Below are 264,271 nucleotides of genomic sequence, written 5' to 3'. Positions count from 1 at the left end.
GTGTACCAATGTACACATACACACATATACATATTAACATGTAACAATGTACACATACACACATACAATGTACAATTACACACATAGACATATTTCATGTGTATGTGTACCACATACACATGAAATATACAACATGTACTGTATAATTTTGTATATATAATTTTGTATAACTATATAAATCCCCATCAAAGGCATTAAGCATGACTTTAAGTTAACTGCCCATCTAGCTGTTCTGCATTACCACACCAGCTGCCTGTCTCGGAACACAGATATAGACAGTGGCCTGTAGAAGACAGCTATACTGCCATTGTTATGGTCAACTATGTCTACCATGTGTTTCCATCTCCTAAAACCACAAGTGATTTACAACCGCTTACATCATCTCATGTTTGGGTTTTTTCCATAAGACATCATCATGGCTATTTCACTGCAATGCCTTACAGGAATGTTTTAAATATTTTGATATATAGACTTGGTATTGTAGTCAGATTTTCACACTGACAAGTTTAAAAAAGGAAATTCATTTCAAAATGTCCAGTGGAACCTTTTCATAGTGCTACTTTTCATAAAGTGCTCAGGTCTGTTCAGTTGTAGGTTAATAACTATAAATAGTTTAAAATGAGGCGGCATGGTGGTGTAGTGGTTTGCACTATTGCCTTGCACCTCCAGGGTCCGGGTTTAATTCCCGGCCAGGCTCAAGCTGTGCATAGAGTTTGCATCTTCTCCCGGTGCTTGGTGGGTTTCCTCCCACGTTCTATAAACCTGCAGATCTGGCTAATTGGCGTTTCAAAATTGCCTGCTGTGTGTGTGTGAGTATATGTGTCTGTGCCCTGCGATGGATTGGCACTCTGTCCAGGGTGTACTCCGCCCCATGCCCTAAGTCTCCTGGAATAGGCATTAGGCCCCACAACCCTGAAGTAGAGTGAGTGAGGTTAAAGTGACTTTTCACATAATGGAGGGCAATAACACTATAACAGTACCACTTCCTGGTTCAGATTTCTCTCAAGGCAAACCTTCATGAGTTTGTTTTGTATAATATATATTTCAAAATTTCACATTTTTAATTACAGTGGAATCTTGAATTACGAGTATAATTCGTCCTGGAAGCGGGCTTCGTATTTTAAAACATTCGTAAACCAAATAGAATTTTCCCAATAATAAACTCAAATTATTATTCCATTTCTGCGTGCAGGCGCTCTGTATGTATGTGTGTGTGTAACTCTCAAGTAAGGCACCTCTCTCCCTTCTCGTCTTCCACAGTTCCCCTTCCTCCACTCTTTTTACACACATGTTTCTGTGTAGAGCAGAGAGAAAGTGTGTGTGTATCTGTGTGTTAGTGAAGGCGAAAGTAGTAGGGGTCTCTGTGTGCGTGTGTGACACAGACACACAGAGCAGTCTGAGACAGAAAGAGAAAATGGACCTTTAACCTCTCTAATAGAGACTTGCTTTTGCTTTACATGCGCACAGTACACACACACACATGCGGACACAAAATAAAATATGTTTTGCGCACACACATGGTCACAGTGTTATAGTAAACAGTACATGCGTGCTTGGATGTTTATTATACCAGTAAGGGACGCGCAGAAGCGATGATTACCTACAATTTTCGCAGCCAAAACTTGTTCTAAGTCAAAATTAATTTTAAAATCTTTGCTCGTCTTGCTGAACACTCGCAAACCACGTTACTCGCAATCCGAGGTTTCACTGTACTTTCCTGTTACCTGTTGTTTTCTTGCTTCAGCTTTGAGTCAGCAGTGTGTCCCTGTAGAGCCTTGAGTGGCAATGTAAAAGCAGGGTTTATATTTAGAAAGGTGACTGACACTAAGTGATGGTGATAATATACTGCCAAGAAGTTGGATTATTCACAAAGAATCAATGGGGGGGGGGGGGGGCGGGGTCATGCAATTTACAAGGTCCTGACGGATATACTGCAGGACAAAGACCCCGTCAATCTAGAAAGGGCATGTCACTTAAGCAGTCATGGAATTGCGTGGTGTTACATGCTCACAGTTTGGTTCACGGTTTTTATATCTTCAGGGCAGTCCTGGGATTATGTTGTTGGCAACCTGTGACACTAGCACCCTAGCTTAAAGAGTACTTTATTTATTGTGCTAAGAAAGCTTGCCATCCAAAGCCAAGCTGACTTTATGTAAATATTTTTTCATCATTTTTGTAAATTTCCATATAGTACTGTAGCTGCCAGACAAGCACTGCAGTATGAGTGAAAGTGCAGGTTTGTGTTTTGCTAGAACATTAATGTAAGTATTTGTTTTTCTTTCTTCAATTTCTTCACAACCTTGTTAACATCCCAGGTCGCAGAATTCATGAAATTCATTGGTGAAATTAGTCCTTTTGAACTTCATATAGTGTTTCTTGTGGTGACTTGATGGCTTGTGTAATAGCTTTCCTTTAAAGAAAAAAAACATAAAAACTAAGTGAGCCTTAATTAAAGCTCCAGGAATCTTTGACCTTGTGGAAACCCAAACAATGTAATTTAAACATTACAATTCTGTTGGTCATGCCATAGTAAAACGATAGGGTGAAGTCACACAATAGATTGAGACAGCTGGAAACATTGGGACCATCAAAAGGCCTCCGCCAAAATGCTGCCCCTTTAACCACTGATCTCTCCCTCTCCTCCTCCCTCACACTCACTCTTACAGTCCAAGCAACAGGCCCCCTCCCCACAGCTGTTATGTGATGACGGCACATTAATAGGAGACCACAGCCTAGCTAGAACTCTAAATAAACCTGCTGGAAGTTGGTGGCTTTCCGTCTATGCAGGGTTCTTTCCGATTGAGTGTGTTTTAGCAGTGCCAAAGCGGTTGTGTTCAAAATTTTGTCCCTGGACGTGATGCTTATCATGTATTCTCTGTTGTGTTGATATTCGATAATATTTACAACAATTACGAGTTGTATCAGTGAAAGTGGTCAGAAGCGGTAGGGTTATGACCATTAATATGATCATCAAGCAGATGGCGCGAGATTGGCAGCAGCTGGGTAGTAAATTGGACGTGTTGAAATTTGAGTCACTTTCACATAGAACCATGAGGGCTAGTGTAATGTAAGCTTCAAATGATGTTCAAATCCTGCTCTAAATAAAGATGCTTGCTCATACTGCAAATCAGTCTTGTTGATTTGTTTTCTAGCAGCAGATGCCAAAAGATGAAATTTGTGATGTTTGTGTTCTTGCTTGCATAAATCATGCAACATCCAAATGATAGCTGGTTGGTGGTGGTTCCATTCAAGTGTCAGACAAAGTGGTTCTTAATTTGGATGGCTCTTTGAGTTTCCACAGAGAAGGACAAGGAAAGATGACCACAGCAGTGTTCATACTAGTGTTTATTATCTATTTGCTTGTCTCTTAACTTCCACCTGGCTGTGAAGTTTTATGAGCGAGCCACCTGCTAGTTGTCTGCTATGGTTTTGCCAGCTTTCTAACTGGATATTTTTAGAACAGGATGTTTGTGTTCTGAACAGCACCACTGCATAACATTAATATTGTAGCACAACTTTCATGATGAATTTCAACTTAGATTAGAAATCCTAACTTTCATGATAGATCTCAACTCATTAAGAGGTTATGGCTTTGGAGAAATCTCTGATAAAATGTCTAATATAAACTGAAGCTTCTGTAGTAGAATAGTATCTTTTTGTTTGCTTTAGTGCTTTAATGTTTACAGATGAACTATTCTTCCAAATCTAGTCGATTTCATTTCAGTCCAGCACATTGTATGTTAAATCACAAAGCATTACCTACAAAAATTATACATCTGAAGTCATTTCAATGCCTGAAGGATAACTGAGCACTGAGCTGTAACGTTGCCTTGAGCATTGGAGAATTTGTCTTTTAAAATAGTTCAACAGTTTAGTAAGTCTAATAAAGATAGCTTAAAAATATGATGTGGAAATTTCCCACATGAGAAGGGCATTAAGGTTAATTGAAGCAAGCTAGGAAAGAAAACATAAGCTACGAGATGTTATTTTGAGAGCTTATGATTTTGGCTAGAGTTTTTTTTATATATCTTTTTAAATCTTTAAAAATTTATTTTGATTATTATTATTAATATTTAATATGACATAATGCATTTGATTTAGATGAAATGATGATAATTCCTTATTCTGACTCATTTCTGCATGAAAAAGCTGCAATGTTTTCACTTCATTAATGCCTGGAGGTTGTGGGAAAGCAAGGCGAAACTGTTAGCATTTTCAAATGGGCCAGCATGTAGTGTTTTCTCAGCTCCAGTATGACTCAATTTGACAATTCTATACAATGGCTCACTGAAGTCGCGTATATAACAAAAAAAATCTCATGTTCTGGATGGGATTGCCATGCACACACAAATTCACATTTAGTGTTTTACTGTAGTACGGATACCTGTAAGGTCAATATGTTTTTGGAAACTGTGGTGAAACCAGAGAACCCAGAGGAAACCCACATGGAGACTCTTCACACAGTTCAGGTTTGAACCATGGATTTCAAAGGCAAGAATACTGTACCCCTGTGTTATCAACACCAAATTTTATACTGTATGCAGCTGTTTATAAATATTATATAAATAATAGTCCAATACATTTCTGAACCTTTATCGTATATAATTTTTTCTTGACATTCTTGGACTTGGATAAAGTGTTTAAAAACAGATGTTTTTGGTTATCCTGTCCGCTCTCTTTTTTTTCTTTTTTCTTTCTTTCCTCTTTTTTCTGCTAACCTATTTTTTTTAGAGAAATAGTGCCATAACTAATATTTATTGAAAATCCAAGCCTTGAAATGACATGGGCATCCCAGCATTTGCAGCTGTTCGCCAAGTATGCAGTCAGAATTCCTTAAAATCCAAACATTCCATAAACATCACCTGTATGAACCCTATAATTGACTGAATAAAAAGTAAGTTAAAATCACATCTGATATCCAAATGATCTAACTGGACCATTTCAGTTACTCAGCATGCTAAAAACACTGTATATTGGATGCACCACATTTTTTTTTTGTTTGTTTGTTTGTTTGATATTTAACAACCTTTTACACGTCTTAAGTTCTTTAAAAGACATTTGGAAAGGAGACGAAGGAGCTGTGTGTAATAAAACATCATGTCCCGACCATATCACTCCGACATTCCTCTCTGAACAACGTGGGATAGTTGGATAAAAAGGCCTGGATGGTCACCAACCAGCCTCAGCTTGTGATATTGTTTAAACCTGATTAGTCATTGACATAAATTTAGTGAAGTGTACATCAACAGGAAATCTTGTTTATTTAAAACAGATGGGGGACAGACAACAGGGGCCCTAGGGACAAAAGCACACATACAGAATTCAACTGTCAACAAACATTGCCGGGATGTGCTGCAAATGCAAAACACAAGCAAAATTTAAAGCACATGCAAAAAGTAAAATGCTGCAAAACAACTTTGATTACGATTAAATAATTATAATTTCTTCTTCTGCAATCTTCTGACTCATTTAGTTGAGGTTGTGGGAAAGGAAGGCTAAACTGTTAGCATTGTCAAATGGGCCAGCATGTAGTGTTTTTTCACAGCTCCAGTATGACTCAATTTGACAATTCTATACAATGGCACACTGATTTACCGTAGTGTATATAACAACAACAACAACAACAACAAAACTCATGTTCTGGATGGGATTGCCATACCCACACAAATTTACATTTAGTGGCAAATTACTGTAGTATGGTCATCTGTGTATATGTTTTTGGATGGTGTGATGAAACCAGAGAGCCCACATGGAGACGCTGAGAACACTGAAAACTTCACACTGCAAAACCAAAAACACATACAAAAGTCAAAAATCAAATGCAAAAATAAAAATACAGCAAAAGAAAGTTGTTACACTGAAATTGCTCTGGGAAAGTATTAAGTGATGAGTGATACTTTATTACATTTATTACAGTTTTTGCTTGTGCTTTGTCTTATCTAATTTGTAGTATTTTTTAACAAGTTAGTTTTCTTTCAACTTCTTTCTGCTATATGTTGATTTATTTTCACTTTCTTCCGTTATCCAAAATTGCTTTTTTGAATATCTGTTGATAGTGGTGGGTGTGGGAACCAGTTAAAATGAATCCTGCTTAAAGAGACAGTACAGCAGTGGCTTTTAACCTTGGTCCTGGTTCTTAACCCTCTTGTCCTACACCTTTTGGTGTTTTCCGTGCTACAGTATGTCACTTAAATCAGTTGTGCTAGGAGCTAAGAAAACACTAAAATCTACAGGCCAGGGGTCCTTCAGGACAAGTGCTGAGAACTAGTGATGTTCTTTTTGAACGAGTCTTTAACGTGACTCAGAAGAACAAGTAGTCTTAGAGAGTAATTTGTTCATTTTCTACACGGCGAGCATGTGCAAAGCATCACGAAACCTCTGTAGGTTATGTACAAAAAAAATGAGTAGTTACCTTTGAGTCTTTTAGTCTGAATTGTTCGTTCTTTTGTCATGTGACTCACATAGATGCTTTGCAGTGCAGTACACAGGAAACAAAATTGAACGGTTCTTCTCACTGAGTCTTCTAGTCCTAGTCATTTGTTCATTTGTCACATGACATGTGCAATAGATTCAAAAGAAAGAACGACACAGACTAGAAGATATGAGAGGTGAGCCTATTTTGTTAATCATATGTCCTTAGGTGCATTGTAATATTTTCATTACTGGAACTATAGCCAAATTTGTGTATGTAGGGGGTCTGTTGGGGGTCTATTTATTGAAAATGTAACATTTAATTTTATTTCTAATCAAAATAACCAAATAAACTAAATGACTTAAAAAAAGATTATCTTCACTTTTAGAATTTTTGCAGAGGTGTAGTGGTTAACACTGTTGCCTTGCACCTCCATGGTCCAGATTCAATTTCCACCTCTGTGTGCATGGAGTTTGCATGTTCTACCTTGTTGTACATTCATACAGTATAACCAATGTCAGTATAACCAATGCCAGAAGATTTATTCTGTTTTCAGGTTTGTCCTGCAATACTTTATTACAAATAAACTGTGTTTGAAATACACACTGCAGTAACAAGGTTTCAAACTCAAGTCAGGAGGACCTCATAGTGTTTCTCACTGCCTGGAGAAATGCTGCCTCAGTGGTGTTATTAAGATGTACTTTTCTTTATTAATTATCTTTGACCTCATGTTTTAAGATCCTTGCTAATATAAACAGTATACATCTAGTTATTGGTGCCCTGGATGAAATGATACATATTCCAGAAGATGTCATTACAGCCCTTTCAAATCTAAGCAACCTCATACAGTGTCAGTGGATCAGACAAAAATAAATATTTGTTAATTGTTAAATATTATATTTAAATATAAATATAAAAAAGACTACAGTAAAATGCTGTACTCTGACAAGTTTTGCCAGCTGCTATGTAACGCTGGTGTTATTTTTTTGATTAATTAACTAATGTCACCTGTTGAAACAGTCTTTTATAATTATTGATAATTAACTCTAAGCTGCGTGAATGAACAAATTAAGAGCCATGATTTTTGATTCTTTACAATAAACCTAATTCTCCCACAAGACTCAAAGCTGTACTTATTACATTACTGGATAAATCAACATTTTTAACTAATCTCTTGAATGAATGAATGAATGAATGAATGAATAAAGTACATTTTTATCAACCACTCCTGATAAAACTGATACAACTTTCATTTGAAGCTATTCTTCAAATTAAAAACTAACTTACTGTCTTGATTTACAAACATGTAATGAGAGTGAAGTGTTTATAAAGATGATAAAGTGGTTAGCTGTGTTATTTTCAGCGAAGTTCATTAATGAAACATTATAAAATAAGTAATAACTTACACATGCATCCTTTTCTTGGTTTGAGTAAGTAAAACTTAACTTGTGTTGTAATTAACTTAGATTGCGCACAAAGTTAGTTACTTTTGTGCTGTGCTCGATAAGGGCTGTTATTGGTTAAATGGTGAGGTTGCATATGATTGGCTAAAGAGTATGAGTGCCCCACGTTGCTGCCAGCAAAGTCTCAAAAACACACACACACACACACACACACACAAACACAAATCCAGGGCGATTCACACAGGAAAGAAGATTTTTACATTCACAGTCTATGATACATTTGTGAATTTTAAACATTAAAAAATTTTGTACACAGTTGTACATTTGTGAATTGTGTTTTGCATTTGTGAAATGTATATAATGAATATATACTTATATTTTGTGCATGTAAGTTGTTTTTTTGTGAATATATATTTTTTCATGCACGTGAATTGGGTTTCACACAAGTAAATTGGTATACGCATGTGTGCATTGTTTCTTTTGTGTGAATTGTTAATGAGACTACTTTGCTTCCATAGAGGAGTGCTCATTTGACGTTTGTCCAGGAGATGATCTTTGTCAATCTCCTAAAGGAGTGTAAGCCAGAGAAGTGGCTTAAAGTGTGCACAACCTTAAGAAGACTGTCAACAAAGCTGATTCAAGAACATGGGAGAGAGCAGACAGCTTAAAAAATCAGCTACAACTGTTGCATTTTTAAAATCAAACCAGAAATAATGTCAGAAGAATCTTACCTGGAGAAAAAGAAATGGACCATTGCTCAGTGAATCAAAGGAAAGCAAAAATTTCATTTCATTTGCAAATGAAAAGGCCCTTTTTGAAAGGCCAGTGTGAAGTTTCCATGCTCATTAATTATTATTTTTTTTGACAAATAAGTTTTATTGAGAGACAAAGAGTTAAAGATGGATAAACACGCATAAATAGTTTGAGTCTTTTCCCATACAAACAATAAACAAAACGAAAAACAAAACGAAACAATAAAAAAAATTATATAACCAGACCTGTTTACTTGAAATGTAAAGTATGATGATAAAACATTAAAACATCACTTTAACAAATAATGCATTAGTCTGTAGAATTTTCACCAAGATAACAGAGAAAAGGATGCCAAATTTTGACGAACTGCTCCAGTTTGCCCTTCAAACAGTATCTAATTTGTTCCAAATGTAGAGTGTTAATCATTTCTCCAAGCCATAACTTGACTGTAGGAGCCTCCCTTTTCTTCCTGGACAATAATAGTAGCTTCTTGGTTGTAATTAAACTATATGCAAGCAGTTTGGGTTGTTCCCTTAATAACAGACACATATACTCAGAATGTCACATCATAATAAGTTCTGGGTCTACCTGTATTTGCACTCTAAACATTTCTAAAAGGACATCAGAAATTCCACTCCAGCATCTCTGTATCTTGGAGCAAAAAATAAAGCTATTTGACAAATCAGCATCTACAAAATTACATTTGTCACAAAGAGGTGAGACATTTTGAGACAGAATTCTATTCAGTTCCTTTTTTTAATAATGCAGTCTGGGAAGAATTTTAAACTAAATAAGGCAGTGTCTAGAATTGAAAGAATATTCGTTCATTCCTTTAAACTCTTCTGCCATGTTTAGAGATTTTCACTCCTAGTTCTTTCTCCCACTCTATATTATCTGATGAAGCTGTATAAACACGTATATAATTTCTAATCTGTAGAAATTTAAAGAAATGACTCTGATGGAGTTAATATTTCTGTTCAAGCTGACTAAATGATACCAGTATACCATTCATAAAAAGGTTTGATATATTACGTACACCCATTTCCTTTCATTGCTCAAAGGTCCCAGCTATCCAACCCAACAATAAAGACAAGGTAAAGGCCGCTATCAAAGCAATGCGGTCTTTAACACCAGTGCTTTGGGTTGATCATCTCTATACCATGCCACATAGAGGCAGTAATTTGTGCTAAAGGATGCCCTGACCAAGTAAGTGCATAAATGACCACAATCTTTTGAATTTTTAAATTCTAAATTCATTTTGTATTTATCTTTGTAAATATTCTAATACTGTGTGATGGATTTTTTTATTATCATGAACTCTCACTCTGATTAATTTTTTATACCGCTTTATCCTGTATACAGGGTCGCAAGGGGCCTGGACAAATCCCAGGGGATTTAGGGGGTACACCCTGGACAGGGCACCAATCCATCACAGGACAGACACTACGGGCAGTTTGGAAACACCAATTAGCCTAATCTGCATGTCTTTGGACTGTGGGGAGAAACCAGTGCACCAGGGGGAAATCCACCAAGCACAGAGAAAACGTGCACACAAACCCGAGGCAGGAATTGAACCCGGACCCTGGATGTACAAGGCAACAGTGCTAACCATTAAGCCATCATACCAGCATTTGAAATTGTGACTTTACAAGAGTTAAAATTAACTTTAAATTCAATTAAACTACAATATGTAAGTTTCATAAATTACTTTTTTCTTACTGTAATAACTCCAATAGTCAGGTGACAAAATCATTGAGGCACGCAAGGCTTATAGATCAGTTGTGTAAACCTGCCATGAAATACTGTAATGTTTCTGAATTATTAATATGACATTTTTACATTTAGTGTATATTTACAGCATTTGGCAGGTACTTACAGTATATCATGGGGAAACTTCCAAAAAGGTCCATCAAGAATGTCTTCAATCTAGTACAAATTAGTCAGGATCTAAAATATTAGCAAAAAAATCCTGTTACATAGCTGTTGGTAGAACTATGTGAGTACTGGGTCAAACAGGAACAACACAATTATGACCATAACAGACATTTTAATCCAATGCCTGCATATTTAGATATGTTAAAATGTCGGTTATGTACTGACTGGGTCAATGCGGTTATAAGGATCTGTTCCTTAGTTCATGTGTGCCTTATTGAATACTTCTTTCTTACCCCTGGAGGCAAGTTAAAAGGGCAAAAAAAACTCTTCTGCAACTAGTATTATTGACTGCTTATACTGTAGAGCAGGCTGAAGCTGAACACTGGGTCTATTCAAAGTAATAATTTTCTCTGGCATTAATTCTGGAATTGGTAAATGGTAAAAAAAAAAGAGATCACTCAGGTAAAAAAACTACAAATGAGGAGAACGTGTTTCTCTCTTCACTACACCAGCAGTGATAACTGTGCATGTTACTTCTGTTTAATCTTAACCTGTCCCATTTCACCATTAATGCACTTAATTCATTCCTCCATGGGTCATTTTTTACTAAACAGGGCCATTACTGTTTAGTAGGTGTGTGTGATTTTGTGTGTGTGTGTGTGTGTGTGTGTGTGTGTGTGTGTGTGTGTGTGTGTGTGTGTGTGCACAACAAGAAAACTGTTCTACATGCTATTTAGCATATGGCCCTTGTCTTAAAACCAAAAAAATTCTGTAGACTCCTTAAGCAACTGATAAGTTGTTAGAATTTTATTTTACATTTTGGCAAAAAACAACAGCCAGAGTGATGACATACAAGTAAAGTTTCATGCTAAGATGCTGAAATGTTAAGCATCTTATAACCTGACAGGATATAAAGATAAGGACTACCATATGAGATGTTGAACAAGAGCTCCAGCTAGAGTAGGTTTGAGGAAATTATTGTTTTCTGGTTAAGTAACTAAATGTGGTCATGAACAAAAAAACAGATGTGTTTGGGTAATTCTGCCAGATTAGGGTTTTGGGTATCTATGTGCTGTATCCAGTGAACAAATTAGAGGAGCTAAAAGAATTGACATTTCATCTGTTAAATAAGAGTGTCTTTAATGATGTGCAACTACATGAGATCTTCAAGTCAAACCAAGTTGTGAGATTTAATTTCTCATGAATTAAGACATGAGACTGATTAACATTACAAAAGACTTCAGGCATAGTACGATGATGAGACACTTAGTAGCAGTAAAACATTTGAAACGTTTTACAGAAGGCCCATGAATGATGATCCTAGCTGGGGTGGCTCCCAGCCCACTGCAGTCATTTACAGTACATGAAGATTAAAAGAGCGGAACACCTGATTTCTAAAAATTGAGTCGCCGCCAACTTGCAGAAAAGACACATCTGTCTGTGGGGAATGTACACACAATAATTTACAAACACCACTTGCACATTAAGGGAACTCGGCTAAGAGTTATTGCCACATCTTGATATAGTCTTGACTGCCCTCCAAGCCATTTCCACATGTTTGGGCCATCTACATGAGTTGCTTCATGTCCATAAAACATGAAGCTGGCAGTCCAATCCTGGTTCTACTGTAGTGAGGAAACTTTCTAGCGAAACACTGGGATAAGTTCATCAGTGTAGCAGGATATTATATACAGAAATAAAGAGAGTTTTTACTCTCATACCTGTTATTTCTTTTATTCTGTTCAATCAAAAGTCCCAGTCTAACGTTAATGTCCATAATATAAGCAAATCTGTATGAAACTCTATTATACTGTATTTGCAATTGGTTTGCAGGTTTTGTGTTTTTCTCTTTTTAAATGGAGAGTCAATATATCCACATAGTTGCATGCCACTCTTTTCCGTTCTGAGCATGTGCATGATTATGGTGGAATTTATACTTCCTCCTTCCTAAGAACAATACAAATATGTCCTTTGGCTATTTTACTCAAATGGATTCTAGAGCTGTTCCGTGCAATCCTACCCACTGCACTTCCATGCCATATGTTAGAAATGAGAAAATTATAGCTTCCATATTTGTCACTTTTAGTATCCCAAATATGCAAGCTATAATTTTCTCATTCTAACATAAGGCATGGAGGTGCAGTGGAAACGATTACACAGTGTCAGTGTCCCTCGTTAAAGCCTCCACTCCGGTTAGTTTATATAAGGAGTTTTGCAAATTATGAATGAATGAAAAATTGTAAATTGTGTTGAACACAATTTACCTTTAACTTTTTAGCTGTGAATTCTAAACTTAGTGTTGCATTTCTGCCTTACTGTACAACAGCAATTTAGAAATTAAATAGCTTATGCTTTAATTGCCACAAGTGACATCATCGCTTGATTAGCACAGTTGCATTGCACCTCCAGGACTTGGGGGTTGAATCTCCCCTTTGGTTTGTGTGCTCCTTGTGCTTTGTGGATTCTCTCTAGCTAGCCACTAAACCACTGTCCCGCCATATACAGTATACTCAGCTGTAATGACCCTGACATCTTTTTGTTCCTTAAGCAATACTAGCAAATGTAGGAAAAATGACTATTATGACCTTTTGTAATGCTCAGTGTTGGTTGTGCTTTCTGTCTTTTCCGTATGTGAAATGTTATCATTGGGTTCTAAAGATGTGCTGTTCTATGAAGAAGAAATGTTCAAGAGGAGAGGCCAAACTATGTTTGTAGTATGAAAAATCAGTTTCTGAATGCATAATCAATTGTGTAAAACATGTTTGAGGAATACCTTGTGAGGGATCAGTGTTGCATTCCTGCTTTGGACTCTGGGTTTCTGGGATAGGCAAAGAGTCCTCTGATCAGGATAAGCCAGTAAGTGAAAATGAGTGAGAGTAAAGTTTTGGGACATGCCCTATTCATGTCGATTACTCTATTTTACCACTAGGGTGGTTGGGTTGAATATTAATTTGAAGCTGAAGTGAATGTCCACCATGATTTGTTTTTGTTTCAACTTGATATAAAATTATACAGTAGCACTATTAAAAATAACAACATAACATTCGATGATTGCCTGGAAATTGTAACTTTAAACAACAATTAAAGGCAACAGCTCACTAGTAAAAATCTGTTTCCTGCATGGCTGTTGGCTGTTTTCCACTGTGTGCCATGTGGAGCATTTTAATCCACTAAGGAACAGCCTGTTTAGTAAACATGTTTATCTACTTGTCATGTCCTTAGTTACAGTTTGGCAGCACATCATATGATCAAAGTGCAATAACAGTTTGGCTTAAAGTAAATACTTAGCTCATTAAAAACTCATTAAATTAAAACCTGATTTCTCATTTATTGTACATATCTTAGTTTGGTCAAGAGGACTCTGCCTATACAACTGCATAGTGCCAAGAGGAGAGAAGCATCCCATACTTCCAGTGAAGTGTAATGTTAATCCTACAGCATACAACAATATTTTAGATAATTGTATACATCCAATTTTAAGGCACCTGTTTGGTGCCTGTGCACAAAGCAAGTCTGGTGTAAATGAACTCTAGTAACCTGAATGGAGTCTGATCTTATCTCCACTGTATACATTTAGAAGAATTCGAAAGCCAGACCTTCTCATCTAAAATCAATGCCACATAAATGTTATTTTGAGTCATTGGGCACAAATTTTCCATAGACATATTAATGCTCATGGTATATAATGTAATGTAATGTTTAATGAAATCATATAGACTTTTGATGTCAGGTCTACATATTGTAAGCCTCATAGTTTATGTACAGTTTTATACAATTTAGGTCAATTTCTTAATAATGCTGTATTTTATATAACTGGCTGTGGTTTTGTGCATCTAGAAGAAAGAATTTGAAATTCTATGTTCCATGTCTGAGGTTTGGTCTTAGTCTTCCTACCAGCATCACTTCATAATCTTTATGTCATGCATATTATGTTTTATTATCAATTGGATATCTGCTCTGAGGGTCTGTCTGGCTCTCGAGGTCTGTGTGGCATGAGATGTTAGTAGAAGCAGCCTTTGGCCAAAACCCACCCCAATGCCATCTCGAAGGAGAATTGCCAGGAACACCCTCCTTCTATTTTTATTTCCTGCCACAAAAATGATGACTGGTTAAGACCATTGGCTTAATCAGAGTTCTGGATGTTTCTTGGATAAAATATTAAGGTCAATGACCATTCATGAAAAATAAAATAAAAATGGTTTTAGTTTCTCAGGGAACTAAAGGAGCAGGTCTCATGCTATGGTGACACGAGCTGGTTTTATTTGTTTCAGATTCTCCAGTGGTTCTGCCTGGGATAGTATCTTTGTCTGAACACATGCACACGGTGGTTGGCTTTGCGAGACAACCAGCAGTGACTCACTGTGGTTTCTAACAGCATTCCTTTCATAAGCTCCTGAGTGAAAAAGCAATCTCATATATAAGATTAAGGGAAGGAGAAAGAGGGGAATAACACTGAGTCAAAATGTTTAATGCATGAAGTTTTAGGTTATTTAAGTGTGGGCCAAGAATGGTTAAATACATCTGTATCTTGTTATCTGTGACTTTAACAGTTGCAGATTGTTGATTTACCTTGAACATTAGTGAGCCTGCACTTTTGCTTTTTTATAGTTCATCTCTTGCTGTTTTACTTTACAGTGCCCAGCCAAAAAAAAAAGTCATGCACTGAGATCTTTTTGGCTGAGATCTTGTGTTAATGACAGGGGAGTCATACTACCTTCATAAAGTCTTCTCCAACACATCTAGAAGACTTAGTAGTATTGTTAATTAGTAGATACTCTACTTAGTAGAGTAGTGTTAAGGTCAGGAATCTCTGATGGCCAGTTCATGCATGAATACGATTCCGCATGCTCCAAGAACAACTCTTTCATTATCAGAGTCCTGGAAGATGCCATCAGGTCATCAGCTGACATAATGTAATTGACACAAAACCTTATAAATTGACCTAGACCTGATAAACTGAAGCAACCTCAGATTATAACACTGCCTCCAGACGCTTGTACAGAGGACACTATGCATTACAAATGCTTTGCTTCATGCACCTATAAATTTAATCTTAGCACCCACAAACACAGTAACAATAATAATAATAATATTAATAAAGTTAGTATCCCTCTTTTTATTTTATTTTTTTTGTGCATAAAAACATAATTTAAAAAAACATCTGATCATAGCATGTATCAGTATTAGGCAAATACAACCTCAGATGAACAACAACAACATAATTTTTTTTTTCATGGCATTATTTATTTAACCAAAATTAAGTAATAAAAATAAATGAAAGTGGGCAATAGTTATAGCTCCCACAGAATCCCACATATAAGTTGCAGCCAGGTGCTGCTAATCATCAACCCTTGATTAATTGATCATCGCAGATATACAGATCTCTATAAAAGCGGTTTGGCAGTATGCTGGTCTGAAGCATTCAGAACAAAGTTTTTTTCGACAGCACAATTAAAATTAAATGAAGACTGATTTGTTTGGAAGGGTTGTCAAGAGAAAGCCTCTCAAAAACTGAGGTTTGCAAAACTGCATCTGAACAAACCACAAGCTGTCTGGAACAATGTACTATGGACAATAAGACCAAAGTGGAGTTGTTTGGCCTTCAGGCCCAGTCCCATGTTTGGTAAAAATCAAACAGCATTTCAGCCGAAACACCTTATACACATGAACAAGCATGACAATAGAGAGGTAATGATTTGTGCTTGTTTTACAACCACAGGGCTTGAATTGGGTCATCCTGAAAGTTTGAATGGCCTAGTCAAAATCAAGACCTCAACCCAACTGAAATGCTACAGTATATGGTGAGATCTTAAGAGGGCTGTGCATAATCTGTTGCCCAAAAATCTCAATGAACTGAAGCAATGTTATAAAGAAGAACTGGCAAAAATCCTACAACAATGTAAGAGACTGAGAACTGGTACAAAAAAACTATTGCTTAAAGTGGCATTGTACACATTTTTGGGGTTCATTTAGTTACATAAATAGTGGCATGATGAAAAACATTGTGGTTGTTTGTCTGAGGTTGTATTTGCTTACTACTGAGCCCCGCTCTGATCATATGATTTTTATTGTTTTTACACAAACACCATAAAATTAAAAAGTGGTACTTTTGAACATGGCTGTAGAAATGTTCTAACTTTTACTATTAAACATGTTAAAGATGTTTTTAACTGCACTAATTGTTTAAGTGATCTCCTATCACAGTTTTCTATCATTTTTTTCTGACAACAATTCTTTCTTGAAATTGACATTCAGTTTTATCTTTCCAGGTTTTAACAATGCATCAGACAATTATTAATTCAATTTCAATAATTTCAGAAAACTCTTTAGTTTTCTTTTTTTTTTTTTTTTTGCTTGAGACAGGCCAATCATTTTTGTCTTCTGAAAACATCTTTTCCATTACCAACGGATACCTTTTCCAACATGGTTGTTTAAGAACTTTGAACTTACTCACTGCAACAATTAGACTTGAAATGCATTAATCACTGTAGTAATTCTTTAATCAAAGACTTTTAAGTAATTGATTATTTAAAACTAAATGGCATTTTCAAATTTAAATTTTATTTGTCACATACACAGTCATACACAGTACAATATGCAGTGAAATGCTTAGACAACTGCTCGTGATCTTAAAATAAAAGACTCTGAATAGGAAATAAATATAAAAAATAAAATAGGTCAATTCAACTAAGAAAGAATACAATTTAATATTAAATTAAAATAAAATAAATGTACAACAAAAATACACAATATAGAAAATATATGAAGAATATATGAAGATAGATTTATGGCATTTTTGTGTGGAATGAAGTTAGATATAAAAATAATGTAATAAAAAATGGTAATGTCCAGGGTTGTGCAATCCACATATTTAAAGTGTCTTGTGCATACAAATATGCTTAAAAGTGATTTATTCAAAGTGGCTTGTGATAGAGTGATTTAACTAATGACCACGAAGTGTAGTTGTGCAGTGGCCACTAGTGAAAACGAATGTCCAGAATGTCCAGAGTGTGTGTAAAAACCATATGTGTCGGTCAGTACTGTGTGGTGTACTGATTAAGAGACCGTATCGCCTGCGGGAAGAAGCTCCTCCTCAGTCTCTCTGTGTTGGGCTTCAGGGAGCGGAGTCGCTTCCCAGACCTCAACAGAGAGAACAGTCCATTTTTGGGATGGCTGAGGTCCTTCACGATCTTCCTGGCCTTGGTCCAGCACTGCCTGCTGTAGATCGAGTGCAGGTCAGGGAGCTTGGTGCGGATGGTGCTCAGCTGATCACACCACCCTCTGTAGAGGTTTCCAAACCAGGTTGTGATGTTTCTCATCAGGATGCTCTCTATGGTGCAGTAAAAGTTCCTAAGCACATGGTTGGGCAGTCTGAAGTCTCTCAAGCATCTGAGGTGGTAGAGACGCTGCCGGGCCTTTTTCACCACGGTATTGATGTGACAGGACCATGACAGGTCCTGCGTGATGTGAACACCGAGGTATTTGAAGCTCTCCAGTCTCTCCACTGAACGACAGTTGCGTCTGGTTACTCTCCTACTTTTTTAACCCATTTTTAAACCCCATTTTTTTTTTACTGTGCGGTACATAATTAGATGCGGTACAATAAGTTTTCACAGAAACAATGTTAAAAAAAAAGACTAAAAGAATTTGTTATTAGTTTAACTTTAAATTCTCTCCTTAACAGAAGGACAGCAAAACATTTTCTTGATGAGAGAAAGTGCAAGTCCATTGCAGGGCACTATGCACATTAACATGCTCACTCACACTTGAGGCTTTATAGCAATTTAGTACAGCTAATCTGCCTCTTGGCATGTGTCTGGAAGGTGAGAAGAAACAGGAGAACCCAGAGGAAACCCTTACAGACACAGGGAAAACATGCAAAACCTCATGCAGACAGTAACCTGAGCTCAGGATTGAGCCAGAGACCCAGGAGCTGTGAGGCTGTAATGCTATGCACTGTGTAACTGTACCACCTGCAAGCCATAATTACCCAAAAATAAGATAATGAAGGTGTAAATTTATAAGAGATAACAAAAATCCTGTCTACACATTGAGAAAATTGAAGATACAATAGCCTATGGCTTATATAAAGATATATAAACAGTATATTAGAAGTGTTTGGCTGTTCTTAAAAGAAATCTGGCCCAAATGAGCCTTGCTGTAATGGGACACCAAGACCATTAAGCCAAGGGCCAGTGAATAAAGTCGCACCCAAGAGTTAGTCACACTGACATAAATAACAGTCTGCAAAATGTGAATAGTGATAATTTTACACGCAAGCAGATGACCGATAGGAAAATCCAGGTTATTGAACAAAACTGGAATAGTAGGAACAGCTTGATAAACAAACATGATTTATTTAACACAATGGATGACCTTAAGGTAACTTTAAGGAACATGCATACAATAGCATTTAGTATATTTTAAAGATAGAGCTTGTGAGAATGCAATCAAATGCTCCTTCTCATGCTGACCCATAATCAAGTGAGCCATCTAAAACCACATAACCTTCTTTAAACTATAATTGGTAGTCTCAGTAAGGACATCACTATTTGGGAAAAACTGAGTTTGTGGGAGGCATGGGTGTGTTTTATGTTAGAAACCCATTCTACGATAAGCGTTCTCTGCTGGACCACCCTTCAGGCCTTCTCTCATTACGAGTGCTATGCTGGAACGCTAACTGTAAGCGAGACTGATAACAGCCTGCAATGCTGAGTGACAGTGCAACGAGAGGGCATTGGTGGATCAGGCACTAAATTTACCCATCACACAGGGGATTAAAATTGAGAGCCACCTGTGCAAAGAGCTCAGATGTGCTTGAAAGGTTACGTGTCTAGATCAGCAGGCTAGAGAGAGCATGTTCTTTTGATTTCAATTCACTTCAACAGCAGAGAACACTGTTTATTATATGTGCTACAGAGATTTTGCTTATAAGTGTTTTCAATTAAATAATAGATAACATATCCCTGCCAAGGGAATGAGCAACATGTTTATTTTGCAGCTTGTTAAGTTAGATTCTTATCTGGGGAGCAAAAAGCAGCTGCCCTCCTCACTCATTAATACTTTGCTTTTAGCATCTATTGCTCTCTGAGAGTTCCCTGGGGAGAGGAGCAGCTGTGAAACATGTCTTGCCTACAGGCACATACATCACTGTTCCAAGCACATGGCTTCTGTACAACAACACGCTATGAATACATCAAATACACAATTTCAATAATTATATGTCTTCGTGCTCAGTGGAAACAAGATCCATAGAAAACAGTTAATAAAGAGACACTTTCTTTTTCTGTCAGGCAAAACTTGAAGTTTGAAAAATGTTTTCGGGGCTTAGTAAATATAAATTTTTCATTTTAACACCTGTAGTATCTGACAATATGCATGACAATATCTCAGTATAACAGACTGGTTTACTAAGTGATATTGTAATGCAAAATGCAGTTTCTAAATAAAATAACCACACCTTATATTTGCTTACTTCAAAATGTAGTTTTATTTGTTTAAAGCCTACGCAAAGGAAGACTGATTGAAGATTTTTCTAAGCTTGACAGAGCAAGTTGCCTTGCCCTTGCTTTAGTGGACAGCCTTCTGCTGCAAAAAGAGAGATTATCCTGTATTCTACTAATGTACATTATTAAATACTAAATGCTATTAATATCTAACTGATTAAAAAAACATGCAACTAAATTACATTCTTAGGTCCCTGGGTTAAAAATCTCCATCTTGCATACATATTGTATGTAGAAACAGACTGCCATAAAGCCTATTATTATAAAAAAATGAAATTTATTTAAATACAATAGTTTACAATAGCAAATGCATGCACTACTTAAAATGAAAACATTATGCAGCTTCAATGGTTCATTAGCTCCAGAAGGAGGAGATGAATCATGTGGCAGTTGACACTGTTTTCAGTTTGTGACTGTGTGTTTGGCTTATTTTTTTTTCTTTTATTACCCTTGTAACCATTCCTTCAATGTGTAAAACTGATGCATGTGTTGGTGATGCAGCAAAGGAAAGGAAACAATCATAATTGAAAATGAAAGTGGAAATAATAAAGCAAATGAAAAGAGGTCATTAGTCATTAGAAAAGGTATTATCATGTACTGGATTACAATGTTTAATATATACGTATTTGGAAGTGTTTGTTGCATGCATGTTATGCATAGTAAAATTAAATGTATACCATATACTAAAACTAACATTCGACTAACTGACATTATATACAAACCCTTTCCCGATCAGCCCCAACATTAATACCAACTATACACCGGTAAACTGGTGACAGGATTATGGGCACCCAAGAACTCACCAAAAAAAGTCACTGTTGGCCACCATAGAAAGGCACTAGAGCACACAGTGCACCACAGCTCACACAGGGCCCAGCAGGCAAAGAGCGCAGTGCTGACAACCCAGCCTTGGTCCCAATCCAATCGAGCACCCATGAGACACGTTAAACAAACAAGTCAGCTCCACGGGGGGCTCACCCTGCAACCCGCAGCACCCAAAGAATCTGCTGCCACAGACCCCCATGATGAGGGGGCAGAGTTGCCCTTGTGGCATAGGGGGAACCAACATAATACTAGGCTTAATGTTTGGCTTTGTAATGTTATAGATGATCTGTGTATGGATATTTTTTCTACCTACCCACAAATTCAACTTAAAGACAGAACTTACAGAGAGATCTCTCATAACCTGGGGATTGCCTGTACTTTATACTTTCTGGACATCTTACCATCACACCCACAGTAAGCCTTCCCCATCTATTGCCTTAAATATTGAAGGGAAAATATAATAATTATCTTGAATGTCTTGCCAAGCTGTAGCATTAAGATTTCTTTTCACTGGGACTAAAAAAACTGAAACATGTTCCAGTATGACTATAATTTGGAGCCCAAAGTGCAGGAAGACCAGTGTTAGAGTACTTGGATTACCTTTGTGATGTAATGAGTAATCTAACGCGTTAGGTCCGCCATTTAAGTACTCAGTTATCATACAAAAATGCAATCCGTCATTCAGACAAATTTATGTAATTCGTGAGCCAGACAGCAGTTATTCCCAATCTGTTAGTGTGTGTGTGTATGGGGGGGGAGTGTGTGGGAGTGTGTGTGTGTGTGTGTGTGTGTGTGTAGGTCTTCCTTCAAGCCCTGCCCCTCCAGTAACCCACCCCCCTCTGTTATTTCTGCTGTTATACCTATCTCTATGCGGTTTGACTATTAGAGGACCGACCCACGGAAAGCTAATCACATCAAACCTAATCACAGTGTCAGGGGAATCATAATGAACCGTGTTACAGCCACCGCGCGAAACTGCGTAGGTGAGATAGGGGTATTAGTAGTTAACAGATTATGGGCCAAACTTCACTGAGTGATGAGGGTAGAATAATTATAAAAGTCTGGACTAAACAATATGCATGAAGAATCACAAAGGAGTTTTCATTTTCTGCAATGGAAGAGTACTCTAACTACTTACTTTTATCAGAAAGTAACACTGTAATGTAACTGATTACAAAATTACTGTTTTTAAAAAGTAATGTAATTAATTACTTTAAAAAGTAACGTCCCCCAACACTGAAGACATAGTATGTCAAAGAACTCAAAGTGGCCTGCACAGAACCCTAACCTCAACCCCACTGGACATCTTTGGATGTCTGTGATGGCTTTGAGCACAATAGGCAAGTCTCTGAGGCCACACTCCAAAATGTATTGGAAAGCCTTTTCAAAAGAGTGGAGCATACTGTATGATAACAGCAAAGTGAAAAGAAAAAGAAACAGAATGTTTGAACAAGTACATTTGAGTATGCAATTCAAGTGACCAAAGCTTTTGGCACCTTTTGTTAAACTGAGGAAAATCAACTGTCATTTTCATTTTATTTTAATCTGCAGCTAAATTGTTGGAAAATTAAATACCTATGCTTTGTACAGTACCATATAAGAGAGATGTAGCTTTTCAATTTCTAAACCACTCTCAATAAGGACATTCTTTAGATGTAAAGTAGCAATCATTAAAAAATGATTAGATACAGAAAATATACAGGGAAGGATCCTCCTTTATTCTTGGTTTAGTCAATTTCTGGAAATGGCTGCCTACTACAGTAGTTTTGGTATAAGCGGCTACCTGGTGACAAAATGAGCTAGTTATTGGAAAAACTACATTATTTTAAATATAGTTTAACTTCTGCCACTAAATATTGTTAAGCTAGCAGCTAGCCTCACTGTTTAAATCAGATTTTGTGATTCTTTTAAGATGACTTTGACTGCAACTGTTGTTTATTAAGTAGTAGGCCTATTAGGATTTTGTCCAAACTATGCACTTTTAACCTTCTTTGTGATTTTAACATCTCTTATTACACCTTCATTTAATTTTTTTTTGCAATTGAATAATTACTGTAATTGTTTGCTTTGAGTGGATAAACCCAAGCTATGCATACCACACAATACATTTTATGGCATTAACAGAAAAAAGGTTATAAACAACCAAAAGAGACAGTTTTAGAACTTTCCAACAAATGTTATGAGTTAAAATTTATATTATTTTTCTGTTGTACTCTGTTTTCTATGAATAGTGTACTATACTCATTTTTCATGCTAATTTGTTATCAGTATTTGTTTCAGTGATGTTGGCATGTGTTGTCGTTTCTGCTGACTTAAATTATGATCCAATCAAAGTCATAAACCATATAAATATAACTGCAATAGTGGAGAGTTCATTCAACTCACTACATTTCCAATCACTTGGGATTTTGTCACTCCAATTTTGTTTTATTAAATAAAAACATAACTTGAAGAAAAATACTCATAATGAATGTCAGTATCATAAGGCCTTTGAAGCAAAGACTGCACTTTAGCAGTAACTCCACCTCACACAGCTGCTTGGAGTAAGTTCCATGGAGAGCTTTTATGAGTATCCATCACTGCATTATATGAAGAGTCTATTTAGGTCTAGATAGTTGGCAAGGAGCTGGAAGTAGGGGATTAGAGACTAAAGTTAGCCAAGGCCAAAACAGAGCATGAACTGCAGTGATCACTGCTGTTTGCTCTTTTAAATGGAATGGCATTAGTTCTTTTACAGTATGATTAGAATTTAACTGGGTGTTACAATTCTTATTTAGTATTGCATTGAAGGTTCAGAAGAAGTGTAGTAGTGAACATTAAATCAGTGTGTGCGGTGCATAATGCTAAATTATCATAAAGCATGCCGAAGATCAAAATATATATTTTTTAGATGACTGAAAAGAGCTGTATTTGTTCTTTCTTAATCTTTTTCAGTTTTCAAACTTCCACATAGTAAGTTTTCTATATATTCAAATTCCCTAGACCACAAAGTGAAGCAACATGATCCACACAAGCAGTCAAGAAGAGACACAAGAACCTCAAACTTTTAACCTCAAACCTTAATGGTTCATGGATACTGACAGGGCTTTGTTCTTCCACTATTTGGCTACGTCTTAACACTGGCTTAACTACTGATTATTATCAATCATGCCAAAACAAACCCTTATCAGAGAAGCCCGCATTCTCAAAGTTTGAGTCAAAGCCCTTATTCTGAAATCATTTACACTGTGCAAATTAATGAATCACTGAGACTACATCAGTATTGCTCACCACAAACTTCCTGGTGCCATTTATATAAATCACATATGGACAGCTGGGCACTAAGCCAGGGGGACATTATACTTTATACTTCCATAATCTACCAAAAATTTTAACTAACTGTCCTATATTTTTTGTGCTCAATCTATATATCATTATTTTTGAAAATAAAATAAAAAAGTAGGTGAAATGCAGTTCCTTGCTTTAAGAAGGTAAATGTCTAGTGCAATGCTGATTAGCTGACATTATGTATAAAGTCATTCAAGAACTCTTTAATATTGTGAAATATGCATTGGCTGATGTGTCAGATTCAGCACAGCAGTTAGTGGCACATGCTGTATTTGACACAGAACTTTTTTGTTCTCAGATGATTAAACATGAGTCACACCCAGGAAACAAACAGATATTCTAAGACTAGACATGCCCTTGGGGTTTCTGAAGAATCTGCATCTAATGGCAAACTTTTCTGAAAAGCCAAGAAAGTTTTAGTCAGCTATCACACATAATGATTTTCATATGGCCTTCAGTTTGTTATGAGAAGCACAGTATGTAGAAAAACATATAAAATGCTCAATTGAATCTGGAGTGCTGTTTCCTGTACACTAAAACAACACTACGAAATGAAATCTAAATTTCACCTATATTATACTGTTGATTTAATACATTTTACTGAATGCAATTATCAAACTTAAGAACAAACGTCTACCCTTATTCTTTTTTGCCCATGGCAATGATGCAGTGTACCTGAATGAAGTTTGCTATGCTAATGCCTTTAGTCAACACTTGCGTTTGACGGTTCTAATAAAAGTCTGCTAACATCTTCTAGCCTGTGGCACCTTCTTAGGTTCCACTCACTATCCCGATCAGTATTGATACAAGCTGTTGTGGATGTTAAGGTCTGTAACATGGTAACATCTAGATGTTAGCAATACACTAAGAACAGCTGTGTCAAAAACTCATATTACCTTTTGAATCACAGAGGATAATATGAAGATGAAAAATGATTGCTATGCACCCATGTTTGCTTTTCAGTGGTATAGTTAGAAGATCCTCATGACCAGGGATTAACAGAATTTGATATATTTTTATCTTATTTAAATGTTAAATTCATTTAGATTTTTTTGAGTAGTAATACAAAACTAGTCACACATATTAATACATTTAACAGGTTACAAAAGAAAATTTATTAAAATTTGTTTGGGGGACAGCCATTTTGATCCAGTGTTATTGTCTCGTCGTAACTGATAAGCCAAATTTTGATTTATACTCCTCATGTTTGTACTCCTACACAGACCTTTTTATGTTTGCTGTTTGAAACAACTTTTCTGATGTCTGTGGGGATTCATCAGAAGGACAATCTTGTAATGCAATATCAGTATTTTGTGCTTACAGGAAAAAGGTGTCATGAATTCTGGGATCATGAAGGTGCACTTACAGCAACAAACAGTGGTTACTTGACACAAACTGCAATTTACTTAATCAGCGAAAAAGGGAACCTGAATTGCCTTCTCCTAATGTGCTGGAAAAAATTAACAAGTATAAATAATTTTGTAACCTAATTTGTATCAATGTGATGTACAGTCATGTGTAAAAGTCTTGTACCTCCTGTAGTTTGCATCTCCTCTTTTAATTTCATGTTTTTTTGTGTAAAAAAAAAGTTATTTATCTGTAGGTCTCAGTATTATACAAATACAACCTTTCTTTTGTACAGCTTTCTTAATGTCCACCACAGCATTTCAGTTGGGTTGAGGTCTACTATATTTTGACTAGGCCATTTCAATACCTCAATTATTTTAGTTTTTCAGCCATTCTGATGTAGATATACTGGTCTGCTTTTGATCATTGTCCTGCTGCATGACCTAATTTTAAACCTTAACAGTGGATATGAGGTGTTTCTGCTGAAATGCAAACATGAGACTAGACATTAAGGCTCCAAAATTGTTTGGAAATGTTTTTTAAACAATCAGATTATTCTCTATGTGTTTTTGGAAAAAATAATAGAATAGAATTAAAAGAGTGATACTAGCTTTTACACATGACCATAATCATATCTGACATTTGTCAAGAACTAACCGGGGTTGAACAGAAGATGTAGTTAGCAGTTAGCCCTTTGTAGAGTGGATGGTAAACCCAAACGCAGAAGTAGCATGAATAGGCAGGATAACCACGCGAGTTGTTTTAAGGACTCTCTCTGATAGAGAGCAAAGGAAAAACACAATTTAACCCGCGTCCTATTGACGCACACTTAATCAGGAAACATGGGCGAACTCAATGACTGAGCGATGTGCCACGCCATCTTGTCTCCTTTTATGCTTCCTGGTTCACGACCGTATTACTTCCGGGTCCTAGTGCCGGTCGATGACCAAGTGTGCATGACACTACCCGCCTGTCCATGACTGGCTACTGACCATAAGTGATGTAGTGAAGGGTTTTAGTTGAGATGTATGGAATATTGGATGGATCCGGAGTGCCGCAGGTAGCTGAAGCCGGTAGGTGACAGGGTTGATTCGTAGAGTGATGCGGTATGGGCCGATGAACCTGGGTAAAAGTTTCCATGATTCTGCGTGTAGACGTGGGTTTTTTGTTGATAGCCATACCTTGTCACCTACTTTGTACAACCATCCCAGAGGGTGTCGATGACGATGCTGGGCAATGTAATTGGTGTTGGTACGTTGGATGGCGGTGTGGGCCTGATCCCACAGCCGTCGACACCTACGGACCAACTTTTGGGCCAATGGTACGTCAATCTCTGGTTCTTGATGTTCGAACATCGGAGGTTGGAAACCATGGCATACCTCAAATGGTCTTAAGTTAGTGGCGGACGAAACGTGGAGGTTATGGGATAGTTCCGCCCATGCGAGGTAGCGGGCCTAGGAGCGCTGGCGATCGGCAACGAAACATCTCAGGTAGCATTCCAGCTGTTGGTTGGTCCGTTCCGTCTGACCATTAGTCTGGGGGTGGTATCTGGAGGACAGACTAGAGGTGGAATTGATCAGATGGCAGAAGGCCTTCCAGAACCGGGCGGTGAACTAGGGCCCCCTTTCAGAGACAATGTCTTTTGGGAACCCATGCAGGCGGACTACGTGTTCTAAGATCAGCTCAGCTGTGTTTCTGCTGATGGGAGTCCGGTGAGGGCCACCAGGTGCACTGCCTTGGAGAACCGGTCGACGATAGTCATTATGGTGTTCTTTCCTTTGGACGCCGGCAGGCCCGTGATGAAGTCTAGGTGAAGTGCGTCCAGGGCTGTTGAGGAGCAGGAAGTGGTTGGAGTTCTCCTGGAGTTGGTGGATTGATGTTCTTGGCCCTGGCGCACACTGGGCGTGTCTGGACGAACTCGTTGACATTCTTCATCATGGAGGGCCACCAGAAAGCACATCTGAATAATTGAAGGGTGCGACGGGTTCTGGGATGTCCTGCGATGGGTGAGGAGTGGCCCCACTGGATGACCTCTGATCTTACAGTCTTGGGTATCCCAGTGAAGCGGTGCTATGATTCGAGATGGTGGAGATGACAGCGTGGGGTCGGCACGGGGGACGCCTTTCTCATATTGTCGGGAGAGGGAGTCGGCCTTGGTGTTCCCGGGCAGTATGACAGATGGAAATCATACTGTTCAAAAGCTCACGGTACCCTACCCCATATCGCTGCTTAGTGGGGTCAAATTTCTTGGAGAAGAAGCTACAGGGGCTTCTGGTCTGGGCCTCACTGGGAGAAAACAGCGCCGGCGCCCACATCCGACCCGTCCACCTCCACAACGAACGGTTTGCTGGCATCTGGATGGAAAAGAATGTGGATGGTGAAATGACGGCAGAGTTCTCGAAAGGCGAAGATGGCGGCTGGATTGAGTTGGAAGGGATGAGATGATGGTCATGTCAGGATGGTTAAAGGTGCCGCAACTGTACTGTACTGATAGAAGTTTGCAAACCCGATAAACCGTTAAAGCTGCTTGAGGGTCTTGGGTAGGGGCCAATGATGCAACTTCTAGCTTCTGCGGGTCCATGGCCACACCCTGGGATAAGATAACAAAACCCAGGAAAGTGGTGGAATGCTTGTAAAAAGCATTTCTCCAACTTACAGTACAGTTGGTGGGCGAGCAATCTCTTGAGAACTGCCCAGACGTGTTAAATGTGTTCTTCGGTGGTTCGTGAATATATAAGAATATTATCTAAATAAACAAACACCCACCGGCCTAGCATGTCTCTCAGAACATCATTGATGAATTGTTGGAAGGCAGAGGGTGTGTTATAGGGTCCAAAGGGGATGACCAGGCTCTCATAATGTCAAGTGGGGGTGATCTTCCACTCTCCACTTCCACTCATCGCCCTCTCTGATGCGCACGTTGTACTGTAGGCGCTACGGAGGTCCCACTTTGTGAAAATGGTGGCACCAGAGAGGTCGTCCAAGGCTGAGTTGGTAAGTGGCAACGGGTGTCGCTTCTTAACAGTGATCTTGTTGAGCTCCCGACAGTTGACACATGAGCGAAGTTCGCCTCCTTTCTTCTTGTCAAGAACTAACCTGAGATGACCAGAAGACGTAGCTTTAGCGGTTAGCCCTTTGTAGCGTGAATGGTAAACCCAAACGCGGATGAAACACGAGTAGGCAGGATAATCACGCTTTTAGTCTAAGGACTCTCACAGATGGGGAGTAAGGGAAAGACACAATCTAACCCGCGTCCTATTAATACACACTCGATCAGGAATTGAAACCAAAAGGGTGAGTACTCACAGTTAGATGTAGGAATCCGACGTGGCATCGGCAAAACTCAATGACTGAGCGAGGTGCTATGGTTTGTTTACCTCTTTTATACTTCTTGGTTTGCGACCGCTTAACTTCCGGGTCCTAGTGCCGTTCGCGTTCCGAGTGTGCATGACAGTACCCCCCTGTCCAGGACCGTCTCCAGACGGTGGAGGATACCCTGTGACGGTAGTCCCGCATGAGCTCAGGATCGAGGATGAACCGTGCTGGGACCCAAGATCGCTCCTCGGGGCCGTAGCCCTCCCAATCGACCAGGTACTGGGTGCCCCTGCCCCGAGGTCGCGAATCGAGGATTCGTCGCACGATGTAAGCGGGACCGCCGTCAATGATTCGGGGAGGAGGAGCAGGGGGGGTGGGTGGAACCAGAGGTGAAGTGATGAAGGGTTTTAGCTGTGATGTATGGAAGACTGGGTGGATCCGGAGCGCCGCAGGCAGCTGGAGCCGGTAGGTGACAGGGTTAATCCGTAACGTGATGCGGTATGGTCCGATGAACCTTGGTGATAGTTTTCTTGATTCGGTGTGCAGATGGAGGTTTTTAGTTGATAACCATACCTTGTCACCTACGTGGTACAACCGTCCCGGCGGGTGTCGGCGGCGATGCTGGGCGACGTAGCTGGTGTTGGCTCGCTGGATGGCGCGATTCGCTTGATTCCATATCCGCCGACACCTACGGACCAACTGTTGGGCCGATGGTACGTCAACCTCCGGTTCTTGATGGTCGAACATGGGAGGATGGAAACCATGGCACACCTCAAATGGGCTTAGGTTGGTGGCTGAGGAGACGTGTAGGTTGTGGGACAGTTCGGCCCATTTGAGGTAGCGGGCCCAGGAGCGCTGGCGATCGGACACGAAACATCTCAGGTAGCTGTTGTTGGTTGGTCCGTTCCGTCTGACCATTAGTCTGGGGGTGGTAACCGGATGACAGACTACAGGTGGAATTGATCAGACGGCAGAAGGCCTTCCAGAACCGGGCTGTGAACTGGGGCCCTCTGTCCGAGACGATGTCCTTTGGGAACCCATGCAGTCGGACTACGTGTTCCAAAATCAATTCCGCGGTGTCTTTAGCTGATGGGAGTCCGGCTAGGGCCACCAGGTGCACGGCCTTGGAGAACCGATCAACGATGGTTAAAATGGTGTCCTTACCCTCTGAAACCGGCAGGCCCGTGATGAAATCCAGGGCGATGTGCGTCCAGGGCCGTCGAGGAACTGGGAGTGGTTGGAGTTCTCCTGGAGTTGGTTGGTTTGTGTCTTTTGCCCTGGCGCACACCGGGCACGCCTGAACGAACTCGAGGACGTCTCTCCTCAAGGAGGGCCACCAGAACGCTCGGTGAATAAATGATAGGGTTCGTCGCGCCCCAGAATGTCCGGCGATGGTGGACGAATGCCCCCATTGGAGAACCTCCGCTCGCAGCTGTTGGGGTACGTAGAGTCGTCCAGGCGGCACACCTGCCGGTTCGGTCTCCGCCGCCTGTGCCTGGCGGACCCTGGTCTCCAAATCCCAGTGGAGGGGTGCGAGGATTCGGGATGGGTGGATGACAGGCACGGGTTCCGCCCGGGGGAGATCGTCCTCATACTGGCGTGATAGGGCGTCGGCTTTGGTGTTCTTCGACCCCGGACGGTAAGAAAGATGGAAATTATATTGTTCGAAAAATAGTGCCCACCGTGCCTGTCGTGGATTGAGCTGCTTGAGGTTCTTGATGGTGATCAGGTTTTGGTGATCGGTCCAGACGATGAATGGCTCACTGGCGCCCTGGAGCCAGTGACGCCATTCCTCCAAAGCCCACTTTATGCCCAACAGCTCGCGGTCCCCTACCCCGTATCGCTGCTGAGTGGGGTCAAATTTTTTGGAGAAGAAACTGCAAGGGTGCAGTTTCTGGTCTGGACCTCGCTGGGAGAGAACCGCGCCGGCGCCCACATCCGACGCGTCCACCTCCACAACGAAGGGTTTATTGGCATCCGGATGAAGAAGAATCGGGGTGGTGGTGAAGCGATGACAGAGTTCCTTGAAGGCTGAGATGGCGGTAGGATTGAGCTGAAATGGGTGAGGTGAGGGCCTGGTCAATCGTGGTGGAGTGCTGGTGAAAAGCACATTTTTCCAGCTTGCAGTACAGTTGGTGAGCGAGCAATCTCTTTAAAACAGCACGTACGTGTTGGATATGTTCTTCCAGGTGGCGGGAGTAGATGAGGATGTCGTCCAGGTAGACGAACACCCATCGGCCCAGCATGTCTCGGAGGACATCATTTATGAATTGTTGGAAGGCCGAGGGTGCGTTGCAGAGTCCAAATGGTATGACCAGGCTCTCATAATGTCCGGTGGGTGTGATGAATGCCGTCTTCCACTCATCACCCTCTCTGATGCGCACCAAGTTGTAGGCGCTCCGGAGGTCCAACTTGGTGAATACGGTGGCACCAGAGAGGGCGTCCAGGGCTGAGTTGGTGAGTGGTAGTGGATGTCTGTTCTTAATGGTGATGTTGTTTAGCCCCCGATAGTCGACACATGGGCGAAGTTCGCCCCCTTACTTCTTGACGAAGAAGAACCCCGCGGCGGCAGGCGAGGTGGAGGGCCGGATGGTTCCCTGACGGAGGGCGTTGGTGACGTATTCCTCCATCGCCTGCGTCTCCGAGGTGGATAACGAATAGAGATGGCCGCGGGGAGGGACGGAGCCCGGCTGAAGTTCTATCGCCAGGTCGTAAGGGCGATGAGGCGGGAGATGGGTAGCTCATTTCTTACAAAAAACTTCAGCCAAGTCTCGATAGGCGATAGGGATGGCGTTGGTGTCGACGTCGGGGGCCTCGGACTCCCTGGAACACATCCCAGTCCGTGCCTGTAGGCAGAGTTCGGTGCAGGTCGGCCCCCACTGGAGAATCCGGTTCCGGGTCCACGAAATGATCGGGTCATGCTGTAACAGCCAGGAATAGCCGAGGATGATGGGCGGTGATGAGATGGTTGTAAGGTGGAATTGGATCTGCTCCTGGTGTTGGTCTATGGCGAGCGTGATGGGTTGGGTCTGATGGGTGATAGGGCTGGATGATAAGGGCCGATCATCGACCGAAGTGATTTTTACCGGCTGGGATAACGCCTCAGTCCTCACCCCCAAATCTTTGGCATAATTAGAGTCAATGAAGTTACCCGCGGCACCGGAGTCGATGAACGCAGCGCTTCGAACTCGTTTGTGGCCAATTTGGAGGTTTACCTGAACCGTGAAACGTGAGATGGTGGCGTCGATTGTGGAGGAGAGGTGGAGGGGGCCCGGTGAGTCTCTCCTTCCACTCACCGGGGCTGCGCGTTTCCCGGGCGAATCGGACAAATAGCTCGGTGGTGCGCCGCCGACCCACAGTAGGCACACAGCCCCTCTCGATACCGTCGTTCGCGTTCCGCCACGGTCAGGGAGGCGCGTCCTAATTGCATGGGTTCCCCGGCTCCGGTGTCAACCACGGCAGGAGGTGGAGATCCGACAGGTCCAGTAGGGGAGGTGGTGAGAGCAGTAGGTGGTTGTGGCGTGGTGTAGGAGAAGGTGGGTGCAGGCGGCAGGGTCCTAGGGGCTGGCTTCGGGCGAGAGAGGATGCGTTAATCGATACGGAGTGAGAGCTGGATCATCCCCTCCAAGGTAGCAGGAAGCTCTCACCCGGCGAACTCGTCTTTGATACGTGGAGCCAGTCCCTCGTAGAAGGATGTCCGGAGCGCGGCATCTCCCCAGTCGGTCTGCACAGCGAGGGTCCGGAACTCAGCAGCGTACCGGCTCACGGACGATCCTCCCTGCCGCAGATGGTAGAGCTTGGTGTCGGTCTCCACCTCGCCCGCTGGGTGTTCGAATGTGAGTCTGAGTTGGCGGGTGAACTCATTATATGAGTGCGCGGTGTCTGAATCCGCCCGGAGAACTGCCGTGGCCCACTCAGCTGCCTGCCCGGATAGCAACGAGACCAGAAGCGCGATGCGGAGCCGATCGGTGGAGTACCTGGTGGCATTGAACTCAAACACCAGATCAAGCGCTGTTAGAAACACATTACACTTCCCGTCCGTGCCGTCCCATTTATCCGGGAGTGCCAAAAATACATCAGAAGGAGGGGGGGGGGTGGTGCGGCGCCGCGGCCGGCGCGACAGGAGACCAGTTAGCCGCGCTATCCACAGCCGCCCGGAGATCTGCGTTCTCCCGCCGGAGCTCCGCGACCTCGCGGCGCAAGGCCGCGACGTCTTGGAGGTCCCGGCGCAGATTAGCGATCTCCCCGGTTAGCGTGTTGATGAGCTTGGCGTGCTGATCAACCACATCGCAGAGGTGCGCGTAATCCGCTCGGTTCACCGCGGAAGGCTCAGTCATTCTGTCAAGAACTAACCTGAGATGACCAGAAGACGTAGTTTTAGCGGTTAGCCCTTTGTAGCGTGAATGGTAAACCCAAACGCGGATGAAACACGAGTAGGCAGGATAATCACGCTTTTAGTCTAAGGACTATCACAGATGGGGAATAAGGGAAAGACACAATCTAACCCGCGTCCTATTAATACACACTCGATCAGGAATTGAAACCAAAAGGGTGAGTACTCACAGTTAGATGTAGGAATCCGACGTGGCATCGGCAAAACTCAATGACTGAGCGAGGTGCTATGGTTTGTTTACCTCTTTTATACTTCCTGGTTTGCGACCGCTTAACTTCCGGGTCCTAGTGCCGGTCGCGTTCCGAGTGTGCATGACACTTCTTCACAAAGAAAAACTCTGCGGCGGCCGGCGAGAAGGAGAGCCGGATGGTACCTTGGCGAAGAGCGCTGGAGATGTACTCCTTCATCGCAGGAGGTTGAGATCCGACAGGTCCGGTGGTGGCGGTGGTAAGGAGGTCGGGGGTCGAGGTGCTGTGTAGGAAAACATGGGCGGTGGCAGCAGGGTCTTTGGGCTGGCTTCAGGAAGTCTGCACAGCGAGAGTGCAGAAGTAGGCTGTGTAGCGGCTCACGGATAATCCTCCCTGCCATAGGTGGTACAGTTTTTCTCCACCTCACCCGCAGGGTGTTTAAATGTAAGTTTTAATTGGCGGGTAAATTCGTTATATGAATGGCCGGTATCTGAATCTGAACGAAAAACTGCCGTGACCCACTCAGCTGCCTGCCTGCATAGCAACAAAACGAGGAGAGCAATGCGCAACCGATCAGTGGAGTAAACTACACTTCCCGTCCGTACCATTCCATTTATCAGATGAAGAAAGAAAAACATTAGAAGGTGGGGGGGGGTGTGCGGTGCCGCGGCCGCTGCAACGGGAGGCCAGCAGGCCGAGCTAGCGACAGCCTAGCGGAGGGCCGCGTCCTCCTGCTAAAGCTCTGCCACCTCACGACGCAAGGCCGCAACGTCTTGGATGCTCCGGCGAAGAGTCGCAATCTCTCCGGTTAGCTGCTCGATTAGCTCGGCATGCCGGTTGACTACATCACAGAGGTGCAAGTGATCCGCTGGATTCACCGCTCTTGGCTCAGTCATTCAGTCAAGAACTAACCGGGGTTGAACAGAAGACAGAGCAGTTAACAGTTAGCCCTTTGTAGCCTGGATGGTAAACCCAAACGAGGAGGTAGCATGAGTAGGCAGGATAACCACGCGAGTTGTTTTAAGGACTCTCTATGATTGAGAGCAAGGTAAAAACACTATTTAACCCGGAAGTAAATCAGGAAGTAAACCCAAGAAAATAAGTACTCACGAAAATGCTGGTGAAGCGTCGGAAAGGACATGGGCGAACTTAATGACTGAGCGATGTGCCACGCCATCTTGTCTCCTCTTATGCTTCCTGGTTCGCAACCATATTACTTCCGGGTCCTAGTGCCGGTCGCTACCGAGTGTGCATGACAACATTTGCTTTTACAATAACATTTTATGACCTTGTGCAGGTCTAATAGTGCAATAATATTTCCATTATTAGACCACTCTGATAAGTCCTTTGAACAAGCAAGTGTAATGTGTAATTTGCACATAGGCATACACCCACATTCCTTTGATGAATAGATATCATACTAATATCAAAATGTCAAAATTGTTTGATAATTATAACATTAACATGTAATAACTAAAATCTGTTGCAACAAATAATACAAACATGAAATGATTCTTTACTATGTTAAAATACTGCATGTCCAAGGATTTATATTTTTTCTCTTAATGATATGTTCTCCAATAAAATCCCACTAGCAAAAAAAGACAGATTATGAAAAACATACTGCCAGCAATAATATGTGCCCACTGATGTCTCAACGTCTCAATAATATATGCCTACCAATGTAAATTTTTTGCATATCTAATTAAAGCTGAGGCTGTTAAATGAAATATAAGATCTTTCTACCTATCTATTTATTAAATATAAATACTGTGCAACTTAAGTTTTAGGAAGTGAATGTCTGTATATACTAGCACTATTTCCATTTTAAACCGCTTCATTTGTAAATTCAAAACTGACCCTGTGATGTAGGCATTCAAATTTGCATGATGTTCTTACACCGGTCTGTCATGAAGAAAAAAACTGTAATGATGTAAAATCCAGTTTAAGCAGTATTTAATACAACTGATAAAATACATAACCCATTGCTACACTCATGTACTTATCCCAGTGTTTCACTTGTGCTTGGATACCATCAAGGTAGAAGGATGCTGAAGGATCAAACTGTCTGTTACACTTTTGAAATGCTTCAACTAATTCATTTAATGGCCCATACATGTGTATGGGCCATCTTTCTATCTATCTAAAAATCACTGTGTAAATCACTTGGAGAGAGGACAGGACTGTACAGGTGATGTGGCAATAACTGTCAGCTGAGTTCCTTTAATGTACAATAGGTGTTCGTAATGGTTGTGTGTACACTTCCCAAAGACATGTGTCTCTTCCACAAGTTAATGTTAACTTTTGTTTTTCAGGGATCAGATGTCCCATTAGCTGACTGTTCATATGAAATGACTGTAGGGGGCTCCGAGTAACCCAAGCTGGGATGATCATTCATAGATGTATAGCATATAGACAAAATTTGGGTAGAAAAAAAATGTAGGTCCTCATACAAGGGACAACATATAAAAGCAATGGATTGCTGATTGCTGCAGTCTATGCCGCAGTGTACCTTAATCTGAGACAGAAGGAGTTTTATTGCAGATCTGTGTGCATGGAGTTCGTGTGCACACAGAGACGGGAATCGAGCCTGGCCAGAAATTGAACCCAGTGCTTGGTGGGTTTCCTCCGGGTACTCTGGTTTTCTCCTACAGTCCAAAGACCTGCCGATTAAGCTAATTGGCATTCCCAAATCACCAGTAGTGTGTGAATGAGTATGTGTGTGTGCCCTGCGATGGATTGGCACCCTGTTCAGGATGTCCCATGGCATAGGCTCCAGGCCCCCCCACGACCCTGAATACAGGATAAAGCGGTATAGACGATGAGTGAGTGAGTGTACTGTGCTGACATGTTTTTATTTATTAAAAAGATGTTACTTTTACCTTTATTTTTAAGCAATATAAATTTAACATTGTGTCAACAGCATTTTTTATTGTTGCTGAGGTTTAGAAAATTAATTCCATCTGGTAGGTGAATGTGTTAGTTAGACAAAGGTAAACAAAGGGGAGTAGAAATCACAGGTTCTTATAAAAAACAGAGTGTGGCACAACGGTGGCACAGTGGTCTCACACCACACACACATACTGTCTGCATACATCTATCTATCTATCTATCTATCTATCTATCTATCTATCTATCTATCTATCTATATATGTCCTTCTCAAAAAATTTGCATATTGTGATAAAGTTCATTATTTTCTGTAATGTACTGATAAACATTAGACTTTCATATATTTTAGATTCATTACACACAACTGAAATAGTTCAAGCCTTTTAATTGTTTTAATATTGATGATTTTGGCAAACAGCTCATGAAAACCCCAAATTCCTATCTAAAAAAATTAGCATATTTCATCCGACCAATAAAAGAAAAGTGTTTTTAATACAAAAAAAGTCAACCTTCAAATAATTATGTTCAGTTATGCACTCAATACTTGGTCGGGAATCCTTTGCAGAAATGACTGCTTCAATGTGGCGTGGCATAGAGGCAATCAGCGTTTTCTGCCACACTTTTTCCTTCCCACAGACTTCCCACTGAGGTGCCTTGATACAGCACTCTGGGAACAGCCTATTCGTTTAGAAATTTCTTTCTGTGTCTTACCCTCTTGCTTGAGGGTGTCAATGATGGCCTTCTGGACAGCAGTCAGGTCAGCAGTCTTACCCATGATTGCGGTTTTGAGTAATGAACCAGGCTTGGAGTTTTTAAAAGCCTCAGGAATCTTTTGTAGGTGTTTAATTAGGAGTTAAGGAGTTAATTAGTTGATTCAGATGATTAGGTTAGCTCGTTTAGAGAACCTTTTCATGATATGCAAGTTTTTTGAGATAGGCATTTTGGGTTTTCATGAGCTGTATGCCAAAATCATCAATATTAAAATAATTAAAAGGCTTGAACTACTTCAGTTGTGTGTAATGAATCTAAAATATATGAAAGTCTAATGTTTATCAGTACATTACAGAAAATAATGAACTTTATCACAATATGCTATTTTTTTGAGAAGGACCTGTGTGTGTGTGTGTGTGTGTGTGTATATATATATATATATATATATATATATATATATATATATATACACACACACACACAGTGAGGTCAATAAGTATTTAACATCCTGTGATTTTGCAAGTTCTCTTACTTAGAAATCATGGAGGGGTCTACAATTTTCAGCATAGATGCATTTCCACTGTGAGAGACAAAATCAAAAAAAAAATATCTGGAAATCCCATTGTATGATTTTTTTTAACAATTTATTTGTAAATTACTGTGTCTAATAAGTATTTGATCACTTGCTTATCAGCCAGATTTCTGACCCCCAAAGACCAGTTATTTTTCTTTTAAATAGTCCATATGCTTCTTATGGAGCCACTTATTGGTTTTCCTGGCTGTGTGCTTTGGGTCATTGTCATGTGGGAAGACCCAGCCACGACCGATCTTTAATGCTCTGAATGAGGGAAGAAGGTTTTTACCCAATATGTCAAAATACATGGCCCTGTTCATCTTCTAGTTAATACAGTGCAGTCGTCCTGTCCCCTGTGTAGAAAAACACCCCCAGAGGATGAACCTTCCAGCCCCATGCTTCACTGTAGGTATGGTATTATTGGGATGATACTCATCATTCTTCTTCCTCCAAACATGGCGAATGGAGTTAAGACCAAAAAGTTCTACTTTGGTCTCATCTGACCACAGGACTTTCTCCCATGACTCTTCTGGATCATCCAGATGGTCCCTGGCAAACTTCAGACGGGCATGGACATGGGCTGACTTAAGCAGGGGAACCTTCTGTGCGATGCAAGATTTTAAACCATGACGTCTTAGTGGATTACTGATGGTAGCCTTGGAAATGATGGTCCCAGCTCTCTTCACGGCATTGACCAGCTCCTCCCATGTAGTTCTGGCTGATTGTGGGTGCACAGGTGTCTTAATGACAGCTAACAAACTCAAACAGGTGCTACTAATTTACAATCATGAGCAAAGTGTAGCTGGACTATTTAAAAGCAAAATAACAGGTATTTAAAGGTCAGAAATCTGGCTGATAAACAAGTGACCAAATACTTATTTGACACAGTAATTCACAAATAAATTGTTCAAAAAAATCAATTAATGTGATTTCCGGATTTTCTTTTTAGATTTTGTCTCTCACAGTGGAAATGCACTAATGCTGAAAACTGTAGACCCCTCCATGATTTGTAAGTACTGTAGGAGAACTTGCAAAATCACAGGGTGATTTAAGATTCAAGATTCAAAGAACTTTATTAATCCCAGAGGGAAATTGCTCTTGGTTATACAGTTGCTCAGTTTAATTTACCGGGAAGCAAGGAAAGTTAGATTAGAATATATATATATATATATATATATATATATATATATATATATATATATATTAGACAGAAGAATTAAATTAAAGAAATAGAAATGTAAAAATTAAAGGAAAAATAACAATAAATAGAAGTAAAATAGAATAGAATAGAATTAGCTCTGGTGTATAATTTAGATACATATTGCACTAGAACTGTAGTCTAAATGAAAAGAAGTATTGCACAAGTGAATTATAATCGAATATTTCACTTAGAACATTGAGTTGTGTGAACAGAAGTGTCAAAGTGTAAAATGTTATTAACTAGAAACTACTGACAGTCTTTGGCCCGTAGTGAAGATGCTACAGAGAAGAGTTATATAATTTTATGGCCATAGGGAAAAAAGATCTCCTGTGGTGCTCCGTAGAACACCTGGTCATAATTAGTCTTTGGCTGAAGTTGCTCCTCTGGTCGGTGAGAACTCTGTAAAGCGGCGTATTTTGGACAGGATCCTTCTCCTTGCCACGACATCAACAGATCCAAACCCAGGACAGATATGGCCCTTCTAATGACCTTGTCCAGTCTGTTTCTGTCTGCCGCTTTTATGTTATAGCCCCAGCAGACCACAGCAAAGAAGACAACACTCGCCACCACAGATTCGTAAAACATCCGAAGAATGGTATTACAGATGTTAAAAGCTCTAAGCCTTCTCAGAAAGTACAACCTGTTCTGTCTTTTCTTGTAGAGGGCCATTGTTTTAACTGACCAGTCTAGTTTATTATCCAGATGCACACCTAGGTATTTGTACTCAGAGACCATGTCCATTGTCTCTCCCTGGACAGATATAGGAGTCACAGGGGTTCCACCTCTCCTAAAGTCGATCACCAGTTCCTTTGTTTTCTTGATGTCGAGTTGAAGGTGGTTGCGCTTCAGTGGCGGCTGCTAGCTTTTGAAACAGGAGAAGCTAATATTAGGACTTCATCATAAAATTCATTATGTTATTTGTACGTAAATTCTGGCTAGTTTCCCCTTCCACAAGCTACTTTAATTATATGAACGAACTAACTTTACAATGTTGAAACACTGAGCAAAGTCAAGAAGGCTATAATATGTTTTTAAAAATTATTTAAAGAATGATTTGTACAAACAAAAATGGTTTATATCACCAGCAAACAATACAGAGTGCAGCAGTTCATTGTAGCACTTCACCTGCAAATCCGCATGGGCAGTGGCGGACTGGCCATCTGGAGTCCCGGGAGTTTTCCCGGTGGGCCGCTGGCCAGTCTGGGCCGGCCCAGTCAGTACGCAAATATATAAAAAATGACAGAAACCATAATATTGCATCTTTTTCCTACTCATATGAAAGAGCGTGTTGTTGCGGGAGAGAGAGGTTGATTTTCGACAGCTGTTTACGGGAGTGTAGTCCAGTGCGGGAGATGCATTGTGGGTAATGCAGTCCGGTGTGTGTGAAGTTGAACGCGAATGCGAGATGTAAGCTGGGATATAAAGCCTGAGTTTTGTTTTCTTTTCAGTACTTTTTAGTTGGATTTAAGTGCGGGAGCCACCCGAAAGTTTGTACTATAACCTGAAAATGGGACTGAACTTGAATATCTGTAGCACTGATGTATACTTAAGACATGCTGTCATTTAAAAAGGGGTTCCGCCCTTTAAACAGCTCCTCCAATCATCATGCAGCAGCCCAGCGTCCTGGCCCGTAATCCTGGGACATAATCGCAGCATTTATTCAATGACCTTCTAGTTTCAAAGCACTAAAAAAAAAAACGTTCAAAGCAGCCGCATTGAAGTCAATGGACGCTGGGCTTCAACGGGGAAATGCACTGTGACGCTACGGGAATGTATGAGAAGAAAATCAAGTCAGCTGCTATATCTAACTGATTCTGAACGAACTCGTCTTGAATGAACGTTTTCTAACGCATTTTTAGTTAATAAAATGTTAATACAATAGTACATAATTTGACCATTAATTTTGTGACATTATAGGGAAAGCTGAGCTTCCCTTGCAGTCTTAAAGAAATCGCCACTGTTGCGCTCACACCAGAAAACAAAGTCATCCACCACAGACTGGTACTCGGATATATCACCGTCCTAAATACATCCCACCACCACAGAGTCGTCAGAGAACTTCTGTAGATAGCATGATCCTGAATTATATTTAAAGTTTGATGTAAAGAGGGTAAAAAGAAATGGAGACAGAACAGTCCCCTGAGGAACACCAGTGCTGCAGATCACAGTGTCAGACACACAGTTCTATAAATGAACATACTGGGGATGGCAGATCAGGTAAACTGAACAGGGTCAAGAGAAGACTTCACCTGGGGACGGAGTGTATCTAGGATAAGTCTCTCAAACACCTTCATAATATGTGATGTTAGGGCGACGGGCCTGTAGTCGTTCTGGGCAGAGAGTCGTGGTATCTTGGGAAAAGGGACAATGCAGGATGTTTTCCACAGGGCAAGGACTTCCTGTATAAACAGATTTAGGCTAAAGCGGTGCCCTACTGTAGGACCCCACACAGTTGAGGAGCACAGGATTTAAAGACTCTTGGGTTGATATTGTCCAGACCTGCAGCTTTTGTAGGACAGAGCCTGCTAAGACCATGTTTTACCTGGTCATCTGAGATGTTGATTGATGGGATTGCAGAAGAAGTAGTGGCTGTTTTCTTTGTGGGGGTGGATGGGGGAGTAGTGGAGCCTGTATTAGAGCTAAAGTTGAGGGTGGTGTGAGACAGAGGGACATCAAATCTGTTAAAGAAGGTGTTGAGATCGTTAGCACGTTCCACATCGCCCTCAATAGTTTGTTCACTCTTCTTGTAACCAGTAATGTTCCTCATGCCTCTCCACACCTCCCTCATGTTGTTGTTCTTCAGCCTTTGTTCCCCGTTTCCCAACCAGAAGCCGTGGGTGGATAAAACCATCCGCGACGCTCTGAGATCTCGCACCGCTGCCTACAACACAGGACTCGCGTCGGGGGACATGGAACCATATAAGGCTGCGTCATACAGCCTCCGGAAGGCGGTGAAAGAGGCGAAGCAGCGCTACGGGAGGAAACTAGAGTCACAACTCCAACAGAGTGACTCTAGGAGCCTGTGGCAGGGATTAAGAACAATAACGGATTATAAAGCACCAACATCCGGTATGATAAACGCAGACGTGTCTCTGGCAGATGAGCTGAACACTTTCTATGCTCGCTTCGAGGCTGCAGCTAAAGACACTAGCGATGCTAATGCTAGCGGCGCTAACGGCTGCAGACAGGAAGTCACTGCCAGCACCGGAAGCGCGTTCATCATCTCAGAGCATGACGTGAGGAGAGCCTTCAAGAGAGTGAACACCAGGAAAGCAGCAGGACCAGACGACATCTCAGGCCGCATTCTCAGACCCTGCGCAGACCAGCTAGCACCTGTGTTCACTGAGATATTCAACATCTCTTTATCTCAGTCGGTGATCCCCACATGCTTCAAAGAGTCCATCATTGTTCCTGTCCCAAAGAAACCTCATCCTGCTTCCCTCAATGATTATCGCCCTGTAGCCCTCACCTCAGTAGTGATGAAGTGCTTTGAACACCTGGTCAGAGACTTCATCATCTCTTCACTACCAGACACACTCGACCCACTACAGTTCGCTTATCGTCCAAACCGTTCCACGGACGATGCAATCTCTCATCTCCTCCATACATCTCTCACTCACCTGGACACTCAGAGGGGGAATTATGTGAAAATGCTCTTCATCGACTACAGTTCTGCATTTAATACCATAATTCCCTCCACACTTACCACCAAGCTGGAGCACCTGGGACTCAGCTCATCAATGTGTCAGTGGATCTCCAATTTTCTGACTGGCAGACCACAGGCAGTAAGGATGGGCGGACATGTCTCAGCCTCCCTCACTCTCAGCACTGGAGCCCCCCAGGGTTGTGTTCTGAGCCCCCTGCTGTACTCTCTGTACACCCACGACTGCGTGGCCACTACCAGCTCCACCACCATCATCAAGTTCGCTGACGACACTGTTGTGGTGGGCCTGATCACGAACAACGATGAGACGGCCTACCTGGAGGAGGTTGGAAAACTGGTGCCAGAGAAACAATCTCCTCCTGAACGTCAGTAAGACAAAGGAGCTGATAGTGGACTTTAGCACAAAGCAGGTGAGGAACTACCAGACCCCCGTCATCAACAGGAGCCCAGTGGAGAGAGTGGACAGCTTCAGATACCTCGGTGTTCACATCACGCAGGACCTGGCATGGTCCTGTCACATCAACACCGTGGTAAAAAAGGCCCGGCAGCGTCTTTACCACCTCAGACGCTTGAGAGACTTTAGACTGCCCTCCAAGGTGCTCAGGAATTTCTACTCCTGCACCATAGAGAGCATCCTGACGGGAAATATCATGACCTGGTTCGGGAACAGCACCATGCAGGACAGACGAGCTCTACAGAGGTTGGTGCGATCAGCTGAGCGCATCATCCGCATCGAGTTCCCTGACCTGCACTCAATCTACAGCAAGCGGTGCTTGACCAAGGCCAGGAAGATCGTGAAGGACCTCAGCCACCCCAATAACGGACTGTTTACTCTGTTGCGGTCTGGGAAGCGATTCCGCTCCTTGAAGGCCAACACAGACAGACTGAGGAGGAGCTTCTTCCCGCAGGCGATAAGGTCTCTCAACCACAACCACACCACTATGCAGAACTAACAATCTTTTCATCTTTTTCATAATTGATCAAATCTATCAATCTTCTTACATCCATGAACACTATGGACAATTACACGCTCACCTTCCTTCATATATACACTACATGTCGTACGTTTACATCCTGGACCATTGCACAAAGACACTTTAATAACTTTGCACACCTACCTTCACAACTACACTACATTTTACAGTTTTACGTTTACATCCTGGACCAGTGCACAAAGACACTTTAATAACCTCTGCACAAAGACACTTTGTTCTATGCATATTTGCACACACAGCACAGTATATTTCAATTTGTACAGTATATTTCTATTTTGTACATCATATTTCTATTTTTATTTTTAGTTCTATTTTTCCTAGCACATTTCTATTTTTATTTTTAGTTCTATTTTTCCTAGTTTAATTTAATTTTTGTATTTAATTTCTATCGTATTTCTTTTATTCATATTTATTTCTTATTTTTAAACTTTAATTCTCTTCTAGGGTCAATGGCAGTCGTATAAATGCATTTCACTACATTTCGTACTGTGTATGTTTGTGTATGTGACAAATAAAATTTGAATTTGAATTTGAATGGTACACGCTGTCGTATACGCCGGTCAAGCACATCCCAAACATGCTCAACGGGTGACATGTCCGGTGAGTATGCTGGCCATGCACGAACTGGGACATTTTCAGCTTCCAAGAACTGTGTACAGATCCTTGCAACATGGGGCCGTGCATTATCTTGCTGAAACATGAGGTGATGTTCATGGATGTATGGCACAACAATGGGCCTCAGGATCTCATCAAAGTATCTCTGTGCATTCAAAATGCCATCAATAAAATGTACCTGTGTTCTTCGTCCATAACAGATGCCTGCCCATACCATAACCCCACCACCACCATGGGCCACTCGATCCACAACATTGACATCAGCAAAGCGCTCACCCACACAACGCCACACACACTGTCTGCCATCTGCCCTGAACAATGTAAACTGAGATTCATCCATAAAGAGAACATCTCTCCAACGTGCCAGACGCCATCGAATGTGAGCATTTGCCCACTCAAGTCTGTTACGGCGACGAGCTGGAGTCAGGTCAAGACCCCGATGAGGACGACAACCATTCAGTTGAGCTTCCTTGAGACGGTTTCTGACAGTTTGTGCAAAAATTGTTTGGTTATGCAAACCAATTGTTTCAGCAGATGTCTGAGTGGCTGGTCTTAGACGATCTTGGAGGTGAACCTGCTGGATGTGGAGGTCCTGGGCTGGTGTGGTTACACGTGGTCTGCGGTTGTGAGGCCGGTTGGATGTACTGCCATATTCTCTGTAACGCCTTTGGAGACGGCTTATGGTGGAGAAATGAACATTCAATGCACGAGCAACAGATCTGGTTGACATTCCTGCTGTCAGCATGCCAATTGCACGGCCCCTCAATGCTTGTGGCATCTGTGGCATTTTGCTGCGAGATAAAACTGCACATTCCAGGGTGGCCTTTTATTGTGGGCAGTATAAGGTACACCTGTGCACTACTCATGATGTCAGATCAGCATCTTGATGTGGCACACCTGTGAGGTGGGATGGATTATCTCAGCAAAGCAGAAGTGCTCACTATCACACATTTAGACTGATTTGTGAACAATGTTTGAGAGAAATGGTAATATTGTGTATCTGGAATGAATTTTAGATCTTTAAGTCCATCTCATGAAAAATCGGAGCAGAAACAAAGGTGTTGCGTTGATAATTTTGTTGAGTGTATATATATATATATATATATATAAAATATTGTATGTATATGCTGTATATATTATTGCTAAAATCATAAAGTTCATTTTTTTCCTCATTAATGTACACACAACACCCCATATTGACAAATATCACAGGGGCCTAAGTATTTAGACCCGTTGCACAGTATTTAGTAGGAGCACCCTTTTGATCTAATACAGCCATTAGTCTTTTTGAGAAAGATGCAACAAGTTTTTCACACCTGGATTTGGGGATCCTCTGCCATTCCTCCTTGCAGATCCTCTCCAGTTCTGTCAGGTTGGATGGTAAACGTTGGTGGACAGCCATTTTTAGGTCTCTCCAGGGATGCTCAATTGGGTTTAAGTCAGGGCTCTGGCTGGGCCATTCAAGAACAGTCACAGAGTTGTGGTGAAGCCACTCCTTGGTTATTTTAGCTGTGTGCTTAGGATCATTGTCTTATTGTAATGTAAACCTTCGGCCCAGTCTGAGGTCCTGAGCACTCTGAAGAAGGTTTTTGTCAGGGTTTCCCTGTACAGTACTTGGCCGCATTCATCTTTCCCTAGATTGCAACCAGTCAACCTGTCCCTGCAGCTGAAAAACACCCCCACAGCATGATGCTACCAACACCATGCTTCACTGTTGGGACTGTATTGGACGGGTGATGAGCAGTGCCTGGTTTTCTCCACACATAGCGCTTAGAATTAAGACCAAAAGTTCTATCTTGGTCTCATCAAACCAAAGAATGGAGTCCTTCATGGGGTTTTATAATGTGTCCTGCAATAAGGAGAGGATTCTGTCGGGCCACTCTGCCATAAAGCCTCGACTGGTGGAAGGCTGCAGTAATGGTTGACTTTCTACAACTTTCTCCCATCTCCGACTGCATCCCTGGAGCTCAGCCACAGTGATCTTTGGGTTCTTCTTTACCTCTCTCACCAAGGCTCTTCTCCCCTGATAGATCAGTTTGGCCGAACGGCCAGCTCTAAAAAGGGTTCTGGTCATCCCAAACGTCTTCCATTTAAGGATTATAGAGGGCACCGTGCTCTTAGAAACCTTAAGTGCAGCAGAAATTTTTGTAACCTTGGCCAGAAAATTCTGTCTCTGAGCTCTTCAGGCAGTTCCTTTGGCCTCATGATTCTCATTTGCTCTGACATGACACTCTGGCACTGTGAGCTGTAAGGTCTTATATAGACAGGTGCGTGGCTTTCCTAATCAAGTCCAATCAGTATAATCAAACACAGCTGGACTCAAATGAAGGTGTAGAACCATCTCAAGGATGATCAAAAGAAATGGACAGCACCTGAGTTAAATATATGAGTGTCACAGCAAAGGGTCTGAATACATGTCATATTTTAGTTTTTCTTTGTTAATAAATCTGCAAAAATGACAACAAGTCTGTGTTTTTCTGTTAATATTGAAAAAAGAACTTAAATGAAAAATTTAAGGGGGTCTGTATACTTTTCGTACCCACTGTAAGTATATATATACACACACACATACTGTGTATCTCGCTCTCTCTCTTTATATATATATATATATATATATATATATATATATGTGTGTGTGTGTGTATGTGTGTCTGTAATATATATATATATATATATATATATATATATATATATATATATATATATATATATACTGTATATACAAACACACATACAAACGTACTGTACACGCATACATACATATACACACACAATGCTAATACTGTACAGTTATTTCAGCTTTAATTCGGGTGCACCGGTTGTTATCAGGACGTCTTTCATGACTGGAATTAAACGTACAGTACAGAGGCAAGGAAACTGTCAGCTGCGTAATTCACAGCTGGAATGCACGAGTGAAACTTGGACCCTCTTCAACTTCCATTTCCCTTGAATAAATACTATGCCATAAGAATACGCTACCTATTGTATGACATGCTTTGGTTGCTAGGCATTTTTTAGCTTGGGATTTAGATATCAGCGCGCTTCCTCTGCGTCAGGGAGGCGAAGGAAAAGGAGGAGGAGGAGGCGGAGGCAAAGTTAAACATGTGCGGTGTCTTTGCGTGATTCTGCACTTACGCTCCAGTCTCTACACGGCTCATAACGCAGCTGTGAATGAAGTGACTTCTCATTTTAATAAGTGAAATTGCAGCGCTCTCATCTTCATTACGCGGACGACTAACTGCTGAAGGAACGTACTTGGATGTTACAGAAGTGGACATTTTGCTTTTGATGTCTTGATTATTATTATTATCATTATTTTATAAATAATCAAGCGTGATCGAGGTCTCTGAATAAAAGAGAATTAAAGAAGACTGCAACATTCTGCATTCAGGGAGCTCGAACATACTGTAAGTGTTTTCTATGAATATTCGTGCATTTTTTTTTAAATAGCGCTTACATCCGCTAATTATTTTATTAACAACTATAACTTTTAAGATTAATAACTTACCTGGATCGTACGTATGCACAGCTACCAAAGACATGTCACTAAATGTCACTTTTCATAATTCAAAAACGGTTCAGGTAAATCCACTATTTAGAAGAGATGTATAAATTTAATAAAAAAAATAATTTTAAATGTTTTGCGTATTCGTATTTAGATGTTATCTTTGTGTTAATTATACTTTTGCTTAGTTTCATTGTTATGAGTAGGTTAGAACACTGCTAGTATGAATCACAACCAAAAGAACCGAGCAATAATGATAAATGAATTTTGTATTTTGGTAGTAGCCTGAAGTAGCTATCAGAAAAAAGGGTGGGGTATAATTACCTTTAGTTTCTTACCTGGAAACAAGGATATAGTGTATTTTTTTAGAAAATGATTTAAACAATTTACATGTGTCAGAATACACAGGTTTTAGAGAAAAGCTGTGTACTATATTCATCTTTTTAGGCAAAAATTATGTACGAGAGGTACAAAAGATGTATGACGGTAAGATACAGTTTAGTAGCTTTTTGAAAATTTTTAAATCCTATGGTTAGTATATTTTATATGTCAAAAGGCCTGGACAAAAAAATTACATAACATATCTAGCGATTGTCCACGCTAAAAGAAGATTTTACTTTTTCTCAGCATAATATCTGAATAAAATTCTCACAATGATGATTATAAAGTTGGGTTCTGTTGTCTATCTTTATTTGCCAACTTTTTGCTCAGTTTATGGAGTCTGGCGTTGGAGTTTTGTACAATGTTTGTCCATCTGTAATGACATTGTATTAAACAGCAAAGCAGTGATGTAAATGTCGATCCTTATAAGATAACCTTTCACTGTGTAATATGGGTCATTGTATGTTTGAAAAAGCGCCCCAGTAGCCTACCTCAGTTCTCTTTGTGGAACTAGTATACCAAGTTATACTAGTTCCACAAAAACATTCAGCACCTGTGGTCCACTCTGTTATTTAAAAAAAAGAAAAAGAAAAGAAAGGTCAAATACAATCGTGCTTCCTAAAATAATCTTTAATAAGAATACAAAGAAAAACTGCATTGAATATATGTATTTTCGGGACTTAACAGAAAATTGCTGAACTATACAGTATATTTTTGGAGGCTTAACAGAATATCGATGGAAAGGTTCAATGTTTCTTGGGGGTTCTGGAGTTTTGTTTTTCTCCATCATGCTTTAAACAGACTGTTCTCATTAGGATTTTGGGAGAAAAACCATTTGTGGTCCAACATGAATGTAGCGGTGGCATCCCTGCTCAGTAACTACAGTATACAATTGATGATTTTATATATGTATATGTAGAGATGATTTTATAATAATGATTTTACTGCATCAAGTTAGTATCAAAATTGGTAAATAATAGAGTAGAACGATACAGTTTAGTAGCTTTATTTTTGAAACCTTACATTACGTATCTTTCGTCCATTCATTTTGAATTATTTGTCTAATTTTAAAAAGCCTGGGCAAAAGATATATAATGTATTTAGCGATTTTCCATGGAAATAGAATAGTTAACTTATCTGAATAAAATTTTCCAAGTTATGATTTTAAAGTTGGGTTCTGTTGTCTATCTTTATTTGCCAATTTTTTTTTTATATTTCAACTTTTAAATCTCATAAGTTTACACATCAGTTTTATTGCAGTTTCCTTGGCCTTAGATAAAGGAAATTGTAACTTGTTTGTATCGCATAGACAATAAATGACTGTAGTTGCCTGCATGATGATATCCCTGGTCTTAATGATAGAGAAGTTGGTGGAGTGGTGGGTGCTTAGTGCTGCCATATCAGGTTGCTTCACAATTGTTTGCATCAACATGAACCCCCTGAATTGAACAGGTGATAAGGCTTAAGCTGCAGTTGCCATTTTCGGGAGGCATTTGTTTGCATGTGTGTACATGTGTGTGCTTTAGAGATAGAGAGCAAGAACGTGAAGGACACGAGAGGAGGTGTGTGTGTGTTTGAGCGTAACACAATTCCTATGTGGTGTCTTTACATCAGTAGTTAAGACTATGATTAACAATATTTAAAAGCTGGTAAAACACATACAGTCATGATCTTTGATCATAGTCTTTTTTGAACACACCCATTAAATATGTAAAGTGATGGTGGAAAAAGTAAGTGAAACACCAGGCTTGAGACAGGGGCCACCAAACTAAAGTTTCATTGAAAGTCTAATCAATGAAATGAGAATTGAGGTTTGGTTTAGAGCTTCCTCAACTTATAAACCACTCAAACAGTGTCCATGTGCTATCCATATGCAGCATCAGATGATGGCTCACAAAAAGTGAGATCTCAGAAGATTTATGATTAAGAATTGCTGATTTGCATGTAGCTGGAAAGGGTTACAGAGTAACCTAAAAAGTTTAGATATCCACTAGTCCACAGTTAGACAAATTGTCTATAAATGGAAATAATTTGGTACTGTGGCTACTCTCCAATGACGTGGCCACCCTGCCAAATCACTCCAAAAGCACAAAACAGAATGCTGAGTAAAGTTTAAAAAAAGTATCCTAGAGTAACAGCCTTGAAGTCTTGAAAAATTTATTGGAACTGAATGACATCTCTGTTCATGAGTCAACCATACATAAAACATCCAACAGGCATGGTATCCCTGGCAAGATGGAAACCATAAAGGATGCCATTCCTCTCCAAAAACAATCTGATGTTTGCCAAAAACCACCTTGACATTCCACAACACTACTTGAAAAATATCTTGTGGACAGATGAAATAAAGATAGAATTGTTTGAGAAGAACACACAGCACTATATATGGCATAAACATAGAACTGCATACCAACATGAAAACATCATTCCAACACTAAAGTATGGTAGAGAAAGAATCATAATTTGTGGCTTTTGCCGCATCTGGACCTGGTGTGCTTGCCATTGTGGAGGGAAAAATGAATTCTCAAGTTTATCAATGCATTCTACAGGAACATGTCAGGGTGTCTGTAAATTGATCTTAGAAGAAGCAGGGTGAAGCAGCAGGACAATGGTCCTAAACACCAAAGTAAATCTACTATAGAATGGTTACAGAGACAAACTCTGCCTTTAAGAGCAGCCCAGTCATAACCCAGACCTCAACCAAACAGAGATGCTGTGGAATGACCTTGAGAGAGCCGTTAACACCAGGCATCCTAAGAATAATGCTAAGCTGAAGTAGGTTTGTAAGAAAGAATGGTCCAAAATTCCACCTAAACATTTTGCAAATCTAATTCACATGTACTGGAAGGACAGTTTTATTTCTGCACGGTGGCTTAGTGTTTAGCACTGTCTCCTTGCACCTCTATGTTCCAGGAAATTGCAAATGGTGCACAGACATTCTTTTTGACCCTGTTTGGTAATATACAGTATGACATACGGTATATTAAATTTCTCGATGCCGCCATGTCCTACATGATTTCTTTTGTTGTTGTCTTGGGGGTCAGTTGAACCTTTTGGACAAAGTTTGTTTATCCCTCTGAGTAAATTTGTGCGTCTTCTGTGAATGATGCAGTGTTTGTCCCAAGATTTTTCTATTTGCATACAATTATTTGTACAGATGTTCAATTTTCAATTGTTCAGAAATTGTTCATAACCTTCACAGTTGGTTTTATGAATTTTTGGCAGAGTTGCTTGGATTTTTTTTGTTAGTCTGAAGAGCAAAAGGCACTGTCCAATAAATCCAACCACAAGTACACTCCCACTTAACTATTTATAATTATTGGCCATTATCATTTCAGGAGGTGCTTCTGAAAGTCATCAAATTTATTTCTGGATACTGTAGTCTTTTTTTTAAACAATTGCTTAACTTTTAAATACATTTTAAACAAAGATTTTCTAATTGATTTGGAAAAAGTAATGTAGATTTGTAAGTTGTAAGATATGAAACACTGAGTTTAAATATATTTATATATAATTTTAAGTAAATGTAAACTTTGAGATAAACAGTACAATATTTTGGTATCTTGATCATTATTATACTGTATTATTATTATTGTCATTATAATATCTGGTCATTGCTTTTTAATGGCTATTAAAATTTTTTGTATTTTACTTTAATAACTACAATTAATTTTCTTTAATGCACTATTGAACCCAGTTCCGTAAATTTTCACTATTCAAACACTGTTGCAAACAGTTTGCATACTTAGCAATGAGCCTCTCTGTCTGGAAGCTGAAGGAAATTATGCCTCATGAGCCAAAAGCAACAGCTACCTAAAAAGAAAAGTATTGCATTTCATAAATAGGTGGCTTTACAGAGAATCTGCACCGTGCTGGGCAAAAGGTTACATGTGTACTTTTAGTGTCTGGACTGCATTTTTTTTTTTATCCAGGGCCTCAACATAAACAATATTTCTAATGCCTATTTATTCCTCATTTTTAATTATAAAATTTTTAACTAAGCAGTGGTAAAGTTACATGTGTGGTAGGATGCTTGTATATGACAAAGGATATAGGATAATTTTATTTCACAAATAGAGTAATTATTTGCTAATTATTATAAACTCTGAACAGGATATAAACTTTATATGAGTTAAACAAAAATGCATTTTTTTTATTGGAACAATCTTTTTGAATAATTGCCACATGTATGTCTTAAAAAAGATCTTTTTAATTGTTTAATATCTTTTTTGGGTTTTGCTTAAAAACAATCATACAGTCAACAGTTTGTCTAGTCTACATTCTAAATGTTCTTTATATTTATTGTAAGGAAATGCTGTGGCTATAATTAGTAATTATTAATCAAAGAAGCTATTAATTAGTCCCAAAAAGCCTTTTAACAAGCAAAGACCCATAAAAATTATTCTAGCCATTTTTTGTTTTGCCGTTTTATATACTGTATATATTGTATATATAACATACAGTATATTGGGCTCATGGGTTGTGCTGTATAGAGTGACGTATCCTTTTTTTTTTTAACCGCAACCTAAACAATATGACGAGGGGAATTTTATTTCATTATTATTTGTTTTTCTGGTTGTTATATATATTATGAATATGCTTATTTTCACTATTCTATATTTGACCAGTTATTTCCATATTCTGGTACTGGTAAAATTTACACATTATAAAAGTATTTGATGACTGATGCCTTCTCATAAAAGACACTTTTAAGGCTTCCATATAAGCACACATATACATATGTATATATTTTTTTATTGTCATTGACCTATGTCATGTTGCCTGCACAAATCTATGCCGCTTGGGTTTTTAGAAATTATTAACATTAGCATCCATTCACTTTAGTAATTTAGTAATGAATTTTCACTTTCATTACTTCATTATGCTTGAAATATACACTAGTGAACTCATGAATAACAATTATAGAAAAGTGTGCTTTTAGCCGAACTAGAAGGACATGAATGAATGGTTGGCAAAATTAAAAATAGATAAGAAAAGATAATGTGGGTTTTTTAATTTTCCTTTCAACCATAAAGCGCATATCATTATACAAAATTCAAGTAGGCTATAACATTGTCCTATAAACATTTTGTAAATAAAATACAGTGGTACCTCGGCATACAAACATCCCGCTTTAAGAATTCTCACCTTAAAAGCAGAAATTTTGCAAGAAGCATTTTCACCATGCAAACAGACGAACTGAGCCGAACCAAAAGCCGGGCTAAGCTATGTGTATATCCGGGAGTCATTCAAAACTCTTTTTCATTAGTGGAAAGCCAAGCAAAATGAGAGTCTTTTTTTTTTTTTTTTTCATTTTGTGCAAGAGTTAGTGAAGACATAGCACCGTGTGTCCCAAGAATGTTAGCGAATATGGTAGTAGAAGAAAAAGGAGCCACTTTGTTTTGTTTTTTAATGCAGCCAGTACCAAGAGGAAAGTGAGGTTTAATATTTTATTTAATTTACATGTCTTTTCTAAATATTGTAATTGATTATAATGTTGGAAATTGATAATATTGGCAATATTATTGGGTGGTGTAAGGTTTCATGACATTGTAAGTTGTGACATTTTAATCTAATAAGAATATTTCTGTGCCTTGGAAATAGACCCCTCACTGTGCTTCCTTATGCCTTATGTGGTAACACCTGCTATATCCTCTATTCAGACGAATATACATCTATTTTGTTTAATCAGGAGAATGCAAATGTATTTCCTCTTTCCTGTCTGTCTCCGGCTCCCTCTATGACTGACATGTTAACGACTGGTTCTTTTGAGGTTCGGGACGTAGCACTGTTTAAGTGTGCTCTCTTTGCTAAGAATAAACAGAGATCCTTAGACATCATGTCTGCGTGTGTGTGTGTTTTTCTCTCCCGGTCGATCGGGCCCGGACCGGTAAGTGTTTCAAGGTGCAGCAGACACAACAAGAAATAATTTTTATTCTCTTATCTTAAAACTTAGCTCGGACACAATTCTTCTTTATTTAAACCTAACAGGTGGCTCAAACGGATTATCTACATTAATATGATTTCCTATGGGAAAATGCGTTTCGCAATATTAATTTTCAACTTAAGAACTTGCACCCGGACTGGCCTAAATTCATATGATGAGGTACCACTGTACAACACAAATCATTTTCCCCCTTACTAAAATAAATAAATAAATAAATAAAAATAAAAGGACTTTTTAAAGTGCTAGCCCACCATGCACCACATAAAAGCTTCAATGAATCTAGTTTTACATCAAACATGTTTTTCTTCCTTTGTTAGTGATCCTAATAATTTGGAACGATAGGGGCGATTTGACTGCTGGGCCACAATTTGTCTAACATTATTATAAATATCATACTTGTTTAGGTTTCATTTAAATATATGGAAACTACCTGGAAAGTACAACCAAGCTATGTTTTTCAGTGAATGGTTTCTGCTGCATTCTTTGACAGGATTAAGCAAGCTTTTCACCAGTGATGTCTAAGACACCACGATCTTCAAGAACCCACTCACGATCAGCCTCAAGGTCGAGGTCAGGTTCAGACTCCCGCTCCAGGTCTCGAAGTAGCTCACATTCTCGCTCAAGGAAGCACCGCTATGGGTAAAACACACAGTACATTTACATTAAACAAATTAACACATTCTTTGTTCCTGGTTACCTGCTTTATTTAACAATTGATGATTTCGCTCAAGTTATACTAAAGTGAATATTGTGGTTTATAGCATTGTTAAACCACAGACATGGAAGCTAGCCATTTAACCAAAGGGGTCAGTCTTATTGTCTGTAGGGGAAACTGATAATTTCTAAATAGTTCTTATTGGAAAATTCATGCAAATAATAAACTTAAAAATAACCACAAGCACTCAGTATCTTAGAAAGTTCTGTACAAATTTCCAACATTTATGTTGCAGGAATGTTTCAACTTAATTGATGTTCTAAAGAAAAAGAACAGCAGTCATATGGCATGCTAATATATAATTTCTTTTCAGCACCTTATTCCAAAGTTAAAATGGAATCATGTTGCAGAACAGCTACTGCTCAAGCCAGACCCTATTACATACATTATAGAATTACTTTCAGTTTCAGGTTTCTCAGCAAAACATGTGCCATCTGTGGCAAAATCCTTTTTCCTTTTAGTGAAGGATGTAGATCTAACTCTTTTTGATTTTGAACTGTATTTGTAGCTGGAAAGGGTTACAGAGTAACCCTTTATTATTACATTACACCCCAAATCTTGCTTTGGATTCATTTTCTAAGAAAATTATCAATCCTGAAAACCCTCTAGCTTTTATCCTCAGTATGTAGAAACATTCATTGAATCAATCTGTATTAAATTCGCTCAAGCACTGAATCAAATTCAACTTTTTATATATAAAATGGACTTATTATATTCATACCCGTAGCTTTATTTTCTGGGTAAGAATAGTGTGGTGTAACTGGCAGTCAAAAAACCTCCTCCTGCTTGGCAGTATAAGAGTGGAAATCTTTCCCAGATGACCCATGTGACTGGCTCTTTCCATACACACTCAGCACAAGAGATGCAGAACCTCTCTCACTCTTTTTGAGAGTGCGGTGCTGCTTTGAGTATCTCTTTTTTATTCCAATGAAAAAGCTCACTGGGTGAGTACAATTGTGCATATAAATAATTAATGTGACTAATACATCGACTTATCTTGGAGCTAAAAAATTATGTGCTTTGGATCTGCTTAAAAAGCCAAAGTAACATTCTATCAAAGTGAATAAGAGTTTAAATGAAATTAAGATTTAGTTTTATTATTATTATTAATTATTATGTGGTTAAAAAACTGTTGCAAACATTACATAAGGTGCATGTGAGTAGAGAATATGGAAGCATGGCAATTCCGATTCAGACAAGAAAATTAGTAAAAGTCTTTGGAGAGCATTTGGAAGCAACACATCACAACTTCATATATTTTGCCTTGTATGCTTTAATTTTTAACTTCAGATTTTACTAGGGCAGCTGGAAGAGCAAATTATGGGAATAAAAATATAATGGTTATTTCTGGCATTTCTGTGTCATGACTTACTGTAATACATTCTGTATATGCTGCATGTTAAGAAGTTCTTTATATTTGAATGTGCAGATAATACTGGGTAAATATATATTTATTTATGAGAATTCTGAAGTTACCTTAGTTAATACGATTTAGCAGTTTTTTTACCATGTACACATTAGTGTGCGAGTGAAAATACAGAAACAAAGAAAAAAGTGGCCAGTAGTTGCGTTTTGGGTTATGTGGTGCTCTAGGGCCCCCTTGTGAACAAAATACTTCCTGCAGGTACAACACCACTTACAAAAGACATGCATTCATAAATTTAACTTTTATATGCAATAGTTAGTTTTGATTAAATGCATTTTTTTGCATGCCTACTTTCCATCTTGAAATGGTCTGTTTGTTCGTTTGTCTGTTGTTTCTATTTTCAAGCTCTAGATCTCGCTCTCGGTCCAGATCCCATTCTCCATTCCACGACCGAGGCCGGAAACATCCACGGGAATATCAGAACAATCGGGAGTTTAGAGGTTACCACAGAGGCTTCCGGAGGCCTTATTATTTCCGGGGCAGAGGACGAGGCTACTTTCGTGGTCGCTTTCAGCGTGGTGGGGGTTTTTACAATAACTATAGATCAAACAACTGGCAAAACTTTAACCAGCATCCACAGCAAAAGCAGCAGAAACAGCAGCAGACACAACAGCAAAGGCAGTATGCTCACAGTCCCAAGAGAGGGCGCTCTCGCACCCCCAAGAAACGTTCAAACAGCCCGAAGTCCCTAAGTCATTCACAGCGCTCTGACAGATCTTCATCACTGCATTCACACCACTCTTCTTCCTCCGCCTCATCCCGACAGATAAATGCTTCTGCTAAGAATAATTCTGAGGCTGGAATAGAGGTTCAGTCAGTACCCAAGGAAAGCCAGGAGCCTGGAGTACAAGAAGGGCACCATCCAGAGAAAGATGGAAGTACAAGTGGTGAGAAGACCTCAAAAACATGGTTGTTTCCAATAAATCACAACAGCAGCCCAAAGAAGGCCAGTGCGCATATTCACTCTGCTGTCAGTGCTGTCCACTACGATCCGGTCTCCAGTGAATCAGGTCCTGTTCCCGAAAATTCAGGAGCAACTAGCAATGGGGCCACCTTCAGCCAGCCTATTGCTTCTACACCCTCTAACAGTAGCCCTCCAAAGAAAAGTCCCACAACAGTTTTCTCAGGCTTTGGGCTTTTTTCTAATGCTGACCAGGAAGAGGACACAGTTGCCATCTCTATTGCTTTTAAAAAGTAAGTTAGTTACTTACTTAGCATGTAAGGTTGATTATTATTATTATTATTATTATTATTGTTGTTGTTGTTGTTGTATTTTTAATTATATGCTAAATTATATTTTTTTGTGCTACTACTTGCAAGTTAGTTATGGTGGGTAAAGGGATATGATTACACAGGTAAAATGATTGAGGCAGCAATTCAGCCATACTGTACATGTCAACTTCAGATACGTTTTGTATAAAAGTAATACATTAATCTGAAGCATTATTAACTATTTTGGTCAAAGCATAATCTAAAATAACCCATTTCAATCCAATTGTAGTTTGTGAACCAGAAAGTAGCAGCTATTTTTTATGGGATTAGTCATATGTTTTAATTATAATATAACCGAAAAACAACACAGTAAAAGGTTTTGAGAAAGTCCTCGAAGTAATTAATGAAAATTTCTCAAAATAAGAACTCCCAGAATTTCGATCATGAATTCATGTGATCATTTTGCAGTCAGAAAAAGTCACATGATATTATTGTAAGTTGTTTAATCATAATGCATTAATGCAGTAATTAGTCAAAATTATTTTAAATAATCTTTTCAAAAGATACATCCAACAGAATCACTTTCTCAAGCCCTTTTATGCTTTTTTTTCTTTTTATAGTTACAGTTTTGTGACTAGAAACAGGCATAATCGACTGCCAAATTATTTTTTGCTTCTCAGATTCTTAGAGGAGCAGAAGAATAAAAAGCAGGCACTTGGAGATAAGAGCATGAAGAATGAGGCGGACAATGGAAATGCTTTTCCTGAAAATAGAAATAGCAAATGTGAAGGCACTTTTGATCGGTTGTCTTGTCCAAGACTATACAGTCCTGCAGAACAAAACAACAAAATGGAAAGTGAAAAGAACAAATATGTAGACAGTTTCAAGGGGAATACATCCTCCAATAGTTTCAGGCCAGCTATCCTATCTGAAGAGGAGGAGGAAGACGGTGAAGACACTAAACCCCATTTAGTGTTAGTGAATGAAGTTCCTAAGCTTAAAAGCAAAGTCACAATGTCAGCTCGTGAACTGTTTGAGGAACATTTTAGGAGGCTGGATGACAGAGCATGGGATGATGAGCTGGAGGCTTTCCTAATAAACCGAGAGAAAGAGAGAGCTGCAAATATTTTATTTGCTCTGTCTAAGACGGAGAAGATTGCACGCAAGTTAGAGGACCTTTCCCCTGAAAGACCCTCAAAAGTTAAAAGAAAGGACAAAATGACACCGAGTCCCTCTCCTACATTTAAACCCCTTTCACGAAAGAGCTCTGACATCCAAGAACAAGAGATGTTCATGAATTTGGTTGATGAATCGTCACCGAGAGCCTCAGGGAAAAGAGAAAAAGAGTTTAGTCTGAGGATGGATTCCCTTAGCGACGATCTGGCAAGGTAAATAGTTTCTGATTTTTATAGTGTTCTTCTATTGTAAATACATGGTACAGCATGGCCCAATAACCTAAGCATGATACAACATTGCTGTTTTATATGGCAAATGCAATGGTCAAAAAAATTCTCTGAACAACCACATGACTCAGTTTGACCAATCAGCCGCAATAACCACATGTAGTCACATGACCACACACAAACTGGCTGTTTAGCTAGAAAAAAAGAAAATAATCTAACCTGAGGAAACATGTTGTGGTTAGTTGAGCTGTTTTATTTAATGATGCAATGATAGCATATATAATTAGCAAATATAATGCTAGAGGCTTATAAAATGTAGGTTTCTTATGTTTATTCTGCTGGACACAGATTATGGTAAAATGAGACCTTTTGTACATGTTCTAACATTATTTTTTAACTGCTGTGCCATTTGGAGGGCAACTGAATTTACAGTACATCTCACACTGGAAATTGTTTACACTGTTCACATATACATGTTACCTAAAGTAGGTATTTGTTTCAAAAGCTTTTAGTTGTGAAAAAAGTGAGATTAGGAAATTTGTTTTTTGTTTCTTAATTTGCTATTTTGTAAATATTTTTATTTATTTATTTTATTTATTTCATTATTTTATTATTTGGAAATGTCCAAAATTGTACATTATTTTATCATTTTGTCTGGTTGCTTACATAATTAAAAAATAAATAAATAGGTCGGACATTACAATGAAACAGTTACTCAGTTCTTTTCACCTCAATACTCAAGTAAGAATAATAAAGTAATATTTTGGATGACTACTTTTCACGTCTACTATTATTTTAAAGTACAGCTACTCTTACTGTACTTGTAAAATTAAAACGCTACAAAAAAGTGTTATTACAGCAACAAAATTGTTCATTTTCTACATTGAGTGCTTAATGTTGTTGTGGGGATGCATCATTAATATTTAAGTATGATACAGTATTGCATTAATACTGACAAAATTATGATTACTAGTGGCTAGTATTTCACTACTGCTATAGAAGGATTTATTATTGCAGGATATCCTATTTTTTTAGCTCTGTTTACGGTTTCCCATAAAGGTGTATAATTGTGTGTTCACACATTAAACCTACTAGGCCCTCTCTATTTTACTTTTATTAATTATGTTCAGACTGCAATCATTTTAAGTTCTCTGTTCCTTAGAACAACAACATTCATTATGCTTAGATTACAACGTATGATGTTTCATCTAATGCTGGTATCAGCACTTTTTTACCAGTAGGCCTACATTTATGAAAAGCTACCACATTATAAAACAATACTAGTATTGATGTATCCCTAACTAATTGTATTGCAGAAAAGATTCAGTAGGTTATATTTTAAACGATCATGGCATTAAAATGCCATGCAATAATTTTGGCTCACTCCTATTTACATTTCACAGAATTGAAAATCTTGTGTAATTAAATCATTTAACAAAGAAACCTGTATGCACATACAAAAAGAATTTTCTGTACTTTTATGTTAAAAATGATCGTTCAACTAGTTTTCGCAATTTTCTTTCATCATTTTTAGACACAGCAGCTTGCCCTGTTATTTAAATATTATTCCAAATCCAATGCACATAAACAATCTTATGAATAAAACATATGGTGAAGATCTGCTGTCACATTTGGCTGTACAGCATGTTTAATCTTACAGCATATGTTTTTTTTGTTTATTTGTTCTCTGTACATTGAAAAAAAGGCATAAAATATCACTAACTGTTTTTTTTTTTTTTTTTTTTTTTTTTTAAGATCATCAGTTTTGTCCAATGATTGGAGGAATACTATGGATTTTGTGCACAGTGATAAGGGACTTCAGCACCGTTGGTGTTATAATTTATGCAGGAGCACAACAGAGTTGTTTGCACAGCACGTGATTTCAATTGTTCATTATGTCACAGGTAATTAAAATCTTTTTTTTTTTAAATAAAGAAAGCTGTTGTTTTGGTTTTCAGGTTCCATCTTTAACAATGCATTGTTTTATATGTGGTTTAACAGATGAATCAATACTCTTCTTAATTCTTCAATGGAGTTGATAAGTGATGCAAAAAAAAAAAAATCAGGATACTATAAATTATTTGAACTATACTGTTTAAACTAGATTCATCCTGATATCCAGAGCCAAGTGTTGATTATTTAAAGTGCAATGATTCTTTAATAGATTTGAACAAATAGTTAAATAAAATGTGCAGATTTTAGAAGAATCCATGGTGATCAGTGGCCAGTGGGATACTCTTATATTGTGACTTGGTATGTCACTTTATATCAAAACTTATAAGGAATCGTCTATATTGTGCAATCGGTATGATTTAGTGTAATATCAATTTCATGTATGTATTAGTTGTGTCTGTGTTCACAGCTATTTGATCAAATGTTGGACAAAAATGAATTATTATCAGTAACCAAATATCTGTATCTCTGATAGCGCAACATTTCCCTTCTTCTGGAGTGACTCTAAGTGATCGGTTTGCCATGTACCAGAGACTTGCAGCTGAGAAAGAAACCATGAAGGCAAGAAAGAGTCCAGAGATACACAGGTATTCAAAATCTCTTTCTCACCATTCTCATTTTAGATCATTTACCTTATATGTAGAAGTTGCACCAACCTAAGCTTTTAAAACTCACATGAGAACTTGAAAGATGTCTACTGTAGATGTTCCAAAAAAATGACTATTTTTCTTTCTTTTAATTTTTTTTCACAGGAGAATTGATGTTTCTCCCAGTGCTTTTATGAGGCACTCATTCCTGTATGATGAGTTGAAAGATTCCGGGGAGAGCAGCTCCAAGGTGACAGAAAATTTTGAAATATGCCATATTTTGGAAAAGAATGCTGCAAGAGTGAGCCAGCCAGAGCACCTTTAGCACCCCCATTCTCCCTTTCTCTCTAAGCCCCTGTTTATCTCTTGCAAGAGAGACATAAGCTCACTTCTAAATGAAAGTGAGATGTGAAAATGGGCACATTCAGTTAATTGTGTTTTAAATTTCCCCACAACCATTGATGGTTATGCTTTACTGTGGGTACAAGCCTTCCTAAGGCAGTTGAGTCAAGAGCAATCATAAATGGAAGTGACCAGTTGCTCCCATGGCAAAGCCATTCAAGGGACTCTTATCAAACATCATAGTAAGTATTCTTATTCAAAGCCTGAAAAGAGCAAAAGAAAAAAGCCACAAAACAAACTAAAAATACTTTCATTTCACTGAAAGTATTGTGATGTGGTAGCTTTTTCAATCTGCCACTGCTTGTTGCCAATCATCTAAAATATTTTGAACTGTTTAAACTTCGGAAGGAGTCCTGCACTGATGATGAAGCCATTAAAATCCTGATGGTTTTAGTTTTGTTAAACCCAGTTTTTTTTTAAGGTGACTGATCACTGATCTTTTTTCTAAAGAACAAAGAAAGTTTTTTGTTAGTGCAAAAAGGGGTTTCAAGTGTGAGTTAAACCTGAGGAAAATTCACTTCATTACATTTGCACGATTATATAATTTGTGGAGTCTTGCGTCTTGGTCTCTTCCCATATAATTTTGGAGGACGCCACTAGAATACACCACTAATCTTTAGTCTGGCCACAACATCTTTTTGTCTCCTTAACACAGGCTGAAGCTAAACAGTTTAAAGGAGATACAATGGATCTTCCAATGAATGTCGAGAAGCGCAAAAAATATTTAAGCAGAGATACAAATGAGAAAAATGAAGAGCGAGGGGAATCAGGGAAATCTGAATCAAGTATGGAAAGCTCCACTGAGAAATCGTCAAAACACCACAAAAAATCTAAGTAAGTTCTATAGAACTATGTATTATGTGTGTATAATCTTAAGGGATATTGCCCAGGATGTTAACTTAATAAATTTTTTTGCCATTTGATCCTACTAATTAGGGCCCAAGCACTATAGGGTGTGAAGGACCCTCTTGTTTTCCTAAGGATTATTATTTTTTCCCCACACTTTTTAAGGTCTTAACATGTTCAAAAACAAAAAATGAAAATTGTCCGACAGCTTGAAATCTGCTGCCATTAGGATGCCTGAGAGTCGTGTGGCCCGGGGCCACCAGGGGTTTACCTGGCTAACCATAACCTGGGCTTAACTCAACAGGAGCCCGGTTATTTTGGGTCGTTCGCAAAAACGCACCCGATGGATTTTGATATATTCCTACTAGGGAATTTATACAATCGTCACCAAACCAGGCTGATGTGATCTAAAGACATTGAGGATGCAAAATTACAGAAGGATTATTGATATCTGAAATGGGTCAGCCGTAATCATGTCCTAAACTTACACTGAAAAATGATTTATAACTTTGTGAGTGACATAATATTCAGTGACCCGTTCAGTGAACACACGTACACATCACAAATGTTAACACTTACACACAAACACATCACACACATATGCATACACACACACACGCACGCACACATCCATTACAAATGTTATCACTTACACGCGCACACACACCTCTCTCACAATGCACACACATGCACAAACACATATCACGATGTGAACACTCTCACACACACACACTTATGCACTCAACAAATATTTAGACACCAAACTGACATTAGGCCTGTATATTGTGTAATGTGTGCAAGTTGTGCGCTGCAACCAGGTGGCGATGGCTTTTTCGAGGACTTCACACACAGGTTGTGCGGTGCCCCCGGGGTGGCGATGGCACAGGGTGCTTGGGCCTATTATTATGTTTGCAACTATATTTAATTTTATATGCACATTGTCTTTAAACATTCATTAAAAATACCCTTTCTCTAAAAAGAAATTCTGCTTTTTTTTAAGAATTTCTTTTGCACTTGTTTTTGTTTTGCTAGGTCAATAAAGCAGAGTGTTACATTTGTCATACAGAATAGTTACTTTTGCAGCTTTTTTACCTAAATGCTTTTATTTTGTTTTCCAGAAAAAGCAAGAAAAAACGGGAACGTTCTCATTCCTCTTCCTCCTCCTCTTCTTTTGTTCATGAGGAAAAAACAGAGTCTACAGAGAAAAGCTCAACGCAGCTGCCGATCCGAGAATGTGTTGGAACTTCGGAGACGGGAAAGAAACACGGAGGATTTGTAAGCCTTCATTAGTACAAGTATACAAGTAGCTCTCTTCATGAACAAAGTGTATTGTATTTATTCCATTTAGTCCACCAGTTGGCTAAATAAATGCACTGTACGGCCAAAAGAATGTGGACAGATGAACAGGCACTGATGAGCAGTCAAATCTTAGCCATGCCAACGTCTGTGTAATTGCATAATTCTGATCAGGATAGTGCTTTTATACAGCACATCTTTTTCTTCTTGGTATGTTTCAGATTAATGTGCTCTTACATAAAACTATCTTCAACAGGCAAGCTTTCATATGTTAAATAAAATGTAAAGCCAGGTCGATAAATTTTTGAACAAAGATAAATTTTGATTTTGAAATAAAACAATCAAGATGTGATTGAATTCAATATTTCCAGCTTTATTTCAAGGGATTTGAAAAAAGTGTTGCATTAACCATTCAGGAATTACAGCCATTTTCATACACACTCGTATACATGTCAATACTCCATGGCTAATCAAACCGATAAAAAGCCTGGCAGTTGTTCTGAGTCTAAGAGGGTGTCTATTGCAAGTGAAAGGGGCAATCATAAGGCTAAAAAAAAATAGCTGAAATTTTAGACAGTATACAACAGTTTGTAACATTCTTAAAAATAAGAAACTGGCAAGCTTAGAAAAAGAAAAGGCCTGGAAGACTGCAGAACTCTGTCTATGGTGCAGAATACTGGTAATGCTCAGGAAGAGAAATTACATTTTAACAGAAAACCTTTCCAGTTTTTATGAGCTAATAAAATTTAAATAAACTTGCACCAGTATGATGGGAAGATCATTAAGAATAAAAGTAGTAGCTTATAATTAAGCATACATCTTCTGTCAAACAAGCTGGAGGAATTGTTATGCCATAAGCTTGTTTGCCTGCCAGGGGAACTGGGTCATTGGTGTTTATTGATGACCTGACTGCTGATAAAAGTAGCAGGATGAATCTAAAGTGTATAAGGCAATTATTTGTGCAGATTTAGCCAAATGTTGCAAAACTGACACACTGACACCGCTCTATATTGCAGATGAATACTGACTCAAAACATACAGTTAAAGCTACCCCAGAGTTTTTCCAAGGCAAAGAAATTGGATATTCCTAACTTCCTAATATTCCTAATCCCTACTTAACTCAGTAGCACATGCTTTTCACTTACTGAAGATAAGAATGAAGACAGAAAGAACCACAAATAAGCAACAGCTTAAGACAACTACATAAAAGTTGGGCAACGCATTTTGAGTAACGAAACTCCACATTTGTCATGTTCATGGGTTTATGCTAGTTTATTCCATTATCGATGAGCCCCCAAAATAGAGTTTTGTGTGTGTATTAAATTTTCTAAATGGCTAAAGCCACACTTTTGTCAAACTCAATTAAAGCTGAAAGTCATGACTTCACTTATATCTTGAGTGTTTCATTTCGTATTCAATATGGGGTGTACAGAGGCCAAGTGGCAAAAATCTTTTAAAATTTTAAACGTTTTAAAATTTGGAATGCTGCTTGACCAATCTAATTACTTGGCTGTTGTATAATAATTAGCATTTATGCTCAGTAGATGCCTATATATTATCCTATGTGGTTAGATGTTTTTTATAGCCTGTTTGCAGTCCACACCTTGAAAGTTGACGAAATGTTCCTGCCTTCTTAATTGCATCTGAGAAACAATTATTAGCTTTTAAACCCTAAGAAAGGTTAAATTCTAAAACTCAAGTACACACAAAAAATACAGATCTTTGTTTTTGCAAAAGTACATACGGAAAGATGAGAACAGTGTTTAAACATTTTTTCTACAATGCTAACAAGCATAAGTAACTTCTACATCCATATCTCTTTCAGTAAAAACGCAAAGCATTAGTTACTATCGAGTACTTTCATGATTTTGTATTGGCCAAAAAAATGGCGTCATTAAAGTGATCGCACTATTTAACACATTAATGCAACAAATATTATTTTCTTGAGTACAGATTATATTGCAGTTGATTTCTCCTGGCTGATAAAAAACATTTTTATTTATTGTTTTACCTTTTAATTTCAAATAGAAGGGAACAATAATTGTGCAGAATAGGCCATGTACCATATAATACAGTATAAAGTTAACATTTCTTATACACATCATTACAGTAAGCTTGAAATTAACTGCACACTATGCACATTTAACTTTGTACATATTGAAACCACTGTGTATTTTGCAGCAGTTCCGAATACGAGGTAGGGGTTGGAGCAGGGTGAATTGCCTTGGAAACGATAGCAAGTGCAATAGCAATGCTCTTGTGCAGGGTCATTCCAAAAACTTGGACTGGGATTCAGATCAGATGTCCAAAAACAAAAAATACTACCTGGTATGTTATGCGTCTACACTAAAACACTGCTTTTTACATTTTCATTCTCTTTTTATACGATTCCTTCAGAGACTGTCAGTTGTACAATGTTGTACTTACTCTTGCCATTATAGACATTATACAATATACATTTATAAAAATGTATTTTCTGTTAAACTCTAAAACTGTCTATCCAAAAAGCATTAAAATTATAAAATGTAAATTACGCATGTTTCTCTAAATGAGAAATTATGATGTTACAGAAAGTATACAGGAAACATGGATGTGTGTTTGGGAAAAGTGTTGTTTGAGTCACACTGAAATATCTAAGCTAAGCCCAATATTGAAACAAACAAAAAAAAACTATTATTAATATGAAGATCGGGTTTACAATTAGCACCATATATAAAATCATTTATATAAAAAGTAATGAAATTGTCATTGTTTAAGAATTCCCACATAATTCACATGATATTAGGTCTGCTTAATAATGCTAGTATTAGCTAACCAGTGAAACTTATTGAACACATAATACTAATCAGCAATAATATTGACACTGAAAAACATGAACACGTTACCAATTATTTACAAGTAAACTAGTGGCAGGATCATGGGCACCCAAGGCTCACGCATATCCGTGGGGACCAAACGCCAGCCTGTCCAGTCCAATCCTAGAAAAGCCAATGCAGCACAAATGACCAAAAATTGTCAATAATGACCATGATAAAAAGGAACCAGTGCACCATAGCCTGCCGCATATGGGCTCAGCAGGCAAATAGTCCAAGGCTGCCGACCCGAACTCCAAACTCCCCAGATCACAATCTGAACAGAATCCTATGGAATATGTTGGACAAACAAGTCCGCTTGTTGTCTGATCTGCTGTCAAAGTCCTGGTGCCAGACACCACAGCACACACCTAGAGCTCTTTTAGAGTCATGCCTGATAGCTCAGGGCTGCCCCAGTGACTCAAGGGCAACCTACACAATAGTGGGAACAATGTTTGGCACTTTAATGTTAATGTTTAATAGCTAATCAGGCCAGGGTAGCTCAGTGGTTAAGGCATTGGACTATGGTTTGGAAGATCCCAGGTTCAAACCATACAACCACCAAGTTGCCACTGTTGGGCCCTTGAGCAAGGCCCTTAACCCTCAACTACTCAGTTGTATAATGAGATAAAAAATGTAAGTCTCTGCATAAGAGCATCTGCCAAATGCCTAAATGTAAATGTAATCACTCTGATTAACCAAACATTACTGTCTTAAAAATGTAAAGGCACCAATAGGCGTAAATTATTTAAAATGTAAAATTAAAAAAAATAAATAAACAAATTATTCACCATACAAATACTTATACGTATTAGTGAACTCTTCTTGATAATTTTAACTCTAAATTATTCTAATCAACAGTCTTTAAACACAACCCATTGCACTGTTCAGAATTTTTTCTCTCTCTTTAATTACTTTTGTTAAATAATATATATAATCTTGGTTTTTCTTTTTCTTTTTTTTTTACAATGTGTTATCAATTTTAAGCAAGATCACAATCTATATTAAACATGATCCACTTTTCTACTTTATGAATTACAGCTAGATGAAAAGGATGTTGAAGGGGAGAGAAAATGGGTTGATACCCAAGGACATGGACAATCTGCCATCCCTCGTGGCAAGGGTCGTTTCATCTTACGGAGGCCCACAATTTCTATCACCACTAAAAACTCTAACTGGACCCATGACAGGTTTAAGGCCAGTGGTGATGCTGAAACAGGCAACAGGGACCACAAGGAACAAAACAATGCATAGGCAGCAGGGACTAGTGAAGATATCTGGCAGCTTTCTCTTATTGCCTAACCCTGGGTGGGCAGGACTCTGTCTCGCCTCTTTCCTGTGTTGGTGGCGAGACCAGGGAATAGAATTCTCATACACCAATGTTAGCAGTTGCACTTATCATCAAGGTTGGGATGCTCTAGTACATCTAGGTCTACATCTTAGGAGACCATTAGAAGCCCAGCTATTTCTTTTAATAGGCATATTAACCCTTGTAAAAAGGCTTTTTATCATTTTTCATGTATTTTATGCACTTGTGATGGTTGATTTTCATGGAAAATTTTGACAATGATCTTTGAAACATTAAGAAACAAGACGTGCCTTCAGACCTGAATATGCTGAGGTAATTTTCAATAAATATTATTTGTTGTTAATATAAACTACACCATACCAAGATATGATTTTCCACTGGACAGAGGTCTGTTTTGACTTCTCACGATGAACCCCTGTTGGTTCTATCAGAGGTTCATGTGGCTCTACTGTGGCAGTAAACAAAATAATGCAAATGATCTATATTTGTTATGGGTAATGACCATGGCATTTAATTTTCTGCTGTGATCTATATTTTTAATTTCTTTTTTTTTTCCTAAAGATTTTCTCACCATGTCTACTTGTCCTTGTTTGGGAGTGTGTTTATAGCTGATTGATTTTTCAACATTTAGCTTTTTTCTGATCATGCAATAAATATCTGCAGCACTTTAGCTGAACCATATTTAAATTACTGTGTTAATTTAACTGTGGTGTCCATATTGAAACATAGCTCACATTTAGAATCAGGATTTTAAACAATGAATGTAAGAATTTGAGAAGAAAAGCACCACTTTAATGTATTTATTCACACCATGGGGTCCACCTAATAAAAATTAATGGATATTGTATTATAGAACAAATATGTCTGATGTGTTTAGTAAACTTACCCAGCTAAAAGGTAAAATCTATTCCTTATGTACCTTTCTGGATTGTTTTCCCAAGGAACATGGGCATGTTTTATAGAAGTAGTTGATAAATGTCACTATATACAAGATAACTTTTTACACAACCCTGTTAGGTTTTTGTGATGCAAAATAAAACAAAAGTTAAACCATGTCACTCCTTTCACCTTTTATTGTGAAATTTCAGCATTAAAAAAAACAAGTGATAAACAACCAAAATGAAAAAAAAAAAAAAAAACATGTTTTGCACACCATTTTGTAACTGGGAATGGTGCGGTTTTTAGAATCAACTAATCAAATTCAAACTTGTCCTACTTAGTATGCACCTACCATCAATTAAAGTGACTGATTGCCCTGCACACATAAAGTACAGCTGATCCCACAGAATTTCCCTGAAATCTTGGTAACATTCACATGAAAAAGCCAGGGGTTGCAAGGAATATACAGTACAATGCAGGTAAGGAAATTCACACAAAAAAAAAAAAATCAGAATTATGTTACAAAAATCCCAACACAGTGGATATAGCATGGACCATTGTAAACACAATAATAAATAAGTAGACAAAATATGTCACAATAATGACATTACTAAGAACAGGTATCAATCTTAAAATGAGGAAAAGACCAGGCAAAAACTTGTTGGGGGTTTGGGGGGGTTAGTACTGGTTGCTCCCAATGTGTTACAAGAATCTTCTGAATTCTTCAGTTTTTATATGAATGGGCTATTAGGTAGGGTGACAGGATGGAAACCTTTTTTAAACAACAAAAATAATTCTAATAATACTTATAATTTGTCACAAAACAAAAAACGAACAAAAAACAGAGTACATCACCAAAAGAACAGCATCACCATGGCGAAGCATGAGGACGGCAGCATTAGGCTTTAGGGGTGCTTTTCTTTAACTGCACTTGAACTTTCAAATACATTGAATATATAAAATACAGCATAAAAAGATCAACATAGAATTTCATAAGCAGGTTTAGAAAAAATACAGTTGATCCCCAACTTACAATGAGGTTACATCCCAATAAACCCATAGTAATACTCTACACCCAATCTACCTCAAATGATGGCTTAGTCTAGTCTACCTTAAACATGTGTAAAACACTTACAGTAGCTCATACCTGGGGAAGAAATCCTTACACAAAACCAATTTCTAATAAAGTGTTGAATAGCTTATCTAATTTATTGAACACTGATTTATTGAAAATGAAAGATACCACTACAGTAATGTATGTTACAGAGCTGACTGTGCCCAATATCCTGAAAGACAAAAAAAGGGTAACGTAAGTATTTGTTGTTTTTCCTTTTAACTGCTAGGCTGCCTGGGAATTGTGGCTTGCTGGACTTCTCCAGCATCATACGTGTGTACGTACAGTATCACGTATATAGCCTGGGGGAAAAAATCTAAATTTAAAATTTGAGGTATTGTTTCTACTGAACATGTCCTGCTTGTTCAGTAGAAACTAAGACATAGGAAGACGGAAGAAACATTTAGGTTTCTACAATATGTCTTCAATTGTAAAATAACATTGGTGGATTTGTCATGTTGGTGTTTACTAGTGCCCTTTTTAAAAATTTTCAGTTCATGCTTAAAAACTATTCAAATTAACTTCTTTTCTCACACGCCCTCTGTTTTTCCCTGAAATACATTGCTAGCACACCGATTTAGTCCAGCACCACCAAGAAAACATTTCACAACACACAAAACTGATGCTGATCATGATAGACCTGGATAGTTATTTGTCAATAAACATTGACAGACTTCATGCATCATTGTTTAGCTCCTTTCGCTTCCTTTAGCTCTTACTTACTTCATATACTTATACCAGCAGAAACCTGTTTTACTTGTTTGTCTCTCTTCCTTAATCTCTCTCTCTCTCTTTCTCTTGTGCATATACACATACACAATCACGTCTTCTAGCTTGTCATGACTAGCTTAGAAGACTGCTGCAGAGTTAATATTTAACTAAAAAAAGGAGGATTGAACCTGCCTTTTCTGCGTTTGTGTAGCTCGGCCTATTGGGACTAGTAATTTCACAACATACGAGGTTCTGCCAGTTCCAGAGTCTACTGAATCTAAGTGGGAGGACTGACAAACATTAAGTGTAATGGGTAAGTCTTTGAACCTTTTATGAATGAAATAATTTAAAAGGATTCTTCTTGTGTTCGCATAGAGTGGTATAGCTATTTCTATACTGTATGCAATACATAGACAAGGAGTTAGTAAAATATGCAATACGGCTAACAAACGTGTATAGTTTTAATTTTGCTGTTGAGATTGTAGATATTAAGAATAATATACAGCACAATTTAAAATGAATAAAAAAATGAAGAGCTCTTCTTTTTAAACTTGTTCCAATATAGTTAAAGGAAAAATAGTCAGTTATGTGTTATATGTTAACTCCATAATGTGTTTCTGTGTAAGTAATTTTGTGTGTTGTGATAATCTGTCAAAAAGTAATTAATCTTAAGTGATAACCAAAAAAGTAATAATGCATATAAAAAGCCTTTAACAACTGGCTTAAAAATAACAAACATTTAAAAGTATTTCTGTATAAAGTAGTTTAGAAATGAATCTCTAATTTTGTATTAACACCATTATGGCTATACTATAATTTTCATAATAAAAAAAACAAAAAACAAAACTAAAATCCTTTGTTTGTGATTTGTTTGAGTACAGAAAATTCTTTTTAAGTGAGAACTTTTAGTCTGTTCTGTGGAGGTGCAACACACACGTTTACTAAGATTGTTGACTTTCCCCTCTCCAAGTGACTCTAAGAATGGATACTGTATTTCCCTACTGTGATTTAATAACATGGCAGCAGAGAACATATTTGTTATATTGTTAAGTTCACTTTATATGTAAAATAATTGCCTGTAAAGTCCTTGCAGATAAGACTACAGCTAGTGCAGTTAAAATCCAGAGTGCAACTCCACCTTACATACCACATACCACATACCTTCTGGCCTGTTGAAACACATTACTGTGCAAGCAAAGTCAGCTTTAACACAGACCTGTTTTGATTTGGCTAATAAAATAACATAATTTAATACATTGGTGCACAGGCTACAACTAAAAAGCATATATTCAACATATTGACTAAGGCCTTAAGTAGGCAGCAAAAAAGATTACATCGTATTTTACTACAATAGCAGTTACAGCAATGACATCAGCAGTAAAATTAGCTTTAGCATTATGCAAAGTTAATTATTAGTACTTCTACTGATGGACTAATGAATTCTCCATACTCCTGTCTATCTCAGAGGTGCTGGTGCTTTTAGATTTTGAGGGAACGATGGGGGATGAGATGACAATTCGTGCTGGTGATGTGGTGAAGAATGTGACCATGTCCAGTGAGGAGGGCTGGCTAGAAGGAGAGCATTGCGGAAAGAAGGGCATCTTCCCTGCTAACTTTGTCAAGGTCTGAACTACTTTTTGTTTAGCTCTTTTTGAATTCTTGCCTGCTAATGTCCAATTTCTGTCTCCTCAGGAGGTGCCTGTTCACTTAAAAGGAGACAGTAAGAGGGAGCCACGAAGCCTGAGAAAAAGTATGAACTTTTTACAGTATTCTTTTTAGGTTTAGCCGCAACAAAACTCTTAAGCATTTAGTAGGTCAGGAACTTATGCCGTGATAACATGACAACACTTAGACCACATCCTTTTACGACAGCAGAAAACGTGTCACTTAAGTGAACAAACAATTCTATAAGGTCCACTGTCATGTGGCAAGCTCTTTGAGTGTTTCTCTGTCTGGTAATAATTTTTCTGAATATTTAACATTTCAGCAAAGGTGATGAAGGAACAGTGCAGGAAATGTGAAGTGATTTACACCTATGCACCAATGCACCAAGATGAGCTAGAACTAGTTGTTGGAGAAACCATAGAGATCATCAAAGAGGTAGGTTGTAACATGCTTCTCTAAAGATGTCCTATAGCAAAGTATGGTTCTTAATTCTTTAATTTACTATTTTGTTATCTCCTGCAGTCTATCCATCACATAATTTTACAATGTGATTGAATGTCGCCAGTCAGGTCACTAAACAACTGCTCTTTAAATTAGTGATGGTTATATGATTATACATAATTTATTAAACAAATTTTCAATATCCAATTTATCCTGGTCTGAGTCATGGTGTAACTGAAGCATCGAGCGCTCAAGGAAGAAATACACCATAGATGCAACACACACCCACACACACACACACACACACACACACACACACACACACACACACACACAAGTACGTGTGTGGGGAAGGTGTTAGAAAACTGGAAAACCCTCACCTAAGCAGAGTAACCTTGTATAATCAGCATTATTATATTGTTAGCATATGTATGTGCCAAAACATTTGGGTACAACTAAATGATATTATTGGACTTTGATTTTGTAATGGTGCTAAATCTTAATGTTTTAATGCCATTCCTGGCCTGCTTGTGAATCTGCTTACAGATTGAAGATGGATGGTGGATGGGGAAAAAGGGTGGAAAAATAGGAGCTTTTCCATCAAACTTTGTAAAAGAAATTTTTGTCTGTCCAAAAGGTTTGGTAACAGTTTTTAACATTAAATGCAATATCCCGTAGTTAAGGTACTTCATACCTTTTAAAAATAAAAAATCAACAAGCTGCTACATTCTATTACCTTATTTATTTTTTTGTGATTTGCAGATGTGAAAAGCAGAGCTAAACTCTCTGATGCCATCTTCAGCAAAGAGGTACAGCACACTGTAGCACTGTTGAGAAGAAACTGTTGAGAAGAACCTGTGAAAATACATTTATTGAATATGTATTGTTTATTACAGGAAGCAATCCAGCAAAGAGCAAGTATACGTAAAAAGACAAACAGTAAGTAAAATCTAAAATACCATCTAGGTTGTACATTTTCTGTAATCCTGTTCGTCCAGTTCTGATGACTCAATCACGTAAGCATGAAAAATGTAACTCCATAGGTGTATTCTGAAAACTGTTGGGTAGTGCAGTCAGGGATGCCCTAAAGAATTACCTCATACCACTGGGGTATTAGCTTGAATTCTATTCATAAACTATTCCCTATTAACCAGTGCTTCTTAATTATAAGGAATCTCAGTCTGGAATCCAAATGCATTTGATGTATTATATCTGACACAATTTTTCCTCCTTCCGTGACTAACAAGCTAATATGTTTACAGTTAATAATTTGGTGCACCATCACAGTGTTGTCTAGCTTGATACACTAGAAATTCCTGTTTGTGTTGTTTAACAGTAAAAGAATGTTGCCAAGTTATGTTTGACTATACGGGAAATGCTGAAGATGAACTAGATCTAAAGAAGGGAGACATTGTCACCATCATCAACAAGGTCAGAAATCAAAGTTGGATTTAACCGATTACATTACTATCTTGCTCTATCTATTAACAGCTGAAGTCAGATGTTTACATATATTTTGGTTATCATTTTGAAAAATATAATAATAATAATAATAATAATAATAATAATAACAACAATAATAATAATAATAATAATAATAATAATATATTTGAATTTTTTTTCTTTTAACCACTCCACAGATTTCATGTTAAACTATAGTTTTGGCAAGTCAGTTAAGACATCTTCTTTATGCATGATGCATGTAATTTTTTAACAGTTATTTACAAATAGATTATCTCACTATTTTTTCATACCCTCAACTGACTGTGTATTTTTTTTTTTTTTTTTTATAATTTTAAAATCATGGTCAATAGGCTCATTGAGATAATTTGTGTCAACTGGAGGTTCACCTGTGGATGTGTTTAAAGGCCTACCTTTAGGCTCAATATAAATACCATGGGACCATGCAACCATCATACCATTCAGGAAGGAACCACATACTTTAGTATAAAAAGTAGAAATGAATCTCAGAACTCTGGTCTGATAAAACAAAAGCTTTAACCGTTTACCCTAATGACTATCATTATCCGTAGGAAAAAGCAAGTGACTTGGAAGTCAAAGAGTACCATTCTAGATCCCCATGTTGTGGGTGGTGCCTTGCTCCAGGAAAGACTGGTGCACTGCACATAATAGATGACATCAAGAGAAAAAAAGATTATGTGGATATACTGAAGCATCTCATGCCAACAGCCAGAAAGTTAAAGCTTGGTTTTAAATGGTTCTTCAAAATAGGCAATGACCCCCAAGCATACTTCCACAGTTGTGGGGAAATGTCTTAAGGACAATAAAGTTGAGATATTGAATTGCCCCTGGCTTTAATCCAATAGTCTTAATTTGTGTTAAGGCAACAATAAAGTTGACTTTGCATAGAAAATTTGTGGACAGAACCGAAAAAGCATATGTGAGCAAAGAGGCCTACAAACCTCTGTTACACATGTTTTGTCAGGAGGAATGGTCTAACATTGTGGAGTAAAAAGTTGTGGAAGGCTACCCGAAATGTTTGACCAAGTTAAAAAATTTAAAGGCAATATTACCAAATATCACTAAGTTTATGCAAACTTTACTTGTTTTGTAAACAAAAAAAATGTTTTTGGCTTAGGTCTATAGAAATGTCTAATTTCAACTGGATGTATGTTTGTATATATGCACAGATCAGCCATTTCATTAAAACCATTATCATTAAAATCACCTAGGTTTTAGGTTCCTCTTGTACCACCATGGTAGCTCTGGCCCCTCAGACATGCCTCTGCAGGATGCAGTGTTTTTTGGGTACGAGGCATGGACTTGTTTGTCCGGTGCATACCGGGTGCTTGATTAGATTAGGATCTGAAGAATTTAGAGGTCGGGTCATCAGCCTTGGACTACACAGTGGCCTGTGGTGCACTGGGTGTTCTGGTGCCTTTTTATTGTGGCCAGCATGGATCTTTTCAGCAGTTTGTGCTGCATTGGTTTTTGTGTGGGATCTGCCTACAAAAACTAGCCTTGGGTGCCCCTGATCCTGTCACCAGTTTATTGGTATATAATTGATAGTGTTTAATGTTATGGCTGATTGGTATATATACGTATGTATAAAATCAAGTGCCTTTTGTTTAGGCCCACAATATTGTCTTTATTTAAACTAATACATACACATTTTAGAAGCATTGAACTTGCTGACTGAATTGTCCATTTTATAATGAACTAAAATTGTATTCTGGCACAACGTCTTTGTTTCTTTGGTTGTGTAGGAGCCTGTGAATGTTTGCTTTCTTCACTTTTATTGCCACTAAGTGTATAAAAGCCACGCCTTTTAACATTTGGATACGCTTAGATTAACCTTGCTTTCAGGGGGAGTTTTTGCATTAGCTGCAGTTACTTTGGACTGTACATGCACTCGCCAGTGTGTTATCTCAACCTTAGTCAGGATCTCTGGCACTGGATTCCTTGGTGATTCATTCATTCTAACAAATTTGTCTGTAGGTACACAAGACTTATGGCAAACAATATGTAGTGGGAACATTAGATAAACCCTGCTCTTTGATGGCCTCATTTGTTATTTCTCAATGTACTCCAATACATCAATGATTGTAGACTATTGTAGACTATTTTGATTATACTTCTTTAAAAAATGTTTTCTGAGTTTTTGTTTACTTTTTCTTCCTCTTCATTGCAGGCCAGTGGTGACGAGGGATGGTGGGAAGGCGAACTAAATGGGCGAAGGGGCTTCTTCCCTGACAACTTTGTCATGATAATCCCAATGGAAGATCTCCAAGTGAGTGGGTGGTGAACTTCTCACACTATTATGTGTGGGAAAATGGGAGTGTTTTAACATTTTTTTTCTAGGTTTTTATCAAAGTTTATGCTTTATAGAGTCATACATACCCAAGTCATACATTACATTTCTATGGCAAGTAAAAGATGTTTGCCACTAGTTTGAGTTTACTCAGCTTTACCATGATTTTCTGTGATTGCATTTTTTCCTGTCATTTTAAATGTGTCTAACGGGAATGAATCAGCGACATCTGTTAAAAGGAAGGCAGAAGTCAGTAACAAACTGTTTCCACTATGGAAAGAGCATTAAACCAAAATAGTTTCTAAATGCATTTTGTCTTTCCCTTGTTAGGGTAAAAGCCAACCACCAGTGAGACGTGGCACAGAAAAGCATTCAGGTAAGACAATGATAATACATCTAAACAGCTGCTCTGGTAGCACATGTCGTCATGGAGTTTTTTTTTTTTTTTTTTTAGTTATTACTAATGTTGAAGACAGTCAATCATGTTGAGTGTTGTGACAAAGTTAATATTTTGATTAACTTTAGAAATGTCTTTATATGTAGGGTGTTAGTGTTGTATTCAATTCAAAGACTACAAAGATTTGTCATTGAATGTCAGTTATTTATATATATAAACAATACATGATACAATATGAAGACAATATTACATGATATAATATACATGAACCACATACAGTATGTCTTAATATAATTAATAAGTACATAAATAAGAACTCAAACTAGACCATCAATCATAATCACTCACTCATAGTTTGCTGAGCTGTTGAGCCTGAACCAGTAAAAGTTTTATTTCTAGCTACATATACCTCCAGTTTATTTTATAAATATCAGCTCATTTAGTTTTCTTTTAAATTAAATTAAAAATTTCATCTGGTAAGTCTAAATAATTATAAATAACATTAAAAGTGGTGACTTGTTTTTTTAATTATTATTATTAAGTAGGATCTGAAGAAGATATGTCTTTTTCTTTTTATCTAAATATAAAATATTTATATGCATTTTAGATGCTATTTACAGGAAATATTTACAGCCAATAGTTAATGTAACCTAATATATTTTAAGACACTTGACAGTTTCTCAAAAGAAAAAAAAAGAAAGGATGTGAAATGCTCATTACAAGCTGACACAACCTTGGAAGGTACAGGAAGTGTACAGGAAGTGTTTTTTTATGATGATAAGCTTAAAAATTGCTAAGAACACCTGTGACTTTATATGATAAACAATGTATTTAAATTTACTTGTATTTCAAATTCTTCTTTTTATTATTTTTATTATAATTATTACATATTTCTGCAACATGACAACAGTGCACCAGTAAACAAAACAGCATTTCCTGCATTCTGATAAATTCTGAATATCTTTGCTGAAGCAGTTCACAGGATAGTGACACATGACAGGAAGTTGTAGGCCTGTTTGAGGTCATATTATCTGAGTATACTGTAGGTTACAAGATGCATTTACAGGCATCTTTACCTTTAGAATGTCAGAGCAGATGCTGGAACCAAGATTTTGATTTCTTTAAGAGGGTATGTACAGTCTGACTTTTTGCAAGATATTTTTTCCCTCTTTTCAATTCAATGCCTAACTCTTACTATTTTAATGTAACTTGGTTAAGACATCGCAATGAATGAAATATGCCCTGTACTTCTAAATGGTATTTTATCTTTGATATTTTATGAATAAATCTAACAAATGCACTTTCATTAGAAAAATGATGGTGTGAAGTACTTCCTTGTCAATTTAAAATAATTTTTTTGCGTTTAACCTGAATGTATAACTTATTTGATGAGATTTTGCAAAAACATTGTTAAAATACTAAGATGTTGCAACATTCATGGTAATGACACATGGTGTACTTATCTGATGATATGACAAAAAATAATTTGTGCATATGTATCAAGCACTTTTTTTATATTTAGGAAGAATGAAAAAAAAAATTAATAATTTATGCACATTATTAAGCAAAAATATATTTCCCAAATAAACAAATAAAATCACCAAAGTTAAGTGGAGGGAAGATTTTTAACGGAACCCAAGAATTGTCAATGACCATTAAATTGGAATACTTGGCATTGTTGCAGTGTCGCTAATGCATACCAGATCTAAAACAATTATGAGTAGAGTTACACAGTTTTATGAATGTGGCAAGTGTCACATAGTTTCCTTAAGTAATTTCACCTTTCTGGTCTAACTTTTTAGCAAAATAGCTACCAGTAGTGTTGAATACAAATGAACAGTGGACGTTAAATCACTCATTAGCTGTACATAAGCTATCATTAAGTGCAAAATGATTTGCAGCGGTTTAAACATTTCCCAGCCTAATAAAAAAATCAATAAATAAAATAAAAACACAGACTCCTGGTTTAAATTCCCAGGACCTGTCTATCCCTGATCCCCCACCCCCAGTGACTTTACTGGGACCATTAATTAACTACATGTAGACATATACCTTGTGGAGGTATATGTAATTTTCTTATATGTCATATCTCATTTTATAATCTTTGTTAGTTTAAATAACTTAAAATGAAATATTGAATCATAAAATGAGACTTTAAAGGGTTAAGATAAATTTAAGAATAAACAGGAAACAGTGGGCCGGTTTCTCGGTCAGGCTTTCTGACATTCCCATGCTATTTGGAGACCCCTTGCATGCACCCCATGCCGTTTGAAAATGGTTCAAACATCTAGTTTTTCAGTTTAATGCTGTTTGCCAAAAAACGTTAAATGGCTTATAGCGTTTATGCTTAATCATGCTATTATGCAGCTCTTTTCACACTAATATCTCTCTTTTGGTATGATAGTAAAACAACCTTCTGGAATGGATAAAGGCAGCACTGAGGCAAGCAAAAAGTCAGAAAACAAAGGTAAGAGAATTTCTCTTGGAATAAATGTATGCTTGTTTTCATAATTCTATTATAAGAAAAAAAATAACTGTAAAGTTATACACTAATAAATGTATACATATTAATATGTATATACAGCCTTATATACATATTTATTGTCCATAAAAACATTTGTCCCCAAATGGATGTTTTCATTTTCATAATTTATTTTCCAGATATACAGTCAATGCAGATACATAATTAATGCTAACAAATCACATCTTCAGCATAGGCAGAAAGAAGAGAGAGAAATATAATAGTCATGAAACTTGCTTCTATTTCACAAAGAGCAATCACATTATTTATTTCTGTGAACAGATGAGAAGTCAGAAGCCAAAGATCTCAGAATTGATGTTCCTGGTAAAATAAAGCTGCCTGGTTTGTTTAAAGCCCCACCACCTCCAGTTAAAGACAAACCATATAAACCTGCATCCAAGTAAGTCAATATATTTAGCAAAGTTACATAAATCAACTTGGAATTCCTCTTTGCAGTACAAAATATTTTATTTTCATGTCATGATCAGACTGTCTGCTCCCCAGTCAGAAATGCCTCCTAGGAACTCCTTTAATGACATCACATATTGAAGTTGACTGTACTGGCGATGTGGCAATAACTCTTAGCTGAGTTCCAGTAATGTGCAAGTGGTGTTTATGTTGTTCACAAGAACCACTGCAGTGGACTCCGAGCCACCTTAGCCAGGATCGTCCTTCATGAATTTTCAGCCTTCTTTAAAATGTTTGCACTATTCAAATGTTTAACTGTAGCTAAGAAAATGTAATTGTTAATTTACATTTTATGTTTTACACCTTCATTCACAAAATTTCATCAGAAGTCCCGGTTTGATTTCAATGCCCTGTATGTATATACTCAATACATTGTGCCATGAATACTTTGGTAGCATATCTGCCTATCTTTTGGAAGACTAGGGTTTGGTTCCCTGGTGGGGAATCCCAGCCATAATGGTATACAGCACACTTTCAATCTCTCATTATGGTGTACAATGCACTCTCTGGATGAAATAAGCAGGTTTGTGTCTGGATGCAGATGTAAAATCATCGCAAGGTGATTTATCTGGAGCAGATGGTCCAAGGTGACGATCCCTAACAGGAGTAGCCAGAAGAAGAAACTAATTAATATATCAAACCTACAAGATTATACATTTATCTTTAGCTTTTTTTATTTGCCTTGCATTAATAAGAACTAGATGATTTTAAAAATAAGCAAGTATACAGGTTTTTCTGGTTCTTTGTTTTCATATATGCCACAAGTTGTAAGAGAGCTCATGTACAGTATGTGGAAGAGGTTAGATGGTGCTGTCCTCCGAGCATTAACAGTAGTTCAATAAGCTTATTGCAGAAAATACATGTTGGTCTTTATGCTCCCCAGTTAGTTTTCATACAGTGCTCTAAAAAAGTATCTGACCCCTCCCTGAATTTTTTTTTTGCTTATTTGTCACGCTAATGAATAAGATCATCAAACAAATTTTAACATTACACAATTATAACCTGAGTAAATACAAGATGCTGTTAAAAAAAAAAAAAAAATTTTTACAGAAAAAAAGCCCAGGCCATACCCAGGCCTAATTTCTGCCAGACCTGTTGAATCGAGAAATCACTTAAATAGAACCTATTGAAGCACGCTAAAAGATCTCAAAAAGCAATATGATCTAAAGAAATTTAAGAACTTATGTATTAGCCTGGAAAGGGTTACCAAGCAATTTCTAAGGCTATGGGACTCCAGTGAACCATGGTAAGGGCCCTTATGCGCAAAATGGAGGAAACTTGGAACAGTGGTGAATCTTCCCGGGAGGGGCCAGCCTACCAAAATTACTCCCAGGAGCAAAACATGTCTCATCCAGGAGCTCATAAAAAAAAAACAAGAACAACAACTAAAGGATTGCAGGCCTCATTTGCCTCAGTTAAGCTCACGTTTCATTGTTCAGCATTAAGAAAGAGACTGGGCAAAAATTACACCCATTGGAGAGTAATTTCCAAGGTGAAAGCCACTGTTGACCAAAAAGAACACAAAGGGTCATCTCACCCTTAGACTTTTGGGTAAATATGCTGTGTACTGATGAGACAAACGTTATTTTGAAACGGTGGAACTTTTTGGAAGGTGTGTGTCCCATTACATCTGGTGTAGCATTTCATTAAAAAGGCATCATATCAACAGTCAAACATGGTGGTGGTAGTGTAATGGTCATGGGCTGCTTTAGGGCCTGGATGATTTGCCACAATTAATGGAGCCATGAATTCTGTGCTCTACCAGAAAATAGAGACCAGAAGATTGCCATCAGTTTGTGGTCTCAAGTTCAAGCGTGATCTAAAACACAACAGCAAGTCCACCTCTCAATGGCTCAAATGAAAAAGGTTTCAGAGTGACCTAGTCAATGTCCGGACTTAAATCCATTTGACATGCCCTGTGTGATTTACCAGAAAATAAATACTTTACAAGTAGATCATACAAATAGATCATGTGCACAATTTTGACAATTATATATATATATATATATATATATATATATATATATATATATATATATATATATATATATATATAAAGAAAAACTATAACAAGATACTCAAAACATCCATAGATGTAAAAACATGCATATCCTTGCAGAATGATTCAAAATATTAATATGTTTACAATGCCTTTAAAAAAAAAAAAAAAAACTTTATTTAATCAATTTATTAATAGCTTTAGAGTATGCAGCTTGTCACTGAAAAGAAGTTGCTACTAAATAAACACTAGCACATTAGAATAAGTGCATTCATGGAAAACTTTTCTCTGGTTTGTTTTACCACTTTATGTACGCACACCATGAACATTAAACTTATCTTTCAGTATATGTATTATATGTTGTATTAAAAGATGCATTTTTTTAGGCCGAGTGATGACCAGTCTCCTGTGTCACCAAAACCTACAGACAGTAAACCAAAAGATTCAGACCAATTTGATGGAGTTGATGTGTCTTCTGCTAAACTTAACCACCCAACAGCCAGCAGAGCAAAACCTCCACAGAGGAGACCACCATCACACACACCTGTAAGTGTTTTCTGTACACATTAAACTGTCATTTGTTGTCATTTACCACATGGCTAAATTATTACTTATTGAAGAAAGCATTCATAACAGTCGAGTCCCATTAATACGAATTAATTAAGTGTGTTATGATCAAGAAAAAGTTTACTTTCTGTCAGGGGAGTGCAAGTAATTGGTTTTTCTCAGAACTGGAAAAAATTTGTTGTCTCACTTTAGTGAAATTTTTTTTTTCATAGAACTAGACTTCAAATTTACATCTGGTGGAAATGTGACTCATCCCTTATCTTTCTTTAAAGGCGTCCAGTGACAGCAACAAAAATGAAGCATCAGCAGTAACAGAAACAGATGGAGCTGATAAAAATCATACAGTTTCTCCCAAGGTTTGGAATCAAAAATTTTTTTAAGCAAAACAAGAGATCTAATGACTGCAGAGAAAATGATTATGAAATGGAGGCTAGTGGACAGGACTTGCAGAGACTTTCAGTTAATATCAAAGAGCTCAAAATATGTAACATTAATGTTAAAGCTCATCTGTCATCTTTATTATGAAAAAGCCTTTTGTGTACACTAAATATGTTTTAACATAATCTGATTGTGTGCTTATGCTAAATGTGCAAGGGTTAGCTGATAATCTTTAAAAACAAAGTGGAGGGTGTTTTCTATCTCTATTCTGTCAACAACATGACCTCCACTACTTTAACACCTCACTATCCCACTCAGACAGAGACAAAACCAGCAGAGGTCCAGGAGAAGAAACCGATGCTGGAGCAGATTCTAGCTGAACTTAAAGAACTGCGCATGGAAATGGAACTGTTCAAAACGCGACATGAGTAAGTATCACCATTAGACTAGCAAAAGTAACCACAAGATTGTAGATCTGCAATACCACACAGCAGTAAATAGATTATGTAGTGAATAAATGCTGTTATTCTTAACACAGAACTGACATGAAGGAACTTAAAAATGAGTTAAATGAGGAGAAAAGCAAACGAACAAGATTACAGGTAAGTAGATTTCTGGATTAAGGTCAAAATATTTTGCATAAACTTTAGATATTTAGATGGTACTTAGTTATATTACATTATTGCCAAACTATGAACATTTACTGTATGTTCCAATCGCTATTAAACTGTTCACTTTTTAAATTAAAATGTACAGTATTCTACAACAGTCTTGAGTCACCTCATATTTCTTCATATTGAATTAAATTATTCAGATTAAATACAAGAAATTGGAACAAATGTTTTAGTGTGACTGGCTGCAAAGTATCTAAAGACATCATTTGAAAACTGGTTGTTTATGTAACAACCTCAGCAGCAACCTCATTTCCCCTCTCATTTGTTCCAATTACTCAGCATTCAGCATCACCAGTATACTAATTACCGACCTGATCATCTGTCATCATCTGCACCTGTTTCTTACTGGTTCATGCCTTAAGGTGTTAAGATGTTTTTATGCTTAAATGATTTATAGGTCACTATGTGGCATAAAAACAAACAAACAAACAAACAAACAAACAAGAAACATTGCTCTAAACAGGCACTGGACTGAAAATGAGAGCCAAAAACTTGCCAAAAAATCGAAGCCAAAAAGTCATTAATGGATCCCAGAGAACTATTTCTGATGAATAAATTAAAAATACAAGATTGTCTGGCTCTTTTGACGCAAAATATTTTGAAATGAGCTGTGGTTTAAGACTTTTGCACAGTACTATGGTTATTATTAATACACATTATGAGAAGAAAACAAGAAGTTATGTTTTCTAACAATTCTAACCAAAACAAACATTATCCATAAGCATTTATGTGTCTTTATGTGTCTTCCACAAATTGCTAATCAGTCCAGCTATAAAAAATATTATTGTTTGCAGGATGAAGTGGAATTGCTGAGGAGGCAGAAGTAACCACAACTCAGCCATCATTTGAGATTGTGGTTTATATGCGCTATGCTGCTTTTAGCAGAATGCTGACTCATCATAAATCACGTGTACATGTACACATCGGACCTCACAGCAATTACTGATATATATAAACACACACACACAAAAGGTTAGACAAATGTGCATGTTTTCTAGCATGTCTGACATTTGAAACATATGGTTATTATATGGTGTATAGTAATCTTGGTGCTCTGTGCGATCATGTAAAATATGTCCCAATGATCCTGTTAATTTTCTATTTTGCAAATACAGAGTTCATATTCTCCCCATATTTTAAATCTCATCACATTCATGAATAATTGTTTACATTTAACAGGTACACACATCATTGTCTTTATTTAAACCTTTGGTAGTGCTTTAACGTTCATTCAGCTAACACTATTCAGAATATCAGTTGACATTAACACACCTTGAACTTCAGTATTAGTACACCACAGAAAACACAAAGAAAGAACCTAACACCTGTATTACAGTAGCTAGTTTTTTTTAAACAATAAAAAATAGGCACAATTATCTACACCTTATGCAATGTTTATACCATTATAATTCTATGATTAAAAGCTCTTATAAGATGAAATATAAACTTTAATTATGTTTTTTGACATTTAGAAATGAGTATAAGATGCACGTTTTAAAACTTACACCTCTAGTTTAATTAAGCAAGATAAGGTTTTTTTTTAAACAGACCTTAGTTTTTTTCAAATTTATCTTTTAACTTGCTTTGCTACTTCCTTGATGTTACTTTATTGTTTCTTAATTACATGGTTTATTAATGCTGAAGTTCATAGTGTGTTAACAAATGGATTAAATTGTCAGTTAAGGAAACCTTTATGTAAAGTATCACAACTTTTTGTCCTTTTTTTGCAGTGTAGTAAACATCATATCAGATTATTTCTTTAAAAACAAAAACGTTTATTTAATAATGTGATGCAGTATAATGAGACTAATTTATTCTTACTTTATAATGATGTCCTTTGCTAAAAAAGCCTCTCATGCTCAAAGACTAGCATCAGACCTTAATCATGAGTTGATGAGCTGCACTCAAAGCAGGGTTATATTTTCAACTGTTCATGCATGTGATATATTTTATTTAAAAAATATAAAAATTCTTTGTCACTATGGCACAGTGGGTAGTGAGAGTTGTTACCTCACAGTGACAAGGCTGATGGACCTTCTGCTTGGGTTTGGAGGGAACCCTTTTTTAGCTGCTTGTAAATACAAAAAGTGCAAAATTAGCATGACAATTGGACATTGGCTTTCTATGGCAAAAGGGTCTGATTGCCTTTCTGATCATTTTCTATTCAGCCTTGATTATGATTGCTGTGGGTTGAACTTGTGAGTACATACATATTCACCCCTGTTACTGTGAAATCCCATAGATTACTTCTCTGCCCTTTTGTCTTCTTGCCCTCTGATGTTTGGTACACAGTTTTCTTTGGGCAGAATCATGCTTCTGCCATATTCTTTCCATTAAATAAAAGAATATTTTTACTGGTGTGCTGTACGATGTCTTTTTTTGAAAAACTATCAGAACTACATTTTACCCAACTTGTAAGTGTATTTATATTTTGATTATATAACACTTCTGATGTTCAATCAACTAATTATGTGATTTCTGATAGCATTTTTGTTGCACCATTAAGAAGATATAGCGGAGTTCAAAGTAACCGAGTGATTACATGTTGGCAAATAAAGATTTGTTTTGTTTTTTAAAATAATTTTGCAATCTACAGTATGTGGGCTTTTTTTTTAAATATAGATTCATGATCTATAATTGCAATAAAATTTATGTGAAAATTAGTAGAAAAAAGTCAAAGGATTAAATACATATTCAAAGCACTGTATTAGACAATATGGATTTGATGTCCGTGAGAACTGTTTTATTAGATTAACTCACTCACTTATTGTATACACTGCTTATTATGTTTAGGGTCACGGATTGGATATGAGAATAATCCTTATTGAATCCTCGACTGTAGAGGTGTGAAGTCATTTATGAGAAGTGTCATGTGCTGTTAAATTGTTTCTGCAGTGTATAGTGGTCTTGCTTAATAACACTCAGATAAAATTAAACACTTTGCTAATGGATTATAAATACTTAGTTGGAATCCCTGTCAGCAACTGACTAGTCTAATTAAGATTTAAAGATAATTATCGTTTATTGGCACATTTCCCAAGTGACATATTAATTTATAAAAGTGGAATATTTATATTATTTATAATTATATATATTTATATTTATATATATTTATTGTGGGTATTAGAAATACATCACATGAATATAACCATCTTGGCATGGACTGGTTGTGCAAACTGGTCATGTTTTTTAATAATTTTTTTATCTGGTTGTAATATCCCTTATTCACAACAAGGGGGTGGCATTTATACATTATTTTGTTTTGTTTTGTTTTGTTTAGATATTATCACACATGACGCAGAAAGACAATGAGACCTATTATTTTCATATAACACAGACATGAATTCAGAATTCAGGATTGACAAATTTTTCAAAAGTATTTTTCTGGCACACATCCCAGACTGACCACCTCCGCAAAATCACAAGATCCATTTAATGCTGTGTAAGACAGATAACACGTTTCATACTAGTTCAAAATAGAGTCATTGTGCAAAAAAAAGTTCTGGGCAAATGTTTAAAGATTCTTTGAGTAAATGCTATCAATTTGCCTAAACCACATTATGACCTCTTTGGTCTAAATATACTTTAATTTTAACTTGGAGTTTTTAAAATAGTTGCTAACAATTTAATAAACAACTTTTTATAATACCCAGTTTGTTTGTTTTTTAATCTTTTTCCACACTAAGCAAAACAGCTTTCTAACTTTGCAGGTGAACATAACTGTTAAACCTAAGTTCAAAACATAGCAAAATATTCAAAACAATTTGATACATTTCATTAGGTAATATTATATTAACACATATTTAAAAACTGAAAAAAACTTATTTTTTTAAAATACTTAATTAAAAAATAATAATAAAAGGACAAAGGAGTGAGTGCTAGAAGCGGAGAAGAAGGAGTGGGCGAAGGACGGGTGGGTGTAGGGGTGGTGGATCTCACATTTCCTTTCACCTTTCAACCCCATACAGGTATTCTTTTCCTTGTGGAGGTGGAAAGTATATGATCACCTTCTGCATGCATAGAATGCTACATGCCAGGAAATATCTGCGAAAGATTTATCAGGGATAGATAAGATATTGAAAGAGTTTCTTAGTTGTATAGGAACAGAGAATATAAGGTGTGACCCAGATGGGAACTTGTGGGCCAATTCTGTGGTGTGTGGAACTACACTGACTAGCAATGATGTACATATTTATTAGCAAATATTTCATATACACTGTATGTGTTTGTTTGTTTGTTTGCTTAAAAAATGATATTATAAATGCTGCTTTATTTTGTTTTGGTGTTTCAGAGTTGTATGACAACTGCATATACTGCCTAAGCAACCGCATGATTGATTTATAAATAACTGATTACATTACAGACAGCCATATTTGCATTGGAAATTTTTTCCCAAGATTTGTTTATTTATTTAAGATAATTGCGTTATGAGTGACAAAATTATGTTGGGTGACACCATTAGCGAGTAATATGGCAGAATGCATTTGAATTGAGAGATTGAAGTGTTTTGGCAGGCTTAGTACATTCTGCACGCAAGATTAACTTGTAGCCAAGTTGTGTGTTGGTAAAAAGAACTGTGTAAAATGTCTTGAAAAGCTCTTTTTAGTATTGCATCTGTACAACCACTTGTTGCATCATGTACAGTAATATTTCTAACATATTTTTGTGTATATTATTGGGGCTGCATGGTGGCACAGCAGGTAGCAGAGTGTGTTTCTCATCCACACACACACACACACACACACACACACTGTTGACTGTTGTCCCAAGATGACTTCACCTAAATCAAGATTAGGATAAAACAGGTACTCAAGATAAATAGAAGGATAAATATAAATACATTTTAATTAAATGGCTTTTAGCCTCATCCAGAAAAGACAACTTCACTTTTAGACTAAACGATTTTACATACTCAAGACAAAACTTGTTTTAAGCATGCCTTTATGTTTGTTTTAGTTTTAAGCATGCCTCAATGTTTATGTTTTTTTCCAAGCCTTTATGTTTTGTTCCAAATTATTTTTATATTTGAGTGCAATACTGCTATATATATATAGCCTATATTTTTTTTCTATCTTAGAGATGATGGGCCACTGTAAAGACCGTTGCTTCGTCTCAGGATCTTTTACATGCACCCAAGTTTCATGACTGGTAATAGTCCTCGACATGATTGACTGGTCATCCCCTGCTTGCTCATGGAGGCCTTGGCAGACTTTAACAGGGTTTTCCTTCTGCTCTTGGGTCAGCAGCCCAGGGAACAACTTGGCACCAACGTGGAGCATGGTCAAATCACGCATGAGGATTGTCTGGACTGTTCCATATGAAACCCTGACAATGGCATCAATCTTGTAGTATATGTTCTCTGATGATCTTCCTGCAGAAGTTGCTAAATAGTTTGTTGAAGGTCTTCCTGATCTCTCGTTGTCAGATGGCAACACAAGGCTGCACCTTCCGCACCATACGGAATAATGAATGAAGGTGCAGCCTTGTGCTGCCATCTGTTGGTGTCTTACAAAACTAGTCTAGAAATCTTTTATACCACTACCAGGTGTCAGGTGCTTAAATACCACATGCAACATTACTGCGTTTTTTTTATTGGTCTTTTTAAATTTTGGGTTTTCGTTAGCTGTAAGCCCTTTTATAATCTTATAATAATTAAATTACTGAAATCAATCAACTTTTTGATAATATTGAAATTTATTGAAGTGTGTGTTTGTATGTGTTTGTATATATGTATGTATGTGTGTGTGTGTGTGTGTGTGTGTGTGTGTGTGTGTGTGTATGGCAGTGTCTGTATATACACCACTTGGATTTAACTGAACAAATAATTAAGGATCCATCCTTAAATATTGAATGCAGTTATTATTATGGTTCTGCTGGCAACAAGTTATTTAATCCTAACTGATAAAGTGAATTATTCACTTATATAACATAAACATGTAAAAAAATAAAATAAAATAAAAAACTAACAAACAAACACAAAAAAACAGTAGATGGCTATGTTTAATAGTGAAAGTAAGAGCATTCCACATTCACAATGCAAAGAAAGCTTAAGGGATTGAGACTAAACAGCATGTGTAGAAATAAAGACCACTTATCAGCAAGGCTAATCAGAAAAAAAAGGCATCAAATTGTTGGAGAGCATGAAGAAAGATTCCTGAAGGATTGGAAAAAAGTTACATGGTTTGAATTTACCCTGTTCCTGAGTGAAGTGCACATCAGGGTAAGAAGACATGTGCATGCTCCTTTCACACTTAATGCATACTGTACAAGTCTGTGGGGATATGGGTGTTTATAGTCAAACTGGGACTTATGGGAGTAATAACTCCCATTATTTCTCGACATCCAATAATCCCCTGCTACACAAATGCACTTAACCGAGAATTTTACTAGGGCTTGGACACCATTAAAATAGAGAGTTTTCTCAGTTTGACAGAGCTATGATTAAAATGCCTTCCTCATATCTGAAATGCTGGCCTCCCTGGAACTTCTTTAATGGCATACGCATGTGAAAATGTCTTGGAGCAAGGTCAAGACTGTATATGGAATAAGGCAAGTGGTGTGCAAGTGGTGTTCATGATTGTACAGGTTCCACACAGATCTCTTCTGCAAGTTGGTGACAGGTTAGCAGTCAATTTTTAAGGATCAGCTGTTCAACTCGCTGAATGTTTACAGGAACGCCTGCAGTAGGCTCAGAGCTACAAGTCCCTGTTTGACTCGAACGATTTCGGTATGAAAATAATATTTACACCAAGTAAATCACCTTTAAACTTTGGCAGCAGTGGTGGGGTGTCACTGGTTTGTACTTATTTGTCAGGCGCATCCCATGAGTGCTTGTTTGGATTGGGATTCGGGAAATTGCTGAGTCGTCGGCCTTTGTCTATTTTCCACTTGACAGTGGCTGTGGTGTTCTAGTGCCTTTCTATAATAGCCAGCATTGAACTTTTTGGGAATTTGTGTTACATTGGCTTTTCAGTGGGATTGGCCTAAAAGGGCTGATGTTGGTCCCAGCGAGCATAGGTGAGCCTTAGGTGCCCATGATCCTTTCACCTTTAGATGTATAGTTGCTGGTCAGTGTTGGTTGGTTACCTGGTGGTGGTGTTGATTTTATGGCTGATCGATGTACATATAGACACACAACAAAAAGTCACGCTGAATGTCAGTATAAATGTACAAATTTTATATAAAACTTTACTGATAAAACATAAGTATATCAGTTTACACAAAAAAAAAATGAGAAATTGTAAAATAAAGAAAAAGAAATGATAGAACAAAGAGCCCAGTGAAGGGGTGCATTTTGAACAAAACCTGATTCTTTACCCTGAAAACTTTAGGGGGAATGAGACTCTTATGAGAGCATTTAAAAATAGCAATTTTCCCTAATAGGATAATTCACCCCAACACCTGTCTCAATGTACAACATAGCACCAATATATGCTCTTGTTTAGTAACTGTGCTTTCCACGGTTTACTGGGCATGAACCGTGGAAAGCACACGGTTCATGTGTGCTTAAATACAATGTAAATACTCTAAATACAATGTCTTTAAAAGTCATGCTGGGAACCCATTTAGTTCTAAGGAAAGTTAATAATAATGCACCCTTCCAATTGTACTGGTTCCTGTGCCCAGGATGTCTGGTTGTCCATTTCTCCAGATTTCTCTGATGATTCTCTCTCTTTCCTCCAAGCGTTGGGCTCGTTCCAGCTCCTCTGCTGAGGTAAACACATTCACATTTCCATCCAAAGTGCTGTGGTGGTTGCCAATCGTGATTTCTGCGTTGCAGTGGGTAATAGTAGCTTCCACATCTCCAACTTTGTCCTCATTTTCCTCCTCCTCCTCATCCTCGTCTTCATCACTATCTTCATCTTCATCATCTTCACAATAGTCCTTCAGCTGTTTTCTCTCTGGAGTCGGTGGCTCAGTTGGACTCCGGGGCTTGCAGGAAATTCGTATTACTAACAGACAAAGGGTAAGCACCAGGCCAAAACACACGCCAATTACAAAGTAGAGGCCAAACTTCTCAGGATTATCTAAAAGGTTAAAATGTATACATATAACTTAGCTTGCAGTGTACCAGTTAATACAACAATAATTTTAATAATTAAATAAATCAATAATGATTTATTGATGGTAAATAATAATAATAATAATAATAATAATAATAATAATAATAATAATAATAATAATAATAATAATAATAATAATAATAATAATGACCTTTTATGTGTGCATAGGCAGCAATGCTGTTGCTCAAAAGGTCCATCTCTTTCCTTTTTACATCCATTCTGACTTTGTCTTGACTTTTTACACCTGACAGGACAATACATAAACATATTAATTAAATTGTTAAATATTATATCAAATTAGAATTTATGCTGACTTTTTGGTCAAGAGAAAATTCTTGCACAATTGATTAGAACAGAGGTAGCTACAGTAAGTGAGCTGATCAGAAGGTACTAGGTTCAAACCCCAGCACCACCAAGTTGCCAATGTTGGGCCCTTGAGTAAGGCCCTTAACCCTCAACTGCTCAAGATGTATAATAAAATAAAATGAAATTCGCTCTGAATAAGGGCTTCTGCTAAATGTACAACTCATTTACTCATCTTGTTTGGGACACTTATCTGTGACTGTCTTATATAGAGCATGTGGTTGTAGAATTAAGGGACTAGCATTTACAAACAAAGGGGTCTTTGTTGGCTATAGACCGGAGGACATATGTGAAACATTTTTATTGCAGTCATGAGAGTCACTATTGGAAGTAGCCAAAGAAAGTAATTTCCTTTGCAAATCTTGATGAATAGTAGCCTGTGTCTTTCAGGGAGTTGAATGCTTGTTTGCTGCATTTTTATTTTAGGATACAGTTCAGTTACATTTACAAAATTACACACCTCATTGTTTGTCAGTGGACTGGTTACATTGTGTTTTAATCCTGTCCACAAAAAATAAATCAATTTAAACATAATATAAATACTTGAAAGTGACTATTAAGAAAAAGCCACACCCTCTTATGCTCTGTAAGTGGCCGGGTGCTCAGAGAGATTTTAGCCTTAATCAAGTCAACATGTCTCTGTTCCTTTTCCAATTCTATGATGGGAAATTTGGCTTCAGTCCAAGCACACTCCTAGAGAGATTGCGTCACAGGATATGCAGCTTCAGGTCATGTGGTCTTACTGGCAGAGATTTTAATAGGGGGTTATCGAGGACTTTGCTTGCTGGGCCTTACCAGACTTCCTGTGTAACGCTCACACATTTTCCCAATCCATCAGCGTCACATAGCATTTCCTACTGACTTTGGCCTTTGCAACCCTATTTGCAATTGTTTTCAAAGCACTACAGTGCTGTGCATGGACAGAGAGGCAGACATTAACTAAATGAAGTTAACATTCGCTATTGCAGCTATGCATGTAATAATTATACTCTTATTTCATAAAATTAATCAGCAGTAAAAATTCATTTAATTGATTTTACATTGATTTGAAAATGCATGTGTTAGATCTGACATATTTCCCCCATATTATATTGACCAAATAAATTGCAAATGAGTAGGCATTATGTCTTACCGTAAAAAGATGCCCTCAGAGTATGTTCATGATATACTGGTTGGTTTAGTTTGATAGTTTGAATTGTCCTTTCACTCTGCCCTTATCTGCTTTTCCAGCCTTTGAACAGTTAAGTCCTTTGGCTGGACATAGAAAAGATAATACAAAAAAAAAAAAAAATGCACAAACAGATGTCAGACACACCACAGTCAAACAGGAGGCTGTAAAGCAAACAAAAATGACAGACTTATTGCTGGATCTGTGGACAGAGAAAGTAAGGATAAGCCTAAGGTACATTAATAAAAATTAACTGCCAAAATAAATAATCCATATATTTATATTGCAGTCATGAAAATGGTAGACGAAAGCTTACAGATAACATATTAAGTACTAAAAATGTATAAATGTAACAGTGTCAACATTAACATAATAGTGCATTTGTACTTCTTTTAAATTATCAGCAATCTAGACAGAAGAATGAATCATAGAGCACCAGGTTCTGTATAGGTTTTGAGTGCTGTTTTATGGTCTGAAGAGGAGCTGGTGGGAGTTTGCAGCACAAGTTGTTTTAACTGAGCCCTTTGGCTGTGCTGTTCAGATTTGGATCCTGCTGACTGTTGAAATTCCCCTTAGTCCAGTTTACTGTGTGTGTACTTAACTGAGAGGTCATCAGGCAGCAGAAGAAGTGGAAATTCCAGGTAGCAGGAGTTAAGTACATACTACTATTGTGAATTGATACACTGCCCTAACTAGGGACATTAACAGGTACAATTAAATAAAACACACCGCCAGTTTTTGGATTAAAATTACAATCAAAAATAGACATACAGCACAGACCAGAAATCACCCCCACCCAAAAATAAATAGACACTGGAGGCACTAAAGAATGGACAGGAAACTGGACAAGGCACATTTCTACAGTAAGTGACATATGCTTAAAGGGCTTTTTGAGGGTACTTGATTACTGTCCACAGCCATAGTGTTTTATTGGGTAAAAGGGCACACAGGGCTCTTGCTAAAGCGTTATGGCACAAGCTGCATTAGTGCTTAAATACGTAGTTGTTTATTTACTCCTTCACTCATTTATCACTGATAACTTCTTTATTCTGGGGATGTACACTTTACACCAATCAATTCCTTATTTAAACAAGTTAAATATAGTTAACTAACTATAATAAGAAATTACATATTTACAGTATGTTTTGAGTTTCTATACTTGTTTTCTATATGTCTTTTATACTGTGAAATCAAACATAGTGGTATTTGATCATTTTACCAAACTGGCATAAATATTTATATGTCACCGTTTATATGTCTAGCTTGCTTTTTAATGGATTCATGGGGACCTTTTCCACTTTTCTGAATTGTTTGTGAGGGCACATTGAATTTAAATTCTTATCTGTTCTTGGTGGTTTGACTCTCAAATTGTACTCCCTTATAATGTACCTTACAACAGTAGTGAGTCTACAACAGTATTTCCCAAAGTGTAGGCCAGGAAACATTTCATGTTTGTCTCATTTGCTGATCAGAGTTTTACTTTAAAGTTTGGGTGGGCCGTGATCTACTTAATTTTAGGAATGGCTGGTCTACAAACTTTTATGATTAACCAGTGGAGAAACTAAGACATCTTAGTTGAATTTGAATTTGAATTTAGTTTGTTATAAATAATCAAGACTTAATAATTGTCTGCTATTTTCCTGAACCCCTACAATTTTTAAGACATGCTAAGTTTTGCCTCTGAACTGAACAAAAAAAACTATATAAAAAAAAAAACATTTTCTGACATTTTTACTTGTAACCACTCAGCTCACCTTTTAACAATGACATAGGCACCCCTGTTTTTGACATATTTCCATGATCCTTCTTATTAAATTTTAAATCCAGTTGGTGCAAATTTTGTTATCTATCTTATTAAAAATCAGCACTAGTAGGGCCAAACCTTAAATTACTACATCCACTACATTGTTGGTGGAAATAAAGCATTATACAACCCTAACGACCTATCATGTGATTGTGAGAGCTCATGTGATGTTTTTATCAGTTTGTATCAGCACCATGGCAGCTTTTAGTAAGGTTCATAGTTATTTTTATTTTTATCTGATACATTATAGGAATTCAGCATGTATCAAAGAGATACCAGCTTCAAAATCTAGAAGAACCCCTATGATCTACCTACATATAACTGTTACAGTGTTTATAATTGGCAAGTACGTATATTAAAAAAATTTCAAGCGTGTTGAAAATTTTTGTAACAGTTCCAGTTTCTACTGAACAGAAATGAGCCACATGAAACCCTGACAAAATTTTTGACAGTCTCCTTAGGTTTTTCTCTATCTCTATATCGGTTTGGGAAAAAATTTGGAATGTCATTTTATCAGACTTGTTTTTAAATGATACAAAATAGAGGAAAAGTCTATTAATCCTGCCATGTGCTAGAAACCTAGCTAGCAGTACCATACTCCTGGGTGGTGCTCCGGCATCTGTAAATGAATGTTACTAGCAGTCAGAGCATTGTTTAAAATCAAAACACTTATTAACCTGCCCTGATGTTTTGCTTGTGTTTTGTTTTTCCCACGGGAAGGGAAGTATTAATAGACTCCCTGTTGCCCAAACTTCAGCTCCATAACTGGGCCATAGTCAGGCATTTGTCTTGGTTTGACCTAATTTTCTTATCCAGAGCAGATGTTTCTACAAGGTTGGACAAAAGCTTGGTATTTTCATAAAATTCCCATACTCTGATATTTAAAAAGGGACAGACAAACAAACAAACAAACAAACAAACAAACAAGCAACAAACTAAAAACTTTGCTTAATCTAAAGTAAATAGTGGTAAGACCAGTATCAATTAATTAAAGCAAGTGATTAGATTTGATAACTTAAAACAGCTACAGTATATATCAGAAATCAATTTTCCAAACAAGATCAGGATTCTATCACTATTCAAATCAGTTCCAAGAGAAACACAGAAAAAGTCTGGGGAAAAGGCCAGTCTGTATTTTGGATACTGGGTTGTTTGCTTTGTGTATGAAAGGAGGAGCAGCAGGGGAAGTCCTGGGACTGTCATATCAAGTGATATTTTTGTTGCTTCCCTCAATAAGAACACCACAATAGCATTTCCTCTCCCGGTCTACCCAGAACACTGTGTTGTAACTTTATTTTGTGTGTGAAGTATAAAAAAACAATATAGTTAACTGCATTCACTTATCCTTAAATGTTTGAATTTGTGGTGCGTTATTAAGATGTCTATATAAAAAGAAACTAAGTAGATCATTTCAATACATAAAATTGTTTATGGACAGCCTTTAAAGAAGAACCACAGAACGGAAGCTCCTCTTTTTACAGAAGGTTAAACAGAATGGATAAATCATTCAGAAATGATCTGACCACATAACCACACAAAGCTGGAACGATAACAGATCATTTCAAGAATTTAAGAATTATGGTAACTACACATAACTAGTGTTTATCCAATTTTGATATTTCAGATTAAGTGGAAACAACATTATTTTATTTGTATCATTACTGCAACAACATTAGAAATGTCATACTCTTTCAGAGCTATTTTGAATTGTACATTATGTTTTTCCAGTTTGACTTCTAAAAACATTTGTATTAAACTCATTTACCTTGCCCCCCTTTTTTCCTTGAAATGAAAATGAAAAGATGAAAATACTGCATGTTTATCTGCATGAACCTGATTTAATATTTTTTTAACATGAATATGCAAGGTAAATGTGACTGACTTGCATTGTAATAATGTAGTCGGCAAAAATTCAGAAATGTGTGATGTGAATTGTGATGAATTGTCAAGTATGAAACTACATGTAGCTTTGTCAGCATGTATTCTCAAGTAACTTACACAAGCCAGTCACAATCTGACCACCAACAGAGTCCAGGAGCACTCAATATTTAAGCAAAAGCTTAATGGAAGTTCAAGATTTTGCCTGAAACCACAGTAGTGCTGAGGGTGACTTTCTACTCAATAAACCTGGACACATTTCTGCAACACAAGGGCATAGTGTTTTACCTGCAAAAACATTCAGTGGAGGCCCATGACAGAACATTAGCTGCAAATATTTTGCATAGGAATTCTTTTACTGCCTGGGCTACTACTGACTGAAGAAAATATAGATCATGGTTGGTGGTTTGGAGTCATTCCAGTACTCTGAGCTCTGCCAGTGGTTATTTTGTGAGAGTGGTATTTCACTTGGAACCAAGTCAGACATGTGGTTGCCATCAGCTCCTTGACCCCTACACACAAGATTAAGCTGACCCTGAAGCTGCATGGCAGCTGGGAGAACAGACACCAAACTAATACTATGAGACTACCCCACTCTTTAAAACACTTCTCTTCAAATGGATAGAAAACATAGGTTTGGTTATATATGTATATTTATTAATTATTAGTTCTTATGAAACAGAAGATCTGGTCTGATATTGGGTATGGTCAAGTCTAAATGTGTGCATATGTTAACTTTTAAATAAAGAATTAAACAATTGCTTTAAATGTACTACTACTTGTTAACTATTTTATCTTGAATATGGTAATGTTGGACCCAGAGACTATCCCAGAAACTCTGGAGAATGAGGTAAGAATACACTATGAATTGGACAACATGCACACAAACATTGCCCTTATGGGAAATAATGCATATGCACATTCACATCTAGAGCCAACTGAGCATACTCAGTCCACCTACTATAATGTTATGGAAGGTGGGAAAAAAATGGGAGAACTCAGAGAAAATCCATGCAGACAACAAGGAAAAATTACAAAAACTAATTGTGAACTATAACCTAAACTCAAAATCAAACTGAGAACATAGGATCTGCAAGACAGCAACACTTGCCACTATCCCACCCAACACGCTGCCACCCAACATTTTTGATTTTTTTTCTGGCTTAAGGAATCGTTGCATTATATTTACAATGTTTAATAGTAGATCTTGATTTAACTATTTTACAGTTATTCAAACTATTGAAAAAAGCAAAACACATCTCTCCCTTTTTTTTCCATGGGGATAGCTAAGGATATTATCAAATTTTGGATAGCCTTTGAATTCCTCAGGTTTAACATGACTATGGAAACCTTTTCTACCCAAATATGACATAAATTCTCCATCAGCCATATAAATATTTGTATTTCTTCATCTATTACACACATGTAAATAAAAAATAACAAATATCATAATGATGCTTTCTTTAAAAAGCTGTGCATGGTCATGTAGACACTCTTGCAGAGGGAATATCATGGAAACGTAACCTTAAGTTGATCCCTAGAATCAAATTTCACAAATAGATCTGCATTTCACAGGAGAGCATAATAACATACTGAACATATTATACAAACCTTCATGTTACTGTACAATGCAAAATATGTGGTCTGCCTTTCTTATGAGTATGCAGGAATCATTGAGTTTTCCTGTTCATGGAGAGTGTACATTACTGCCCTCAAAGATTGATGGACTAGATTGCCTGAACAGGTTAATAATGTATTGACAATACAGTGTTTTTTAATTATCAAGGATTTATTTCTTTAAATATAATCTGTGTGGCAGGGACAGACAATCGATAAGATGCATCACATGGCACCATAGACACATTTACACAACCATTTTAGGATAGTCATTTAGCATAGCCAATTGGCCCCTCTTCAGAGTTTGGAAGGTGGAAGGAAACTGTAGAACCCTTGGAAGAACCATTTGGACAAATTGAGTCCATACAAAATTCCACATAGTCAGTAAGCTGAACTCAGGATAGACCCTGGAGCTATAATGCATTATTTTATCTTCACCATGACCTGTAACTTGTATTGTATATTTGCATTTCTTATTTCTTGCTATACTCCGTAGTGCAACCATACCATGCAGAGAACATGCACTTCACAACCACAGACCCAAAATGGGAATCAAACCCTGAACCCTGGAGGTGCGAGGCCACATTGCTCATCAATATGCCACCATACTGCATATATATTAGAATATGTTAAATATCATTTAAAGGAATGATATTCTGGTACTAGTCCTCCTTAGGCCAGCACATGAGTCAGAAAAAATTGTACAGTTGTCAAGACCTCTGCTTCTGCCAGCTTCTTCAGCTTCTTGGTTTTTCACATCATTGAAATCTCACTCACTGTGTGAATAAATGTGCAGGGGCATTAGTATAAATGGTGCTACTGATTGGAATTTTGACAGGCAGTACAAGAATATGAACCGATCTATGGTTTACCTAAATCTGAAGAGCATGTAAACCTTTAGCAACCATAGGGCTGGCAGAGTGAATTATAAAGGACTAGGGTTGGGATATTGGTGCTTTCAGAGTGTTTGTTTTGGTATAAATCAGCCTTTCAACAAAAAGGAGATGTAGAGCTTGTCTTGACTTAAATAAGCATACAATTAATTAGGAAAAACAGTCAGAACAAATTAAACCAAATGAAATCAGATCAATTAGATCAAATTAAAATTAATGGAATGGAAATAAGTGGGAAAAAATGTACATTGACATCACCTCATCTTCTTCTTATGTTGCTTTAATATCAGTTTAAATATGTTCTGAACGAGCAATTTTTCAATAATTTTACATTTTTAACAGCATAAAGTAGTTAGATGCTAAGCATACACATACAAACAACCATTTTACTAGCTTCTATAACTTCATCATAAATGTGGTGTTAAAAATAACATGCATATATATTAGGTCCTGAACTAAGAGAGAGATTGTGAACACTGTACCGTATGTAAGAAGTTAACCTCTTATCCATCAGTTGCAATACCAGATCTGTGGTTTTTCATCATAATTCACAGATCTGTTCAACGAAACAGAAGTGGCTCCAAGGCACAATGTTTTTTTCCATCCAAAGCAACAAATAAAGTCAGGAAAAGGCTGTTACGCTGAACCACCACTGAATACATACAGAATCATCAACATTACACTGCTGCATGCCACCGGAGACAGTACTAAACTCAAAAAAATCACTTACCATGGAATATACTTATGAGAAATATTCAGCTGTTTTTTTTTTTCATAAAGTTTCTGAAGTCCAAATCTGATTCCACACATTTGGCACGTAATCCAGATTTTGCAGTGTTTCTCCTAATTCCAACCATCCAGCACTGTTGAATTGCTTTTAGTGTAACAGCCAATCCATGTTCTTCTCTTTACTAGGTATGTATATTTAAAAGGTCTACTTTTGCCTGTTCCTGAGTCAAGCGCTGGTGAGTTTCTCTAACAGCGAGAGCGTAATGACAGATTTCTCTGCATAAAAATTGTGGCTTACTAGCCAGAGAGTGTCACACAGTCAGTGAGAGAAAACGGGAGAAAAGGGGGAAAAGGAGGAACAGTCTAAAATGGGCAGGGTTTGGGAAGAGGGGGAAGGAAAGGAGAGAAGGGGGAGGCTTTGTGCGTTGTTAAGGAAACAGTTGAAAAAAGAAACCCAGAGTTCAATTAACTAGGATTTTCCACACTGAATACAACTTCACAGTACAAGGGAATTACTAAAACATTGACTAAAATGGGTGTGTACACATTTAAATGTACTATGGAAAAAAAAAACACAAGCTTTCTTTGTTGTTTTCAACAAAGGGTGTACACATTTCTTTTCCATCTACTTTAAGCAGAAAGTATATCTTTGTAATGAGCTATTATTATACTTATAAAAACACACTAACTAATTAGTCTATTTTTTAAGGTGTAGACAGTGTGAGTAAACACATCTTTTGTATAATAAATATATATTTAAAGAACTACAATTAAAGGCATTCTGGCATAGATTTCACGCCATTTAACTCCACTGAAAAAGTAAATAAAAGTGTTAATCCATGCTGATCCCCTATTGCCCTCCTCATCCCCTATTGCCCTCTATGTAGGTGTGAGACATGAAACCTGACCATTCTTGCCTGAAGTAAAAAGCATGCATGAGCAAGTCCACCTTTGCATCACCCTGAGTTTCCTTGCTACCATAACAAGCACCACGAACTATGAGTAAAAAAAACTATGATTTAATAAATTTTTCATGCAACTTGCCCTCATAAAATCCAGTAATTAAATAAGTGATCTATAAAGCATTTGTAACTGTTGATTAAGTAACAAGAAATCGCAAGATCTTCATTTTTATTAGGGTAAAAACACAGGAATGGTTTAATCAAAATGCTTTGATTTCTCCCTCAACACTTTATTTCTAGCTTGCAGTCATGTTATGAGAAAACAAAAAGGTAGAGACAACAGCAGGATTCTTTCAGCCAGAGGAAGAAAAGGAATTTTGGAGGGCTTTAACAGGATTGCTCTATTGTTCCAGGAGAAACATCTGTGGATTTTGCACTTCCCGATCACATCCTAAGTTGAATCTTCTCTTAGTTGGCAGATGTCAACTTGTTCCCAGGGTTGATTTACACTCCAGTAAAAAGCTAATGGGTAGTGAGGGGTAAGGGAGAGAGGCTCAGGGATTTGTGGGCTGTCATGACTGACTTATCATAAACCCAATGCTCCCTTTTAGAGCCACAGAATGATTGCTTCGAGCATTCCTTGTACCATGACTCAGCCGATGAATATGGTGATTTGCATTTGTAATCAGAAAGTGTTTTTTAAAAGTAGAACAAAGAGCATTATCTTTCAATACTGTCTGTCTGTCTCTGCAAAAGATATAATGAGTGCTGGAAGTGGAAAGTAAAACAAGACAGTACTTGTCCATGAGGATAAAACAAAGGTGACATGAGGTAAATGCTTAACGGTGTACAGGTCTTAAGTAAATGTGAGCTTTCAGTGCAATAGTATACTGTATGAAGTGCATGGCTTGGGCAGGACAATTTGTCCTGCCCAATATGCCATAAGTGTGCATATTTATGTGTGCATGATGGACTATTATGGAATTGTGTCTCATTAAGTGTGTGCCCGTCTCATGTTCAGTATTATTACATAACGTGATATGTAATTTTCATTTTATGTAACGTAACATAACATAACAATAAATTAGAATGGCTGCATTTGCAGTGGAGGCTGTGAAAGATTAAAAGAGGCATACTAAGAGTAGGTTTGTAACCTCTATAAAATGCCACATATTTATACAGCAGAATATTTGTGGAAGGAATTCCATTCCTCTGTTTAATCAAGAACTCACACATTTCAAAATATAAACACATGCTCTTCATGTCTCGTCTCAACTGACATCAAAATTTCAGTATTCGTGCTAATGATGTGGGAGTTTTGAAAAATTCTACACTGCAACCTATTAGAACGCTTGAAGATTCCTGGCTCTTTGGACCTACTTATTAAAATAATCCCACTCCAAAAGGCATCTCCCTACAGGTATAGCCCAATACATCTTACATAAAGAAGCATGTCTCTACCAGTTAACCTCTCAATCTCTATTAAAGTCCACTCTTCAAGACATCATTGGGTGTAACGTGTTATCTGGAAACCTTTCACATGAATTTATCGCCTGGTGTCCTTAAAAACACATAAATATTTTTTTTCACTCACATGGATCCCTTTTTGTTGTAGAAGTAGAAAGAGCTAGTTAAGAGCTCCATGCTGAGCTCTTCTTAAGTGCTGTTTTTTTGGTGAATGTGGAAAGAGTTCTGGCAGGAAAGCGAAAGCAGAAGGAAAAGTCTGTCTGGTATAAGAGTATAAGGTTAAGACAGGAAATCTCTCTGGGGGACCAATGTGGTCTGTCCATGTTCGGCAATACTCCGAGAGTACCTAGACATGACCAATAAAAGGCTTCACTGTTTCCTTAACTGAGAGAGGAGTGAAAAGGGAGCGAGGTATAAACCCGAGTGAGTGTGATGAAGGAACAGGAGAGCCAGTGGGCAATGGGATTGCTTAGAATGTTTATTACCATTACAGCCAGACCTGCTCTTGGAGGAAAAAAAAAGAAAAAAATTACAGTTGTGAATGACTAGTTGTGAATGCAAAATATAAAAGGATTGGGCAGTGAGTAAAAACAGGCATGTTGGTATCCTTGAAAAATAAGGTAACAATCAATAAACAAACAAACAAGCAAACGCAGAGAATGTTATTAAGCCAATTTTACTGTAAATGTAATTAAATAGAGTTATTCACAATATAATATATAAAACAGAGTAATGCATAGAGTAATGTATATGTAAATGAATAAAATAAATGTAGAGTATATAAATAACAGAACTCGCAGGTCTTGAGTTTTGGTTGAGTCATTAATGGAATTTACTGGAAGCTGGTGCCAAAAAATTCACAAGGGTAAAACAGTAATTACAGATGAACAAAAAGAGATGGAGGATAATTGCAGACAACAGTGATATTGTGGCCTCCATGTTGCTTATTGTCCATAGCCAAAGATTTAATTTAAACTTAGTTATTTTTATAAGGTTCAATTAAAGTCCAAAATGAAAAACTCAAGTTTATTCAGTGTGTGGAAAGTTGAAAAAACCTTAAAGAATTTAAACCAAAAAGCGGAGGCATTGTGGTGTAGTGTTTAGCACTGTGCTCTTGCACCTCAAGGGCTGAGGGTTCAATTCCTGCCTCGGGTCTGTGTGCGTGAAGTTTGCATGTTCTCCCATGCTTGGTGGGTTTTCCTCAGGGTAGTCTGGTTTATCTCTCACTTAAAAACATGTAGATTAGGCAAACTGGCATTCCCAAATTGCCTGTAGTGTGTGTGAGTGTGTTTTCCCTGTGATAGATTGGCACCCTGTCCAGGGAATACCCTGCCTTGTGTCCAAATCCTCCTGGTTTAGGCTTCAGGGGATAGGCAGAACAGAAGATGAAAGAAACTTTTATCTAATTATGCTACTCATAGATGGAATTAATTTGATCTATGATCTATCCCAAATTTTTCTTAGGTTAAGTCATTTGTTTTCTTTAAATGAGCACTCAAGGCTAACATTGCTCTGCACTTAATCCCATTTTTGTTGTCTATTTTACTTTGCATTCTTCTAAAAACCTAACTGCTTATTGCTATTTTTATATTTTACTATGCATATTGTACTTAAGTCTGTTTTATTTAATGATATCTTGCCTTTTTGCTTAGTGTAATACTTTGAATTGCCTCAAACTGTGCTATACAAATAAATTGACTATTGTCTATTTCATTCACTGTGAATTTGGCTTAAGAAATGTATATTTACCTATTTTTTTAACCATTTCCTGTTCAGTATGTTAAAAGAATGTGAAAATAAGCAAAAAAAAAGGGAAAAGTGACTTCTCATTAGAGAATATTAAAGTCGTTAGAGAAACCTTTACTTGGTCTCCATGGTGGCCTGCACCACACACACTAATGATGACCTCGTAACTCAAGGTCATATGTTAATACAGTAGGGACTGGCAACATATATTACTTATAAATAGATTACAGCTTTAGGGTTGAAGGCAACATTTAAACATTTGCTTGTAAACTATGTTTAGAATGAAAAGCAACTATTAATATTGCTACTATTAGACACTATATATATACGTATATATATATATATATATATATATATATATATATATATAGATATATATATATAGATATAGATAAATATATATATATATATATATATATATATATATATATATATATATATATATACACACACACACACACACACACACACACACACACACAGTGTGTGTGTATGTATGTATAGCATCTTGCAGTTGATGGAGATTTGTGGTAATCCTTAACAAATAATTATTTGATTGACATGGAAACATTGTGGTTTACCAACAGGAAGTTCAGTATGTTTAAAAACTTAAAGTGCTGATAAGTCACTATCCTCATTTCTCTAAAGACTTCCTTAGTTTGTTTTATTAATGTTCTCCTTTTGCCCTACAATACAGCAGCTTATATGAGCATTTAAATGCTTCTGTGATGAGAGTCAATAGGCTGTAACTGCTGTGATGGACAGAGGACAATGTGGCAAGTGAGCTTGTAAATGCCCACACATCCTGATAACTCAGTTCTGCCTTTCATGAGTTCAGAGCTCAGTGATCAGCCCCAAGGAATATGAGTTGACATTCTGGCCATTCATCTATTTATTTCTACTCTAACCTCTTTACTTTGCTGTACTACTACCTGGTTTCTTTTTCTTCTTAAAATAATACTATGCATTGTTAGAGCTCAAGCATTATGATATCAGCCCTGTGTGGTCATAGTATGTGAGGGCCCTCTTGTTTTTCTAAGGATTTTTTTACTAGCATCTTAACTAGGGTCTTAACATGCTCAAAGTCATAAAGATTTGCTACCATTAGGATGCCTGAGTGGCTGGGCTCCAGCCATAGCACGGGGCCCTCACATGAGATTTAGCTCATACACACTTGCATGTATACATACAAAACACAATACACATTTGAACTCAATGAGCTGAACAACTTTTACATTGCATATCATGGGTTCAGTTCAACAGGAAATCAGTTATTTTTGGTTGTTTGCAAAAAGCAAACGGTGGAATTTGATACACTCTTCCTAGAGGATTTATACAATCGCCACTCAATGCAAAATTAATATCTAAAACTAGTCAGCTGTGACAGTGCCTTAATCTTATGCCAAACAGTGGGTAATATCTTCCTGTAAAGCATCATATTGAGTGACATTATATTGAGAGACATCATGGTCAATGACATCACATGGAGTGACATCATAGTGTGATGTTTTTCCCAGCATCTGATGCGTTTTGAAGGTCCTGACATAAAATTTCCACATTCTAAAATCATGTCATGATTGTATTGGTATGTCCCCTTTAAATGCATTTTTCAATTTCGCCCCATGTCTTTTTGGTGTGCCATGGGGGGATGGCACAATGTGCTTGGGCCTGCTTACCATTGCTTCTAATTCTATTTATATTTTTTCTTATTATATTTATGTATATATGTTTTCCAAAGATACAGTGTAGACTTAACTGTTCTATAGAATCTAATGTTGTAAACTGTGTTATCTTCATTTTTAAGAAATTAATTTGGTGGGTTTTAGAGTGGCCTTAGTGCCATAAATTTCTATCTGGCAGTTTCATTTAAAATGAGTTAACCACGGCTGCTGAGTGGAGCACAGCAGCACTTTTGTATTGACTATGAGTTTGTATCAGAACATGCCACAGCCATTCGTGGCCATGATAAAATAATATTAGACATGATTCCTGGGCAAGAAGCTCTTCCCTGTCTCTCTCCTGTTTATCAAAGCAACACCAGGCAGTTGTGAGCATCCATAAGTCATTGCATGAGGACTAGGACAGAGTGCTTTTCACCCGAATGTATTACTAATTATGTAGTATACTTTGTTTATACATTGTATTCATAGTTTTATTTGTATAACCTCTGTTTTAAAATACAGGAGCCTTGGTTTTCTTTTTTTTTTCTTTTGCGGTGTCTGCAACAACTATCATCCAAAGTGAAATCAGGACAAGAGTTCTGTATAAAATTCTAACTAAACCATTCCCAGGTTATTATTCCCAAAAATAAAAATATTTTTTTTTAAAAGGATTTAAATATTTAAAGATTCTAATTTAAATGTTCATCTTAACACAACATATCACAATCTGCTCTATTGTTACTAAATCCCTTTCACTAAAGCTAGTGCATAAGCAGAGGAAATACTATTCTGATTATATCTTTGAAGCAAAGGCGATAGCTGTGGCTGTAACATCTGTGATTATGGTAATAACAGGGACACACCAACCTGCGGATAATAGGGAAGCGTGAGAGGAGCAAACCTTCCAACTTTACTGCATCACAGTGCTGCCCTTTCCCCTTGAAAACTAGACAAGTTAGGACTCAGACAAAAAGCAGTGCATACATGCATGCACAGACACAGAGACACAGCTGTGTGCACCTGGAACACCTCTGTGTCAAACTGTTGTAGTGACCTCGCTCATCATGCTGTCAGATGCACAGCCGGCCTTGGCTTGCTTCCTGCTGACTACCACTTCATTAAAACAAATATGCTGTTGGAACTGGATCCCTTCCCCCTAAAATTAACCCTGTACAAATCAATAATGATGGGGTGCATGTCCCTTTACCTCAATTAAAAAAATTAAGGCTCAATAGTAATGCTTGGCCTGTTTCTGCATACAGATTAGATGCCCGGGGATTAGCTAATAAGTGGCATTGTAAATGCTATTTGGAAAACTTGGAACATATTCTAGTCAGTACTGCCACTGGACCCACAGAATTGGACTCCTATTAAAACTATGCAAAAGCAAAATAAAATGTAATATCAAATCAACAGTTGCACAGCCAGCCTCAAAGGACTCAATTTTTTTGTCATGTGCTTTTTTAAAAGGCATGTTTTGCAAGGTTGCAGTTAACTTTAAATAAGGGAACTGCACAGCTAAAATGCTATACAATTCAGTTAATTGTAGGGAGTAAGCAATTACATTTGCCCTGGATACTCTAAATTGTGATTATAATTCTAAAGGAGGAATAACCTCTGAATGAGGAATTTCAGGGAGTATTGTTGTATTACATGCTGGCACAGCACAACAGTAAGCACTATGCCCTAGAACCGCCTGCTTCTAACTCTACTCTTTCTCCTATCTCTTGTGGGCAAAGGCACAATGTGTATATCTACAATACCAAGAACACTTAATCATTAGGTCTCCTCCACAAATACTGTAGCTCTTCATTTTTCCAAGCAAGTGCTAACATGTTTACCACTGCTCTATAATATTCCACAGTTTGTTGCAGTTCAAGAGATAGCACTCATTGACATAAATGTATCATTTTGTGGTTGGGAAGAAAAGTATTGTATCAATTACTAGGACATTTGAAGATTCTGTAGGGGTTTTTTGTGCTGGCAAACATGACAAACAACATAGCTATTAATGTAAGCAGATTCTTTTTGCACACACAAGTACATGGTATGTTCTAAGTAAGTACTGTATATTTTATTGTCAAAAAAGTTCTACATTTTGTTTTATGTTAAATGAAAAGAAGACTGCCAGCATCTGAAAAGTACCATGTAGCAGCACATGGTCTGCTGCCGAAATAACTAGCAATGGAAAATGTAATTATGGAGTACTTATAAATAATAAACAATGCATTACTTTAATACTTAAGTAGATATTCAGTTATGTGAAAATATAATGAGCATGCATCATCAGAAATTGCATAAGTTTCTGCATAAGTAAGCTAACAATAGGGGCAGTGGTGGCTTGAACCCCGTCACCACTGTGGTGCCATCATTGGTCCTTGGGCAAATCACTCTGTCATGCCCGAATGAGAAAGGAGGAGTGTTGGGCATTGGGGTAGGAACATAAAAACCACAATTTGTATAGGAACAACAGAGTCTTTTGCCCAATATTCTCATCTGCAATGGTGAAACAGTTCTAGTTTTTGTTTTACATTAGAGGCATATTAGATTTTAAATTACTCGATTGGACATTCAACTGGCTCACATTTTACTGGGTTGTGAAAATGAAATGTATAAGTACAGTTCCCTGGGGGAAAAAGGATCTGTTTTGTGTGTAATTTACGTTTGTTGTGCCAGTCTATTTACACTGCTTCCTTGGAGTTTGGAACAAAACTCTAACATGCAATAAATAACCAGGACTGGAAGATCTCTTAATTTTTTTTTTGTCTTAAGTGCTGTGTTTCTTTTCCATGTGCAGGGATCCAGCCATCACTAAAAAAGAAAAAGAAAAACTCAACATTGAGATTAGAACTTAATTTACAGTATATACTACCTTCACAAATAGACATGTGGTCTTTTAAACAAGGACATTGTTTAACACTCATCACAGGCAACCTGAATTTCATTAGTTACCTCACTCACTCAGTAATCGGGTTTTGGGTTATGCTGCCAAATTGGTGGGATTTGCAGATTCAGCACTCAGGACTGTAGATGGTTCATTAAACTCAATGACCTGAAACCAAATGTACTTGGAACAGGGTTATGAGAACAAAAGAAGTGGTGGAATTTGATCATCCCACTAGTCAGTGCAAGCGTTTTTGCTGCTAAGCCAAAGCAGGCTCTCTTTACACTATGCAGTCCAACAACGCAGTTCTGGTTTGAAAAAGCAGGAGTATGGAGCTCCAGTACTCTCTTACTAAAGAACCCTGCAGATGGTTCCACTCACACACTGCTAAGAGAAGTCCCCTATTATCATCAGTTACACCTCATCATGACGCACATTTCCACAGGTGTAAAGAACAACACTAGTATAACAATGGAGATTAACTGATTCATAAGCAGATTATTTGAGCTGGTGGTGCCATCTTTTTACAAAATTATATCAATATAATTTGCAACTACCATCTTAACAGGCTTGCTTTATAAGAATGACTGCTAATATAATGAAGGGAAAATGCATTTAGCAATAAGAACATTCAGATTTCTCACAGAACTAGAGCTGGTAGAGAGACAAAATGTATCACAGAGCCAGCTGGAACTCAGGCAAACTCCCTTCATGCATCACTGATCCCTGAACTCACTGGCCCAGCTAAGCCCACTGCCATGTTTCCTTTCAAACCATAACATGCACATGTTTATGACTCATTAGTTATGAGCCACATGGGGAAATTGGTCTATCAGTGCTACTCTGGAGGGATTAATATAAAGCTTTAAGTAAATGCAAAAACAAAAGTATCATAAACAATTAATTTGTACTCTATAAGCCAAAATGTTATGCATTCTGTAAAGTTCTTCAAGATGTAGATTTTTCCTATCATATAGAAAAGTGGTATGTTTTATATTTAACCAAACATCCTTTAATATATTCTAAAGCAGATATGTGTACTGTATCTGTGTTTATATCATAGTTTACCTATCTTTCTCTTTAGATTGAATGCCAGGTCCCATCTGAAATTGTTTATGTCTAAAATCTTGGCATTGTTAACATTTGCTGTATCTAAATCGATGCCTGATATGCAGCTGTGCTCAGAGGTTTGCATATTATTGCCTGATAATGCAAAATAATTTTAAATAGTCAGTGGGTTTCTCAGCTTATGAGGTGATGCAATAACTTGGCTGAATACTGCACCATGGCGAAGACAAAAGAACTGCTAATGGACCTGTGTTATAAGGTAGTTGAATTTTAAAAAGCAGGAAATGAATATTAAAAGATATCTCAACACTCAAAAATGCCAGTCACTACTGTTCTAACTAATAATAAAAGAAGTGAAAAATAAGAGGTTCTGTTGATACTAAGCAACGGTCAGGTAGACCAAGAAAAATGTCACCCACTACTGCCAGAAGAATTGTTCAGGATGCAAAGAAAAAACAAACAATTTTAAGAAAAAGACAGACTGAAAAAAAGTGGGTTTATTTGAATGAACACAATAAGGACTTATCAGGAGTTAGTTAATATAAATGAACTGCATGGTCCAATTGCCAGGAGAAAGTTGTTACTGTGCCCCGGCAACAAAAAGGCCCGCTTGCAATATGCCAGACAGCACCAAGGCAAGCCTCACAGCTTCTGGAGATATTTTGGGGTGATGAGACCAAAATCTAACATTATAGTCACAACCATAAATGGTGAAAAGTACACCATCCTCACTGTAAAGCATGGTGGTGGATCTGTTATGTTTGTGGCTGTGTGAGCTCCAGTGGAAGACGGAAGTTAGTCAAAATTGATGGCAAGATGAATGCAGCATGTTAGCAGAAATGGAGAATTTTCATTCTACAGCACAAAAGCTGCACATGGGAGGGTCTTGGATGTTCCAACATTACAATGAGCCAAAGCACAAGTTCAAAGTGACCCTCCAATAGATACAGCAGAAAAAGGTGAAGGTTCTGGAGTGGCCATTACAGTCTCCTGACCTCAATATCATTGAGCCACTTTGGAGGGATCTCAAACATGCAGTTTATACAAGACAACCAAAAATTTAACAGGAACTGGAGTTATTTTGCCAAAAAGAATAAGCTGCAAAAACAATCCTATGTAGTTTTAAAATCAAATAAGTCTGTAAAGTAAGTGAAAAACATTTGAAATATGAGGCAATAATTGGGGGATTAAAAAACATTCAAAAGTAGGGTGTAGTTGCTACTATAAAAGGAGATGTGTGATCACCGCTGACACTTTGTCTAAGAGAAAAATAATAAAGGGAAAACTTCCTCCCAAGTACCAAAGCTTTATTGACTCTGGCAGTTCTCCAGGCAGAGAAAGAGTAATCTCCACAAGCCAAAAGAGTTAAGTGATATTCCAGAGCTGTTTAGCGATAGACAAAAATACATATTCCCAGGCTATGAAATAGCATAACAAAACATGTTGACACAGAAGGAGAACAATACTTTGAACATTTAAAAAAATATATACTGTATGTAAAAAAAAAAAAAAAAAAAATCCAAGTACTGTAAATTTTAAATGTAACACTATAGTATACAAAGCATGTGTGAAGAAGATTTAAGCATGTTTTTCTTTATCTTTTTTTGGTAACTAAATGTTCGTATTCAGACACTTCCTTGCGAAACTGCATGAGTGTACAGAAGGTCTAATCAGGTGCGGAAGCTACAGTATATATGTGCTCGTTAATCCAGAACAGAAGCTGCTCATACTGCCTTAAACCATATTTTACACCCGGACCTTCTTTCAGGTTCAAATTCCAGGAAGAAGAATACCATTTAAAGCTGGAAGGAAGACATGAAAGCAGTTTAACAGATGTGATAGTTCAATTATTAGTGCTCTTGCTAGCAGCAGGGGGTCGCTGTTTTTCATACTACACAATATGAGGTGACTTCGGTTTTCATTTTTCCCTAGGGCAGAGTTAAAGTCCAGTCTTAGTATTTCTTTTTTTATGTGCTTACTATTTGTGTATGCATTTGCATCCAGTTCTGTTCCTAATTTTAAACTTTCTATTTGATACTGATTTGCAATTGTTTCAGTCTTTTATATTCAAATAAAATAATACAAAAAGCCTAAGCCAGAAGCTACCTAAAATCTTCCCCCCATTTGGAAGGTGGTTTTAATTAGGGTAGAAAGAAATCTTTATCAAAAATAATACTGTAGATCTTCAACAGATACGTCACTGTTGTTATATAATTTTTTACTTCTTAATTTAAAACATCTGCGACCTCTACAATTTCTCTAAAGATGTATCGTTCCCTTTGCATATTTCAAATATGTGCAATAACTCAGGAAATTGGGGATTTTTTTTTTTATTCAGGAACCACATCCCTTTATAAACATTTCCATAAGCCTAACAGTGAGTGCATAAAGCATGTTCACATGCACAGCATACAGTACAATGCATAAAAACCCATTCCAAGTTTCAACACTAGTGCGTTGTATGATCAAAGAATGCATATTTCGGTTTCCATTCTCACTGTATTACCATACACAGGGCCAAACCAGAGAGAGTTTACAAAATACTGTAATAATCAAATTTAAATTTTATTTGTCACATAGACAGTCATACACAGTACGATATGCATATTTAGGTATTATTGCAAAGAGGTACTTAGAAGTAATAGTAATGCTACTGTTATCCGGAAGACATACACACTACTGTTTTCATTGATTTTTAATGTTTAACTATTACATTCCAATATAAATTTTGACTATAAAAGGAAAGGATGATGATCTGAGTGCAACATTGTATTTACAGAAAATCAGTGTTTTTTGGAGAAATGTGCAGCCTGTGCGCCTTTAGCATCATCTCATAGGCATGTTTTTTATGAGTCACACCAGACTGTGATTCAAGTGTCCTCAGAGACATGGCCTTTATGACAGAATCATGAGTTCTCATGCTGATCAGGGACAGGCTTATCCTCTTGTTATGGTTACAGGCATTCCATAATATTAACAATACTCTAAGTTCTAACTTCTTTTAATCACTACAAGATTATATATTACTCCAGTGTGATATTTTCAGATAAGATGTATACTATAATACACAATGGATAAATGTCAAATAAGATAAAGATACTGAACCGTAGGTCAGATCAATCATAAGAATAAATTGCATTGAATAATGTACAAATACAATAACTTTGATGCAGTGTGTCACCTGATTAGTTTACATAAATAGTGTGGCATCACATGAAACGCAAAGAAAGAACAACAAAATCTGGTGATGTTGTTGCACCTTACAAACCAACCCTCTTAGTTTAGCCACAAATTTGCAGATGTAACCCATAGACCCTAAAGACAAGTTGCACATTCATGTGGCAAGCCATTGGAATGCATGCAGTAGATTTTGGCCTGGCAGTCCCCAGCTATATCAGTCGCCTTTGTGGCTTCTAAGGATATGCTAGAATCTTGCTACAAAGCACTGTGCAACAAAAGTGGCAACAAATGAGGCCACCAGCACTCCACCCAAACTTCACTGCGGTGAAGCTGGGAGGGAGAAAGAGAGAGACAATTCCACCCAGTAAGGCTATCCATCACAATGCCACATCCAGCCAAACCCACACAGGGCTCGTCACCATTTAGCGTAACCGATGGAAGGCAATAATGAGTACATAGCTGTACTTTTCGCTCTGTGGGAAGACAGCACCAGAATGGGACCAATAAAAATAGCAGTTTTTGCCACAGTGCTTTACAAGTTGTTATTTCCAGCTAGACTGCATTAACTCATCTTCTTCCTCACTGGAAACTAAGATTCATCTCCACAGTCACAATAACTATGGATTGATCCATGCATTTTAATTGATCCTAACCTCGGGATATAAAGGAACATTTTCAGCTTTTTCTTTTCTTTCTTTTTTTTTGAGACAAATCAGAAAAGAGGCTTCAGTTTACTAGAAATCATGTATACAGTACAAAGCCTCTAAAGGCAGTATTAAGATCTGGAATTGTTTCAGTTGGTCAGGCCTAGGCTCATAAATGTTATGTGGCGATAAAACAAAGTCAGCTGATCACCTGAATGTATCACCAGGATGACCGGGGTATCACATCAATGGGGGACAGGCATATTTCAGGACTTAAATTGTGAAAGAGTGGTCCTGGGAGCATGAAGAATTATTTTCACACATAAACTGGACACCATAATGAGTGCTGTATTTAAAGCTTAAGGTGACTAAATGAAGGGGCCTTTTTTTGTCCAGGCAATGTATTTTGTTTAAATGAATAGGACATCATATACAATGGCGTATTGGAGGGAAACAAAAGAAATACAATACAGTGGGGCCCAACATAATACAAGAAAAACCCCTGAAATGTATTCATCAGCAAACATTTTTCACTGATCAGTCTTAATATTAAAATAATAACCTTAAAATCACCTACGTTCCCCATCTGCCCCCAGTGTAGCTTTAATCCCTTGGGGTGTGGCTTCTCAGTGCACCTAAGGCTGTGCTGAGGTGTCTGGCACAGGCATGTTAATTACGATTTAGCAGGTATAGTTTTGCCCCGTTAACTAACCCCTTTTCTATATTCTAACCTCTCTTGCTTTTGGTGTGAGGCCAAGGAATTTTCACTGTCACTGATTATAAAGCATGCACTAGCCTTCACCCTCCACAGCTGGTTGATGTTATGTGATAGTGGAAAGCTACAGTAGGTAGTGAGTAGCATTTGGTTCGCCAGCAAGTTCAGGCCCTGTATTGTACCTATTACCAAAGTTATGGTAAGCTGTAGCATATGTCTTTCATTTCTCAGACTTAATGTCTCCATATAAAAAATACCATGCGCATGCATTTTACCACTCTTTTAAATAACAGTTAATAAGACGTTTATACATTTCATATTGCATTATGGTAAAATCCCTTGTTAATAAAAGGTAAAGCTTAAAATCCAAGTTATGGTAATTTAACAATCTACTCCCTCACTTTCAGTAAGCATTTTTGTCCAAGAACAATGGAATCAAAAATGAAATTATACCCTGAATAGGATGTTTGTCATGCACACACACATTCACACACCAATTGATGCCTATGGACAATGTAACCAGTCCACCAGTGGCATATTTTGTGGCATATCTTCCAACATTTCACAGTCATGTTTTCTTTTAATATTTGTTAAATATCGTGACAAATATAACCATCTTCTACTATTAATAATTATATTTGTTTTATTGTATTCTCATAACTTGCTTCATGGCCAAAACATACCAGTATTTTTTTTTATAAGTAACACACACACACACACACACACACACACACACACACACACACACGCAAGCACAGACACAAACACACAGACACACGCAAGCACACGCACACACACACACGCACGCACGCACACACACACACACACACACACACACACGCACACACACACAGAGTAGTTTCTTGGATCCGACAGTAAAGAGATAAATAAGATTAAAAGGCACTTTTACTTTTGGACCTTTCATTAAAGAAAGTTTACTACTTTAAATGATCAGATTAAAGTGTGTTTGTGTTGTGAGAACAGTAGAGAAAGAGGGGGGGGGGAGCTAATACAGTTGCACGGTAATACTAAGACTCACATACACAGCTGCCATAAAATAAACTCTTTTCTGCTTAGACATCAAAATTAAAAGCCAAGGTCTCAAGCTAGCTATTGCTCCTGAGGAGACAAATTGATGCCGACACTTGGCTTTGCGGAAACACATTCCAAACTGTCACTGATTAAAACATTATTGGATTTCACTTGAAGGCTGTTGTCCATGTCCCATATGGATGGAATGCTATTTTCTCAGTGGCCAAATTGTTATTTTGTTTTAACTCCCAGTGCTGAAGAACTGACCTGAGTGAAGCTGCTGTGCTGAGCATTTCCTGCTGTTCTTTCCTTGCTGGGCTCTCAGCTCTCCTGGAAGCAGAGCGTAGTGTTTCCTCTGGCTTATTTTGCACATTGCTGCTTGCAAGAAGAAGAACAGCTGGTATCACTACACATACACATGTGCATGTGTGGACACACACACACACACACACACACACACACACACACACACACACACACACACACACACACACACAGGCATAAATCCTTCTGATTTCTGATTTTAGTATTTTTCTAACATTTGGGATTTAGTGTGCTTTTGTGCTTGATGGAAGGAGCAGATGGGGCAAAAACAAGTAAAAAAACTAAAATCAGAATTAACTTCTTATGCAAATAAATAAATACTTGCCCTGCGATGGATTGGCACCCTGTCCAGGGTGTACCCTGCCTCGTGCCCTAAACCTCCTGGGATAGGCTCCAGGTCCCTGTGACCCTAAATACAGAATAAAACGGTAAAGAACATGAGTGAGTGATTGAGTGAGTGTGTGAATGCAAGGGGAATGATGGCAACTGGTACCTTCATAATTTGTAATATCCTGTTTAGATAAACTGTCTCTAATGAGAGGGCTCAAAGCTCTGCTCCAGAAGCTACCTAAACAGAAGTTTCTGATAGAATGCAAGATGCAACAAATTTGGCATAAAAGGCATGACTGTTGTATGACTATGTAAAAGCTGTAACACATACAGGACTTTGTAGAAACCTCAAGCATCCCATTCAAAATTAATTTTGTCATTTGCACCTATTATGACCTCCAGACCTCTGGGAAAGCTTTCCACTAGATATTGGAGCATGCAACATCATTAGGCACTGATGTTGGGTGAGAGGGCCTGGTGTGCAGTCAGCATTCTAGTTCATCCTTAAGGTGTTCAGTGGGGTTGAGTTCTAAACTTTGTGCAGGTGACTCAGAAATCCTTGAGTTCTTTTACATCATGCCTTCATAACCCTCACTTTGTGCCCGTTAGTTTAACTGAATTGAGATTGTAATGCTGCAGTATATATACAGTATATATATTCTATATAATTGTGTTCGTCTGAGTTTGTGGCAACAGTTTGGAGAAGGTCGACACATGACTGTGTTGTTTAGGTGACCACACACTTTTGACCACATAGTGTAAATACAGTACACATTTATATATTTAAAAATACACATAGAGCCTGACATACTGTAATAGAATAGTATCCAAGTCCACAGGTGTGTTGGCATAATTTAGTGCTGACAGAGAAAAAAGGGCACCTACTGAAATTGTCAACCTGCTCTTCAAAACCTCATGTTCATAGTTATTCACAGGTATTTGGAGAAGAACAGTGTCACTTCTGCTTTCTATTAGCTTTTCCAAATAAGCATAGATACAGTGCATGAGATGAGGTTAAATAAAAAAAAAAATAAATAAATAAATAATTAATAATCCCAGAAGACTCAAGGATTCAAATCGCATGTAATTGCTCTCAATATCTGTCTTTCTGTCTTTCTGACAAACAAATCTCTTGCACCCTGATAGCAGCCAGATAGATAAATACACACATGCACACATACACACATACTGCATATGGAGTATCTGTAATTTCAAGCTCTCAGATAGTTCGTCAGCGATAAAAGCAATAAATCAACACATGGAGATCCTCAGAGAGCTCAGAACAGTCACAGTGTACATGCATATAATTGGAAGCGGAAAGACCTTATAGGCAGGGACAAGGAGGACAATGAACATGAACCTTATAAAGACAGGAGGGTTTAATCGAATGAGTCTGCATCTAGACCTCTGTACTGTCCTCAAATAGAGTCCTTGATACACCGGACACAAAGACAGTCCTCTATGGGGAATAATCATAGGGAATAATCATTCTTTAGTTCTAACCCTGACATGTTTGTCAATTACAGTGCAGATGATTCAGCTTCAAGAGCGCTGTCTCTATTGAAACTGGAGCTTTTTCTCTGGCTGGAGGCAACGTGCATCACAGAGCTATTGGACAAACCTAGTTTGTTAGTGTTGTTATCAAAATGAACAGGATGATACAGCATTTTGTAATATATTATCTGACTTGGCTTGTTGCACACAAACGCACTGTATAACATAAACAACTTAATTTAAACTTCACTTGACAGGATGCAGTGGATTCAAAGATATTTCGAGAAAAACACTCAGCCATCCTCATCTCCTGCCAATTTTCGTTTAAAAATAGAATTCACATTACATCCAGACAGGCTAACAACTCATTGGAGAAAAGAACAGCAGTGCTTGTCCTTTGTTTTAACTTGATGGTTATATCGATTCTTGTACTACGGGTAGATGTGAAAAGTTTGCTAATGATATTGAATAAGTATTTAAGGCTATGGGATCCAGGAAATGTGGGAGTCAAAGCAGCTGAAACCCATCACTGCTAAATATGTTTCTTATTTGCCAGAAAGGAGGTGGGTGCGTCCAAAAAATACTAGAGGCGATTCTGCCATGTTTTTATTAAGTTCTTTTTTTAACCCTACAGTACATATTGTTCCTTACCTTGGTAAGATATTTTATATTTTGGCTGAAGAAATCTAAATTCATTGTCATATTTCAATAAGCAAAGTAAAATATTTACCACTAACTCACAGGTCAGTTTAAATTCAGACAATTTAGAGTTAGTTAAAACATTTTATCTACCCTAGCTGAGTTTTCTCAAATCAAACTTTGTGGCGCAGGAGTGGAAACTCTCATGTCAGCAACTCACAATATATTACCAAGATGCATACAAAGCATTTTGTCGCAAACATGTTCAACTGAATAACAGGATATCAGGTGACTGAGTGATATTGCTAACCTCCATCTTAAATATGGTGACAGTAGTAGGTGGAGGAAAGGGAAGTGGGTAGAGGAGGACTGTCATTCAGGAAAGTCTGCAAGCATTTAGCCAGCAGCTCAAACCAAGCCACCCCAAACGCATCTAGAAGTTGCAGGGATTTCTGGTAATAAGAGTATTTTTAGGAAACTTATAAACATTACCAATATAAACCAATCAACCAATTATTAATACACAGCATGTCCTAAACTTAATAAAATTAATTTTTTTGATTGGTATTTGCATAGTTCTCAATATGGAATACTTTGCATCAAATATTTCTATTTTTTTCTCCAGAATTTTGTCACTTGCTAGTTCCCTCCTACCAACCAAGCAGAGTGCAAACTTGTTTTCATTAAGACATAAAGCTAACCAAACAAAGTGAGCATTTCTACAGAATTGTGCATGAACTGTTGAAAATCTTGGGGCTCCACTTTAATTTATGTTTATGTCACTTTGCTTTTTATATTCCATTATATGTCTCGTGTCACTTTATTTTTCTTCTTCTTTGCATTTTGTATCAACTCCGCCAATTTACTATATATAGATATTTAGTCTATTTTCCCCTCACTGGAAGAAGGAGCCATAAGTAGCTCTTGATGTACTCGTACTGGGCAAACTGAATCCTTCCTGTTGGACCATCAGGTACATACTAGTGAGGAAAAAGGCATTTGTCTTTATGCCAAATTTTCCAGTTTTATGAGACATATACACACAAACAGGTGAATCTCAACAAATTTAAACATATATTGAACAGTTGATTTATTTCAGTAATTCATTTCGAAAACCATAACCCTAATCCTAACCCGGCTTTATGGAGATGCTAATGCAAAAACACTAATACCTGGTTTAAGGACCTCAACCACAAAGAGAATATATGAGGTATTGTGAAGAGGAAGATGTGAGACACCAGACCCAAAAACACCGAAGAGCTGAAGGTTGCTATCTGAGCAACCTGGGCTTCCATAACACCTTAGCAGTGCCACAGATGCCTCCATGCCACACCACATTGTTGCAGTAATTCATGCAAAAAGAGCCCCAACCAAGTACATAAACTGTAAATGTGCTGTACATGTTCATACTTTTCAGTAGTCCAACATTTGTGTTTAAAATCAATTCTTATTTTGGTCTCAAGTATTATTCTAATTTTCTGAGATACTAAATTTTGAGTTTTCATTAGCTGTAAACCATAATCATTCAAATTAAGAGAAAGACGTAAAATATATCAGTCTATGCCTAATGAATCTATACGAGTTTTACTTTTTGAAATAAATTACTGAAATAAATCTGTCAATGATATCCTAACATATTGAGATGCAAGCCATCCATCCACGCTACACCTTGTTTTATATACTTTATTACTGGCATCATGTTTTGGTTTATTTTATATATATATATATTTATTATTTTTTTTTTTTTACACTTGTGCTAGTATGTTTTAAAAATAATTATTTTAAAAATGCTAAATAAGTTGATTCCCTAAAATACCAAGCACATCCGGTAGATACACTCTGATTAAATCCTGTGTTACATTGGTATTCCACTAGAGGGCACCTTATAGCAGGCACTAGTTTAAACTGAGGGGGGCAACACTGAGTTTATGGATGTTAATATCGTCTACTGATTTAATCAATCTCTCCCAAGGAAACACAAGACACATACTGAATATGTAATGCCTCAGTTAGTTGGCATGCTTTTCTAAACATGTTGCCCAAGTCCAGATCACTTGTTCTTTTAGAACAACTTTATAAGTACATATTTACTGAAGAGAGGAGAAAAAAGCTTGGCCTAAGTAAATTTGTAATAATATTATATAGGCTTGTAAAGTGTCATATTTGGATGTGACTGGACAAAACATTGCATTGTACACAATTCATAAAATACATTGACTGCATACATCACATATAAATGTTGTCAGACAGTGAAGTAAGTCAACATGTTCCATATCAAATTTATTGCTGACATGCATGTAGAGATTTTATGAAGTACAAAAATATGTCATTTATACAAATTTGTTATCTCTGTACAATTACCCAGTTTCTTCTCTGATATCCATCCGAACAAGCAGCTTACAACACCGAACATTTAGGCTTTTAACTAATTATCCAATTTTACACCATTTCCAGTTTGCAAACATGTTTTTTAATATGACAGGACAGAAACAAACAAAAAAAAAAGATCATACTCTAAAACAAAATGACTGACTTTAAAATAAATTCTCCCAATTTAGCGCCGCTGAGATGAATCATCCTCCGTTTTTAATTAATTTATTTTTTAGTGTATTTTTAACTAGATTACAAATGCAATTTACTTTTAAACAAACCTATAGCCACACCCAAATTTTCTGGCAACTTAAATGCAGAGATTATGTGGCACATCCTGCAAAGTTCACGTCATGCATTATTTAATGTATAAAACAATATAGCTCAACAACCATAAATGTCATGCTGCAAATACACAGCTTGGCCTTGTAATGCCAAGAGCGCTACAAGGGAGCAAGCAGGAATGGTTCTGTTACAACACTTACATGGGGCATTTAATAATTATGGCCTATCAGGTTAAAGTAATGACTAGATAACCACTCCACCGAGTCACATAGTGAAGCTGCAGATAAGTGGTAAAATTAGAGCTGGGGATCATTACACTACCTTTCTTCAGAGAATTATGGATGCAAGTAGCCTTTAAATTTTAGTAGGGCCCAAAAACGTAATGCCCACAAACAGAACAAGTAATCTACAATACTGCAATATCTAAAAAAAAAAAAAAAAAAAAAAAAAAAAATTTCACATTAACGTGGGAGCGCACTAATGCTTTCAATAGCGGCAGGCAACATTACTGAAATACTCATGTCAATGCCTCGGCGTAATGCTGCTTGATGGCAGCAAACTTGTATAGCTACATCAGGATGGTATCTGCACACTGGCAACTGGAGTGTGTTGTATTAAACTTGCAGGATAAACTCTACATAATTCCTTAATGTCACATGTGCTTCAATTTCATTTGTCTAAAAAAATACAGCTATGCGAAGTCAGTCTTGTAATTAATGTAGCTTAATAAATCAGGATTGTGGCAAAAGAAGAAAAGAAGGGGGGGGGGGGGGGAACTTCAATCGGGATTAATGGGCCAAAAAAAAAAAAAAAAAAAAGATTCTCACAGCAATACTTTTAGAACAGGATTATGTGATGTCATGATACTTCACACCTTACAAGAATAGAGGCAGTGTCCAAAACATATGGAAGCAAGACTGTTTTGTACACATTGAATAAATTAAATTGAACACCCATAATTTTTTTTTTAACCAAGCAAAGCTAAAACAGTTTCATTCATGCTTTCAAAATTGCTTTTGCACTTTAAAAACTGAGCACAAAACAAAAGAGACAAACTACCATTGAGAAGCTCAGAGGCCTACAGTACTGTATTATATTTCCCCCTAATATTAGTGAACCAGGCAGGCCTTCACAAGCTCAAGTCACAGGTTCAAAGGCTGATGCAAGACAACCACCTGTTTACTAAAATATACTAGACCACCAAAAGGTACAAAATCATCACTCACTGTGGAAATCTGAATCTAAGGCAAGATATTCTGTGGCAATGATTTTTACAAGTAGCTTAGATTGGATTGGTAAACAGTCTGAGAAGATTGTAAATGTTTATATCCTTTAACTTTGTCAAAAATGATAAGGAAAACAAAAAGTGATCAATGTATCAAGAGAAAGGAGCTCAAAATCTTTATTTACATGATGAATAAAGACAATGGCACTAAAAATGGAAGATGGGGCTTAGGCTATATTGTGTAAAGCCTAGATTCCTAGGTTTAGTGGTCATTCCCCATGACAATGACCAGAAGGGCAGCCAAGGTTTCTGCTTAATATGGTGTGGTGGAAAAGGAGTGCTGGCTTGTTTTCAAAAGGGCAGCTCAAGATGTTGGCTGTGGTAACTGCAGGGGTGGTGAAGAGATTAAAGCCTGCACTTCCGGGGCTTAATGGAGCTTAAACTTCCACATGATTGCAGCTGAGCCATCCTGCTTCTGACAGCTTTGTGTCATCATCTCTGGTTGCTCTGGGAGCTCAAGTAATAAGTAAAATGAACCCAGAAGGCATGTTATTTTAAAACTAGGAAAATCACACATATTAAGACAACTCCTTCTTTGGACAGAGCTGGGGAAAAAAAAAGAAAAGAAAAGCTTTGGGACAACTGCAGTGGCCTGCATCTTTAGTTGATATAGGGATATCGTACCTCACAGGACAGCAGATTGCAAAGCAGCAGATTTTGGAACTATTTTTGGCATCTAGATTTTATAAATGTACAGCTGCCTGTGAATGCCCAATCAAGCAAGGCAGGCCTACAGAATCCTTGTGTTATAGTATAATTTTTAAAGTGAGGAAAACAACAATAAACTATAAAAGGGCAGGGAATAATAATAATAATAAAAAAAAAAACGTATTTAAAATGCTACCGTTCTAAGAGGAGAGGGGAGCAAAGCTTATTCAGATTATGGGAGGGGGGAAAAAAAATTAATAATCGCTGGTTTTGACATGCCAGAAGTCTGTAATAATAATAATAATAATAATAATAATAATGCTCTTCACCTGTGCTTGTGGTCATATCCCCACATTAAGATATCTTTTCAAAACTACGAAGAGCACAGTTCTAAACGGACTGAGAGACAGAAACAGACGTTAAGAGGTAGATTTGCAATTGTGGATGCAGATGGAGCTCAGTATGGATGGGTGTGTTTGACTGAAAGACTGGGAAACACATGTAGGGATGATAACTGAGGTCAGGTGATCTGAGCTGATCCCCTTGGAAAGTGCTGAGAGTAGAAAAGGAGAATGAGAGGTGTGTGTTAGGCGGGCATGTGTGCACACCCATTTGCTACATGATTTAGTTCCGGTATTGCTGCTAACGTCTGTATGGCAGAGTGTTGGGGGGGGTGGTAGGGGCTCGGAACCCAAAAGTCTTTGTTGTTTAAACCAGAGTCACCTTCTTTAACCAAACAACAGGAGTAGATGAGGGATAATTGTTCAACATGCGGCATCTCCTCACCCATAGGCTCTTTAAAGCAAATCACACGCACATGTGAATCCGGCTGCTTGGCATGGCCTGTGCACAGTGATCCTCTACTTCCTGAGGAAGCGTTGGGCCAGAATGGCTGCATCTAGAGGACTGACAGGCTGAGCATCGTGACCCAGGCGCCTCACTGGTGGCACACTGCTGAACTGCCTCTTCGTCAGGAAGCTCTTGGCCTCATGGATAGTGTTCTTCTCCTCAGCTAGCAACAGCTGCTGGCGCATGTAGTTCTCAAACTCGTACTGTGACGACTCTTCCGTTACCTTTACCTGATCACACAGAAAAAAATTAGGACAAAGTAAAGCATATAAACAGATAACTGCTACCACGATGCTTAACAGAAGTGATTTTTGACACCAACAAAACATTATGCACTGACCTCCTGCAAATGCTCAGGTTGGTTGAGCTGGTCATCGATGTCAGGTACTACCTGCAGAGGGCCACTCATTGAGGATACAGAATGCCTACAAAAAAAAAAAAAAACCTCAGAACCCATTTTGGTCTTCTTGTACACAGTACAAACCCAAGTAAAAATGGTGAGAAAACTGTATATGTAGTAGGAACGCTGAAAATACACTAGCTTTATCAGCAGGATTACATACATTTCAACTAACATTTTGCTTTTTCCATTACCAATCCTCAATATAGAATTTACCAAGGAAATAATATAGCATATTTACCAAGGAAATATTAAAGGCCCTCATTTTTAAGAATTAAAATTTTTCTCTTAGAGTTTCCTTTTAATTCCTCCTATTATTGTGATTCATGTTAAAGACATCATGTCTTGACATCATGTCCATGTGTTAACACCACTGAGTCACTGAATTGATAATCATTGGTAGTGATCACGCACAGAAAGGCACTTGTTTTTTTGCTGGTAAAAGCATTTCTGTCAATTTCACAGCTCGACAGACACTGCTTGTGATGTGTTACAAGCAACGTTGATTAAAAAGCCTAATTAAAAATAAGTTTTAAATTTTTTTTATTTGGAACTAAATGGTAGTTGATATGAAATGTTCACAGGCTTACTCAACACTTCATGAAGCAATGGGAAGCGTATTTTCAGGTTCTGAAAACTGCATTCATGAAAATAAAATAAGCTTACAGAAAATAGTGAAACAAAAACTAATAATGCACAGACACTCAAGGCATCCACATCTGCATATGTACTAATGCTGTAAGAGGCTATGGATCATGAAATAATTATTAAAATGGGACAGATCAGAAAACTAGTGCAAGCATTAGAGAGTCCAACAGACATACCAAGACCCAGGCCAAAAACAATCAAAATGAACATTTCTTAAGACCATGCTTCTGATAATATTTCCAAGAAAGTCATTAGAGTTGGCCTTTAGGAGAGGCACTGTGAAAAGTATTAGTCAGCGGGAATCAGAGCAACTAGGCAACAAAGTTGACGCACTCACCAGGAGGCAATAATGTCACTTAGAGCCTCAAGCACCTCTGCTGCAGTCAGCCTCTGCTGGGGATCCAGCACCAACAGCTTACGAATCAAACACACTGTGCTTTCTGACACACGTCCATCCCTTAATGAGAGCAAATACACATTGTAAACCAATTTAATTCAACGCACACTACTTACATATAACCATCTATAACCAAAACATTTTGACAGATGCTCCTGGCTGAAATGTATTTAAAATAGTGTATAATACATTAATACATTGGTTTCTCAATATTCATATTAAATTGTTCTTGTAATATCGGTAGTCTTTAACTTGAATTTTATAGAAACATCCAAAAAAACAGCCCATCTGCAAAAAAAAAAAAAAAAAAAATCCTGGCTGAAGCTCCCTCACAAAACATACATGTTAAACTACTCCAATATTTAGGACTCACAATGGTTTTAACCTGAGTACAACATGCCAGTTAGAGTCACTCAAGTAACATTTGTTCTCTTTTGATGTGATCATCAACTAAAGTCCTTGACCTCCATCTGCACGCTTTTGTGGCTTGATTTGAGAACTTAATGAACGGATATTTAGGTTTTAACTTTATAAACCAATTTAATTTATCAACACTTAACCATAGTAGAATGGTTGGTTTTGGCATTCTACTAGTACTATTTGTATGAGGAGATCAATGCAACAGAAAGTAAAGTGTGTATGTATAGCACTCACTCTGGGATGGAGTACTCAGCAGCCTTGATCTTACGAAAGAGCTCTTGAGGTATGCTGTCATAAAAGGGGAACTGGCCATAGAGCATGGTGAACAGCACCACACCGAGAGCCCACATATCACTAGGCTTCCCACGGTATGGACGACCTGCAACAGAATATTCAGCACTTATGAAAGGCAACAGAATATTCAGCACATATACAGATAGGAATACCCAACAGATGTACAAAAGATTAAAAAAAAAAAAAAAAACTGAACCACCAAACTCATGCCCAGAACTGGAACAGGGCAACACTGCTGTCAACACACAAAACTGTATTGTTATATACGACAAGCATCACCTCTTTTACTACTGCCCTATTACTGATCTGTGCATACAAGACATGAGTCAGTGATTAAAAGTTGTATCAGTGGACTGCACATAACACCAAAGAAATGACCGCAGAATTGTTACAACAGCAAGAAGGATGTCCTGTTTATGACCAACAGAAAAGCATGAGTAACTGTTAATGACAGCTCTAGTATCATAGCCTTCACCATATCCTGTAGGTGAGATACATGTTTACAACAGCGATTCAAAGTGTCTATGCTTGCAGTACATGCTCAACTGTACTTCTCTACCCCATGCATATTAAAAGATAAATCCATACAAATATATATTAATAAAAATAAGAGATACACTAGAACAAGATAGGAGGATAAACAAAAAAGAAAATGGAAGATGGTAAGGACAGAAAGAGAAAAAAAAAAGAAGAAAAAAAAAGGAGGAAGCAGGAGGAGTTTCCCCTCAGGATGACTCATTACGATGACTCATTTAGGCAATGCTTCATTGTTTTTAATCACGTTTTGCTGATCTACGCATCCTTTGTTTTCATGTGAACAGAGAAGTGCAAACACTCTACCATTTACTCCAACTGACAACATTAAGGAATATATAATATATATATATATATATATATATATATGAAAAACAGAAGTGGGAAATTGTGATTGGTTAACTAATGACAGTTGAGAGGAAGGTAGTGTTATTTCAAACCTCAATGTAAAACCTATAAGATAAAACTATTTAGTTACAAAGCTGGCTTAATTAGATCTCTTTACAACAAGAGAGAATCTAGGGGACTTGATACCATAAATTATAAAGTTAGTAAAAACTTTAACATTATTAAGTTTACAACATTTGGGTCTGTGTCATTTATACATTGCACATTAAAATTGTTTTCTTTGCCTATCCCAGTTTTTAGAAATTTGGGGTCAGAGTGAAGGGTCAGGGATGATATGCCACTTCTGGAGCAAACAGGGAATAAGAACCTTACTTAAGGGCCCAACAGTGGTGGTTTGGTAAAGCTGGGGCTTGAAGTTTGGCCAGTCAGTTTGATTGAATGGTTTACTAAAAAAATAAAAATAAATAAATAAATAAAAATTGTGAATAAAAAAAAGGGTCCAAACACAAAAATGTCCAGTGCAACAATTTTCGTTAAAAGGTTTAGGAATATAAAGATATATAGCTTTGTTCAAATGGCAAAATAGTTTACTCAATTTTACACACTTAGACACTCAATTATACTAAAAGACAATTGTTCTTACTCAACCAACATAACCGCAATTATAAAATGAAAAATCAAGAACAGGGAGAAATTTAAATACTCATGTATGATAACAGAATACTGTAAAAACGTAACAGGGTGGACATTAATACTCTGTCAGGGTGGACTGACTGTACTCTACCTTGGAACATCATAACCCTAAGCCATGCCATTCCCGACATGTTTAATGCAGTGTGGTGGGAGGGTTTGATTGCAGTGGTGTTGTAGAATACAAATCATATTGTCTCATACACACTAGCATGCACATCATCTTACCACTTAGGACATCTGGGCTAATGTAGGCTGGGCTGCCTCTCTGGTCCTTCAGTAGATCCTCTTCACTCACCAAATGCTTGCCCAGACAGAAGTTGGTGATTGTGATCCGGTGAGTTCTGCAATAACACACACACACACCATTCTATAAGCACAGTTGGGTCATAGAATGCAAACAGTCTGTGATTAGATTTAAAGATATATGCTGCAGTAACATACTGCTAAATCTCCTGTCTGCAAAGCAAACTGCTGTTGGAAAGTGACAACATGTACTCTACACAAGTTGCCTTTTGAGGAGGGGGGGGCGGAGCACAGAAGGGTAGGTAGCTCTGCAACAGTTGGAAGCAAATATTTTCAAGCCAAAATTTTTTTTACTAGAAGCTCTAAACTTGTTTCTTTCTATAGAAATAAAAAACAAGTTCATACAATTTTTCTAAAATTAGAAATGTTAAACATTCTAAAATACAAGTAGGATTTAATAAGCCAGGTTTATGTTTGATGAAGCCACAGTTGTCCTTAACTTTAAAGTATTTTACACAAGAGTAAAAGGCCTTCTGGCAAAACAGAAGTTTGGAGGAAAAGCGGGATAACAGCTACACTTGTGCACAAAAAGCAGTGCTACCCACTGTTGCTAGATGAGCAGTGAATAAATCTGTTCAAACACGTTTGGTATTTGTGTCCGTGTCATCACGACTATACTGACGTGGGTGGCAGAGATCCACAGCGTGAGTGAGGGAGAACGGTAATAGCCTGTCTTTACAGAGAACAGAACTAAACATGACAGCACACACATAAGCAGTCCTTCGACAAACAAGTGAGTCAACCTGTGGCTTAGCACAAGGACTTGGATGACTAACCTATCACAGTACAAGGATGTGATTGGAGCCATTTCAAAGCATGCACACAAATAAAACACATGCACAAAAAAAAAAAAAAAAAAAAAAAAAAAAAAAAAGAGTCTACACCAAGTTAACCTGCTGGACAAGATTCTCAGCTATGTCTGCCCCCACACAGACCGGTGTGCAGCTTTCCCAAAAGCAGAGTCAATGTTGTTCCTGATAGTAAACTTTTATTCAAAACTTTGTTCCCTTGGTCACATCCTCTTCCTTAGCTTCCTTAAATCTCTCTCACTTTCACACCCTGACAATGACTCACATGCACACTGAGAACACTTGCAGAAGCACAGAGTTTTCCTTAGGAGAGTTTTCCACTAACTTAAAGCTGAAGTTAGGATTTAAAAGACAAACCTACACTTTTTAGTGGTGTTTTAGAGGGCAGGCTAGGCTACACCACCACATACATTTTCAATACAGATAAACCCCACTATCAGTAGCTCCCAAACTAATCATTCCCTCTTAAAGTCACATGACAATTTTCTGTGTGTGTGTGTTTTTTTTTAGTAAGTCAGCATGCTCCCCTCTTGAAGGTCCCTCAGGATGCTTTTCTTTCCTTATATTTATTATTGCATGTGTAAAACTGACCACCTCCTGCAACTTATAAACATCTACACATGACGAAAAAAGCCCAAATATTGTAAATTTTATACAATTTTTTTTTTGGGGGGGGGCATCAAGGCAAAGTACCAGAACAGGATTTCACACTTTAAGAATGTCTTCACTGAAGAAACTCTAAGCCAGTTCCTTAGTCAAATCAAAGAAAAAGACAAATGTTTCATTGTTCATAAGTCGTCTCTAAAGTTAAAAAAGACAAAATGCCTACAACAACTAAAAACAAAATGAAACAGATTAGACACCGAAAAAATTTAGAAATTTGTGGTCCTCAAAACCGCCCAGCCATTTGCCAGGGACAAAAAAAAATTTAAATACTTAGCATCAAAGTTCACTTCAAGTAACAGCCCTAAGGACCCCTAGTGACAGGCAAAGTGTGTGCTCTCAGCAGGACACGAGAGGGTGAAAGCAGCTGCTTAAGAGGTGTGAGTAAATGGACATCACACTAGGGAGCAATACCTCACACCTCTGACCCCAAACACAACTTGTTAACCTCTTGCTTAAAACTCTACCATAATGATAACAGCTGTTTTTAACCTATCAGCACACCTGCATTAAATTAATGTGCTTTCGTTCCTGAACAATCAGTTCCATTATAAAATACATTAAATGAAAGGAAGCATAAGAATATGCTTCTGAAGCATAAGAATATGCTTCTGAAGCATAAAAGGTCAACTTTATAGCGTGAAACAAACCATATTGTGTCAAATTATGGAAAGAGTCATTTCCAAACAAAAGGGCTGTTCCACAGGTGGTATAGGTGATACAGGGCACTGGGACATTTAACTATGGCTACGTTTACATTACAAGCCACATAGGTCAGATCGGATTTTCAGGTCATGATGATTCACGTTCAAAATTACAAGTGACTTATATGACTCTAATGAGGAATGAATCTATACTACAAAATGGCACACATTTACATCTTTGCTTGCACAATTTAGATTAAAACACTTCATGTGTTTGTATGACCACTCATACATTTTAAACAATGGATGCCGTTTAAAAAAAAAAAAAAAAAAAAAGAGATTAGCCTCGGCAGTTAGTTAGCTGTTTTTGCTGAGGCCAAGATGCCTCACTTTAGCTTTTTGAGCACTGCTATGACCCCATATTGAATATGATCTAGGATCAAATACCAGTCTAGATGAGACAGACGATCCCCCTAAAAAAATATGAGCCGTCACTTACTCACTCACTGCCTATACTGCTTTATTCTGTATACAATCGTCAATTTCACTGACGGTCAGAGTTGGGTAAAGTTTTGTTGGTACGGTTCACAGTACTGAAAAGACGAAAGAGCAACTGCCTGCTAAAATCCACATTCAAAACCAGTCACAAAAGCACTTTCAGCAACACATCACAATTGCCACCATTAAGTCATCTTGAACAACATGTCCTTAGTAAAGGCTTCCAAGTCATTCTGAATATACAATGGACTGTTCATGTTTTGTTAACCGTTAACTAACTCTGATAAAAGGACACTACTTCGTGTGGAACAAGGAATTATACACAATACACTGTGCACTAGCTTCCTCTTTAAAACTATTCTGGATTCAACCCCATAACCCCAGAAGTGAGCTGATATCCTAAAGCGCAATAAGTGGAAACAAATTAGATCTTAAAACTTTTCTCAGGACTGTCCATATCTGTTTTGCTCAAAAAAATAAAAATAAATAAATAAGTGAAACTTCCAATGGAAAACCTGAGTCTTGGGCATCAATTATTTTAAAAATAGTTCTCCTAATTAATCCTGTCAATCAGTTTATTACATCATATTCTTGGACAAATTATTAAATCAATTGCAACACCAAGACCTTGTGTTTATTTAACCTGAAACTTCTAAACATTCTTGATGAATCCCTTATATGGCTTGGTCTAAATCAAAATTAGTTACATCTTCACCTCCTTTAAAATTTGATTTTGCAATCAACAGAAGGAACAGGTTGAAAAGATAAAAAGGTTATGTGGAAAAACTGCAGAGGGGAGAGATGTGCCAGAGTGACGTCTGTGTGTGCGCGCATGTGCATGACTCAGCTCTGAGTTATGGATTCTTTGGCAGCATTCTGTATTGTCTCCAGCTGGGACAGAGTGTTCTGCTCTCCAGTTCCACTGAGCCAGACAGAGTCACTTTAATCACCATAGGAGATGTGTGTGTGTTTAATGAAATAAATGAAGCTTCAAGTGACGCTTCCAAGTGGACAAATAAATTTAGTATTTTGTTAAGTACAACAAGCATGATTATTTCATGGAAACTTTTTTTTTTGATTAAGCAAAAAAACAAATCAATACATCTCTTAATGAAACTTGCTATGCATATTGCGCACCAGGTCTGAAAATCAACCATGCGTGACATGTGAGTCAAGTTATAAGCTGGTGTTGAGGAGAGACACTTCTCAGACTTGCATGGTATAGCAAAGTATAGTAAGTAAGTTTAGACAAGCAGTAGGAGCTTTATGTGGTCACAACCTGGCTTCAAGCAACTCATACTGTTATACAAAAACAGACATAAAATCTGACTTTCAGTTTTTCTATTTTTTAAACTTAATTTTCAAATACAGCATTGGGTAAAACAAACCTTACATTTGATTTCTAGGCTCCGTCCGGCTTATCCTATTCAGAGCCACAGGAGGCCTGAAAAGGTTTTGGGCACTAAGGCAGGGTACGCCAAACAATTCCAGAGCACTTTGGGTATTTAGCCTAACCTGCATGTCTTTGGATTGTATAAAGAAACCAGAATACCTGAAGGAAACCCAATTAACTACCATGGCCATGGACCCCAAAGATGGGTCTTAAACTGTACAAGGTCACAATGCTAACCACTATGCCACCTTTTCTTACAAAACAGAAAAAAAAAAAAAAAAAAAAAGGAAAACATCGGAGATGCCAGAAAGTTTAAATCCTGCAGGGTTCACAGATTTCATTTCACTAGTTGATCTGAACTATCAACCTGTGTGTGGCTTCCCTATTACTCTCTCAATCATCCAGAGAACACGTAGCTAGCATGTTGCATACTGCCTTATCTTCACTGGAATAGACTCCCAAATCCCACCCGACTGACTCACACCTTTATTCTCCTGAACTGAGCAGGTTGGCAAGGCTAGGCCTCTGCTTCTATACTGCCCTAGGGCGAGAACTCTTTCAGCTTCACACAACAGGAAAAAATTGAAAATAAGCAGCAGATCAGCAGCAAGTCTTACCTTTTGTTAAGCACCATATTTCCAAGCTTCAAGTCTCGGTGCACAATGTTCTTCTGCAGACAGAAACAAAAATAAAATCTTAAAAACACTTTACAAAAAAATAAATATACAAAGCGGCACCTACAACGTACTGATTACCTTATGCAGAGCCTCAACCACTCGCACTACGTCACAGAAGATGACAATGGCCTCACGTTCACTGAGTCTTTTCTCCTTGATGACATAGTGTTGCAGATTGATGAGGTCCACTGTTTTGTCACTGAAGTCATGTGCACATAAGCAGTCCAGCACCAGACAGATCCGCTTCTTCATTCTGCGTGCTCTACTGGCCTCCATGTCCTCCACAATCTCACAGGAACGGTCCTAAGAATCAAAGAGAAGTTACCAAAGAAAATATAGTTTTCAGACATGGGCACACAGAAGGGAAAATAAATCTTGCTGAAAGCATGCAAGTCATAATTAAAAGATGAACAAATGAGATGCTACTTCATTTTCACCATTTAAGAGCTACTGTGAATAATACAACATTTTCTTACAATACAAATGTTCTCCAGCTTTACACAGACAGCACTGCCTTCAGCACTTGACCTTCATACACAAGCTCTAGATTCATTTCCCCACTGCTGTTAAGTTCTCTCAAAACCATGCACATTGGTTTGCCTTGATATTTTGTTCATCTACAGGCATGTAATGATTGATTGCAGAGTTTAGCAAAACACCAGCATTAGTAAAGCGTGAAAGTGCAACGGTTAGAAAATAACGACTACCTAATGTCATAACTGCTATTTGGTATGTTTAAATAAATTAAGAAACATCAAACAATTTAAAGTTTTAATAAAAAAAAAAAAAAAAAAAAAAAAAACACAGACACACCAGCTTTAGTCATCTAACCGAATGAAATATGGCTGGGCATTAATGGTTGACATGACAAACGACGGCCTCTGCAAACCTAGAGGTTAGCTATAGATTAGAACCACAGTGCAAGAGAGTCATGTAACACAATCAATCAATAGTGTATGAATGGCACTCGTAGCTAAGCAGTACATCTGTGATTCCTTGCCTTGCTGGAAGAAGAGCAGCAGAGGCAATAGCAGCAACGTTGATGAGTGAGTGGGAAAAGAATGCCTGGCTCAAACAGAAACTAAACTAACCGATGACTCATATTGAGTGTTGTGGAGAGAAATGTTCTTGTCAAAGTGATATTTACATTACAGATAAAGACAGAACAGGGCTTTGTGGAACAAACCAAGTCCAATCTTTACAGCTGCAAAAATCTTTGATATGTAAAAAATTTAAAAACAGATTCCCATTACAGCCCCCTCCATTTAACCAATAACTGCAGGCACGACAGTGTCTTGCATTGGTTATGACTATACCTGAAAGAGGCCATGGTGATGCACCACTCCATCCTGATTGTGAAGGAGAGACAGCAGCGAGTATTCCGTGTGCAGGAGCATCTTGCCTTGCCTTTCTTCCTGTGTCTCTCCAGACGAGTCCGCACGTTCCTCTAGGGTCAAAATCTAACGAGAGGTCAACGCACAGAGGTCATGACCTAAATAGATCATATTCTAAAGCACCCACAAGGTTTCAACAACCTCATCACAGGAGTGATTTCTCAATCACGACAATCTGATAAAATCTTTGGTCACACACAAAATTAGCATGGATTATCTGAGAGAGACACTTGGTTCTTAGGATGAGAATGGAGTTTAAGGGTTCATGTAATCCAGTGTCCAGCCTGTCTCTAGAGGCTTCTTGACTCATCTAATAGCAAACTATAAAGCAAAGTGAATTGCCAGTGGTTGTCAAATCTCATCTTTAAAACAGGGACCTCTTGTAGAAGGTCGTAAACAAGGTTTGTTTGGAAGGTCAAAAAGGTTCATGCCAGCTCTAAGATAAAAGTAGTAGTGTCTTTCTAAAGCCTACTGTACCCACAGACATTACATATTGAGGGTGGTTTTTGTTAAACTGATTAAACTCACCTTTAGCTGGTAGAAATCATCTGTTCCATCTCTCCTGGCCAGACACTGCACTATGCTCTGCACAGGAGAGTTTCCCAGTCGCGGCCCTATTAGCAGAGATGGGTAAATGGGGTTTAACAGTTGGTTTTTCTAAATTATCTTCCTGGCTTAAATAAATTTACATACACTGCACTTTTTAAAATTTTATTAAAAGAGCCTTATTTCTAATTAATGTTAATACACACCTGCATACCTTTATGAAGCGCATTTAACTAACAGCCTTGCTAGAATTAAAAGTGAAGTTTTAGATGTCCACATGAAAAATTCATGAAATTAATTCTATTCATAAACATGCATTAAACTTAACTTTTTTTTTTTTTACTTAGTACGCTCAGGTCTCTTACCCAAGACAAAGGGTCCAGCTCTCTTTGCATTGTTGCCAGATATCCCAGGACAAAGGAGCTTGCTTGCCCTGCCGGATGATTCCCCTGCCCCTCTTTCTGCAACACGCCGTCTAGACATTCTGCAGATCTGTATAGACAAAAGGAGCAGATAAACAAAAAGCATTCAAATCAAATGGAGTAAATTTCTATATGAACACAAAAATAGGAGATGCTAATTCAAATTAAATAAGCCACAAAGCAAATAAATAACAGGTCCTGAGCAGAGATACTAAGCACCTACGTAATGGTGTAGTGAGCAGAACCCTGAAAGAGGGAACCTGGCTCACCACATTCCAAATCAGAAAGCAAACATTCAGTACAGTGCTACTGAGGGCTTCCAGTAGACTGGCAGTAAAGGGTGAGTCACCGGCAGGAGAGGGAAGAGGAGAAAAAAAAAAAAGAAGAAGAAGAAGAAAAAAAAAAAAAGACATTTATGTGGGGGGATGGGAGCTGGCTTCAGTAAGAGATAACCCCTCCCACCACTTCACGACAATCACAAGATCTGCCAACAGCAGTGGCTATGAATGAATGGCAGGCCATCACAGGTCCATTTACATCAGAGAAAGACTGCTGGGGTGAAATCTCCTGACGAGACTGCCGCAAAACAATGGGAATAAATGCATGAGTGATACTGTATGCAAAAAAGAATGAGCTATTCACCAGTATACACAGACCTCAGGAAAACAAATTACAGAAATAGATTATGGCTTTATGGTGAATTGCTGTTTCAATAAACCATTTTACCCCTTTATTCCACCTATTCTTAATTTATTAATTGACATAGATCTGCAAACATGAGTGGTACAAACAAGGAAGCACATGCCTGATATTACAGTGTGGTTCACCCACAGTCAGAGTAAACATTCTCATTATTTTTTTTTATTATTCTCTACATTGTATAACAATTCTGAAAACATTTAAGCACATAAGAATTTAAGTAAACAATCAGAACAGTCCATAATTATTTTAAGTCATTAAAGTCAGTCCATCCAGAAAGCTTAAATAACAGCATCAGTTGCAAAATCCATCACTAAGGTAAAACAGTGATGTAAGAAAGGAAGAGCAAGAAGTTCACTATAGAGGAGAAGTTCAATTATGGCATGTGCACACTAGGCTTGAGTAATTTGTACTATGCTTAATAATATCTTTATCTGTACTCGGATATACTTTTTACTCTCCAATATAGCAGGCGACAGTATATTGATAATGCAGGAAAAACATCTTTAAGAGCAACTCTCTCTCATGTCTTTCAACTTTATCAGTTGTAGTTTTGTAAGTCAGAAGATGTGACTGGCACATGCAACATGCATACAGAGATTTTGGACGACAGCTGGCACTGATGCCGTTTCTTCCACTTCAGATTGGCTTGCATAAGTGATTCGATCTGTGCACCTTTTTCAGAGGACAGGTTCAGGGGACTTGGCCACAGTTCCCGAGCACAGAACAATTGTGTTGTCACTAATCAAAAGAAACCGAAATTTTAAATTGAGTTGTACTACAGCAATATTGCATTTTCAAGGTCTAGTTTTCTATACGGCTTTGGCCATAAAACAAAATCACGTGTTTATATCACGCTGCTATACCATTAGTGAAAGTAATAACTTGAACAAACTGGTCTTGAAAACATTCCACTGCTATAAATATTTTTTAAAATATTAATTGTAATTGCGACCAAACTGCTGTTGTACAAGGGGAATAAAATATAACCCACATTTTTATAGGTACATAATATAGCCTATTTCAGATCATATCACTCAGGGGTGAATGATATTCCTAATGACATCTCACATCCTGTTCTTCCTTATTTAACTTTCAGTTATCATATAATTAGAAGTTCAGTATACAATTTATATACAGCATTTATAAAGAAATGTCATGACAAAACTGAAACAAACCAAAACATTAAACCAAAGTGCCCAATGTTATTCTGCAGCAGTGTACACTCAGCAGTGGGATCTCAGCTGGCACATAAATTCGCAGTTTTATCATCAGTCTTCATCTTGTCTTGCTCCAGACTGCTGACATGACAATGCGACAGACATGCTCACATGGACATCATTCTTTTGAGATATTTTAAATGACAGCTCTGCACAATGACGCCATGTCCACCCTTTGTCTCGCAGAGTTTGGACATTTTTGTAGGTCCCCTCTGCACACAAAGTAATCGAGCTAAAAAAAAGGGGGGGGGGACTTTAGATGGTTTAGAAAATGCCGTTTAAATGTCTTTTGGTTTCTGCTTAGCCAGCTTTACAGTTTTAATAGTCTAAGCGCTAGTTTTTTTTTGTGCGTGTGAAATGATGTCACCGGTATGTGTGTGCGTACTCCGCTTTGTAAACACATGCCAGTCTCATTAGCCAAGTGCTAAATTTAAAGCCACGAGTTTCAGCCATATGTGCGGAATAACAGAAGGATATTTTCTCCCCCGTCAGCTCTGCGCTTCTTTTTATAGTCAGTTTTCTGTTTAAGCTTTAACCAAACCAAATCACCAGTCAGTATTTGATACAAAACCGCAACCAATGTGGCTATTAGTAATAGCCAGAGAACTCGGCCACAAACTGTAGCTAAATCCGTGGCTCAGATTAACCTGAACTAGTGTTCAAGAGGACTTTCAGTGAGCAGACTACTCCTCTCGTAAATGATTTGGTCAAGTGTCCTGCCGTGCAAGACTCGCTAATGATTCTCACTGGAAGCGTTAGCACCTGGAGATTAGGAGCAGATCGGTCACAGGAAGAAAGGAACAGTGCTGAGGCTGCTGCTCTGTTGATCACTCTGATAAGCCTGACTTCGACCCGCTTTGTGACCAGCTCGTCAAACGTTAGCTTGGGTGTACATGCAAGTTTTAAACTGGTGAATTTATAGGAGGGGGAGGGGATTTAGTTTTGTAGACAAAACACACCACCTTCGATGCGTTTTAGCCACTAACAGCTAACATTTCCAACTGATACTTTTTAAAGCTAACTTACCTCGAAGCTATGTTACCCGAGGACAAAGCTAATTTATCTAAACTTGCTCTGGCTAATACAACTTCGATGTAATTTCTGAAAACTAAAGCTGGCCAGACACGACGATTTGGATATGTGTAAGCTTTCTCGCTAATCAACGGGTATTCGCTCGGCTCTTTAACGCAAAGCTTGCTCCACTGACTGACGGGCCATTTAATAACTCACCTCTAGCTAAAAACCGCCGGGGGAATATCCTGTGTTGTCTACACAACCGCCGACATCTTAGTCCAAATCCTTGCCGAGGAACGGTGCACTGACAATTCATCCACACCACAGAGCAGTCTGTCTTTCAAAATGCACGTTTTTTTTTATCACAGCATTACCGAAACTGGTAATCAGGAAAAGCCTTCTTGGGACTGCTGATCACATCTTTCCATAGCAGCACCACCTGACAACGGAAATGACGCACGTAGCATAAGTGACAGTGCAGCGCAGCCAATAAGGGCGGAAGGCCCGCCTTCTTCTTAATGTAGCCAATTACATACCTTTTCTTGCAGCTTACAGATAGTCTTGTCCTTGCAGTTATGTTACACATTATTTTTGAAAACAAACAAGCACACACAATTTTTTAAATAAACATTATTCTCAAAGCATATATTTAGATAACGGAATATCTAAATAATGAGCACACAATAGGTGTAAATAAGTATTGCTATGATCTTTTTTTTTGTAGACTTTTACCCATCTTGAATGTGGTTTAATTCAAGTAATTCACCTAATTATATTGTGACGTATTAACATGGAATTAATTAACAAACAAACAATTAAAAAAACGAATACACTGAGTATATAAAACATATTAGACTGACCAGAGCCAATTCCCAAAACACAATGCACACTGATCCAACTAGTTAACAGCAACGTCTAAATGAATATTGTAACAATAAGTGTAACAGTAAGGCAGTCAGTAAACCTCAAGCATTAATTGCTCAAGTAATTAGGAAGTTTAAAAAATTACTTACTAGCTGGCAAAGATGGTCTCCCAGGTTAACCAGCCTGGACTGTGCTGTTGCAGCTGTTAGCTAGTGAGACCAAACTCAGTTTTCCAGGAAGGTTAATTTTGTTCCAGTGTAACTGTATGCACTGCTTTCTGCTACATTAAAACATACATAAAACCAAATTAACTGGTTGTAGAGACAAACGAGCAGCTTAAAATTACGATGGCTTGTTCTTTCATGCACACGACCCTTGAGAGGTTCTATTTTAGTGTCTCCCCACTAAGCCCACCTACACCAGAAGCTTCAGTTTAGAGTGGGCAGCTTGTCAACATGCAAGTCTTTCTTTTATTGCTGGTTTCTTTTTCCTGCCTTGACTCAGCACAGCTTTTGCATTTAGCAGTATGAAACTTGTTATCAGCCAGTGGCTTAAAATTGGACGACCCACAGGTTTCTGGTTGGAAACTCAGTGAATCATGCTTTGTGAGTAGGCTACCCATGCAAGAGTAAGATACATAAAAAAAAAAAGAAAACTAAATGTGAACTTCCTGCATATTAAGAAATACTTTAGAAAAAAACTTTAGAATAAAAAGTGAGGCAAATTAGAGTTCAAATATTATTTATGTTTACTATTACAAGGTGAATTGTGGTGCAACCGGTAGTGTAGCCTTACAGTTCCAGGACCCTTAGTTTCATCAAAAGCTTAAGTTAGCTTAGCTAGTAAGTTTAGCTTATTATCCATGTGTTTGGTTTCCTCTCATATCTCAATACATGCCAGTATGTCTTTTGGTTAAATTAAAGTGTCCCTAGCTGTTAATGAATCTGTGTGTGGTTACTTGTAGTGGCCTGTCATCCCATTCAGTGTGTTACTTCTATGAGCATTGCCAGGATGGGCTCCAAATCCATTAGGACCTTGACCAAAATAAAATGGTTACTATGAAGATGGATCAGTAACAGGCAGGTAAGCCAGAGAAGGATTTCCCAATAAAAAGGTAGGCATTCAAGGCCACAGTTAATATTTCTGGCAAATTGTCATATTGCCTCAGTATGATTTGGCAGACTTTCATTTTATCATGGCTGAAATGGAGAGAATGTGATTGTGCTTTTTGTTTTATGCTTTTCTCATTTCACTGTGATGTCAGAGAGCAGAGTGCAATGCCTCTAATAACATTTATTGTGTTGTTTTAAATTACTGAAGTGCACTACCGTTAAAAGGGGTAGCTCAGTGGTAGCTCAGTGGTTAAGGCATTGGACTACGGTTCGGAAGATCCCAGGTTCAAACCCCACAACCACAAAGTTGCCACTGTTGGGCCCTTGAGCAAGGCCCTTAACCCTCAATTGCTCAGATGTATAATGAGATAAAAATGTAAGTCGCTCTGGATAAGAGCGTCTGCCAAATGCCTAAATGTAAATGTAAATGTAAAAGTGTATGCAAAAGACGTGACCAATAGGCACTCACTAAGGTGAAAGGTAACAGAAATGGAGAAATGTTAATTCATGTCATGGGCCTACATAAGTAATGGTTTAAAATTGGAGCACATGTATATGTTTAAGAAGAACAAATGGACACAGATTGGAGTTCTCATTGGGAATGAATGTGACTGTGATTCATTCATTCATGTGTAGGAGCAGAAAGGCTCTCCCACGACTCTACTAATGAATAGAGGAGTTTCAGAATTGCTTATTAGAAAATGTCATCAAAAGCCTTACTCTGTTGACTGTGTGGGTGAATGAGAGACAGGGTGGGCAGCAGGACATGATGACTAGTCTGAATCTTTAGCCAATGATCAGTGTGCATTGCTCTATTACTCAAATTGTGGCAAGATTCTCTTGTTGAAATGAAATCAAGTTGCTAGGTGCTGTACCACATATTGTCAGTTCCAAAGGCTGAATGTGCCATGCATAAATTTTTTTGGAGCACTCACCTCAACGTAGAAATAAGAGTTTTTATCACAGTCAGTTATAGGCAATGTTGTTGTACTAAAAGTAAGAATTTAGTTTTGTATAAAGTAGATAAGGTCACAAAATACTAACAGAGGACATAATGGTAATAATGGATCTTTTCTCAGATGCACAATTGTACATGTTGTAAAAGCTCATAAAATCAGGGAGTCCAAACAAATCATAGGCCTATTAACAAAGACCTGTAAATATTCTTAAAGTGGGGGTTCCCAGGGAATGCTGAAAGCAATACAAAAATGCAATGACTTTATTATTTTCTTGCTGAACACAAATAACATATTAATGTTAATACTAAGCTTAACAGCATATTTTACATTCGTAAAAAAAAGCACAGTAATTTTGGTTTTTATAGTTTTTATTTGTGAATTATGCATGAATGAACGTCATGGATGAATGAACATCAACATAAAATGAATCTTGTTAAGCAGTACTACATAAGTGTATAGAAATGTGAATGCAATAAAATGTGCATTTATTACACTCATTCAGAAGGAGGATGTATGGAAAATTCTTTATGGAAAAATCTTCACATCTCTTCTTAAAAAAAATAGAACATACTTAAAATTCTCTGAAACTAACATGCTTTTTACTTAATAGTAAGGTCAGGAACAGGAGATTTAGCACTTCAGCATATTTTATGTAAATGTAAGATTCTGTTTTCTGATCTGAAGGTCGTGTGTGTGTTTGTGTGCGTGTGAACTTTTGAGAGGGGGAGAGAAAGATCAAAGTGTGAAAATCAGTAGGACCTACTGATTGATTTGCCTTTATTTTACAGATAGCTAGTGCTGACAGTAATAGTGCACATGTCATCCGTACAAATGGAATGGTAATCATTCGGGTTTTAATCTGAAGGTTCACAAGCTGCTAAGCATTCAGCCAAGCTAAAATGATCAACATGATCCACACTTATGCAAGTACACATACGCTTAAACAGCAAAATGTGCACTTTTTACTCTGGTCTCGGATTGTGCATATGGAGACTTGATATAAATACACTCCTTAGTGTTTATTAGGTTAATCGCATTTGTGTCAAGTTGTTGGACTATGTACTGATGTTTAATTACTAAATGCCGTATACAGGCACCATAAAACTTGATGACAAGTATGTTTTAGCATTACATTCCATGGTGCTTTTTAAAAAAAGCTTCCCTAAGCAAAACACATCACAGGGCATCATTATAATGCAAAGAACTTATGATAGGAATGGGACTCATTAATGAAATCAATGAGAATTAAACCCTTTAAAAAGAGTTGACATGGACATAGCTCCAGTGCAAAATTTATTTAAAGTGTCATGAATGCCACTGTTCAGGAAATGTAACACTCAGTCTACACCAGTTCACATAGGAATTCCAAACTAAATTGCTTTTCTTATAAGTGATATTCTTCCATTTCTAATTTACCTATTTATAGCCATTTATAGTAAGCATTTGTATGGTATAATCAAACATCATCCTATAAATTGTAGGCTTTGTCGGCAACTTTTGAAATCACTAAAGTTTAAAATTTACAATGGGTTTACGACCTCACAGCATCTGCTCAGGTTTAATGAAACCACACCATGAGCTGCACTGAGACAAGATGGACGGTGTCTGACAATGAGCGACTCCACCAGTACAAACAAACATCAGCTCCTAGTTGTTGGTGTTTTGGGAGATGGCTGTTCTTTTAAGTCTCTGCATGAGACACTGAAGCATACCATGCACAACCTGGACTGCTTTACAGAAGCCGAATGCATATTTGCTGCATATCAGAGGCCATCCATCATAGCCAAAAGGTCATCACCTTTGCTGCTGGAGCTAGGAACTGGCTCTTCTGCCTCAGTAAACTCCCCCATGATCTTTGCCAATTCTGCATTGGCCTGATTGTCCTGGGAAACAGGGAAGATAACCAATAAAGTCATGAATTTTCTTGTATCTAATTGTGTTCTAATTGAATTCCAGGGCTTTCTGTTTACATTGTAAGAATAAAATAATTTGGCATCATGCTGTGGCAGCAAAATAATTAACGATGAGCCCTATGCAAAAAATGTTCTGATGTCTTTTATTCCTCTTACACCACATCATTTGTGGTGCAAGTTTCTTCGTCTAAGAACAAACAACGGAATTCTGCTCCAAACAACTAAACTCTGACTCCGGTACGCTATAATGGACAATATTCAGCTTGTTTAGTGTGTGGAGTGCAGGATGTTAGAGATTCTTCCGTCGTTGTTAGTGATAATTTTATTTGTGATAGGCGTCTGTTAGTGAGCACTCTGACAAATAAGATATTAGCATTATAGAAGCGCATCCAGAGTTTAGAGAGGGTTAGAGAGCGTGAGAGCAGTATTATTCCCATAGCAGAAAGTCTGGGTGCAGCAGGCGAAGATAACCAGGCCCAGACTCCGGCTTTAGAGTCCTCACAGCGGGGTGAGCAGTTGACAACTCGGCGGCATACTTGTTCAGCCAAAGCTAATGCTAAGGCTAGCCCACTGGAGCACACCTCTTCTGCGCTTCACCAACAGGTCCAACAGGTTTGCTCTCCTCAGTGATGCACCCTCTGAGAAACCTGAAAGAGCTCTGGTTATAGGAGACTCTATACTGAGGCATGTGAAATTAGCCAGCGACAGTGGTTAGGTGTATCCCGGGAGCCAGAGCACCGGACATAGCAGGTAATCTTAGGGCTCTAGGACAGCATAGGTTCTCTAAGATAGTCATAGATGCTGGAGCTAATGATATACGCCTTCGTCAGTCAGAGGTTGGTAAGCATAACCTACAGAGGTGTTTAAGCTAGCGAAAGCGATGTCCGAAGAAGTAGTATGCTCTGGTCCTATCCCAATGCGACGTGGCGACATAGCTTACAGCAGGTTATAGTCGCTGAACCGCTGGATGTCCAGGTGGTGCTCCGAAAATAATGTGGGCTTTATAGATAATTGGAAGACCTTTGAGGGCAAAGCTGGTCTGTTAGGGCGGGACGGCGTCCATCCCACTTGGGAAGCTGCTGCTCTCATTTCTTGTAGTATAGCTCATAGTCTCAGAAGAGGCACAGTTAATCTGTGACAAACCCGAGCTCAGGCCAGGGAGCAGACAAACAGGCTTAACCAACTGTCTGCTAGCTGCATAGAGTCGTCACTTAGGGTTCACTATAATGAGACTGTGTTTGTACCCCGAGCTAAACACAAATTTAGAAAGTCTGTTTTAATAATTTAATTAACATAGGGACCACAAACCCAGAACACACTGAATGTGCCGCCGGCACCTCTGCTCTGAAGCTAGGACTGTTAAATATTAGATCTCTTGTATCTAAAGCAGTTATTGTTAATGAAATTATTACAGATCAGGAGTTGTTTAACAGAAACCTGGATTAAAGAGAACGAGTATGTAGCTCAAAATGAAGCTAATCCTTCTGGATACAGCTACTTACACAAGCCTAGAACTGGAAGAGGAGAAGGCGTCGCAGTTATTTACAATGATAATCTGTTTATCAAACAAAAACACGGACACAAATTAAATTCATTTGAAGCTCTCTATAGTAACATAAGTGTAGCTACAAATATGAAGTCAGCTCAGTCGATCCCACTAATTATCATTTATAGACCCTCAGGGCCGTACTCTGAATTTCTTTGTGAATTTGCAGATTTCCTCTCAAACCTAATTTCTGTAGACAAAGCATTAATTGCTAGAGATTTTAATATTTATTTTGTGAATCCAGAAGACCTCCAGAGAACAGCATTTATGTCCATACTGAACTCGCTAGGAGTAAATCAGTGTGTAGTAGGACCCACTCATAAAGCAGGTCACACTTTAGATTTATTGAATATTCTTTAGATTAAGTATAAAAAATTTATTCACAATTACACTGTCTGAAGTTATCTCAGGGATCTCAATTAAAGTGTGTTATAGTGTGTATAAGTGTGTAATAATGTACGCACAGCGGTGCGCTATTGTATTAAACGCACATTTACATCAACTACTACACAGAGCTTTATCAGTAATCTCCCAGAGTTATCAACTTTGATTGGATCGCCATCTGACCCCATAAAACTCCATTAGGTGACTGAATATTTAGAGTCGACATTCCGTTATACCTTAGATAATGTAGCTCTAGTTAAAAGAAAAATTATTAGACATAAGCAACTCGTTCCCTGGTATGACGATCACACGCACACTTTAAAACAGACTTTTTTTCCCCTTTACAAGCTTCTTTTGGGCAACATCGTCGTAAGCATGAGATTAGTTTTCATTGTTATGCTGACGACACAGTTATACATCTCAGCAAAACCAGATGAGAAAAACCAGCTTGCTAAAGTTGAGCAATGCGTAAAGTACAGTATATAAGAGATTGAATGCTAATTTACTTCATTCTGCTTAATCCTGATAAGAAAGAAGTTCTAGTCATAGCTACTGTAGAAGCAAGATTTTAGATCACAATGTAACTTTAGATGGCCTTTCTGTTCCATCAAATACAACAGTAAGAGACCTTGGTTTAATTATTGATTCTAGTCTTTTATTTAAAGCTCACCAGGATATATCAATTCCTGCTTTCTGTTTCACCCAAATGAGGATGGGTTCCCTGTTGAGTCTGAAAGGTTTCTTCCTATTGCCATCTCAGGGAGTTTTCCTTGCCACTGTCGCCGTCGGGCTTGCTCGTCAGGGACTATCTGACCATACTGATTCATACAAACTTAAATAATTATTTTGATTGTGTAAAGCTGCCAATTGTTAAAAGCGCTATACAAATAAAATTTAATTGAATAATTTTGCAAATAACAAAATATTTCCTTTATTAAATGTACAAAACATATTACTCTAAACATTATGGTTATTTATTTAGCATTAGTCTTACCATTTATGATACAGCAGCTATTATAAGCAGTGATTCCCTCTCTAGCCTTGCTTTTTCTCTTTTGAAATTAGTAAAATCAGCAAAACCCCAGGCAGCTTGTACAGAAGACGCACCCATAAAGGGACACTCAAAGAACTTTACAAAGTGCTTTATAAAAGTGCTTTAAAAATATATATTTTTAATATTTATATTATTAATGAGTCTCCTTCCATAAATGCTAACTCAACATAGCAACATAGCTATTTATTAAGCATGTTAAAATGTATTTTTTCTTTGTAAATATAATATCACATAAGAGGGAGTGCAATAATCAGTACAGCGGCAGAACCTTTAATTTAATCAGTTAATTTGCTCTGTCAACGCATATCCTTCCGTGACTGTCAGAACTAACTAACCTGCCTGGTGCAGCTTGTGAATGACAGTTAGCGATGACAGTTACAGTAATAGGGGTGAAATACATTTAAATACGTACCGGTACTATATAGCCAAAAGGTTAGTAGAAACATAAACATGGAGGTGATGGGGTTAAAAAACATACGTGATTAACTTATATATTTCTACGTATTACCTACTACTGGATCACAGCACGATGTTCAAGCACAACTCTCTCGTGTGATATTGCCTAATTATGTAGGTCATCTGTGATTTGTTACTACATAAACAACAGCACCTTCTGACAAATCAGATTCAAGAATGCAACATTGGTGTGGTATATGGAATGGTACAATTAAACACTAAAGAAAACTGTCATTTTATACAAATTTTATCTTACCTTGGTTGCATGGATATTTATAATGCCATAAGAGAGCTCTGCTGGTCTTGACATTAAAGCTTCCCTGGGGCAGAAAATGACCATTGTAGTTATTTTAAGCAGCAGTGTTGTTTTAGTGAAAAAAAGAATGCAATTTAATAAATCCATGGGCAAAATATGCCTGCTTCTGAAGCAATTAGAGGATCATTGAAATAACTTACTCTTCTTCCTCATCAGTAGCAAAGAGGTTGACACGGAAACCAGAGTCAGTGTTGCTTGGTTTTCGAATCTCCAAACCTCCCATCAGTTTAGCAAGTAGATTCAGCTCTTCTTTTGCCAGTGGGTTTGGTATTGTGTTGACCTGAATAAAAATGGGTTTAACACAAAAATATTTACTATGTTTAATAAAGTAACTTATTGCCAAAGAAACATTCACTCCCTTACCTTTGTGTGTTGTGAAGAAATTTTGGAGGTTCCTGACATGTGTGTCTCCACAGGGCGACTTACACTGTACCTGTTAAAAGAAATCCACTTAGTATTTTACACACGTCAAGTTTTCTGCTGACAAATCCGTACATCTAAACAGTTTTATATTGCTTTAGGCTACGGATCTGTTGATAACTGCAATGTGATCAAATATAACACTCGTTCACTCCCTCACTCTTTATACTGCTTATCCTGTACAGGGTCGCTCCAATTAGACTACCCTGTATGCCCTTGGACTGTGAAAGGGAAACTCAGAGTAGTTAGGGAAAACCCACCATGCAATCGATAAAACATATAACAGACTCGAAGCAGGAATTGAAACCTGATTCTAGAGGTGTCTGATTAACATAAATGCATTAAACGCAAACAATCGTTCAGTGGTAAAGATTCAGATATCCTTAAGAAAATGCTTATTTCACAATTTTAGCATTATTATTCTTCAATGTCATTCTTTTATTAAACAGTCAGAGATAAGTATTTTTTCATATATATTAAACATTAACAAATAAAACAATAGTTGTGTTGAACGTTATTTGATAACACATTGATAAACTGCTGTGGTATAAAAGAAATATAGCTTTTTATAACCACAGCAAGGTATAGGTGGGAATAGTAACTCTGCTTTCGTTCAGACTGCAACATGCAACTCCTATATTTTCCTGTAACAGCACGCCCAGTCATGTTTATGTGATTACATAAAATATCACAATTTTAAAAGAAATCTTTAAACATGAGGCTACACATTGATAGGGAAACCCCAAGGAACCACACATTCTCTTTAAGGTTGAGCAGTGCAGTGACACTCACATGTTTGTGCCAAGTTTGATAACTCGGTCACCAAACAGCTCAAAAGAACCTTCACGGAGAGCAGCTGTATAGTTTCCACAATCACGGAACTGTAACCTCTTCACTTCCTCACCATTACAGTTAAAAATTCTGGAAATGAGGGAAAGCAATTTGTTAAACGTTTAATAAGCACAACGTGATAGAAGCATCAGCAGATGTTTTCTTATCATCCTCTTACAAAGTTAGACAGTGCTGAGGGCCTCATGTTTGGATTTAACAAAATGTGTCATTAAAATACACGAAACATTTTGCACAAATGTGTTTATTTGGCTTCTTTGCTTGTTTTATTATTCTGGCATTACCTTGGAAGCTTTCAATGCCTTTACATAAAAAAAAAACGTTGACATCTTGCTAAATTTTGAAATTCTAATCAAACGGAGTTCATTAGATGTTCATTTACCAGTTCTAAAGAAACAGATGTTTACAGTTGAAAATGAAAGTTAACAGTTGTTAGAGATTAAACAAAAAATATGTGTTAAGCATTTTTTTTTTTTTTAACTCTGACACAATTTAGCCACAACTCACTATATAGCTACTGCAGGAACATAAAAAAAAAAAAGAGATACCGTATAAGGCCTGGAGATTGTGTGCCATGTGGAACAGGTCCTGATGTAGGAAGAACAAAGCGTCCATTGGAGTTTTGTACTTTGTCCTTCAAAAATATGGAAACCTGTAAAACGGCCAAATGAAATTTAGTTTATAAACCTTACATAAACCATATATGTTAAGAACAAACTCTTGCAAGTTAGAATTGATAATTAGCAATAATTTATGCACACTTAATAATGCAATTAGATTGTACATGAATAAGGAAGTTAGAATACTGGCTTACTCTTATATGCATATCCTGAAAGAAGATGAGCAATGTTTGTCTAATTAGTTGAAAATCCCCACCAGATAAAGGAGTATATATCTAAAAGGTACATAAAAAATACATGTTAAATATTTAACTTTCCAACCCTGATGCTAAAAAGAAGCGCCAACCTACCTCTATGAGTTGTCTGTATGTTTCATCCACTTGACTAAGAATGCTAGGGGTATCCCGCACAAAGTCCTTTATTGCATCCATGTGGTTAAAGGTCACAAGCAGAATGTCTTTAGGACGAGGGCATAAAAGGACTTGATATTTAAATGCCATGGTCATCAAGTCATAAAGCTGGACAACAGAACAACCCATAGTAAATACATTACAGAACAGCTCTTAAAAGTCACTTTTCATTGATCTGAACAAACACTAGAGGGAGCCATTTAGCACATAATTAATAAAAGAAAATGTAATAAAATAGTTAAGCCATAAAATAGTTACTCCTTGAACCACATTGGGAGAATGCAGTAATAAACTGTTTTATTTATTTAATATAGAATAGATTCATATATAAATTGACTCTTAGCATCCACATTTAAATGTAAATGATCATGACTTTAATGCCTACACAATAGTCAGTTCCAGTTTTTTTAAAAAAAAGTTAAATAAAGTGCTTCAAAGGGAAGTCAAGTATCAAGTAAATTAAAATTATAAAAAGCTTTGGATATTAAAATTTTGTTGCCAATACATACTTCATTCATATATTCATTCATCTTTAGTATCCACTTTATCCTGCTTAAGTTTGTGTTGGTTTTGGGGGCCTATTCCAGGAGCACTAAGCTCAGTTCATGAAGCATATGTTTACACATTCAATCTTACTTAGGGGCAATTTAGCATAGCCAATAACATTTTTATATTGTAGAAGAAAGAAGGAGAGACCTGACAAAATCCAGATGAACATACATTTCTAAGCACAACAAGCATGACTTAAACATAATGGTACCTTATCCATACTGGCTTGGTTAAGTCTCATAATAGAAGCATGAGCAAGTCGATCAAACACGGTCCTCAAAGCTTTCTTGGAGTAGAGCTCCTGTGGCTTGAACAACTCCTCTAAAAATTTCTTGTTGAACATTGTCGTGATGATGTCATTCATCACTGCCATTACACAGAAATAAATAATTAAGAAATTGAAATAAGAAAAATGTTAGATGAGAATACATTCATGTTAATGAAGCTGGAACCCAAGCAAGCAACAAGGCCACTAAAAGCTAAATAGCTGAAATACTACATGCTAAGGTGTGCTCTTGCAGATATTAATATCATAATAACATTTCTTCTTAAACATTTCTTCTAACATCTTCTTAAATGCACTAATGCAATACAAGTCTATACATTGTAACATGAAGCACAGTACTCTGTTGGAACTTCTGCCATCACTTACTGTAGCAAGTCAACATACATTATTACAAATAATTTGCCACAATAAAAATCTCAACTCAATCTCTTGCTTCCTGCAGATGCTACTTTGCTATAAAGCCATTAGAAAAGCAAGTGAGGAAACAACAATACCTCTTTTTCTGTCCTCCTCTATCCATCCTGCTACAATGGCTATAAAGATTGTAAAAGGACATGTTGAACACTTTGTGAAAGCTACTGTATTGCTGGCTACACAGTCACCATAGTGACACTGTACACACTTTTTACCACTTTATTTCATGTTCTTAATGCAAAGAAATGTAGCTATTTTCAATAGTAAAATGTGCCTGCTTGTAAATGTGTTTGTAATTTAGTATGCCAATATTATAAAGGCCTTTTCCAGCCTTGTCATAGCCTTATTCGAAAATGGATTAAATTATTATTTTTTCCCTCAGAATTCTACACACAACACCCCATAATGACAACATGAAAAAAGTTTACTTACGATTTTTGCAATTTTAATTAAAAATAAAAATAAAAATTGAAAAAGCACAAGTACATAAGTATTCACAGCCTTTGCCATGAAGTTCTCCCTGATCTTCCTTGAGATGTTTCTTCAGCTTAATTGGAGTCCACCTGTAGTAGATTCAGTTGATTGGACATGATTTGGAAAGGCACACACCTGTCTATATAGGGTTCCACAGTTGACAGTTCATGTCAGAGCTCAAACCAAGCATGAAGTCAAAGGAACTGTCTGTAGACCTCCGAGACAGGATTGTCTTGAGGCACAAATCTGGGGAAGGTTACAGAAAAATGTTTGCTGCTTTGAAGGTCCCAATGAGCACAGTGGCCTCCATCATACGTAAGTGGAAGAAGTTCGTAACCACCAAGACTCTACCTAGGGCTAGCGGCCATCAAAACTGAGCGATCGGGGGAGAAGAGCCTTAGTCAGGGGGGTGAACAAGGACCTGATGGTCAATCTGTCAGAGCTCCAGAGGTCCTCTGTGGAGAGAGAAGAACCTTCCAGAAGGACAACCATCTCTGCAGCAATCCACCAATCAGGCCTACAGTATATGACAGAGTGGCCAGATGGAAGCCACTCCTTAGTAAAAGGCACATGGCAGCCCGCCTGGAGTTTGCCAAAAGGCACCTGAAGGACTCTCAGACCATGAGAAACAAAATTCTCAGGTCTGATGAGACTCTCTGGCCACTCTACCATATACTACTACTGTGAATACTTTCCGGATGCACTGTACGTGTGTGTTGACTGGATTTTAGCTCCTAGGCTTTGGAATAGCCTTCCTGACGGTGTTCAGGGCTTGGACACAGTTTCCCACCTTAAAAGTAGACTCAAGACACTTTAACCTGGCATACATATAATTCATTCCATAACCTTATACTCCAGTACATTTAAATGCACATGCTCATCTAGTGCTGCTAATATAATGTACAGTGACTTCACTAATTCTTTTCCACATCTTCATTCTTTTTCTACCCATCCTGAAGCATGTGGAGATTGTGCCAGCTCCAGTAATCACCGGCGAGGATCCTGAGGTGTCCAGAGAAAGACCACCTCTAACTGTGTGATGGTTTGGAGCTACACATGCTGTCTATGAGCTCCAAGTGACCCAGACCCCTCTGCACCTGTCTCAATTATCATGGTGCCATCCAGGTGGCAAACTGGATTCCATGTTAACTTAGGCAGCTGGAAGTTCAATATAACAGGAGATGTCTAACAGTACATTATGTCAAATAAATATCCTGTTATCTCTTATGACCCAAATGAGGATGGGTTCTCTGTTGAGTCTGGTTCCTCTCAAGGTTTCTTCCTACTGCCATCTCAGGGAGGTTTTTTTTGCCATCTTGGCTTGCTCATCTGGGACAATCTGATCATTATGATTTGTGTTCAGAATTCTTTGAATTTTTACATTTGGCCAAGCTTAAATGTAAAAGGGCATAGGGCAACTGGGGCAGACATTTTATCACAAAACCAAAGCTGCCAACTTTCACACATTGAGTGTGAGACTCACACAATCGCTTATCTTCACATGCTCTAATATAAATCATAAAAAAAGAAATCATAAAATAAATTATTTAAAAGCATTTACAGATGGGAGCAAACTTACACACCAGCTTCAGCATTAAAAGAGTGAGGGCAGTGACATGGTATTATCTAAAAAGGGAAATACATGTCAATATTTACAGTGACATGAGTAATTGCATCAAGTTTAATCATGTAGCACTATTGATATTCATAAGAACACTCAAAGGCTAACAAACTTGGTTATGAGAGAAAGAGGGAGAGGAAGTGTTTCATTCCCATACATGCATACAGTCTTATTTTATATTCATTAGCATTTTTCTTTAGATTTTCTTTTCTTCTTTTGTTTCGATAATGATTCTTCTTTGTACTTTATCCATTTATTATTATTTTAAGCTTTTTGCTTCCTCCTTTTTAGTAGTTTCCATCACTAGTGTCACTATATTTTTGACTGCACAGTTAAATGTGTGTATACCTATCTATTTCTATTGTTATTTTGTGATGTTGATGTTGAGTGCTGGCAATTACAAACATCCATATTTGCAATGCCAATTAAGCACCCTTTGAATCTTTGCTTCTCTTTCTTGCTCTCTCTTACATGCATGCACAATCTGGGAAAATTCACCTGATCTACATTGTTGGACTTTTCTATGCTACAATTTATAACATCTTGATTTTCCTCTTTTTCATCTGTTCTTGTATTGTTCAACTTTCCTTGCTGTCCTCATGCATTCTCTTCCTTCTCCATGACTGCTGCATCTTACATATGTTTTGTTGTATTTCCCTTAATCAAGTGTGTTAGCCCTTGAGTATTCTTATGAATATTAACAGTGATGCATTGTTCTGTATATAATTTAACTTGATGCAAATGTTGTACTTTTCTCTGTCTGTGTGTAAATCATTTTATTGCTCTCACAGTAAGGGGTCCAATGAGAACGCTTATGTACAAGGCCCAGGGTTCTGCTACGCCCCTGCCCTGCTGTTCTACGTGGAGCTGCTGGAGAGCATGTAGGTGATTTAGCTAGTGTGTAGGGTAGACCATATTTAATTTAAAGATTATATATATATTTTTTTTTTTCTTTTTTTACGGTGTCAGTTTACTTCTTGCATGTCTGTGCAGAGTTAAACACGCTTGTGTTAAAGCACATGGCGAGTGTGCATCTGCTGTTTTAAAGAAGCTAAGAATAACAATTCTAAGAATATTGATAAAATGTGGAAGTGGAACAGTTATTAAATGTCCACATTAAGAATATGGTGCTGAATATCGCTATGTGTTACTGCTATTATAGTCATGTTCAGTAGCTATTTAAAACGTTAAGACGTTCATTCATAAACTGAATACTCGAGCAAATTCATCTAATCACATTATTACCTGCAGGGAAACAGTGAACTACGTTAACGACACAAGTAATGACGAACAAATGCTCGCTCTCTGATGTTATGGGTTTTTAAACACACGCTGAATTGCCGAATATCCTTACAGTACCTTTTTTAGCTTTGTCGGTTGGAATATTTTGAGCTCTCAGGCGCTGGTCCAGGATGTACAGCATTTCCCCACCGAGATTGATGAACACAAGAGGAAGCGTTCGCGTCGACATGTTCGTCGAGTTTTCTACAAACAGCGTGTGCTTAAAGATATCGACGTAACGTTTAAATGTTTGTCGGTAACGGACAAAGCGCAGAGAGGATGAGCGAGCGTCTGTGAACGGCCACTCGGTTGCCAGGTCACGACAAACAACACCCAATCAGAAATCGTCTTACTGATGGGAACCAGGCTACAATGCTACGTAGAGGAACGCGGCTAGCGCAGCTAACATGATAGGCTAGAGCAAAAGCCGAATCCTGAATAACCATTTAAGATTTAAGTGCACTACATGTGACGTATAAGCACAGTCAGGCTTCTTGTGTGCTGTACACTAAGAAGTGCACTTGTTATAAGGGATTGAATATTGATGAGCATAGCTGTAGTGTTTTTTTGTGTTGCCAACTTAGCGACTTTGTCGCTATATTTAGCGACTTTTCAAATCCCTCTAGCGACATTTTTTTTTAAAGCGACTAGCGACAAATCTGGCGACTTTTTCTTGTGTTACTGGAGACTTTTGGAGACTCTGATGTGTCTGTACTGACTCTTCTCAACTTGCCACAGCAGCTGCCGCCGCCGGCCCCTCCCCCGTCCCAAAGCACTCACAGACAGGCCTGTCCTCTCGCAAATGTCGCCAATACTGTCCTGTAAGCACGAGGTCTTGCTTTCCCGGTACAGTTACTCATCTCCCTGTGTCTGCCCTGATCGGTGTTGCAACGGACCTATCACTTACCTGCTTCTCTTTTGCTTGAAATAAACTATTTAATTTGACCATTTTCTTTTTTTCTTATTTATTTATTTTTTTCTTCCGATGCACTTATATTACTCACTGTTACAAAGCTTAAGTTCATAATTATATTGGACACATAATTATACAGTATGAGGAAGGATTAGGGAAAACACGCAAAATGCAAATACGACGTAATTACGTCATCAATATGCAAATACACGCATGACGTCATCTAGCGACATTTGGCGACTTTTCGAGCAGACAAAAGCTGTGTTGAAGCAAGGAAGGTCATTTTGTTTTCACGGAACTTGTGCAATAAAAAAGGACAATTTGTGACACGTTGTCATTTAAGGACTTTCAGCCTGTCGCTTTTTACATCCTAGTGTATATACCATATCCAGGTGGGTTTAAATGTATGTTTGAAATACATGTATATTTTCACACTATGTGGCAGCAACTCGATGCTTTATGCAACCTTGTCACACATATACTATGATATAGACTATTTAGTCAAAGATTTGTGGACATCTCAACATGACCTTCCCCAAAGTTTGCTACAAAGCTTTGTAAGACTTATAAATAAAATTGTTGTATGCTGTAGCATTACATATTTTTATGCTATAGAATGAAAATGTGGTTTGCTGGCACAGAGCCTTGACCTTAATCCCACTGAACACCAGGATGAAAATAAAAAAAACTACTGCTGGCCATGTTCCAAAATTTAGGGGAAAGCTTTCCCAGAAAAAGCATATACAGTACTTGCGCGCAGTATTTGCTCGCCTGACTTTGTGGACTTTTTTGCACAGTCATGTTGGAATAGGAAAGGGCCATTCCCAAACTGTTCCGCAAAGTTGGGAGTATGAAATTGTCCAAAATGTCTTGGTATGGTGAAGCATTAAGAATTCCTTTCACTGGAAAAAAACTCCCACACCAGTTGCATTACGACTGTGCATTATGGCACAAAGCATGGTCCATAAAGACATGGATAAGTGAGTCCAGAGCTCAATCCAATAGAACACCATCGGGATAAATTAGAGCAGAGACTGCGAGCCACACCTTCTTGTCCAACATCAGTGTCTGACCTCACAAATGCACTTCTAAAAGAATGGTCAAAAATTCCCATAAAAACACCTCTTGGGGAAAGTCTTCCCAGAAGAGTTGAAGCTGCAAAGGGTAGGCTAACATCATTTTAAACCCCATGGATTAATATTTGGATGTTGGAAGTCAAGTTCATTGTCAAGTTTATACAGTATATATTGGAAGGTATGCAAGTGAATATTTTGGCAATATAGCATATGTGTATAGTCAGGTGCCATATAGAGTAGACACTGCAGTTTGAACACTTTATGTTTATTATTGTAGAATTATTAATTGTGGTAAACCAATTGGTTTGTAAACCAGTGTTCACTTATAAGGTTCAATCAATGTTGCCATCCAAACAGATCTTAAAATAAAAAACTTGCAAATGTGATATTCCTATTGTAAATATTTTTTTTATAAGTTTGTTTCTATTATTGTTCTTTGGTATACCTCTAAAGTAACATTCAGCATGCATGTATGTATGTATGTATGTATGTAGATTCTAAACAAATTTAGCATAGGATGCTTTGCTGCCTGCCAGTGTGTGAATAGTTTAGAGCATACCACCTGTATGATTCTACCGAAAAGGCAAAATGTTAACACCACAATTGGAAACATGTATAAATAAAAATGAATAAATAAACAAAATAATAATAATAATAATTGCAGTCAGTTTGGTAATGCATGAATTACCACACAAAAGAATCACAATATACAAGTGGCTACATGTTCTTAACAACTACTAAAAAACTTTAAACACCCCGGCTGTAATGTACTGATTAGTCAAATAAATATACAAATAAACTAGTCATAAACATTGAGGCTGTGCTTAGTATTCATGGAAAAGGGGCTTCATAATTCCCCATGGCTGTCATGACTATGATATGAGTGCAATAAACAGAAACCTATCTACATATTGAATACATCTAAATTCACTTTGTCTTCTATTGCCTTGTTGGACAGTTTAAATTTCAAGCACTTAAAATACCATAGCTCAGTTTTGATGACACTCTATATTTCACAACCAACTGCTAAAATGTTGCACAAAATAGCCCCTTCCTGAGAACTTACCACAAAATGCAGCCCTGGCTCACTTTCATAAAAGGTGATAATTTAGAAGGTGACAGAACAATTTGTTGAACAGTTATCAGTAGCATTTGCAATGATCCACCAAAAGAAGAAGGTCAGACTCCAATCTCAGAGACCACATTCCTACAGAAACCAGTCTTTACCTAATTTACTGTTGAAGTAGCAAGGGTAGGTTTAAATTCTGGAAGTGAGAAAGTACATAACATTTATGATGGAAGACCTCATTTTCACTTTCCTTCTTTAAAAGTTGAATTTTTTTTTCTCTTCTGAAATTGTACATATGTGATATAAATTGGGGAAAGCAAACGGGTCACAATCTATGTAACATATTGTAAAAAAATAAACAATCTATTAAATGCATGCAGAAAATAGCATTTAAAATATCTTTGACCCCTTTCACTTAACATCTCATATTTTAGTCACATACAAACATGCAAACTGTACATACATTGATCAACAATAACATTACTATGCAGAAAATAAATAACACTTCTTCTTCTTCTTCTTTGTCTTTCGGCTGTTCCCTTTCAGGGGTCGCCACAGCGAATCATCTGCCTCCATCTAACCCTATCCTCTGCATCCTCTTCTCTCACACCAACTAACTTCATGTCCTCTCTCACTGTATCCATAAATCTCCTCTTTGGTCTTCCTCTAGACCTCCTGCCTGGCAGTTCCAACCTCGGCATCCTTCTACCGATATATTCACCATCTCTCCTCTGAACATGTCCAAACCACCTCAATCTGGCCTCTCTGACTTTATCTCCAAAACATCTAACGTGGGTTGTCCCTCTGATAAACTCATTCTTAATCCTATCCATCCTTGTCACTCCCAAAGAGAACCTCAACATCTTCAGCTCTGCTACCTCCAACACTGCCTCCTGTCTTTTCTTCAGCGCCACTGTCTCTAAGCCGTAGAGCATTGCTGGTCTCACCACTGTCCTGTACACCTTTCCTTTCATTCTCGCTGATACTCTTATCGCACAACACACCTGACACTTTTCTCCACCCATTCCAACCTGCCTGTACCCGCCTCTTCACCTCCTTTTCACACTCTCCGTTGCTCTGGACCGCTGACCCCAAGTACTTAAAATCCTGCACCTTCTTTACCTCTGCTTCCTGTAGCCTCACCGATCCTCCTGGGTCCCTCTCATTCACACACATGTATTCCGTCTTGCTGTGGCTAACCTTCATTCCTCTGCTTTCCAGAGCATATATAAATAAGAAAATAAATAACACTGATATCTCAAAAATATATTAGAAAGTAAAGTCAGTGTGATGGCTACAGGACTGGATCAAAGCAACAGAGGAAAAACAAATAGGAAACCTGGCAGCAGGGTCATGGACTCACAAGACTTGTTGATGCATGTGGAGAGCAAAGACTAGCTTGCCTGTTTAGATTCCAGAGGAGAGCTACTGTAGAACATTGCTTAAAAAGTTATTGCTGGCTCTGATATAAAGGTGGCAGAACGCACTATGTTCCAGATTGCTGTGTATTGTGCTGTGTAGCAGTGCAGAGGTTAGAGTGCTCATGTCAACTACAGTTCACAACCCAAGGTGCCCATGAGCAATGGTTCTGGACCATGGAGCAATATAAGGTGGTTATGGTTGGGGTTAATTATATTTTATTTTATATTATGTGGATGGAAGGTGCATGTGCATGGCTTACATGGGAGAGATGGCACCAGAATAGACCAAGGGATGAAGGCAGGCCAGAGGCAGTATGAAGCTTTGGGAAGGGTTCTGCTGGCAAACATTGGGTCTTGGCAATCATGTGGATGGTACACATACCACCTATGTAAACCTTGAGCAGACCAAGTACACCCCTTCGAGACAATAGTCTCTAATTAAAGTGGCGTCTTTCAGCAGGATAATGCACCAAGGTAAGTGGAACATGCAGGAGAAGAACTGGAATAATTTCAGGAGTATGACAAAGAGTTCAATGGTTTTGCTATTTGTTTGTATGGCCTTCAAATTTCCTCAGATCTTAATTTTATCCATTAGGTGTCATATCCATGGGGGAGCCCCCAGTTTACAACTTGATTTGAAAGAAACTCATCTAAATCTACATTTATAACTTAACCTACTAATGAATAAACATTACAGTCAAATAATAACAAATGTATGGCTATATTAGTGTCATTCACATCAACCTCATGTAGACATTCCGGTGGAAATAATGGCTGGGACAATTCTGTTTATGAATGTCTTTTAATTAGGTCATCCACATTGTTTTGGGAAATATATTATGTTTTCTTAAAAAATATTTTTTCAAGATTGCTACATATTAAAATATATATCGTTACATTTTGAAATTACTTTTGAATTTACATTTAGTTAAAATTAAATCGAATGCGTTTGACTATTCTCTTACAGAAATGCTAAAAAACAAAAGAAAAAAGAGAAAGGACAATTAAAATCTATAGCCTGCAGTGACAAGGATTCTCTGTTACAAATTACAGTTAGAGTAAAAATGCCTAATTAGGCTTCTCCATTTCTAATACGAATTTCTCTGGTCATTCGACATGTCTCAAATATTCCACAGCAACAGGTCATCAGGGCGTCATTGCATATTGTACCCTATAAAATAAATGAATGATATTGTAACTATTTATTTAATTATTTCTGCAGTTATAAACAAACTAATAGTCTCTTGCAGGTGATTTCATTTAGTAGAAACACTCACTTGAATGCCGTATGTCAGTCTCATGTGTGTCCTCATAGCGGCCATGCCTCCAGGAACACATGCTAGGCATGGGTTCTCGCCATATTTGTTTGCTGTATAGCAGCTCAGTGCAATTGGACAGATGCAACCAAGAGCACCTAAAAAAGTAAGGCAGTATTAACAGAAAGTGGTAGAAGCATCTTAATTAAAATGACCAGTGCTACCAGTTCAACAGCATTGCTGTGAGTGGTTTGCAGTGAATGGAAGTGGTGACTCAGTTCTGCTATATGGAATGAAAGCTTGAATGTTCAGCCTTTCATATACTGTATTCATACTAGTAGACCATTAATTTTTCTCTCTGTTTTATCACATTGTAAATCACAATTATACCACTCTATTATTGTACACTGCCTCGTCAAAAAAAATAATTCACCAATATGTCGACCACCTTTATCTTTGATTACAGTTTGCAACGTGGTGGAAAATTCATGTATGAAAATAATTCCTCATGCTCTCAGAACCACTCTTTCACTATTCAAGTCCAGGAATATACCCGTGCCACCAGGGACAATTGATGGGATTCCATTGATGGGATAACCTGGTCATTCAATACATTCAGGTCATCAGCTGATTTCATTATATTGCCACATAACATTGCTGAGCCTAGACCTGACCATAACCATATCCACACCAGATCATAACACTGCTTTCATGGGCCTGCATCAGAACGCATGACCCTTTTCCATTGTTTCAAAAGTTAAGCATTTTTGCACTGAAATTTTTTAAACCTTTTTTTCTAAGCAACTTTTAAGCGTAGAAGCATTTAACTTTTAAGCATTTGAGTTATTTTCAATCACATTCAGGATGTTTTTAAGCTACATTTTGTTTATGTAGTTAGCACCATCCTTCCATCCTGAAAGGGTAACTTTTTTTTGGCCAAGCAGTGTATACACTATTTCATTACATCCAAATCCAACATAGTGAATAACACAATGCTCTGTGACATTTTTACATTACAGGGGTGCCTATTCAAGTAAAAAATATATAAGAAACAATAAGTTCAGAACTAAGCTGCAAAAATGTTGTTTAATTGTTGGCCATACTTTTAAACATAAATGAACAGATAAATGTTCTGTAACAGTTTAGACCCTAAATGTTAATAAATAACATTCTGTTTTACCCAGTTTATATTTAGGTTATACCTGCTGGCTTCAGTTTCTCATGATTTCACTACACTCTGTAATTAAATACTTCTAATGACAGGTGTTGGTCCAGTATTCATATGCCTTTTCTTTATGACATATTATGGAAGGACTTAAGTTGAAGTTTGGGTTATTAGTGTGAGCACTCACAGACAAGCAGGTCGCTACAGCAGGAGCAGAGGCCAGTGCTCCACTCTCCTGTCTGCACATTGGTGCCGTAGGAGGCTGCACCCGGCTGAGTAATTACTGGGTTTGACATGTTGATGAACTGTTGGTCTCTAAAAGAACAAAGTGTTTCCATTTGGAAAGTAAAAAAAAAAAATTAGCAGACGCATGGGCTTCACAGAGTATCGATGCTGGATGAAATATAAAGGCAATATGTAAAGTATAACTAAGGTGGTATTATATAATGATGTCTAAACTAGGACTCCATATTCCAGACCTTTACAAATACTAAATAACAAGATAACTGCTGTACAATGCAAGTGTGGTATAAAATTATATATAGCAAATGACTAAGTATCTGTAAAATAATCCATTCATATAACAAACCTTTAGTTTATAAACTCTAAGTAACAAGATACAAACAAGTCTGTTAAAAAGTAACCTGGAAAATATATATATATATTTTTTTGTTATATAAAAGTAATTTATTTTATTTCTTTTTTAAAAGAAATTCAAATTGGTCTACAATCTCCCTTTCACATGATTGACCATACAAGACAAATAAAACAGTACAGCATCGTAAACAAATGTTTAAAATCTTTTTAAAAAACAGTAACATCAAACACAAAGTGAAGGCACTTACCTCGTCTGGTACTCTCAAGTCTCTTGATCTAAATCTTTGAGCACAAATGTCTAAGAGGAAGTTGTGACACCACGCCTGCAATGTTTCCGAAGCTCTCTATAAACCTCATAGTAGCTTGATCACAAGAGAACACCATAATCACTCACAAATGTAACCAAACTCATGACTAAACCATAAACTCATACTCTGACCCAGGTTAATGTATACTATCATACATTGGATGGCCATTTAGTTTATAATAAAAGGACTAAAAACCCTGATCACAGACTAGGCTGTAGAATCTAACCACAACCACAAATGCATCAAGCTTTAGCTGCATTTTATCTTTGCATCAACTTTCATTAGTCAGTCTGATGAACATCAGATAAAAACAGCTCTGATGTAATCCTGTGCTAAAGGATTAAAACAACACAAAACTATTTATTTAATATATGGCAGTTGGACAATGTTTTCCTTTCAATTTTATTAATGTTTATCATGAATAAAAAAACAACACATCAGATTTGGTAATGCTTAAAAATGAACATGAAAAAAAGCACAACACAATATTCAGTATCCATTTCTCGGCCAGTTTTATTAGTTTTGGTTGCATGGTCTTAGCATGTAATAATATTTGTTATGGTGGATCTTATTATACAGGAGTCCCCTGGGTTTCTGTTGGGATAGAACTTGTGTCCGAGCTCCTAGTCTTCTTCTGAGCAAGAGCTTTCTCTTTCTTCTCTGCCTTTTGTTTCTGTACCTCTTTGAAGACCTAAGACAGACACATTAAAAGTCATAGATATGGAAAGAAAAATTAGGGATAAGCTGTATATTAAGCTTGGGATGAGATTAGTCTCATAGATTAGTGTATTACCTTGATGCAGAGGGCTTTCTTAGCCAGCCAACGTCGAGTAGCCCGTCTGTAGTACTCTGGAGGAAAAGTGTACGTGATCCCCAGCTCTGCACATACCTTCTCAAAAGCATCATATCGTGACCTTCTCAAGTATTTGAGCAATTTCTTCCTACGATCAATGCTCATCAACATCCATCGCTTGTTAGCTTTGTCCTGATATAAATAACAGAAAAACAAAGATAGATGTGGCAATAACAATTTATCGCTCATTCGTAAAAGATTTATCTATATAATATTACAATAATGTTACATTTGACACTCAAGAAATAGTGGCACTATCTTCCAGAGTCTTTCTACTTTTGTATCCACCCCACCAACTCAATTTTTTAGCAATATGGTAAAAATCTTATATATACATATATATATATATATAAATATATATTTGATTTATACCACAGAGGATATGAGCATTGTTACTAATAGTTCCTGAAACCTTTTTTAGAGTAGATAATTAGTTTGCATGTATTTTAAACAATGTCTATTCGGAGTGTTACTTCTACCCTTTTTTGTGCAATGTTTATTTTATACATCTTTTTCTCATTTTTTTTTTAATAAAAGTGTAATTTTTTTGGGGAATTTACTATTTTACATCAATAGTGTTGTGAAATGTATTCTTCTTTCAGTGTGTGCACAGGATATACAGGATATCCGGTTTCTCACTGAGGCTGCAATCAAGGTAGAGTGTGAAATGCTATTACAACTTTTACAAATGCACTTGTTCTTTTTTGCTTACCTTAGGGTGCTTCTGTAAATGCTCCTGAAAGTTGCGTATACGTGCTGTCAACATTGCCACTATAATGCAAGCAAGGAAAGTTTGTTACATTGACATCAGGTCAGGAAATTCCATTAAAAAAAAAAAAAAAAAAAAAAAAAGAGTTTGAGACAATCTAAAAGCGAAGTGGTGAATGCTATGCTTATGTTATTGGAATCACAAGAGTAACCTACCCTTAACCTCTGTTGAGTTTCGATCATTTTCATGCCTCTGGACCTTCGCAATCAGCTGTTCCTCTTTCAGGTGCAATCTCTCACTCTGGATGTAAATATTGTTAGTTTTATCATGTCATATAATTTAATCATGTACATGATATTATGCTTCAAAGAACTGAAAATGTCATAATCTATGATAACAGCATACCATATGAAGTAAAAATTATAATAAACGTAAAACAAAACCAGTGCATCATACATGATTTGCAAGTTCCAGTGAGAGAAGCTTCTTTACCACGTCATCAACCCTGAAATCATAGGATATTGCAACATTTGGGATTTAGACACAAAAGAGCCACATTGTCTAATAAATAAGAAAAAAAAGTTCAGATATATGTAAAATGATTTTTTTCATATTTGGTTGTTACAAAACCCAGCTTTTGTTTTGTATGATTATTATTATTATTATTATTCATCTAATGATGAAAACTTTTACATCAGAGTAGTTTATTTTCCCTCATGGCCCTAATTGTGCCAATCCATCGCAGGGCACACACATACACACACACACACACACACACACACTCACACCCTACGAGCAATTTGGGAATGCCAATTAGCCAAATCTTTGGACTGTGAGAGGAAACCCACCAAGCACGGAGAGAACATGCAAACTCCAAGCACACAGAGATAATAATAATAATAATAGATTTTATTTGTAGGCGCCTTTCATGACACTCAAGGACACCTTACACACCATAAAAAAAAAAAATAATAATAATAATAAAAAAAAATAAAAAAAAAAAAAAATAATAATAAAAAACCAACAACAATAGTAAAGGACAATATACAAGCAATGCAGTGTTAAAAGTATGTCTGCCTGAAGAGATGTGTTTTTAAACGGGATTTGAAAACAGAAATAGAGTTACTATTTTGGATATCAAGAGGTAGTAGATTCCACAGGTAAGGGGCAGCGTAGCTAAAAGCTCGAGATCCCATGGTTGCCAAACGCATACGAGGAAGAATCAAGATGAGAAGATGAGAATCAAGTCTGGCCGGAAATCGAACCTGGACCCTGGAGGTGCAAGGCGACACCACCACTAACTAACCATTACACCCCTAACTAACCATTACACCACCACGCCGCCCAACCTGTATCAATTATATCAATATATGATTTTAATAATTCTATGTAATGTTTTTTTAATATCCATATTATGTTATTTGGTAGCTTTATGCAGATAGGTGTGTCTTTGTGAAGTATTTGCTCCACTTACTGCACTAAGGTCTTTAAAATGTACAATATTCAAATTTTCTGAAAATAAAAAATATTTTATTAGCTATAATCATAAAAATAAAAGAAATAAATCAGTCATGAGAATGTAATGAATCTTTATACAAGTTTCCCTTTTTTTTTTTCAACTTTTCAAAAATATTATAATTTATCGAGACATACCTGTATATGCAGTATGTATTATACACACACACACAGTGCCTTGCAAAAATATTCATACTTTTTTTCCCACATGTTGATTAACATTCATTTTTGCACTGTGCGAGGAAACTGGAGTACCGGAGGAAACCGACCAAGCACAGGGAGATATATTCCGAGTATAAAGTTTATTTTTCATACCAATGGTCTCAAACAGATTTTTATTACCTGCAAGCCTAGCCCCCAGAATGCTTTACCACATAACAGGTTTCACAAAATAGGATAACGCTAATGCTAAGCCTGATAAATAGGAAACATACGTGTGAGCCAGTGGAACAGAAGCATATTCAAGTTTCAGCATTGATGGTGCCAGGTCTTCTAGTTGACTCTGAAATTCTGTTTTGAGAAGGAAATAATTCATTAACACCAGCACTAATTGTCCTATTAAAACACAAACGTTTATGATTATATGCAACATAGCAATACAGCAAAGATAAGATATGTAAAGATTAGAGGTGTTATGTATAAAGGGTTTAAATATTAATGTTAAAAACACTCAGGTCTTTGTAGACTTTTGTACTATAACCTAGTTCTCAGAGCGACGGTTATTGAAGAATGGGACATAATCTTGGTGAGGCAATCTTATGCAATAAGTATGAAATTCATCAGAAATTGATGGCACTTTTTTGCACTGATTGCAATTGCACCTCGTTGTTGTTTTATAAAGTAATATATGTACTGTACACAACAAGCAGACTGTACATTGTCATTCTTCATGTTTACTTTGGGGTGTGTGAGGACAATCATTGTGTTCAAATCCAAACATAATTAGGGCAAATTGGATTACATTTCCACAACAATTAGCAGTGACCTATTAAATGACCTATTATTTCAAAGTATAATTGGAAACCTCTACATAAAGTGAATCAGTGTTGGTTTTTCATGTTTTCATGAGCAGAGGTCAAATCATAGCCTCATTAGCCCATTGTACTCAGAATTTTTTTTATCTAAGTGGTGTGTGTGTGTGTGTGTGTGTGTATATATATATATATATATATATATATATATATATATATATATATAAAATAACCCTGATAAAATTTCCACAGCATATACAGAACCTTACCTGGCTTTTTTTGTACAGCTCGACCATACTGTCTCACTGATTGGTTTATACAAGTTACATTACCTGAAAGAAATGCAAAAAGTTTAAACATAAAGAACCAGATTTTACATGTGAGAGAAAACAAAACTGTGATGATGCACATGCTTGTCAGTGATGACTGTGTTCTAGTCAAGGGTGGTATTTCGATGAGCAATTCAGTTAAAATGCCAAACAAATAGGCCAACACTGAGCCAGCCAAGTTAAAAAGTAATGAGAAAATACTTGATTAAAACCAGAGCTGACACCAATGTCTCAGAAATGATACTAGAGGAAAACAGCTCAGAAAGGAGGGGGAGGTTGGTGGAAGTGACTTGGTAGCCCACATCCTTTCCACACACCCACTTATGAGTGTTCTCATGTCACCACAGTCTATGTTTTTTAAAGTCACATAAAAAAATAGCTGAGCATACAAATATATTTTTTTCTTTTAGGACTATGTGCACAAGTGCTACATTTTGGGCAACTACCTGTTATTATTGTTCATAACATCACAGATATTTTAAACAACATACAGTCAGTAAAAGTAACACCAATTTCTAATAAACAAATTCTCATCATTTCTGTCCTTTTTATAATTGTATTACTTATATGGACTATGTTTTAACTTCAGAGTGCACCACCAATGTGGCTTGTAACTCTCTCAGAAAAGCATAGATACAAAGTATTTAAGTAGCAAAAGTATTTAACACCTCTCTTTCCTCTTACTGTTTCACTTTCGTTACAATGTTGCTGCTAAAAGTAGGGCAACCTCTAAGATTCCCCCTTGTACAATTCCTTAGATTTGTCACCTTAGTATTCAGCCTACACCTACTTACGTTGGGTTTTGGCCATGGAAACAGAACAGTGGTTGAGTGTACCATATAGTTCCAAACTCCACTAATAAAAAAAAAACAAAAACAAAAAAAAAAACCTACAGGTCCAAAAGTTAGAATCAACCCCCTATGTGCATAGTTCTTAAACCGTTGCCACAAATTCGGGAAAATAATTATCTAGAGTATTTTCTGTAATGCTACAATTTATGTATGGACTAATTGTAGCAAGTTCCCTTCACTGAAATTAATAAGCCTAGCATGAGTTCCTGTTAGTATTGGGGGCAACAACAACAACAACAAAAAACTCCAAAGAAGCAGTGACACTCTCCCAAAACATGAGCGGGGACATTTAAAATTTATACGTTTAACAAAATAATTTTTAAATTGTAAATCAATTCTATATTGAAAACTGAACATCCCTAGATCAAACCCATATGTATTGCTTCACAATAATCCACTCTATGAATACAAATATTGTATTTACAGTATATAATATATACAGTTAAACCTTGGATTATGAGCAAAAATAGTTCTGGAAACATAATTTTAATCCAAAGCACGCATATATTTAAAGCAAATTTCCCCATAAGAAAGAAAGGAAACTCAGATGATTCGTTTCACAACCCAAAAACATTCATATAGAATTATAAATGCAAAATATAAAGTAAGAATCAAAATTTTTTACTGTATATTAACCTTTACTTTAGCTTTGAAAAGAATCGTAGCTGGTTTAAATGAGATGAAAGAGAGGAGGAGGAGGAGGAAGGGGGGAGTTGCGTAGAATGACTAACACACACACAAACAAACACACACACTCTGAAATAGAGTCTCTGTTGGCTTACTGGAATCCTTTTCTTTTTGTGCGACTTTAACAAGAAACCTCTTTAATGACACTTGCTTTTTGCCAGAAACGTGACATTGCATTGTCGTTAAACAGATTCATCTCCCGCACCCCTAAAGCCTTTTTAACCTTTTTCTTCATAGGGGCTGTTGCTGCAGTACAGTTACTAAAGAACAGTAACTACACAGGGACACAAAATAAAAATACCTTAGGCACATACACACACGGTAACTGTTATAGTACACAAGCGCACAGATGTTGACTATACAAGTGACACGATCTAAGAACGAGCATGGGAGACGTTTACCCACAATCCCGCAGCGCGCGAGAGAAAAGAATCATTGACTCAGTTGTGATCATGTGACGCTCGGCAGACAAAGTGTATATGCATCAGTCGTAATTTAAGATCTTGCTCGTTTATCGACTTTATTAAATATTTCTGCTCATCTTGAAAAACACTCGTAGACCAAGTTTTTCGCAACCCAAGGTTTTACTATATACAAATATTATATTTAATCAGCAAAAATTACCCACCTGGGCAATGACAGCACTTCCATTAAGGACAAGCACTGGGTGTGAATTTTGTCAACATACACTATCGTTCAAAAGTTTGGGGTCACTTGCAAATTTCTTTGTTTTTGTTTAGTGATTTATTTTCTACATTCTAGTTAATTCTTCTATGTACATTCTACATACTGAGAATTTTAAAACTATAAAATAACACATGGAATTAGGTAATTATATAAGAACAAAAACAACAGTTAGTTGTTATTTTAAGACACAGAGGTCAGCCTTTCTGTAATAGTTCTTGCAAGAACAGTATTGTCAAGTGCATTTGCAAAATCCGTCAAGCACCATAATGAAACTGGCTCTCATGAAGGCCATCCCAGGAGGGCGAGACCAAAACCTACCTCTGCCACAGACGAGAAGTTCATTTAGAGTTATCAGCCTGAAAAATGACCAATTAACAGCACCTCAGATTAGAGGCGTTTTGAAGTCTTTACAGAGCCTAAGTAGCAGACACATCTCACCATTAACTTTTCAAAGGAGATTAATGCATTTTTTGGACGCCATCAGCATTCCTTTACAATGTAGAAAGAAATACAAATCAGGAATGATCATGGAGTTAGAAAGCGACCCCAAACTTTTGAATAGTAGTACAAGTGTAAGGACAGTTTGAAGTTTATGCTTTTTAATACTTTTTTGTTTGTTTCTTCTGAGAACAACAGTTATATGTAAATATGCAAATTGGAAAGTTCATTGTTAACTAGACTATCAATGGCACAACATAATTCAGAAATCAACAAATAATGTATGAGATTGGATGTGATATCTAAAGCCAGTCCATCCTGTTAACTTGACCTCGATCAAGACAGGCTTTTTCACAGACATTCTTATAACTATTTCTATTAAAATCTAAGCTCATGCCCAGGCTACCCCACGTAATGTCTACCAGTCATGGGTCATAACACTGCCACATGTCCCAAGTCTCACCACAGCTTCTAAATAAATAAACCACACCCCAGCTCCCAATATAGGAAACTGTTAAGTTTGATCAAAATGAAAACAGGTACTGACAACAATTTCAATAATTTCTTCAGCTCACACTGAAGTTGGTTTAAAAAAAGAAAAAGCTGGACCTTTCTAAAATGTTGATGCTGCTTCTGTGTATGGTGCCAGTGTATTGTTGTGTGTTGCACCACAGGTCAGAAGAAGACGACTGACGATAAAATACCCCCTCGACTTGAGCGCCTTGTAGTGGCAATTAATGGTACTGTATACATCAAGGTAGCGTTTACACATCAGTACAACGTGGCTTTACAAAAATCTATGAAATAACGGGAAATAAAGGTGTTAAGGGAGGTTAAATATTATAATCCTGAATACAACTATAAGGCTGAACACAACTTCACAAGCTCGCTGATGTTAAACATTTATTGATCATCACGGGAAGTTAAATTGAGCAGGAAGTTTTGTTAATCATCAGCCACTGAATTACGTAACTACAGTGCAAAAAAACAAAAAAAAAAAACACGACGATCGACATTTCTTCTGGCAAAACGGTGATAAACACAGACATACGTTCAGCTGAGCGAGTCGGCATCCAGGTGAAATAAACACTGCGCTGTCCCCAAGAGCTGCACTGACCGAGCGGAACACTGCCACGTCTCACACCCGAGACTGCATTCCATGCTCGTATTGCCGCCGTTGATTTTAGGCTATATTTGAAAAACATTGCTTAATTTAAATAGTTAACAAAAGACTAAACGTGTATTTGTCTCCTTCAGTGTACGGAGGCAGCCATCTTTGCCGACCTTTTTTCTTCTACCGCAGACGCATGACAGCACTGAGCTCTTTACCGCCCCCTCCGTGTTGTACAACCAAAATTGCGATATTTCCCTCTTCTGGGATCCAGATATAAAAGTCAGGCTTGACAAAAATATATATAATTTTAAAACCGGGATCGGCAAAGATACGATCCGTAGACTGGAAACAATCCCGTTTAATGTCATATAACAGAGCAGAAAATTAATTTCGAATTGATAGCGTCTTCGGGACCGTAAAGAGCCAGCCCTCGTTATTCCACTAGGTGGCGATGTCGAGAAATCATTCCTGACACCGACAAAATGTGCCAACACTATGTAATTCACATTAGCAAGTTACATTTTTGAAACGTAACCCCAATTAAACCCATGTTTTAATTAAGTTCATGTTACATGAGAAAAATTTTGGCCCCAGTATGGCAAATATATTAAAAACATTAGGGTTAGGTGGCTTAGTGGTTAGCACTGTCGCCTTGCAAATCCAGGTTCCTGGCTCAGAGTTTGTGTCCATGGAGACTCATGTTCCTCCCGTGCTTGGTGGGTTTCCTAAAGGTACTTCCTGGTTTCCTTCCACAGTCCAAAGACATGCAGATTAGGCTAATTAGCGTTCCCAAATTGCCAGTAGTGTGTGAATGAGCATGTGAGTGTGCAGGGGAAAAGTGGCCCTGGACTTCCTGGCCCACAGCAGCCCACATCATTGCCTCATTAATGTAGAGATACATTTTTAACACCAGTTACTAGTATAAAAATATAACACAATACAGAAATCAATGCCATTTACACATAATTTAAAGTATGACTGAACATATATTGGGTCATATTAGTAAAACAAAGAAACAAAGAAAAAGACATCAAGACAAACAACATTTAAAATGATAAAGACAATATTTTAAAAAGAATGGCAATAAAACTTAACAGGTAAGCTAAAATAAAATCAGTAGCCGCATTAGCTCACGCTAGTAAACTAGTTACGTATTTGAATTATTATGGTAGTCAATATTAATTTGAAATAATGCTAAGAAACCTTATTTTGAAGTAATATTGACTACCATAATAATTACTAGCACGAGTTAATGCTGCTACTAATTTTATTTCAGCTTACCTGTTCAGTTTGATTGCCATTCTTTTTTACTCAGCTCTGGTAGATCAGGGGTGAGGTGTTGGTCATCATGAGCAGGCACTGGTTCATCATCACTGACCCTGTCGCACTTGCAGCTTACACTGATGAGTGGTATATCTTACACTGCATCACCATGATAACCCCTGTGAAATGTTCATGATATCTCACAAACAAAAAGGCCAATTTGTCTTTTCCCCATAAAGTGTTTAGGTGAAATTGTGTCAATTGTGTCAAGTGTCAAATGTGACAAATATGCAAACATGGCACTGCACATGTAGTCAGATTCTTCCACTGGGATGAAACTGTGGCAGGTTTAGTTATAGCACTTTCAAAATCATACTAACTATACACTGATATAAATAACTTTGAATGATGAATGCTTTTTACCATCCTTGTGACTCAATAAGAGACAATGCAAAGAATATTTTCTAACATCCTGTAAATGATACATTTTTGGCAGCATTGTCTTGCATCTTTTGAAATAATAATAATAAAAAAATCACAATACTGCAAAAATGACTTATTTTTTTGTCAAACTGTTTATAAGACTCCTGGGTCTCTGTGAGACTGGTGCTACTGGACGCTGAAAATTTTTGCCTATTCGTCTTTGTACGAATGTTTGTCTTATTTTTCAGACCCAATATATGTTCAGTGATACTTTTTTTGCGTTTTTGTATTGTCTTATATTTTTATACTAGTAAATAGTTTTTTTAAAATTATCTCCACTTTAATGAGCCAATGAATTATGATGTGGGATGTGGTGCGCTGCTGGATCCAGCCTCGCTGTCCCTGACCTGTTATAGACAGAATCTGTTCATTTGAAGCATTTCACAGCATTTACCGCTAAAGCTTTTTCTTATTTTCACGTAACTTTCAGCTCCACCATTTTTCCTTCCTCCTTTTAATTCATGAAAATTATTATTAATTTGCTCAGAGAAATTCGCTGTATCGAGAAATGATAAATATCTCTCCCTCCGTAAATTAAAAGTGGTCGGGGCGTGTTTCAGAACACGGATAGAATAGACTTCTTCTTTGTCTTTCGGCTGTTCCCTTTCAGGGGTCACCACAGCAAATCATCTGCCTCCATCTAACCTTATCCTCTGCATCCTCTTCTCTCACACCAACTAACTTCATGTCCTCTCTCACTGCATCCATAAATCTCCTCTTTGGTCTTCCTCTCGACCTCCTGTCTGGCAGTTCAAACCTCAGCACCCTTCTACCGATATATTCACCATCTCTCCTCTGAACATGTCCAAACCACCAAGGCCTCTCTGACTTTATCTCCAAAACATTTAACATGGGTTGTCCCTCTGATGAAATCATTCTTGATCCTATCCATCCTTATCACTCCCAAGGAGAACCTCAACATCTTCAGCTCTGCTACCTCCAACTCTGCCTCCTGTCTTTTCTTCAGTGCCACTGTCTCTAAGCCATAAAGCATCGCTGGTCTCACCACTGTCCTGTACACCTTTCCTTTCATTTTCGCTGATACTCTTTTATCGCACAACACACCTGCAACTTTTCTCCACCCATTCCAACCTGCCTGTACCCGCCTCTTTACCTCCTTTTCACACTCTCCGTTGCTCTGGACTGTTGACCTTAAGTACTTAAAGTCCTGCACCTTCTTTACCTCTGCTCCCTGTATCCTTACCGTTCCTCTTGGGTTCCTCTCATTCACGCACATGTATTCCGTCTTAATGTGGCTAACCTTCATTTCTCTGCTTTCCAGAGCATACCTCCACCTCTCCAAATTTTCTTCCACCTGTTCTCTGCTCTCGCTACAAAGGACAATATCATCTGCAAACATCATAGTCCATGGCGACTCCTGTCTAACCTTATCTGTCATCCTGTCCATCACCAGAGCAAACAAAAAGGGGCTTAGAGCCGATCCTTGATGCAGACCCACCTCCACCTTGAACTCTTCTGTCACACCTACAGCACATCTCACCACTACAGATGGAATAGACCAAACTAATTAATTTTGAGGGAGGTCATTACATCTGCGGTAACATAAAACACACGCTCTTTGTCGACTGCGCCTGTCCGAACGACGCACTCATCCATATACAGTAGGTAGAAAAGAAATGCAATATTATGGTTTCCATCATTTATATATATATATATATACACTCACCCAAAGGATTATTAGGAAAACCATACTAATACGATGTTTGACCCTCTTTTGCCTTCAAAACTGCCTTAATGGGATTGATTTAACAAGGTGCTGAAAGCATTCTTTAGAAATGTTGGCCCATATTGATAGGATAGCATCTTGCAGTTGATGGAGATTTGTGGGATGCACATCCAGGGCATGAAGCTCCCGTTCCACCACATCCCAAAGATGCTCTATTGGGTTGAGATCTGGTGACTGTGGGGGCCATTTTAGTACAGTGAACTCATTGTCATGTTCAAGAAACCAATTTGAAATGATTCGAGCTTTGTGACATGGTGCATTATCCTGCTGGAAGTAGCCATCAGAGGATGGGTACAAGGTGGTCATAAAGGAATGGACATGGTCAGAAACAATGCTCAGGTAGCCCGTGGGATTTCAACGATGCCCAATTGGCACTAAGGGGCCAAATTTTGACTCTACCATTTGAATGTCTCAACAGAAATCGAGACTCATCAGACCAGGCGACATTTTTCCAGTCTTTAACTGTCCAATTTTGGTGAGCTCGTGCAAATTGTAGCCTCTTTTTCCTATTTGTAGTGCAGATGAGTGGTACCCGGTGGGGTCTTCTGCTGTTGTAGCCCATCTGCCTCAAGGTTGTGCGTGTTGTGGCTTTACAAATGCTTTGCTGCATATCTTGGTTGTAACGAGTGGTTATTTCAGTCAAAGTTGCTCTTCTATCAGCTTGAATCAGTCGGCCCATTCTCCTCTGACTTCGAGCATCAACAAGGCATTTTCGCCCACAGGACTGCCGCATACTGGATGTTTTTCCCTTTTCACACGATTCTTTGTAAAGCCTAGAAATGGTTGTGTGTGAAAATCCCAGTAACTGAGCAGATTGTGAAATACTCAGACCGGCCCGTCTGGCACCAACAACCATGCCACGCTCAAAATTGCTTAAATCACCTTTCTTTCCCATTCTGACATTCAGTTTGGAGTTCAGGGGATTGTCTTGACCAGGACCACACTCCTAAATGCATTGAAGAAACTGCCATGTGATTGGTTGATTAGATAATTGCATTCATGAGAAATTTAACAGGTGTTCCTAATAATCCTTTAGGTGAGTGTATATATATATATATATATATATATATATATATATATATATATATAGAGAGAGAGAGAGAGAGAGAGAGAGTACTGACTGGGCTGGCCCACACTGGCCAGTCCGCCACTGTAAGTGTGTATATATTGTATGTGTGTGTCCTGCGATAGATTGGTACCCTGTCCAGTGTGTACCCTGCCTTGTGCCCAAAGTCTCCTAAAATTGGTCACATGCTCTCCGCAACCTTGTATACAGGATAAAGCAGTGTAGACAATAAGTAACAAGTAATTAGAATTAGGAAGGACATGCAGTCTGTACATCTGTCTTATAGGTTTCCTATAGATTATCAGAATGTTAGCTATGGTTATTAGGGCACCTATTAGAGCTAATCATACCATTAAAAAACAGAATCACTCTAACAAACACAAATAAATATTTTCTGTACACAATTGTATGTTTCCTACATACGGTGGGATGAAATTAAGCAAAAATCGGCTTTCGGCTGCTCCAGACAAGGGGTGGCCACAACTTGGCACAGGTTTTACGCCGGATGCCCTTCCTGATGCAACCCTCCCATTTTATCCGGGTTTGGGACCAGCAAAAATCAAATACTATTCTGAATAAATGTTAACATGTAAAATAAATACTTGTTACGTTTAAATGTCATTTAAATACTCCATTAATCAGATACTATGCCACAGTCATCTTAGATGGTTGTGTAGAAACAATGAGTGATGATAAATTTAAACAAAACATAGACCTATGGCATGGATTTTGTCAGTAAGCATGATTCAAAAAAGATGCTCTTTTCGACACTTATAGCACTCCAAATCAAGTTCCAGGTGTGAGTTTGTGAACAGGAGTGTAAAGACAATTTAAGGTATATGCTTGTAAAGACGTATTTGTTTGAGACCACTCACAATCTTTATATATTACTATGCAAATTCTAACATACTATAAGCATGGGAAAGTTAATTGGTAACTATCAATATCATAATATATTTTAGAAATATGTAGATTTAGATACTATGCGCCATCTGAAGCATATCCATCCTGTTAGTTTGAGCTAGGTCAAGACAGGCATACATTTTCATAGCTAGTTAAATTAAAATGTAAGCGCATTATCTCGCTTCTCTACCTGATTTCTACCAGTCATGGGGCGTAACATTGGCACATGTCCAAAGTCTCACCACTGCCATTAAATAAATCAACCACATCACATCTCCCAATATAGGAACATTTTTAATTGATCAAAATGAATACAGGTACTGATATTTAAAGGTAAGTCAACAATTTTAAGATTTTATTAGCTCACATTGAGTTTTTTTTTTTATAAGAAAAAGCTAGATCTTACTAAAATGTCCTTAATGTTCAAATATCTGAACATGGCGAAATTTATAGAAAAGTAAATCTTTTCTTCTTAAACACCTAAATCTTCATGTCTAGGAGAGTATGGTACCGGTACATCTTTAGAGGTTGTGTGACTAGGCTGGTCAAGAGACTGATTTTAAATAGACAAAACCTTGGGTTCATTTTTTTATTTATTGAGTATAAGAAATATTGATAACTGCCCAAAAGAATCCATAAACCATTTTAAACTCTCCAAACTCAGAACAATCTAAGCTTAACCAATATGAACTCCCAGCTTAGTTGTATATATGCAGCCCTTGTAGTAGTTATGTATCACATGATACAATTACATAATATCAGTACATCAACAGACAAAAACTAAAAAGAAAGTTAAAAAGATGAAAAATAAGAAATGCTAAATTAAGACTAATTTAAACCATGGTAAAACTCAGAGGTAAATGAAATAAATCAAGGAACAAAATTCCAAAAAAATCCTCTACACTGCTTTACTTCCTGCAGGGGTGTTAGATTAATCCTCATCAAAGTACAGGAGTAATTAAGTAATGCTTACGAGCTGCTTTAATACAGCTTGCTTTCACCATCAGTCAAAAGAAAAAATGCCTTGAACCTTTCAAACTTAGCGATAGGGGCTAAATTACTGTCTGTGGGCCCGCTTGGAGAATAGGACAGCTCCTAACGTAAAGAAAATACATTTCAAATACAGAAATACACCTTTTCCCAAAGTAATAATGAATACTAGGAAATTAATAAGAAAGAATAATTATTACATACTTAAATATTAGGATGGTAAACCATCTGTTATTAGGAAGTTTTTGTCTTCTTAATATTAATAATACAAAATGAATCAAATGAAAAACAATTACCCTAGCATTTTCAATACAGTCATCTGGTATAACAAAAACATACAGTAATTGTATATGTTAGCATAGTGAGGGAAATTCATACCATAACTGCAGAAGGTATCTGCCAAATGTAAACTGAAATCAGAAACGGCCCTAAAACAGAGCCCTGATAAGCACCAAATGTTACTCCATACATTCAGGAAAATATTATTTATAATAAGATACTGATGACAATCAATCAAATAGACTGCATTTGTTGTTTGGCAGAGGTAGCTCAGTGGTTAAGACTTTGGTATACTGTTTAAGGTTTGAGAACCTGCCAAATTACCAATATTGTCCTGGGTAATATTGTAAGTTGCTTTGAAGTAAGAGCAATAACCATAGTAGTGAAAGTAAATCGACTAAGTCAAAGACAACAAGCCTAAAAAGAAAACTAGAAAATATTTTCAAAATGATTAACTATGTTACAGCTGTAGCAACTAACCATAGTAGTGAAAGTAAATCGACTAAGTCAAAGACAACAAGCCTAAAAAAAAAACTAGAAAATATTTTCAAAATGATTAACTATGTTACAGCTGTAGCAACTAACCATAGTAGTGAAAGTAAATCGACTAAGTCAAAGACAACAAGCCTAAAAAAAAAACTAGAAAATATTTTCAAAATGATTAACTATGTTACAGCTGTAGCAACTAACCATAGTAGTGAAAGTAAATCGACTAAGTCAAAGACAACAAGCCTAAAAAAAAAAACTAGAAAATATTTTCAAAATGATTAACTATGTTACAGCTGTAGCAACTAACCATAGTAGTGAAAGTAAATCGACTAAGTCAAAGACAACAAGCCTAAAAAAAAAACTAGAAAATATTTTCAAAATGATTAACTATGTTACAGCTGTAGCAACTAAAAGCATGCTATTACTTAAAGTACCTTCAGTTATAAAATATATTATTTAATATCCATCAATTATAAAATATTCTATTATGAATCCTATAATTAGTCATCAAATTTTGATTTTTCAAGGTCAATTAAAACTGTGCATTCTACCTCACTATTTATTTGGCACCAGTGAATGTCAAGATTTTGTCGAGCACTTTTTGTAAGTCGCTCTGGATAAGAGCGTCTGCCAAATGCCTAAATTTTAAATGTAAATGTATGATTGACTAGATTACATATTTAAGAGGTTTTTGTATAGAATATAGAGTGACAAAAAATTGCTCCACAAGAAAATGGAGGTGGCCAATTAAACGAAAAAAAAAAAATATTCTTCCATTTCACAACATGTCACAGTGGACAGACACATTTGTGCTTAACTCAAAATTAATTTTAATTATTGAATAATTAGATCACACTTTACACAGTAGGTCAGTGCCTGGACTGATTTAATTGCAAAATTGCAAAAAGTGAAAATTCTTTAACAATAACAGAGGTAGTCTTTTGCTGCAATTTGGCATCATAAACAAATCTTACTTAGCACTGTCCTTATGTACATATTACTAACATATATTACTATGTTAATAGGTTTATTTTATTTTCTAGTTGCTAAGAAATAGGGATATTAGGCTACTGACCACTGTAATATATGTAATAAACTCTAGATGTCACTACTACAAAAATAATTGCAAAATAAAGTCACTGTATTTTACCTTAGCTCGTTTTTGGCTGTGTTTGAATGCACAAATTGAGTTAATTAATTTCCAAAGACCTGAGCATAGGGAAATCCACCAGAAGTGATTTTTTTTCTTCTCCCACACTTAAATTCTTGTGAAATGGTGAAAAGTGGTCTACATCAGGAAGACTGGGCTGGGTTGTAATTTTCTCATATGGACGAGGACTAGAAGGTTCTTCTTCCCCTAGTAGGGGTTGCGTGGACTCTGAGCGCAGGTAGACTGGTGGAGGGACAGGCTGGCGTTGATATGGCCCAGCAAAGACAACCGTAGCGTATGGCACAGACTCATTCTGCTGCTCGGAGTCAAAGCCTTTAGAATTACGGGATAAAACATCGTGGCTGGCATCAACGATTTTGTCAATATGTGGCCAATTGCTGCTCTTAATATTTTCATCTTCTTTTGACAATTCTTTTTCAGGCAGACTCAAAAGACTAACGTGGGAGAGATACACCAACGCAGGGTCCTTGACTTCTTTAAAGCGGGGTATGCACTTTGGAAGAAAAAAGTGTCACAAATAATTTCAGATTAAATAGCATAGTTATTTTTTTTCAACTTTATAAGTGAGTAATATATATATATATATATATATATATATATATATATATATATATATATATATACACTCAGCAAAAAAGAAACGTCCTCTGACTTTCAACTGTTTTTACTTTCAGTAAACTTAATGTGTAAAGAGTAAACACCATAAGACATAAACTTAAAATGTTTCACAATGTGTCCCTGAATAAAGGAAGGCTCAAAATTAAAAGTACCAGTCAGTATCTGGTGTGGCCACCAGCTGCTTGAAGTACTGCAGTGCATCTCCTCCTCATGGACTGCCTATTGCGGACAGTCTGAGCACTGATGGAGGGATTGTGTGTTTCTGGTGTGACTCGCGCAGTTGTTGTGGTCATCCTGTACCTGTCACGCAGGTGTGATATTTTCGGATGTACCGATCCTGTGCAGGTGTTGTTACACGTGGTCTTCCACTGCAAGGATCAGCTGTCCTTCCTGTCTCCCTGTAGCGCTGTCTTAGGCGTCTCACAGTGCGGACATGGCGATTTATTGCCCTAGCCACATCAGCAGTCCTCATGCCTCCCTGCAGCATGCCTATTGCACGTTCACGCAGATGAGCAGGGACCCTGGGCATCTTTCTTTGGGTGTTTTTCACAGTCGGTAGACAAGTCTCTTTAGTGTCCTGCGTTTTTAGGAACTGTGACCTTAAATGCCTACTTTCTGTAAGCTGTTAAGGTCTTAACGACCATTCCACAGGTGCATGTTAATTAATTTATTATGGTTAATTGAACATGCATGGAAAACATTGTTTAAACCCTTTACAATGAAGATCTGTAAAGTTGTTTGGATTTTTATTATTGTTGAATTATTGTTGAAATACACAGTCCTGAAAAAGGGACGTTTCTTTTTTTGCTGAGTATATATATATATATATATATATATATATATATATATATATATATATAACATACATTATGTGCAAATATTTTTACATTTGTGGTTGTATCATAAAAAAAATGGTTTGGTATGAATATGTTTGCAATTTAGAAAATTTGCAAGGCACTGTGTAACATTAAATATGCATACTGTACACACACACACACACACACACACACACACACAGCTCAGATGCATACTCTAATGCCGTCCAGGGTCGCATTAATTTCTCTTAAAGATCTTGTACTAATGATGGGAGAGTAGAATCAATCAAGTCTTCTCCAGCACTACATAAACATTCTTAATGGGGTTAGGGTACCGTCAGTAGTGTTTGGTGGCCAATCCATGTGTAAAAATGATGTCTCATGCTCCCTGAACCACTTTTTCACAATTTGAGCACAATTAATTCTGGCATTGTCAGATGGAATATGTCCATGCCATAAAGGAAGAGAAAATCTGTGGACGTAAAAACCTGTTCATATAGCATATTCAAGTAGTCAGCGGAACTGATTTTTTGGGCACATTATGTTGCTGATCCTATACTTGACCAAAAGAAGCTACCCCAGATCATAACAATGCATCCACAGACGTATACGGTAGGCATGAGGCATAATGAGTGCATCGATTTATTTGCCTCTCTTTTTACCCTGATGAACAAGGCAAATCTCAATTCATCAGGCCACATGACCTATTTCAATGCTCAACAGTCCATTCTTTGTGCTCCCTAGCACTAAAGTCTATGATAGTGATAAATGATTATCTTAAAGCTACACGGCTATTTAATCCAAATCCCTTCACACTGGGCCTGTGGAAATCTCTTTAATTTCACTATTATATATATGTTCTACTGTTGTAATTGTTTTTACTTTTTTAAAAATTAATTTTAATCTTAATTTTGAGTTCACTAAGTGATCTCCCATCACACTCACTCAGGATGTTTTTTGGACTACATTTCTTCCTTGAAGATGTTGGTTCACCACTATCCTATGATGGAAGGTGCTTAACTATTTGCTTAGTTAAATTCAGTTGGTTGACAAGTGTATGATATAAAATGATACCTTTTATATTCTGTCACAGTGTACCTTTCATATTTGGTCACATAAGATGCATGATTTAAGTCATTTTGTAGTGTTTTGAAATTACCATATTTAAACCCTATAACATACAACACATGCACATACTTCCACAGAATCAGCTGTTGTCCACTTCTTAATATTGCTGTTGGCAGGGTCTGGTATCACTGGCCACACATACTTCTTCATCCTTCAAAGCACAACAGTTGAGTACTCTGAATTAGTCCTCCGAATTATATAACATATTATGTAATAAGCTTTTTTGCTCACCATTTTTGTTTGACAAAACAGGTAAACACTCCAAAGAAGAAAAGTGTCAATCCGACACAAGCTGGAATTACAATCAGAACTATCTCAAAGGCATCTGAAAATAAATCAAAACATGTGTTTAAGAACAGCCTTATTATTATCATCTAATATGTGATAATAATAAATCCAACCCTTTTAGCCAACACTATTTAAAATAAAATATAAGTGATACCAAAAGATGCAGTAGTGACTGTGACATTGGACCCAATCTGTTTGCCACCATGTGTTCTAGTGATGAGAAGGATTTCATAGTTGGTGCCTGGATAGAGATATTTTAGTACCAACTCTCTCTTTGTCCCCTCAGTGTCTATAACTACATGATATGAACATATGAGAATTAGAGCAAAAAGCAATTGAGCAAAAAACAATTGTATAGCACTTTTAAACTGCTTACCACTTAGATTGCTTTTATGATCACTGTAGTGAATGCTATAGCCAGTTATAATTCCATTTCTCTCCTTCAATGGAATTTCATTCCAGGAAAGTGCAACAGAGGAAGGTGTGATCTGACCAATTTTTAGGTTTGGAGATATGGAGGGGGCTGTAATCATGAGGAAACATTATTAGAACAGTTCTTTACTATTATTATGATTATGATATGATTATGATTATTATTATTATTATTATTATTATTATTATTATTATTATCATCATCAGTAGTAGTGTCAAACAGATAGGTGTTTGGCATGAACTCATGGAAAGACCACTAGATGGAAGTCTTGTATTATTATCAAGGTGATATATGCCTCTCAATGTAATTTTTTCTTTCTTCAATCACAATTTTGAGGTCAAACTAAACCTTTTTCTTTTGTGTATGCGATAGTGCTGTTGGGCGAGTCAATACCACCCGGGTACACAGAAACTTCATAAGGCATGTAAGGCTTGAGGCCTGAAATGGATACAATAATGCAGTATTTTAGCATTATTTTAGCAGGAAACATTCATTGAAATTTTACAAGAACATTAATACAATGCTTTAAATTTTCACTGTACCTGATATTACAAAGCTGGTCTGATTTCTGTCCACAATTTCAAAAGAGACATGACATAAATTTTCCCCACATAGTGCTTTCCACTCCAACACACTTGCACTAATGGCTGAGGTATCCAGGATTTTCCATTCGACTAATAAAGAGTCTTCAGATTGTGGAACTATTGTCACCAAAGGGACAGGATGCATTCCTAAAAATCATACCAAATCATGATGTGTATTTTTAATTAATATACTTGAAATGCTCAATTTAACCAAATTGACTTAATCTTTATAATATGAATGCTAACTTGACAAAGAGCTCTTTGTCTAAATGCTGTTCCTACCTCTTTCTCTGTAGACTGGCACCTCAGTAGGGTTGGATTTCCCTGCTTCATTCATGGCTATCAGGTAGACCTTCTTGAACTTTGCATGGATTTGAAAAGAGCAGTGTTGCTGAGCTGTGACACACAAAATGTCCTTCTTTTTTCTGGGTTCTTTCGTTAGTGATACAATGTAAGACACATTCATGCTGTTCGGACGAAACTGCAAAGATTGCTGAGAGAGCAAAATGTTACATGATCATCAAATAGAGAATTGTCAAAAAGTGATGACATTAAATAGATTAACTGTAAAAAATTGTTCATAAAATGTATTAATATAACTTTTACAAGAGACAATATGACTGTAGCTGCTAAAAACCTATAAGCAACTAATAGTTGATAAAAATCAATAAGTACAGTGAGCTCTTGGCTTTATTAGGCAATTTCTCACAGCTTGTGAGGTGTTGTATTTGTTGAGTTCTCACCTTCCAGAACAGCTGTGCTGGCTGATTTTTACTTTCCGCCCTCTGTAGCTTTAGCCATGTGACTAGCTGGCCGTTGGGGGCTGAAAAGAGATCGCTTAAATCAGCACATCAAGGCTTTTAGTTACACAGGTGATTAATAAAGCTGTTAGAGACATTGTAACCTAGCCTGTTCTAATCACCTTATATACATTAGGCACTCTAAACAATTACAATTAATTTGAATGTTCCAAAGAGGAGTTTTGAATTAAATGAGTTAGGAATTCTGAATATATAGTACATTGTGGGCAATTTCTGGATAGATAATATGTGTGGAGCTAAAATAGATCTAAATGCATACTTTCTTTTATTACATATTTACACTGAAAATTAAATATTTAAATATATCAGGTCCAAATACTCCTCTTTGAAAGTACCAAATTGAGGTTGTGAAAAGAATTGCCTTCAATGTCAAGGATTGTGATCAAAAGCTACAAATAACTAAATTCATTCCTTAAATGTTGCTTGAAATATATATATATATATATATATATATATATATATATATATATATATATATATATATATATATATATATATATATATTTATATTTGATCATATATATATATATATATATATATATATATATATATATATATATATATGTATATGTGTAAATATATATAATATATATATGTAAGGATATTGCCAAGGAGGTGCAAACTAGTTTAAGTTAAAAAATACATTTTACAACTTTAAAGCAAACTAGTTAAAACTATCTGCCTTTCCCCATTGTACTTTCATATAAACCAAGTATTATTGATCTTTGGCATTATACTTGTTGTAAGTTGCTTATTTAGCAACAGGAGGTAGGAGCAGCCTATGAATTTACAGGATTTTGATTTAAGAAAATTATTTCCGTTAATTCATGCCATAAAAATGGAAACCTAAAACATTTTTATGTATTGTATTTAAATAATTGTCAAACAACAACAAATAAAACTATAATAATAATAATAATAAAAATCTATTGTAAATACCTTTCATGGGTGTAGTAGCCACTATAGCATTACTCCACTCACTCCATGAGCTGCTGTTATGATATCTTACCCTCATCTGTGATTTGTAGCTCATGCCATGAAGCAGACCACACAACCTAACTTTTTTATCGGGTTTCCGAATAATCTGTTAAAAAAATTAACAAACAATGAGTGGAATCAGTGAGGAGGTGTTTAACAATTGCTGGAACATGCTGGAAAGACACATAACCTGCTCTTTGTTGAAAAACTCATTATTCACAGGTTTATATTTGATCTCTATATTTATGGAATTTCTTATCCACTTCTGAGTATGCGCAAGACCCCATTTGTACTCAAGGCATCCAAATGTTTGTGTTCCAACCGCTTGAATCAATGGAGCATCCAGCTTAGCTATAAAGGAAGCACATGAAATGCAAAGTTAATTACAACCAACAAAACCACATGAAACAGGTAATGCTTAGCAAAGCCTTTTCTGATTTTTTGCATATAGAAATTCTCTTGCAACCTGTGTAAAACTGTCTTATTTCCCTTTTCTGTCCATTTGTGTAGTGTACAGAAGTCCATTCTTAACCTGTTTTCATAGGATCCAGCACTAGGATGGCAGACTTGGCCTGGCCAAGGAAATTTGATGCTACCACATAAACTTGCATCTCACTAAACAAAGTGAAGCCACCACGTGGAACCCTGTAGTTATTCTCCTCAGGTGATGGAAAGTAGGTGCACCTTTGTAATGAATTTGGTGAATCACTAAACAAAACAACATGTGCCAACATTATTAACATATTAATAATATTAATATTATGATCAGTGGCAGTATTAGCAATAAGGAATTGAGTATTCCATACAAATACCTGAATTCTGTGTACAGGGTGTAATTTGTTGGAACGTCTGAAGATTTTTTACCAGGGTCCCACATGCACATCAGAGTATAAGGTTCATTAAGATTTAATAGGCAAGTCAAGTTCTTAGGGATGGATGGAGGATCTTAAAAAAAAAACATAAATGAGGGACATCCTTGCAATAACACCATGAAATACAATAGTGCATAATAAAAAGAATCTAAAATGTCAGTGCCACAATTTTCCTTAGCAGCTTCTTATTAGGTTTTAGGAATAGCAGGGCAGTGCTGTAAATTAATATTGTTACAACCTTTGGATTTCAATTGATCTGTTTTATACAGTGCCAGTCACATGAGTAAGAACGAAAGAGCTGGCATAATTGTAACACAACACAACTGAAACATGCTTATTATATATATATATTAGAGCCATTCAGAAGTGGACTTGTTGATGTGTTTTGGATCATTGTCCTGCTGCATAGCCCAAGTGCACTTGATTTTGGGGGTCATAAACTTATGGTTGGAAATTCTGCTTTATGATTTTCTGGTAGAGCGCAGAATTCATAGTTCCATCAATTCAAGTCATTGAATCATTCAGGTCATGATGCTGCACAGCAGCCCCAGACCATCACGCTACTTACATCATGTTTGACTGTTGGTATGATGCTCTTTTTATGAACTTTTGTCCTGTTTGGAAAATATATGATAAGCCTTTGTGTTCTCCTTGGTCAGCAGTGGATTTTGCCTTGGAACTTTCTCATAGATGCTCTTTCTTTCTTGCATTCAACAACTCGACCATTAACTCCTCTGTATACCAGAGTATTTTCAAGGCAGATTCTTGAGGAAGATAGGTTAAAACTGAGTCATGCAACAGGACAATGATCCAAAGCACACCAGTAAATATACATTAGATTGGCTGAAAAATTGGCTGAAAAAAGTTTTGGAATGGCATAGTCAAAGTCCAGACCTCCACCCCATTGAAATGCTATGGTGAGTCCTTAAGAGAGCTGTGCCTAAGCGAATACTCCAAAATTGTTAATGAACTGAAGCAAAGTTGTAAACTAGTATGGGCTAAAATTTATCCACAAGGATGGGAGAGACTGAAAAAGTCATTAAGTCTTAAAGTTATTGCTGCTAAAGGTGGATCTAGCTTTTGTTAAATAAATAATGGCACAGTAAAAAAAGTTATGTACTGTACATATTGTTGTTTGTCCAAGGGTCTATTTGCCTAATACTAAGACCCACTAAGACCAGATAATTTTGACTTTTTATTAAAAACACATAGAATTAAAAGAGGGAATGTCACATAGAATTAAAAGAGAGTATGCACTGTGTATAGATTCTATATATTTAGTTTTAAAGAGTAAGGTCCTTACACACAGCTTTGATCTCCACGGCACCAACCACTTGGCAATTGTCATCTGAGCAGATAAAACATTCCAGTACAGCTTTTGTGTCATTAAAGTTGGATATGAAGATTTCATATACATTCTTCTGAGTGCCTTTACTACTGGAGAAAAAATGTGCATTTTTGTTCCACTTTATATGGAAATCCTGTTGTTTTGTGAGTGAACACTCTTCACTGATGATGCAGGAAGCAGTGACTGCTGAGCCAAAAGGAACCATCTTTGATGAACTGTTTACCTTAGCACATGGTGATCCTCTGACATCTTTGGGGAATAACATATATAAAATATATATAAAAAACTTTTTTCCAAATAGATAGAAAGTATAAACACTGGTAGTCTGAAACATTAATACTAAATTTGTACACAGATATTAATTTAGATATCATGCAATAAGAATAGGTTTAGCTACTGTTCCCTTCTCAAGTCTTGTGAAACAAAGTATTGCAATCAATCTTTTCGACAACTCAGCTATTTCAAAATGCATGATGAAATATACCACAGCTTTACTTGTAAAAGTGTCTTACATTTTACCAGCTGAACTGTTGACACATATATTAATCATGGGTTAACAAAATAGGGGAAAGCAAAATAGACATAACATACACATTTTCCTTTACCCCCTAAAAGAAGAGAAATTTGATCAACATGATCAAGAGCTAAAAAAAAATTCACTAAAGCACAGACTGCAGAATAACAAAAAAAGTCACAGACTACAGAATAAAATAAAATAACCTGTTCTCTTACTTTCTGTGAATGAATACAGAATAGCCCAAAGCACAGCATTTACTGTGGTCCAGTGCTGAAGCATGATGGAAAGAATCTGTAAGACAGCCAAAATGAATAGCTCAGCCATTTCCCATATTCTCTACATTTTACCTTCATTGCTTTACTTATAAGATTTAAATCCTCAATAAAACTGTCCCACTTGTCTAAAAAGTGACACATTAACACATTAAAAAAAGAAAGGCTGCTAATTTAACCTCAGATTTTTTCCCCTGTTGTTTACTAAAAGCACAAAATTTAATAAAACATAGTTAAATAAATACAGAAGTTATTATGTGACTACAAACTGCAAAAAAAAAAAAAAAACATACATACCATCAAACGAGTTTCTCAGGACATGAAGAAAACATGTAAGGAGTATTCCATTACGGCCATTTCTGTTAGACAGAGTGAGCTTTCTAATAAAAAATAAAAACACACCACCCAAAATTAGACGAACTATAGCTGAACATTCCTTTTTTTTTTCTCTTGTGTGTTTTTTCTTCTATATCGGATGCTTTGTGGTATACCAGTAGCTCTATCCTGAGTCACAGAGGCTAACTGGAACAGGAAATGTCAGCTTGTTGTGCAACATGGTCTGACCCTCTCTCACACACTGCTCTTTTTGCTCTCCCACCATCATTCCTTTACACATTAATCACTGTCATACATATTTTATTATAGAATGACAAGGTGAAATATAAAAGATGTAAAAAAAAAAAAGTGCTTAACTCTATTCAGTGGAGTATTGAATAATGGTGTAGAAGTTACACCTGATAAACCAAGATAGAATAGTATTTTTAAAAACTCCAAGGTAAAACTGGGGCACTTCAACTCACATAACCCATGTTAGACAGAGAATGCTTACTCTTTTGGCTATGTTTGTATGCGTGTGTGAATGTTAGAAAGATGTGATTATTTAAGTTACTCTCAATACTTTCCTTATCACTGGATAACATAAAGGCCTTCACTTCTCAGCACTCAACTTACAGAGAATTCACCATTTGCAGGGACTAATTGCCTCTGGCTCGTAAATGTACTTTTCAGCTGTCTGAGGAGAAAGCAGTTATTATATTTGTAGTAATTTTATTTTTTTAATGAATGCCTGGCATCTTGCTACAGCACAATGATTTAATATGTTAACACAAATGAGACTGCCAATTTCTCATTTTCCATTAAAAACCTTGGTATTGCTTGTGTTTTTTTCGCCTCTCTCAATTTCCCTCCATGCATTTATTAATCATGTGAATATGGCAAAAAATAACAAATGACTTACATATAGCCGTAGTGTTTTAGCATCTCTGTTGCCACAAAATGCTTTGTTTGTTTCCATAAAATGTGTTCATAGAAATCACAAGTAATACAGTCAGAAAATAGAAGTTGTTTTCTAACTAGCTAGTAATTTCAAGTGGTATGCTTTGTTCTTTTTTTGTGTTCCCCTTTTTAAACATGATGGAAGTAATCTGTTATTTATTATGTGATAAGGTTTTTTCTGGTCCAAACAGGGTGTGCACCTGATTAAGAAATAAACTTATAGGAAAAAACTATCCTTAAACACATTATTATTCTTTTCTTTTCTATTCCTTCTTTTTTGATTTTTTTTTTCTTTGCTTTGGTGTTTTGACAGTAAAACAGACCTCAACTATTTGGCAATCTGTCATTGTGCAATAACTGAAGAAGAAAGACAAAGAATGAAAAAGAAAGAAGAACTGTGTTTTAAAAACTAAATCTCTTTCACATCCTCATTGGTAACTACTGTATACTGGAGATTGTGTTTGCCAAAAACAAAAAAGAAAAAAAAGGGAGAAAAATGTATATACATTTAATTTACAATCAGTGATTTACATAAAAAAATTACTTTCTAGCTTGAGATTTTCTAGCAGTATATGATACACCTTTTTAGTCAAGTTAGTATTAAAGATATTAGAAATAGTAAGAATAGTTAGATTCTGACATTACCATATATTATAGTAAAATGAGTGCATGGTAGAGTGTGTGGTAGAACGTATGATTATGCTTACTGATTATGCTTACTCCAAAATAGTATGATAAAGTATGTCAAAAATTAATCAGTTTAAAACAATGTAATTATATAATTGGTAATTTTTTAAAAATAAGTTAGAAGACACTTACCAAATAAAGCATCAAGGGGTTGACGCTTCTATAGTCTTTAAGAGCTTACAGATGATATCAGACTAATTAGATTGCACTTTGTAGCCTCTGTTTGTGTCAGACTAGTATAGCTCAATGCTTGCACATTTATCAAGCAAGATCACATGATTTCAGGAAAAAAGAAGCAGAACTCAGACTGTTTAAATGACATCACACTAATGGAAAAAATAACATAACATATTCATAATAATAGGCAAAGAGTGTCTAAATACACATTGAAATTTAATTTAAAGGGTTACTACTATTCCACATTTATTCCAGATTTCAGATGTGACTGTTTTAGAATCTGTTGCTTGTTTGGTTCATCTAATTTAAGGGTTGTGCTTGAAAGTTAATGAGTATATTGCCATTTATTATAGTGTTAAATAACAGTATCATTTAAAGAAAGTAAATTGTATTTTAAATAAATATCTACATATCTGCCAAATCTTTATCTTTCCATTTGCAATTTATCAGAGAGAAATTTACTGTGGAATAAATTATACATAAGGGTTCAAACATACATAACAATAACATTAGACATGTCACACATCCCTTGGTTTAAGAAAAATTAACTATTTGGATTGTTATTGGTTTTAGTGTCTGTCATGTGATTTATTAAATAGGAACATGGGAATTTAATATCCTCGATGTCTGGCATAAAATCTTTTATGCAGAGAAATTTGTGCATCAACATTTTAAACATGTTCCGACTACTAAAGACAGATTCACAAGTAATTTGCCGGATCTGTCCCAATTTCTTATTTAACCCCTAAATGCAGATGATCTAGATGAAGTGACTAACAGCATGTGCACTACTTTTACCAGTACATTAGACACTGTTGCTCCCATCAGATTAAAAAAGTCAGAGATAAAACTCTGCACCATGGTACGATAGTCATACTCACGCCCTAAAGAGAGAAACCTGTAACTTTAAGCGAAAGTTGGGAAAAACTAAATTAGAAGTTTTTTCGAATTGCGTATAAAGATAGCTATAGACAGACTCTAAAAGCTGCTGAGCCGACTGATAGCAAGAAACCAAAACAATCTCTGGTTCTTATTTAGTACAGTGGCTCGCCTAACACAACCTATGATGCCTGCAGAGAGTATCCCATCACAGTTTAAAAGTAAAGACTTTATGGATTTCTTCAATGAAAAAATCTATAGGAACAGAAAGGAAATAACGGAGGTTCAACCTTTAATAGCATCTTATGATCCAGTCCAGTCTAAAGCTTCACATTTAGATTTTCAGTGTTTTACAGGTTTTGAACAGGAAGAGCTGTATAAACTTATCACATCAGCTAAATCAACAATGTGATTGTTAGAACCATTCCCAACTAGATTTTTAAAAGAAGTGATGCATACGTTTGGAGAGCCGCTTATAAACATTATTAATTCTTCTTATATCTAGGTCACGTCCATAAACCTTTCAAGTTGGCAGGTATTAAGCCTCAAATAAAAACAGGCAGATTTCAAACCTTCCATTTATATCAATAATATTAGAAAAGGTAGTATCAGCTCAAATATGCACATTCTTTCAGGAAAACAATATCCTCAAAGAATTTCAGTCATGTTTCAGGTCCCATCATAGTACAGAAACTGCACTAGTTAAAATGGTTAACTAGACTGGTTTCAGCTTCGACCAAGGCTGCATCTCAATACTACTCTTACTTGATCTTAGTGCTGCATTCGACACTATAGATCATAATATTCTCATGGATTGCTTACAAAATCACATAGGTATTCAGGGACAGGCATTAAAATGGTTTAGATCATACCTGTCTAATCAATACCATTTTGTAGATCTAAATAGAGAACCGTCTGGTGTAATGCCAGTGAAATATGGGGTCCCACAAGGGTCAGTTTTCGGACCTCTGCTGTTCTCAATATACATGCTTCCCTTGGGTAACATCATTAGAAGACATGGGATTAGTTTCCATTGTTATGCTGACGATACCCAATTATATATCTCAACAAAACCAGACAAAATACCCAAGTTGTCTAGACGAACTGAGTGTGTCCAGAATACAAAAGATTGGAAGACCAATAACTTTCATTTACTAAATTCAGATGAGAGAGAAAGATTACTGTACTTACTGGCCCAAAAACCAGTACACAAAAGCTCCCACAATTCAGCTTCTGTTTAGAAGGATGTTCGGTTACTACCAGCTTGACAGTAAAAGCCTGAAATAATATTAGACAGTAACTTGTCCTTTAAAAATCATATTTCCAATATCACAAAAACAGCCTTTTTCCACCTTAGAAATATTGACAAGTTTAGGAGCATCCTATCTAATGCAGAAAAGCTAGTTTATGCATTCATGGCCTCCAGACTGGTCTATTGTAATGTATTACTAGGTGGTTGTCCTGCATCCTCAATAAACAACCTACAGTTAGTCCAAAATGCAGCCGCCAGTGTTCTCTAGATCAAGAAAATATGATCATATAACCCCAATATTATCATCCTTGCACTGGCTACCTGTTGAGTTTAGAATTAATTGCAAAACAGTATTACTTACATACAAGGCTTAAAATGGTTTAGCTCCCACATACCTAACCAGTCTTCTGATGTGCTACAATCCACCACGTTCCTTAAGATCACAAAACTCCTGACCTCTGGTAGTTTCCAGAATATCAATATCTACAAAAGGGAGTAGGGCATTTTCATATTCGGCTCCAAAGCTTTGGAATAGCCTTCCAGACAATGTTCGGGGACTCAAACACAGTTTCCCAGTTTAAAAGTAGACTCAAGACGCATCTCTTTAATCTGGCATAGACGTAATTCATCCTATAACCTCATACTCCAGTACATCTATCCTGAATGGCAACTCTGCTAATTCTTTCCACCTGTTTTTTATTTTTCTACCCATCCCAAAGCATTTGGAGATTGTGCCAGCTTCAGTAGACAAAGGCCAACCCTTCAAGGTTCCTGATGCATCCAGAGAAGGACCAGCTCTGGCTGGACTCTGCTTCATGATTGTTTGGAGCTACACATGCTGCTTCTGTGCTCCCAGTAATCCAGACCCCATCTGCCATCTGCTGACTCATCCCTGTGCTGAACTGGACTTCATGTTAATTTCAATAACCTCTGTTATTCTTATTGAACTTTCATCTGCATAACATACATGATGTTATATAATTTCTATCCGTTATCATCCAAATAAGGATGGGTTCCCTGTTGAGTCTGGTTCCTCTCAAGGTTTCTTCTTATTGCCATCTCAGGGAGTTTTTTCCTTGCCACTGTTGCCTTCACGCCTGGCTTACTCATTAGGGACAATCTCATTATTATCTAGACACATTTTTCCAACACATACACACTTTCATAAATTTTCTTTTCAAATTTTCTTTTCATTTTTGAGAAGCTGCTTTGAGACAATGACCATTGATAAAAGCACTATATACTGTAAATAAAATATAATAAAATTTTATTTAATGTTTAGTTAGAATGTCACTTCTTTAACCACATATAGTTTCACCTTATGTATTGGCACCTTTAATAAATAAATAAAATAAATAGCACATAAGTGACATATTGCACTTAAACACACATGAAGTACAATACAGTACATAAACTAACTGGCCACTTCATAAGGACCAGGTGTATACTCACAAATTTATGCAATTATCTAAGACAAATTTTCAAGAAAGTACCAGCATTTCAGTTTATAAGAGCAAGGTAATGCAGGTTAAGCTTTTCAGTTAATGTTTACCAAATGTGAAAATGGAAGAAAATATGATTCACTGATTGGTTTTTCATGCCACATAGGCTGGTTTGAATATTTCAGAAATGTCTAATCTAATAGGATTTTAACACAGAGCAGTCTCCAAAGGTTATGCAGAAGTGTGAAGAGAAAAAACCTTCAGCGACCAGCAGTTTTGCTGGTATAAATGGTGTGTTGATAAGAAAGGTCAATGAGCATAGTTAGACTGATTCAAGCTGGTAGGAGGTCTATGATAATGACTCTTACAATCACAGCGAGTAAAAAAAAAAATCATCAAGGTTCACAACATACCAAACAGTGAGGCTACAAGAGTTGAATATTCCACCAGGTTCCACTCTTTTCAGTCAGAAACAGTAGTGAATAACAAAAATTAAGGATGGCCCTGTTGTAGGACAAGCTCTCCTAGCTAATAGTGCCAGATTTCACTTTCAGGTCGGACATGATGCTTTTAGGGGACCAAACTGGTGAAAGTCACATAAAACAAAATCAGGATTACAGGGAGGATGCTTTAACACCTCAAAACGAAGGTTTTGCGGAGTGTTGACAGTGTGGGCAGTGTGCGTATATGCATTCTTATGGAAAATCACAACGTCATTGGGTAGCAGTCCTCTAAGTTTAATCCAAAGTAATGAATCCATGTCTTGTTACCAGATGCACCCACACACCCCAAAGAAGAAATCACTGCACACTTCTCTTCCTTCATGCACATCATAAGTGAATGATCCATTTTTGTTCGCACCACAATTACAAATGAACTGATGTAACACATTCACACCTGCACAGCAGTGACTGCAGAGACAGTAAAATGGAAAGTGCTGATAAGACAGTGTAAACAATGTAAGACAGAATTTTTAATATAAACGGAGTGCGGATAAATATTGACTTAGCCTCATACATTTTGCAGTCTAGTTTATCTTAGCATATGTATTTATATACACATACATATAAACTGCACTTCTAAAAGAAAAGGGCAAAGCTTTGCAACAGGAAATGTTGCAATAAATAGGATCTGTCTGTGGCAAGAAAGACATCTATGAACACAGACCTTGGGTGCGTCAAAATGAATCATACTCTGAGTGTAAAAGGTGCCATGATCCTTCAGGGTTTAACATTCCACTTGTTAAATTAGGTGTATTCCACAAAATTAGGATCATAAAATTATGAAATGACTCTATGAGCAGGTTTTTGTGTTCCCAATTCAGCAGTTTATTTACTTTAATTTCCTTCTGATGTTCTAAAACACAACAGCTAATTGGAAAACTGTAAAAAGGACAAAATTCCACTGCTCTGAGTAAAAAGAAAAGGAGATTGCAGGCTAATACAAGTGCATTATCTGATTAGGGTAAACCTGACACATTTTCTTTCATCTCTGTGCTAATCAGCAATAATAAATGGAATCCACTGTTGGGGACATTACATGCTTTCTGAGCTTGGAGCCTGCAGCTAATCCAGCAACTCAAATATATTCCGTCTTGTAAAAGGATAACTTTCAGTTCTTGATGTGATTCAGATGTGTCAACCCAATCAAGCCATAGTGTAACTATTCATACAAATTTTCTTTTCATTTACTACATATCACTGTGCAATCATAAGATCACGTTGCATTTTGTTTGGCATTGCTCCCTTAAGAGTATTTTCAATATTATAGACTTTTAAGTTCTGATAAACCAACCTCAAAATCATGTTAATCTTTATATATTGAGGTTCAATAGACTTAAAGCTGAAACCCTGTTTATAGATCTTTACTCCTTACAGATATAACCCCATCCAGGGTAAAAAATACTCTTAGGTTTAGGTTCACTTAGACAAATTATCAATTGAGCTACTTGGAAACCCATAAAATGCCAGATCTGCAAGCAAAAGCTATATTAGGCAATAGGACAATGACATTGTACACTTTACATCTGTCTTAAGGGCAGTGGAGCATGATGGCTTGGACTCACAGCTCTGCTCCCTACAAGCATCCAATGAACTCCTATCTAGTAGCTGTCACAGACAGGCTGCAAAATGGAATTGACTATTGATTTCCTTCTTACTACAGGTCAGTAGCACTAGCAGGAAGGTTAGCAGAAGGCAATATAAATTATATATCTCTCTCTTTTATTCCCTTTATACTAAGAGACATTTCTGTGGGAGAGAGGAATTAAGAAGGCTCTTGTTTAGGGGACAGAGCATGGTGCAACCACAAACGAGAAAACTAAGCCCTTATGTCCCATACCTCCTAACTGTCCCAAGAAGTTGCTAGACAAAAGGACACTATGTTTACTTTCAAGGTACAAAAGCTATTATACCACCGATGGGTCTTATTATTCATTAAATAATATATATTTTTTTATTTTGCCAATTTTCTAAGTTTATTTACAGAAGAAATACCAATACTTTTATGCACCAGAAAAACAGTGTACACAGTGGGCACATGCATTTAAAGGGGAAATAATAAAATAATTTTTGAATAGGACTTATTCATAGTCGCTCAGAATGATGTCACTCAGGAAGTTATTAGCAACTTTTTGGCCTTAGTTGAAGGCATCGAACAAAAATGTTCAGCCTAATGAAATCTAGAAGTGTACCGAGTTTCACATGCTCTTCATACACTGCGACATCATATGGCTGTTGTCATAGTACTTGGGTCCTAACAAATAACATTAAAGGCTGCAACCTGTCTGAAGATACAATTTACAATTGGTTGGTTATATAATAACCAGAGCACCAACCTCATTTCCCCTCTCATCTGTTACAACCACTCAGCCTTCGATATCACTAGTATACTAATCAACAGCCTGATCATATGTTATCATCTGTTTCTCAATGGTGATGCTTTAATTTAGGTGTTTCTTTTATGCTTGAATGATTCATATGCCATTGTGTGGCTCAACAAAAAAAAAACATTCCTTTGAAACTGGTCAGATACAGGGACTGGACTAAAAATAAGAACAAAAAACTTGCCAAAAATGAGCCATAAAAAAAATTAATCGCAGTACTTGCTATTATAGAGTTTCCTACATTATGTGCATAAAATGCTGTGAAATTGATTGTTGGAACTACATCTATCTATCCACAATCAATAACTAGTTTATCCTTGTTAGAGTCATGTTCAATCCAGAGGTTATACAGGCAACACAGAGCACAAGGTGGAAAAATTAATTCCAGACTAGGCACCATTGCAGGGCATCATGCACACCTTTAAGCAATTGCCTTTTTTTTGCAAAGTGAGAAGAACCTGGAAATCCCCAAAACATAACATATTTCTGATTTGCTAATCAAAACCAAGCAAGCAAGCAAGCAAGCAAACAAACAAACAAAAAAAACAAAAACAAACTGGAGTTAATTTATAACACAACTAATATCTTAGTTGTCACACAACTTTTGGTCTATTGGCAAAATGTTACCTAAATTCTTTACAAGATGAGTAAGATTTAGCTGTGCCCTCACTTACCAGTTAAATGTAACAGAAAAAAACTGGTTGCCTAACAATGAACATCTCAGGCACACTTCCTCATTGCATTCAGCTTCCTGATATATTGTTATTCCCATTTATAACAGTTTTCTACATAACCATCATTTCACAAATGATGAATGGCCATATTTCCTCTTGTAGGAAAACAAAGTTAATTGCCTCACTTTGTTCTGTCACTTACTATTCCATTTGTGCTAGTGGAAGGTGTTTAAAGTCAGCTCTCTTTTCAGTGAGATTGATTTATGAGCCACTCAGTTTAACTCTGTTCATCCCAAGGTTCCAGCTTTGAAAAGCGCTTTTGGGTGCAGATGAAAATCAAAAATTAAATACAGTCTACACACTGTTAGGAAAGGAAATACTTGCTTTAATTAATCAAACCTACAAAAGTAACACTACAGTATTTTACACAAGCTTCTTGAAATATAAATGCAGAAGTAACTGTCTATCTGTATATATAAAGGGTTTATTAAATTTTTGGTCTTGTCGCATTATTAGTATGACACTAGTAATATGGCTGATGGTCAAGCAGGTTGTGATTAAATTACAAAAGTAGTAGGTACTGGTTGACATCTGTTAATGTTTCTGATATTTTTCTTTGTTCCATATTATCTTACATTAGCATGATTCCCCTCTTTGGTACCTTGAGTTCGTCCACATTCCTTATATCATATACAGTATATAGAAATGTAGTGTATTTACTGTTAGAAATGTGTCTATGTGTTCACCATATTGGGCTTGTCAAATGTCAGAAGTTGAGAAGAAAGGGTGCTGGGGAAAAAGGCCACAAGCATGTGCTGAATTTGGCTGCAAAAATAGAAGATCCTATCAAAACAGGCATTTTGCTGTTGTCAAACTGGTTATCAAACAAAACATTAATGAACATGCTAATTGGTAAAGTACTACCATTATGTGACTAGGTTGAAATTTACTTACACATGTCCGCACCCTATCTTTGTATCATTTATTTTAATTCATTTTTTATTTTAATTGATTTATTTCTGCTAGAATGTGTTCATGTTCAAAATAGCTAGTCTAAACAAGCTAAATCAAATTTAATTAAAGTGATAGTTTAATTACTGACTGTACCATACAGCTAGCTAGATAGCAAAAGTAATTTTAAGATGGGTTTTTTTGTCATATGTTCCTTAAAAATCCTGGAATAAGGAAAGCTTGCACTGTAGTAGTCAGATGAAAAACTTTTAAGCCTAAGGATACTACAGTTCTATGTACAGTAGCTGTCATTTCAAGTCAGGTGATTTGACAGAACTGTGGAAATTGGGCATATGAAGAAACGTGTAATCCCTTCTGTTTTTGCATTCTTTTCAATCCTATGAACAAGTTTAGTGTATTGGCAAGTCATAAAATTATAGTTTTCCTTGTAAACAGATAAGCCCTTCTGTAACTATTTAAAACAAATATATATTTTTTTTTACAAATTCAAAAATTAAAGTAGTTATGTTTATATGTATGAACATTGTATGTCTGGATTTTATACACTACATTGTACTCAGTATTATTTTTGTAAAATAGCACCTGTATTTGCGGCATGGTGGGGTAGTGGTTAGCACTGTCGCCTTGCACCCCCCGGGGTCGATTCTCGGCCAGACTCGATTCCTGTCTCTGTGAGCATGGAGTTTGCATGTTCTTCCCAAGCTTGGTGGGTTTCCTCCAGGTACTCCAGTTTTCTCTCAACGACCTGCCAATTAGGTTAATTGGCATTTTCAAATTTCCCATAATAAGTGAGTGAGTGTATGTGTGTGCCTGCGATGGATTGGCACCCTGTCCAGGGTGTACCCCGCCTCGTGCCCTGAGCCTCCTGGAATAGGCTCCATGCCCCTGCGCCCCTGAATACAGGATAAAGGGGTACGGATGATGTGAGTGAGTGGGCAACTGTCCAAGCTGCAGTAGTGGACTTTCCATATGTCTCTTTGGGTGTGTGGTTGCAAGTGCTTTATAAGAATATAATGGATATAAAAAACCTACATTTCAGAGGTAATCCCAAAAGCAAACATTTTTATTATTTTTTGATTATGCCTACTTCCTTTGCTGTATGACTATTCAGAATGTTTGTATAGACCTGGTTAAACCCGACACAAGGAACTGAATTTATTTCGACTTATATATGTTTGTAACAAAATAAATTTTATTAAAATCAGGTCAAAACTAAGTAAATTATAGCCAATAATGTAAATCTTCCATAATTCTTCTCTGATTTACACTGTGCTCCTTGCACTTGCCCCTTGCACTGTGTGTTGGACAGTGAGACAAATGTTTTTTTATCCCAATTTATATTATATATTCAGACAAGCCACCAGCTGTATCAATCATTAAATGGAAGTTTAAAGGCAAATTAAAAGACATTTAGGGAAAACACCAATAAATTAATAATCTAAGCATATTTATGCATGGGTAAAAGTAGGCCAGTATGTTTGTGAGCAGCAGCCTGTGGTGTACTGCAGGGTACAGGGAGGTATATGGCAGGTATGGTTTATGACATATAACTAGTCAGCATTGCATATACCCACTTCCGAATCCACCATGATATGCTGATACTATGGTGTGACATTACCGCTAAAAGTGGCGTGTGTTTTGATTACATTTCATTACTGCTGAGTGCGGTACTGACAGGCAGTGTTGTGCAACTTTGTCCTTTACAAGAGCTAGCGCCAAGTTCAGTTTACACACAATTAAATGAATTAGCTCACATATATCATTTACTATTTTTTATTTTGTGCCAAGTTTACAATCAAACAAAAAGAAAAATAACGTACAAAAATACAAAATACACATTTTATTTGTATGCAATTTCCCCCTGCTTTGAAAAGCTAGTGGAAAGCAATTTGAAGTAGAACCTCTTTGAAAAAAGTTTGCTGGAAGCATGTACCATGCACCACACACATCACATGAACTGTGTTTTACTTCACCTGAGATATCTGATTTTCATGTAATTTGTCCCAACCCTGACTGGCTTGACTAAAGAGATGGATAACTTATTTCTTTAGCTTACAAAATGTTAGCAGACATCTCACTTTGCAAAACCTCATTAGTACCATTACTATTTGTTTCCGAAAGTGAAAGAGGTGTCAAGTAACAAAGTACAAATACTTCCTTACCTTACTTAAGTGGAAATTTTGGGTATCTATACTTTACTGGAGTAATTATTTTTCAGCCGACTTTTTACTTCTACTCCTTACATTTAAAAAATAGCCTTGTTACTATATATATATATCCTTTTCTTTATTTTCTTAATTAATCATTCATTCTGACAGCACTAATGTTTATCGTAGACAACCATACAATTGTAATTGTTACTAAGCCTGCCCTGAGTACACTAATTTTCTTGTATGTTACCCTCACAGATTCCTGCAGCTAAGCTTGGATGTACATTTACATTCCAATAAAGGTTACCAATGACATGCCTCTGAAATTTGACTTTTTGCACCATTACAATACTTATAGGCAACTAGTTATCATATCTTCTTCTCCATCAAACATGTTAATGCTCAGTAGTACACATATATGGTTCTTTAATGTATTTGCATTGTACTAAAATGCATTATTTTTCAATTGCCATATACAGTATCCCAAATCACTATGGCCGTTAAAAAATACTACAACAAAACAACAACACATTTTTCTTTTTTTTATGAGGTGTTAGTGCAGTATCTAGGCCCGTGGCACAGCCTAAGCTTTTATTCTTAATTCTTTTCCCCCCATCACGTTACTTTTACGTTTATACTTTAAGTAGTTTTGAAACCAGTAATTTTATACTTTTACTTGAGTAAAAAGCTTGAGTTGATACTTCAACATCTAAAAAAGTCTTTTTAAACCCTAGTATCTATACTTCTACTCAAGTAATGAATGTGAATACTTTTGACACCACTGTCTTTTAGTGTATGTTCAAGTGCTTTTAGTAAAAAGTGTATGTTCAAGTGCTTTTAGTAGATTTTTCAATAAGGAAATTTTCTGACATGTCAAACCCAAAAGCACTACTATTTAACCAAAAACTAAATTCTTATTCATTCATCCTTTCTATCTATCTATCTATCTATCTATCTATCTATCTATCTATCTATCTATCTATCTATCTATCTACCTATCTATCTATCTATCTATCTATCTATCTATCTATCTATCTATCTATCTATCTATCAAGCAATTCTGAAAGGCAAATCTCTAGGAAAAGGTTTCGAGGTCACAGTGCTACAATATGATATGTGTTGCCTCACATTTCAGAAAACAGCCAGGGTATTATAAGCAGGACATGTTTGGACATAACAGGCTTTATAAAAGGTCTGTCTAGCAGTCTGTGGCTGAAAGGCATTTAATGGTTTTATTAGATTAGGAGAAAAAGGCCAGTTTCCATGCAGAGAATTGGACATTTTGCACGATTGCTATGGAGGTGTTCAATAATTCACTGAAATTATTTCTGTCAGCAGTGACAAGCTAAACGGTGACTTGATTTAATTCGGTAATTGCACATGCACCTTTACCCTGGGCCCATACATTGGTAATTAATAGGGCCTTCCATTTTTTGAAAAGTGCCACAGCAACTAATGGAATTCAAATTGAAGTTGATGCATAGCTGAGGATGTATGGGCTAGTCAAGCTGAGCCATTCACCTTTAAACACGCTCTGAGTTACTGGAGAAACAGAGTTGCAAGGTATAAAAACTTAGAGTTAGGCAATAAATTGACCAAATAAACAGACAAGGAGATTAACAAAAACAATCTACCTTTAACACCAAAACTCACCACAAAGCTCAATGTCTAAAGTATGAACTTCCTTCTGCAATTAAATTTTTGACTTTTTGATGAGTAGAGAAGTAGTGAAACTAGGCATCTACATTTCATCTACACTGTAGTAGGTGTTCTTAGGCCTCTCTTACTACCTGTTTATTCACAAATGTTTCATCTAGCAGACTTTTTTTTGTTTTTGTTTTAATTAAAAAAAATTTGGTAAATTTCTTAAAGACCTAAATGTCCTGTTCCACAATCGTATCTTATAGATACTAGTCTTGTTGTACCCAGCCCATTGCGCATCACTTTCATTGCAAGTGAAGCAATGACTAATGCATCAGTATCAGAATAAAAGGTCTACAGTGTCAGACTATCATCTGCTGACATTATAACAACAGTTATTGATGTGGGACAGATTTTATAAGTAATTTGTAATTATTTGTAAATACTGGGCATTAGTAAAAAAAAAAAAAGACCTGAGTAAATGACTATCATTAGCTAGTTTGTACTATATATTTTACCTTGTGTGGCTATCAGTGTTAATTTGTGATAATGTCCTTAATTTAACCTGTTCACATTTTTTCTCAGTTGCTTTGGAGCATTTCTCAAATCAGTCTTAATATTTGCATAATAGTTCGTTTACAGTTCATAACAGTGCATTCTCAAAACAATTAGTACAAACAGCACAACACATTGGATTTCAAAACCATGTACTTAAAATCCTTAGGTATTTCCTCAAAAGTAAGTTTTTGTGTCAATGAAAATGTCATCACCATCAGAATGACAAGTCCTTTTGTCATTGTTTATATACAGTAAAGTCAAAATGTTTAGTCATGTTGTCAGAATGACATTGCATGGTATTAGGATTTCCTGATATAAAATATGGTTTGTTTTACAGTAATTGACAATGCAAAATAATTGACAATTTTTCTGTATGTATATTTAAATCTGTTTCATTTATTATTTTTAAAATCGTGTTCTCTGGCACGAAAAGAGAATTGTGTTGTCTGGCACGAAAAAAACCCTAAAAATTTGTATCAATGAGCACGTGTAAATGAAGTTTACACAAATTACATGACTATTGCATGAAATGCCATGAGACTGTGGAATATTAATTATAAATTGAGACCAAACAGGATCCACACTTTCTATTGTACTTTTACTAGTGGACTGAAAAAAAAAAGAATTACAATATAACATCATATAATGTCATTGTGATAAGAAAAATAAGGACACAAAGGCACAATGGGGAAAAATATAAAATTACAAATGATAAACATAGGAAACACCTATTAGGCAAAATTGTGCATGCTGTTGTCTGTCTCTATACCCCTGAAGACCCAGTCTGTCAGGCCACAGATTTTCATCATCACAGCAAATATCATCCCTTGCAATACAACGTGGAAAAAATGTTCTTGAGTGTCCAATCCAGGCTCTGCAGGCTTCCATCCTCACATGCTGCATCCATGGCAGCCAGGAGGGACATCTGTGTATGTGGTTGGCGATAATAGACCTTCCATCTCCATGATGAGTAAAACTCCTCAATTGGGTTAAGGAATGGGGAAGGAATTCCACCAACATTCTGTTATGGGTCAAAAACCATTGCCTGATGGTATTTGAGTGATGAAAACTTACATTATCCCAAAGTATCACATATTGGGCCGAATCATATTGAAATGGATTCCCTATCAGGAATGAGAGCCCTATAGAGGGTCTCTAGGAAGGTGAGGAGATGCTGTGTATTGTATGGGCCTATAAGGCAGAGGTGTCAAGTAACAACGTACAAATACTTCGTTATCTTACTTACAGTTTTTTTTCAATTGCTTAGACACTAAAATTTAACCTTTCTCACAATTAACAAATCCTTATACTCAAGGAGAAAAACACCAGCCTAGATTTGCACAACTGTAAGCACATTTTCAGCTTCACACTTTTTTCAAAACATAACACACAGTGATTTGCAAAACACTAAACACACTTAACATACATTACACACCTTCATCTATCATGAAGTCACTTTTTTGCAATACCAAAGCACTGACTGTCAAATTACTGCACCGTCCAACCAATTGGTTTAACACAGTCATCAGGTGTGCAAACACTTGTTTGCTTAATTGTAGACACACTAATCAGGTGTTTAAGCACCATAAAAAGTTTAAGCACCATAAAAAAATTAACCTAGTTAACCCAGTGTAAGTATGTATCCAATGTTGTAAACATTAAAGCACTTTTTGTAAGTCGCTCTGGATAAGAGCGTCTGCCAAATGCCTAAATGTAAATGTAAATGTAAATGTAAAAAGGCAACAGGCAAGTTCACCTGTCTTCAACAAAAATGGACAGTGTCGGAAGAAGAGGAAGAGTACGGATGAGAGGGGGAATCCGGAGAGAACAAGGTGGAGGAAGAGGCCAAGGTGGGGGAAAATGAGGGGGAAAAGGAAGACCTAGAGGAGGGGTAGGACATGCGCAAAGATGAAGACAACCAAATCTGTGTAACGAAAATCACAATTGTGGACCATGTAATAAACCACGGACTAACACTGAGGGAGGCTGGACTAAGAGTACAGCCTAATCTAAGCAGGAATCAATGGTTTCAACAGTGGCATCAATAGTTCGGACATTTCGTCAAGAGCACAGGTGAGAAACTTATCTTCTGTCAACAGAAAATCCATAGCTTACTGCATGTACTATATCAACCGTTTTGGTATGTATTCATGTTTCATTTTACAGTAAGCTACATTTATTTTGTTTGCCCAACATAGGATTGAACGCTGAGAACACCAAGGAGGGAGGCGCCCTATATTCACACAGGAGCAAGAAATAGAGATCATAAACCTCATTTTGCAATCAGACTTTGAGAAATTCAAGCCCATATTGTCAATGATCACCAAATTTTCAATAATGTCCTATAGGTCTCTCTGTCAACAATAGAATGTATCCTTAAAAAACATCAAGTTGTGATGAAATAATTGTATAAAGTGCCATTTGAAAGAAATTTAGACAGGGTGAAAGTCCTGCAGCATGAATATGTGGCGGTATGTTTTGTTCACTGACTGTAGTATTGCGTACTGCACACATAACCTTTTTACAGTCCATGTACTTTTACTGTATAGCAGACCTACAGTATATTGATAACGCAATGTGATATTTTGCTGTATTTCAGAGAGTATTGCGAATGGATGCGGAAGAAGTCCCGCATGAGTTTATATACATTGATGAAGCTGGATTTAACCTGACAACAGTGAGAAGAAGGGGAAGAAACATCCTTGGCCACAGGGCTATTGTCAATGTACAAGAGCAACGTGGGGGTAAGGAAGCATGTGATCAAATTGAAGCAGCATCCATACAAGGGTGGATTCGTTACTCTGCTTAATTTTACAATAATTAGAACATACTAGGCGGCACAGTGGTGTAATGGTTAGCACTGTCGCCTTGCACCTCCATGGTCCGGGTTCGATTCCTGACCAGGCTCGATTCCTGTCTCTGTGTGCATGGAGTTTGCATGTTCTCCCCATGCTTGGTGGGTTTACTCTGGGTACTTCGGTTTTCCATTTGGGAATGCCAGTTAGCCTACTCTGCATGCCTTTAGACTTCGGAAAGGAAACCAGAGTGCATTGAGGAAACCCATTAAAAACGTGTAAACTCCATGCACACAGACCATAGGCAGGGATAGAACCCTCAACCTTAGAGGTACTTGGTTACATGGCTAGCCATTATGCCATCATGACACCAGATTTTGTGCTGGTGCGCCTAATTTTTTCAGGAATGACCACCAGTACTGCTAGTAAAAAAAAAAATTCTAAATACCCTGACAAGTAACACTGAGGACTTATACATACTGTATAAAACAAAATATCTGTAGCACTTTATTGGTTATCTTGTGACTTTCCATAGAGATCTATAATCCCTGAAAGAGTATCAAAAAGCTTTGTAATTGTCATAATCCATGTCTGTGCTGTACAAAATCATCAGATTTTCTATACCTTCAGGTAATGCCATTATAATCTGAGCCCTGCCTTTAGTGCTGCATTGCCATTATGTAGCTAATAATGTCAGAGTGTGTCTGAGACATAGCAAGCCCCAATTTTTAAACCAAATCAAACCATAGTCAAAGCCATCAAAGTAGGTTTGAGTAAAGAAATTATTAACACTGACAATGGGAACTCTTTTTTAAATTTAGTTATAATTAGTGGAAAAACCTTTTGTCAAACATTACTCACAATATTCCCAAATTAATACACCCACACAAGCAAAATGTCAGTTTGATTTGGGGAAAGTCAGCATGCAATTTCCTGTGAAGACTCGTTTGAATGCTGAGAGTCGGTGCATCTGTGTGACACCAAACCAGAATCTCCTGAGCATCAGCCCGTATCTGGGGACTAATTAATCAGGTCGCATAGCCGTATGGGACAAACTCAAAAGGAGAAAAAAACAGACACAGAGAGATACCTTAGAAAAGGATTGTGAAGACAAGCAGCCCTGCAGCAGCCCTAAATGAGCAGTCATTAAGGATCTCAACATGTATCAATAATGGGGTCTTCATGCACATGGAAAATATGCATGATAATCTTTGTGCTGTTCAAAGATCTGTTGAAAAACAATGCTGTCACTCTTAATTATGCACTAATAACTAAACCTTACTTGCTAGTATATGCATTTATTCATAAAAGTCTTCATTTTAGTGTATATGACTAACAGTAGTGACACCTCTTAAGCCACTTCACAGATGATAATTTCATATTAATTTTTATAAATATCAAAATAACACACAGAACAAATCTTTCTGTGTAATTTTCTTGTTAATTTTTGAATTATTGGACCTAATATTTTAGGTTATTTACAATCTGGCAATGAAATAGGCAGATCATATTTGTGGCAGATGGCACCTCTCTCTGTTATTAGCATGAAAGCCATCTTTGACTACCATCAGCCCATAACAGCATGTTTTCCTCCACGTATACTCACACAGTTGAACAGCTTGGTAAGGTATAACTCTGAACCAAATAAAAAAAATAAAAAAAAACATCAAAGGAATGATGTAAGCAAAACATATTTGTGGTACATTTCATTATATAAATTAAATAGGTCATCTTAGCAATGAAGGAAAATGTGGAGATTACTTAAAACCATGTCATGATATATTTAAATAACAGAGCCACTAAAATATGCCAAGAAAAAAAAATCTATTTTGAAATCTATATTCGAAAGTGTATGAGCTTAGAGTTATCCTTATCAGTAGTATTAAATAAAATGACTATAATGTCTTAGAAAATGTGAAAAATATTTTGGATATAAGTTAATATTTTGCATAAATTATTGATGGCTTTCATGTTCTATTTTGCAAAATTTTGTTGTGTTCTTGTGTTCGAAACAACTTAATTTTTGAGTTGAAATGATAACAATAAATATAACATTTTTTAACAACTGTTCACAATTGTTTCTTCAATTGACATGAGACATGACTTTCAATATTGTTTAGCACTGTGTGTTATAATGACTAGTTTGTGTGTATCATCTGAAAATTAAAACCATAAATTATAAATTCACTCACTTTCACTATTCAGTATATAGATGGTTTTATATAAAGCCTTATACAGTACAGGCCAGAGTGAAGAAAATGCTAAACAGCATTTAGACAACAATTACTCACTCACTCATCTCTTATACCGCTTTATTCTGTATTCAGGGTCGCGGGGACCTGGAGCCTATCCCAGGAGGCTTAGGGCACGAGTCAGGGTACACCCTGGACAGGGTGCCAATTTATTGCAGGGCACACACATACACACATTCACACACCCAGTACAGGCAATTTAGGAATGTCAATTAACATTATCTACATGTCTTTAGAATGTGGAAGGAAACCCACCCAGCACGGGTATGAAATGCAAACTCCATGCACATAGAGACAGGAATCGAGCCTGGCCGGGAATCGAACCCGAACCCTGAAGGTGCAAGGCGACAGTGCTAGCGACTACACCATTGTTCCATCTAGACAACAATTAATTAAACTGAAAGTGCATTATTGTAACCTGCCACGTCAAATATCAAGATTGAGGTAAGACAGCAGCCTAATATTTAAAAAAAATATTTCACACACTAGCCAAATCACATGCCATTCTATTGTTCAAGTAAGTAATTTCCATAGTTAATATATGTTAATGTTTTTTATTGCCCATAAAATGGTAATTTTTTATGTCATTAGCACTATTCCTTACCCACTAGAAGAACAGCTGCTCCTAACTTCAACCCCAGTTTAAAATGGCATGAACCACTATTCCATGCAGTGGCTTTGACTTTCACTCTCTGTCACCCGTTTGTCACCCCCTGATCAGGGGTGTGTTTAATGGGGCCATGGAAAGCAGGCTTACTGCCTCACTAATGAGACATGGACAGCTGGCTGTGGGTGCACCATATTGCGAATATTGATTGGCGAACAAAGACACGTGTGGCACACATTGGCATGGGCCATGCCATGCTGAGATGGACTGCAGTCTGCAACTGTGATAAAACATGCTGTCTTTTATTTGGCATATGACTATATTCACAGAAGTGACGTAAACTATTCCAGGAATGTTTAAACAAACAGCAAGGTTACCATTGCGTTATGATGCACAGGTTGGTGTTGATGAAATTGTTGCACTGTTTCAGATAGTTTATTTATTCATGTATTTATTGTTATAAGTCTTGGTAGGAATTTCTTGGCTATAGTTCTCTGATACTTATCTTGTACATGCCTGTCTGAGGCAGATGTCATACAGTGGAGGGGCGGGGGAATGTGAGGCCAAGCTTTTTGATCAATATGCCCTTTAATTTGTGAGCAATGGAAGCTTCGTTATTTTAGCAGCACCGTTTTTTTTTTCTTTCTCTCATCACCTGGCTTCACTTGTTTACATAGCACCACACAGATGGCATTTGAAAAAACATGATTCTGTTGGGTAAGAATTTTTTTTTAAATCATATGCTACTGTACAGGACATTGATCTGAAGAAAAAAATGTCCAGCTACCATAGTCTTAAGCCTCTGTTACATTTTTCCATAGCAGAGACTATGTTTTAATGGCAGAAATAAGAAAGCCTGAATTAAAAGATTGCATCTGTGTCATTCATATTACATGCAGCGTTTCAAAACCCTATTTCGGTTGAGGTCAGTGAACCAATAAATTAAAGCTGCACTTACATTATATTCATAGTGCATGTGTGTGATGTGAAACGAAAGCAATCCAACACAGGACAAAAGAGGGACATGTGGCATATATGCTTGGAATTAAACCTTTTGTAGTCATCACATTAATGCTGTTTCTTAAAGCCTAAAGCAGGCAGACAATGGAGGTTTATTAAGGGAACATTAGACCCTAAAATGTTATCACCTTTCTATTGTTTATCATAAAAATATGGTAAGAAACAAGATTCCACATATAGCCAACAGATGTCTGTATACTGAAGAATAATTGCAAGACTGCCTTACATGGAATTTTGAGACAAGATTTTCAAGTTACATTGATGAAGCCACCAAACAACACAAGTAGAGTTTGATTGCTGGAAAGTATGCCTTAGAACCAGTTATTTGAGTAGGACTCAATCATGGAAGCTACAATTGCAGCCACCATTATGAAATATCCACAATTACTGCAGACTGGAGAGGGTATAAGCTTTGATTTCTTTTGTTTTCTGGTACCGGCACCACAAATGAAAGTGCTTATTCAGACCTGTGGTCTGATTCAGCTAAATGGAAATTACAAAGACTAGGTATAAGACATGGTTCCAGCTGAACAAAAAGCTGTGATTTTCTCTTTATTTATTTTCTGCCTGCTCCCTGATTTCCATTGAGCTGTGGCATACGTAAAATAATACAAAATGATGAAAGGCATTCTTTGGGTATATTTGAAATTAAAAAACAGTTAACCAATCACTATATATTATTACTAAATACTGTTGGGTAAAAAGAAAGAATGGGTACATAAAACTGTGTCATTATCATATACTTTTAATATTTTTTACATTTATTTTTATCAGTGGGTCCCGCTTTTTCTTACAACACTTTTTAGTGCACACTTGTTCATGTATGGGCACAAGGTTAAAGGCCTTGCCCAACAGGAGCTACCACTGCCTCATTATGAAAGCCTTCTGTTATATTAGTTTCAGACTATAAGCTGCTATGACAAATAATTTATTCTTTTTCTTTTCTCATTCATCATAATAATAATAATAATGATAATAATAATAATAATAATATGAATATGAATATGAATATTTCGTTTAAATTTTATACATTTATTTGTATGCTATTCTATCTACTCAAGGTCATTGTACAAAATACAAACAAACAACAGATAAAATTATAACAGAAAACAGAAAATAAATAAAAAACAGTATAAGATAAAACAGTCATTGCAAAGTTATTACTAAATTAAAAAGATATATCAGATTTGCGTACAGCCTAAAAGGTTAAGTACTTTTAAATAGATAAGTCTTCATTATACCAAGTGCACTTTGTCAAACTGGAGAAATAAACTAAGTTAATTCATATAAATTCACTGCCATGTCCAGGGTTAACATGGCATGATGGTTGTTGTTGCATGTTTGGTAAAAGAACCTCCACTGAGGTGCCCTTCAACATAGTATGATGGATATGTATGAAGCCTTGTTGTCTATGGCATTAGGAAAAAAAAAACACATGAAGGAAGCACCATTGTCAGATTGTGAGATATGAGGCATAATCAAAGACCATGCTGGTGGATGCTATTTTAACCCATAGGTTTTTGTTTTGGTAATTAAATTAATTAGCATTAACTGAAAATAATAAAACAGAGCAACATTATTCATTATAAATATACTAAACCATTTACAATAAAAATACAAAAAGCTGTTATCCATTTTCAGTGTTTGGTATCTAGCAAGGGGGTTGTACTAATGCAGCAGATACGGATACAAACGCTGGGTAGGACAGCTTATTTGAAAGCTTAACAACAACTGCAAATAAATAAGTTTAAATTGGAGGCGTAAAACAGGCTAGTATTGGGCAATCAGCAATCAGCTAGACCTAGGCAAAATACTAATCATGGAAACAAAAAAACAAGAAAAAGAGATCAAAACCAGGTAGTGCAAAATATAACATTAACAGGTGTTTAAAATGTCAGCATCTACATACAGTACAATACAGTAGAATTCTGTGTACCTAATTTGCTGAGCCCCCATCTTTGACAAAGTCAAACCATTTCAATTACCATAACATTTTTAAGCACCCCCTGCCACCTAGGGGACTTTAGAATCATGTTTAGTAGTTCATGGGAGCCAATGTTTGTACATTGCCTGGTGTTATGGGCTGTGGAGTTTAAATCCAGCCTAGATGTAAAAACAAAACAAATAAAAACAATATAGCCCTTATTGTACCATAGCAGGAATGTATATCTCTAAACTAGCTGTTATGAAAAGATGACTAGATAATTATGAATACTAAAATACATTTTAAGTTATTAACTTATTGACTATTAACTATTGCCAAAGTATTGCATGTGGAGGCAAAATATAGAATACTCAACAAACACATATGTGTGACTGGTCAGCAAGTCCATAAAGATTTGTCCCTATAGTCCCTGCCACTACTATGGATCTGTTTATAATTAAGAAGAGAATATTTATTTACAAACTTTCGCCATCTTTTTTAAAGTCACATGTATAGCAGCAGCATAGCTTTTATAGATGCTACATGCGGGAATACCACTTTCTGTAAGGCAGTATGAGACCAGGAAACAGTTTACACTCCTCTGTAACTGGAGTTTTAAAAATAGACCTTTTATGCAAACCTTAAAGAGGGAAATCTAAAAATTGGAGAAGTACTGCTGAGAAATGAGATTTCATCACTCCCCCTCTCCACCCCCCATGCAATATCACATGTTTGCCAAAATATCTAGAATGTTCTACTTTAAACACCCAGAAAAAAAGTACTGAAAGGCCATAAAAATACTACAATGTGAAATAAGCTGATACTGCTCATATGATGTTTTATGGGGATGAAATTTTGTTCATGGAAACCAGTGGCTTTAGCTGGGGTTAAACTGGTTATCTCCTATTAATATTTAAATATTTCTCCCTATATCTCCCAAGGTCCATAATAAAGCACACTATTTCCTTACTCATTTACAAACACAGTGGGTGGTTGCTTGGGCATATGGGCTACTGAGAGGAACAAACCTATGTGTGGTGTGACCATGTTATGTGAGCAGTACTATAATTTTTTTTATTACTGTAATAAAACTAACTTTTGTTTGTTGGAGAGAATCCAAAGATATTTAGAAATGCATTTTCAAAAGAAATATATTTCCGTCTTCACAATCATACAAACAAGCAAGCACTACCTTTAAAAATACTTCCACAAACAAGCAAACAAACAAACAAACAAACAAACAAACAAACAAACAAAAACTATATAAAACAAAAATGTTCTGTAAAACAAAAAGGCCTAATGCAATAAAAAACATTTTTCTTAAATCTCAAATACAGGAATTTTATATCAACATTATACAGTTATTGCTTTCATTTCCCTATTTTATGATTCATGACTTTTTTTTTTTTTTTTTTTTTTAAACATTTAAATAGTGACTTAAAAAGGACAGAAATAACTAAGTTCAATAATAAAAGTCGCCAACACTAACACTCACAATTAAGCTGCACCAGCACTTCAGTTTTAATAACTTATTGGATTTATTCTTGGTTCTCCATATGTCAGTCTGCATTTCTGAGTGGTCTGGAATCCTTTAAATGGCTGCCTAGTACTCAGTCGGGAAAACTGTGAAACTGACTTGTTTGGCATGTGACTGCACACTGGAATGGAATCATTTCAAGAATCCAAAAGCTTTTTCAGCATTGAGTCATCCTGTGTGTAGAGTATAAGAAAACTTAGCTATTACATTTTTATCAAGAAATGTAGGCCATTTATGAAGTATTACTGTTATAAAGACAATTACTTTACAAAAAACCTTTCTGCCCATCATGAGCATAGGGCTCAAAGTGCACTCATCAAGGCTACCCACTCTACAACAGCTTTGGGTTTTTATGAGCCTGTGATTACTAGCAGTACTATATGCATGGAGCAGCAAATTATCTACAGCTCAGTCTAAAATAAATGTTCATTAAAAATCATCCTAGGAAAATTTGATATAAAAAAACAGCTCCTGTTACACCAAGTTAGATAGGGATCATAATTAGAGTAGCAATCATATTAACTGTGTTGCTGCCACACTTGGGGCACTACAGCACTGCAATATTGCGATACACATAAATAGTATGGATGGCAAAAAAGAAGACTCAATGCTACACTATGAGGTTTGCATGTCTTTGGCAGGAAACTAGAGTACCCAGGAGAAACCCACCAAGCATGTGGAGAGCATTCAAAATCGAAACACACAGAAGTGGGAATTGAACCTGGCCAGGAATCGAACCCGGCCTCTGGAGGTACAAGGCGTCAGTGCTAACCACTAAAGCACCATGCCACCTTTTGTTTTTGCATATATGAGAAGGCATTTTCCCTAAAAAATATACTCAAATTTGCCATTTTCCATTATTATTAAATAGTTGTTCTGTAAAATTAAAGCAAACATCGATAGTTTTAAACTATGGGAATAAATAGTTTTGATTGTGTAAAGTGTAATAAGATGCAGATCAAGTGTAAAGCAACAGTAATGCACCATTTATTAACATAAGAAAATAGAGACAAAACCACAAAATACTCTATAGTAAAAAACAAAACAAAAACAACTTGATAACATCCTCATAACAAATTGCACGATCAAAGAAAATGTTATTGCTGTAAATATTATTGCTGTAAAATACAACTTATTTGCAAGTTTTAAGCAAAATGTACTGTACTTACACGTAGATTAAAGAGTAATTCAAAGCTATTAAGATATTAAGCAAATATATTAAGCAAATATAACTTAATAATATGTACATGATACATGACATTAACTTAAAATATTTATGTAAAGACATTTTTAATAGACGTTAATTAAGTTATTACAGTTTTTTATTTATTTGTTTTTATTAATATATTTTATTTATTAAGCATTTATATTATATTCTATTATTTGCTTGACATTTTCAATTGCTTGAACGTGACTTATGAGGTTATACAGTACCAAATAAATGTAATACATTTCTCGACTTGTTAAATAAATTACCGATTACAGAGAATAATTCAATACAATTAGTTTGTCAGCAATAAACATAAATGAAACACAAAAACAATCTTTAAAAACAAAATAAACTGTCTTGTGCTTTTTTAGATGAGCTCCAAGGTGTTCAAAATATTGCCTCTTTTGAATCTCAAACTATGTGAATTACATATAAGACACGAATATGGAACAATTTGCCCTGACTGTTAAATTTGTGGAAGATCTCTAGACAGATGTGTGCGCACTCTAACCTTTGAAACAAATGTGAAAAATCTGAGAATAGGCAGTGTAGTGACTGGCCCTGACCAGAGGAAAGATTTGAGAATCAATAATGCTTTAAGAGCTCAAAATGTTTTGATGTGCAGTGGCACATGCTGTAGCGTATGCTGGGCTTAAAGTTTAATGCCTCACCCCATTGCTGTATTCATCATCCTGTTGACAGACATATACATAGATATAGAACATTAAACACACTGGACTGGATATATAAAAATACAATGGCATGTGTCCAGGGGTGGGATATATTAGGCAGCGAGAAAATAGTCATTTCTCAAAGTTATGATGGTTGCAGGAAAAATACCCAATAACAAGATGTTAGTAACTCTGAAAAGTTATGATGACTAGACAACTGATTGGCAGGTCTTTAATTGAGTAAATACTATTATGCAGAAAGCTATAATTTGTGTAATATAAAAAGCTTTATTTTGTATAAGGTTATCTCTAGGTGTAATTTTTAGGGCAGTTGTAGCTCAGTGAGTTACTGATCGGGAGGTCTGTGGTTAATCCACTAGTTTGCCCCCATGTTAGGCCCTTGAGCAATGGTTTAACCATTTATTTAAGCATTTCTTATATGCTAATATATAATTTACAAATAACATTAAAATACTTGTCAAAAATTAATACAGTACATTAATACAGTAAGTACAGAGGCCTTGTGGGTGTTACCCCAAACTCCCCCCCCCCCCCCCACAAACCCACAAAATAAAATCAGTGACTATTATTTTTACCACAATCTATACATAATATCAACTTCATTCCTCTCAGAAAAACTCATGCATTTATTGTCACAAGGGTGCATGGGGGTAAAGGGTCCAAGTGGAGAGCGAGCATATACTGCTTCTCTGAACGAGCCCCATTTTCTTGGCAGACGGAAGCTTGGGTAGAGGAATGAAAAGAGCTGACTTAGAAAACAGTGGTGCAGGTATTATTGTCGAAAGGTGGCAACCCGGTTATGAAGTCCAGTGAGATGTGAGACCAAGGGCGATGGGGAATAGGAAGGGGTCTTAGGAGCCCCTAAGGTGAACGTTTTGTTGACTTATTCCTGGCACAGACATCACAAGACACCACAAAGCATTTGACATCCTCCTTGATGGTTGGCCAAAAGTGTTGATTGAGCAATAAGAAGGTGCAAGTTGCCCCTGGGTGACAGGCTAGCCTGGAGCTGTGGACCCTATTCTAGGACTTGGGAGCTTGCAGAGAGCCAGATTTAAAGTAGCCCAGGTGGGACATTACTGGGAACTGGCTCCTGCTCAAGAGATTGCAGGACCAGGTTTTCCACATCTAGCCGGGTTACAGCTACAAGGCACTGGGGTGGAAAAATAGTTTCCCTAGTAGATGTGTCCTGGGGGGCGGGGAACTGTCGGGAGAGGGCATCGGGCTTGGTATTTTTGGTACCTGGGCGATAAGACAGCGTTAAGTTAAACCATGCAAAGAATGGTGACCTGACGTGAGTTAAGTCTTTTGGCTAACTTAAGGTATTCTAGGTTATTGTGATCAGTCCAAACAAGAAACGGGTGCTCAGCTCCTTCCAACCAGTGTCTTCATTCTTCAAGGGCTACCTTGACTGCTAGCAACTCACGATCCCCAATGTCATAGATCTATTCAGGGGGCGTGAGCTGACAAGAAATGAAGGACCTTTGGTGTTCTCTGAGAAAGCACGGCTCCCACTCCTGTCTCGGAAGCATCAACTTTGACGATGAACTGAAGAGATGGATTAGTAAAGGTGAGGATGGGTGCAGTGGTAAAGCGTTGCTTGAGCTCATTGAACGCCTTCTCTACTAGAGGGTTCCATCGAAAAGGGATCTTGGTGAATGTAAGAGATATGAGTGGGGCTGCCACTGTGCTGTAATCACGGATAAAACACTGATAGAAATTGGCCAAGCTTTGAAGCTCCCGCCTTTACAATGGTGTTGGCCAATCTGTGACGTGTTTATAAAAAGCTTTAGTTTTGTTTATGTTTTAGGTTCGTTTGTGTTTGTGTGTGTGGAGCTAATTCGGTATCGTGAAATGTTGTGTTAAGTGTTAAAAGTTTATGTAAGTATTGTTGGTTGTGTCCCCCTTTTGAGCTATCACTGTGTGCTTAGCTATTGATAAGTTTAGCTAATTTTATGTTTGGCTAATTGCATGTTTAGTTAGTTGCCATGTTTAGTTAGTTGCCATGTCTCTAGCCCTAGTCCCTCCGTGTCCCTGGTCCCCTCTCTAGTCTCTCCGTGTCCCTGGTCCCCTCTCTAGTCTCTCTGTGTCCCTGGACCCTTCTCTAGTCTCTCTGTGTCCCTGTTCTCTCCGTGTTTTTTGGTCCCTCATGTCTCTAGTCTTGTCCCGTTTCAGCTCCATGCTTAGTTTGGTTGTGAGGTCTTAGCCTCGTGGTTGGAGAGACACACTTGACATAGGCTCTATGGCGAAACACAGGCTCTATGGCATTATACACATGACATAAGCTTTATGGTGAAACACAGGCTATATGGCCTGTCTAGATTTATTTATGTAAATTATGTAGTAAGTGTGAAATAAAACCTATGTGTTGCTGGTTTATCACTAAAGGTTGATGACTTTTTTTGGGTTTTCTGTTTGTAATCAGTTATACTTGGTTTGCTTTTTTTTAGTTGTGTGTCAATATATGTATATTGTGTCAATATGTGTGTGTGTGTGTGTGTGTGTGTGTGTGTGTGTGTGCGCGCATATTGAGCTTCGGTTACTGTCTGTTTGTTTTGAGCTTTTGCATCTTCTGCTTGTGTGAATGAGTGCATGTGCATAACTTAATTACATAGTGTACATCTCTGTTTTAGGCAAACATCCTTACCCAGTTTATAGCCAAGGTCTGAATACTCATGTGTATTTGCTATTTAATCCTAACTCTGCACTTATAACTCAACTATGAGCCCTTAATAAAGGGAGTATGTGGTCAACTAAGTTTAGTGTAATCTTGCTTACAACAATTTTTTTTTTAAACATGCTGTTTGATGGTCAATATAAAATTTGCTTCATTATTTCAGCCTCTCTTTCTCTCTTGTTCTCTCCTTCTTTCATAACAAAGACCCTCCTTTGTCACTGTGTGAGCACCTCCATGATTCATGAGCCATCTGCTGTGTCTGATGTTCCCGACACCTCAGACAGGATGTGTCCGGCTGGCATGCTGTGCCACACCATGTGGGTGCCGCTTAGCCATGCTGAGGGCCTCTGTAATTAAATTAAAGTGCTCACCAGTACTGGCAACTAACAAAGCTATCTGTAGTATAAAATCATATCACATACAAAGTACAGGCAAATTTAAAAATAATGATTATTGTATGTGTCACTTCATCTAACAGCTTAAATGATTCCTCAATGGCAGAACATTCAAGGTTCAACATAATTTTACCAATGTTCCATAGGGAAACTGCATTCAAAGGTAGAAACCTTGTATAACCCCAGAGTAGGGATGTAATGGTATTGTAAATACCGTCGTACCGCAATAACAATTTTTTTCGATACTACCGTGGTCGCATGAGTCGATAAAACGATAGGTCTTTTGAGAAAAGATTGCTCAGGCGAATGGAGCAAACAGGAGGTAGTGGGAACTACATCATCCTTTGCGGTCTGTTGTCGCTACAGATCCAGTAATGCGCACATCCGATTTAAAACCCGCTTACTCTGTAATGATTAATTACTCTTTTCATCTCTTTTCCTTCGCCTCTAATAGCAGCACCCGCCATTTCTGCATTACTGGATCGTAGCGACTACAGACCGCAAAGGATGATGGCCACGTCTGGGCTGATGGAAATTGTAGTTCCCGTTACCTCCCGTTCGCTCCATTCGCCTGAGCAAACTTTTTTCAGAAGACCTATCATTTTATCGAGTCATTTCGGTTTCTCTTTAAAAAGACATGAGAAAGGAAAAAAAAAAATCCTGTCTCTGTCTGAATAAGTGAGTGAATGAGGCTACATGGTTTAATAATTTTTTGTCATTAAAATTGAAAAATTTAAGTTCCTGTTTCAAAGTTTACAGATAGATGGCTAATTTGTATGCCATTGATATGTTCAGTGTTCATGTATACTGTTTAATAAACACTTCTGGCACTTTTTTCGAGTCTCTTCATTAGTTTTGTTTTTCCTGTAAATGATTCAATAAATACCATACCGTGCCATTCCCGTACCATGAAGTTTTGATACCTTTACATTTGTGTCCACCGTTGCTCTTGTCAAAATAGATGGGCTAATTTGGCCCGAGGGAGCACAGTTTGGGTTGATAAAAGTCGGTAAGAAACATCTGCATCCTTCTAGCATTTTCATCTTGGTCATTGACTTCAACATCTGGCAAGCATGTAAACATGCGGAGGATTGATGTGCCCACCTGTGCTTTGTCATAATAAGACTCAGAGGAACATTTTAGCTGCCTATCCACTTCACTATTGGATCCACTTTATAGGGCAGTTAGAGATTTAATTTTTTTTTATCAGAAACCTCTGAGAAACCTCACCTTAAGTCATCAAACACAGCTGTCGACTCTGTTTATACCAAAAATCTTAGAATTGAGAAAAGGTTTTGTTGGGGGAATCAATCTATTCACAGAACAACAACAACAAAAAAAAAAACATGGATGTTTGTTTTAAATGATGATTTTAGATGATCTTAAATGTAGTACAATAATGGTTCTTATTTCAACTATGGTATTTATAAGGAGGGGACAATGTTTAAATTAATAAGTGTTTCTCCACATCAGATTGGACATTGCATCACTTCTTTTTTGTAAAGATGACATCCTATTGGTCTTAGGCACTCATGACAGAAGCGTAAAGTGGGAAATTCTATATTTTGGTCTACTTCACTGCCAACCAGAATTGCTATTGATGCTATATTTATAAGTTGTACATAGCAGAACGGTCTGAAGGAATAGAGTGTACCCCCACAACAGGCTTTCATCTTGGGCTTTTTTCCTCCTCTTTTTCAAACACATGCCTAACATTGTGTACTCATGGAATATTTGCTCTGAGCCAACAAAACACTGACTTTGCTACACAAAGTTAAGCTCAAGGCAACAACATCTTCTATGTATCTCTGTGTATGCAAAACCGTATGTGATTGGCTTAGATGGAAGGTGCTATCAGGGTCAATGCAAAACTTTGCACATCCCTGCCAGGTTAAGATGTAAGTACTGCCTGTGCCCAATCCCACCAGTCTCTCAGTCTGGATGACTTGAACTGAACCAATGGAGAGAAAGAACACAAGGAATTAAATAAGCTCTGCCTGCAGCACACAGAGCAACTCCTGGTGCACCCAGAGGTGAGAAATAACCTCAAGCCATCCCTTTCCTCCATTCATTATTCATCTTGGCTCACTCCAAATGCCAACACACAAACAAGTCCTCAACACTGTATCGACCCAGCACTCTTTGCAACCTTCCTGACTCCACTCACAAAAACCAAAAGCATGCTGAAGCTAAGAACCTGCCTGTTACCTATTGTCAAACAGTATATAGCCTTAATTCAGCTTTTAGCTGGGTAATGCTCTCTTTTTTGCCATCTTACAATCTAGAATTTGAATAGATTAAAGGGTAACAATGACTGTTCTTTGCATTTAGGATGTCCGCAGACAATGGGTACAAGAATTAAATGTATATTGTAATCAGCTTTTCGGGTGATAATGTGAACATGCATGAGCATAAGTGATGATGTCAAATGCATGACCACTCACAATATCAAAATCTAAGATATTTTACAATATACAGAATGTTTACTTAATCATATCCAATAAAAAAAAATGTCTAAAGCATGCACAATATTTTTCACTTTACCAATCAAAGGTTTCTACATTTTAAAAGAATACTGGAGATTTTCAAACAATGAAATATGTATGTAACAACAACAGTCAGTTGTTATTTTAAAACATTAAAGTGTGCTGTTCTGGAATGGGTGTTGCAATAACGGTATTGTCTAAATTGTCAAAAACCCATCAAGCACGATGATGAAACTGGCTCTCATGAAGGCCATCCCAGGAAAGAGCTTTACAGAGTATAAGTATTAGACACATCTCAACATTAAGTGTTCAAAGCAGATTGTTCTGTATTTTTCATGCCTTGAGTATTGTTTTACAATGCAGAGAGGAATTAAAACCAGGAAAGACCATGACATTATAAGATGTGTTCAAACTTATGACTGGTAGTGTATATTCATGTATGTCAGTGATCCCATAAATGTATAATATAGTTAAAAACTTTTCATTAAAGAATGAAGCATAGGAGACATAACCAGGCATACCAAATGCAAAAGCTTTCTTTCTTACCTATTACTTTCATAAATACTAAGGTCATCATTGCCCCCAAGTATAACAAAACCAGTGCTAGTGACAGTTTAAAACTTCTTGAAGAAAAAAGAACATTTAAACTAAAAATATTATTTTATAGCTAACCACATGTGTTTGCAGACAATAATTTGCTCAAATAAGTGAAAGTCCTTAAATGGTGTTTAGATCATTTTGCTAACCACTGTTTAGAAAACTAGTGTATAGTTAACTTAGGTGAGGGCTGTTCATTCATGATAAATCAAGTAGCTTTATTACTCCACTCGTAGGTGAATTTTTTTTTTTTATCTACTAGTACAGGTGCAAAGTGCAGAGAGCTTACAGGAATATACCATGTGAAACTATGTGAAATTCCATGCCTGCAGAAAAGCAGAAGCACAGCAAGCAAGATGGCATCCGTACTAGGCTAAAGGCTAAGTCTAGTCATCTACCAATATTCACCTTTCTTCAGTGTTCACTTAACTCAATGATGAACTGGATTTCTTGAGACCACAGTTGACTATGGACATGAAATCATTGACTGTCACATTGTTTAATGGACACAAAGTCATGCCTTCTTCTTTAGGCTGCTCCTGTTAGAAGTCACCACAGCAGAACATTTGTCACCATTTAACTCTTGTCTACTACTGTACTGTACAACTTCCCTTGTCACTCCAACCTCCTGCATGCTCTCACCACATCCATAAACCTCCTCTTGTGCCTTACTCTTTTCCTGCTACTCTTCTTCACCCATTTCACCCTGTAAACAGAAAGGGACTAAGAGCAGATTCCTGGTGCAGTCCCACCTTCTCCATTACCAGTCAGTCGTACCTACGGCACACCTCACCACTGTAACACTGTACTTATTCTGTACGTACTTTGCCACTACTTACTTCCTCATGCAATATCACAGTTCATCTCTGAGCACCATGTCATTCTCTATACTCCTCCATCAGCATTCTCAAAGCAAACATGGCATTTGTGGTGCTTTTTTTTTCGCCATGAAGCCATATTGCTGCTCGCAGATTGTCTCCACTCGTCTTAACCTACATTAGTTTTTATTACTCTTTCCCATAACTTTATTTAGCTAATCTAAAACACTTCTTCTCCACTCATCATGCATCCTCTCACTTTCTAAGATCTTGTTAAATAATCTAGTAAGCCACTGCACTGCCATCTCTCATGAACATTTCATACCTCCCTGGAATGCCATTCGGATCAACTGCCTTTTCACTCTTTATTCCCTTCATAGCTGCCCTCACTTCAACCCTACTAATTCCCTGTACTACCTGATTCACTCCCTCCACCTCATCCAACCTTCTCTCTCTGTCTGTCTCATTTTCTTCATTCGTCAGCTCTGCAAAATACTCCCTCCCTCAAAACATTCTCTTACCTTGTCAATACATTTCCATCTGTATATTTTATCACCCTAATTCTCTGTTGGAAGCCCTTTTTTTTAAAAAAAAAAATGTTTTCCTGTACTTCCTTATTTCACCACCAAGTTTCCTTATCTTCCTTTCTCTGTCTTGATGTCATGCCAAATACCTTCCTAGCTGTCTCCCTCACCACTTCTGCAGTAGCTGACCAGTCATCTGGCATCTCTTCACCAGTACCCTGTAACTGACTCACCTTTTCTCTGAATTTCACACAAAAATCTTCCTTCTTCAACTTTCACCTTTTAATCTTTACCTTTATGAAGACCACCATCCGCTGTTGTCTAGCTTCAGTACACTATGCCCTGAAACCACCTTACAGTCTTTAATCTGCCTTAGATTGTACCTTCCACCACTCTTGTATGTCACTCTGTGTTCTTCTCTATTCTTTAAATGTGTATTCACCACTGGCATTTCTGTGTATTCACTTTTTGCGAAATCTACAATAATCGGACCTTCCACATTCCTCTGCTGGAGCCCATAACTACCCAGCACTTCCTCATCACCCCTGTTCCCTTCCCCTACATGCCCACTAAGGTCAGCTGCAATCGCCTATCTTTTTTCTTTGGAAACAATCACTACCACTTTGTGTAGTTAATTCCAGAAATCTTTTTTTCCTTCACATTGAGCGAATGCACTGATGACATATTATTACTCCTTCAACTTTCAGTTTCACACTCCTCACTCTATCATACACTCTTCTCACTTCCACTAAACTCTTGGCATACACTTCCCTTGGTATTAGCCTACACCATTTTACTTATCTCTGCCATAGTAGAGCAGTTTAAACCCACCTCCAAAGTAGTTAGCATTGCTTGCCCTCCACTAGGTCTCTTGTACACACAGTATATCTACCTTTCTCCATTATATTTAATGTCTATGGCTCTCTACCTTTACCAGTTATAATGCCAACATTTAAGTTCCAATTTTAACCTCTACATTTCTACCCTTTCTTATTTACCCGTCTCTCCCTGGACACGTCTGATCCCACTCTCTTTTTTCATTCTTTGGTCAACTGTAGCCCAATTTCTACAAATATCCTGCTCACCAATGGTACCTGAGGCAGTTGTGGTAAACCCATCTTTTTCATGATGACCCACATATTGATTTGGCACCTGTTTTACACCAGATGCCCTTCCCGATGCAACCCTCCTCATTCATTCAGCACCAACACTAAACTACACTGGCTTGTGCAACCTCAATGGCTGAGTTCAATGACATCATGTCAATGCAGCCATTTGGCTAGCTGGGCCTACTTGCCTATTGAGGCAACAAGACAGCAACACACTGGTAAGACTTCTTGTGTGGTCTGCATGTTTACACAAACAACATATGGTACAAGAATGGAATTGTAGTTTATTATATGTTTGTAACAGGTGGAGTTTATGATAACACTCTTTATGATGACAGCCATAATACCTCCCTAGACAGCTTACCACAATGCTCATTGTTGTGGTGTATATTCCATTTATCAATAAAGCAAGGTAAGCACTAAAGTAAGGGAAGCACTTAAGCAGGGGAAGCACTAAATTAACTTTATTTTGCCATGAACAAGCTATGAAAAGCTCACCCTACTGGATTTCTCACTGTCACCACGGTTTTACCCATGCAAGTCTGAAATCAGTGCTGTCAAAATTTTTAAGCAATTAAAAAAAATAATATTAATATGTTTAGAAAGGCTGCTTTACATAACACCACCATGCAACTTCATTCCATTACCACAAGTGATAACCTTAAAAATATTTTTGTATATTTTGTGTATATGTACAGTATATGGTTTGTCATAATGACAAAGGACAGCTGAAACGATTATTAATATATACATACATATTATATACATATATGTTTATATGTATATAATATGTTTGTATGTTTATATGTTTATATTTATATAAAGACATATTATATACATATATGTATGTATATAACATATACAACATCCACAAAAACAAACCCACAAGATTACTCACCCTCACACAGTGGCGTCTGGTAGAAGGTACAGGAGCTTTGATTCTACCACTAGACTCTGCAACAGCTTCCTTCCTGAGGGAGTTATATTACTCAACACCTTGCTGACTCTCAACACTCACCTGGAACAGTAAAGCCCTATGACCCATACAGTACCACTTTACACCACACTTTGCAATGCTGCATTAGACACTTTCCTAACATTGATGCTACACAGTTGAGTTACTGTTCCACTACAACCAATCATTCTGTACTTTCCCACACAACTCCACTATGTTGTCACTACATTGTGTATCTATTGTCCTGTGTATTCATGGCTATGTCTATTTGTAATTTTCGTATTGCACACATCTCACACTGTTGCCTATTTTGCACTTTTTGTAGTCTTGTGTACTGTATTACCATACGGTTATGTGTAGCACCCAGAGGTCGGTAGTAACGAGTTACATTTACTGTAATCTGTTACATTTACTTGAGTAAGTTAAAAAAATACTTTATGAGTAGTTTTACTGCATCATACATTTAATTTTTACTTGAGTAGATTTGTGAAGAAGAAATGCTACTCTTACTCCACTACATTTGGCTACACTTGACTTGTCACTTTTCTAAACATTTAAACCATGCAGCTGGTGGATGGCAGTGGTACCACATGACTGTACCCCGTACAGTCTCCAATCAGTGTTTCTCCAATCAGACGTAGCAACAATAACCACATGATTTCGTTTGACCAGTCAGCCATGGTAATAATAACCACACATATAGTCACATAATCACATACAAACTGACGGCAAAAAGTGGAAAAAAATCTCAGCCGTGGCAGACAGCGAATGAAAAAAAAAAAGCAAAGGAATTTGACTTCAGTGCTACAACAGATGAGGATGAACACCCCTGGTCTCATATACAAAGCATGTTTTGCTTACACACAGTGCAAAAGTACAGTTTCATACTGCGGTATTAAAATATATTATACAGTATAATGATATAAAATGATTATATTTTCAAATAAAAAATAAAAAATCAGGCATTACGATGAAACAGTTACTTAGTACTTGTGTCTTTTCACAGAAAACTTTTTTACTCTTACTTGAGTTTATTTTTTTGGCTACTCTACCCACCTCTGGTAAAACCACTTTACTACTGTATTATTATTATTATTATTATTATTATCATTTCATAATTTTTTTGCTTAACCAGTATCAAATAAAACAAAGGCCTTCTGAATGAAAAACACTAGCTCGTTTGAATGGCCATTTATATAAAGACTAGATCACCAGGCGATATCTAATATATAGAGTAATAACTGTGTTGTTAATATTAATACCAATACAAATAATAACAATACCAATTAAGAACCCAGAGCTTTGTCAAGTGTTATGTTTTATAATGGAGACATTTTTTTTTTCATCCAGCTGTATTTACTCAGCTGCAGCTTTTAGATATAACACCCAACATGGCAGAAAAAAATATAAATGACTTCTATAAATGACTTGTAACTGGTGAAGCTTATCACCTTCTCAACTGCACACAAAGCCATTGACTTTCAACTGTGATCAGCAGTGGTCATTTTGATTAGCTCAGCATGAAAAGACCTTTCGTGGAGAGTTCCAGTACCTGGTAAATCAAATGACGCAAACAATTAAATATGGGTGATCAGGAAGTTGCTCCAGGAGGAAACTGGTCAGAGGGCACCTCTGAAGCTGTTGCTGAAATTTCTGAGTGGTCATTGTGTGCATGTGACAACAATGACATAAATTCTCCACAAATGTAGCTTGTATGTGAGGGTTGGAAAAAAAAACGCTACTCCTAAAGTATAAGGCCACATGAAGTCACAAATCTGATTCTGAGGCAGTGGAAAAAGGTGTTATGGGCATATATGGATAAGACCAAAATTTTATTAGTTAGCAGTTATCAGTTGTCAGTTACAAATCAAATACAGATCACCATCCAAATAACAGCATTTTTACAGTAAAGCATGGAGGTGGTAACATCCTGTTATGGGGGTATTTCTCTACAGCCGGGACTGGAGAAATTGTCAGGATCGAAGGAAAACGGATGGGGCAAAATACCGTCAAGGTCTAGGGAAAAATCTACTGCCCTCTGCCAGAAAGTTGACATTGACCCAAAACACAGAGCAAAAATTACCACACAGTGGTTGGAGTAGAAAAAAAAAAGAAAATATCCTTGCATTGCCTAGTCAGAGCCCTGACTTAAACCCCATTGAAAATCTTAGGAATATTTTGAAAACTGCATCAATTTTAGCTTAAATGCAATTAAGTTCTGCAAAGAAAGGTGGGCAAATATTGCAAAATCTAGATGTGCAAAGTTAGTAGAGCCATATCCCAAAAGACTAAAAGCTGTAATATAGGCAAAAGTTGGTTCAACACAATACTGTTATGCACACTCGATCCGCAACCGGCACTAGGACCCGGAAGTAATGTGGTCGTGAACCAGGAAGCATAAAAGGAGTAAACAAACCACAACACGCCGCTCAGTCATTGAGTTAGCCGATGCCACTTCGGATTCATTCGCTGTTTCGTGAGTACTTACTATTTTTGGTTTGCTTTCAGATTGAGTGTGTGTTCATAGGACACGGGTTAGATTGTGTCTTTCCCTTGCTCCCCATTTGTGAGAGTCCTTAAACTAAATAGCGTGATTATCCTGCCTACTCATGCTATTCCGCGTTTGGGTTTACCATTCACGCAACAAAGGGCTAACCGCTAAAGCTACGTCTTCTGGTCACCTAAAGTTAGGTCTTGACAAATACTGACAAGAGAGGATGATTCTTTTCCAACTAATTGATTCAGGTTTTTTTTTTTTTTCTAACAAGTTGGTGTTATATCATCCACTTGGATGTTAAAAGTTGCACTGAGTAAATACAGCTAATTTAAACAAAAACTGTCTCAGGCTCCAAAGCAACAAAATATGATTACTTCATATTGTGGACGATTCCTTTCTATAACCACTGTACAGTCAAGACCTGTGAAAGTTGAGTTCTCGGCTTCAGTCATTTACATATTTTTCCTTAGAACCTAATTAATGATTGTTTGTGGGAATCTCTGCAATTTTGCGGAAACCACAAATATGCTCTGCAATTTTTTACTTTTTTTTAAGGCAATATACAATTTTTTGTGTTTTAATGCTAACCTATTGAAAACAATATCATTTACTTATTTTGTAACAAATATTCAAATTCAAATTAAAATTTTATTTGTCACATACACAAACATACACAGTACGAAATGTAGTGAAATGCATTATACGACTGCCATTGACCCTAAAAGAGAGTTAAAGTTTACAAATAAGAAATAAATATGAATAAAAGAATACGATAGAAATTAAATAAAAAAATTTAATTAAACTAGGAAAAATAGAACTAAAAATAAAAATAGAAATGTGCTAGGAAAAATAGAACTGAAAATAAAAATAGAAATATGATGTACAAAAATAGAAATATACTGTACACATTGAAATATACTGTACTGGGTGTGCAAATATGCATAGAACAAAGTGTCTTTGTGCAGAGGTTATTAAAGTGTCTTTGTGCACTGGTCCAGGATGTAAACGTAAACATGTAGTGTAGTTGTGAAGGTAGGTGTGCAAAGTTATTAAAGTGTCTTTGTGCAATGTTCCAGGATGTAAACGTACAACATGTAGTGTAGATATGAAGGAAGGTGAGCGTGTAATTGTCCATAGTGTTCATGGATGTAAAAAGATTGATAGATTTGATCAATTATGAAAAGATTGTGTTAGTTCTGCATAGTGGTGTGGTTGTGGTTGAGAGACCTTATCGCCTGTGGGAAGAAGCTCCTCCTCAGTCTCTCTGTGTTGGCCTTCAAGGAGGGGAATCGCTTCCCAGACCGCAACAGAGTAAACAGTCCGTTATTGGGATGGCTGAGGTCCTTCACGATCTTCCTGGCCTTGGTCAAGCACCGCTTGCTGTAGATCGAGTGCAGGTCAGGGAGCTCGATGCGGATGATGCGCTCAGCTGATCGCACCACCCTCTGTAGAGCTCGTCTGTCCTGCATGGTGCTGTTCCCGAACCAGGTCGTGATATTTCCCGTCAGGATGCTCTCTATGGTGCAGGAGTAGAAATTCCTGAGCACCTTGGAGGGCAGTCTAAAGTCTCTCAAGCGTCTGAGGTGGTAGAGACGCTGCCGGGCCTTTTTTACCACGGTGTTGATGTGACAGGACCATGCCAGGTCCTGCGTGATGTGATCACCGAGGTATCTGAAGCTGTCCACTCTCTCCACTGGGCTCCTGTTGATGACGGGGGTCTGGTAGTTCCTCTCCTGCTTTGTACTGAAGTCCACTATCAGCTCCTTTGTCTGTTTCTCTGGCACCAGTTCTCCAGATTTCCAACCTCCTCCAGGTAGGCCGTCTCATCGTTGTTCGTGATCAGGCCCACCACAACAGTGTCGTCAGCAAACTTGATGATGGTGGTGGAGCTGGTAGTGGCCACGCAGTCGTGGGTGTACAGAGAGTACAGCAGGGGGCTCAGAACACAACCCTGGGGGGCTCCAGTGCTGAGAGTGAGGGAGGCTGAGACATGTCCGCCCATCCTTACTGCCTGTGGTCTGCCAGTCAGAAAATTGGAGATCCACTGACACATTGATGAGCTGAGTCCCAGGTGCTCCAGCTTGGTGGTAAGTGTGGAGGGAATTATGGTATTAAATGCAGAACTGTAGTCGATGAAGAGCATTTTCACATAATTCCCCCTCCGAGTGTCCAGGTGAGTGAGAGATGTATGGAGGAGATGAGAGATTGCATCGTCCGTGGAACGGTTTGGACGATAAGCGAACTGTAGTGGGTCGAGTGTGTCTGGTAGTGAAGAGATGATGAAGTCTCTGACCAGGCGTTCAAAGCACTTCATCACTACTGAGGTGAGGGCTACAGGGCGATAGTCATTGAGGGAAGCAGGATGAGGTTTCTTTGGGACAGGAACAATGATGGACTCTTTGAAGCATGTGGGGATCACCGACTGAGATAAAGAGATGTTGAATATCTCAGTGAACACAGGTGCTAGCTGGTCTGCGCAGGCTCTGAGAATGCGGCCTGAGATGCCGTCTGGTCCTGCTGCTTTCCTGGTGTTCACTCTCTTGAAGGCTCTCCTCACGTCATGCTCGGTGATAATGAACGCGCTTCCGGTGCTGGCAGTGACTTCCTGTCTGCAGCCATTAGCATTAGCATCGCTAGCGTCTTTAGCTGCAGCCTCGAAGCGAGCATAGAACGTGTTCAGCTCGTCTGCCAGAGACACGTCTGCGTTTATCATACCGGATGTTGGTGCTTTATAATCCGTTATTGTCCTTAATCCCTGCCACAGGCTCCTAGAGTCACTCTGTTGGAGTTGTGACTCTAGTTTCCTCCCGTAGCGCTGCTTCGCCTCTTTCACCGCCTTCCGGACGCTGTATGACGCAGCCTTGTACGGTTCCATGTCCCCCGACGCGAGTCCTGTGTTGTAAGCAGCGGTGCGAGATCTTAGAGCGTTGCGGATGGTTTTATCCACCCACGGCTTCTGGTTGGGAAACGTTTTAATAGTCTTTTTTCTACGGTATCGTCCGCTAGTTTTACTGATGAATCCCACAACCGCTTCCGTAAACACGCTGACGTCATCATCGGAGCTGTTTCTGAACATGTCCCAGTCTGCGTCATCGAGTGCGTCCTGTAACGCGGCCACCGATTGGTCTGTCCAGTGCGCGACCTCCCTCTGAACCGGAACTTCCTGTTTCAGCCTTTGTTTGTATTTTGGCATGAGGAAGATGGCGGCGTGGTCGGATTTACCTAACGGTGGACAAGATTGTGCCTTGTAGCTGTCCTTGACCGTTGTATAGCAGTGGTCCAGTGTCCTTTCGCCCCTGGTGGGGCAGGTGATGTGCTGATAAAAGTTCGGCGCTGCGCGTTTGAGGTTGGCACTGTTAAAGTCCCCCGCCACAATAAGCGCAGCGTCCCGGTGTTGTGTTTGTTGTTGTGTGAGTGCCTCATGCAGCTCGCATAAGGCAGTGTCCGTGTCCGCTTGTGGTGGAATATAAACGGCGCTGAATATGACCGTAAACTCCCGAGGAAGGTAAAAAGGACGAGACATGATGGACAGTAGTTCCAGATTTGGTGTGCAGGAGCATGTGAGAGGAACAACGCTCGCGCTGTTGCACCAGCTGCTGTTCACCATTAAACACACGCCGTCTCCCCTTGACTTCCCCGAGTCCCGTCCATGCAGTGAACCGAGAAGAACTCGGCCGGCTGGATGGCGTGGTCCGGCATCGCTGGGTTCAGCCATGTCTCGGTGAAGCAGAGGAGATTGCAGTCCCGTATGTCTCTCTGGAACTTTATCCTGGCCCTGAGGTCATCGAGCTTGTTTTCCAGTGACTGGACATTGGCGAGCAAGATGCTAGGCAGAGGTGTGCGGTGTGCACGGGCTCTCAGCCTGTTCCTGACGCCGGCTCGTTTCCCTCGGGGCCGCCGCTTCGCGTCGCGTCCTTTGTTGTCCCTCAGGATCTCACTCGGCCAGCTCGGATCCGGAGTTAAAAACGTCGAATTGTGAGTCCATTGTATACCAATAGAAACAAGAGTGTCTCTATCATAACTAATGTACCCCATGGTGGTAATTTTGCCGGTTTTAAAACGCTGTAAACTAGCGTAAAGAACAAAAACAAAGAAAAGGTGGTCGGAGCAGTCGTGACGGCAGCCGACCTCACCGGCGCCATCTTGATGAGATGTAAAGTCAGATGTAAAGTTTTATTAATGTAAAGTCATCTAAATTTCCATCTGAAATATAATACTGTATTCATTTATTAGTACTGTAGAGAGAACACAAAGCAAACCTAGAGAAAAAAGGCTTGGGATTGTAAAACATTATTCTATTTACCCTACTTATATGAAAGAAAACAACAGCGCATACCAAATAAATTACACTTGCATGAATTACAGTAAGTATAGGGGTTACATCTGTATTTTACATTCCAGCACTGCGGGAAACACAGCAGTACAGTATTGTACAGTATATACTGTAGGTTTACCTTGGCATTTTTTTTTAAGGGTAATGTATTAAGCTGAGTTTAAAAAAAATCATATTTAGAGAATAAAGAGCATATTTAGGGGCATGTTTAGGGTTTAAATTATAAACATAGGCATTTATAAACATCTTTTTTCACAATTTGCCGGTGCTCACCAGGGGGGTCGATTGTATATAATATACTTTTAATCTACAGTTGCAAGAAAAAGTATGTGAATCCTTTGGGATTACATGGAGTTTTGCATGAACTGGTCATAAAATGTGCTTTGATCTTCATCTAAGTCACAACAATAGAAAAACACAGTCTACTTAAAATAATACTACACAAACATTATATATTTTCATGTTTTTATTAAACACAACGTAAACATTTTCAGTGCAGGGTGGAAAAAGTATGTGAAACTTTGGACTTAATAACTGGTTGACCCTCCTTTGGCAGCAACAACCTCAACCAAACGTTTCCTGTAGTTGCTGGTCAAAACTGCACAAGATCTGGAGTAATTTTGGACCACTCCTCTGACCAATACCGTTTCAGTGTAGCAATACTCTTGGGATGTCTTGTCTAAATCACTCATGCCACAGCATTTCAACAGGGTTGAGGTCAGGACTGGGCCACTCCAGAAGGCGTATTTTGTTCTGTTGAAGCCATTCTTTTGTTGAATTACTCGTATGTTATGGGTCATTGTCCTCTTGCATCACCCATCCTCTGCGGAGCTTTGGTTGGCGGACAGATGGTCTTATGTTTTTCTGCAAAATGTCTTGATAAACTTTGGAATTAATTTTTTTTATCAATGAAAACAATCTGTCCAGGTCCTGAGGCAGCTAAGCATGCTCCCTCCGCCATGTTTTACAGTGGTGATGAGGTTTTGATGTTGGTGTGCTGTGACTTTTTTCTCCACACATAGTGTTGTGTGTTTTGTTCAAACAACTCAATTTTGGTTTCATCTGTCCACAAAATATTTTGCCAGTAGTGCTGTGGAACATCAGTGCTGCATCATTTTTTTTGGACAGCAATGGCTTCCTCTGTGGTGTCCTCGCATGTACTCCATTCTTGTTTAATGTTTTCCCTATTGTTGATGTGTCAACAAAAATGTTAGCATGTGTCAGAGATTTCTGTAAATCTTTAGCTGACACTCTAAGATTCTTCTTTACCTCATTAAGCATTCTGCGCTGTAGTCTTGCAGTCATCTTTACAGGACAACCACGCTGAGGGAGAGTAGCGACAGTGCTGAACTTTCTCCATTTGTAGACAGTCTATCTTACCATGGACACATGAACATTAAGGCTTTTGGAGATACTTTTGTAACCCTTATCAGCTTCATGCAAGTCAACAATTCTTGATCGTAGGTCTTCTGAGAGCTCTTTTCTGCGAGGCATGGATCACACCAGACAGTGCTTCTTGAAACCAGTAAACCCAAAACTGGTGTGTTTTTTTAAAAGGGCAGGACAGCTTTCTGCAACAAATCCAATATCATCACACTGATTGGACTCAACGTTGGCTCACTCCTGGCTCCAATTAGCTCTTGGAGAAGGCATTAAGCTAGGGGTTCCCATACTTTTTCCACCCTGCACTATGAATGTTTACATTTTATGTTCAATAAAAACATGAAAACCTATAATATGCTTGTAGTATTATTTTAAGCAGACGGTGTTTTTCTATTGTTGTAACCATGCATGGATTTTTCTTCTAACATTAAGACAAAGCACACATCCACGTTTACATAGGTTCTACAGCATAAAAGTTCTTATGCACTGAACTGTTAAAAAATTAAGCCAAAGAGCTGCGTGCTTTGATTAAAAAGTCTTTATGTCTTTACATACTGTTATGAGGAGCCACTACTTTAGTCAACACCATGGCCATATAGACCAAAAAAAAGAAAAAAAACAATAATAATAATAATATTAAAAATAAATAAATAAATAATAATAATAATAATAATATATCATATGGACACCTTTGAAGAGCTTCAGGCAGCTCCAGTACACCAAAATATGTAATTGCAGGAGACTCAGAAGAAAGTGGCCCAATAATAATTGTTAACAACCAGGAAATACTGAATATTTTGGACCTTTGCTTCTCAAGATTGTGTCAACCATAATTTGCTGTTATGGAATTTAAATATAATTAGAGTAAATTATAAAAACAAAAGATGTAATGCATATAAACAAAATACCACTGTACCATACACAGACAATAAAAGTTTTAACCAAGTTTTTTAAGTGTATTAAAACAGTCCTCCTAAGCTAGCATGAAGTTACTGGGGTTTTTTTCCTGGCACTTTGTGGGTGTGACCCTACCCACTAGGTGACGGAAAAAAGCCCATATACTTTATGATAATTGGAACATATATAGCCCCAGGGGATTTAATATGCTCACATGCCTCACTAGGAACCCTGGTCTACCATTATGCTTTTTCTAATGCCTCCAGCCTGCCTGAAAGAGGTACCATGACAGAAAGAATCAAGTAAAGGACTTAGAGAACTGGTGACTAAGACTGGCATATGCTAGAATTAAAGCTTGGCAGTGCAGGATGCCATTGGCAGGACTGTTTAAACAAAGAAACATAGTTCAAGAAAGGGGAAATATCAGACCTTTGACTAAAATTATAGTAAATTTAAAAATAGCATTAGCATAGCAAATTTTCTGAAGGTGGACAATACTTTTAAGCATCAGGGTAGAGTGGATAATTTACTTTGCTGCAACCCAAAAGCCACACATTCAGTAAGAACAAAAGTTTACATACAGAGGTACACAGATCACATTCATCTTGTAGGTTTTCCCAAGATGCTTAAGAAAGTTAAAAGTAAAAAATAAAATCTTTACAAATCTATACAACATAAGTCTGGTTCACATAGTTATATAGTATGAACCATACAAACCCAAATCATGATTAGCACCTATGGGTATTAAACTTTCAGTCTTGTTTTAGTTATAGGAAGGAGAGTGGTCTTCTTAATGCCACTACAAAGAGAGATTCCTATTGCGAATTAATTAGATGGCATTTCATTGTCAGTATTGCTTATGCGAGACTAAACTCATTTCATGGCAAAGGAAACAAATCTCTGTCTCAAATGCCACTGGCACAGCAGGAATGAACCTTTAGCATTACAGAACTCCAAACCATAATTACAAATAAATCTGGAACCAATGCCAGTCCTAGCTTTCCCATCTCTTTCTCTCTCTCTTTCTCTCTCTCTTTCTCTCTCTCTCTCTCTCTCTCACACACACACACACACACACACACACACACCTACGTGGCCAGTACAATGGCAGCAGTTAAAACCACATGCAGCCCTGTTTGACACATTAATTCAGGTTAAGGAGGGAAAATGCCCATGACATTAATGTTCAAGGACTGAGTGGCATTATACATGTTAAGTGATATGGTATTAACCATAACAGTCCTTTAGTATATAAGCGTGGTTTGTTATTGTCTGTGACATATGATGCAAATCTTGTGCACACAGTAGTGAGAACTTTAATTGCCTACCCATTTGGCAGATAGTGCTACTGTAAGTGAAGAAAAAAAGATAATATACTGGCCCCAGCATAATAGGATGTTAACATTGTGTGTAAGAGAAAGAGAGAGAGTGTGTGTTAAAATATTAGTATGTTAAACATTCATATGTTGTCATACTAAGTATGTTGACTAAAATGTGTGTGATAGCATATATATGAAATACAGCAATTCTCTATCTATTAATGATCTTTGTCCTATTAATCATATGTTTTACACACACACACACACACACACACACACACACACACACACACAAAATATCCACAACAAATTAATAAATAAATGGTGCCTTTTGACAGAGGGTTAAAGTGATAAACATGCAATGCATTTTCTAGAAAAATCCAGCAAATCTATCAGAAAGCAGAGCACTTACCGAAATGTCATTTGTCTTAAAATCACTTTTTACTTATTGTGTGTTGCTCTTGTTCCAGGGCTCGATTGGCCCTGAGGTGACATGACGTTCCTCACAGCATGTGCTTGATTGCATCACATTTTCAGAGTGTTGAGCAGTGGGAGATTAGGAAAAAAGGGAGTGTGGAATCAGCAATCAAAGTGACACTGTGCTCCAGCTCCAGCAGTCAGGATCACGGCACTTTCTGATCCTGCTGCTTACCAGCACACCTGCAGAACACACATCCCCAAGGACATGCCACAGTTTGAAGCATCATCATAGTTTCTAAAACAACCTTTAGATGGCACTGTGGAGCTGCCACCATTTAGGATCAATGCTGTTAAACTGCATGTCTGTCAGGCTGGGTGCTGGAAAGAACACTCGGCACACCTGAATGCCTCATTTCACTCCAATCCTGCTCAGGTTCTGTTATCAGTGCTCATCATCTTGTCTTGAACTGGGTGAAAGTTTACTTTCGAGATGTAGTAGAAGAACAAAAGTTGTACATGTCAGGCATCTACAACATTGCTGTCATCTGACATAATGTATTTTAATTAAGAATGCATCAGAAAAAATAAAAGGAGGAAATAAAAATTTACTCAGGAAAATGAGACATTGCTTTTAAATTGTGGATAAACATAAGCTTTTTAAAAAACAACCCAATGAAACTGAAGCTAAAAAAAATCGTACCCTTAACTTACTATTTTGTTGCAAATACTTTTGAGGCAAGCACTGCAATCAAGTAATTTCTGTACTCTCAATAAGACCTTTGCACCTGTTGACAGGTATTTTGGTCCTCTCCTCTTGAGCACACTGCTACAGCTGTCTCAGGTTTGAAGGGTACTCACTGAAGACTGCATGTTTCAGCTCCTTTCACAGATGTTCAATAGTATTTAAATCAGGGCTCATAGAAGGCTACTTCAGAATAGTCCAATGTTTTTTTTTTTTTAGCCATTCTTGAGGTTTTGGGTCATTGTCCTGTTGGAGAACCCATGACCAGTGACTGAAACCAAGCTTTCTGACATTGGGCAGCACATTTCGCTCCAGTATGCCTTAATAGTTTTAAGATGTCATTGTACCCTATACAGATTCAAGACACCCTGTGCCGAATACAGCATATCAGCTACAGAACATAGTCTCCTCCATGTTTCACAGTAGGTACAGTGTTCGTTTCTTTTTATGCTTTATTTTTTATCTGTGAACATAGAGCTGACGTGACTTGCCAAAAATCCAGTTTTGTCTCAGTGAAGTTGTCTTTCATTAAGACCACTTTGCCTCAAACTTTAACGGATGGTGCGATCTGACATTGATGTATCTTGGAGGTCACCTCTAATCTCTTTGGAAGTTGTTCTGGGCTCTTTGGTTACCACTCATATTATCCGTGTCTTCAATTTCTTATTAATTATCCTCTTGCGGCCACGTCCAGGCAGGTTGGCTACAGTCTTGTAAACCTTAAACTTCTAAATAATATGTGCATCTGTGGTCACAGGAACATCAAGCTGCTTGGAGATGGTCTTATAGTCTTTTCCTTTAACATGTTTGTCTATCTTCCTTTTAATCTACTGAGACAACTCTCTCTTTAGCTTTCTGTGGTCCATGTTCAGTGTGGTACACACAATGATACAGTACAGTTATTACTTTTCACCCTTTAAATAGACAAACTGACTGATTACAAGTTTAAAGACACCTGTGATGCTTATTACAAGACACACTTTAGTTTAACATGTCCCCATGTTCAAATGATTTTCAATTTTTTGTAGGGGTACCATCATTTTTGTCAGGGCCAGTTTCATTATTTATTTATTTTTTTTAATCACAATTCAAATGCAATGTCGGATTTTCATTAGTTAATTTTCAGCGAGTTTTTAAGTATTTTTTTACTTTCAGACATAATGAAAAAAAATCTGTACATTTTAATTTATTATTTACTTTTAAATAATAGACAGAAAGAGCACTGAGGTTAGCACTGTAGCCATGCACCACCAGGGTTGATTTCCTACCTCAGTTCAAAGACATGCTGATTAGGTTAGTTGGCATTCCCAAATTTGCTATTATGTGTCCTGCAATGGATGGGCATCCTGTCCAGGGTATTCCCGCCTTGTGCCCAAAGTTTGGATAGGCTCCAGGCCCACACAACACTTTACAGGATAAGTGGTATAGACAATGAATGAATGACTGAATGAAAAACAAAAACATTGAATCATTAGTTTAAGTCAAGTTTTAATGTCAAGTGCATTTGCAAAAACCAACAAGCACCATGATGAAACTGGCTCTTACGAAGAAGACCATCTCAGGAAAGAAAGACCAACCATTTATTACTGCTGCAGGGGAGGAGTCCATTTAGGATTACTAGCCTCAGAAATCACCAATTAACAGCTCAACAGATTAGAGCATTTAACAACGCTTAATGGAGCATAAATAACACACATCTTAACATCAAAATGCATATTCCAATGTTTTTAGCATTGGTTTACCGTCTAGAAAAAAAAATCAAGAAAGACCATTAAACAGATGCTGTAAAGTAAGAATGCTTACCAAGAAAGGGCTAACTAAGCATGCAAAAAAAAAAAAAAAAAAAAAACTACATCAAATCAATATTTGGTATGACTACCCTTTGTCTTCAAAACAGCATCAATTCTAACACTTGCACAAAGTCAGGCATTTTGTAGGATCAGATGTATGATTAGCCAGTGGGATTAAGCAATATGCAGGTTGAAATTCAGTCATTAACTGAAACAGAAACAGCTGTGCAGGAGGCTGTGAACCTGGGTGAGAAAAAAGCCAAACACTGCTACTGGTATGAGGTTGTAAAAGACAGTTTCATGTCAGTCAGGTGGCACGGTGGCTTAGTGTTTAGCTGTTAGTCAACTGTTATGTTGCACCTCCAGGGTTCGAGTTTGACTCCTGCATTGGGTCTGTAAGCATGGAGTTTACATGTTCTCCTCAGGGCTGGTGGGTTTCCTGTGGGTGCTTAGGTTTTCTCCCACTGTTCATAGATATGCAGATGAGGCTAATTGGCATTCCCAAATTGCCCATAGTATGTGTGCGCCCTGTGATGAATTGGCAGGTTGTCCTCACCTTATGCCCTAAATTTGTGGGAATAGGCTCCAGGCCCTCTGCGACCCTGTATATCGGATAAAGTGATAAAGATGCTAAGTGAGTTGGTGAGCGAGCGAGCGAGTCATGAACCATGGCAAGACTGAGCACAGCAACAGGATACAAAGTAATTATACAACATCAGCAAGGTCTCTCTCGGGGAAAAAATTCAAAGCAGTCTGGAATTTCAAGAAATAATTGCCATTGTTGAGGACCATATACAGTGATTAGCCAAGGACATTTACTGCAGCAAATAAAAGACACATCATGCCTACTTCCCTCTGACATCTACAGATATCCAGCAGTGTCATCAGCAAAGAACTGACATAAACCAGTAGGACCCAGGTATAGCCATCTAATGTCTGAAGAAGTCTGACCAGAAGTGGTCTTCATGTAAGAATTGCGTTGCAAAAGCCATACCTTCAATGTGGAAAGAAGGCTAAGCGACTCAACTATGCATGAAAACATAGGAACTCGGGTGCTAAAAAATGGTAGGTGTGCTGGGCTGATGATTAATACATGGTTGTAACAGGAGACATGCTGTTTGCTGAAGGACTGGAGAGAGTGTCTGCAGGCAACAGTGAAACAAGGTTGGGATTGCATTTCTGCAAATGGGGTTGGAAATTTAGTCAAAAATGAAGATGTCCTCAATGCTAAAATCTACCTGCAGATACTTGTCCATCATGCAATAACATCAATGTCACTCTTAAACTCAGACGCCCCCCTCCCCCATTTCACATACAGTGAGGTCAATAAGTATTTGATCACCCTGTAATTTGGCAAGTTCTTTTACTTAGAATTCATGGAGGGGTCTACAATTTTCAGCATAGGTGCATTTCTACTCTAAGAGACAGAATCTAAAAAGAAAAATCCGGAAATCACATTATGATTTTTTAACAATTTATTTGTGAATTACTGTGCCAAATAAGTATTTCATCACTTGTTTATCAGTGAGATTTCTGACCCTCAAAGACCAGTTATTTTGCTTTTAAATAGTCAAGCTACACTCATGCTCATGATTCTAAATTAGTAGCACCTGTTTGAGATCGTTAGCTGTCATAACACCTGTGCACCCCACAATCAGCCAAAGTCTAAGTAGATACATGGGGTATCAATGATACTAAGAATAGTGAAGAATCAGCCCAGAACTACACGAGAGGAGCTGGTCTGAAGTTTGCTGGGGACCATCTAGAATGGAGTCATGGGAGAAAGTCCTGTGGTCAGATGACACTCAAGTAGAACTTTTTGGTCTTAACTCCATTCGCGTGTTCGGAAGAAGAAGAATGATGGGTATCATCCCAATAATACCATACCTACAGGGAAGCATGGGGCTGAAAGCATCATGCTCTGTGGGTGTTTTTCTGAACAGGGGACAGGACAAATGCACTGTATTACGGAGAGAATGAACGGGGCTATGTATTGTGACATATTGGGCAAAAATTCCTTTCCTCAGTCAGAGCATTAAAGATGGGTTGAGCTGGGTCTTCCAACATGACAATGACCCAAAGCACACAGCCAGGAAAACCAAGGAGTGGCTCCGTAAGAAGCATATGGACTATTTAAAAGCAAAATTTAAATAACTGGTCTTTGAGGGTTAAAAATCTGGCTAATACGCAAGTGATCAAATACTTATTTGACACCGTAATTCACAAATAAATTGTTCAAAAATCATACAATGTGATTTCCAGATTTTTCTTTTTAGATTCTGTCTCTTACAGTGGAAATGCACCTACTGTATGCTGAAAATTGTAGAGAACTTGCAAAATCACAGGGTGATCAGATACTTATTGACCTCACTGTAGACTCAACTGCACCAGTCTGGAGCATTGGACTGTTTTACATACACTTACCTGCACCTGTCACTTTTGCAGCATTGGACTGTTTTAAATACACTTACCTGCACCTGTCACTTGTGCAGCATTGGACTGTTCAGTACCTCAGCTCAGCAATAAAGAACTGTATACATATGTTACTTTAAACAAACTAAAAGCTTATTTGCACTACTCTTATTTGCACTGTTTCCACTTTGCACCATAATCTGCCTTCTGTCGTGTGTTCTCTGTTATCTGTACCTTTTTGCACAACAGATAAAGTTATTTGTCTTAACCACTGTGATAGTCTTAGTTTGTGTTATTTAAGTTTTTTTAAACACTGTTTTGTTCTTTAACATTTACATTTTTGTACTTATTGTTGTTTGTAAGGAGACTGAGAGTAACGTAATTTCAATTCTCTACATGTATGCACTTTACATGTAGCAGAATGGACAATAAAGTTGACTTTGACTTGAACTATCTTTACCGCAGTGGTTAACAAGGAGTTCTGGAAGTAATGATTTGATCTTCACAGCGTCGTCATACTTTAATCGTTGGAACCATGCCAAGAGAAGCCAGAGTAAAGTTGATTCCTTGAACTTCCTTTTTTGGGCTTCGCTTGGTTAAAAAACACCCAAAAGATTAACCAATCAGAGACTGCTGTCATACCACCAACAAACTGTAAAGCCAGATGCTCTTCTAACTCACCATTAGCAAACATTAGAAAGTGCAGACATGGAGTGTGGAGATTTTGATTTTTTTTTGGTATTAAACTTAAAAATAAAATAAAATAAATAAAGTACCACTGGAGCAGCAACTAAATATTAAAAAGCAGAGCTGCATACAGCTAGAAAAAAGGAGGGATTTGGACTTCTGGAGTGGCTAACTATTACTGCTAATTTTTAGCTGTTGTTTTGACTCTTATACAGTGGTACCAAGACATAAAAAACGAAACCATTTCTGAGGTGAATTTCATATTTTGAATTGCATTTTGCCATAGGAAATAATGCTAAATATATTTTGTGACATTATAAATAAAGGCTAAATATCATCTTGTAAAATAATAAAATGTCAATTTTACATTCAAATGTGTGCCTTCACTGTCTGTCTTTCTCTGAAGCACTCAATAACAGAACAAATGTCACCCCAATAATTGTGTTATCAAGACAGTGGCGAAAAAAAAAGGGAACCATTTAGAAGGTCCCCGAGTCTGGAGAAAGAGAGGAGAGGCAAACAAGTTGCTTTAGGTCCAAGGTCAGTGCACTAATCTACCAGGAGGTTTTAGAACATGTTTTTGCTGAGCAAATTTAAGGAAATGCTGATTTAATATTCCAGCAGGACTTGCACCTGCCCACACTGCCAAAAGTGCTAATATCTGGTTTAAGGACCATTGTATCCTTGTGCTTGATTGGCCAGCAAGCTTGCTTGACCTAAACCCCATAGAGAATCTATAGGGTATTGTAAAGAGGAAGATGTGAGGCACCAGACCCAGGAACGCAAAAGAGCTGAAGGCTGCTGCCAGAAAAAACTGGCCTTCCATAACACCTTAGCTTTGCCACAGACTGATCGCCTCCATGCCACGTAACCTAGCTGCAATAATTAGTTTAAAGGGAGCCCAGACCGAATATTGAGTGCTGTACATGTTAATACTTTTCACTAGTCCAACATTTCTGTGTTAAAAATATTTTTTAATGGTCTTAATACAAATTTCTGAGGGTTTTCATTAGCTGTAAGCCATAATCATAAAAATTAAAAGAAATAAACACATTAATATAAAAAATAAACTTAATTAGATGATACTAATCACCTTCTCAATGGCACAGAAAGCGATTTGACTTTCAACAATGATATGATGTGGTCATTTTGATTAGCTCAGCATGAAAATAGCATTCCTGGAGCGTTTCAGTCAATTATAGTACATCTAAAGCAAACAATCAACCCTAGGTGACAAGGCACAAAAAAATCTCCAGATTAAAAAATGAAGACTGGAGACATTGTTTCTCTGAATAAGTGAACAGTTGGGCACTGGTGGCTCAGTGGTAGGTGTTTTGCCTCCCATGTGGCCTGGGTTTGATTCCCAGCAAGTGCCCAAACTCCAGCCACTTGATGCAGTGCCTGTCCCAAGCCCGGATAAAATGGGAGGGGTTGCGTCAGGAAGGGCATCTGGCATAAAACCTGTGCCAACCCAGGTGGTCTGCTGTGGTGACCTCTTGCTGGGAGCAGCTGAAAGACCAAGAGCATACTGTATTTATAGTTCTACAGTAATTGTCAGGACAATTTCCATTCCAAATATACTTAACTTCTGTACAGAGAAGCCAGGACAAGCAGCATGCCATTGTCTGCAACTGCTTAAAGTCTGCTTGTTATTCTCATGTAGAACGTAATAAAAATAATAATAATAATAATAATAATAATAATGTTAAGTTAAGTAATGTGTAGTATCTAAGAGAAGAACCCATTTTCTGAGATGTCTGCTCAGCGACAATCTCTTGGGCACAGCCAACCGTTACTGGCAGCTGAGATCTCCGCCTCATTCCATCACTGCGGGGTGTCCTAGGCAACCACAGATTACATGCTGTCTTACCCAGTGATGATAAACACAGTGGTACTAGTGAACATGCACAATGCTGCTGCTTCAGCTTGGCTAAGCACTTCCTGCAGTGCTGGTACAGTGTGTCATTGTGCAATCAGACAGAGCTATTCATCAATGCCTAATTCTAATTTTAATTTCTAATTTGTTTCCATACTCAAGTGAGAATATCAACCTTATTACTTGTACACCATTACTCCAAGTTGTCCTTAACAAAGTGGAAATAACTGCCCCCTCCAAAAGGAGCTTACAATGAAACAGCCTAACAAATTATGTATAGTCCTGTCCATATGTGTGAAAATCATATTTGGTATGATGCACTTATGGATATTAACACTGTTAATATACTATAAATTAATTATTTTAAAACCATATTAATATATAAATCACAACTTTAACCTAAATCTCTTTCAAAACTTTGAAATCATTCACTATATATTTACAAGTTTTTTCCTTCTACCAGTAGACGTTACTTATAAGAACCGACACTTAGATCAACAGCTAGCAAACCTTCTGCCAATGAGAATCATTGTCTGTTTGTCAGTCCTTATTAGCTATGGTTAACTGACTAGTCATCAGAAAGTGCCAAATCATCAGATCAGATCTTCTCTTCTCTTCTCTTCTCTCAGGATGTGGGCCTAGGGACAACCTGGCACGGTCCAGCTCAGTAAAGTGTTGATTTGCTCTTGTTCGTTTTGAGCTGGGCTTGGCGTGTTATTGATCTCGCTCTGGTTTAATCATTGGCCTTGTCACATTGCAACAAAGGGGAGCCCAGCTGAGATGAAAGCAATTTACTCTGGTATGGGGAAGATTGCAAGCTAACACAATGTTTTTTTTTTTTTTTTTTGGAATGTAATGGCTTAGTCTTTTACATCCAAAACATTGTCCCAGCAAAGCTAAAATGGATGGTAACATATTAGGTGCATTGTTTTCCTTTCAAAAAAGGGTAAATCAACAATAATGTAAAATGTCATAACTCAAATTCAAATTTTATTTGACACATACACAGTACGATATGCAGTGAAATGCTTGTACGACCGCCAGTGACCTTAAAAAGAAATTTTAAACTATATATAAGGAATAAATATTAATAAAAAGAAATACGAAAGAAAATGTAACTAGTAAAATAAACTGTACAAGTAAGGTCATAAGCTTTAATCCAAGCCAATGCTTCTTAACAGAATATAATGTTAAATAATCCTAAAAATAATGCAGTAAACAATAAATACTCGATGAATGTTTATGAAGTGTTTATATTATGTCATGCACAATTAAGTTGCCCTTGGTTGTAAAACTGCTTTACTCACAGTTTTACACACACGCGAACAAGCACGCGCACACACACACAGACTGTAAGGGCCTTATTTCATTCTTGTGATTTGGTGTTGTGTTCATCTTTATTAGTTAACAATTAAATTATACATTGTCTATTACATTTATTAGTCAAGCATTTAGTATTATATTAAGTTGTATTGTGACATCATTTCATAAGTTGTTCTGTGACATCATTTCTTACAGTTGGGTAGCTGCATGTCTATCACGCACGTTAGTTGTTAGTTGTTGTCCAAGATATGGAAGTGTGGAGAACACAAGCTTTTGACCGTAATCTACCCTAAGCTATAGAATACAGCAAACGACTTGTCGTGACTACAGTGGATTTATGCAACTTTGATGTTAAAAATAAAACAAGAGACAAAGAAATCAACGGACGTCTGGAGTCGTGAGTAACTATGTGTAACAAGAAAGATACGCGTCAGAACTTGTGAATAACATCCACGTACATGTAAAGTCAAAAGCTTTCTCTGTCGTTCAAGTGAAGATAAGCAACCGTTGAAATCGAAACCGAAAGAGGACTTGCCGGCTTTGAATTTTACAATGTTAGACAATGAGGACAACGCTGCCACTACCGAGTCTAAGCGTGTGAGGGCGCTCACCGACAAAGACTTGGAAGAGAAGCTCAACAAAACGTTAGAGGCAAGAAAAAGCAAGTTGGATCAATTTACCACAATGTCCAATGAATTAGATACGCTCATGAACGATGTTTGCAATCTGTTTAGACTTGGAAGAGACTTGGAAGAGAAGCTCAACAAGACTTGGAAGAGAAGCTCAACAAAACGTTAGAGGCAAGAAAAAGCAAGTTGGATCAATTGACCACAATGTCCAATGAATTAGATACGCTCATGAACGATGTTTGCAGTTGAAACTGGGTACAGCACGAACTACAAAGGGCTGTTAGGAGAATTTATCAAAAGCAATACTGACGTGCTAATGTGCTTAAATGAAGAAAAACTCAAACACGATCAGGACAACTGGTATGAGCCTGAATTGCAGGACTGCACAGAATTCATGGCAAAAGTGGAGCTTTGGATTATGGAAACTAAGAGCCGCTTCAAGACGTCTCAAGCGTCCCAACGATGGCGTTTCGCCGGAAGACAGCGTGTCCATGGTGGGGTCGAGGACAGCACATAAGCACGGAAGCATAGTGACTGCAGCATCCAAAAGGTCCTTAACATCTACAGTTTCCTCAGCTTGGCTAACAGGCAGAAGCTGACAGAGCATCCTTGCTGGCTGAAGCAGCAATCTTAGAGCAATGGCAGGCGTTAGAAATGGAGGAAGCACAATTCCAAGCACGATTAAAAGGTTAAAAAAGAAAGGCTGGAATTCAAAACGAAGCTTGCGAAGGTTAATGCATAAATAAAAGTGTATCAGGGTTGTGAAGAACGACAAAGTCCCGCAAGACAGGGCGTGACCATTGAACCGAGTGGTGCACATGAATACGATGAACTTTACAAGCACAGTTCGTCAACAGAATATCTCGGACTGCCATCACATCTCCAAGCAACACACTTAAGAGTGCCAGTAAGTGCCAAACCCATAATGACAAGCACCTTAAGGGAATGGCCTACCCAAGGTAACGAACATTCACTTTATAATACTGATACAGTAGAGTTTCAGAGCATGGCGCAACATCAGGCGGAAATCACAGAAATGCTTGCGAAGAGTCAAAGGCAACTTTTCTTACCTCAGCGTGATATTTCTTCGTTCAATGGTGACCCTCTTGAGTTCACGGACTTCGTGAGAGCCTTTAAACACGTCATCAAAACCAGAACTGATAGCGATACGGATAGGCTGTACTTTCTCGAGCAGTATACTAGTGGAGAGCCTAGAGATCTCGTAAGAAGCTGCCAGCATATGCCAGATCATCGTGGTTATACAGAAGCACTGAGACTGTTACATGATAAGTTTGGAAATAAACAAATAATCGCAACAACGCTGATGCAAAAGGCACTCAAGTGGCCGGAAATAAAGTCAGAAGACGGAAAGTCGTTAACCACGTTTTCCCTGTTTCAATACTATGTCAAACATTGACTACATGGATGAGTTAGATAACGCTACCAACTTGAGGATTATTGCCTCAAAACTGCCCTTCAAATTGCGAGAAAAATGGAGAAGCCACATATACGAGTACTAGGAGCGTAATCAGAAAAGAGCCAAGTTTGTGCAGCTGATGAAATTCGTAGATCGAGAAGCAAAGGTAATGTCCAACCCACTTTTTGGAGACCTGGACGTTTCGACTAGTGAAACACTGCAACAAATCTTCTCAAGGATTCAAGCCAAAAAGGGAAGGAAAAAGAGGTAGCAGCTTTGCAACTGGCGTAAAACAGGTTGGTGAAAATCAAAAAGCCTCGACTACAGTGAAGAGTAGTAGTGCATTAGTTATTAGTGCCTTCACTAAACCCTGTGCATTCTGTGTGAAAGGTCATACCTTAAATGAATGCAACCAGTTTAACGTTAAGACATATAAAGACAAATTTGACTTTTTGAGAAAGAATGGGTTTTGCTTTGGATGTCTAGTAAAAGGACACTTAAGCAAAGACTGCACAAGAAGAATCACATGTCAGTCGTGCTCAAAGAAACATCCTTGCATGCTACACATTGCCGCACAAGATACAGCTCAGGCGATGGCAAAAGTTGATGAGACTGAAACAGTTAATACCTTGCCTGTTACAGTGATTCATAAAACAAGTGCTCGCACTGGGGCTGGAGATGATTGTATTCTCTCCATTGTACCTGTAAAATAAAGTCCAAGAAAAGTAATAAGACAGTAGAAGTGTATGCCTTTATGGGCCCAGTTAGTTCTGATACTTTTTGTACAGAGTCATTAGCAAGGTGGTTAAACCTACAAGGTAAAAAAATTGTTAAGCACCATGAACTCGAGGAAACAAGTAGAAAGTTATGTGCTTAATGACTTAGAGGTTAGTGGTCTGGAAGAAAACACCTTTTTGAACTCCCCAAAGTGTTTACACAAAAAAGCATGCCAGTCTCAATGGAAAACATTCCACAACAGCACAACATTGATAAGTGGTCATACCTCAGCGAAGTAAAATTGCCTCAGATTAATGGTGGAGTTGAAATTCTCAATTCTCAGCATAAGCTCCTAGAACCAATGGCAAGTAATTAGCAGCAGGCACAATGGGCCATATGCAGTAAAGACCGCTCTTGGATGGACCATAAACGGACCTCTTCGAGAGTCAGTCGAGGAAGGCACGTATGACGATGAGCAAGCGAGCGTTACAGCCAACAGAGTTTCCATTGAAAGTGTAGAACAAATGCTGATACAACAGTACAACCATGACTTTCCTGAACGGAATTTTGATGACAGAGCTGAGTTGTCACATGAGGCCTATCAGTTTTCCGACTCTGTAACTAACTCTCTGCAGTTTACCGACAATCACTTCTATATCGGCCTTCCATTTAAGAAAGCAACTATACAAATGCCCAACAACCGAAGTGCAGCCATGCAGCGCACACTGAACCTCAAAAGGAAGTTTAAAAAATAACCGCTCCTTTCATGAAGAGTATTCAAACTTTATGAACGACATGTTTAAAAAAAGGTCACGCAGTCACGGACGTCTGGAGTTGTGAGTAACTGTGTAACAAGAAAGATATGAGTCAGAACTTGTGAATAACATGCACGCACTGTACACAGACTATTTACAAAGACGGAAATTAATTGTAGCCATTTTAGTAACTATTTGCTCTTATTGGTGGGGATGGTTGTGTGATCTACAATTAATATGCATGCAAATACTAAAAAATGTTTTTTTATTTTTGCTCTGCTAAATTTTAGTAAATCTGGCACTTTATACTTTTTGACTCTGTGGACAATAAAACATTACTGTTACGTGAACTATTCCAGCTATGTGGGAATGATTATGTTACAACACTGGTGAGGCCGACTTATTTCTCCTGCACCACCACATGCACACATAAAATAGCCGGGACCTTGAACATTTTATACATTCACTTACACACTGAAAATATTGTATATAATTGTAAATATTGGTATACAATACACAAGAACTACTCCCATGATTTGTTCGCATATACAAAAGTTTGTAGACGCGGAGTCAATTTGTATCTTTCTAATGTTCGTACTGTAAGTCAGGGACTTACTGTCACAAAAACAGAACTCTACAGTAATACTGTAGAGTTTAAGAACACACATTGTCATTCACATTGTGCAACCAGCTTGCAGACTAAAAACATGTACAAAGTAAATTAATTAATTTCCCACACTGTTGTTAAAAGGCTGATAATCAATAATATGCCCCCTTTTTTTCCCATTTGACACAAATCAAATGTTCACTGTTTGAAATCTATGAGTTTGTATCTCTGGACAGATAGAGTTAATTTAAAAATGGGCTTGACTGCCAGTTCCTGTGTTTTTATAATTGGATTTTTTTTTTTTATTCAAATGATGCCATCTAAGCATCAAATAAGAATTCTTCATCACCAAAAGAGCAGCGGGCCAAATCTCTTTAATCAGTCAATGGTACTTAGGCTAAGAGGTAGTCATGGTGAACAGTGATATAGTTCTGTTATATTGAGCTTAGAAGTTGCTAAAAATTAAGCTCTTCTGCAAATAAGCAATGCGCTGAAGCATGTAATTAACTGATAAATATAAATATAAGGCTGAAACCATTATTTTGCTGTCACCTACAACTGTCAGTTAATGTCAACATTCTAGTAAGAAATGTTGGGGAATACCAAGTAATGATTGAGGCATGGCAGGAGTTTAATTGTTTTTAAAATAGTCTAACTTACAGTAAGCTACATTATTTTTTTTCCATATTTAACTGTTTGGTTTTTTACTATTTATTATTCCCCCCTCTTTCATTCTATATAGCACTTAAATATATTGCACAGGGTCGTTGGCAGTGAGCCTTTCCCAGGGCAGACGGGACATGAGGCGTGGTAAAATCAATTTATCATATTTAGAATTTAACTTATTTTGGTAGTCTATTAGCTAGCATTTGGTATTTATCTAAATCCTGGTCAGAAAACCAAACCCAGTCACTCAGGTGGTGCAAGTCGGTGTTCCAGGACCAATGCTGGACCAAAGTCCCGATAAACTGGATGGGTTGAGTTAGAAAAGGCAACCAGCAGCCTGTGCCAAATTATGCCTGCACACCAGGTGACCTGCTGTGGTGCCACAGAATAGACAAAATGTGTCTGTTTAAATAAAAAAAAAAATTCAAACCAGAAGGAAAGAACTACAAAAAGTGCAAAAACATCTATGAAAAGGAAATCCTACAGTGTATTAGCTTATGATATTTTTCAGGGAGCCGTAGTCTTTAAGGATCTTTTTGTACAAAAAGACATACAGTATGTTAAGATGTTTTGTGGTGTTATACTGAACATCAAGGTAGACAAATCTATCTGACCAAAAATTTACTGCAGATGCACCCAAGAGCTATGCAAGAGTTACCGTGCACTCTTACCCGCTCATCAGGGAGATTGGCTTGCCAAAAATAAAGTGTAGTCTTTATGATGACATACTGGGAGAAATAGTTGTGGATCCTCCAGGGACTTTAAAATCCAAAACAAAGTGGTGTTAAATATGAAAAAAAAAAAACGAACAACATTTTACTGCCATTTCTAAGGAAAGAAATAAGGAATTATTATGGCTATGTTCACATCACAAGACCTATTGCTCATTTCCGATTTTTTGGTCAGGTTGGATTTGCCCGTCATGATGATTCATATTCAGAATTTAAAGTGACTGATATCTGACTCTAATGTGGATGCATCTGTCCTCTAAAACGACATGCATGCACACATTGATACGTTTTTGCTCATGCCATCTGGGTTAAATATTTTGAGTTTGCAACCACTTTTTTTATTTTAAACAATGAATGCAATTTTAGCACAAAATATACTTGGTTTTTGCTCTGAAGCAAAGCAAGCAATTAGTAGGCTGATTTTGTCACGGTCCAGAAGAAAGGCAGATTGCTTTGCTTCTGTCACATACTGCTAGGTGGTGGACTGTGAGTATGGTGTTTAGTCATAGACGCAGCGGGGGATGATGGTGAAACAGTGTTTTAATTATAAACAAACCAAACAAGAACAAAGGAAGTTGGCTTGAACTTGGAGCATACTATGCACAGAACTCAAACACTTAAACATACACAGACTAGGGATTACACACACCAATACAATACAGACAGGGGATACAAACCAGACAAGACACACTAAACAGCAGGGACAATACATGCAAGGGTCTAAACACACGCAAAACAGACTTGGCTAGGCCTACTAGCTGTTTTGCACATTAGCTGCTAAGCTAGCTAGTAGCTAAACAGACTAATTGCTAAACAGGCTAGTAGCCAGAGACCCAAGGGATGAACGAACTAGGTACACAGCAGACTATGTATGAAACACTAAGAACTCTAAAAGGTTAGTGGCTAAACATGTTAGTACCTAAACAGACAGAGCTAAACAGACGAAGCGACTAGACAGACTAAGATCTAAGCAGGTTAGTAGTGCACTGATTAGTATTTATACACTAAGAACTACACATGCCAAGGAGGTTACTCACACATGAGGGTAAACACAAAAGGCTAATTTTCCTAGAGGCTAATCCTGCTAGGAGACACAGAGACAAAGACATACTAATGCAAACTTACAGAACTCCAGAAACCAAATGCCAACTAAACAAACTAAAACAGAACATAATCAGAGAAAACAGAACCCACTTAACAGAACTGAAATTAATGCTTGTTTTTCAGAACAACCAGCTATTTATAACAAGACTAATTAGCTACAGTACCTCGTTCAGGTGAGCACCCGCATCACCTGACCGAGGTGCCTTCTGGGAAACTGAGTCTACCAACAAAAACTACAAACTAAAAACAGTGCCCTCTAGTGGGCAACCCTCACAGCTTCAATTTTTTTTATTAGCTTTTGCTAGTGCTTAATTGAGTCATTCAGTCTAGTAATGTGAACCTACCTATCACCTGGCATCCAAAATTATTTTGCACTGAGGACTTTAATTCTGTACTTCATTTTAATATATTATTTTTCATATTTTACCAAAGATATATATTTATTGTTCATGTTTAATACGTAATATTGTAGCGTTTTTCACCGCTCAGAATGAACTCGGAGAGACGAGTGAGCTTCCTTGCTGCCCAATGCAAATGGCTGGGAGTAATTTAATCAGCAATGGCACGAAATAGCATACATGACACATTCAACATTAATAAAGACACACTTCTAACTCACACACACACCCTGGCCAAAGCCACTAACCCAAACACCTTTCCTCGACAGGGTGAACACCTAACAACCCCTCCCGCAAAGCATGTTGGTTACTAGTGCAAAACCCCGCCCACGCCACAATATGTTATGTATACTGTACATGGACAATTGTCTGTGGACACCTGATCACTGGACCCATACTAGCCCCTCCTGAAACTCATTCACTTCTTTTATGCCAAAAACTGGGAGTGAAAGTCGAGGCATTATCCCAGCCTGTTCGGCCTGATTACATCTGTCAAAAGTCATAATTTTTTCCAGTACCAGTACCAGCACCAACCAAACCCAACTTGTCACCCTACTCATAGACCAGCACCAAGAACAGATCCAGTTTCACCTTACCTCGATCTCATCTCCCCCAAACATCCTTGGACATCCTTGGTTACTTCAGCACGACCCCCTCATCTCCTGGACACAGAGCCGGATTCTACGGTGGGGCCCGACCTGCACCGAACACTGCTTACAGGCTTCAGCTGGGACGTGTTCTAGGGAGTCCAAGGCCCCCGACATCGACACCAACGGCATCCACGCCGCCTATCGGGACGTGTTCTGTAAGAAGCGCGCCACACACCTTCCTCCTCAACGCGCTACGATCTGGCGATAGACCTTCAGCTGGGCACTGTCCCTACCCGCGGCCATCTCTACTCCTTATCCACCACGGAGACACAGGCAATAGACTGCCAAGGCACCATCCGGCCCTCCTCCTCGCCTGTCGCCATGGGGTTCTTCTTCATAAAGAAAAAAAAGGGGGTCCATGTGTCGACTATCGGGGGGCTCAACAACATCACCATCAAGAATCTGCACTTATTGCCTCTTACCAACTCAGCCCTGGACACCCTCTCTGGTGCCACTATTTTCGCAAAGTTGGACCTCTGGATTCACCACGGCCCCAATCTTCTCTATCCAGATGCAACTAAGCCATTCGTTGTGGAGGTGACACCTTGGATGTGGGCGCCGGGGCCAGTCTCTCCCAGGGGGGTCCAGATCAGAAACTACACCCATGTAGTTACTTCTCCAGAAAATTTTAACCCACCTAGCAGCGATACGGAGTAGGGGACCGCAAGCTGCTGGCCATAAAGTGGGCTTTGGAGAAATGGTGCCAGGGAGCTGTTCATCGTCTGGACCGATCACCAAAACCTGATCACTACCCGGAATTTAAAACAAGTCGATCCAAGACAGGCGCGATGGGCTCTTCGTCTCCCCTCTCTGGACTCCTGGACACTCGTTGCGCCCTCCAGTTTATCCAGCGCGCCTTCTGGTGCCCATCCATGGAGAGGGATATCAACGAGTTTGTCCAGGCGTGCCCAATGTGCGCCTGGGTGCAACAGTCGCTCGGCTCTTTTGTCGTGATGTTCTGCTATTATGGGCTCAGCGCGCTCGGCCTCGCGCAGCGCCTTGGAAAGGAAAGCTGGTGCCACTAACCTGATGTGCTCGCGGAGTCCCCGGACAAATGCGCGACGAGCTAGCTTTTCCCACTTATCGTGCTCGAATTCCGGATAGCCCCGGCGGACGAGACATCTTAAATCCGTTGCGACCGCCCCCAGTGGCTCGGTAGCGCGCCGGTCGCAGATTGCCAGCTTTGGTTAGTCACCATGACTAACTCAGTCTCTGAGGCGTGAAGGCAGTCGGTGCTGGCATTGTGAATGCCGAAGTCCTTTTGTGGGGGAGGGAGCAGTGCAAGCATTGTCCTGAGGCAATTCAGCCTCCGCAGAGTTCAATGTTTCGCCAGCGAGCGGCTGGTAGGGAGCAAGACGGGCTTGGTGGAGGACAACCACTCGTGCCCACCCTGCCAACTGCACCCGGTAGATGACATCCGAGAGCTGGGCAATTACCGTACAGGGGCCCACCCAGTAGGACATAAGCTTGGGCGAGAGCCCCCTCTTCCTTCCAGGGGAATACACCCATATCTGCTCTCCAGTAGCAAAGTCTCGCCCCCGGCTGTGAGTGTCATAGACACTGCGCTGCTTAATACCGGCGTCCGGCAAGTCGCGCTAACTCGTGAACTCGGAACAGTTTGTCTTTCAACGAACAAAAATAATCCAACCCAGGCTTTGTGGGTAAATTTGGTTGGGGAGGTGGTCCGAACACGTGGTCCACGGGGGTGCCAGTTTGCGACCGAACATTAAGGCAGCTGGCGTTAGCTGTGCAGTACCGACAACAGCTAGCGGATGAAGCGTCGGCTTTAGTGTGTAATTTTCCTGCTCATGTTAAATGGTGAAGCTGTAGTCTTGTAACCAATCGAGCCAACGCGCTAACTGATTGGTCCGCAGCAAGAAGGGGTTGCCCATATAAGTACGCCCGTAAATGTTTTAAAGCCGCAACGACTGCCAACAGATCGCGCTGCGTGACTCAGTAATTCCTCTCGAGTCCAGACAACACGTGGCTAAAGTAGGCGATAACACGCTCTTTGTTACTGGAAACCTGAGACAGCCCCCAGCCCTACATCGCTTGCGTCCATGTTGAGGATGAACGTTCAAGATGCATCCAGATAGTCGAGAACGGGAGACGTGACCAAAGCTCCACGCAACTGAGCAAAAGCATGTGAATGAATTCGCTCACCTATTTTTACTCGAACCGTGCGACAAGGCTGTATCTTCATGTAGCTCCCGACCGGAAGTTAAATCCACTAGTTGGGGGAACAAGAACGGTTGCGGGAGACGGCTTTCCCTCAGCGCCCCCCGGAGCTAGTTTAACGGCTGCTGGGTTACACTGTCCCTCAGGCCTGAGAACGTTGCAATGGTAGTCCTGAGGTCCCGTGTCTCCCGCGAAACCTTGGAGACTTGTTTGTTGTCAAGGCACAGCGTGCTGGCTGACGGCACACAGTGCTGTAGCTTGCTTGGAATCTTGGAATCTCATTTCGCCGCTCCGCTTTGGTTTCTCTGCTTTGGTCGCTCTGCTTTGCTCGCGCTGGCTCCGTCGGTAAGATGCTCTTTCTCCCTTCGTAGTTGCTCTGCTACTCGGCGGCCTATTTAGATCTTTCGTAGGTCCTCGATAGTGTGCTTGAACCCGTTAATCTCCATCCCACTTCTGACACCAATGAAGCGTTTTTTTACAGCTAGAAGAATCTTGGAGAATGAGTGAGCTTGATTGCTGCCCAATGCAATGGCTGGGAGAACTTTATTTTACACAGTCATTAATACAGCATGGGAAACACATTTACTCCGAGAACCACACAATTTAGCCTTAAGCATGAACTGGAGCACAGTTAACGCGCTTAACACACAAACATGGCCGAAGGCACCAACCTTACTAAACTTCCCCAACAGGGTAAACACATAAAATCCCGCCCCCGCAAGGCATGATGGTCGTCAGCCGCCGCCCCACCTACGCCACAATATATATTATATATACATATACAGTGGTGTGAAAAACTATTTGCCCCTTCCTGATTTCTTATTCTTTTGCATGTTTGTCACACAAAATGTTTCTGATCATCACACACATGTAACTATTAGTCAAAGATAACACAAGTAAACACAAAATGCAGTTTTTAAATGATGGTTTTAATTATTTAGGGAGAAGAAAAATCCAAACCTACATGGCCCTGTGTAAAAAAGTAATTGCCCCCTGAACCTAATAACTGGTTGGGCCACCCTTAGCAGCAATAACTGCAATCAAGCGTTTGCGATAACTAGCAACGAGTCTTTTACAGCGTTTTGGAGGAATTTTGGCCCACTCATCATTGCAGAATTGTTGTAACTCAGCTTTATTTGAGGGTTTTCTAGCATGAACCGCCTTTTTAAGGTCATGCCACAACATCTCAATAGGAGTTAGGTCAGGACTGTGACTAGGCCACTCCAAAGTCTTCATTTTGTTTTTCTTCAGCCATTCAGAGGTGGATTTCATGGTTCCATCTATCACAGCAAGCCTTTCAGGTCCTGAAGCAGCAAAACAACCCCAGACCATCACACTACCACCACCATATTTTACTGTTGGTATGATGTTCTTTTTCTGAAATGCTGTGTTACTTTACGCCAGATGTAACGGGACACGCACCTTCCAAAAAGTTCAACGTTTTGTCTCGTCGGTCCACAAGGTATTTTCCCAAAAGTCTTGGCAATTATTGAGATGCTTTTTAGCAAAATTGAGACAAGCCTTAATGTTTTTTTTTCTTAAAAGTGGTTCGCGCCTTGGAAATCTGCCATGCAGGTCGTTTTTGCCCAGTCTCTTTCTTATGGTGGAGTCGTGAACACTGACCTTAATTGAGGCAAGTGAGGCCAGCGGTTCTTTAGATGTTGTCCTGGGGTCTTTTGTGGCCTCTCGGATGAGTTGTCTCTGCGCTCTTGGGGTAATTTTGGTCAGCCGGGCACTCCTGGGAAGGTTCACCACTGTTCCATGTTTTTGCCATTTGTGGATAATGGCTCTCACTGTGGTTCACTGGAGTCCCAAAGCTTTTAGAAATGGCTTTATAACCTTTACCAGACTGATAGATCTCAATTACTTTTGTTCTCATTTGTTCCTGAATTTCTTTGGATCTTGGCATGATGTCTAGCTTTTGAGGTGCTTTTGGTCTACTTCTCTGTGTCAGGTAGCTCCTATTTAAGTGATTTCTTGATTGAAACAGGTGTGGCAGTAATCAGGCCTGGGGGTGACTACAGATATTGAACTCAGGTGTGATAAACCACAGTTAAGTTTTTTTTTTTTAACGGGGGGGGGCAATCACTTTTTCACACAGGGCCATGTAGATTTGGAGTTTTTTTTTTCTCTCTTAATAAGCTTCATTTAAAAACTGCATTTTGTGTTCAATTACGTTATCTTTGACTAATAGTTAACGGTTTTTGATGAGCAGAAACATTTAAGTATGACAAGCATGCAAAAGAATTAGAAATCAGGAAGGGGGCAAATAGTTTTTCAGACCACTGTATACACACACACACACACACACTTCCAGCCCCATGCTGTAGGTATGGTATTATTGGGATGATACAGTAGGTAGACAACCAGAATGGGTATTACCGTTGCGCTCACCGCCTTGGGAAAACGGCAGCAGCCAAAATAAATCAGTTGCATTTTAAAGTCATTAGTGAAATGACTGCCAAGTGGCGCAAAGTGACATTTTTCACTCGCCGCAGTTTTAAATACTGTATAATTAAGTCATAAAAACGTCTTAACATTATGTTGTATCGAAGAAATACTACAGTGATTGTAATTTCCACATCTGAAACCTTTATACCACAAAAATAAAAATCTTAACCAAAGCTATTGATATTTATTGTATAATAATGAGTCAAAAAAACAAACATTGGTTAAATGTTGTTTGGACAGACAATCAAGTTCACTAGCTGATAATTTTATTTGTACAAAGAATGAACTGTTACAGCCTATCTTTGTTTGTATCTGTTTATTGGTATTTTTAAAAAAATACATTCAAAAATACATCATATTTTAAATATAGAAATAACTGGTAAAAATAGACTTTCAGAAGAAAACATTACAACAACTCAAAAAAGATGCACTAAAAATGCTGTGTTGTTTCTGTAAACACAGCTTTTGGTGGTTTATGCTGAGTAAAAATTCTGGGTTATTTCGGGTACTTTAAACACATTGTTGGGTTGCTCATGTTGGGTCCAATGGGATGTAGTGAGTCATTTACAAAATGAACACCTGGTTAGTGTCAGAACTACAAAGAACTACAACTCCCAACACCAACACCGCTGTTCACCTGAATACTAACACCTGAAACCATTTACCGAACTAATAAAAGAGACTCTCACACTTCCAGTCTTTGCGAAGAATATGCTCACTGTGATTCATCTCCAGTGTCGTTACCAAGCCGTTCTTACATACCTGTTTCCCGATATCGACCCCGCTTGTATTATCGTTTCCGAGTTTAGCCTGGATTTTTATTTGGGATCTGTAACGGGTTCGACCCTATTTGCATCGGCGGCACCATGAAGCACAGACACGAGGCGAGGTCTTACGGGAAAAAGAATAATTTATTTAGGGAAAATAGGAAAGGAAAGGGTTAAAGGAGGGAGGACGAAAAGAAAGGGGAAGGGATGAAATGCACGTGCAGGTCCAGGAGCAGTGCCATGCGGGCACACGGCGTGGCAGAACGGAGCACACTGAGGTTTAAAGTCCATGGGGCGTGCCACATTGCTCCACTCGCATGCCACTCTTTCCTGCTCCACCGCATTACATACTTCTCTGCGCCTTGCTTTTATAAAAGCAAAGCAAGCGCGAGATCCTATTAATGTTAATTATCTTCGGCCAGCCCAAATAGGCAGCTCAGTCCCTTTGCATACCTACAAATAAGTAAGTACCATCAGAATATGACTCAAGACCACTTGTAAGTATTGCACAGTAATCTAGTATATGTATGTAACATTGTATTATTATATGTAATCTTGTATTACATATTTTATTGGGAAGTAGTATTGCCGTTATTAATGTCCTGTTGTGTAACAGTTAGTGAAAAACATTTGTTTATGTGACATATTGTGATCCTCCTTTTTAACTTCCTATGTAGTCTAATCAGCGCTCAGGCGCACGCGTAAAGTAAAAAAAAAAATTGTCGTATGGAATAAAATCACTGTCAAAATGATTGTGCGTAATTTTTTTTACGCACAATCAGAAGATTTGTGTGTAATTCTGTGTTTTGTCTGGAGTTTAATTCTAAAATCTACGGTTATGACAGTTTACAGATACGAGATGTTGTGAGTTTGTTTCAGTACAACTCTGACCATTTACCGACACTCGTTTTTACTGTTGCTGTTACACATCCGAGGGAAGAGGAGTTGATTCAGCGCATGCGTCCACCACCGTTTTAAACCAACGGCGCCAAAAAGGGGGCAGATCAGCAGCCAAAGCTCACTCATTGGCTCAAGTAATTTTTTTTTTTTTTAACAGATTAGGACATGTTTAAGGGTTAATCATTAACAGAGAGGATATACGGTGGCGGGGCAAATGCGCCAAATTAATTTCTCTGCCCTCAAATAGTAATGCCTGTGCATGTGGCCTTGATGACGTATTTTATAACACACTTCATTCATGAGCGTAATTTCGCATGTCGTACGTGTAAAAATGAGTTTTGAGTCTGTAAATGGTCAAAGTCATATATTTCAGAGTTGCACTGTAGCAAACACACAAAATCTTGTATCTGTAAACTGTTGTGGCCGTAGATTTTGGAATCTAATGTGGACAAAACACAGAATTACACACAAATCTTCTGAACTACACACGATTATTTTTGACATTAATTTTATTCCATATATCGAGGGAAAACCAGCAACGGGACTGACTCTGACCATTTTAATAATTTATTGATAAATTAGTGATTTCTTTGCTTTTGGCTGTAGTGATGTAGGTACTCCTGTATTCTTGTCGTCACATATAATTCACTTTTTCATACAAATTACATGATCTAAAATTTGTTTCCCATAAATTTAAAAGCAGACATTTCGCTTTCTAAGTACATATTTTTTCACGTCTGTGAGGCGAGTATACACAGAGTTCTGACGAGTTCCTCGAAAACAGTACAGAATAGCGCACCCTGTGCTTTTTCGTCATTGTGACACCTAAAATAGATGCAGGATTATTTTTTAAAGTCTAAATAAAAATGCTTTTATAAACGCTGGCTATTGTTTACTTCCTTCCTTTTTAATTTCCTACGTAGTCTAATTAGCGCTCAATCGCATATAGTGCATACATTTTTTCAGAGAGTTGAGGAATTTTGTTGGACTAAATAATATTTATGCAGTATAATTAGGGGCTCTTATTCCTTTTATTTCCATTTATTCTGGGATGTTGTTCTTTTACATTGTTGTTCTTTGATTGGGGACGCTGAGAGGACGCTGGCGTGCATGTCGCCGCTTCTTGGATCCGTACTGTTAGATTTCAGTTACATTTTGAACACTGGTTAAATAGTCCTGCTTGTCACAAAGTTTTTCGAGCTGTTGTTTTTCTCTGTGTCTGTTACTACAATCTAACTTGCGATTGCCGGACGCTGCTTCAGTAACGCTAATTATACCGATGTTTACAAGCTGAGTTGTGGATTAGTTACCTACCGTGTCCTCGGTGCACAGGATCTACTGCAATCTGCCCACCTGCATCACTGCTAACATCACTGGAACTGTTCTGTCAAGTAGTCCTTCTTAAGCCACCCTGCTGTCTGAGTCTCTTGGAATATAACGCCAGCGTCCTCTCAGCGTCCCCAAAAAAAGAACAACAATGTAAAAGAACAACATCCCAGGATAAATGGAAATAAAAGAAATAAGAGCGTTGGTTAGCAAGCCAGGCTAACGCTAGCAGGCAAGCTAAGTGCTGTGATTACCGGGTGCTTCTCCTGTCACGATGACGCCCATAAGATACACCGCAGATGAACTCTTAAAACTCAACACCGCGCTCCTTCCAAATTGCCTTAAAGTCATTAAATCGCTTCACCTCCTGAGACGGCCACCCTATGTGCATAGGGCTGTTCGTCACAAGTTTGTTTACACGGACAAAACTCCAGCTATTCCTGTGGTTACCGGTCATGCTTCCTTGCGAAGACGCCTCCAACGCAAACCACGCCCATCACCTGCCAATCTCCGGACCCTGGCCTGCGTGGACTATAAGGAGGCTCTCTCCAAGGCTAAAACCCACTACTACTCCATGCTCATCAATAACCAACAACATAATCCTAGAAAGCTTTTTTCTACTATCAACCGCCTTCTCCGTCCTCCTGACACCCTCGGGCCGTCTGATGCTGCTGATCTGTGCTCTAGGTTCTAGGACTTTTTTAAAAACAAGGTTGACGCCATACATCAACTGCTCCTGTCTCCAACTCCACAACGGCAGGGAGTTCAATCTCCTGGTGCCCATCAGTTAGTGCAGGACATCTCCATCAACCTCTCCTCCTTCAGCTCACTGGACATTGACCAGGTCACCAATCTGGTGTCCAAAGCCAAGTCATCTACTTGTAAGGCAGCAGACTCAAAACCTTTGGCGACAGAGCCTTTAATGTAACTGCCCCCACCCTCTGGAACAAGCTCCCCCATCATGTCCAATGTGCCCCTTCACTACCCCTGATTAAAAAGTACCTCAAAACACATCTCTTCACAGAGGCCTTTGGCCTCTAGTCCCCCCCCCCCCCCCCTTACATGCTTACATTACACAAGCCTTATTCTGTAAAGCGACCTTGGGTATTTTGAAAGGCGCTATATAAAACTGAGATATTATTATTATTAGTGTTACTGTGTGTGCTTTACAATGGCAGACAACATTCAAATGCAAATTATTCACCCTCCTCAGGTGTGAATCAGCTGTTCTCACCTATACTTTTAAAGAAACTTAAATGCACCCCTCCCCACTTTAAGACCTAGATTCTGAAGAGCTGTAGTGATTCGTGCCTCTTTTTAAATTTGTGCAAATTTCATCTTCTGATGTAATGACATCTAACAATGTCAATTTTAGAATTCACAGGAGTTCAGTGGTCCGAGCACAACCTTTCGCGGGCACGCTTTTCTCTGAATACGCTGTGTTCACGGGGGTAGGGCTAAGAAACACGTATCTCGGTTTATTCATTTTACCCCCTTTTATTTGGGGTAAAGTGACTGATGTGCCTAATTTTTTTCAGCAGAGCTTCTGTTTCACTGAATAATCCACTCTCTATTAACACCTCACAACAGACACAGACACACCAAAACACAAAGAAAGTAGACCAAACGTCAGCATGTCCCTCCCCCAAACAGCGCAGCAATGAGGAAAGTTTTGGCTGCTTTTCCAGTGCGCTTTACTTACATCTAAAGTCGTTTACATAAATCACTGATCAATAGCTCATGATACATACATTTAAACAATTTATTCATACAGATGTACCTGTTTTACATGGAAAGTTACAGGCTTGTTGCTAAAGGATTTACTCCGATAAAAAGCCATATAAGAACTGTGGCAGCTGGCACACCTAAAAATAAATGCAGGATTATTTTTTATAGTCTAAATAAAAATGCTTTTTATAAATGTGGGCTATTGTTATCTACTTTAAATATTTGTTAATTTAATTTAAATGAGGTTTGGGCTTGGGGCGTTAAGCATCGTGATCCTGCTCTTAAAATTCCTACGTAGTCTAATTAACGCTCAACCACACGCATAAAGTCAAATTCAAATTTTTTTAATCAAATTTAAATTTTATTTGTCACATACACAGTCATACACAGTACGATATGCAGTGAAATGCTTTTTCGACTACCAGTGACCTTAAAATAAAAACTTAAACATAAGAAATAAATATAAATAAAAGGTAATACGGTAGAAAATAAAGTTAACTGGTAAAATATACTGTACAAATAAAAATAAAGACATATTGCAGTAAAAGAAATATTGCAGAAAAATGAAATTAACTAGTAAAAGTAGAAATATACTGTGCTACCTAAAATAAAATACGAATAAAAATATACTGTACAAATAAGAACAATATATATATAATATAGAAATATGAAAGAAAAAAATAGAAATTTGTCCATAATATGAAAGAAGAAAATAGAAATTTGTCCATAAGTAATGTAAAAAATGGCTGAGGTGTGCAAATATGCATAAAGTGTCTTATTATTAAAGTGATTTGTGCAGTGGTCCATAATGAAAGTATAAGTATATAGTGCAAAAATTGTGCATGAATGTGTCCATACTGTCCTTGAATGCCCACTGTTGGATGTAAAAGAGATGATATTAGTCCTGTATTGGGTGGTTGAGAGACCTTATGGCCTGCGGGAAGACGCTCCTCCTTAATCTCTCTGTATTGGTCTTCAGGGAGCGGAATCGCTTCCCAGACCGCAACAGAGAGAACAGTCCATTGTTGGGATGGCTGAGGTCCTTCACCATCTTCCTGGCCTTAGTCCAGCACCGTTTGCTGTAGATCGAGTGCAGGTCAGGGAGCTCGGTGCGGATGATTGACTCTGACTCTAACCATTTCAATAATTAATTGATAAATTAGTGATTTCTTTGGTTTCGGCTGTGCTGAAGGTATTCAGGTCATCTCGTCATCTTCGCACTAGTGGACACGCCTATAATTCACTTTTCATACAAATTACATAATCTAAAATTAGTTTTGCATTAGTTTATATAAAAGCAGACATTTCACTTTCTTTAAGTATATATATTTCACGTCTGTGCGGCGAGTATACACAGAGTTTTGGTTCATTTTCTGACGCGCTCAAGTTCACTGAAAACAATACAGAACAGCGTACCCTGTTTACCTTTTTTATTTAACAAAATCATAGCATTTTTCGTCATTGTGAGTGCGCTTAAATAAAAGTAGTCTCTTATGCAGTTTTACTAAATAGTTTTCGCACATTAATCTGACAATGTTTTAATTTTATGGTCACATGCGTAGTTTTTCTAATTACACATAATAAAATCTAAAGGTTTAGCGTTTATGTTGCTTAAATTTGATCCTAAAAATATTTAATTTAACTTATAAATTTGTACTGTAATGTTAGTACTGTGATTATGAATTTGTTTAATTACAATGTTTTACTTTATTTTTATCTGGAACTACGTGCGGCTCTAGAAGAGCTGCAGCTCATTAATCCTGGAGAGAACGAACTGAGGCCTGAGGTCTCAGTCTATAGTTATATAGCGACACTCAGCAGTAAAAGCCAGCAAACGCACAAACCCAAATGCTGTCACCATGCGCCGTGACGGTACAAGTACAATACCGCTTGTCTACCTACTGTACTCATCATTCTTCTTCCTCCAAACACAGCGAATGGAATTAAGACCAAAAAGTTCTACTTTGGTCTCATTTGAGCTGGCAAACTTTAGCTGGGCATGGACATGGGCTGACTTAAGCAGGGGAACCTTCTGTGCAATGCAAGATTTTAAACCATGACGTCTTACTATACGAGTGTATTACTAATAGTAGCCTTGGAAACGATGGTCCCAGCTCTCCTCACGGCATTGACCAGCTCCTCCCGTGTAGTTTTGGGCGGTTACTTCACCATTCTTAGCATCATTTGATACCCCGTGTATCTACTTAGACTTTGGCTGATTGTGGGGTGCACAGGTGTCTTTATGACAGCTCATGACCTCAAACAGGTGCTACTAATTTAGAATCTAGCGTTTAGAGTGTAGCTTGACTATTTACAAGCAAAATAACTGGTCTTTGAGGGTAAGAAATCTGGCTGATAAGCAAGTGATCAAATACTTATTTGATACAGTAATTCACAAATAAATTGTTAAAACATACAATGTAATTTCCGGATTTTTCTTTTTAGATTCTGTCTCTCACAGTGGAAATGCACCTACAGTGTACTGAAAATTGTAGACCCCTCCATGAATTCCAAGTAAGAGAACTTGCAAAGTCACAGGGGGATCAAACACATATATACAGAAACACAGAGCGATTTTGAGATTTTAAGACACGTTATTAGTGGAAACATTTTCACATATTTTCACTTATGTGTCAGGTGTTATTTACATATTTACAGTGTATTTTTTCAAATAAAACCCCCACCATTAACACCTCTTTTTCTCAGTTTTTGTTTATTAATTTAAAGTCTGTTTATAATTTTTTTGTTCCTTCTGAGTGTGTTTTTATTGCTTGTTGTTTTGGTCTTTTGTAGTTTCTTTTGCTCAGACAGTAGTGTTTTTACTACATGTCTTTTCTCTGTTCAAGACAGTTGTAAAAAAGCAGTTAATTTGCTCCTGAATGTTTATGGTTGTGTCTGTGTGTGCTGTGCTATGCTACATCCTGCTCCTTGGCTCTCTTGTGCTGCTTTTAAGGTCTGACTGTATTTTTTCCCATTTACTGATCGCTTCTGTGATGCACATCTCTTCTCTTTTTTTCATCAGTTTGGCTACAGTGTTTTCTTTCAGTGTCAGTGGTGGTGTGCAGATTTGTAGTTGTTGTATCACTTTGGTGCAGATGTCAAGGGAGTCAGAATTAGGGCCCGGGTCACTATCAGTGCTGAATACAGTACAGGTGTCTGGTTTTACACTTGCCCTGTTTACAGTGATGGTGTTCATATGAGGGCTGGATGCGGTGTGTGTTTCAGTGGCACCAGTGTGTTCTGGATTGACCTCTGCTCCTCTGCATTTTCCCGCTGGCTGTCCCCACGCTGCTGCTGTTTCCCAGCGAAGTCGAGTTGCCCGGCTGCACAGATCCATGGGGACAGCTCAGTCTTTTATGTTCACTGTCCTCACACTCAAAGCACCTCAGCCGCTCTGTGGTGACAAAAACAGTTAAGCTGTTCTCTCGTTCTTTGCACTTAAAATTGACATTAAGTGTCTCTTCTTGGTTATTTAATACCATTAAAATCTGCAGACCAAAGAACAAGACATATCTCAGGTTGGAGCTCTTACACCTGAGCGGGATAGCCCTCATGGGGCTGATGAACTTTCCAAAGTGGGCGAGCTACTTCATGATCACTTTGTCCTTAATGAACAGACCCAACGGTACCACCTTTTAACGGGGACTTGGACGGGGTAACTTGGACAGCAGATACGGATACGCATTTTACACATATTCCACTCTTTATCAGTGTGCTTACAAGGTTTACCTTTGTCAGAAACACCATCACCGATTTATTCATCTGAAAGGCAGAGTAGATATTCTCACACCTGACCTGCTCTCCCACTGCTAACAGGACCTCCTCCATTTGTACTCCGTCCTCCAGCACATATCTAATGCGGCCTCAGAGGCCATGGTGCTACACTTACTCTCTCTCACTCTAAACCTAGAACTCTTGTTTTACTAGTAACATTCACTAATTATGATAAATTAAATAAATGTTTTTGAAAAAAAAAACCGCCAGTCTTTCGAAAAACTTGTCAGAATGCCAGACAGCATTTTATGTGCTCTCCTTTCATCCAGCACATGTGTAGAGACAGAGAAAGAGATAATGTGTAAAAAGGTTTAGGCAGGTGTGTAAACACTGTTTCAAAGAAAAAAATAATGTTGCATTGCAGATAGATTGTCCCAAACATCTTGGAGAACTAACCAGAGATCTTCTGTGGATGTATGCTCACTCTAATCCATCTGTCTCTTCATGTTATCCCAGATAGACCTGATGATGTTGAGGTCAGGGCTCTGTGGGGAATAAAACATTACTAACAGGACTCCTTTTTTTGTCAGGTGTTTCTTTATTTGTTAGTGACTATATTTCAAACTACATATGAAACTGATGATAATTTGCACCTGCATGGTAATTGGCAAATCATACATCTTATCCTACATAATCCCATTACTTGTGCAAGTGTAAAAATTTATGTTAGTTTGAAGCCAAACTGTAGTCTTTGCTCCCTGTATGCAACAATGTACCCAATCATGATCCAATCCTGTCACCATGGTTGCCAATTACACTTATAATACGCTTTAAATGGAATTTAAAAGTCAGTGCTTTCTGGAGAATTTAGTATAAATGTTTATACAGAAATAATAAACTGACCATCCATAACAATACAATGCAAAACATTACACCTAGTATGTAGATTCCCCTTGTGCCACCTGGGCAGCCCCTCTGGGGTCTACTGTGGTGTCTGGCACCTGGACATTTAGATGGTGTGGGATTTGGGGAGTTTGGAGGCCTGTTTGCCTGCTGGACTTCATCTCCACAGGCATAAATGTAACTTGGGTGCCCATGATTCTGACACCAGTTTATTGATAATTAATGTTAATGCGTTAATGTGGTGGCTGATCAGTGTATTTGCCTTACAGTCTTTCAGGTTATATTATTGAGGTGATATTGATGAGTGATATATTTTCAGTAAGAAGAAAATGTTACTGATAAAATACAAAAAATGTCATATAAAATAATATTTACTAATATATTAGATGATACATGGCAACCTCTACAATTGCCCTCTGAACTCTTTTTCATGATGCAAAGACACTGTCTTAATATATACTGTACACTCATCTAAAGGATTATTAGGAACACCATACTAATACGGTGCTTATGCCTTCAGAACTGCCTTAATTCTATGTGGCATTGATTCAACTAGGTGCTGAAAGCATTCTTTAGAAATGTTGGCCCATATTGATAGGATAGTATCTTGCAATGTATGGAGATTTGTGGGAAACTAATTTGAAATGATTTGAGCTTTGTGACATGGTACATTATTCTGCTGGAAGTAGCCATCAGAGAATGGGTACATGGTGGTTATAAAGGAATGGACATGGTCAGAAAC

General features: G+C 37.7%; 8 protein-coding genes across 11 annotated transcripts; 2 read left to right on the top strand and 6 right to left on the bottom strand.

Annotated features, from left to right (window-relative positions):
- The first annotated feature begins 47,150 nt into the window (after positions 1-47,150).
- thrap3a (thyroid hormone receptor associated protein 3a) lies at positions 47,151-68,886 on the top strand. 3 transcript variants are annotated; one of them, XM_053495517.1, is made up of 11 exons: positions 47,151-47,401; positions 54,318-54,466; positions 56,314-57,162; positions 57,861-58,568; positions 60,339-60,487; positions 61,012-61,123; positions 61,289-61,373; positions 62,181-62,359; positions 63,490-63,646; positions 65,852-65,995; positions 67,561-68,886. In XM_053495517.1, the coding sequence occupies exons 2-11, from the start codon at positions 54,342-54,344 to the stop codon at positions 67,771-67,773; spliced, it is 2,721 nt and encodes a 906-aa protein (XP_053351492.1). In that variant the 5' UTR covers positions 47,151-47,401; positions 54,318-54,341; the 3' UTR covers positions 67,774-68,886. The 3 variants fall into 3 exon arrangements, with proteins under 3 accessions (XP_053351492.1, XP_053351491.1, XP_053351493.1); XM_053495516.1 differs by having other exon boundaries at positions 65,849-65,995; XM_053495518.1 differs by lacking the exons at positions 47,151-47,401; positions 54,318-54,466 and adding an exon at positions 55,395-55,486 and having other exon boundaries at positions 65,849-65,995.
- A 1,752-nt stretch (positions 68,887-70,638) lies between these two features.
- On the top strand, positions 70,639-85,768 carry sh3d21 (SH3 domain containing 21). The gene is made up of 17 exons (XM_053495381.1): positions 70,639-70,845; positions 71,998-72,155; positions 72,225-72,282; positions 72,520-72,632; positions 73,185-73,275; positions 73,401-73,447; positions 73,535-73,577; positions 73,975-74,069; positions 76,291-76,389; positions 76,741-76,786; positions 79,212-79,274; positions 79,611-79,728; positions 82,182-82,341; positions 82,635-82,718; positions 83,059-83,168; positions 83,279-83,342; positions 84,209-85,768. Exons 1-17 carry the CDS (start codon positions 70,842-70,844, stop codon positions 84,239-84,241), a joined length of 1,386 nt encoding a protein of 461 aa, XP_053351356.1. The 5' UTR covers positions 70,639-70,841; the 3' UTR covers positions 84,242-85,768.
- A 3,628-nt stretch (positions 85,769-89,396) lies between these two features.
- Positions 89,397-100,266, bottom strand: eva1ba (eva-1 homolog Ba (C. elegans)). Its single transcript, XM_053494451.1, has 4 exons — positions 99,931-100,266; positions 92,973-93,094; positions 91,629-91,721; positions 89,397-91,441 (listed from the first exon to the last, which is right to left on the bottom strand). Exons 3-4 carry the CDS (start codon positions 91,693-91,695, stop codon positions 90,996-90,998), a joined length of 513 nt encoding a protein of 170 aa, XP_053350426.1. The 5' UTR covers positions 91,696-91,721; positions 92,973-93,094; positions 99,931-100,266; the 3' UTR covers positions 89,397-90,995.
- A 20,004-nt stretch (positions 100,267-120,270) lies between these two features.
- On the bottom strand, positions 120,271-137,907 carry stk40 (serine/threonine kinase 40). Of its 2 annotated transcripts, none has more exons than XM_053494618.1 (11): positions 137,685-137,907; positions 134,479-134,605; positions 134,096-134,181; positions 133,490-133,633; positions 132,252-132,476; positions 132,114-132,166; positions 127,412-127,527; positions 125,552-125,696; positions 124,838-124,957; positions 123,793-123,877; positions 120,271-123,682 (listed from the first exon to the last, which is right to left on the bottom strand). In XM_053494618.1, exons 2-11 carry the CDS (start codon positions 134,594-134,596, stop codon positions 123,464-123,466), a joined length of 1,311 nt encoding a protein of 436 aa, XP_053350593.1. In that variant the 5' UTR covers positions 134,597-134,605; positions 137,685-137,907; the 3' UTR covers positions 120,271-123,463. The 2 variants fall into 2 exon arrangements, with proteins under 2 accessions (XP_053350593.1, XP_053350594.1); XM_053494619.1 differs by having other exon boundaries at positions 137,843-137,897.
- A 3,755-nt stretch (positions 137,908-141,662) lies between these two features.
- oscp1b (organic solute carrier partner 1b) lies at positions 141,663-153,342 on the bottom strand. Its single transcript, XM_053494588.1, has 10 exons — positions 153,075-153,342; positions 149,132-149,286; positions 148,312-148,479; positions 148,156-148,236; positions 147,890-147,993; positions 147,285-147,413; positions 146,436-146,505; positions 146,213-146,352; positions 146,013-146,076; positions 141,663-142,286 (listed from the first exon to the last, which is right to left on the bottom strand). Exons 1-10 carry the CDS (start codon positions 153,184-153,186, stop codon positions 142,167-142,169), a joined length of 1,143 nt encoding a protein of 380 aa, XP_053350563.1. The 5' UTR covers positions 153,187-153,342; the 3' UTR covers positions 141,663-142,166.
- Positions 153,343-158,258: 4,916 nt separating this feature from the next.
- LOC128520761 (cornifelin-like) lies at positions 158,259-160,893 on the bottom strand. The gene is made up of 4 exons (XM_053495146.1): positions 160,742-160,893; positions 160,084-160,211; positions 158,753-158,889; positions 158,259-158,646 (listed from the first exon to the last, which is right to left on the bottom strand). Exons 2-4 carry the CDS (start codon positions 160,190-160,192, stop codon positions 158,548-158,550), a joined length of 345 nt encoding a protein of 114 aa, XP_053351121.1. The 5' UTR covers positions 160,193-160,211; positions 160,742-160,893; the 3' UTR covers positions 158,259-158,547.
- A 396-nt stretch (positions 160,894-161,289) lies between these two features.
- On the bottom strand, positions 161,290-169,160 carry mrps15 (mitochondrial ribosomal protein S15). Its single transcript, XM_053495145.1, has 8 exons — positions 168,893-169,160; positions 165,119-165,181; positions 164,313-164,388; positions 162,820-162,868; positions 162,579-162,663; positions 162,367-162,425; positions 161,595-161,786; positions 161,290-161,492 (listed from the first exon to the last, which is right to left on the bottom strand). Exons 1-8 carry the CDS (start codon positions 169,044-169,046, stop codon positions 161,373-161,375), a joined length of 798 nt encoding a protein of 265 aa, XP_053351120.1. The 5' UTR covers positions 169,047-169,160; the 3' UTR covers positions 161,290-161,372.
- Positions 169,161-174,692: 5,532 nt separating this feature from the next.
- csf3r (colony stimulating factor 3 receptor (granulocyte)) lies at positions 174,693-188,235 on the bottom strand. Its single transcript, XM_053494470.1, has 17 exons — positions 188,115-188,235; positions 186,318-186,400; positions 185,964-186,039; positions 185,187-185,480; positions 183,824-183,956; positions 183,544-183,719; positions 183,202-183,362; positions 182,973-183,117; positions 181,956-182,035; positions 181,495-181,705; positions 181,171-181,359; positions 180,977-181,066; positions 180,572-180,718; positions 180,350-180,490; positions 180,139-180,232; positions 179,977-180,058; positions 174,693-177,839 (listed from the first exon to the last, which is right to left on the bottom strand). The coding sequence occupies exons 2-17, from the start codon at positions 186,318-186,320 to the stop codon at positions 177,366-177,368; spliced, it is 2,496 nt and encodes an 831-aa protein (XP_053350445.1). The 5' UTR covers positions 186,321-186,400; positions 188,115-188,235; the 3' UTR covers positions 174,693-177,365.
- Positions 188,236-264,271: the final 76,036 nt, after the last annotated feature.

The sequence above is a fragment of the Clarias gariepinus genome, chromosome 4, assembly GCF_024256425.1.
Source record: "Clarias gariepinus isolate MV-2021 ecotype Netherlands chromosome 4, CGAR_prim_01v2, whole genome shotgun sequence".
Classification (NCBI taxonomy): domain Eukaryota; kingdom Metazoa; phylum Chordata; class Actinopteri; order Siluriformes; family Clariidae; genus Clarias; species Clarias gariepinus.
The sequence above is the reverse complement of the archived record's forward strand: the minus strand, read 5'-3'. Positions and strand labels throughout refer to the sequence as shown.

What these genes read in the sequence shown, in the direction of transcription:
- oscp1b (XM_053494588.1), bottom strand. Translation starts at nt 153,186, where the DNA reads ATGTCGACGCGAACGCTTCCTCTTGTGTTCATCAATCTCGGTGGGGAA. An exon ending in AACCGACAAAGCTAAAAAAG is followed by an intron (nt 149,287 to 153,074) that starts GTACTGTAAGGA and finishes GTGTAATGGCAG; the next exon opens with TGATGAATGACATCATCACG. An exon ending in CATACAGACAACTCATAGAG is followed by an intron (nt 148,237 to 148,311) that starts GTAGGTTGGCGC and finishes TGTACCTTTTAG; the next exon opens with ATATATACTCCTTTATCTGG.
- eva1ba (XM_053494451.1), bottom strand. Translation starts at nt 91,695, where the DNA reads ATGGATGTAAAAAGGAAAGAGATGGACCTTTTGAGCAACAGCATTGCT. An exon ending in TGCCTATGCACACATAAAAG is followed by an intron (nt 91,442 to 91,628) that starts GTCATTATTATT and finishes TTAACCTTTTAG; the next exon opens with ATAATCCTGAGAAGTTTGGC.
- csf3r (XM_053494470.1), bottom strand. An exon ending in TCTGTATTCATTCACAGAAA is followed by an intron (nt 185,481 to 185,963) that starts GTAAGAGAACAG and finishes TATTCCCCAAAG; the next exon opens with ATGTCAGAGGATCACCATGT. An exon ending in GGCTACTACACCCATGAAAG is followed by an intron (nt 182,036 to 182,972) that starts GTATTTACAATA and finishes ATCTCTTTTCAG; the next exon opens with CCCCCAACGGCCAGCTAGTC.
- thrap3a (XM_053495516.1), top strand. Translation starts at nt 54,342, where the DNA reads ATGTCTAAGACACCACGATCTTCAAGAACCCACTCACGATCAGCCTCA. An exon ending in AATTGTTCATTATGTCACAG is followed by an intron (nt 60,488 to 61,011) that starts GTAATTAAAATC and finishes TATCTCTGATAG; the next exon opens with CGCAACATTTCCCTTCTTCT. An exon ending in GAAAGAAACACGGAGGATTT is followed by an intron (nt 63,647 to 65,848) that starts GTAAGCCTTCAT and finishes TGTATTTTGCAG; the next exon opens with CAGTTCCGAATACGAGGTAG.
- LOC128520761 (XM_053495146.1), bottom strand. Translation starts at nt 160,192, where the DNA reads ATGTCAAACCCAGTAATTACTCAGCCGGGTGCAGCCTCCTACGGCACC. An exon ending in CTGTAGCGACCTGCTTGTCT is followed by an intron (nt 158,890 to 160,083) that starts GTGAGTGCTCAC and finishes TTACTTTTTTAG; the next exon opens with GTGCTCTTGGTTGCATCTGT. An exon ending in GACTGACATACGGCATTCAA is followed by an intron (nt 158,647 to 158,752) that starts GTGAGTGTTTCT and finishes TTTATTTTATAG; the next exon opens with GGTACAATATGCAATGACGC.
- mrps15 (XM_053495145.1), bottom strand. Translation starts at nt 169,046, where the DNA reads ATGTTTTTCAAATATAGCCTAAAATCAACGGCGGCAATACGAGCATGG. An exon ending in AAACTCAACAGAGGTTAAGG is followed by an intron (nt 162,426 to 162,578) that starts GTAGGTTACTCT and finishes CTTGCATTATAG; the next exon opens with TGGCAATGTTGACAGCACGT. An exon ending in ATTTACAGAAGCACCCTAAG is followed by an intron (nt 161,787 to 162,366) that starts GTAAGCAAAAAA and finishes TATTTATATCAG; the next exon opens with GACAAAGCTAACAAGCGATG.
- sh3d21 (XM_053495381.1), top strand. An exon ending in TGGCACAGAAAAGCATTCAG is followed by an intron (nt 76,787 to 79,211) that starts GTAAGACAATGA and finishes TTGGTATGATAG; the next exon opens with TAAAACAACCTTCTGGAATG. An exon ending in ATCATACAGTTTCTCCCAAG is followed by an intron (nt 82,719 to 83,058) that starts GTTTGGAATCAA and finishes TATCCCACTCAG; the next exon opens with ACAGAGACAAAACCAGCAGA.
- stk40 (XM_053494618.1), bottom strand. Translation starts at nt 134,596, where the DNA reads ATGTCTAGACGGCGTGTTGCAGAAAGAGGGGCAGGGGAATCATCCGGC. An exon ending in ATCACCATGGCCTCTTTCAG is followed by an intron (nt 132,477 to 133,489) that starts GTATAGTCATAA and finishes TTTGATTCTTAG; the next exon opens with GACCGTTCCTGTGAGATTGT. An exon ending in GCTGAGTACTCCATCCCAGA is followed by an intron (nt 124,958 to 125,551) that starts GTGAGTGCTATA and finishes GCTCTCATTAAG; the next exon opens with GGATGGACGTGTGTCAGAAA.